Consider the following 229,720-nt stretch of genomic DNA (forward strand, 5'->3'; position numbering starts at 1 on the left):
GAAGAATAAAGACCTTCAGTTCAGCAACAGTAACTTTATTACGAGCGCGTATCTGACGACGCCCGGCATGCATGGACTGATCGGAGTTACAAAATTTGCTTCCGGCCTCTACAGAAGGATCCTTAATCCTGGGAAAACTTCCGTAGTTATTGGAGAGAAAACAGTATTCGTCCACACAAGCCAGGAGGCACGAAACTACCAATTAACTCAAAAAACAAGGAATAATAATAATAAACAGAACGTATATAAAAGCTAGAAAACACAGCGCCTCTAGAGGTTGGGCGCGGAACTACACAGACGTCGTGTACTGTAATTACGACTGCACAGCACTGCACTGACACACGCGTACACATCACACATACACCGGCGAGCTTGAATTAGCGCGCGGCAGCGTCGCTACAGAAGGAAAAGGACTGGCGATGTTTAGGAAATGGAGAGCGTTACGCAAGTCGTTTGCCTTCATCTAACTTCTTTTCGCTTCAGTCTTCCTTTCAGAAGAAGAAGACACTAGCTCCGAAAGCTTGCGTATTTCCAAACCTTTTAAATATGTTTTCTCCTGCGACCGCTTGATGAGTAGATTTTGTGTAGATTACGTTATAGCACAGCAACAATACATGGCGATCACTGTAAAGTGTAAGAATGCCGCCAACTAGAATGCACCGTGCCAATCAAATTAAAGTTTTACCTCGTTGGCTGCTTACACTGCGCTCTGAATCGACTCATCGCTTCAAAGTGACAAGTTGATAATCTTTGGAGATGTTATCGTTCGACGTTCAATCGTTGGCTTTGGAGGACGCTGAAGTGTGTCGTTGTGTGTGGTGTGTATTTGTTTGATGGTTATATATTGTGAGAAATGAGTTTTGATATGTCTTGGGATGTCGAAAAGTACAAAGTGGAGCATGAATCCGAGGAACACTGGCAACTACGGAAATCATTTATAGAAGCCCATAAAACAAAATACCCCGAACAAAGAGTAGTTTGCCTTGCTCAGGTCTTCACAAATGTTGAACTACTTGGTTGCCGGTATCCGAAGGAGACGATGGAATTGGTTTCTGAATTATCGGAAGGTATTGCGGACAGTTTTAGAGAAAAGCAGAAGTCCAGACTGCAAAGGACATTTGTTTCAGGATCGGATGCAGCCGGTGACAAAGTAAAAGGCAGAGGAACTCCACAGTCCAGAAAGTGAAGTATTTGTGAAGTGTGTGATACAGTGGAGATTCCGCAGTGTTCTTTGGAATGAACAGATTTTAAATTTCTTTTACTCTTAACCATGCATCATTATACGCTATTTTCTCGGTTGTGGCCATATTGATGTAAAACAAAACCACCATATTTGGAAGACCACTGTTATTATTTAATAGTGTTTCTGACTATTTTGTAGAATATGTCACATAACTTCTAGGAGAACTTTGAAAGTGTTGTGGTGATTCCATTCGCCTTATATGGTACCAACTCAAAATGTTTTTATGCAAAACTTGTGGTATTTTAGCACAATGAAGTTGGAAATTAAAATCTAAAAGATGTGTATATGTTCATTAATAAAAAAGTAAATATAATTACTCACTTTGTGGGAAATATTTCCTTGTTTGAAAATATTGATTGTTGATCCCTGATGAGTGTATTAGAAATTAAGAGCTAATTATGAAATACTGTATTGTATAATTTTTTAACATGTGAAACTATTGGACCTAAATTTTGTGGTGAATTTGAGAAAGCTTGTGACATGTCGAATTGTTGCAAAACTGGTGCAGTGAGCAGACCAGTTTTATCCTTATTGAAGCATTTGTTTCTTAAGACTAGAGATTTATTGTGGTCATCTTGATGGGTAAAATGACGACATGGTCAGCACTGTACTTAAACATTCTTTGTCACTGGTTGATTTTCAACTTCTATGTTAGAGGAAATAATTGTGCTGTCTCCATGCAGTCCAAATAAAGTCAAATACTTGCACTTTTAAGCTGAGTAAATTACAACTATTAATGCTACAGAGAGTATAAAAAGATAACAAAAATATTCTATAGTTGTTTGTCATTGTAATGTTGTACTGGAAACTGTATGGTTCCACTTGCCACTTGTTCATTACATGCTATGAAACAGTTGGAGTTAATTACGTAACAGTAGCAAACTCTGCACTCCAGTAAGTAGTACATTTTGATGTTGGTGTGATGACAGTTTAATCTTGACTCTGTAGTTAATATCTACAAACTGTGTATAGAGAAACATTGTTACATAGCTTCCCTCCCCATTCTGATCATTGATATCCACTGAATGTGAGGTTAGGTGTATGATTATTTGAATGCACCAGCATTCAAGCAGCAAATGCTATAAAATCTACAAGGTTTTGGGTGGGATGGGAGAGTCAATGAATAGAAGAGAGAGTGGTGTGCGTGAGTGAATGATTAGAAGAGAGAGTGGTGTGGCCACCTGAAATGATAGAAAGTAATGGAACAGCATCACGCAGAAATTGCAAGGGAGAAAGGTTTGGAAATTAGAAGACTCGCTCTTACACAAAGGTGACAAGATGAAAGCTACTGCCACTAGTCAGTCATTAAGTGAGGAATGATTGGGTGTTGTCAGTAAAGTTTTCATTGTATGACAGGTGTCTCCACCATGGAGGTAATTATATAGAAGAGTATTGATGTATTTGTTTCTTTATTATGTAATGTATTTATTACTTCTTTACATTGGACTGGAATTTTCTTTGTTGGTGCTGATTATAGTTTATATGAAGGTGGTGAGTGAAATATACCTTCATTCATTCATACATACTTTGTGTTGTAGATTTTGTCATGAAAGAGAACTTTGATGTGTGTGGAACAAATACATGTATAAAATAGCAAAGTACTGATTCCGACTATATGTGGATTATTTAATTTAACTATCATTAATTTGTTCCATAGTTAATGCAAAGCTGGCCGGGGTGGCCGAGCGGTTCTAGGCGCTACAGTCTGGAACGGTGTGACCGCTACGGTCGCAGGTTCGAATCCTGCGTCAGGCATGGATGTGCGTGATGGCCTTAGGTTAGTTAGGTTTAAGTAGTTCTAGGGGACTGATGACCTCAGAAGTTAAGTCCCATAGTGCTCAGAACAATTTGAGTTAATGCAAACACGGAAAAATCCAGTATGGTCGCATAAATTTGAAACTGTTTTTCTTATTAATATTGCATGTTAATTTCAATTGTGGAGTGATCATATTCAGTGCAAGACTAAGTCTTGTGGGCTCATACAAACATGCTCAAAATACAGCTTCAAATGCAGGTGTTTATCTATCATGAAGAACATGCCAACTAGCAGCTGTACGATTGAAACTGGCGTGGTTAATGTAACACACAAACATAATGAAAGTATGAGAAAAGTTTATTCTTGGGAAAGTAATTCATTATTTATTCTAATCTTGGTGAGGGTTGTATGCTTATGATTGGCTTGTGTTTTTTGTGTGTACAAGCAGTTGTCGTAATATAAATGGTATGTACTTGCTAATAAGTATGGATCTGTGTTGTTAATGAAAATTAAATGTTGCTGACACCCACGTTGATCCCTGACACAGTCAATTAAGTTACTGGAGTCACTAAATAAGATGCTGAATTTCGGTAGACATTCGTAACAGGTGGTCTCACTGTTTCGGAATGAGGCAAGAAGAGCCTTTAACCTCAGAAGACTATATTAACAGTTGAATATTATCCAATCATCTCTGAAAAGGATGGACATATTGCATATTTGGCAGAGGGGTTTCTACTGTTTATGCTTGGCTGATATTTATCCAATGATGTTGGTATCTGTAAAAGTTGTGGTTTGGTATCTGTAGTAAAATGGTATCCATTTTACAATGAACATAATTATCTAGAAAAAATTGCACTGTAGCAATAGAATCTTAATGGTATGAAATCAATTATTGTGGCTAGAGAGCAAATAGGGAGCTTTGAAAGGTGTTTAGGAGCTGTGTTTACAGACCAGAATGTGGGGCAATGATGTCATCCGGGTTTATGCAGATCAGGTTGTATATTTAGATTTGCATGCCTGTCTAACACTTAGACTTCAGTGTGTCTCATAGTTTTGTTGTGTGTAAAATTTATTTTTATCACGAGCTAAAAATACCACATGACAGTAAATGTACAGGTAATTGTGTCAAGAAGCTTTGTTGGATGTGTTACCTATTTCTGCACAATATCCTTGTTGTTTGCTATTGTAGGGTCAATGATTGACTGTATATTAAAACAATGACTTGAACTTGCTAGTACAGAACATCAGTGTGTTGTGACAATATTCTTATTCAGGAACAAAGAGTTCGCCGTGTGTGTGGGGGGGTGGGGGGGGCTTTAAATTTTATTGAGTATGGTGGTTGAGTGACAAGACACTATACTCACATTGGGGAGAACTGGGGTTCAGATCCCTGCTAAGCAATCTTGAATATGTTTCCCGTAGCTTCATGTGAATGCTGTAGTGGTTCTGTTGGGAAGGACACAGCTTATTCCCATGTGTGTTCCCCAGACCTGTTTGAATGAAGGAAAACGTCTGCAAGACATGCTCAGGCAACTGACAGGTGAAGCCCATGCCCCTTGAAGTTGGGACATAATACATGCATCAGTTAATTCTGTTCATTAATAGTATACTCGCCCCATTTCCACCAATTTATGTTTTATTCTAAGACCCAGGTCACTCGTTTCAGAAAAATTGTGACCAAAATTCTCCAGAAAAATATTGAAAAATTTCAGAAAAATTTTTTGTTAATAATGGACTCAATTTTATTTTTCAAGTTTCATTGGATCAAAATGTGAGTAAACACATGTTTTCTTAAGAGGGAATTTGGCATCAGTTTGGTATTATTTTATGCTCTCCAGCAACAGCAATCCACAGAACAAATTGTCTCTCAGTTTTACTTTTTATGAAAATGTCGTTTTGAGTGCAAAGTCATCCACAAAGAGTTTTATACCTCTTCCTGCAAAGTCATTCAGAACAACTGTGTTATGCGCTTTTTCAATTGTACTTTTATAACTAGCATCAACCTGCTATATTGAAGTATCTCTGTTGGGAAAGTCTGTGCTGATAGAAAATCTCCTGAAGTATGTTTTTGTTACAGGAATAGTGAAGACTTGAACTTTGTTTCTTAAGGAAGGAAATTGCTTTTATGCACAGTTTACCCCTTCAGTTGATATTGTTGTTAACCTTTGTCTGCCTGTGGCATTGTTGTTGTTGTTGTGGTCTTCAGTCCTGAGACTGGTTTGATGCAGCTCTCCATGCTACTGTATCCTGTGCAAGCTTCTTCATCTCCCAGTACCTACTGCAACCTACATCCTTCTGAATCTGCTTAGTGTATTCATCTCTTGGTCTCCCTCTACGATTTTTACCCTCCATGCTGCCCTCCAATGCTAAATTTGTGATCCCTTGATGCCTCAAAACATATCCTACCAACCGATCCCTTCTTCTAGTCAAGTTGTGCCACAAACTTTTCTCCCCAATCCTATTCAATACCTCCTCATTAGTTACGTGATCTACCCACCTTATCTTCAGCATTCTTCTGTAGCACCAACATTTTGAAAGCTTCTATTCTCTTCTTGTCCAAACTAGTTATCGTCCATGTTTCACTTCCATACATGGCTACACTCCATACAAATACTTTCAGAACCGATTTCCTTGCCATTGCCAGTCTACATTTTATATCCTCTCTACTTCGACCATCATCAGTTATTTTGCTCCCCAAATAGCAAAACTCCTTTACTACTTTAAGTGTCTCATTTCCTTATCTAATTCCCTCAGCATCACCCGATTTAATTTGTCTACATTCCATTATCCTCGTTTTGCTTTTGTTGATGTTCATCTTATATCCTCCTTTCAAGACACTGTCCATTCCGTTCAACTGCTCTTCCAAGTCCTTTGCTGTCTCTGACAAAATTACATTGTCATCGGCGAACCTCAAAGTTTTTACTTCTTCTCCATGAATTTTAATACCTACTCCGAATTTTTCTTTTGTTTCCTTTACTGCTTGCTCAATAGCAGATTGAATAACATCGGGGAGAGGGTACAACCCTGTCTTACTCCTTCCCAACCACTGATTCCCTTTCATGCCCCTCGACTCTTATAACTTCCATCTGGTTTCTGTACAAATTGTAAATAGCCTTTCGCTCCCTGTATTTTACCCCTGCCACCTTCAGAATTTGAAAGAGAGTATTCCAGTTAACATTGTCAAAAGCGTTCTCTAAGTCTACAAATGCTAGAAACGTAGGTTTGCCTTTTCTTAATCTTTCTTCTAAGATAAGTCGTAAGGTTAGTATTGCCTCACATGTTCCAACCTTTCTACGGAATCCAAACTGATCTTCCCCGAGGTCCGCTTCTATCAGTTTTTCCATTCGTCTGTAAAGAATTCACGTTGGTATTTTGCAGCTGTGACTTATTAAACTGATAGTTCGGTAATTTTCACATCTGTCAACACCTGCTTTCTTTGGGATTGGAATTATTATATTCTTCTTGAAGTCTGAGGGTATTTCGCCTGTCTCATACATCTTGCTCACCAGATGGTAGAGTTTTGTCATGACTGGCTCTCCCAAGGCCATCAGTAGTTCTAATGGAATGTTGTCTACTCCCGGGGCCTTGTTTCGACTCAGGTCTTTCAGTGCTCTGTCAAACTCTTCACGCAGTATCTTATCTCCCATTTCATCTTCATTTACATCCTCTTCCATTTCCATAATATTGTCCTCAAGCACATCGCCCTTGTATAAACCCTCTATATACTCCTTCCACCTTTCTGTCTTCCCTTCTTTGCTTAGAACTGGGTTGCCATCTTAGTTCTTGATATTCGTACAAGTGGTTCTCTTCTCTCCAAAGGTCTCTTTAATTTTCCTGTAGGCAGTATCTATCTTACCCCTAGTGAGACAAGCCTCTACATCCTTACACTTGTCCTCTAGCCACCCCTGCTTAGCCATTTTGCACTTCCTGTCGATCTCATTTTTGAGACGTTTGTATTCCTTTTTGCCTGCTTCATTTACTGCATTTTTATATTTTCTCCTTTCATCAATTAAATTCAATATTTCTTCTGTTACCCAAGGATTTCTATTAGCCCTCGTCTTTTTACCTACTTGATCGTCTGCTGCCTTCATTACTTCATCCCTCAGAGCTACCCATTCTTCTTCTACTGTAATTCTTTCGCCCATTCCTGTCAATTGTTCCCTTATGCTCTCCCTGAAACTCTCTACAACCTCTGGTTCTTTCAGTTTATCCAGGTCCCATCTCCTTAAAGTCCCACCTTTTTGCAGTTTCTTCAGTTTCAATCTGCAGTTCATAACCAATAGATTGTGGTCAGAATCCACATCTGCCCCTGGAAATGTCTTACAATTTAAAACCTGGTTCCTAAATCTCTGTCTTACCATTATATAATCTATCTGATACCTCTTAGTATCTCCAGGATTCTTCCAGGTATACAACCTTCTTTTATGATTCTTGAACCAAGTGTTAGCTATGATTAAGTCATGCTCTGTGCAAAATTCTACAAGGCGGCTTCCTCTTTCATTTCTTCCCCCCAATCCATATTCACATACTATGTTTCCTTCTCTCCCTTTTCCTACTGACGAATTCCAGTCACCCATGACTATTAAATTTTCGTCTCCCTTCACTACCTGAATAATTTCTTTTATCTCGTCATACATTTCATCTATTTCTTCATCTGCAGAGCTAGTTGGCATATAAACTTGTACTACTGTAGTAGGCATGGGCTTTGTGTCTATCTTGGCCACAATTATGCATTCACTATACTGTTTGTAGTAGCTAACGCGCACTCCTATTTTCTTATTCATTATTAAACCTACTCCTGCATTACCCCTATTTGATTTTGTATTTATAACCCTGTAATCACCTGACCAAAAGTCTTGTTCCTCCTGCCACCGAACTTCACTAATTCCCACTATATCTAACTTTAACCTATCTAGTTCCCTTTTTAAATTTTCTAACCTACCTGCCCGATTAAGGGATTTGACGTTCCACGCTCCGATCCGTAGAACACCAGTTTTCTTTCTCCTGATAACGACGTCCTCTTGAGTACTCTCCGCCCGGAGATCCGAATGGGGGACTATTTTACCTCCGGAATATTTTACCCAAGAGGACACCATTATCATTTAATCATACAGTAAAGCTGCATTTCCTCGGGAAAAATTACGGCTGTAGTTTCCCCTTGCTTTCAGCCGTTCGCAGTACTAGCACAGCAAGGCCGTTTTGGTTAATGTTACAAGGCCAGATCAGTCAATCATCCAGACTGTTGCCCCTGCAACTACTGAAAAGGCTGCTGCCCCTCTTCAGGAACCACATGTTTGTCTGGCCTCTCAACAGATACCCCTCCATTGTGGTTGCACCTACGGTACGGCCATCTGTATCGCTGAGGCACGCAAGCCTCCCCACCAACGGCAAGGTCCATGGTTCATGCCTGTGGCATGATGTGTGAAAAATTTGCCTTATTGCTTGGCATTAGGCCTCGGCCCAAGGCGTAATTCTGTGCCTTAACGTTTCATTTCCAATACTGGAGATATCACCACGGGCTTTAATGAGTTGGAAAGCAGTTGCAGTCTCAAGCAACCCAACAAGCCACATTGTATATATTTATCTATGCAATGGTCAGTGCTTGAAGTCAGAAGACAGCTGCCGAAGATCATGGAATCATGCAGATGTGTTATGGATCTTTCATTGGGAAAGAGTTGGTACTGTTTGTTTTATTTGGCACTAAGGCCCACAATTTATCTAATTTCAATCTTCCTCATGTTCTGTAAACTCCATTTTGTGGTTCTGAATTTCTACTTCCCCTCTATACATCCTAGCATAGTTATCATTAGATCTTGCAAAAACTGCAGTGTCAGAGAAACAAATTTGGTGGTTTCCTGATCCCAGTGCTTGATTTGCTACTCGTTATTCATTCGTCATGCCCATATGATAATTGATCTTGTGTACCTTAAGGCAGATGTTAATGCTTCTTTTTGTAGTACCTATGTGCACTTGGCCACAAGTGCATGTGATTTTAGGTACTGTGTTGGAATATTTGTGCACCTTTCTTGATGGTTTAACAACTGTATCAACATTATGTGTTCTGAGTACTCTGTTGGTGCGATCTGTGACAGCTTTTACAAGTGGAAAGAAAACTTTCCCAAAAGCCAAAGGTTCTTTGTCATTACAAGCTCTAGACATTTTAGGGTGTAGTGACCGATTTCTCTCTTTGTCAGAGAAGTCGTTTCTTCAGAAGCCAGTTCTTAAATGATAGAGCTCATCCTCCTGTACTGTGGTTCACAAAGTCTTTTAGCCCAGACCACCAATGATTTTATAACTTCTGTTTTTGCTTGGGATTTCTGTGAAGACATCTATCTGTGAGTATGAGCTTTCTGAAGATTTTGTGCTCTAAAAATTCGTCAATCTTTCTGCGTACCTGTACATCCAAAAATAAAATTTGACCTTTATTTTTCCACAATGAATTGTATATTAGACTTCATATTATTTGGAAAATTAAGAATGCTGAGCATTCTTTTTCTCCATGAGGCCATATAATGAAAGTACCATCCACATAACGAAACCAGCATGAGGATTTGTTCTTCATTGTCTGAGGGGCTGCTGCTTCAAATTTTTCCACATAAAAATTTTCTGTAGCTACACTGAATGAGTTCCCCATAGCTACACCATCAGTTTGCCCGTAGAATTTGTCGTACAACTGAAAGTAAGTTGATGTAAGACAATGTTTAAAGAGATCTATAACATCCTCTGAGAAAATAGTTTACAACCGTGACATTACTTCATTAAGAGGGACCATAACAAATAGTGATAGAACTTGAAAACAAACTAACTTTCACTCAACCTGATGGATTTTAATTTTTTGATATAATAGCCAGAGTCTTTAATGCAGAATCAGCTTATCACAAAGCACATGGATTTTGTGATATCTTGAATGCTGCCATTTATACAACATGAGCCCAGTACATAAAAATCTCAAATATTGACCCAGTGTTAATCATGTATTGTTTTCTTTTGGTTACTACGAGTATAATGAGCTTGTTAGTCTGCCTGGAAACTCTGTTAATTACAAAATATCAGTAGTTTAATTTCATTATCATTGTTCATATATAAACCTACACAAGTTCTCTGGCTTCCTGATAAAGCAGATGGGAAAGCTGTAGAAACAAAGTATTCATGCAACCAGCAGTGAAAATTAGAGTTATTATAAACGGTTGAAGTGATTTCACAGATTTGCAGTAGCTGTGTTATTTGACATATCGACACAGGGCTTTGCCTCACACATAGAAAAACTCAAAAAGTTTTTACGTAATACAAGTGCTCCAAATGCATGTCGATAATCGAGTTCATCCCATGTTCAGCACATTGTGTTGCTGTCAGTCTGTTCAGAAGCATTGTTGATACAAGATCACAATTCTGCGAGGTTGGTTTGTAGAGGAGGCTTAAACACTGAATCTTTCACTTAAAACATGGGGTTAGGTCTGGAGAGACTATGACATGAATTGCTGATAAACCCCATCATGGCTGATCCATCTGTTTCTCAACTCCCACTTTAATAATTAATGAACATCATGTTGGTAGATGAAGTCCACACTGTCAATCTCCAGTTGTGGCATGAGCCAGTTTTCCACCATACGCAGATATAGGTGTCCCATAATGGTCTTCTCGCAGTAGAAAAGGGGACTTTAAACTGTGAGAGTGTACACAACATATTAACTTTTGGTGAATCACGAATGTGCTGCATGATAGCAAGGGGATTCTGTGTCCCCCAGATTTGTTCATTGTGCCATTTAAAAAAAATGTTTTCCATCACTGAATATGAGTTTATCAAAAAATCCACCCTCTTCCATAAGCTGTTACAACTATGCCAAATATTCAGAGCATCTGATTTTGTCATCAGGAGTCAGGGCTAGTAGCAATTTGCAAATTGTAAGGCTTCAGCATCAGTAATTTCCTTAAGATTTTCCAAACGGTTGGTTGTGGTATATTCAGCTCACTGCTTGCTCTGTTCGTTGACTTCTGTAGGCTATGTGCAAAACTCATCTGGTTGTAGTCTGCCATTTCTTCGCTCACTGCAGGCCGACCCGTTGATATCCCCTTGCAGAGACAACTGGAAGCTTTAAACTGCACATACTATCTCTGAATGGAGTTGGCAGACCTTTGTTGAACTTTGTTCTGAAGTGTGTCACATTGTTCTTGCTTCTGGTGTGAATGCATTTCAAGCACAACATGCGCTTTCTTGGCGCCTGTCACCATCTTGCTCAATTGCTCTCTGCTGCACTCACATGGGAGAAGTCTGGAGTTTGGCTGCAACATAAAAAACTTTTTGAATTTTTATATATGACTTTTGAGTTTTGTGATAATGCATCAATTAATGTAATGACAGTGAATTTATCAAGTTGCCTCAATCATTTATAATAGCCTTGTAAGCAGTACCTGCACTCATTTAATTTTGAAGTAATTAACATCTGTATGTTGTTTACTGAAGTAGGATCACATTTGCACTAACTGACAAGTGTAAACTGTAGAAGTTATTACTGTACTTGAAATTTCATGTTTGAATGAAAGTCCGTCCACTACTCAGCTGCTCAGAAAGGTAAAACTTTTATCAAAATATGTGAAAAGCTAACAAACAACAATGTATAAATAAAATTTAATTGTTTTAAATACATAAAAGAAGCATGGTGGAAGCCATGTAAGGTCAGTCTGTGGTTTGAAATTGAACAGTTAACATCTACGTCAGAAGCACTCTCGTTGTTTGACTCAAATCAAAACAGTATATATTAAGTAAGTGAGAATACACATTCTCTTCAACATGAAACTCAATCACTTTGATGTTTAATTTTCGACAAGTTATCTTAATGTCTAAAATTAATAAGTGTTTGAACTGAACTGTGTTCTAATCATCAAGAGTGTGAACCGTTGTTGTCACTGGATTGGACTGTAGTTGAATTCAGTAATTTCTGTGATAGACTCACTTAAATAAACCACCGAAGCATAGTTATCTTTAACAAATTATGAAAGGATTGTGCTAAATGTGATCTGTGTTGGTTTTGCATAAATGTGAATTGTAATGTGTGCCCCAATTGAAAACTTCACCACTGTCATTGCTCGTACAGACCTGTAAATTTGTGCTAAAGGTTGGTTACAGTGTGAAGACTGGCCACCACAATTAAAAATTTACTTTGCATGGAATAAAATGTGTTAATGTTAATTAAACTGTTGGTACTGTGCACATTTTTGAATGCCACCATTCCATACTTGCGTGAACTTTCAGCTTCAAGGTGATCAGGAGGAATTGCTACTCCTGTAAATGGCTGTAGGAGAGTGGCTAAGTATTGGCAATCCCATAGGTCAGGCAATCTGTGGCACTAACAATTGATCATAACGGAATGCCATTTTTGTGAATTTATGGTAAGTCATACAAACTTGGTGGCAATGCTTCTGACTGGTGAGACCCTTCTTTTCAATCAGAGAAATTAGAAAGGTCTTCATCAGCTTATTTATTATCCTGGGAATGGAAGTTGTGGGATCTCCCACAAGTTCTCTTTATCTTCCTGGTTCTAATAAGCACTGAATTTTACTGCAGAAGTCTTATTTCGTTACCACTGTAGCAGTGCCTTTATCTGTTGAAAGGATTATTATGTCTTTATCTGAATGTAAATCTTGGGAATGCTTTCATCTCAGCTTTCATTAAGTTGCTGCTAGGTGGTTCAGTCCTAAGCTATAGCCTGGCTGATTGTATGTATATTTCATCTGCAGCTGGTTGTGGTAAAAACTGATTCCAAGTTTGATAGTAACAACAGTGTCTCCTGCTGGTATTCTAGCAGGTGCACCTGCATGGTTTCCTCCTTTGGCAGGAACATCTGTTTAAGTCTTAGACAAAACCCTGCCAGATTTGTCATTAACAATATGACTCTTATCTGAATGTAGGAAAGTTACTTTCTTGTTTTGTAATCTGTTGAATTTCTCCATCTGTCTATTGCCCTAAATATCACAACGCAACTTATTTTTGAGGAAATTTTGTAGCTCTATTAACTTCACAGTGGGCAGATCGCATTGTATGTGAGGGATGTGCTCTCAGAGCAGTGCTGGTTCTGTGCGATCATACTTCTGATCTGCAGCTGCCGAATGACATTTTTCTTCACCCTCAGAACATTCAGTGTTGTCGAGGTCTCTCTCCAAGGTGACATGGAGAAAAAGAACTCTCAGAATTCTTAATTTTCTGAATAATATAAATTATAATATAAAATTCATTGTAGAAAAAGAGAAAGGTCACGTTTCCTTTTTACATATACAGGCATGTAGAAAACTTGACGGATTTTTAGGGTGTAAAATTGTCAAAAAGCCCACGTGCTCAGATAGGTGCCTTCACATACCATCCTATCACCACCTCAACAAAAGAGAAGTTATAAAATCATTGCTGGTCTGGGCTAAAAGGCCATAGTGCAGGAGGATGAGCTCTATTGTTTAAGAACTGCCTTCTGAAGAAATATGGCTACTCTGCCAGTTGCGGGCCTTAGTGATGAATAAAACAAACAGTGCCAACTCTTTCCCACCAAAAGGTCCATAACATACTTCAGCACAACTCTGCAATCTTAGGTGGTTGTCTGATGTCATGAAGTGATTGGCTTGCTGAGCTGATTCAAGACTAAGTGCTTTCTGAGTCATTAAAGACCCATATCTCCAACACTGGAAGATGAAACACTGGGCAAATAATTATGCCATGAACACAGTATAATGCACATAAAAACAATTACCACCACTAACGCAAATAACAACCATGAAAGCCTGCATTCTAAAATGTACCATAATCAATAATGGATCACTGTCATCAAATAAGGATATTTGCAGTATCAGGGACTAAGTGCCAGGTATGCAAGGAAATTATTATCCCCAGCAGCCTTACTATGTGCAGATTAATATTCTAATAATTTATCCACTGACAAATTAACAGGAAACCATAACAAGATGCAGTAATTGCACCTTGTGTCAGGACCATATGTATATTTGAGCGAGACAAATATATTTTCTTCTCCTCATGAGATAACTGAAGCTGGTCTTGAAACAGATTTTGCCTTTTCCATTTATTCATTCACACACTGTACTCTGTAAATCATGCCATGGAGTCTCATTAGGGATGTGGAACGAGTCATATTGTGAGTACAGCGGCAAAAACACCCACTGCAGACTATTACTGCAAAGTGTACTGACAACGAATCGCCACTGTGAATGCTGTTCTTGAACATGGGATGAGTTGGTTGATGTTCATAAGGAGCTGGAAATCGCCTTGATTACTGTCAAATGATTGGCAATTGCTGCAAATTGGTGTGCTGGTAGAGCTCCCAAGAGTTGTGTACATGTAATAACGATATCAGAGGTCCTCACTTTAGATCATGTCTTTTCTGCAGAAAGTACAAGATTTGTCATTACTCGTCCATATGACTGCAAGTGATGCGTCAATGGTAGATCTAGGTTTCCTGTACGGGTTAGATGGGGACCAGGGAGGACTCGGATGTTGTACCGATCTCCATAACCAACGAGTTTGAGGTGCTGTCTTTCACTGAAACTGAACCAGTGGTACCGCTTCACCTGTTATGGGGAAGCCTGTTTTTCCAGTGCCAAGAGGAGGAAAATGCGAAAGGGTAGTGGCCTACTGATCGTCGGCAGTTTAGACATGTGGCAAATGATGGTGACCCTTAGGAAAATGGCAGCAAGGGACAAGAAAGGACTCAATGTGTATGCCTGGAAGCCTCATTCAACATGTTGAAGAAGCTATTCATGTAGCCATTGAGGGAACAGGGTACAAGCAACTGCAGATTGTGGCACACACTGGAAGAAATGATGCCTGTTGTCTGGGCTCTGAGGTCATACTTGGGTCATTCCAGCAACTGACAGAGAAGGCTGAGAAGACTAGCCTTGCACACGGAATTTCAATGAAGCTAAAAATTTGCAGCATTATCCTTTGGTTCTGAGCCGAGCGGAAGGATGAACCAGAGAGTTTGAAAGTTCTGTGACAAGCTAGGCTACAACTCCATGGACTTGTGCCATAGGGTAGACAACTGTAGGGTCCCACTAAATGGGTCAGGTGTGCTCTATGCATTAGAGGCTGCTACTCATGTAGCTGACTCTTGTGAGCGCACACAAAGGTTTTTTAGATTAGGCGACTCTCCATCCGATCCAGATAACGATAGCTGTAGGAAACTCAGAAGTATCAGTGTAAGACTGAATGAAATGCTTCTCACAGGTGAGGGTATTAAAATACTAATGGTTAACTGCTGAAGTGTTTGCAACAATGTACCAGAGTTTGAAGCACTCCTGAAAAGCTACAGAAACCTGGTTGAAACCTAAAATTGATAGCAGTTAGATTTTTGGGGAAATTTGAAGTGTATATTGAAAGGATAGGTAGATGGGAAGTGGAGGTGGTGCATTTGTGTTAGTAGACAAGAAACTCAGATCCACCAGGGTAGAAATGGAAGCCGCGTTTGTGATTGTTTGGGCAAGACTCAATATCAGGTGTGGGCATGCCCACCAGACTCATTTCCTGATGTAACCAAAAACTTTAGGGGAAACCTCTGTTCACTTGTTTGTAAGTTCTCAGTGGATACTTCAGTCATCCAACAATTAAGTGGGAAAATTACAGTTTTGTTAGTGGTCGGCATGAGAAGACATCCTGTGAAACATTACTAAATGCCTTATGAAAACTATCTAGAACAGTCAGTCAGGAACCCCACTCATGATGGAAATACATTGGCTCTAATGGCAAGAAACAGACCTGACCTCTTTGAGGATGCCCTCATCGAAACTAGTATCAGTGACCATGATGCAATTGTGACAACAATGATTACAAAGGACAACTAAAACAAGCAGAAAGATATATATGTTCAGTAAACTAGATAAAAAAGTCAGTGTCAAGTCTCAAAGAGGAATCTGAAACTTTTAGCACTGGGCAAGGGCGTGTACATGAACTATGGCTCAAGTTTAAAACAATAGTTGACTGTGCACAGGATAGATATGCACCAAGTAGAACAGTTCATACTGGGAGGACACTCCATGAATACAGCTACTTGAAGAAACTTCTAAAGAAACAGAGACTACTGCATAGCAGGTGTAAAACAAAGAATAGTACTACAGATAGAGAGAGGCTACATGAAATGTGTCTGGCTGATAAGAGAGCAATGCATGTTGCTTTCTGTGAATATTGTCATTGTCAAATGATCTTTTACAAAACCCAAAGAAATTCTGGTCATATGTAGAGGCTTTTAGTGGCACCAAGTTAGTGAACTGCCCTAGTGAATGAGACAGAACTGAAAGTGAAGGTAGCGAGGCAAAAGCATTTTCAAATGTTCCTTTACAATGGAAGATGCAAGAGAACTGTCCCAATTTAACCCTCGCCCCACTGAAATAATGGGGGAAATAAATATTGGTGTCAGTGGTGTACACAAGCAGCTGAAATTGTTAAAACTGAAGAAAGCTCCAGGGCCTGATGGCATTTTTGTCAGATTCGATATTGAATTTGCTGCTGACTTAGCCCATCTTCTCACTATGATGTATTGTAGATTCCTTGAAAAAAAAAAAAAAAAAAAAAAAAACCTGGCCAGTTCTTTGAAAAAAGCATAGGCCAGACCTGTCTACAAGAAGGGAAGTAGAAGTGATTCACAAAACTACCATCCAATATCATTGACATTCATTTGCTGTATAATCTTAGAACATATTCTGAGCTCAAATATAATGAGACATCCTCAATGCCAACCAGCACATATCCTGAAAATGTCAATCATGTGATACCCAACTCGCACTTTTCTCACATGACATACTGAAAGCTTTGAATCAAGGCAGTCAGGTATATGCAGTATTTCTTGATTTCCGAAAATAGTTTGACTCACTACCACATCTAAGATTGTTGTCAAAAGTACGATCATATGAGTTGTCAAGTGCAGTTTGTGAATGGAGTGAGAACTTTTTGTGGGGGGGACACAGCATGTCATCTTGGATGGAGAGTCATCGTTAGATGTAGAAGTAACTTCAGGTGTGCCCCAGGCAAGTGTGTTGAGACCTTTGCTGCTCATGTTGTATTTTAATGACCTTGCCGACATAATTAATAGTAATCTCAGATGATGCAGTTACCTGTAATGAAATACTGCATGAAAGAAGCTGCGTAAATATTTAGTCAGACCTTGAGAACATTTCAAAGTGGTGTGAAGATTGGCAACATGCTTTAAATGTTCAGAAATGTAAAACTGTGCACTTCACAAAACAAAGAAACTTAGTATCCTATGTCAATAAGTCACAATTGGAATTGGCCGACTTATACAAATACCTGGATATAACACTTTGTAGGAATATGAAAGTGATTGATCACACAGGCTCAGTTGTAAATGAAGAAGGTGGCAGACTTCAGTTTATTGGTAGAACACTGAGGAACAGCAATCAGTCTACAAAGGAGATTGCTTACAAATCACTTGTGCTGCCAGTTCTAGAATACTGCTGGTTGAAGAACCACTTTAAATGATGACCCTAGGAATATGTTTGATGTACCGTCACTCATGATGCACATGATTTCAGAGATCGTGCATCCATACAGCTCATGGGCGCACTTATAGAGGTCACCTAGGTTGACCCCTGCCACACTCTGGTGAGCCATCAAAGAAACAATATTATTTAAGCAATCACAGATGAGTGCTTGGCCTATCCTGTAATACTGTTGTCCAGTCAACATGTCCAGTGCTACACGTGATCTGTATCTTACATGTTGCTATATAAAGTACTTCGTTCTGTAAACTGTGCTATAGTAAAAATGACAAGTGAGGTTCATGTTTTCTCCGCATGTTAGTGTCAGTGCTAAGTCACCTGACAAACATTTTGATGGAAGAAATACTGCAACACCTCACTACTCTGCAGCAAGCTTTTGCGGAACAACAGCAGCCTCTTGCCACCGCTCTCAATCAAGTGGCATCTGCATGTTCACAGCAGGTTACTCTTCCTTCAATGCAGCCATCATCCTTTCCAGCATATGATTAGCTGAGGATTGGGACTCCCAGGAGATAGGGTTATGCCATAATTTCCGGGTTTTTCGTGTGGATGATGCAAACTTGTGTAGGGCTTTCTTTCTTTCCTGGCTTCTGCTGTGCATTTATCAGTTGTTGTGCCAACTAGTGCCTTTACAAGAACCAGCCAGCTTATCATTTGATGAAATGCGCAAGCTTCTCTCACCCTATTACTGAGACATATTGCATGTCATTGTGACTTGTAGAATTTTACCATTGGCAGAAATGCCCAAACCAGTCTTACAAAGCATGGGCTGCAGAATTACATGGGTCAACATGTTGTTTTAAATTTGTCACTAATACCTATCATGAATCCTACGCTGATCACATGATGCATATGCTATTATTTGCCTTACCCCGGATAGGGAAGTTTGTGAAAAAATGCTTCAATGTGAGAATCCAGCACTTATGGATGTGCTCAATGTAGCATAATCCTTTGAAGTGTTATGGGCTACAGGTGGTCAGATTTCTGCATGGGAGTAGGTATCCGAAATTGTTCAGTCAACCCCTCTTATGCACTCTGAAAGTGTTCAGGATGATGAGGAAGCTGTTGCAGCCATGTCACAACAGTGGCAGCACGCCTCCCTTCCATCTCGCCTGTACTGCTTCGTTGAACATGAGAGTGCTGCGTGCCCTAAGCTTTGGGCTGTTTGCAACAAGTGTCAAAAGAAAGGCCGCTTTGCATCTGTGTGTAATTCCTCTTTAAACATGGCGAACTCAGCAGTACAGATGGACAAAAACTTTATCTCTACAATGACTGTCTCCAGGAACAAATTATTTATTGACTTGTGTGTGTTCAATAAACTGCTAAAAATGCAAGTGTACCAAAGAGCTACAGGGACTTTAGTGAACACATAAACATACGTGGACTTGTGCTCCCCTCCCCTCAAACAGATTTCACAGAAATTGGTTAGCTACAGTAAATAACAAATTCCAATGCTAGGTCAGGTCTCTGTTCCTGTCTCTTACAAATCTGTTGTTCGTCCTCTCATCTTACTTGATGTGGATCATTCCCATTCCACAGACCTGTCGGGTTAGATGTGTTTTAAAAATTTTGATTTTTCCATTGTCAGTGATGTAAATTTAGTGTCAGATCAAGTTCCGTTATCAGCAACTGGGATCCCTCTGCTGAGTTTTCATCTCTGTTTTCCCCATGACTCAGTTGTGCTACCAGTTTTCAGGCCCACATTACCATGAAAGAGTCTGCCTGCCCTCATTTTTTATCAGCACGGCAGGTGCCTGTCATATTGTGCGACTCTGTCAAGGTCGAAGTAGACTGTTTGTCATCACTTGATGTTATCTGGCCTATTTCTTTCAGTGAATGGGCTGCACCACCGGTCATCGTTAAGAAGCCTACAGGTAAGCTTCACCTCTCTGATGGGTTACGTGCTACGATTAATGAACAGCCTGTGATAGATACATATCCTTTGCCCCACCCTAATGATTTGCTCCCAAAATTATCAGGCAGCCACAACTTTTCGAAGAATTGATTTGTCGGAAGCGTACCTCCAGCTCCTCTCAGATGAGGCCACTAGGGTCCTGTCATTGTCAATGCACCTTATGGCCTATACCAATATCAATGCTTGCCTTTCAGCCAATTTTTCAGTGTGTTTTAGATCAGCTGACAGCCTCTGTGCCCAGTTGCGTCAAATACCTTATGAAATCATTGTTTTGGGCTGCTCCAGCAAAGACCATCTTAAAAATCTCTGATCGTTGTTTTCTGTTTTGCAGTCTGTGGGTCTTAAGTGCAATCTTGCCAGATCTCAATTTTTTCAGCCATCATTTTAGTACCTAGATTTTGAGCTTTCTCACACAGGGGTCAAACTGTTGTGCCAGCATGTTGACCCAATTGCAGCTTTGCCATGGCTGACCTCCATTAAGAAACTGCAAGACTTTCTGGGTAAAGTTGCGTACTAACACAAGTTTTTACTGAACACATTGACTATTGCCCAGCCCCTGCAGGCACTTTTGTGTAAAAGTGTGTCTTTTTTTCTGGTCCCCCAGCTTGTGACTGAGCTTTTGCTTTGCTTAAATCTAAGCTTCAATTTTCCCTGTGTCTGGCTGCTTTTCATCCGGGTCAGCATCTTGTGTTGGCTAAAGTTGCCTCTCAGCATGATCTTGGCATGGTATTGGCAAAAAAATATACAGACGGGTTTGAATGATCCATTGCTTACACTTCTAGGACTTTCTCCACTCAGCAGCGGTATTCTTAGATTGAAGAGGCGGCTTTAGTAATTGTGTTCACACTCATGAAATTTCACATCTGCATGTAAGAATCTAAGTTCCATTTAATCATGGTTCACAAGCCATTGGTTGCTCTTTTCAACCCTTAAGCTCCTGTACCAGAGAAGGCAGCACATTGTTTGCAGCGGTGGGCTCTCTTCTGCTCCCCATTATCATATTCAGACCCATTACTGGCTGACAGCACAACACGCCGATGCCTTACCTCACCTTCTGAATGGGCCAGACCCAGCGTTAAGTCAGGATGCGTTGCTTTGTTTTTATTTAGGTATTGAGAATCAGAACATAGTCGATGATTTTTCAATGACCAGGGCCACAATAGCATCTGACGTTGCTGCGGATCCTGTACTTAGTTGCATCCTCTCTTTTGTGCAGCACAACTAGCTGGATAAATCCCCAGGCCATACCTCATATTTCTTGCATGATTACTTTGTCCTCCAGCATCACCTTTCTTTGTTTGATTGGGTTCTTTTGTTAGCTACAGAGGGTGCTGCTCCCCAGGTTGTGATTCCCACTTCCTTATACCATAATGTACTGCGGCTTCTGTTTGTCGATCATTGGGGGTCATCTCGCACCAAAGCTTTGGCCTGCTGGCATGTGTATTGGCTGGGCATAAATGGGGACATTACACAGCTTGCACTCACTATGTTCAGCCCTGTGGTACCTTAATCCCCTGTGCTGACACCAAATCACCTGTGGGAGTATCTATGTGTTGATTTTACTGGGCCCTTCTTCCTAAACCAGTATCAGCTCACTGTAGTGGATGCCTATTCCAAGTTTCCACACGTGGTGCATTGTCTGTCCATGTCCGCAGCGGCCTCTATTTTGGCCCTGTGTAAGATTTTTGCAACTGAGGGACTTCTGTATACCATGGTTATTGATAAAGGCCCCCAGTTTGTTTCTCAAGAATTTGCATCTCTCTGTGAGGCAGTGGTGTTGGCCATCTCACAGCTCCCCTGTTTCACCCTCAATCTAATGGTGAGGAAGTACGTATCTGGTAGGTCTCATGAAGCTGCTTTAGATGATTTTTGAATTCATACCATTTCACTCTGTTGGGCGACAAGAGCCCAGTGGAGCTGGTGTGTAGACACCAACCATGGATCCTCCTTCACCTGCTGCATCCAACACCACATCTGCCAGCTTCATGACAGTTACGGCCAGGTCCACCTGTCTTGGCCTGTGGTTTTGGCTGCCGGTTGAACTGGGTTCCTGTGGTCAACAAGCATGTGTCGTCCACATTCCTGACAGGCGGACATCCCGTCACTTTGACCAGCTGAGGCTGCACATGGTGGGGCCTGTTCCACAAGGCCCACCGCCTCCCCTGCCCCCAACAATGCCCTTAACTGTGTTACAGACAGTCTGGTTCGCACTGCAGTGGGGGTCGCTGTCTAGCAGATCTCTTTCTGGGTTTCCTGCCTCCGCCCCCACTCCTCAACTGCCATCGCCAGTGCAGCTCCCACAATACCTGATGTCGCAGCCTTCATTGCTGGGTCCGGTGTGGATGTTGTCTCCGACGCCCCTGCTGATGCCTCCAGCACTGACTGCTGACCTTGGCGAGGACATTGCTATGGAGACTCCATCCTCGATCTTGCCCTACTGCCTCTCATGAGTGTGGGTGATGGTGCACCCACCCGTCCCAACACTTCCGCCCCCACTCACTGGTGCCTGCCTGCCACCTGCTGCAGCAGCTGCCATCATTGGGCAGTGAAATAGACGTCATTGCTGTCATTGGTGTTTTCCGTAACTCGTAATCTCAGTGCCTTGTGAGATGAATTTGTTTCATGGTACCAGTGCTTTTTCGATACCAGTGATTTTTTCTCTGTGCCTAGTGTTTTTTGTGTATGTATTTATGTGGTTTTCCCACTCTGTAGAAGGGAGGAGTGATCTACCTTCACTCATGACGTGCGTGAGTTCAGAGATACAGTTCACAGGCGCACTTATAGAGGTTGACATCCCCGCTCTGGTGAGCCGCCAAAGAAACGTTATTATTTAAGCAACTGCAGATGAGGGCTGGGCCTATTCTGTATCCTGTATTACTGTTGTCCTCTCAATATGTTCAGTGCTACACACAAGCTGTGTCTTACATGCTGCTCTATAAAGTACTATGTTCATGAATTGTGTTTGTTCTTGCTATAGCAACGCTACAACCCCCTACGTATTGCTAACGTGAATGGAATGGGAAGAAATCTTAATAACTGGGACAATGGGACGTATCCTTTGCCATGAGCTTCATGGTGGTTTGAAGAGTATTGATATAGATATGGAATTACAATTATTGCTAATATACTTACACTGACAATTATGGGAATTCCTTCTAAATTACTTTATATGTAAGTATTTGGAGAAAGAGGGCTACTTTGGAGAGAGAGGAAAGAAAAAAATATAAAATAAAAAGGTACTGCTCTGTTCTGTCACACTACTCAGTTGCCGTATTTTACTAATACCTCAAGCAAAGCACTTATTTCACACTGAATGTACTTACTAGCGGCTATCAGTATACTGGCAAAGTCAATAATTTGTATAATACAAATGTTAAAGGTAATTGAAATTTACACCCTTGAGTCCAAATGTTCTTTATAAATTGTATGAGTGGTTAATGAGATATTCTTTTGCTTCATTTTTTAATACCTAAGAATTTTTCAATTTCCTGCCTGATGTCCACCGGCATTCTGTTGTAGGCTTATGCAGCAGAGTATAAAACTGTTTTGAATCCTACATAGAGGTGCATAATCTACATGGAAATTATTTTTACTGTTAGTATTCTGGTTGTGAATTGTGTGGTTACGCCAAAATTCACCTTTACTATTGACCTCAAATACCACTAGGAAATCTCTGTATTTGCATGAAAGTGTAAGAATCCTTAGGTTCCTGAAGGGGCTCTTGCTAGACATTTTTCTATCAACTTGACTAAATATTCATACTGCATGTTTCTGCAAGTACGTTTTTGAAGTTGCCTGCAGTGCCCAGAAGATTACACCATAGAATTAGTGTTAGCAGCTCTGTACACAGGTCAACACAATGAGATTTCTAAGTGCAAAATGAGCAGAATGGAAAATGTTGGTTAACTTATCCATGTGCTAGTGCCACCTGCCATGTGTTTGTCATCAATATGGATGCCTAGGAACATCACCCACGATCCCTCATCCTGAATTTCCCAATTAATCCCTACTTTTGGTACTAGTAATTGATTATTATGAGTTTAGAACTGCATAATACATGTTTTTAAGATCAAGGGTTAAGCTGTTATCTAGGAACCAGTTGTTAGCTTTACCACAATCCCCCAGCAGTGTCTGCTATAGATGTGTTTGGGCCCTTTATCATTATACTTGTCACCAGCAGAGATTATACTTTTTGAAGAATCCCCCAGTGTCCCATGTAAATCATTTATGAAGACAAAGAACAGGAGAGGGCCAAGCATGAAACCTTACAGGAAACCATATTTAACGTTTCTTCACTCTGAATGTTGTCTTATTTCTGTTGTATCATCTGTTAGTGTGACCATCTGTTGCCTATTATTAAGATAAGGCTGTGTCTATGCCTTTAATGCCAAATCAATTTAGTTTTCTTAGTAAACTTTTATGATACACACAATGAAAGATCTTGGCGAGATCACAGCAAATGTCAACCGAGTAATTTTTCTTATTTATTTTTATGACAACTGTCTTTATATCATTGTACTACTTTCTCATTAGAAAAGCTTTTACGGAAAACAAACTAAGCTGCTGTTAAAGAGGTTCAGTGTTTTGTATCAATCTATCTACTTTTAACTTATCTCCAGCGTGTTGTGGTGACTTCTTCCATTCGCCTCCACTTGTAGCAGCAGACAACGATCTGCGCTGACCGAAAACCAGTGATCAGCGAACCACGTGGTGGCCAAAGTACCACTGCATCTCCTCAGCACCCTTGATGCTCACTTCTCCCAGAGGCAGAGCTTAGACTGCAATGCTGGAATAGTGTGGTGTACTTATTGTGGTGGTGTGCTTGTGCACCAAGAGTACCAGGCAGCTTTATTGCCGTTTCATCCCTGGCCATTTTGGTGCCCATTTACCGCCAAATTTTTTCTCTGACCGTACTGGCTCCCTTGATCGCTAGGAAAGTCCTTCTCATTCCCAAACTTCCTCCCTTCTTTTCCCGTGGCTTCGTGAGACCTGCATACAGGCGCCATTCCAGCAAAATCGTGTGACGATGTCCCCCTTCTCAGCACTTGTCTCCTCAAGCAACCAGACAATGCCAAATAAAGTACTGTAAACTACTCATAGTCCACCCTGTTCAAGGACTCCGTCATGAACAAGGACTCCCCTTGATTTAAAAGGTAATAACTTATTAAATTTTATTGTAGCCGTTATCTCATAGGAATAATATGTCCAAATGAGCTCACATACCTCTTTCAGCACACCTTGTTATTTATTGTTGTCTTTATTAATTAGCGTGTCTTGATAAATATGTATTCCCTTCAGAGCATAGAAGGGAACCTTTAAATCATTCCTTCAGCATTATTGCCTTTCTCAGTAACTCTTTTGCATCTGCCTTTGATGGACCATTTTACGTCCTGGCATTTTCAGCTACTGTTAAGAAGAACTCGTTGAATTTAGTTGGCAATGATTTGATGTCAATATTATCTGTCTCACTGCTATTGTCATCTGGAAGTTACATATTATTATGACCTGATGAAACTACAATCGTCCAGTACAACCATAAGCTCTTGATTGTTCTGTTAGAAGGTGAAGTGGAACTACAACACATGAAATATTAGTTCACCTTATTACAAGAATGATAACAATATTTACTTGTCTTTATACAATCCATTGCCACAGGAATGAGCCAAATATTTATAACAGTTCTTTGAATAATAAAGCATCATTTGATGCACACATGTACTAAACTCTTCTCTTGAAGTACAAAGTTCAAACTGACAGTTCTATCATATGTACTAACTAGAAAATGTTGACTACTTGATCAGAGGTCATGAATTATTGGCTGAATGATTCTATGTTCATCTTTATGTCAGCCTATGTGCAGTAACTCTGCAAGCTCGGAGAGAGGGTAAGACTCTGCCAATGCCTCCCATTCATCACTGTGGTATGCAGCGAGACATTGCTGTGTTTTGTGGTATCGATGAGAGGTGCAGACTTTGTTATGGCACTGCAATCTTTGGGTGGTACCACACCAATCATTTACCTTATCAAATTTATTTTTTGTGCCTAGTAGTGCCCCAAATTTTCATTACCTTGTTCTTAGAATGTTGAATTTTTTTGTGCATCTTGCTTTTTTGATGACCAATAAGTAGTCCTCTACAGTAAATAACAGCACAAATTACTTTACTTCTAAATTACAGCCATTCTTTCTCTTCACTTCCACTGTAGTTGTCCCTGGCCTATTCTATGCGAAAACTGGATTTATAGTGCTGTAATAATATTTTTAGCAAAGAATTAAAGTTCTCTTCTACTGTGTGTAGTTGGTAAATGTCTTGTCAAATATTAAAAGTAAGTCAACATTTACAATTGTGTGAAATTTTGCTTCCCTTGTCAGTAAATCCTGACTGATGAGGATGCTTTTTTTACAGCCATTTGGCCATCGACATCAGAAAAACCCTTGTTGTGGGGCTCATAATATTTCATGTTAGACAGTTGGATTCAAAAGAAAATTATCAAGTGCTGTTGCACTACATCCTATTCTTGTTGGAAATGTTACTGTGAGTAACAAACCAAAGCTGGACATCAGTAACTGTTAAGTGTCCTTGATCAGAACTATCCAAATTGAAATCAGTATTGAGGTCTGTCATCTGATACTAAAATTCACATACTCAGAATATAACCACAACCTTGTACCTCAGATTATGCATAAAGCAAAGTGATACTTTCTTAGGTCCATCTAGGTGAATCTGTTCAATTTCTATAACTTCAGAATAATGTCAAGCACAGCAAGTCCAGAAATACCTTTAGAGTTTTCAATTTCCTGTGGTAATGTGAGAACTACACTATATCTCTCTCTCTCTCTCTCTCTCTCTCTCTCTCTCTCTCACACACACACACACACACACACACACACACACACACACACACACACATACAAAGTCAGTGATGTATTGATGGAAAATATGGCTACGAAGTCTTTCGGTTTTCTTGAATAAAAATTTCTCGGTGTACATGCCGCGTCAGTTCAGGATAAAACTCCAAGCTTTCGACCACTACCTCCATGGTCGTCGTCCGGGCTAAAACTGACTGTCGTAAACTAGCGAGGCTTCCACTTTTGTATGCAAAGGACAACTTCTGATTGCCTGGAATACGTCATAGCAACAGCGATATGGCGCGTAGTAAAGTGGTGCCCTCTACTTCCATAGATGTAGTTTCTATCCCAAGTTGCTTGCAGCGCCATCTCTTGAATCAGGTGGTAAAGTGTGGGAAGTTTTCCTCTGCAATTTTTCTTTATCCAGTGCACTCTTCCAGGTGTTGCTAAGTGCACAGTGCATAGCCCAATTTTTACACAGTCCAATCTAGCCAAGGTCATGAATGATGATGATGATGATGATGATGATGATAAATGATGAGGACAACACCAACACTCAGTCCCCATGCAGAGAAAATCCCCAACATGGCCGGGAATCGAACCTGGGACTCTTGTGATCCAGCGGCAGAACACTAGCCACTAGACCACAAGCTGTGGATGAACTGAGCCCTGATGACCAGCAAAGACATGTCTGGAGGTAGGCGCCCTGGACTGTGCCAGGGTACCAACCTGTCTTGTCACCTGACATATGGCCTAAGAACCAGGAGTGATGGTCTGGGTGCCATTTTATTTCATAGTAGGACCCCTTTGATCATCATCTGCAGTACTTTTACGGCACAGTGGTATGGCGATTAAATTCTATGGCCCATTTTGTTGCTCTTCAAGGGCTTGCATTTCAGTAAGATAATGCCTGTCTGCACAGAACAAGAGTTTCTACTGCTTGTCTTCATACTTGCCAAATCCTAGCTTTGCCAGGAAGGTCACCAGATCTTTCCCCAATTGAGAACATTCTCAGCTTTATGGACAGGGCTCTCCAACCAGCTCAGGATTCTGATGATCTAATGTGTCATTTGGGCAGAATTTGGTATGATATCTCTCAGGGGGAGATCCACCAAGTATTTCAATCAAGCTCTTTCTCTTGGACAGATCTTCCAGTTTTTCTACATTATAATCATTTGTTTGTCTGTATATGTACATCACATCTACTGATTTCTGTCCCATTTGGATAATTTCTTCATTGTGCATTCTTTTTTTTCTTAGGCGTAAGTTGCTAATGTAAGTACTATACGTATGTGTTTATTTGCAGGCAATTTCATGCAGTGAAGTAAAAAAGGAAATGGAAGTCTACTATGGGGCATTAAACGACTGAACGACAACCTGGACAAAAGGGCACAGCTCAAGAATAATGGTAGCTGTTTAGGGGAGGACTGATGGGATGAAATCCACCTGGAAATTGGAACACACAAAGCGTGAATTAGTTTTCATTGTTTAAGGTCCTTAGTTACATTTTTAAACTTGTTTCAGGCTAAATTGCCACACTCTTGAGATAATAAAGGATGCATATGGTTGTAGTGAGTACAATGGAGCAAGCTGGATTAAGAGGTGTCAGACTTGTGGAACAGTATGAAAAGGAGTTTATGGCCAATACTGGTTGTAAGCTGCATGTAAATAATAAGAGACTGGAATTAATTATTGCAATAGCTTATAAGGAAAGCTACATGTATTATGTTTAATGACACTTGACGAATGCAGTTGTCATAAGCAATATGAGATAGGTTAAAAGAAGGTCAACAATGGACACATTTAACAATTGACCGTATTACTAAATTAGCTTTATCACTTAAACAAAACTGTGGAGAAAAGATAAAAAGATGAGTCAACTTAATGTCCCTAACTATCAGGAGAGGTAGAGGTGGGGTAACTTGCTGAGATGTGTCCACAAGGAAACATTTTTGAAAATTTGTGTGCAGTGTCCCACACCCGGTTAGTGACAAACTTACACAGGACTAGGCATACAGTCTTAAGGGCAGTGTGCTGAGTTCATGTACTTTCAAGTACATCTGCAGACGAATTTAGAAGACAGAGGGGGTGATCCCATATATTTGCACCAGTTACCTTGGCTAAAGAAAAAAAATGGGGGACATTGTAGTAGGCAAGTCAATAGTATAAGCAGTGTCCACTGGAGTAAACCTAATTTACCTGTAACAGCTTGGTATCTTGTAAATAATAAACTCTGAGGCAAGTGATTTCATATGTCACCATCCCTACCACAATAATTATTTGGGAACACCATTATTTTCATTTCACTCTTCAAACGAAACATGTTTCGTATTTTTAACATTTCAGTGAATGACAGGAATATTTTACAGTACAGATGGTAATGGAGACTCCATGACTGTTTATAACAACATGTCCTCTGAATTTGGGAGAGTTATCTCTCCCTGGCATGAGACACTTTAATTTAGGGATAAGAAATGAGAACATACCCTGAAAGCTCAAGAATTTATATTCTTTTCTCATAAGGCATGACATCACAAGTCTTAAAGATAACCATACTTCTTACATCAGAATTATACGATACACTGAAAACAACAAACTGTAATATAAGTGCCAACTTGTGAAATGTTTTTGCCTTTGAGTCTTAATACACTTTTATTAATAACATGATTTGGTCAGAATGGATCCTCCTGGTGACCAGCCTCTTTCCAGAAGCATTCAGGTGAAGAATGTGCCACATACAATGCAACCAACTAAATAATGAGGCATCTCCGCAGTAACACCTGCGAACACCCACTTCTCCTGAGTGATTCTGCAAGTTGTGGACTAGAAAGTTCCACAGAACACTAAGTTCAAACCACACTAGCTTCACATTCGTGCCAGGGGTACTCCCAGTGAAATGCCTGAAGTGATCTTCTGATGAATGACGGAGATTATGGTCCAAATTGTTGCTTGCACACATAATTAGAATAATATCACATCTTTACTGAGTTTTGTATGCAAACAGCCCAACTCACCAGTTGGGTCACTGAACCGAATACTTGGCTTAAAATTACTGGTTCTGCACCATTTCTGGTAGCCCCCTCCCGCAAATTAAGGCCTTTACTAGCATTTTTAACGCTTTCATTTGCAGCCTTTCCTTGTACCTCATATGATGTACTGTCAGCTTCTGAATTCATTGGGTTGTGTTACAGCCACAGATTTAGAAACCTTCAATAGTTTTGGAGACTGAATAAATACATTCATTGTTGACATATCATTTCATTGTTTTGATGGATCCGATTGTAGCCCCAGCCTTCTCAGCTGACCCTAACATTGCCGCTGCAAATTACAAGCTCCTGCGGGAAAAAAGCCAAGTCTGAATTATTGTGCTGTAGTGCTGTCAGAATGATGGAAAATGACTGCTCTAAATTAGTCAACACATTTAACAGCAGTGAAATTATTAGTTAAGTACACTGTCAAAAAATTAAAAATCATTTCCAACATTGAGTATGGTGCTTTATTCTTTAGTAGAAAGGGAGTGGTGAAGAAGGAAAAGACATAATTCAGATAAGCCACAGGCAATGCCTTCAGGACATTTATTTAATTTCCTGCATACAAAATAGTGAGATCCTTAAAAATATGAAGAAAGATTTTACAATTCTCATACTAGGCAACTTTCACTGTCATACATAAGTACCATCACACCATAATTACTGCTTTTCCAAGCCTCACTTTCCCAATGAGAATAGAAGAAAAGTAGTGCAACATCATAATTGATAAGTACAAGGGAATGATTTAGCATTCATTGCAGCTCTTTGGATTATGTACTACAGTTCATTCTTTGCTTTCAAAATTGATGTCTAACGAATTATCATCATTCACTTTGAAGAAAAAGTGTCACGTTTAGAAATTACAATAATTTCATTGAAGGTGACACTGAAATAATATAATAGTGTGACTAGCAACTTAACTGATACTCCAAGGAAACACCCAAAGCTTTAATATTCTGGAAGCAGTATCAAGCTAAGGGAATAACTGTGTGCCAATGCCATTTGCTCCCTAAAGATCAGTCACAGTGGGAGTATTATACAGATATTGACTGAAGGTGTAGCTTCTTAAGAACCCTCAACAGCTGGAGGAGCAGCATCACCCCCCACTTCTCCTTCAGCTTCACCATCAACAGCATCACCACTTTCAAATGCAGGTCCAGGTGCATCATCACCTTCCAGAACGATTTCCTCTGGATCAGGAGCACGTGGCAGAAATTCGCAATCTGGGTACATCTTCATGAAGATGGACTTTGCCTGCAACACAATGTATACATGTTACACCTCATAAAATAAAGGAAACAAGAACGATTTATTCTGCATTAATGAATACTTTTTATAAAGTAGTTTTGCAAGTGTCTTATTTTGACTGTGACCTTTTAACATATATGACACAGCTCACATGCTACCTTTGTATTTCATAGCTCAGTATGTTATGAGGTCAGTGATTAACAGGTATGGATGCTGTGGTGTACAATAAGATCAAATCTCCATTGAGTCACATCCAACTTCAATCTCTAAGTAATTCTATGATTTAACTTGACAGTTAATATGCCTGATGTCTAACATTACTTCATGTTAAGTGAAAAATGCCAAATACCAAGCATCAATTTTTCTAAACAGGACTGCATCAATTAAATTAACAGAATCTACGCATTGTTTGCGTGGGGAGGAAGTAATCAAGTGAACTGTGCAGAAACAGATACGAGTGTGTGTACCACCTATGAAGTTTGTAATGAATGAAGGTAATCAAATCCAGCCAATTAATTTGAAAAGTATTTAAGCAGATATTTCTCACAACAAGGATGTCTGTGAACAGCTTCCAAAACATCATTAATAAGTGCTATGTGGTGGTGTAGAAGCTGGATCATTCACTACATCAGAAAAGAAACATTTCCAGAAGTAATCTGAAAATGTAAACTGAGAGTTGTGATAATTGTGCCATTTAATGGATAATCCAGTTTACTTAAAATGAAGAGCAAATGCACAACAATGAAAACATTATAAATATTTTCTTAAAACTGGAAGTAAGCATCATGTGAGTCCCAAATGTTCGGATGTAAAGAAAAAAAATAGTAAATACATAAAAATTATTTTTAAAAATAAAACATTCTCAAAAATCACTTGTAATACTGAAGACAGATTCAGAATTACACGACAGTTGGAAATCTGTTATACGTTTTGAAACTTCCATGCATTCACTACATACTGTGTGTTGTGGTTTGAGTGACAACAAAAAGCTTACTGCCTGATTTCACTTTCAATAAGCAACATTCGAAACAGATACCATCATTGCCAGATAAGGACAGTCAGTTCTTCAATCATGTTCTTATCAAATAGACTGAAACAAATTAAACTTTTATGGGCTTCAGTTAAAGAATATTCTTGTGGTATTATAAAACAATTATTGAACTTGCATATGATGAGTTTTCAAGAGACTTAACAAATGCTATGTGAGACATAACATGGTGTCTGCATACATTGACTGTGTAAAACCCTGACTGTTCTGTTCATTCCAAGAGATTCAGAAGGTAGTAAGTAGCGTAACTCCAATTTTTGATGTGTTTCTTGACAACCAGAAAGCCTTCTGCACAGTTCCACGTCATTGTTTTAATATAAAATGTAGGGGTGTTCTTATCTTCACTTTGTCAGTTCACACTAAAGATGGCTGAATAGTATACAGCCAAAATATCATATCAAGAAACTGAGGTTCTGTGACTGGTCAGTCAGTATGCCACATAATTATGAAGCTGCACAGATCCAATATTGTTTATTAGTCTAAGAAGGGGATGAAACTGAGATTAGTACACAAGTGCTATGGACAATATTAATGAAAGAAAACTCATATTTACAATGGATGGTACAATCAAACCTACAAAAGAACCCAAGTCTCATACAACAGGCAGACTTCACATTGCATGATGGAAACACACAAAAACTGAACTAAGCGCAAGGCGCAAAGATTAAAACATGCTGCTGCAAGTTTTACTGATAGATAGCCCAACTTTTTCTTAATAACTCTTAATATAATCAAACAAAGAACAAATGGGAGGAGGATTAGTGTTTAACGTCCCATTGACAGCAAGGTCATTAAAGACAGAGCACAAACTCTTATTAGGAAAGGTTGTGCCCTTTCCAAAAGAACCACCCTGGCATTTGCCTGAAGCAATTTAGGGAAATCGCAGAAAACCTAAATTCAGATGGCCGGATGCGGATTTGAACAGTCATCATCCTGAATATGAGTAAAGTATGCTTGCTCAGTAGGAACAATTCCTGCAGGAAAAAATTGAAGACTGAGTAAGAGTAACACAGAGTCTGTGAAACATTTTTAAAAGCTGGTTGTATGTAACTTTATATTATGAAAATAAAGAAATAGCAACAAAATTACAGTGTAGTCTTTTATTGGGTTTTATACAAGGGTAAGTCAATTATTATCCAAAATTTAGTCATATTTTTGTTTATTTTGGCAGTACTGTCATTTTACGTTGATGATGCATGCTTTGTTTATTTGTTGTTATATCTTTGCAATTTTCAAGTTGATAGGTTAGTTTCATTATTGCTGCCATGAAGTTAATCATGGCTGCTCTGCTGTCTATTTGCACCAAAGAACAGCAATGTTTGATGATTCGCTTTTTGTGGTCGGAAGGCTAATCAGGGGCCGAAATTCATCAAAGACGTTCGGTACGGTACAGGAACAGTGTTTTGCCACAACAGGGTGTCTACGAATAAATTGAAAAATTCCGAAATGGTCGCACAAGTGTTATGAATGGTGAAGGAGCCGGACGACTGTTTACCGCCACAAATGAAGGAACCATTGAGCGTTCACGTGAAATGATTCTCTTAGACAGACGATTAACTATTGATGAAGTGGCACATCGTCTGCAAATTAGTCACAGTTCTGCCTACAAAATCATCTGCAACAGACTTGGGCTATATAAAGTTTGTGCAAGATGAGTCCTAAAACAACTCACATAGTTGCATAAACAAACCCGCTTGGACATCTGCAAAAAACATTTGGATCACTATGGTAATGAAGGGGTCCAACTTCTTAGACAGGATCATTACTGGCGACGAAACATGGATCCATCATTACGATGCCAGGTAGTAAATGGCTGTGTATAGAATAGAAACATCCGAATTCGCCGTGCAGGAAAAATTTCGAGACCCAACCGTCCGCAGGAAAACTGATGCTTATGGTTTTATGGGACGCACAAGGTCCAGTACTGGAACATTATGGGGAAAGGGGCATAACAATAAACAGCGTACATTACAGTGAAATGCTTACTGCCAGGCTAAAGCCTGCAATTTGAAGCAAAAGCCAAGGATTGCTGTCAAAAAGTGTTGTGTTGTTGCACGACAATGCCCGTCCGCATACTGCTGCCCAAGCTGCTGAAATGCTCCAGAAACTCAAATTTGAAGTACTGAATCATCCTCCATATAGTCCCGATCTGGCCCCTCCTGACTATCACTTGTTTGGTCCTCTCAAACAGGCAATAAGGGGTCATTGATTTGCCTCGGACGAAGCAGTGAAAGAAGCGGTGCATTCCTGGCTCGCAGCTCAACCGAGAACCTTCTTTTATGAGGGCATCAGGAAGCTTGTACAACTAGGGACCAAGTGCGTTGAAACGCAAGGAGACTATGTCTAACATGATATTCTTGTAAGTTTCCTATTTTATTACAATAAAATTTTATAACTACTTTGCAGATAATAACTGACTTACTCTCATAGCAGCAGGTTTTGTTTAATTAGTGAGGAATACCACATAGGTGTACCTATGAAAATAATATTTCAATGTGAATTAAAATAAAATACAATCAGGACTTCTTGAAACTAGTGTACCCTCTTTTCGAATTAAAATAAAATACAATCAGGACTTCTTGAAACTAGTGTACCCTCTTTTCAAGAGGGGGGGTGGGGTGGGAAAGGCCAAGAGTGAGATGGAACTCGCATGCAAGAGAAATGAGAATTTATCTGATCTTACGAAATATTTTACAATGGACCAGTTCAATACTACACCCACCACCTTTTAAATGACTTTTTTTTGGCTGCTTTCATTTTCACAACTTTCAATTTGTTATCACATTAATGAAAGATGTCATACCTTTTAAATATTTAAATACTACCCTTCCATAAATTCTATGTCACACACACACACACACACACACACACACACACACACACACACTCTCACTCACTTGTGAGCTTCCCCTAGCTTTCCAATGCATCAAGTGGACAAGATACAAATATGAATCATTTAAACCAAGGCACGTGAGATAGTAACTTCATTTCGTTAACTTACCTCTGCAACTGCATGTTCAAAATCAAGGTCCAGGTCAGGCCCAGAGCAGAGAAAAACATTTGATGGCACTCCTGTTGTTAGATCACAGCTGGAAGTCTCTGGACAATTGAAGTACAGAGACCACAAAACCTGAGGCTTCAATGCCGTTGGGCGGGTAGCACTCTCCTCATTTGTTTCCCCGTCTCCTTCACCACCCTTAGAAATTTAAACATTTCTGGTATTAGCACTCTTAAAATATTGTTCCAACACAGCTTATAAATATGTAATTCACTACTGTTCTCAATAAATGGACTATTATTTTCTGTCACTTTCACTGATTACAATTAATCCACAGCCAGTTTCTTTGGGTACAAGAACACAAGCACTGAAACTGACAAAAATCCCTATATGGTTTTGCTGCTAATATGTATTCTGATCACAAACATTACAAAGAAGGCTGTGTGATGACTTGTGAAACAGTTCCATTTTTGAGTCCACACACATTTCAATAAACAGCTGCTGGGAATCTTCAATTACAAAATGGAATATAGCAGCAATATAACCAAATATTAGTTTTACACACATAAAAATAATGGTTCTCAGTAGAAAATAATGTGAGTGAAGTTTGATTTTTTAGATTGTATTTTTGATTCATTAGTGACAATTTATCTTTATTACAAACTGGCAACATTTTATTATTATTAGAATAATTGTTAGAGGACTGTACGATACTTTACCCAAAGGTCACTTGATAAGCCCGTAAGTGCTTCAGCCTTACTTTATGTTAATGTACTGTGAATTGTATGATATTAAAGAACACAGTACTATACCGGATGTGAAGTTTGTGTAGACTGTGTATCTGTATCAATACGGCTAACTGTCCCATCATCAAATTCAGTATGCAGTAAACTCTTCACAACTTCTTGCATATCTTCTCGAGCAGTCTTCTGTTGTCGGCATGTCATGTGCACAACATCTAGGAGTGAAGAAATTTAAGTGGAGTATACTTTTCACTAGCAGAAATTGGTTTTATTAATATGGGCTAAAATAAAGCATTTGTATTTAAATAAATAAATAAATGTAATCAATAAGGAAAAACTGTAATAGTTTTTCACTAATGCACTCCACGAATGAGCTCTTAGAGTTACATATTAAATTATCAGCATTATTTAGTCTGAACTGCTTTCAGAATAGAGCCCACTGTATGACACACATATGCAACAGAAGAAAACGTCACATATCCTGGCCAAGGATAGATAAAATTTTGAATGCTACCTGAACACCTTGTCACATTATACGACTATTTTAAATTTTTGTTATCGATTATAAACTATAGAATCCTTCAAAAATGAGGTTTTAGTATCTTAGGAACACAAAGTATATCAAATTACGTGAGAAAGTTCAGGAACAGCCAAACCTGTACTTAGCAACTACTGGCCGAGGCACTTACCAATTAGAGAATCCTGAGAGGCAAGGGTGCTTTATCAAAATGAATTATAAGACAACAGAACCTAGCTTTCAGAACCATTAGTTCCATCCTCAAGGAAGGATGAGGGAAAGATCTTTCTCTCCTTGTTCTGACTACTGTTAGGTCCGTCTCAATGAACTTCTGAGTGACCTGCTCTCCTTTCAAACCTTCCTAAAGTTATCCTCCTTGACGATGGGACTAATTGCTCTGAAAGCTGGGTAACAGTATTTTTTTTTTTTTTTTAGTATTGCTATTGACAAGATTTTCAATTTTGTCCCCTGAAGATGAGTACTGGGCAGACATTGTCTCCTTGTAATTTTACGGTTTTAACAAAAATACTGCAGATACAAGCATTGCACTCCTCCTCTCCTCCATGAACAACAGCCTGCAACAGGAGACACATTTGTCCCCTATGGTGATACTGCTACAAATAACAACAGATATTTTAAATCTACATGTTCGTTAGTTGCATCAGTCTCCCCCTCCCAACTCCCACAGTAAGACCTACTGAACAAATACAAATAAATTTAACTTTCAGTACTATTATAGTGACAAAATCAGTAATATATTCCTTATCATTTATGATTAATTGAAAACCAATTAAATCAGATTACAATTAAAGCAGCTAACTCAATCTGATGCATGTTTATTCTTGCAGATACAGCTTTAACACTGGAGACTTTTATGCAACCTTACTGAAACCAAACCTTCCCAGTTTCCTGTAATAAAATGTTCAATATTAAGAGACTTACATTTACATTTTATTTGTAAGACTAAGCAGACATTTTCCTCCATTCATTGTCAACTAACCTGGTAACAGTGTTATTTTTCCTTTCTTTCTAGTAATATAATGGAAACAATGAAATTGTTATTAAGTTAACTAGAACATGTACTAATTTACCACAAAAAGCTAGCAAAATTGACTTGCACACCTAATTAATAAATTAACTTTACCATAGCATGAAATGACAGCATCTCGTCTGGTAGGAAACCAAAACTTTGTCATTTCTGTGGCCTTCAAAACTAACACCTATTGTTGCACCTCTACAAATATAAAGCAGTCTGGACTGGCACCTCAACCATTCAAAGATATGTCTACTGTATGACGTTTCATGACAAACTCAAAATTATCTTATTAAGCTGAAACTCAGTATTCTAGGATGTACTTCAAGATATTTCAAACTGTTTTGACAATGTGAAGACCTTCATCAGTGTATGCTCACTTGTGAAACATGCTCTCATGAACTAAATAAAAATACTTCCAATGCTTTGAGACTAGAAAGGAGAAATGCCATACTGCCTAAGTAATTCAGTTCACATACAAAAAAGGGTAAATTTGACCACCATAATGTTTCTTGTTCAGAATATGGTTTAGCTTTTTTTATTTGTGTTGGAAAACAATTTCTCACAAACTGGTTTAAATTCCCAAAAAGCACTAACTAATGGTTTTTTATCTGAGGTTACAGAATCTAGCCAAAGTATATGCCGTAGTTTCAGTGCTATTACCAATGCTACATCACTAAGATCTCCAGCAAAGAATAAAAAGTTGTATCAAATTAAAGGAAAGCTCCCAATTTTTACTTATCAATCATACTTTTGAAGCTTGCAGTTTCACAATAGTTTAAAAAGCTTGAGATTCAATATTTCCCCTCATCTGAGAGAATTACAAATTCCTAATATAGTAGGAATTCCACCAAGTGTTTCAGAATGTGTAGATACTTATGGAAGTATCAACTGATCTGCATTACAAATTGACTCTTGTATGCACTTACACCTGTTAAACGACATTTCTTCACTGTCTCAACTTATGGCAACAAATTGTTATTCTCACTTTAAAAGTCATATACTTACACAATCCTTGTGGGCAAGCGTTTGTAGCTGGACCAACTTCAATAACAGTCACTGGTTCTTTAGAACCTTCAACTGGTGGAAATCTTAGCAGCGTAAGTGCTTCTTTATCAGCTGGCAGAATGGACCTGTTCAAAAAATTTAAATCTGTGCTATATTACCAACTTTCCATGTAGATACTGCATTAATATTTCCCAAGGGGGGGGGGGGGGGGGGGGGGTATCTGAGCAGACGTATATTACTACTATCAAGTTTCCACAATATGTGCGAGTTGCTACAGTTTTATTCTCTAATTTAGGAGAACTACTTATTTATTTACATGATGCAGTCACTGCATGGAGGGAAAAAGTATGAAAAGATGAATTGCATCAGACAATGGAAAACGCTTTGATAAAGGCCTTAATGGCCGAAAGCTTTATTTGTGACAAGTCTTTTTGTTGTGCCTATCTGCGATTCAGCATCTCTGCTACATGAAAAGTATAAACTTTTTACGACAGGTTGCTAATTTCACTAAAAAAATTATGCCACACACACTCACAAAACAACAAATGAACCCTGCAAGTTTTCAGCTCTACAATGTTATAAGAATTTGCACATACTTTCAAGAAGCTGAATTTGTGATAACTATTATGAGCTGCACAGAAAAGAATGGTAACAAGCTCCCACCTGTCAGTTATAAAGATCCCACGTGACAATCCTCCAGGCTTGGCTGCTGCCAAGTACTCCGCAGGTGCGTGACCAACACCCATCACAAGATTAACCGCATCAAGGCGGCGACCCCCAGAAGCCACGCCCTTGCATTTTCCATCTTCAATTAGCAAGTGTTGTACAGCTCTCTTCAGGTGGTACAATCCACCGAACACTGCACAAAGTCGACAGAAACACTGGGGTAGCTCTCCACTGCCATACATGGGCCAAAGGAAAGGTGTATTTCCATATCTTCCAAGGCTGCTGAGGAAACGCTGTGTGCGTGCCACGCCTTCGTCACAGGAAGTGTCTTCCGTGCACATAGCAATAGCATGTATTACATAATGCATGAGGTTTGGAGTCAGCTTCTTTGAGTTCAGGTAGTCAACAAATGGCTTATCTTCAAATCCTGCAACAAAAGTGAATAAAACGCTAAATTCAAAACTTTTGGAGAAAAAAATAAAATGGACTAACATAATTTAACACAATAATTTGTCTCTTCTATACTTTATGTCAAACATGAAATGAAAATTTTACATTTACCTAACATTTTCTGTTTGTTCCATCATAGGTCCTTAATTTTTCCTGAAAAGAACGCCTGATCCTGAAAGCTTGAGCAAAGTGTTAATAATGCTGTGTCACAAAAGTGCATTTTTTTTTTAAGTTACTGCTTTGTAAAGGTACTACAGAAGGAAAAACTGAGGGTACCAAATGAAAGATCTAAAACATTATTTTGAAAGCATCCATCTACTAGCAAGGAGAGAAATGTCAAAACAATATGCTCTGCCAATAAGTATCATATCGAAAACTGTTTGAAAATTGGGATACGCAATACCTTTAAGCAACAACTGATGGACATACTCTCCTTTGTTGCTAACATTCTGGGACATAACTAATCTTGTGGTTGGTTAATTTTTGTAATTTGATTATAACATGTGACTTTATTGTTCCAACAATAACCTTGCAACAAAGCACCGAATTTTTTTCTTCACTTGGCTTGCACAAATACTTGATTACTATCTAGGCTGCTAGAGGTATCTCACATGAGGCCATTCAAAATATCACTGTCCAGTGGAATTTGATCACATTGATAGTGCTGTAATGTATATGCTCAATCTACTGTCATCATTTGCCATTAATTTTGGCTACTATATCTGGTTCTCTATATATGATATATAGTTCTTTGTTACGTAACATGTCCCAATCTGTTTTACTTTGTCTCTTATGGGCAATAGTGTTTTTCTTTAGATTTTGTGTGAAAATTCCATTAATTTGTCCTATTCGCCTCCGCCCCCCTTCCCCCTTCAGTTTCCTTCGCTTGCGACTTCTATATTTTGCAAATTAAAGTGCAGAATTTATTAAATTTATCCACTTGCTTGCAATACCAATTTCTTTTATCCAAAATGATTTGCATGTATCAAATGTGAATGGTGGATTAGTTTTATCTAGAACCACAGTGGACATCATCTAATGAATGTTTAATACATGGATTTAATTTTGTTAACAGTATATTTGACAACATTTTATAAGCTGCATTCAGTAATGTGATTCATCTTAAGTTTCAACAATCTGCAGGGCCCTTCCTTTTGCATACAGGGCAAAAAACAATTCTTTCCCACCATGTGGAACCTGCTCTTCTTTCCACATGGTACTGATAATATTGTGAAGGCTGTTTATTAAAGGAAGCTTTCATGTATCTACGAGGGCCGTTCAGAAAGAAACCTCCGATTGATTTAAAATAATACACCAAGTTAAATAAAAATATTTTAATATATACATCTTACAACTACATCTTTGCACTATTTTTCTACATAGTCTCCATAGCGATTGAGGCACTTATCATATCTCTTCACAAGCTTTGAAATTCCTTCTGCATAAAAATCACCCGCTTGTGCCTGGAGCCAGCCTGTGACCGCATCTTTGAGCTCTTCGTCGTCATCAAACCGCTGTGACCCGAGCCATTTCTTCAAATGCATGAAGAGGTGATAATCACTTGGCGCCAGGTCTGGGCTGTAAGGCGGATGGTTGATAACGTCCCACTTGAAGGACTCAAGAAGGGCCGTTGTTCTGCGAGCAGAGTGAGGACGGACGTTATCGTGCAAAAAAACGATACCCGAAGTCAGCATACCACGGCGTTTGTTCTGTATAGCCCGTCGTAACTTTTTTATTGTTTCACAGTACACGTCTTGATTAATGGTCGTACCACGTTCCATGAATTCAACCAACAACACCCCTTTGGCATCCCAAAACACCGTTGCCATCAGTTTTCTGGCAGAAAAATCTTGCGAGGCTTTTCTTGGTTTGGTAGGCGAATTTGAATGTGCGCACATCTTTGATTGTTCTTTTGTCTCAGGGTTCACGTACTTAATCCAGGTTTCGTCACCGGTCACGATTCTGTTTAACAATGGTTCTCCTTCGTCCTCATAACGTGACAGAAAGTCTAATGCAGAGGCCATTCTTTGAGTTTTGTGGTGGTCGGTAAGAATTTTGGGCACCCATCGTGCACAGAACTTACGGTAACCCAATCTTGCTGTCACTATCTCGTACAAGAGAGTCTTAGAAATCTGTGGAAAACCAGTAGACAACTCCGACATTGAGAAACGTCGATTTTCACGAACTTTTGCATCAACTGTCTGAACGAGTTCGTGAGTCACCAATGATGGTCTACCACTCCTCTCTTCATCATGAACGTTTTCTCGTCCACTTTTAAATAAACGTACCCATTCACGGACAACTCCTTCACTCATAACTCTTGGTCCGTACACGGCACAAAGCTCACGATGAATAACTGCTGCAGAATATCCTTTGGCTGTAAAAAACCTTATGACAGCACGCACTTCACATTTGGCGGGGTTTTCTATTGCAGCACACATTTCAAACTGCCACAAAAACTAAACTAGCGCAGGTACGACATTCACTCGACCACGGCTTGATGCCGACTGACCTGTTGAATGCGTGAACGCACAGATGGCGTCGCTACTCCCCCCACAACCCGCACTGTGACCAATCGGAGGTTACTTTCTGAGCCGCCCTCGTATTTCTATGATTTCACTTTGAGTAGACTTGCTTGAATTTCCTTATGTTTTCTGAATTTTCTAATAAGTATGGTTCTCCAACCAATGGCTCATGGTAAGATTCGGTATACCTTCATGAACGCTGTCTACCAACTGATTAAATAAGACTTCATTGAAATATTATTTTCATCTTTTAGAAATTATGCTTTGGGCAGGCAATGAATAATAGGTTCATTCAGTTTCTATCTACTGCAATTTGTACGAATTAAAATACAAAAGGCAAAATTAACAACAATGTAATATAGTGACTTTATCTAGCTGATGGAACTAGAGCCATAAATGTTTAAAAACCTTTGAGTAAGAGGGCCAAAATGAGTGTTTGATATCTACACACATTCTAAACACATCTAGAAAACCTCAACAGCCGTCACATGCTATGAAAATACACACACAATCATGAAAGTTAAAGTGCTATGATCAGGTGGTCTGAAGATCGCAAGCCCCACCTCGCATTTGATACACAAAGCTGAAGCACATTCCTATCAAATGCCTAGAAGACTGATCACAACTCTTGACTCATATTTTACCTCAACTGACAAAATTGGCTGACCTCACCCAGTATCTAGAAAGCGCTTACAGGATTTCTCTTACAACCTTCACAGTCCACTCCTGGTATTAAGTACATGTGCACTAATGAAAGATGCAACATTTCATGTGCACAAGACTCTGAGAAACCGTACGAGTACTATGGAACTGCCATCTTTACCAGACCAGATATTAAACTTTTACTATAAAAACTGGCAATACCAATGTAAATAACACTGAGCTCATGACAAAAAATTTACAGAGTCACTTGTTCTTCATATAAACCACTCAGCACCCCATTCCCGTTTACTAGTCCCAAACATTGTAAACCTAACTGATCCTAACTAATTATTGATGGATAGGTGGCTGTAACAGCCACAATGAAAAATGAGGGTATGCTGAAAACTGATCAGAATGGTGAAACCAATGAAAACTGGACAACATAAAGTAATTACACATTGATTATGATGCTGAACTTCTTCATCCTTTTACTGATGCAAGATGAAAAATGCGACCATAATTCAGACTCAAGTTTCATCTCTCTAACACAAGCCAACAAAATGTCAAAAAATAGGTGTGATCCCATTCCCAAAACACAACATAGGTCAATTATCTCTCAAGTTGTGCCTCAATAGGACCATCAATGGTCACATGTAAAATACATTACAATTTCAAAGCAGTTTTCGGAAGAGCTTGATCCAAGTATAACAAACAGCAAATCATTTCCACACCTATGAGAATTTTATGAAAGGCTGTTCAACCAACACTACCAGCAAACTACTGCAAAGAAATTATTGTGATAATCCTTTTGCTAAAAAGTGTAAAAAGTAAAAGTTGACAGTATTAATTCCCTTAAAAAAATAGACAGAAAGCTTTGAGGCCATTCAAGTATCAGCAAAATGTAAGAACATTATAGATATTATCACAGACAGAACAGCTCAATAACTACTGAGCAGAAAAAGTGAAAAAGAAAAGACCAGCAAAAATAAAGATGGTTATTTAAGGCAGGGAAAACCACTTATCACACAAAAGTAACAATAAATGAACCAGAGAAAGTAGGGAGCAAGTTTAAGTATGATAACGTTGCTAAAAGAGATGACATTTTGAACAATCAGGTAAAATGTTTCAAATTTAAGACTACTTTAGTTACCAACTGCATCAGGCTAAATCAACTGCCTAAGAAGCAAGCACACTATTAAAACCAGAAAAAGACCCTGAGTATCAAATTTCACTTTTATGTTATCTTCACAAAATCTCTGAACACACAATCCTGGCTTATGTCAAACCACTGGTTGAATTGGAAGTTATATCTGAACCAGACAGTTTCAGGAGGGGTGAAACTTGTACCTGACAAGTAGTTAACGATACCTAAGACATAGAGGATGAGTATTACCAGAAGAAAGTAACAGAGGGTGTGATAGTTGAGCTAACAGTCACATACAACACAGTACAACTTGAAATCCAGTTGGTAAATGTTTCAAAATAATACAGGATGTTTTCTTTACCAAAATATCAGTCTTATTGTGCAATAGGAAACTATACATTGACATTCACAATACAGTAAACACAGCAGATGGGGATACCCCCACCACACACACACACACACACACACACACACACAAAGATTGACAGCATTCCGCCCATGAAATAAAACAGCTGAAAGGAAATTTAGCATTGTCTTTCGTGAACAAACACTGACTCACCAACCTATCTACATGTCACTGTTGATGGATCCATCATCTTTAAGAATAATTGTGAGTAATTGAAGCAGAAGGCCCAGATGAGAAACAACTTAGTTTGTAAACTTGTCAGTTCTTCACGTGGAGGAAGCTTCATTGTCAAGCAGACTTCAGCTCTTGCACTGTGCTACTCTGCAGCTAAAACTGTACATTCCACATTAGCATGCTCAGACCACGCGACGAATGCTGACACTGCATTTAACAATACTTACACAATTTTCTCTGGCTATCTTAAGCCACACCATACGAAAAAGTGTCTGGCAAAAGGACTTGCTCCGCCAAACATACTTATGTGGAAATTACAAAGTGTTTGAAAGATACTAAGCATCCTTTGTGTGGAAACAATTATTGTTTAACAGATGTGTGGAATGAGCACAACTGTAAGCACAAGCTACAAGCAGTTTGCTGGACCTACAATATCCACAGCAAGGAAAGTAAGGCCCACAAATATACGTACCTTGCTGACATGAACACAGTGAGAGCCTATATAAGATATTTTGTAACAGTGATGAATATGAGATAGCTGATGGGCTTCTGCATAGCATCAATGCAGTGAGACACATAAAGTGGACTGATACAATCAAAACATTAATCTTTCAATGTTACAAATTGGAAAGCTTTGTGGTGTTAAGGAGACATGGAGCTGGCAAACCTCCCAGTTATGTATGTAAATCTGTTAAGCCCAAGTTGGTCACAGCAAATTGGAAAGCTTTGTGGTGTTAAGGAGACATGGAGCTGGCAAACCTCCCAGTTATGTAAGTAAATCTGTTAAGCCCAAGTTGGTCACAGCCTTGCCTCTAGAGTACTCCAAGTTATTAAAGTCAAGCAGTCCTTAAATTAAATTGTAAATCCAAGATAAACTATTCAAGACCATCCAATAATGAAATGGCAACAGCTCTAAAAGGAATGAAAGCTGGGAAAGCATCAGGTTTTGACAGCTTACACTCAAGAGTTCTTTTTACACATGTGACAAAATACCTAGCAACAATCTGTATTTGCATTCTCCAATCTTTTTGTATTTGCATATTGTTGGTGAAGAGCAACAGCTGATATATCTTTCTTGTTGCAGTCAAAATACTCACATAAAATATTTCAATGCCTAAACCAGTTTCGACTTGCCAGTAATTTTCAATTGTTGAGGAATTATTACTGGCCCAAGGCTATGTCAAATTATGTTGATGGTGTCTTCCTGAAGACTCTATGGACAGGGGAAAATGAAAACTCCAAACTGGTTCACCCACTGAAATATTCTGTGAGAGTATTTGACTGCAACAAACATTACTGTCCAATCTGGCAAAATACCAGCTGAAATGAACCTTGCTAAAATCACAGTTACTGGCATATCACTTTACTGCATGTGGTATGGGTACACAAGCTCTATGGAAGATAACTGTACAAAAAGAATCACTATATCCATTGAGCTAGTAGATTCCAATTTAATTGCAGCTGCACTGATTAGGTCACAACATTAACTACTTTTGTAGAAACTGGTATTAGAGGCCATCTGTTGTATCTAATGACTGGACACTATTTATGACACAGTATGAAGACTATATACAGTGTATGAATTATTAAAGGTAATCTCAATATTTGAAAATTACAAATGTGATAAATGCAGTGCTTGGCAGCAGATGCTTGTAGTTTTGCATGGGTTGGTTGGTTGGTTTGGGGGGGGGGGGGGGGGGGGGAGTGTAAAGGGACCAGACTGCTATGGTCATCGGTCCCTTTTGCATGGGTATCAAGAAGAGTTCACAAATGACACACAAGAACAGTAATCTTACCTATCTGAAGCCCATGTTCGGCCATCATGGAGGAAAAAGGGATTGAGGAAAATTGGAAAAGGAGAGCAGGTTCATCAGTCAGTCAGAGAGAGAGAGAGAGAGCGAGAGAGAGAGTGCTCTCCCTCCCCCTGTCATGAGGAGAGGACACAAAGCTGAAGGAAGAGGTTTTTTTGTGTGTGTGTGTGTGTGTGTGTGTGTGTGTGTGTGTGTGTGTGTGTGTGTGTGTGATATATATATATATAAATATGGAATATAGTGTATTGGTAAACACTGTGATAGATGATAAAGGGGCATGAGAGAGAGAAGAAAGATGCATCAAACAAGGAAGACAAATGGGAGGAGGAAGGAATACTGCACTTGAGACCTAGTGAGGAAGAGAGATTTTAAAATTGAGAATAAACAAAAATTAGTAATTACATTCTACAAGATGATATAACAGTGGATATGATACGAGCAGCAGGAGAAGTAGGAACCCAGTGGCTATACAGAGTGCTGAGGGTGGTGTGGAAGGAGAACAGAATTCCTGAGGATTGGAAGAAAGGAATTATAGTCCCGATCTTCAAGAAAGGGGATAAAAGGAGATGTGAGAACTACAGAGGAATCACCCTGCTATGCCACTGTGGAAAAATCTATGAAAAGATCCTGGAGAAGAGAATAAGAAGCAGTATTGAAAGTAGACTGCAAGAGGAGCAGTATGGTTTCAGACCGGGAAGATCAACAACGGACCTCATATTTGCGGTAAGGCAACTGCAGGAAAGGCACTATGAGTACGGGAAGGACTTAATCATGGCCTTTTTAGATATTGAGAAGGTGTATGACAGTATCTGTAGGGACAAGCTCTGGGATGTGCTGAACGCAAAAGGGATAGATGAAGAGATAACACAAAAAGTCAGAAAAATGTATGAGGGAAGTGAGAGTTGTGTGAAAGTGGGGAGGGAACGTACTGCATGGTTCAAGCTGGAAAACGGGCTGCGACAGGGGAGTGCACTTTCGCCTTTATTGTTTATTATTGTTATGGATGAAATCCTACAGCAAGTATCAGATGCAATTGGAGATCATAAAATGAAAGCAGTGCTTTTTGCCGATGACCTGATGTTATGGGGAAATTGCGAGAAGGAGGTGCAAGAGCAGTTTGATGTATGGGAGGCAACGGCAGCACAATATGGAATGCATTTCTCTGCAAAGAAAAGTGAAATAATTGTCACAACAAGGAAGAAGAATAGGCCAAATGTGGATATAACTTGTGGAGGGGAAAAACTACAAGTGGTAGAGAACTTCAAGTACCTGGGAAGCATGATTGAAAGTAACGGGGGAAACGCAATGGAAATTAATGAAAGGTGCAGAAAAGCAGGGCAGTTCTACAAATGCATTAGGGGGTTTATTTGGAGCAAGGAGGTGCCACAGAAATCAAAGGGAATTATATACCGAACCTACTTTGTCCCCATATTGGCATACGGAAGTGAGACATGGGTAATGCACAAAAGCAACAAAAGTAGAGTACAGGCTAGTGAAATGAAGTTCCAGAGGAGCAGGTTGAGTGTAACAAGATGAGACAGATTGCGAAATGTGTATGTGAGGGAAAGACTAAAGGAGGAACCAGTACAGGACAGGATAGAAAAATCAAGACTGCAGTGGTATGGACACATGAAGAGAATGGATGAGGGAAGAATTCCAAAGAGGATGTTTGATCTCCAACTGGAGGGGAAGAGGCCCAGAGGAAGACCAAGAGATAGATGAGTGAAGGGAGTGAAGGAATGTGTGACGAGAAGAGGAGAGAACTGGACGAAGGTGGAAGACGGGGAATGGTGGAAAGACAGAACACGATGGAGAGGCTTGTGTTCCCGACAGACCCAGCCAGTGGCTGGAAACTGTCCAAGATGATGATGATGATGATGATCCTACAAGATGGGAAAAGGGGGTTGGGCTTTTAGTGGAGTTTAACTCCCAGAGGGTGACAGAGTTAGAGAATACGTTGGAGAGTTCAGGAATATGATGCCTGTACAAAAAATTCCACAATTTTTTTCTACAGTTACCTTTAACTTATTGTGCATGGTCTCCTTCAAAATACTCTCTTCCACAATTGATACACTAATCCCAACGACATTTCCACTTCCAGAAGCAGACTTGGTAGACCTCTTGCTGGCTAGCATGAAGCCCCGCTTCCAAATTTTCTTTTCTCTCATCTATCATTGCAAATCTTTGTGCCTTCAACAGGGTCTTCAACTTTAGAAATAACAAAGTCTGCAGGGGCCAAGTTTGGAGAGTACAGAGGATGAGACAGCACAGCAACTTCATTTTTTGTGCAGTAGTCACGTATCAACAAGGGTGAATGTGTGGGAGCGTTATTGTGATGCAAGAGCTATGAATTGACTCACCACATTTCAGGCCATTTCCTTCTCACTTTTTCTCACAGGCATCACAACAAATCCTGATAATACCACTGATAAACAATTTATACCTGTGGCACTAATTCATGATGAACTCATCCATCAAAGTCAAAGAACATAGCTTTGACATTTGACCTGATCTGATGAGCTTTTTTTGGTCTTTGAGAACCTTTCCTGACCCATCGCCAAGATTGAACCTCTGGCCATTTTTTAAACCATATGAACTATTCGTACTCAGAGTATGGCTTAAGCACTCATCACCGTAGGCTTCCTACATTGTCTGGTGTGCGTGTGTAAAGTTTTCTCGAGTTTCAAGCAGAATTTAATGTACGTGTGTTGCTCCTCTAACTCTGCCATCTCGAAATTTGCAAACTGTGTGACAACATTTTACTCAATACAACACTGAACAATAAGTAACAGAACTCAACAATGAAATTTCTGGCAGTTACTAATTAAACACAGACAAGTTCAGGGATGCGAACTGCATTTCGCTCCAACACAACATTGGCGTGAAATTATGACAGTTCCGGAATTCTTTGAACAGACGTAGTATGGGGAGGATAACTGAAATGACCTGTGCAGTAACACCTGCAACAATATGTGGAATATGTGGCTTCAGCTTGGTATGGCATATATGAAGAAACTTTTAGACTTTCTTGCTGAATTGAGGTCATTATCAACACTAAAGGTGGTGTACGTAGTAACAATAGCTCCTGGGGGTGACTAATTTTTTGTCTACTGTGCTTACTTTACACTTCCATTTCTTTCTCTTTTTTTTTTTATAAGTTATACTTATTTCTTACAACAAATTGAAACGGTCACAGTGTTTACCAATGTACTTTTTTTTTTTTTTTAACCCATCTCCTCTCTCATCATCACAAGTGAGAGACTGATGCTGGGTTTCAGTGTTCAACACCCCCCCCCCCCCCCCCCCCCCCCAACCGATCCCTTCCATTTTGGAGGAAGTAACAATTACTTTCAAAAGCTAGCACTTTTTTTCTACATGCTTCTATAAACAATAGAAGGATTTTTGCCTCCTGAAGTAAAGTTTATGTCAGTCATCCTCTCAGTGCAATTTTAAAAGATTTTGCACTTTAACTTTTGATACAACATTTATATACCATAAATATTTGTTGAGTGTTCAGCCAGGTGGCGTCATCCACGTGGCACAGCATTTCAGCAAGCTTACTTTTTACTATCCTCAGGCATCTCTGGAACACCTGAAGATGGCAATAAGTCAGCTTACCAAAATACCGTCCTTTTTGGACGGCACCACCCAGCTGAATACATGAGAAATGTTCAAAATTTTCATACACCAGGAAAACCTAAACTCACACATATATTTATTTACTACATAATCCTGATAAATAAACAACGACAATATAATAGGTGAAAAGTGACTCAAATGTCTGTCCTGTGGGCCCAAGGATTTAAGCCCATGAAAGTTGATACATACTTCCAGATTCAAAACACCATGCTGATTAACACTGTAAGGCATTACGGTGCATTAAATAACCCTGAACAATCTGTTGTGAGAGACTGCACACATTTAATTATTTTTACTAACTTTTATATGTACACTAGCAGAAAAAAATTGCAATATCAAAAAATAATTAATTCTGGGTAATGAAATTTCAGGAATACATTTGTCTAGGTAACCTATTTAAATGATTCACATTGCAAGACCATAGGTTAATGTAAGCACATGATAAGCCATTGCAAATGTGAAATGCTGGTACATGCATTGTGTTGTATAGGTGCCAGATGTCAGTTTGTGGGATGGATTTCCATGCCTGTTGCACTTGGTTGGTCAATATAGGGACCGTTAATGCTGGTTGTGGATGTTTCTGGAGTTGTCATCTGGAGACAGATGTGCTCATCTGGAGACAGATGTGATCAAGCAGGCCAAGGCAACATGTCAACACACTGTAGACCATGCTGAGTTACAACAGCAGTATGTGGATGACGGTTATCCTGTTGGGAAAAAAAAAAAAAAAAAAAGGAACCTGGAATGCTGTTCACAAATGGTGGCACAACAGATGGAATAACCATACTGACACATAAATTTGCAGTCACAGTGCATGATATAACCACGACAGTGCTCCTGCTGTCACACAAAATAGTACCCAAGATTGTAACTCCAGGTATTGGTCCAGTGTGTCTAGCTTGCAGACAGGTTGATTGAGGCACTCAACTGGCCTCCTCCCAGCCAGCACATGGCTATCACTGACACTGGGGCAGATCTATCTTTCATCAGAAAACACAACAGATCTCCACCCTATGCATACTACAGGGTGCCTGGCTCGGTGCTGTGCTTCAAGTAACCGATTTGTAACAGTTTATTGTCTTACTGTGGTGCCAACTGTTGCTCAAATTGCAGCTGCAGATGCAGTACAATGTGCCAGAGCCACAAACTGAACATGACAGTCCTCTCTTTGGTGCCATGTGGCTGTCTGGAGCCTGGTCTTTTTGCAGTCGCACATTATTGTGATCACTGCTGCCAGCAATCATGTACAATGGGTACATTCCTGCCAAGTATTCCTGCAATCACACAGAAGGAACATCCAGTTTCTCATAGCTCTATTACACAATCTTGTTGAAACTCAGTGAGGGATTAATAATGGCGTCTTTATTGCATTAAAAGCATTCTTTGAAACTCAGTGAGGGGTTGATAATGGTGTCTTTATTACATTAAAGGCATTCTTTACTAACATCAACTTGCTACATCAATCTCAAAGGTAACTAACGCTCATGACCATTACAGCGTGTATTAAGGACAAACCTGATTCCCATTCTCATAGTGGCGCTACTAATGCCAAACTTTGCGACTGGTGTGAAATTTGAATGTATGTCATCTTACACCTGTAGAAACATGCCTACCAACTTTTGTTTATGGCACAGCTTACACTCTGCTGTATAGTATACAACACTTCAAAAGTTATAAGAACTATTAAAAACAGTCAAACAGACCCTACATTGGCTCAAGTTGCATAAAACTAGAATATTTCTACACAACATTTGAAGCTTGTCACAAATGATGATGTTCCAACAGTATGTTCAACCAGCAGCAGAAACACAACAACAACAACATTTTGTCGCTGTAAAGATTACAGGCATATTTGGGTATACCAGCACTGCAAGGGCTGATCTCTTGTTTCTTAATAGTTAAAGCATACTAAAAATCAGTCTGATTCAAGTCCTCCAAGTCCAATTGTAAACTGATAATACTGATGTAAAGAACTTATTTTGAATTATTATACAATGTGGCAGATATATAGGTATTAGTATTCCAAAGAAGTATATTCCCTGAATTAATGTCTCATTATATATTTTTTACATAATCACTATTTCTCTATAGGTACTCAATACAATATGAAGTCATCTGGCAGATAGACTGTCATGAAGTGAAAGCAGCTGTTACAAGACGCCACAGTAAATAGTCTAAATATAGAAGTTACAGGTAGGTGACATTTATTAGAATGCTGAAATTGTAAGAACTTTGATGGAAGTAGGTTAAGCAACAATATATGCTGATAAATAATTATAAACGTGTACCTTCAAATTCTTTACTTGCATCTTCTTGCTCAACACAAGCTGTGAGCAACTTCATAAGCAAACGCTTTTCCACAACTGATACATTCTTTGTGGAAAACACATCAGCTCGTGAACATGGAACTGGCTCCAAACGACCATCCAACCATGTGAGAACTCTCGTAACACTGCGGAATTCTGCATAACGGGCTATGTTTGATGAGATAAGCAGTTCCACCAATGAGCCACGAGCAAAGAGCAGCTGCAGCAAAATTAATAATGATATTAAGTACAGGGAACAACAAAATTAAGGTTTCGAAGAGGGCTGACAGCATGTGTAATGTTCAACTTTCGGAATATACTGTATCTTGACATTACAATGAAAATAACTTCTTTAAGAAAATTCTTGCACCTATCTTTATTTCATAACTACATTTCTCTAATCTGCTGATAGAATGGCTTCAACATGGGGTTACAAATGTGCATTAGTGTGACTGTGTTGAGTAGCTACATTCAAAACAGCCAACCAAATACACTAAAATAACACCTGGTTGTCTGAAATAAAACTAAACAATTGTAGATTATATGTTTTATTTACTTTTCATTGATTTGGCTTCTCTTTTTTCCCTTCATTTAAGAACAGATACATTTTTCCTTTTAATTGTTTGTCCCATTGACACACTGTCATTTACTTCATCCATAACAAATTTTGATGGACAACAGCTTCCAGCATATTACCTCGGTTGTGTCAGATGGTGGCACAATGGTAAAATGTCAGATTGGGGATCTAAAGGGCTAGAATTTTATTTCAGGTCAGTCCAAGTAGAATTTTATCTGATACTAATCAATTCTTTCCCCTCTGGCAATGTTTGTTGAAGTGAGAGATGTCTAGTTGCACTGTTGTTCAGAATTAATGTTAAATCTCTACTTCTCGCATATCCCTTTCCCCTAAAATCCCAGAAAAGCCTCACAATGTTGCACCTAACATACCTATCCTGTCCCCACCACATCCCTGCATGCTCCCACATGCAGCATTGGCATCTTCCCTACCACTAACCAGTTCTCTCTCCCTACCCAGTCCCACACCTTTTCTGTACTTCCACTACCAACTCCAGGTACACTGCTGTTCACCTCATACACAGTCTGACCTGGAGAATATGGCAAGTACAGTAAACAAATTTCCCAGAAACTTTGCTCAGTGGAAGAGGGATCAAAATAAGCGAACATGTGTCTCGGGTTATCTGTAGGTATTGACACATTTCCGAGAAAACAACAGTCAAAGTTTTCAAGGTACTTTATGCGCATTTTAGCACGCAAGTCATTTAGATGCAGTGGTGGCAAAGTTGCTAGAGCCCTGACTTCACACTTTCACACCTCGTGTTCGAAACTGTAACAGTTTTTATTTGCCTTTTTTGTTTGATTTATCTACCCATGCCTGTAGAAGATTAATACACAAATGTGTAAAACAATAACTGAATGAGGAAAAATTGAAACTGTTTTTAGCGAAATTCCTATTGTGTGTCTTGTCCATAATATTTATTGGTGGTGTTGCGTACTTGTTTCAGAGGAGTGGGTTGCGGTCGTCCAGGAAGTATACGCATTTACTAGTGCAGCCTGCAATGAGAGGCTTCTTTTCAACTGATTCTGACCTGCCCAGCTGGTTTTGTACTCTTGACAAAATCAGTACAGGAAACTCATCACTCCCAAATTAGTTCTCAAAGTGAACAAATAGCAATGGACCCCCTCCCAACACACACACACACACACACACACACACACACACACACACACACACACACACATTTATATTATGTAATAAACGTATGACACACTTTGTGAAACCCAGTTGAAGTTTTATAATTAATATAACGCCCTCATATCCATTTACTTCATAAGAAGCATTTGTGTAGTAGGGACATGGCTAGATCAATCAAAAAGAAAGATAGAAAATAAATCAAGAATTGGGTTTCGAACATGGGGTGCAAAACTGGGAAGCTGCAACACTATACACTGTGCAAACACTTCAGTTGAACTTACCATACAATGAATGGCATCTAAATTGCATCAAAAACTTTCACTGTCATTTTCTCAGAAAAGGTCAAGAATCTAAGTTTTCACTTATTTTGACCCCTCTTCCACCAAGCTAAATTTCTGGGAAATTGGGTTATAGCACTCTCCGTGTTCTCCTTGTAAGCTGGAGCTTAGTGTCTGGAGATGACAGTGGCAATTTGTGCATGTGCTATGCTTCTCTGAATGTGTCAGAGTTTCCTACATCTGCTCAAGCACTGAAATTGGGAAGCTGGATATTTCCAGCATTGTTTTTATTTTGCCTATCAGCAACTCAGCACCTCTTCTATGCGGTGAGTAGAAATCTATCCTCCTCATATTGTTAGACAATGCAAAGTCCAGGATAGCTATGTGATCTACAAACAAAGCTGTACCCACTGTGCTCCTTTCCATGTGGCGTGAGGACTAACAAGTTATCTGGCTGTATGAGTGGCCACCATCAAACTGTGACCAAGAGAGAGCAGATTAACATGACCCCCCACCCCCCAAACACAATATGCTTCACTTTAATGACAGCTTCACAGCCTCTGCCATCTAAATTCTTTCTGCCAACACCAATTTTTCTGAATTGTGCAGGTGGGAGCTCTTCCTGTAACACATCTTTCAATCCTGTAACCCCCCCCCCCTCCCCATCTCAACTTTCTCTAGTCTCTATCCTCCCCCTATCTAACCTCTTACCTGCTCCCACTCCAGCACTACATACATTTTCTGTTCCACCAATGCACCTACTAGAGTTTCCCCCTTTCTCTACAACTCCCCTCTCCCTTTCTCCCTCCTCCTCCTTACAGTCTCCCACTCTGCACCTAGCAGCTCTATCTTATCCCAACCACATCTCTACACACACACACACACACACACACACACACACACACACACAAGTGGCACATCTTCCCCCATCCCTACCTTGCTACCCACCCTGCTTTGTGCCCAGTAGGCATTTATGACTGAGTTGTACTGGTGCGAGTGTGTGTGTGTGTATGTGTGTGTGTGTGTGTGTGTGTGTGTGTGAGAGAGAGAGAGAGAGAGCGAGAGAGAGAGCGAGAGAGAGAGCGAGAGAGAGAGCGAGAGAGAGAGCGAGAGAGAGAGCGAGAGAGAGAGCGAGAGAGAGAGCGAGAGAGAGAGCGAGAGAGAGCGAGAGAACGAGAGCGAGAGAACGAGAGCGAGAGAGCGAGAGAGCGAGAGCGAGAGAGCGAGAGCGAGAGAGCGAGAGAGCGAGAGCGAGAGAGCGAGAGCGAGAGAGCGAGATCTATTTTGGTAGGCCAACTTTTTGTTTGAAAGTTAAGCAGTCTTTTTGTTGTGCCTGTCTGTGACAACACCACCTCTACTTGGCGAGTATCAGTCCATCCTTTCCATTTCATTGTTATTCCATCCTGGATTTACCAGTCTATTTTAAGATCATATTCTTTCTTTTGGCTTCCAAACTGGTATGAACTATAATCAAAACCTCAGCTCTTCTGCATTGACGTCCTATAACACTACCAGATTCCTCTAGTGAGCTACATCCATGTCACCCCTCATCTCGTGTAAGTTGAGACCAATACCTCCAAACTACGAGGGCGGTTCAGAAAGTAACCTCCGATTGGTCACAGTGCGGGTTGTGGGGGGAGTAGCGACGCCATCTGTGCGTTCACGCACTCAACAGGTCAGTCGGCATCAAGCTGTGGTCGAGTGAACGTCGTACCTGCGCTAGTTTAGTTTTTGTGGCAGTTTGAAATGTGTGCTGCAATAGAAAACCCCGCCAAATGTGAAGTGCGTGCTGTCATAAGGTTTTTTACAGCCAAAGGATATTCTGCAGCAGCTATTCATCGTGAGCTTTGTGCCGTGCATGGACCAAGAGTTATGAGTGAAGGAGTTGTCCGTGAATGGGTACGTTTATTTAAAAGTGGACGAGAAAACGTTCATGATGAAGAGAGGAGTGGTAGACCATCATTGGTGACTGACGAACTCGTTCAGACAGTTGATGCAAAAGTTCGTGAAAATCGACGTTTCTCACAGATTTCTAAGACACTCTTGTACGAGATAGTGACAGCAAGATTGGGTTACCGTAAGTTCTGTGCACGATGGGTGCCCAAAATTCTTACCGACCACCACAAAACTCAAAGAATGGCCTCTGCATTAGACTTTCTGTCACGTTATGAGGACGAAGGAGAACCATTGTTAAACAGAATCGTGACCGGTGACGGAACCTGGATTAAGTACGTGAACCCTGAGACAAAAGAACAATCAAAGATGTGGGCACATTCAAGTTCGCCTACCAAACCAAGAAAAGCCTCGCAAGATTTTTCTGCCAGAAAACTGATGGCAACGGTGTTTTGGGATGCCAAAGGGGTGTTGTTGGTTGAATTCATGGAACGTGGTACGACCATTAATCAAGACGTGTACTGTGAAACAATAAAAAAGTTACGATGGGCTATACAGAACAAACGCCGTGGTATGCTGACTTCCGGTATCGTTTTTTTGCACGATAACGCCCGTCCTCACTCTGCTCGCAGAACAACGGCCCTTCTTGAGTCCTTCAAGTGGGACGTTATCAACCATCCACCTTACAGCCCAGACCTGGCGCCAAGTGATTATCACCTCTTCATGCATTTGAAGAAATGGCTCGGGTCACAGCGGTTTGATGACGATGAAGAGCTCAAAGATGCGGTCACAGGCTGGCTCCAGGCACAAGCGGGTGATTTTTATGCAGAAGGAATTTCAAAGCTTGTGAAGAGATACGATAAGTGCCTCAATCGCTATGGAGACTATGTAGAAAAATAGTGCAAAGATGTAGTTGTGAGATGTATATATTAAAATATTTTTATTTAACTTGGTGTATTTTTTTAAATCAACCGGAGGTTACTTTCTGAACGGCCCTCGTATTTTTCTGTTTATTGCTCTTCTGAATACTTACATTTTTCCTGAAAACATCTCTATGAATAGTTCTCAATTTTCTGTGGTTTCAGTTTGATTTTTGTTGTTGTTTTAGAGCATACCCCAAATAAATTAATTTGCCTTTTACTTTTATATCTGAACACCTGATTTTATTGCTTTCCTATTTAATTGTAATTGATTTCAAAGCTACAGGTCTCCATCTTTAGACACCTGAAGCTATCAGTATAAAATCGACAAGTAATCAGCAACAGGATGATTAGAATATGAAGTACTAATAATCATATTGTAACATGAATCTGACAATACTATGGAAAGGATACATTTCTACTCACCGTATAGAGATGCTGAGTTGCAGACATGGACAACAAAAAGACTGCTAAACATGCAAGTTTCTGGCCAAAAGGCCTTAACTGTGCAAGATGGAAGAAGCTATCTGGGTGGGGGTGGGGGGTGGGGGGGTGGGGGGGGGGGGGGGGTATGGAGTGGAAAGACAGCAGGGTAGGGCTCGAGTACTGCTGCTTGTGGGAGCATGCAGAGATGTGATGGGGACAAGTTAGGGCAGCTAAGTTCAGTTGGGAGATTACACAGTCATTTACAAAGGCTTACCTTTTGTTACACTCTCCCAAATCCATTTATCCTGGACTTGTTAAAAAGTCTTCCCTTCTTCTCATGGTCCCTGCAGTGGAAACACTTTTCCACTATCAACTCTACCAATCAGAGTCAACCCAAAACCTATGTTGAACCCTGCATGACGAGTTGACTCCTCCAGCCAACTGTTATCCACCCCCACTGCCCCCAAACCATCCCGTTAACATTCCAGAATTTCTTAATCCCAAACATTACCTCACAATCATTCCCCAAATCCCTCAACATCGAAGCTAATCTTATACCTGCAAAAAGAACTTCAATCCACCACCTAAAACTGATCCCGATCTTACAATCCTACCTGCCGACAAAGGCTGCACCACTGTGTGGTTTTGAACCACAGGGATTACCAGGTGGCAGGACTGTCAGCTGTCAGATTTGTCCACTTACAAACTCTGCCACAGTGACCCAATTTCAGTCTCTTTTCAAATACTTAGGCCCAGCTCAGAACATCACTCATTCATCTCTCTCTCTCTCTCTCTCTCTCTCTCTCTCTCTCTCTCTCTCTCTTCCTAATGTCTATAAACCCATTCGGCCAGGATGCCCCATTGTGAACAGTTACTGGGCCCCTACAGAGAGAATATCTGCTATTGTAGACCACCACCTTCAGTTTATTACCCATAATCTACCCTCCTATTGAAAAGACACAATCCATCCCCTCCATCAATTCTCCACTGTTCCTGTTCTTTTACCAAATGGCACCCTGCTCGTCACTATTGATGCCACCCCCGATCACACTAAAATCCCTAATGCCTATGGCCTTTCCACTATTGAACACCACCATTCCCAATGCCCTACTGATTCCCAACCTGCAATCTCCTTCCTGGTCACCATGACCAACTATATCCTCACCCAAAATTGCTTCACCTTTGCAAGCATACTCCCCCCTCTCCCCAGTCTCATTTTACCTAACTGACCTACCCCCTGTCCTCACTGTGTCCCTGTATGATCTCACAAGCAAGCAGCAATTTGCCATACCCTATCCCCACCCTGCTATCGCCCCCCCTTCTCCACCTCAACCTCCTCCTTACCTCCACCACCCACATAGCTTCTTCCATCACATACAGTTACTTGCAATCCAGCCTCAGTGGCTTGTGTGTGAGAGGGGGAGGCCTTTTGGCCAAAATATAACATGTTAAGCTGCCTTTTTGTTGTGCCTGTCTGTGTCTCAACTCCTCTAAATGGTGAGCAGCAATGTATCGTTTTCATAATAATGTCATTATACCACCCTGGATTTTCCATTGTTTGATTTTCCACACACAAATTTGCTGAGTAATGATCTAATATGCCTGAAACTAAATATTTAGTGTGTTCACTTCACAAAAATTGGATACTTAATAGAATTTTATTATTGTCAAACTGTAAACTATTTTTGAGATCCATAATAGTGGCCATTGGGAAGATCTAAAAAAGAAGTTTTTTTTTTTTTTTTTTGGGGGGGGGGGGGAGGGGAGGAGGGAGATATAGTGATATCACAATGCCAAATTTCTCTGTAAGCCAGTCATAACCAAATCAGGGTGTACACTTCACACCAAAAAAGTTGAAAGCCTTGAATGTGGAATTTAGTATTATTACTGAACTGAAGGGATATAATATGAGTGTCAGTTTCATTGTTAGCCCCTATTTTTTGCTGAAAATCATCCCTTAGTTAGGAAGTTACGGATAACAAAATTCAACTAACAACTTTATTTCAGAGATTTTTGCAAGGCTGTCAAAGAAACATACCTGAATGGGACTCACTTATGTTCACTTAGTGACGAAAACTAGTACAGCAACTAATATTAGACATTCATAACAATTAATGGACAACTGTATTAAAAAGTCAAATATAACAACAATACTTTCTAACATATTTTCCCCAGAAACTCAAAGCAACTGCACATAATCAGTTTTGGTCAAATTTATGCAAGACCCAGTTTCAGTTATCTCTACACAGTTAAACAGAAAATCTTGGTGATCTTCAGATATTTTGGAATACAGAAAACTACTGAACTAAAATTTCACTCCATATATTATCTATCCCAGCCTCTCATTTAGGTTATCATCAACTCTAGAAACTACTTGCAATTGCACATTTTTTAATGGTTCAACTATGTTGTACATGAAGCCTTTAATGCAGTATTTGTACAGAACAGCTGATTCAGCTACTCTCTTGCAACATCTTACCTTAGGAGCTAGATCCAGATTGAATTTGCGGTACTCCTTACGAACTCTGTTCTGGCTCCACTGCTTTGAAGGTGGTGGTATTTGCTTCTCTTCATTCTTTTTTGAGTCACCTTGTTCAGATTCTTTTTCATCAGCATCACCCTTTGCATCATCAGTTCCATCAGTTTGAGTATGCTGTGAGGATGACTGTCCTTCCACAGAATCTGCAGCTTCCCTGTAAACACGAAATGATATCTATTGAGCTACAAGCTTAACCAAGTCTCATTCATTAAAAATGCACAAAATTGGGTAATGAAATTTTGGTACTACTTAGAAGCAGACAAACTGAAGATCAATTTGAAGCATATGAGAGAGAATGAATTAGAATAGGAACACCTGGGAGATACACACAACTTAGTAAGTAGTATTTAGATGATGTAGACATGTGAATAAGCTACAATGAAATCATTGTAAAAAGAAGGGGAAGGAAAAGAGTAAAGTGATGTGATACATTCCCACAAAATGCACAAATGCCCTTGGATTTTATGGCAATTCACATTTCCTAGCAACATACAATAAATAACTACTATTATGGAGGATAAATGCATCCCTTTGTTAACATAGCACACAGCAGGCCACCTGTATCTTTATCATAACAATGCATCATACTATCCTCCTAAATTCTGACAATAATGAAGTGGATGAATACTCCACATACCTGAAGATGCTTACATGGTTTCCCCATTTCACCTGACCTCAATCCTGTTGAGCCAATCTGGGCTATCACTGAGCACAATTAGCATGGCATGGACACAATCTCCTTATGTTCTAGCTGGTAGCCAAGTAGTTATATCAGGATGGTTCTCCAATACTTTTTGTGTCTCATGGAGTTGTCAACACAATGAGTATCTATAGGTATCAGAGCTTAAGGAGTTGCCAAATGCTGCTGGGTAAGCAGTCAAGTGTCTGATTAAACTGCTCACATGTACATAAGAAGCTTTCCCACAGGTAGACATTATCTTAAGTTTCAGTAAAAATATTCTACATTAAAAAGTAGAGTCTTATGACTGGGATTTGAAAGGAAAAACTTTGCATTTGTAGTTTATTATTATCTACTAATTCATTAAGACACACAGTCTGCTGAAGTTGGATAAGTGGACAGATTTTATCCAATAAACTAGATCAGTGATACTTGGGCATCTGGTTCATATCATCAAACCCATATCACAGTAAAAACTAAACACACACCGCGTGTGCAATTTTTAGTTTGTGACTAGAATCAGTCATTTAATCAATAACCAGAGACAGGATGTAGCAAGCACAGAATTTACTGCTTCAGATGTTCTGAGGAGCATTATATTCTGCAACTATGCAACAGGTTAGATCCAAGGAAAACTGGCAAACATCTGTATTTTTTGAGAAGTTATTTTATTTTATTTTGACAACCAGTTTTGGCATTTCAATACGCTATCTTCAAGCCCCATATCCACTTCATGTATAGTCATTCAGATGTATCAGTATTGGCATACTGGAGCTATCAGTATCTGGATACCATGACTTAGTTATTCAAGTGCTTCCTACAAAGACTTGTTAAGTCTTCGAAGGAACCACTCGACTAATGAATTCATGGTAGCCGGATACTGATGGCTCCAGTATGCCAATACTGATACATCTGAATGACTATACACAAACTGCAAATGGGGTGGTTGGGTTGTTGGTTGGGTGGTTTGGCGGAGGGAGCAAACAGCAACGTTTTCAGCTCCATCGTAGTATGGAAAGATGGGGAAAGAGGTCAGCCATGCCCTTTCAGAGCAACCATCCCAGCATTTGCCTTAAGTGATTTAGGGAAATCACAGAAAACCTAAATCAGGATGGCCGGACATGGGTTTGAAATCATCATCTTGCAAAATGCAAGTCCAGCGTGCTACACACTGTGCCACCTTGCAGTCACATGGGGTGTGAAGATGGCATACCGAAATGCCAAAACTTGTTGACAAAATAAAATAAAAACTTCAAGACATATGGCTGTTTGGCAACTTTACTTGGGGTATATTTGACCAGCTGTTGTCCTGCATCCACAATCGATCAACACTGAGTTAGATCTGTGGTGTTTCCTATTGTCAAAAAGTGGAAAGAAAAATTAGTTAATGAATCTAAAGGAATTACGAGCACTAAACTGGATGAATGGATACAGAAGAACCATTTGCCTTGGAAATATTCAAAGCCAAATGTGCTACACAGTGTGGCTCACCATACCGAGTGCCTGCTGTACCCCATGGGTCATCAGATTTCTCACACCCAAGACTAGTTTCCCCTCAAGGTTTCAATATGGAAACTTGCCCTTCACCCAAGACTAGTTTCCCCTCAAGGTTTCAGTATGGAAACTTGTCCTTCAACATATTTTTTATCACCGTCTTTGACTTAGACCTGCATTAATGATCCCCCCCTCCCGCCCCCCCCCCCCCCCCAATGGTACAGTTTCATTATTTATTAATTACTTCTTTAATTTTCATTTTTCCTCTCTCCCACTTCTCTTGCAGTTCCTCTCATATTCTCCTAACCTTCCTATTTTTTTTAACGGCATCAAAACTCAGACTGTAAAGCAATAGTCAATGAATTACATAAAATAGCAAGTGAAGCATAAATGCACAGTAGATGTAGTGTATCAGTTCTGATGGCAATTACCACTTTAATAAAGCTTCAATCTCTTCAATATTTATGCATAAAAACAATTACAGAGACAATCCACTTCACAGAATACAGTTACAGTATGCGCAAATGTTTCGCAACATTAATCAAGTCATCAACTATTATCGCAATTCCAACATCAGAATCCAGAAGAAGCATAACTGGAAGGAAATATCATGCAGTACTTACTCTATGACACACCATTTCTCCTCAATATTGGTTATTACTGAGAATTGATTTCCAGCCTTTACAGCAGCCTCGCCATTCCTCAGTATTCCATCTGGTAATTCAACATCATCAGTAGCCTTAGCTGGTTGTCTACATTCTTCCATCCACTTCTGGAAGCCTTCAAAGTTGAATGATGCCCATAATCCTCCATAATATTCATTGCTACAAAATGAATAGAACAGAAAGACATTAAGTTACAATTATATGGCAATCAAATCACAGTTAGGGATTTTTAAAATATGGGATATGAAAAGGAAAAAGTTTTCCATTTATTATTTCAAGAGCAGTCTCCAAAATTAATGCCAAATGTACTAACCAAAGTTAGTCAATTCAGAAGGGCTTTCAATTTATGCAGAGAAAAGTTTGAAAGTATTTTCTTTTTAAGTTCTGGGCAAAGATTTTCAACCCACTCTACGTACATACAACTGAAGTGGTAGGAAAGTTCTGGTAGAATGCAAATAATTTGGGTGTAAAGAAGACCACTCAGCAAATTGCAGCTTTGTTTAGCCATTGACAGGCACACACAAAAGAGAGGGAAAACTTGCTGGCTAGCTTTCAGAATAAATCCCTTGTTGAGCATGAGTATAGACACACACACACACACATTTGTGCATGCGCACGCACGCACCCCTACATTGTGCTGGCTGGGCAGTCAATGCCAGGATCACATTTTTGCAGGTAGAATGTGGTGGGATGGGGTTTGATGTCAGGTGGGGTGGGCGAAGGGAAAGAGAGGTGGTAGGTAGGAATAGGGGTTGCGGTGGGTAGCAGCTCAGAGGAAGGTAGCAGGTTTGCTGGTTGAGAATGCAGCAGGGAGGAAGGGTGGGAGGTGCACAAGCTAGGCATATGTTGCACGGGTAATGGAGCCAGTGGAGTTCAGTGCACAATGGAGGTGGTGTGGATGGGGATGCAGTGACAGGGCTGAGGAAGGGGAAATTGTTGGGTGGAGGATGTGGGTACAGTGGTTTAACAGAGACAGAGGACAGGATATTTATGGAAGTGAAGGATGTGTTGCAAGGATAAGCTCACCTGTGTAGTTCAGAAAAGGTGGGGATGGAGGAAAGGATGCAGATGGCCTAGGTTGTGAAACAGCTATTGAAATCAAGCATGTTGTGCTTGGCTGCGTGTTGTGCCACTGGGTGGTCAATTCTGTTCTTGTCCACAGTTTGGTGGTGGGCATTCATTCTGGAGGACAGTTGGTTGGGTTGTTATATCAATATAAAAAACTGAGCAGCGATTGCAGCACAGTTGGGATGAGGTGGTTGCTTTAACGGGTGAAACACTCTGATGTGTTCGATAGGCCTGTGGCAGGGCAGGTGTAGGAAGTGCTGGTTGGGTCGATTGCTCACGTCTTGTGTGTGTGTGTGTGTGTGTGTGTGTGTGTGTGTGTGTGTGTGTGTGTGTGTGGGCGCGTGCGCTAGCTCTGCAAAGGATTTTTTCTGAAAGCTAGCAAGTTTTCTTTCTCTCTTGTGTGTGACTCTCAATGACTCTGCAAATTTGACGAGTTGTCCCCTTGATACTTAACTTCAATACACAACTGACCTTATTTTATTAAAAACAGGAGGTTGAGTTAGTAGTTTTTACTGCTAATATATGAAAAATTCTATCACATTTATAATTACAATGGCAAAAACAGAGAACAATTTTTGTTTATAATCCTATTGCCTATTTTTCTGAAGGTAGACTTTATTTGAAGATATGTTAATTAATGACAATAATACCCTCATTAGTCACATGTTTATTGGTTGTACAATTTCTGAAGCATTTCAAAGCTTGATCGCCCTGTCCTACTTCTCTATGAGTTCTGAATGTTCAACTGTCCTGGTGAAATCTAATGGAAGCTGCAGTACTAAGAGATGTACTCTTTTCTATATTAACATATGCTGAAATCAATGACTTGTTTTTCAAGAGCTGTTAGTACATACTTTCATTGAAATTGAGTCGGAAGGTTCCCCAAAATCTATGAGTCTTAGGCAAAGTGATAATTCATATTTTTCCTCCATTCTGCACCTTCATTCTCTACAGCCTGGCGGGCAGCGATGCATTTAAATGGTCACTTTTTAATATTTTTCCTTGAATAATTTGAAAATGGCTTCTAGATAAAATGTTTCCCAGTATAAAATCAAACTACATTAAACTTTCTATGAATAACGGTCTTCTTAATTTCATAGCTTCGACATATCAGGGAATGGAAAAAAAATCACAAATTATTAAAAACAGTGTTAATAGTATGAAATAAATGTTTACTGTTAACCGAAGTGAGTCAAAAACAAATAATAAATGACTGTACCACATCTATGTGCATTACAGCTGTATTAAGGAATTAAATGTGTTCTGGTGGTGTAACATGGAAGGAGGTGGTGGTGGATGTTAATTGCATGAGGGAAGGTATGTTGGCAGATTGTGATGATGCAGTTCATTCGTTCATAGGTCTTCAAGCTGAAGAGCGAGCAGTAAGTCCCCACTCTCCTTACCTCACTACATTACAAGAAGTGCAATCTGCTGGGGCAGGCAACTTTCTTCACCACCAGCACTGCCTGCTTTTCAGTTTAACAGACTATATCCCTCTAGCATTCCCAGCCCAGTTCTCTTATGTGAAGATACCAAATAACTTCACTGAGATAGTGCTTATACAGTGGAATTATTTTCAGTTTATTGAGCAAGTTTTTATTTGCAGTTGTTAAGAGATATCTTATGAAAAGAAAACTTAAGAGGTGGTGCTGTCAACTGTCTACCACACTGAAGACCCCACTGCAAGTGTAACATGCTGGCACTATGTCATCAACAATGTCATTCTAATTTTCTCCACTATCAATGGTTGCATTTCGGCCGAAGATTCTGGGGTTGGTGTGTGTGTGTGTGTGTGTGTGTGTGTGTGTGTGTGTGTGTGTTGACGTGCCTTCTTTATGCAAAGTAGCACCACGTATTTTCCTACATTGTTGATATTCCCACCCGAAGTTTCCATTGTCTGATTTATTACACACCCTGTAATTGTTTCTTGGCGGCGCAGGGGGGGGGGGGGGGGGGGGGGTTAAAAGTTACAGTACCTTCACGTGAGTGTTTCACACTTGAGACTGTTAGTTCATATTGCCACCTTTATACCAAAAACTGGTGCTCAGTCACATGCATAAAGACAGCCACTATATGTGTGATATCAGTTGAGTTATGCGCCCCGCTGCTCCATCTATGGTGTGCAGGCTCATGCGTAATGCGGTAATATATGTCCTCTCCCTGTTAGGATGCACACTTGTGGCATTAAAATTCAGATGCCAAAATTAGTAAAATTAAATATCGCTGAACAGGTCATTGGTCATATAAACATTTTCTCTCTGAAGAAATGAATGAAATCACTGGGTCCCACACCTTATCCAGTTGAATGCTGCCACCGGGATTAATAAGAGCTTATACTAAAAGTATTTCCACCTATTCCTAATAACTAAATCCCATAAGATCTTGTCAAGGCCAAGCTCAATGCATCTTTCACACACTGTAAACATCGTCCGTCCTATGTAGGCTTTGACACACTGGCAAGGTATTCTGTAGATTCCAGCCTTCCGCAATCCCAGATTATACTTTCCATACCGAGAAGAGGCCAAGTCTTTGAAGGTGGGTTGAAGATTACTTTGACATGATGTTTTCTTAAGATTCTCTCTTATTTCGAAGAAATATTGCTGACCTACAGGAGGAGCACACTGGACTTCAACCGCTCTTTCTCTTGATCCTGCGGATGGCCACTCTTCTTCTCCCTTAAAGCTGTGCTGAACTGATGCAGGGAATATCCATTATCTTTAAACACTGATTGTAGGTGTAGATCCTTCGCAAGGAGTAACAGTGTTCGAAGGATGCCCATAGTTTGTGATGGATAGTGGCAACCAGATGTATGCAAATACACATCTGTATCTGTGGACTTGCGGTAAATGGAATGTCCCAATGATCCATCCACTTTCTGTCTGACTAAGACGTCCAGGAAAGGCAGACAGCCGCCCTCCCCCGTTTCCATCATCATGAAGTTGATATTATTGTGGAGAGAGTTTAGATGCTGCAAAAAGTGTGACAGTTCTTCTTCGGGCAACACAACAAAAGTACCATCCACACATTGCCAGAAGACTTTTGGTTTAAGTTCTCCCGAATCAAGAGCCATCTCCTCAAAGTCTTCAATAAAAAATTTCACTACCAGAGTGGAGAGAGGGCTACCCTTGGCAACACCTTCAATTTGCTCAAAATATTCACTGTTGAACAGAAAATAGTTTGAGGAAAGGGCATGGTAAAACAGCACTGCTATATAAAGTTTGGACTTACTGCTGATGAGTGACGATGAATCCACAAGGGGGACCCTAGTGAGCTGCGCCTCTGAAGCACAACATTTCCTCGATTGAAAGGGTCGCATTAGGAAAGCTGCGAGAAGATCCTCACAAGGTGATCCTTCCAGTGGACAAGGAAAACACCACTGTGCTATTACAAAATGGCTTGCTGAGTGAACCAATGTATCAGAAGATTGATAGAGACCCCACAGAGAGAATAGAAAAATGGCAGTGTTGCCAAATTCCTCTTCCCTTCCACAAGAAGTTGCAAAAATATTAATATCACAGCTCTGTTCCACCATGGTTATACAGTCTTTCAAAAATACACAAAGAAGGTCTTCCATTATGTCCTATTGTGAGCAATATTGGCACTCCATGACTTACCTAGCATCTTGATTCTTTACTGAGATCTTTTGTAGGGAAGTGTTCACATGATATTCACAACTCCAGTGACTTTACTAGCAGACTTAAATTCAACTCATCGAGTCAAAGTGACTTTTTAGTAATCTTCAATGTTATCTCAGTCTTCACTACGGGTTCCTCTCATGGATTCATTGTCACTCAGCAGCAGTAAGTTCAAAGCCGAAACAACACCACTATTTCATCATCCCCTTTCTTCAAGCTACTTTTTATTCAACTGTGAATATTTTGAGCAAATTGATGGTGTTGCCATAGGTGGCTCTCTCTCCCCTCTAGTAGTAAACTTTTTTATGGAATAATTTGAGGCAAGGGCATTTTCTGTAACAGCACTTAAACCAAATGTCTTCTGGCAAAATGCAGATGATACTTCTGTAGTGTGGCTCCATGGTGAATAAGAACTGTCATGCTTTTTGCAGCATCTGAATTCTATCTGAGAATATCAAATTTACGATGAAAGTGGGGAAGGGCGGCTGTCTGCCTTTTCTAAACATCTTGGCCACATGGAAAGTGGACAGATCATTGGGGAATTCTGTTTACAATAAACCACACATACAGTTCTGTATTTTCAGGAATCTAGTTACCAGCACCCATCACAAGCTATGGACATCCTTCGAATGTTGGTGCACCAGGCGCATGTTGTGTCCGAGGGAGACAGCCTTGTAAAGGAGCTGGTGCACCTGCAATCACTGTTCATAGATGATGGCTATTCCCCACTTCAGATCAACACAGCTTTAAGGAAGAAGAAATGTGACCACAGACAAGATCACAAGGAGAAGTATCAGTTCAAATCCAGGACGTTCCTCCTGTACATCAGCAGTATTTCATTGATTTAGGAGAATCGTAAGAAACAGCACGTTGAAATAATCTTATGCCCACCTACAAAGACTTGTACTCTTCTTCGTTCGTCAAAGAACCATCTGGGATTGTGGAAGGTTGGAATCTGCAGAATACATTGTCAGTGTGGCAAAACCTACATTGGTCAGACAATGTGCACAGTGCGACAAAGATCCATTGAACATGACTGCCTCGCTTGCCTTTCACAGCTCAGTAAGTCTATTATAGCCAGGCATTGTATCTCTGCAGGACATTCCATGGAAATCTTGGCCTCGACGAGATCCTTCTGGGATTCAATTATTAGGAATCTGTGGAATGTGTTTATATTTTATTAATTTCCACATCTGAATTGTAAGTCCACGAGTGTGCATTCTGACAGAGTGCACACAAGTATCACATTATGCACGTGCCTGCGTGCCATAGATGGAGCAATATTCAAAGAGGGCGCATAACAGTAGAGCGGTCGCTCATAAAGCAGCTGCCATTGCGCATGTCCTCGCCAATTTTTAGTATACATGTAGTGCGAAACACTCACCTGAAGATGGCTGAATGGCTGTCAGCCAAAATATTGTGGCAAGAAGCCTACGTTATCCTGCTGCAATTCCAAAAATTCTTGGAATACCTTCTATGGCAGGAAAATTTCAAGAATTGTATAGCACTTTTTTTATATGAGCTGTGGCAGGGAAAAGAAGGGAACCAGCAGAAATATATTCCTGTCAGAGCACAAAAAAAGCAAATATATTCCCCTTTAAAAGTCTGCAAGAAAAGTGGGGAACCAGCTGCCTCCATTCTCATTCCACCTTCCTCACCAAAAATTTTGGCACACAAACATTCACACTTTTTTTGCTGAGAGAGTAGTAAAGAGACAGTGATAGCGGAAAAGAGAGGAGATACTGATGGTCATTGTGAGGTAGCAGCAATAAAATAGAAAAAGAGACGGGTGGAGATAGAGGAAGTGGAAGCAAATAAAAAGGAGACAGTGGAAATGAAAATACAAATGTTTGGAGACCATGAATACACTTGGGAGATCTGGACTCTCCTAGAATGACGAGCTTTAACATACAGGTATAGGGGAGAGCACATTTTTGACTGAAATTTTAAACATGTGAGTAAAGAGGACAAAATAAGTTAAGATCACTCACAATTTTTGAGCTGACTAAGTATGATGGAGGCAGTGGCAGTGGGAAAGAAACACACAATGAAACCCTGTAAATGAGAATGGAGTTGGTGGCTGTGGGATATATTTTAAATCAACAGAGAAAAAGGAGGCAGTGGGAGAGTGATATATATGGACAGTGGCAGTGACAAGGAGATGCTGAGTATGAAGACTGAACTATAAAGACAAACTGGGTAAACGGATTTACAATGTCTGTTAAAAAGAGTGTTAACATGTTCACATGCCAAAATTTTTTTTGAGGTTTGAGACAGCTGGTTCCCCACTTTTCTGTCAGTTTTTTTAAAGAACAACATATTCAGCTTTTGTGATCCCAAAGTAGAATTTTTCTGCTGGTAATATATTACCTAACTTGAACAAAAAATTAAATAAATATGTATAAACTGTAAGATTGACTGCAAACAGTAAACCCTTTAATATAATACACTTAATTTTATTATCTTTATACTGATATTACACAGATAATTTTTCTGTAGCTATCAAAACAGAATTAATTCTTCCCTTACCTGTCTAGATGAAGAACTTTCTTACCAACTCTGCTGGCTGCTGCAGCAACAATTGATTCTGTCATTCCTGTAAACAGAAATTTAAATTAATACTTTGTTAACTGAATAGTTAAAAAAAAATTACTTATAACCAATAAAATATACTGAGTAGACTATTATTACAGCAAAATGATTTTTTTGCATTACTGCGTAACACAATCAGCCATTTCATCCACTGCTGAATAAAGACCTCCTCCAAGAGCTGTCCATATTTGATAGCCTTAGGGCACATGTACCCAAGTGGATTCTGCAAATTTTCTAGAGCCATCTACCCTCCTTTAATCAGGATGCCTTCTCAGTTTTTTTATGTATCCGCATCAAGCAAAGTACTTCCATGGTTCACTGATCATCCATGCACCTAGATGTATCTTCTGCCCATCACCATTTAATTTTAATTACAGTCATAATCAATCTTTTACTCATCTGCTTGCTGAGCTACCTTTCTTCATTAAAGTCCATGTCTCTACACCATTAATTCAAAATTGGTAATTCAAATTAAGGTAAACTTTTCTTTAAAAACATATCTGAAGTTAATTTAAGAAATCTCTCCAGGTAATTTTGGCTAATCTGTTAATTTCTTTTCCAGTCCATCCAACCGTTGTCATAAACAGTCCTAACTACAAAACAAACTGTTTCTATGACATCTTTGTTAATTTGTACTATTTTCTTTTTGACCTGTTAGTTATAAATTGTTTTTCTTATTGTAATTTATTTTCACATTTATTTTCAGAGTTGGTCTAAAAAGTTCTTCCATTTGTTGTTTATCTGCTCTAGAGGCAGAAAGTAAAAAAATCATCTGCAAAATAGAGGCTATTAACATTTGATCAACTGAAATATATTCCTCTGTTTTCCCCATTTAAGAATCTGGAAACTGTTTCAAGGACTTTCAAAATTAGTTTTTGTAATCTAGAACCACCTTGTTCAACTTGCCCTTTCTCCTCCAAATTGTACACTATCCTGGTTAAGTCTAATGGAGCTGCAGCACAGATGGTCTCCTGTGCTATATCCACTTCTAGAGCCAGTTTGTTTTTCTCCTTTGATTAAAATCTAATATTTCTTCAATGTTGCTTGTGACAACTTTAGTGAATATATTGTAGGCCCTTCCTTCTCATCTCTTCTGGTAAGTCTTCCCCAACCTGGGGTGCTGGGAGACTTTTCTGAACTCTTCCCCTTTTCCTAAACCTCACCAATCATTTTCCTTCATCCCTCTTCCTTCCCCTTCAACCCCTCTCCAAGAAGAAGGAGCCACTGGCTCTGAAAGCTTGTGTAAACAATACTTTTTACATGTGTGTTTTCCTGCCGCTGCTTGGTGAGTAGATTTTTTATCCATACAATAACATTACATTTTCAAAAATTGATTATTTTTGTTGTTACATGATTACTCTGCAATTCACAATTCAGTGTCTGGAAGAGGGTTTATCGAACCACCTTCAAGCTACTTCTCTACAATTCCACTTTCACTCTCACTCTCACTCTCAAACAGTGTGTGGGGAAAAATGAACACTTCAATCTTCCCATGCAAACTCCAATTTCTCTTATTTTATTATAATGACCGTTTCTCCCTATGTAGGTGGACACCAACAAAATATTTTCACACACTGAGGAGAATGTTGGTGACTGAAATTTTGTGAGAAGATCCTGCCGCAATGAACACCTTTGTTTTAATGATAGCCACTCCCATTTGCTTATCGTATCCAGGGCACTCTCCCCCCTATTTCATGACAATTTAGCTTTTAGTTACCGTGCCTCCTTAGATGATTACTTATAATGGACGCCCTACATAAGTTTTTTTTTCCTTTCATGTTTTATTGTTTTCAATTATTTCACTTAGCAAACTACTATTGCCACTTCTCAAATCTTCTCAAGGACATTTCCATTTTTTGTCGATTCAACATATTATATTATGTTCTTATCATAATTTTCTTGAAATTTTCACCTCCTCTTTAATACTTTTTTCTATTTGGAATTTTCTTTTCTTTTTCTTTCTTTACACCAGCAATATATTTTGCTGCATGCATAAGGTGTAGCTCTGCGTAACTATTTACTTAGATGCTGTCCTGGTTAAATTTCATTTGGTCTGTCTTCCTACTCTCAAATTTTTCATGGTTTCTATTTGACTCCCTTTCTGATAAACCTGTATGTTTTCAGCTATGTAACTACTTTTTACTCACAAACTTCTGAATCAATAATCACATTCAATTCAAAAGTGATTTACTATTATCAAACTGTGTTACACTGCTTTAGTATTTGATGACATTTTTAGTTCCATACAGGCACTGCTAAGTCCAGTTTCTATTTGATATGTTCTGAAGGAATATGATAAGGACAAATATATTGTTGTTATTTGCAAATTTTACAGATGTATTACTCAACTAATTCTTCTCTTCTCTTCCTCTTCCTCCTCCTCCTCCTCCTCATACTTCACTCTTTTGCTGCACTTCTGATAAATTGATGTTGTGCATTTCCTCTTCCAGCCCCAATTATCTATCTTTCTGGATCCTAATATTTCACACACTGTACTTCTAAAATGATGTCACCTCCAAATTAGACACCATTCTGTAAATTATTTTCAGTCACACAGTAATACTTTTTCGCAACCAGTTTTCCGAGACTTTGGACAATGTTCTGTTTCATCCAAAAAAATGGTTCAATATTACAAATACAAGATTAAAAGAAAACTACTTAGCCCTACTTAGCCAGTTATATTATTTAAAGTTACATCTGTTGTCACAAAGCCATCAATATTCAGAACATTCATGTTATTCAGAAATGGTAGGCCCAACTTGTTAAATTATTTTGGCAACAGGCTCTATTACTGAATTACAGTAAAAATCTTTAGTAAAGGAGGAGATTCAATTCAACCATATGAGGTACTTGGTCAGATGTGTCAATTTTTGTAAATTATTAGGAATTACCAAAGTCATCCAAGGCATGGAATGAACAGCAGCAGTACAAGATGAAGAAAGTAAGGGACAATTTAATTTTAACTGCATTTAGATTTCTCACATTCACTTAATCGAGTAAAATGAAAAGTTCCATTCAGAAAACTGTCAAAGGCAGACAGCCAGGCTGGTCAGTACTTACTTTCAGGAGACGTAACTTCCAATGCAACCTGCTTTGGTGCTGAGGGGCACCAATCACAATACGCATGATGGTTATAATATGCAAGTCATGGAAAGCAAAGCTCATGTGGTCCATTGCAGCCATGCGGGATTTTCAAGAATACCCCAGACCGCCAGGTACCTCATTATGCAACAGCACGAGGTTGCTGGCCCCATCACAAGACCACGCCTATACCTGGTCATGATTTACTAGGGCACAGCACATCTCTTCCTGAAGAATTTCTATTTAGGGACACCCAGGAACCTCTGCGACAGTACTTGTTGACGAGAGCTGGCGGATTCTGGCATCAACTGCTTCCAGTATCTCAATTAAGTTCTCGTCAATGTGCCATCAGTGAAGACTTTGTAACACTGAGGAGCAGGCTTCTGTCATGAAACAAAGTCTCTTTGAGTGATGGTCATTTGAGTGTTTCTACATCTACGTGATTACTCTGCTATTCACAATTAAGCGACCGGCAGAGGGTTCAATGAACCATCATCATGTTGTCTCTCAACCGTTCCACTCTCTAACGGCACGCAGGAAAAACAGGCACTTAAATTTTTCTGTGCGAGCCCTGATTTCTCTTATTTTATTGTGAGGATGATTTCTTCCTACGCAGGTGGGTGCCAACAGAATGTTTTCGCAATCAGAGGAGAAAACTGGTGATTGAAATTTCATGATAAGATCCCGTTGAAAAAAAAAAAAAAAACCCCACAACCTTTGTTTTTAATGATTGCCACTCCAATTCACATATCATGTCTGTGGTACTACCTCCCCTATTTTCCGATAATAGAAAACGAGCTGCCCTCCTTTGAACTTTTTCAATATCATCTGTCAGTTCCACCCGATACGGATCTCACACCGCACAGCAATACTCCAGAATAGGGCGGACAAGTGTAGTGTAAGCAGTCTCTTTAGTAGATCTATTGCACCTTCTAATTGTTCTGTCAATGAATCGCAGTGTTTGGTTTGCTCTACCCCCAACATTACCTATGCGAGCATTCCAATTTACATTATTTGTAATTGTAATCCCTAAGTATTTAGTTTTCAGATTTGTGTAACTTTACTGCTACACAAAATTTAGCGGACTTCTTTAAGTACTCATGTGAATAACTTTATACTTTTCTTTATCCACGGTCAACTGCCACTTTTCGCACCACACAGGTATCTTATCTAAATCATTTTGCAATTTGTTTTGGTCATCTGATGACTTTACAAGATGGTAAATGACAGCATCATCCGCAAATAATCTAAGAGGGCTTCTCAGATTGTCTCCATTGTCATTAATATAGATCAGAAGCAATAGAGGGCCAGTAACACTTCCTTGGGGAATGCCGGATATTACTTCTGTTTTACTTGATGACTTTCCATCTATTACTACGAACTATGACCTTTCTGACAGGAAATCATAAATCCAGTCGCACAACTGAGACGATATTCCATAGACACACAGTTGGGTTAGAAGACGCTTGTGAGGAACGGTATTGAAAGCCTTGGGAAAATCTAAAAATATGGAGTCAATTTGACATCCCCTGTCAATAGCACTCATTACTTCACGAGTATAAAGAGCTAGTCGTGTTCCACAAGAATTATTTTTTCTGAATGTGTGCCGACTTTGTGTCAGTAAATCGTTTCCTTTGAGGTACTTCATAATGAATACATTATATGTTCCAAAACCCAATTGCAAATTGGCGTTAGTGATATGGGCCAGTAATTCAGCGGCTTACTGCTATTTCCCTTTTTGAGTATTGGTGTGACTTGAGCAACTTTGCAGACTTTAGATACGGAACTTTCTGTGAGTGAGTGGTTGTATGTAATTGCTAAATATGGAGCTATTGCATCTGCATACTGTGAAAGGAACCTGATTGGTATACCATCTGGAATGGAAGCCTTGCCTTTATTAAGTGATTTAAGTTGCTTTGCTACACCGAGGATATCTACGTCTATGTTTCTCATCTTCACAGTCGTTTTTGATTGGAATTCGGGAATATTTACTTCGTCTTCTTTGGTGAAGGAGTTTCGGAAAACCATATTTAATAACACTGCTTTGGTGGCATTGTCATCAGTGACTTCACTGTTGTTATCGTGCAGTGAAGGTATTGACTGCGTCTTGCCACTGGTGTACAAGTTCCAGCTTCAGGGAGTTAGTTGGAGCCAAATCCACGGAATTTTTTTTTTTTGGTTGGAACCAAGGAGAGAAATAATATGCAGATTTTGCACAACCTATAGAAACATACAAAAATCAATAACATCACTCTTAGATTTTGGAACCACATGGTCTTTCTTGAGCAAGCATGGAGGAATGGTTTTTGGAGGATTTGGAGGATGTTGGACATGGGGTGCAGTTCATTCCGCACACAGGCTTAAAGAAACCCAAGCTTATATGAGGATGAAGGAACACAAAGATATAAAAGAAAAGGCAACAAAGAGAGTAGGTCAAAAAACATTTAACAGACACTGTGTTAACTACGTTCCAGAGTTCATAAAACACATTTGACACAGTTAGGAAGAAAGACAACTATAGAAGAGTTAAGTATTATTAGACCCATCTATCTATCTGAACTTATACTTCAAATAGTTATGCAGTCCAATATTACATAATCTTTTACACTTTTTGCATTCCTGCAGTTTTTCTTTCACTTCTCTCATTTCACTCAACTGTAGTGTAACTGTGACTGGAAACTTTAAAAAGATAGAACAGGCTGCTTACGTTATATATCAGTGCTTAAAGAGATGGTTGGTGACACAAGTAAATACATAGTCTACATACTACCCTCAACAAATATTGTCCAGTTAATAATTTTTCTAAATGCGAGTTACCTTAAAATATTTCTCAGGCACATTTCTGCTGTCCTCAACAAATCTTGTCCAGTTAATAGTTTTTCTAAATACCAATTACCTTAAAACATTTCTCAGTGTGGCACATTTCTACAACTCACATCGTAAAAATTGACATCCACAGACAGAACTAAACTTATTGAACATAGAGACACAAGAACACTCAGACATGTGGTTTCCACCGAGATGTTCGCAGTAGAGGCAAATAAATGATTTGTATATAATGTTTCAGTTACTTGAATCATTCAAGTTTAATAATAATCTCCTTACTAAATCATTGATACATGAAGTCAAAGAAGTTTAAGACAACTGGATCCATGTTTGATAAGGTGTTCAAATAATCATGTTTGGAAAAGTCTGAGGCACACATGGAAGATATTTGGTAGTGCATGATGTAGATCCATAGTGAAGTTGTCCTCACAGCTGGTGGGAGTATTACAAACAACTGGCTGGCATATCCCGAAAGACATTACCTTGAGGACACCAACGATCATGGCTCTGCCCAAGTTACATCCTGAAGAGGATGTTAAATGTATACGGTTCTGCACATGGCTACTGCAGGAAAGGTAAATTGGTTTTTTTTTTTATCAAAGTCTACAATTTATGACAGATGAGGCATGATTTCATGTTAGTAGCCATGTCAATTTGCAAGCTACCACTGCAAGATGCAGAGACTAGAGTATGGTGGTTATTGTCAACCACAATAAAATCACTGGAATGCTTTTCTTCATATACAATATGAACTCAGTGCATTAGCTTGCTGATATCTGAGACCTCTTCACACAAAAATTAAAGACAGATGAACAATGCTGCACTTAAAAATCTGACCTAAGAGTCTGAAATCACCTATTGCATCCATGGTCTCAATTCATCCAGTTGTGATTATCATTTGTGGACAACTTGAAGGGCGCACCATAACAATTAAAGCAACACTGATGCACCAGAAGGACCTGCGGTGTCAACATTTTAAACAATGCCTCTACAGATTAAGAAATGTATGTAGTTGATCGTTATGTTAATAGAAAGTTCAATTTATTTGAATTACCACGTCTATTTACGTAACATCTGGTCTACTACTTTGAAAGTTTACACTGTTGTTGTTGACCTCATTCCTAAGATTGGTTTGATGTATTTCTCCATGCTCACCTACAATGTGCCAGTGTCTACATCTCTCGATAATCACTTCTTTTAGTCAAGTTGTGCCGCAACACACTCCAATTAGACTCAGTATCTCTTCAATAGCTATCAGTCTTCCCATCTGATCTACACCATTCTTCTGGAGCACCATATTTCAAAAGCTTATACTCTCTTCTTGTCTCCAACTGTTGTTGAGATATGACTTCCTAGCACTTCAATTTATAACCAACTAGCAACCTGCCACAGCTTCACAAGGGGAGCACAACCAGTACCTAAGGCCACACGACTTGTCTGATGTAGCAATAAATTTGTTTATGGGCCACTGCATAGAGTTATACATAAAAAATCGGAGAACAATGTTAGATAACCGAATATCATCACTTTCATATAACTTCAATGATTTAAGCAGTGGATGCCAGGAAACTTCTCAGGAGACATGAATGTTATCTGTTCTACATTTAATTGGAGTTTGGAGTGACAACCAATGTAAAGAGTAGAGTGATTACGAGTATGAGATTGGATATGACTTAATTCATAGCATATCGTGTATGGGAGGCTGGCTGAGTGGATCATGTCCAAAGGCCACAAATAAAAAGAAAAGAAACAGAAAATCCACACCTGAGCTAGATATGTAGCCTGTGACACCCCACCTCTTGTAAATCCCAGTAAGCACCGATTCACTGATCAGATTCATAGCTGCAATTAATCACGTGCACATCCAGGTTTGATCAAGGAAAACGGAAAACTGAAAGTTCAGTCATCTGCTGTGCTGCTGAAGAGACTTGAAAAACGAATCAAGGCTGCATCCCCTGCTGAAGTAATATTTTGTAAAATGTTTATTTCTAGCATAAAAAATTAAAAACCACATTTTGTATTCATGGTATTTTCCCTATGCAATTGTTCTCAAATGATTGTTTATGATTCTTTGAAGTTAACTCACTGCCCATTGTTTGAATAATGTGGAGTGAATTTATGAGTGCGAACTGTGCAAATCTGATGAGAAAAGAAACCGGCGACTGTAATTGTCCTCTTTTTTCCAAAATCTTTTATACTTATCAACAAGGGATTCTTTAATCCTGTTCAATCCTCAATTTACAAGTCCAAACAAATCTTATCTGAATGTGTCAAGGCGTGTCCACACTGACTGTATTGAACATGTTCTGTCTGTTGTTGGTACATCAAACAAAGTGGAGTGTTTGTACACAGACACAGTTTGGGTGTAACTGCACCACACAGTGCACAGCTGTGCTTCCCAGAATTCTGCCATTCATTGCTAGATGGCAATGACATCTTTTCACAGTGGCAGAAGACGAATTAATCACAGTTCAGCCAATTTGTACAAAATATTTATAAATTATGTACACAAACCTTCCATGTAAATCATTCCACAATTAGTTAAAACTGTATCAAAGTTCATAGAGTAGTTCCCAATATTAGTCCGAACATACCCACAAAACTGGGACACGCTACTTCCATTTATATATGTAAAATTACGGAGAAATGCATTAGAAGATGTTAAGAAATTTCATTTTTCCGCAAACTTTTTTTCTTGTTATTGCTGACCTGTGTCCTATGTCCTCCTTACTTCAGCCATCATCAGTTATTTTGCTGCCCAATTAACAAAACCCATTTTCTACCACTAAGTATTTTATTTCATAATCTAATCCCCTCAGCATTGTCTGATTAGACTATATTTCATTATCCTTGTTTCACTTTTTCTTGACATTCATCTTACAACTTCTTTTCAAGATGCTATCAATTCCATTCAGCTACCTTCCAAAGTCATTTGCCATCTCTGAAAGAATTACAATCCCATCATAAAATATCAAAGTACTCCTCTCTCAACTTTAATTCCCTTTCCAAATTTCTCTTTGTTTCCTTTAACGCTTGCTGATTTTACAGACTGAGTAGCATTGGGGATACGCTACAACCCAGTCTCAGTGCATTTTCAACAACTGTTTCCACTTGCACGTCTTTTGATACTTATGACAATAGCCCAGTTTCTGTAGTAGTTGTAAACAACATTTTCCTTTCTGTATCTTATTCCTACTACCTTTAGAATTTCAAAGAGTGTAGAGCAATCAATGGTGGCTAAAACTCACTCTAAATCTAAAAATGCAGTAAACATGGGTTTGCCTTTCTTCAGACTATCTTTCAATCCTAAATTTTTTTGTTTACAATGTTGTCATTAAATTAGCACAATCCATTCCAGCAATTATTGCTGGAAAGCACAATACATAGTCAATTTCTTTCATCAAAGAGTCCTACTATCTCAGTGAGATTTTGCTCATTAAAACTGCTACAGTAACTATTTCCTAACTCAGTCCCAAGATTTTTATCTGTCGCTTACCCCATCTTTCACCTGTAGCGATGTATGTTAATGTGAAAAATGTCAAGTTGCACCATGGTTTAGAGCCCATGTTGAACTGTAGATCCTCTTATAACTGACTGTTAAGTCAGTTCAAAGGTCACAGGAAGGCAACTGAATACCACCTCCAATAGGACCGTGCTTAATGAAGCTCTGTGGTGCTCAAACAACCTTTGGGTTACTGAGAGTTTTGCTTAAACTCAGTTTACTAATTTTTTCAATGTGTGACAATATACAAAATCTCCTGCTTCACATTTGCTTATTCTCTGGTGACATATATAATTTTATTTTTCACTCTGTTCTTTCTGCTTTAATAATAGGAGACAATTTATACTACATAGGCCTATTGCCTGCTTGATCAAATAAAAAACAGGGGTTTCTTCTCTTTCCACTAGGATCTTCACTAACTTATCCATAACCATGTGACGTCACATGTGATGTATTCTGACCTCCCAACAGCATAAACTGGAACAGACTGACACGAGATTTTGCTGTTTTCTGAAGAACTATACTTAAGCTTCATCAATGTGTCTCACATTAGGCTGATCATTAAACAAGTCTGCTACAATCCCATTTGTGCCTTCAGCTGTAGCTGGCCCTCAGAATATAAAATTAAGGCCCTAAGCCAGGCATTTTCCATTCCATGAAGTACAGTCTCTAATTATTAGACTAATGGAAGAAATGGAGAATGATTACAGCAATAAAACTGGGAAGCCTACTTAGCTGCCCCAGACTTCAAGTAACTAACCTTCAAGTTATTAAGTGATCAACACACACTAGTGTTTGGCACAAACAAAGTGATCATCATCTTTTAAAATGGGAAGATAATAAACAGAAGCATTGAAGTAGATCCCATCAAGAAAGAGAACCTTCAGATATGTGGAATAAGTCTCAGAATACATTAACAAAAGACAATCAGATCACAGAAACTTCCTCTGTTGCATTACACAGCCTTTGTACATTCTCTGTTGATAGCTTAAGGGTCCATTCTCCTTAGCCAACCTACAAAATAAGCTATTTTTACGATATTTTTTGGAAAAAACTAATGAAGCAATCCATGTAAATCTTTTTGCACATTAATTGATTCTTGGACATTTTCTGTCCTTTTTAAAAGAAATTATGTCACCTTATGACCCATCCAAGAATTAAAGTTGCTGTCCCAAATGAGATGTGTGCATATCAGAAACTCTACAGTCTGGCAGATATTTTTATTAGTATGCCCGCAATCCATTTGATCAGCTTGAAACACAGTTTCCCAAACTGACAGAATGGATTGCCGGCACTCTAATAAAGATATCTTTTTGAAATTTGGCTGAATTATTCCTTGGGCATGTCCACATGGAGTAATATGTTAATTCTTTTATTTTAATATATTCATTAGTTATTGCAAAAAATGTGATCAACAAAACTACAGCATTTGTTGTTCAAACTAAATCTTTGCTTCAAACGTCCACCATTTTATTATTTTTTCAAATTTCAAAATACTTTGCTCTTACTCCAGCACAATTATCTTACAGCTTAATAAAATTGTTATTTTTTTGACATTATTTTCAGAGTGCAGGACTTCTGTCAAAGCCCCATCTTTTGCAAAGAGCAACTTAAACTCCTTGACTAGGGAAGGGGCTTACTGATGACAATTTCTTTAAAGAAATCTGAGCATGATATCCAAGAATCAATAAATAATTTGCAAAAACTTTTACATTTATTGCTTCATTTGGGAAAAAAATGCTTATTTTATGGGCTGACTGACGAGAATGGACCCTTAATATTTATTCCATCACACTGTATTTGTCAGAGAAAATAGTTACCCACATTTGTAATAACAGGGGCCTGTTTACGATATAGTAATACTAGTACTGCAGCTTTATAATGAACACTGCCACCTGCCTTGTAGATGAACAGGAATTTTTAAACCTTGAATCTAAATACTCAGATTATTCATAGAAGGAATGCCAGCCAATTGCAGTTACTTCTTGACAGCCATGTGCTTGCTGTGTTGCCTCTTTTGCAGGTACATGTGGAGCTTTCTCAAGCTTGACTTGGAGGATATTGGCAACACTACTCCCATTGCCCCCTCCCCTCCCCTCTCCCCCCCCCTCCCCACACCCTCCTCACCCAGTTGCCTCTGCAACATGTCAACCAGAAAATTAATTTATTCAGGCCATTTAAATTTCAAGACACATTCCAAATATTTGAAAATAAAATGGTTGGAAAACAGAGGCTCACGACACTAAAAGTACACCCACTCAAACAGAAGCAGCTCTTAGTTTTTTTCTGTTAGAGTGCAATGAGTATCTTATTCATGAATACAACATTACTCATGAACTGTTAAGTACAGTAAATTAAAAGAAAAGATAAAAAGTGCTACAGCATTCTTACGGTATATTAATAATTTTTACTTATGGACTGTCTGACAGCAACTGCTGTCAGACAGTCCATAAGTAAAAATTATTAATATACCGTAATATTACACGCAACTGAGGAAGACAGGACTATAAAAGTTAAAGATGTTGCTACAGCATTTTTAAATATACAATTGCTCCATGAGAGACTGGCAGTTCAGGATTCTCTCTCATGGAATAAATGGCTGGAATGTAGCACTGTAAAAATGATTGAAAATAACTGGTCTATTAATTACTATGAAAATGAAATAACACAGAAATCTTGACAATTCTTATTCATAGTCATATATCATTATGATTGGTGAGATGAACATTATCCAATTACAACATCTTTATTGTAACCAACTTTTTTCCTGACGGACTACAGTCACGTTAAACTGTTACTTCCAGTTAGCACATTTCAATTTTACATGTAGGTCAGATAATAGATTGCTCATAGTTAGTTTTCTGTTTGTTAAAGTTTTAATTTGTAGACTATTCCATTTAACAATAAAAATTTGCTCTAACTCGCAGCCAGGGTAACGCCAGATTCTTGCAAATTAAACCTAATTAGGCTGAAGATTGACATTCATAACGAGGAATTCAGGTTAATAATGTTAACGATACATCCAGTGCAATAGGATCAGGTACGACGTTGCAAATTTTTATTTGAGAGGCACCTCACAGCACCTAAAACGTGTCAAGTGACAGACACACAAAAAGCTAGTGGCACTAGCCTTTTTTTTATGGAACACTGAATATGGCGAATTTTATTGTTTAAAAAGAACATTTTAATGGGAAATATTTTTGGGGCGAGAAACTTATTTATAAAACCATGGGAAAATAAAAAAATGACAAATAATAATAAGATAGTGTTCCCATGCAATCGCCCTTTCCATAGCAGCTGTGCCACATCGCGCACTACTTCACCCCCATTCTACCATCATTAGAGCATGCCCCTCGACAAAATTATTTGTTTGTTAGATAAAAATCAACACTTGCCTGTTCCAACCACAATGACATCATACTCTGTCGGAAGATCATCCTCCATTTTTTTAAGACGGTATTTTTTCTTATATTAACAGAAGTCTGACACTACTGGCTCAGCTTTTGACATTCGACCATTATTGACAGCCGACGCAATGCACTTTTCCAGCCAAGGAGTAAAAGAGCTACCTCTTCCAGACAGTTCCAAGATGAACTTCTATCGCTGTTTAAAATCTGTCGCAAAACCATATAAAATAATTTCTCAGCCAAATGGCGGGATAAATTTGAAAATAACTTAACTAGTAATTAGAGATTTTATTTTATTTTATTTTATTTATTTTTTAAAGCAAAGACATGGTGCTTCGAAAGCAATCTTAACAGATTTCCAAAAGATAAATTGAATCATCTAGAGACTAAAGGAGTGGGAAGTGGCACAAGAGACATGTATTCGCTAGTTGTGACGATAATTCACATATTTTTATCAGTTGACTTCGCGGATCCTTCTGCTCTATCAGCATTGAACGGTAGTCGTGTTGTGACACTGAACTGCATTGGCGTAGGCGTATGTTTACATATTGAAAGTTGAAAATGGCGGGTAATTGCGAAGATGTGAATGACGGATTCGAGTCATATAAGCAAGATACTAGAATACCTTGTAAATATGGCGTTAAATGCTTCCAGAAAAATCCCACTCATCACAAGAAGTATAAGCATCCTCCAAAACGACGTCCGGATGTAAGTGATACGGCGTCTGTTACGTAAATGTTCCACCAAATAACTCCAATCGAAAATTTTGTTGTTAAACTTGTATCTTGAATGTACACACAGAATAGGACCACACTTTAGTGCAGTGACTGTTGTTTTTGTGGTACATTTCATCAGTAGATACATTCTACGAGATGTCAGGTATTAATAAGTACTAAATACAGTGTTTGTTTATTCGCCGTCCGCGGATAATTTTAATTGCATGGATATTGTCAGAAGTGTAGTAACTTTTATACATAACCCCCTCCTCCCTCCCGCTCACACACAAAATATTATCTTGTTTTGTTATATGTTTATATTATTACTACATTGTGCAGTGGCTATGTATCACAAAAATTTAGTACTGAAGATAAATGTTTGAGTAAAGAATTTACGTGCCATGTGGAGTAATCTTCAACTGTTTAGCAACTTTAATTTAAGAATCATATTTTAAGCCTATTCCGCAGGTATGGAATCCATTTTTTTGTCTTTGATTTGCTGTGAAATTTGTTGTAAGATTTTATTCCATTACACTGGTGACTATTAGACACTTCCATAGTTTTCTGGGGGAGTTGTTAGGGAGTGTAGAAAGCACACTGTGCCTGCTGGAGCCCAACACTCAGGCAACCCTGGGGAGAGAGGGATTCTGAGTTCCTCACACACTGTTGGCAACTTCTCATGTGCTTACTAGTTCGACAAAACACAGTTGTAAGCACAGGTAATGTATTTTTATACCGCTAATGGTGGCAGCTGGACACAGAACACTTGTTGAAAGTTCATGACATATTAAAACTGTGTGCCAGACTGGAACTAGAACTTTAGCTTTCATAAGCAGAACACTTGCGTGCGAAAGACAGGGCTCCCAGATTTGAGTCCAAGTCTGGTATACAGTTCTAATCTAACAGGAAGTATTGCATAAGTGTACACTGTTGCAGAGTGAAAATTCATTCTGAAAACACCCGTTGCTAGAAGTTGACCAGCTTCTGCCGACTTTAGCCAATCCAGAACTTGGGAGCTCTCGTTCATATCATTGAGAACAAATAGAAGCTATAGCCATATTCTGTGAACAATTGTTGAGTGAATGGCAGAGGGTACCGCTGTTTGTACCGTGTATTAGGGTTTCTTCCGATTTTATTTTGATATGGAGGATGAGGAGGAGGATTGCTTAAATGCATTTAGATGCACTTTAATTAGTCTGATTGTGTCTTTGTGGTCCTTGCTGGAGTGATGTGTAGAGGTTATAGTACATTCCTAGCTTCCTCATGTATTATTGGTTTTTGAAACATTGTAAGTTGACTTTCATGGTACAGTTGGTGTGTCTCTTAGGCATCTGCCAGTTTAGGTTTTTCAGCATTTCAGTGATGCCCCTCCATCAGTCAAATAGTGATCATCCTTGCTGACCTCCTTTCTATACATTTGATATCCCCTATTAGCCCTGTTTGGAGTGAGCCCCACACACTTGTGCAGTATTGTAGAATGAGTTTTTCGTAGTCAGTCTTCTTTGTGTGTCAAGCCTGACTAAAATTACAGTTTTCAACAATCACCTATTATTTTCGTCAGGAGCAACTGATCACCAGGAGAATGTTTGATACAAGGACGTGCTTGTGATAAACTTCAGTCTCAAGTTTTATTTTTAGAGTGATAGCATTTTTTCATTATATGATCAATGAAGTGAACTCTGACATCTATTTTATCAATGAATAAGCGTATGTAATCACTCGATTGATTTCTTGGTAAAAGATACCTCCAGCCCCCTTGCATTTTCAGTTTGGCGCAGACTTAATGATTAGGCTTCGCTATCAGTTAGTTTGTTACCACAACAAGATTTTTTGTTTTCACATTTGTTGCCTTTTCCAACTAGTCCACAGCTCGTGGTCGTGGGGTTGCGTTCTTGCTTCCCGCGCCCGGGTTCCCGGGTTCGATTCCCGGCGGGGTCAGGGATTTTCTCTGCCTCGTGATGACTGGGTATTGTGTGCTGTCCTTAGGTTAGTTAGGTTTAAGTAGTTCTAAGTTCTAGGGGACTGATGACCGTGGATGTTAAGTCCCATAGTGCTCAGAGCCTTTTCCAACTCATAAGCAAATTGTCACCTTCCAATCCAATCCAGACCTCGAACTCTCTATTGCCACAACTAAGCTTTCATGGGGTCCAATACCAGAGAAACCACACTGCTATTATAACAATAGCTGTAAGGAACCTGTGGTTGAAAAGAGAATGAAACAGTGTTGTAGCATATCCCTGATGCTTCTCAATCTATACACTGAGCAAGATGTGAAGAAAAACAAGGAGCTATTTGTAAGGGGAATTAAAATTCACTAAGAAGATACTGGAACTTTGAGGTTTGCTGATGACTTAATTCTGTCACAGACAACAAAGGAATTAGAAGAACAGTTAAGCAGATTGGATAATTTCTTAAAAGGAAATTGAAAGGTGAATATCAGCAAAAGTGAAATGAAGGCATGGAATGTGGTGTAATTAAATCAGGTTATACTGAGATAATTAGATTAGGAAATGATGCTAAAAGAAGCAGATGAGTTTTGTTATTTGTGCAGAAAAATAACTGGTGGTGAGGGTATAAAATGCAGAATGACAATAGCAAGAGAAGCATTTCTCAAAACGAGAAATTTCTTAATAATGAATATGATTTTAAGCCCCAAGAAATCTTTTCTGAAGGCATTTGGAGTGTAGCTTTGTATGGAAGTGAATCATGGATGATGAAGTTACAGATTAGAAGAGAATAGAAGCTTTTGAAATGTGGTACTGACAGAAGAATGCCGGATATTAGAAGGGTAGCTCTGACAACTTTTGTGAGGTACTAAATGGACTTTGAAGGGGGGGGGGGGGGGAAATGTAGGTCATAAATTCATTCAAAAGTGCGAGTGATTGATAGGACTCAACTGGGGACAAGATATTGTAGCTTTAGTAACAGAGGAAGCTGAGCAGGGCTAAAAATTACAGGGGAGACCAAAGCATGACTACTGTAAGCAGGTTCAAATGGCTGTAAATTGCAATAAGTATGCAGAGATGAAGGACCTTGCAGAGGATGGACTTAGTGTGGAGATCTTATCATACCAGTCTTCAAACTGTAGCTCACAACAATGCATTATTTTAAGTAACTGCATATGCATAAAGTCTGAAGTGATTATTAATATTATATGCCAGGTTATTAATATAGAACTGGAATACAAAGGTCCCAGCTCACTTCCCTGTGTGAAGGCAGTCATCTCCCATTGACTCTCCATATGAGATAATACTGTGTCCCCTCACTTCCAACAAATCCTCGGTCCAGCCGCAGATTTCATTTGATACTCCATGTGTTGTTACTTTCTTTAATAAGCCTTCGGGTAATAACCAAGTCAAAAACCAACAATATTGGTAGATACTAATGGGTGGCAGGATTGTTTCAAAACACAGATGCAGCTAACTATGGCGATGCTGACAGATGAAAGGAAACAATTTTTCTGCATAGCCATGGCATGTAGCCACAGCATGGCAATAGCTAATGTTTATGTTTAGAGTTCAGATTTTATCTAAGATATTGTGAGTGTCTAGTGAACAATGTGATAATGATCTAGATAAGGCAGCAAATTGTGGAACTGACAATGTTAAATGAGTCAGAGGAGTGCATATGGAACTTTAAAACTAACAAAAAGTGATAGAACAGACTCCAGAGAATTGACTTAGTTTTGAATGCCACTTGCAACAGCATAGAGAAAAAGATTGTCATTTGTACAATACCAAAGGGAAATCCCGTCTCCGGCCATCCTGATTTAGGTTTTCCGTGATTTCCCTAAATCGTTTCAGGCAAATGCCGGGATGGTTCCTTTGAAAGGGCACGGCCGATTTCCTTCCCAATCCTTCCCTAACCCGAGCTTGCGCTCCGTCTCTAATGACCTCGTTGTCGACGAGACGTTAAACACTACCCACCACCACCACCACCACCACCACCACCACCAAAGGGAAAGAAAAATTTAGAGGATGGAAAGAGATCAAGCAGTGATGCAAACACATTATACAGGTTGTCTGAGAAGGTTTAGCTGCCTCTGGTAATGTTTGTAATGGTACTTGCTGATGGTTTGTATCTGCTCATTTTGCACATGGTACAGAATTTTTTTACGTACTGGTATACATTTTCTTTCCTCGTTTTCCATCAGTATTACTTCAAAATCCTTTGATTCATTGCCCTTCGACCCCTGTGCCCAGATAGCATATGATCGTACTCTTCCTTCAACACCTCTTTTCTCAGCTTAGCAGATACCATGCATTGACCCAACTTAGTTGACCTACATAACAGGAAGATGTGCGCAATGAAGTGTGCCTGTGTTATGTACAGCTTGTATTTGGCATCAGCAGTTTGTGGTGTCTGCCACTCTGCAACACTGTAAGTCAGTGGTTGCACTACTGTACCCTTCCTGCTTTGACTGTCCACATTCCTGTCTTTCTTGCCCAGCTTACAAATGGCCTCATGGTCAAACTCTCCCTGTCTCAATGCCTACCTAGTGAGTCTGCTTGAAGGGTCTTTCAACCTCAACAACCATTTCAATGTGGCTTGGTTGGTTACCACCCTGAACTTCTTACCATATAAATTGTATATTGCACTTAGTATCTCCTTCATTGTGGAGCAATTCCTTTCTGCATTATTCAGCTGCCGAGAAGTGTAAGACACAGGTTGCTCCACACTATCTATTACTTGATTCAAAAGACACCTCAATGTGTGGTTGAAAGCTTCACATGATAGTAAAAAGCTCTTTCTCATATTCTGGAAAAACCAACACTGGACTTATTAAAGCTTTTCAACCCCTCAAGTATAGCTTTGCGTTAATTCTAGTTTCATTTCTTTCTTTTTGTAGCAGTTGTTTAAGTGGCCATGCAACATTTGTGAACCCTTTCATGAATTTTCTTTATTGATTGGTCAACCCCAAAAGTGATTTAACTTCTTGCTTGTCTTAGGAGTCTGGAAATCCTGTACTACTTGTGTTAGCCTCGAGTATATCTTCCCCCCGTCTTGAGTAATTATATGCCCCAAATCACTAACTTCCTTCAGAGCAAAATGTCACTTCTCAGTGCTTAACAGTAGACGTGAAGTGCTTAACCTTCTAAAAATTTCCTTCAATCATTGCACATGCTCCTTCATATCCCTTGAGAACAATTATATTGTTGAGGTACATCATATGTTGCCAAGGTTTCAAACCCATCCAACAACTGCTGAAATGTTCCTAACAAATTTTTTAATCCAATTTGAATCTTTTGGTATTGGTAGGAAATACAGAAGCATCCGATTCCACCCGTCTGCTTTGACCCATGGCGTCACAAATATGGCAGAAACGACCATACACTACGACTCCAATATGGCGCCTATGACGTCATTACGTAAACATGACCACAAACACGAAAATACATTGAAAAACCACCACACAAATGTTCCACAAAAAAACTAATGAAACTAACGGGACAAACATGGGAAATTGAGGGTTTTTGGGTGGGGGACAAAGTAAATATAAACAAATTTAGACACACCCCACCATACCAAACCACACAAAATGACGAAAAAAAACCGTCAACACAAAACTGCCCAAATTCCACTAAACACGATATCCTCTGGAATCGGACACTTTCCTTGACCTATATAGCTCAACAGCAGCTCCCAAACCCACAAATTGGAATTGAACACATCCCTTGACCTATATAGCTCAACATCAGCTCCCGATCCCACAGATTGGAATCGAACACTTCCCTTGACCTATATAGGTCATCAGAAACTACTGGTACCAAATCATAAAACCCAAAACTACAACCACGTAGACAATCATCACTACCTCAAAAAACACAACAAGTAAGCCTCATTTCTTCACGACATACTGAACACTTCACGACTTCATCCAAAAATCCGAATAGTTGAAGAAATTTTATTAGAGACAAAGCACTGTCCCCCATCATCGCCGACAGCCGAAAACTGTTGACCTTGTCAGTCATACCCATACCTAACAAAGGCATAAAAAAAGCAATTTACCAAAATTCACACATGACGAACAGAAAAAATCTACAATAATGTCGAAATAACAAAACTAAAATCGTTAACTCACTGAAAAATATTCAGCTGAAAGCACAGTCCCGATACCATGTACGCACAATGCTATCATGCAAATGAACCCCATAACCACCGATCGCAACAATACGCCACTTATAAACATGCCACACATGCAAACTAAACCAGAAGCATCACCTAACTCACCACCAAAGAGCACCACTGATCACATCAAAACGACACCTACAAACACACCACTCACAAACTAAATTCCGCGCCGGCGTGACGTCGCACACCACAACAGCCTTACGTCACAGGTCAAAGCTGACGGGTGGGATCGGATGCTTCGTTCGACCCTTGGTAATGACACCAGGAAACTGAGAATGCCATCATTGGCCAGTCCTCTGGAACCACATTCAACTGACAATATGCACTCCTTAAATCTCTTGTAGCAAAGTGCTGGTGCTGCCCCAAGTTGTAGATGGTCTCCATGATATTGAGTATCAGTTACACATCTGTTACCACCTTACGATTTAGATGTTGATAGTCACAATGGAACTTTTGAACTGTTAGCTGATCTATTGGGCATAACCAAGACAGCTGTGCCCCAAGGACTAGTGTTTTCTTCTATTATTCCATTGGCTAGCTACTGTTTAATGAAGTCCTCAATAACTGGCTGTAAATGCCAAGGTGTTCTGTATGGTTTACGATGTTCCGCTGCTTCGTGCCCAATTGGCGTTCTGTGTTGCATTATATCTGTCGCAGGCAGTGGGGCCTGAGGATTAAATAGGTTCTTGAATTCCAGTAACAGCTTTTCCATTTCCAACCTCATTCCTTATTTTAGATGCACCACATTCATAAGTATCAGTCCTAATGGCAGTTTGTGTATGACGATGACTCTCTTGACATGTCCCAATCATTGTCATCTAGACTGTCCGAATTCTCTACCATCAGCCTCTTGGTCACCTTTACCTCATTGGTGCCAAAATTATCCAAACTGACAGGTATTGCTCTCCTGTCATCTCTCTCCAGTAAGTGTTCAATACCCACATCTACAGTAAACTCCAGTTCTGCACTCACCCAAGATAACTTCCCAGTGCCTTCTGGCTTTAAATCTTGCGAATTAACCCTTAGGATATTTGTCAGCTGACATTGTTCCTCTAAGTTGCACCATGCATTGCCAAAGGTCAATTTTGGCATGATGTTTGAACAGGAAGTTCCCCAAAATTGTGGTGTAACCTTTGCGTACATGAGGCACTACTTCTACATATTGCTGAAATTGCTGTGCCCTAAAATGAAACCTCAAAATTGCTGAACTTAATGATTCCACATCACTGTCCCCCACACCATGCAAACTATAGCCTGGTGGGTTTAATTGCCTCCTCCCTATGAGGTCCAAACTTGCCATTGACATATGTACCCTTGTGTCCAACATAAATGTGTATTTCTTGCCTCTCACTATTCCTACTACACCACCACACTCTGTCTCTGCATAAGTAGATTTGGGTTTCCCATTTATATTTAACATTTGCTTATTTCCCCTGTTCCTACATTGTCTGTTGCCACTACAGTCTTGTTGTCAGTGTCCAGTCGCACAACACTTTTCATCTTTGGCTGACGACATCACCTCTGGACGTGCTCTGATTATCCATACCAGTAATACTTTATATCAGCAGAAAACAGACCCCTGTTGGTACATCGTTCTCCTCTAACTCTGTAGTCAACCTAACAGCGGCATACAGGAGATATATATCCAAACCCCTGTAGCCCCCTGTCCAAGGTATTCCTGCCTGTCATAAGAGGCGACTAAAAGGAGTCTCATGTTTCGGCCTTAATGTGATGGTCCCCTGTAGGGTTTAACCTCCATTTTCCAAAATTTTCCTGAAGACCGAGCCAGTTGGGGAAGGGTGTCTTACAGGGTGCATTGTATCCATCGTGCCTTGAGATCTTTAGCCCACTTTCTCATCATCGCACTGCAGTCCAGCTCATTCTCCATCTCTTGGGTGTGGATGCCTTCCTGGATGCTTTTTCCACCATGCACTATGCAGTGTCGCATTTTGTGCCGATGATGACCGTGGACTTCATTGCACCTCATATACAGCACGGTAGCCAGTCCGTTGTGGTGGGACCTGCCGTGTACCCTGTTGGTTGTAGTCCCCTGACAACAAAGGCATCGCTCTGCTGATGTCGCGCCGTTAACTCCCCACAAATGCCAAGGAGTAGATGCCTGTCATCCTGGGGCATCGGGACTCCCATCAATGGCCATCCTGCCAGGTGGCCTTTGCTGCGGCTGGGTGGCGTCTGTGAGGAGCACTCGTGGTTGGAGTGGGTGGCATCAGGGTGGATGACACGCAGTGAAGCGTACCACGTCATCACTTGCGGGTGATAAACGCCAGCACTCTCTAAGCGTTCAAAGTCTCAGTACAATGCAATAAAATATGACCCTAAATCATTTCCCTCTCTAGCCACACCATGGGAGGAACGCCAGGCTAAGGATGGCACCGAACCTTATTCAGCCCGATATCTCATATGTACGAGAACTGATGGGGACTCCTTTGTTTTGATGAAGCCACAGTTTTTTTTTGTAGAGCATTTAGAGGACAGGTTTGGGGAGGTGGAAGGCTTGTCCAAAATTCAATCTGGATCAGTCTTGATCAAAACAGCATCCTCTGCCCAGTCATGCACTCTACTTGCTTGTAACAAGTTGGGGAATGAAACTTCCTGGCAGATTAAAACTGTGTGCCGGACTGAGACTTGAACTCGGGACCTTTGCCTTTCGCGGGCAAGTGCTCTACCGACTGAGCTACCCAAGCACGACTCACGCCTCGTCCTCACAGCTTTACTTCTGCCAGTACCTCTTCTCCTACCTTCCAAACTTAACAGAAGCTCTCCTGCGAACCTTGCAGAACTAGCACTCCTGAAAGAAAGTACACTGAGGCTAAGAGAAAATATGAGCACCTACATCCTCTGGTTATGACCGCCTCATATGCTGCTGCTGCTAAGAGAACAGTTGTAGCCCCCATCAGTGCCATGAATTCCAGTCGGCTTTCAGAGCCAGAAGGCTACACCTGCCCCTTGATGTTGGGGGGGGGAGGAACTCTCCCCCCCCCCCCCCCCCCCCTCCGTTGCTCCCGCACCACCTACCTCGGGAGTACTGCCCCCCCACCCCCCCACCCCCTGTTTCCCACTGCCATCGGGGACACCAGTCCCCACTTCTCAGCTGGAGAAGAGTAAGTCTTCTTTGGCTCTTCTCACCACAAAATGGTCCCTTGGGTCACTCCCTTCTCAGGCTTCTGCTAATGGGAAAGATGATGCCTGTCAGTGGCTGAAATGCCCAAAAGCAGCTGGTTGTAGGGCTTCACGATAATTCTCAGTCCCGGGGACTGAGTCAGTGAAGCCCTCCCAGCCAGAGAAATCCAAGGAGCAGTGACAAAAGTCCAAGAAGAAGAACCCTAAGACCAAGGAAAACGTGGTGGTACCCACACCACCACTACCTACAAGCTCTGCGTCTGCGGATAAGGTGGAGATTCTGGCGTCCGCTGAGGACCTAGATCTTGCCAGACACTCAGACGCAATGGACGTAGACTGTTCAGACAATAAGTCGGTGGTTTCAGGTGACCCTGGGGTGTAAACTGCCTCATTGAATCTTCCATGCCTTCCGAATATCATGACGACGACATCCTCCAGTGGAATTGCTTCCGTTTTTCCCACCGCCTGGCTGAGCTATGGCAACTGTTAAGCTTTACACCTACTTTCTGTGTTGCCCTCCAGAAAACCTGGTTCCCAGCAGTGGGAACCCCTGCCCTCCAAGGCTATAAGGGATATTACAGGAACAACAGTGACTATAATCGAGTATCAGGTGGTGTTTGCGTGTATGTCCTAAACTCAGTCTGTAGTGAAACTGTGTCCCTTCAAACTCCTCTTGAAGCTGTGGCTGTCAGAATAAGGACGACACAGGAAATAACTGTCTGCAACGTATAACTTCCTCCAGATGGTGCAGCACCCCTGAATGTATAAGCTGCACTGATTGATCAACTCCCTAAACCTCAACTCCCTAAACCTTTTCTACTTTTTGGAGATTTCAACACCCATAACCCCTTGTGGGGTGGTACTATGCTTACTGGCTGAGGCAGAGACGTCGAAACTTTACTGTCTCAATTCGACCTCTGCCTCTTAAATACTGGGGCCGCCAGATATTTCAGTGTGGCTCCTGGTAGTTACTTGCCCATCGATTTATCCATTTTCAGCCCAGAACTTCTCCCATGTATCCACTGGAGAGCACATGACAACCTGTGCGGTAGTCACCACTTCCCCATCTTCCTATCACTGCCCTGGCGTCAGGCCCGTGGATGCCTGCCCAAGTGGGCTTCAAACAAGGCAGACTGGGAAACTTTCCCCTCTGCGGTCACTGTTGACAGTCCTCCACACGGTAACATCGATGTGATGGTTGAGCAGATGACTACAGTAATCATTAAAGCGGCAGAAAATGCGATCCTTCACCCTTTAGTGTGCCCCCGGAGAAAGGTGATCCCTTGGTGGTCACCAGAAGTCGCTGAGGCAATTGAGGAGCATTGGCGAGATGTACAGCACCATAAGTGGCACCCTTCCCTGGAGCACCTCATAGCCTGTAAGCGGCTCCATGCCTGCATTTGCCTGTTTATCAAAAAACAGAAACAGGAGTGTTGGGAGGGGTATGTCTCTACCATTGTGTGCCATACATCACCTTTCCAAGTCTGGATGATCAGACGTCTTTTTGGTTACCAGACCCCAGCAGGTGTCCCTGGCATTAACATCAATGGTGTGTTATCTACTGATGCAAACGCTATTGCTGAGCACTTTGTTGAACACTATGCCAAGCATCTGTGCCGGAGAACTATCCCCCAGGCTTTTGCACCCTCAAACAGGGGATGGAAAGGAAAGTCCTCTCATCTGCTACAAGCCACAGTGAACCCTATAATGCCCCATTTACAGAGTTGGAGCTCCTCAGTGCCCTTACACATTGCCTAGACACAGATCCTGGGCCAGATCGGATCCACAGTCAGATGATTAAACAACTGTCATCTGACTAAAAGCGACATCGCCTCGTCGTCTTCAACCGGATCTGGTGTGATGGCATCTTTCCATCGCAATGGCGGGAGAGCACCATCATTCCAGTTCTCAAATCCGGTAAAAACCCGCTTCATGTGTAGAGCTGTCAGCCCATCAGCCTCACCAACGTTCTTTGTAAGCTGCTGGAACGTATGGTGTGTCAGCAGTTGGGTTGGGTCCTGGAGTCACATGGCCTACTGGCTCCATGTCAGGGTGGCTTCTGGCAGAGGCGTTCTGTCACTGATAATCTTGTGTTCATCAAGTCTGCCATCCAAACAGCCTTTCCAGATCCCAACACCTGATTGCCGTCTTTTTGATTTACGAAAAGCATAAGACATGACCTGGCAACATCATATCCTTGCCACATTATACGAGTGGGGTCTCCGAGGCCTGCTCCCAATTTTTATCCACAATTTCCTGTCGCTTTGTACTTTCCGTGTCCAAGTTGGTGCCTCCCATAGTTCGCCCCATATCCAAGAGAATGGGGTGCCGCAGGGCTCCGTTTCAGTGTATCTCTATTTTTAGTGGCCATTAATGGTTTAGCAGCAGCTGTAGGGTCATCTGTCTCACCTTCTCTGTATGCAAACGACTTCTGCATTTCATACTTCTCCACCAGTACTGGTGTTGCTGAGCGGCACCTACAGGGAGCCATCCATAAGGCGCAGTCATGGGCTGTAGCCCACGGTTTCCAGTTTTCGGCCGCAAAGTCATGTGTTGTGCACTTCTGGCGGCATTGTATTGTTCATCCGGAACCAGAACTTTACCTTAATGATGATCTACTCACTGTAGTGGAGACGTATCAATTCTTAGGACTGGTTTTCGAAGCCCAACTGACTTGGCTTCCTCACCTCCATCAGCTTAAGTGGACGAGCTGGCAGCACCTCAATGCCTTTTACTGCCTGAGCAACACCAACTAGGGTGCAGATCGTTCTATGCTGCAGCTCTACAGAGCCCTTGTTCAATCCTGCCTTGACTGTGGGAGTCTGGTTTATGGTTTGGCAGCACCCTCAGTGTTGCGTTTACTCGACTCAATGCACCGCTGTGATGTTCGCCTAGCGACAGGAGTTTTTAGGACGAGTCCAGTGGCCAGCGTCCTGGTGGAGGCTGGAGTCCTGCCATTGCAGGTTAGGCATGCACAATTGCTCTCCTGTTATGTTGCACACGTTTGTAGTTCTGCGCATCCAAATTACCGTCTCCTTTTCCCGCCCACGGCGGTTCATTTCCCTCATCGGCAGCCCAGGTCAGGGCTTTTAATTGCAGTTCGTGTGTGATCCTTTCTCTCCGAACTGGTGTCCTTGCCTTTACCACCTATACTTGAGGTTTGTTCACGAACACCTCCATGGTGTACACCTAGGCCGCGGCTTTGCCTGGACCTTTCATGTGCCCCTAAGGACTCATTTAACCCTGCAACTCTCTGCTGTCACTTCCTCTCAATTCTCAACATGTACCAGGGCCATGAAGTGGTTTACACCGATGGCTCGATGGCTGATAGTCCCGTTGGCTTTGTCTGTGTTCATGGAGGACATATATAACAGCACTCCTCACCAGATGGGTGCAGTGTTTTCACTGCAGAGCTGCCTGCCATATCTCATGCTCTTGAGCACATCTGCTCATGCCCAGGTGAGTCATTTCTCCTGTGAACTGACTCCTTGAGCAGCCTACAAGCTATCAACCAGTGCTAACCTCGTCATCCTTTGGTAGCAAGTGTCCAGGAGTCTATCTATGCCCTGGAATGATCCAGTTGTTCAGTGGTGTTTGTCTGGACCCCAGGTCATGTCGGAATCCCAGGCAACGAACTTGCCGACAGGCTGGCCAAACAGGCTACGCGGATACCGCTTATGGAGATTGGCTTCTCTGAAACTGACCTGCATTCAGTATTAAGCCGCAAGGTCTTGCCGCTTTGGGAGACGGAATGGCATAACCTCGGTACGCGTAACAAGCTGCGTGCCATTAAGGATACTATGAATGTGTGGAAGACCCCTGTGTGTGCCTCTCGCCAGGACTCTGTGGTTCTCTATCGGCTCCACATTGGCCGTGCACGGCCGACACGTGGTTACCTCCTCCGTCACGAGGACCCACCTCGGTGTTGCTGTGGCTCATGAATGATGGTCGTCCATCTCTTGCTGGACTGCCTACTTTTAGCCGATCTTTGGCGGACTTTTAACTTTCCCAGCACCCGACCTTCAGTGTTGGACGACAATGCCTCAACAGCAGCTTTAGTTTTACATTTTATTTGTGAGGGTGAGTTTTATCATTTGCTCTAAGTTTTAACACATGTCCTCTGTCCCTGTGTGTCCTCCACCCTAGTGCTTTCAGGGTGGAGGTTTTAATGTGTAGCAGAGTGACTGGCTTTTCCTTTTCATCCTCATGGTTAGCCAGCCATGGTAAAACATGCTTTCTCGTTTTAACTCCTCCTACCTGTTTCTTGCGTCTTTGTGGTTTTCTTGACCCCTTTTGTCCATTTAAGTGTTTGTTGCCCTTCAGTTGTTGTTGTGGTTTTTCCTTTCATTCTGTTTTGTGCTGTAATTCTCATTGTCGTATTTTCACCCTTGTGGCATTGTTTCCTTTGGAACAAGGGGCTGATGACCTCGTAGTTTGGTCCCTTCCCCCCCTCTTAACCCAACCAACCAAACCCCTGTAGATATGTCTGGTGGCAGCCCCCTCAGAAAGATGTCTAATTCCCTGTGCTTGGCTTCTGGCAGTTTAATCCTATTTACTTCATCACTGTCCCCCAGCTCATAAGTCTGTGCATTAACTTTCCATATTCTGTGAGAAAAACTTTCAACCATCTCATTGTGTTTTTCGCTATTCTACTTAACTGGTCACAGATAAACCTTGTGCTATTCCATTTTTTGTAACATTACTGGAGACCTTGTTTTAAATCCTCAAACTTGTGTCCATTTTTTATAGCATCTGTACATCTCACAAAATATTTTCTCTCTTCTATCAGTCTCAGGTATGTCATTTGCAATAGCTGACTATCCACCCAACCTACAATATTTGCTGCTGCCTCCGAGTCATCCAAGAAAGACACAACATCCTCAGTTGATTTGCAAGAAAAGGGAGTAATAGTGGTTGCTTCATGTATTAGGGGCTAGCTGGCTTTGGAAATATCTCATTTTCCTTCTTAGCTGCCAGTTGCCTATGCAACTCCATATTATCTACTCGCAATTGAAGTAACTGATTTATTAACAACTGAATTGCTTCGTGCCCAAAAATACCTCGTGTCCTGGACCTTGCCATTGTGGAACCTTTAACCATAATACACAACCAGATATAAAAATCAGTAATACAAAACAATAGTTTACACACTCATAACCATAGCATACTGACCCATGCCCTATGCCTAATCATTAACCATTTTGTTTCAGTACACTGCCTAGCAGTATGGCCATAGCTGTGGTGTGTAGAACACCCCACCGGTAATGACTTAGTGCATGGCATGCAGTGCCCTAGTAAGTTGCTCTGTGAACACCTTACTGATTGAGAATAGTACTCCACTGTAAACATTGGCTGTGACTTGATGCTATGTGTTACTACAAACATTGCTGTTAGTGGTGGTAGTCAAAACTTCTGACACCAACTGCAGTGCGCCGGTGTGGTTGGTCACTACACTAGCAGGTTTGGGACATGGTAGTAGGTTGTTGTCAGGATGGCCGTCAGAGCACATGTGAATGGCATCACTAGTCAAAAATTTCATTCAGTTTCAAGTTGCAACACTTGTAACATTGACCCATAGCAGTTATGACGAGGCTTGTGTTGATGGCACCAAGGTCAGTAGTCACTGAGGCGTTTTCCAAACATTGGTTGCCTTATGATAAGTGCAGAGCAGGACTGCTGACACATGTGCCACCTTGGCATGGCTCTGGGATTCAGTACAGGGCATTGCTGCAGACACAGAATTCTGCAGCGTGCTGTGTTTCTTGTGGTTCTCTGGCAGTGGAGCCCGCTCCTGCAAGCAGTGTTATGCAGCAATAGTTTGGCTGCACAAGTACAGGTGGTGGGTGGCTGCACCATGCTGGACATAAACTTCTGCGTTCCAAGGCAGGAGACCAGCTACAGCTGATGCGAGCCTGAGGTAGCAAATCAGCTGGAAGGTACCAAATAACCAGTAGGTGGCTCATTGGTCATCGAGTCTTACAGGACAGTGTTGCCCTGTCACCTGGCATGAACCTCCTGTCATTGTAGGCACTGCCAAACTGCTAATACTTTGGCTAGAAATGGCAGGTATTTGTACTGGTTATGTGCATAAGTATCGTGCTGATGTACTGCTTGTAAACACATACACTGAAACAAGGCAGCAGCCAGTTGGGTGTGGCAAGTAGCCCATTGTTGCTGCGGTCGTACAGCCTTTCTGCTGTGGCGGCGGCACTGCAAGCCATGGGCCTCCGATGGCAGTGTGGAAACCAGCTGGTGACATTGCTGCATCTCATGCAACAGTGTTTTGGTTCCGCTCTGCACCAGGCTTGGCATCCCTGGCCTATTTTCAACAACTGTGAAAATACTGTTATAAGACACAGTCTTTGCTTTGCCTTCCCTACACATTTTCTATGTGGTTGTTTCAATTTAAGTTGTTCATAATTGTTATCCCTAGGTATTTAGTCGAATTAACAGCCTTTAGATATGTGTGATTTATTATGTAACGAAAATGTAATGGTTTCCTTTTAGTACTCTTGGGGATGATGTCACACTTTTCATTATTTAGAAGCAATTGCCACTTTTTGCACCACACAGGTATCTTATCTAAATCATTTTGTAATTGAATATAATAGAGGGAAACATTCCACGTGGGAAAAATGTATCTAAAAACAAAGCTGGTGTGACTTACCAAACGAAAGTGCTGGCAGGTTGATAGACACACAAACGAACGCAAACATACACACAAAATTCAAGCTTTTGCAACAAACGGTTGCTTCATCAGGAAAGAGGGAAGGAGAGGGAAAGACGAAAGGATGCGGGAATCCTCCCCACTCCACCAAGAGTGTCTGTCCGCCGTCCACCTAACCTTCGTAACCTCTTAATTCATCCCTATGAAATCCCCAAACCACCTTCCCTACCCTCTGGCTACTACCCTTGTAATCGCCCCCGGTGTAAAACCTGTCCCATGCACCCTCCCACCACCACCTACTCCAGTCCTGTAACCCAGAAGGTGTACACGATCAAAGGCAGAGCCACGTGTGAAAGCACCCACGTGATTTACCAACTGACCTGCCTACACTGTGAAGCTTTCTATGTGGGAATGACCAGCAACAAACTGTCCATTCGCATGAATGGACACAGGCAGACAGTGTTTGTTGGTAATGAGGATCACCCTGTGGCTAAACATGCCTTGGTGCACGGCCAGCACGTCTTGGCACAGTGTTACACCGTCCGGGTTATCTGGATACTTCCCACTAACACCAACCTGTCAGAACTCCGGAGATGGAACTTGCCCTTCAGTATATCCTCTCTTCTCGTTATCCGCCAGGCCTCAATCTCCGCTAACTTCAATTTGCCGCCGCTCATACCTCACCTGTCTTTCAACAACATCTTTGCCTCTGTACTTCTGCCTCAACTAACATCTCTGCCGAAACTCTTTGCCTTTACAAATGTCTGCTTGTGTCTGTGTATGTGCGGATGGATATGTGTGTGTGTGTGCGCGAGTGTATACCTATCCGTTTTTCCCCCTAAGGTAAGTCTTTCCGCTCCCGGGATTGGAATGACTCCTTACCCTCTCCCTTAAAACCCACATCCTTTCGTCTTTCCCTCTCCTTCCCTCTTTCCTGATGAAGCAACCGTTTGTTGCGAAAGCTTGAATTTTGTGTGTATGTTTGTGTTTGTTTGTGTGTCTATCAACCTGCCAGCGCTTTCGTTTGGTAAGTCACATCATCTTTGTTTTTATATATATCATTTTGTAATTGGTTTGATTTTTTGATGTCTTCACTAGATGGTCAGTGACAGCATCATTTGCAAACAATGTCCCACAAAACTCATCTGGATTCATTGTGTTCATTTTCAGGTCTGTGCAAATGAGGTTTTTCTACCTGGGAATAGAAACTGCATCCTGAACCTTGGTTAATTTATCATTGAGAGCATGCATGTCACCATTGGGAGAACAGTAAATAGGGCTGCTCAGATTGTCTCCAGGATAGTTTATACGGATTAAGAAAAGCAGAGTGCCTATACTGCTTCATTAGGGAATGCCAGATACCATTTCTGTTTCACTCGACAATTTTCCATCAGTTACAATGAATTGTGATCTTTCATATGGGAAAAACATAATTGCAATCACACAACTGGGATGATACTCTTTAGGCATGCAGTTTGATTAGAAGCTACTTGTAAGAAATAGTATCAAAATCCATCTGGAAATCTAAAAATGTTGAATCAGTTTGAGGTCTCCTGTAGATAGCAGTGATGACTTCATGTGATAGAAGAGCTGGTTGTGTTTCACAAGAACAATATTTTCTGAATCTGTGCTATTTGTCAATAGATAATTTTCTTAAAGGTAATTTGTAATGTTCAGACACAATAGGTTCCAAAATCACATTGCAAATTGATGTTAGTTTGATGAGGGTCTGTGATTCAGGAACCACTTAAAGTGGAGTGATCTTACAAAACTTAACTGTAGAAAAAGCCAATATCGGCCACTTCATCCTTTGATGAAGTGGCTATCAAAACACTTGTTAGACCAATTCTTGAGTATTGTTCTCATCAATCTGGGATCCTTGCAGGTCAGGTTAATAGAAGAGATAGAGAAGAGCCAACAAAGTGTGGTATGTTCCATAAGCATGAGAGCGTTACATAGATGTTAAACAGTCTCCAGTGGCAGATGCTACAAGAGAGGCATTGCATATCACAGGGAGGGTTACTACTGAAATTCTGAGAGCTTACATTCAAAGGAGCCAGCCATCATATTATGTAACATCACAGATATCGTGAAATAACTGTGACAAGAAAATCAGGGAAATTACTGCTCATATGGAAGTGTGTCGACAGTCATTCTCCCCACGCACAATTCGCAAATGGAATGGGGAAGAGTTTTTTGATGGTGATGCCAGAAATACCCTCTGCCACATGCTATAAGGTGGCTTGCGATTTATAGGTGTAGATTTAGTTTGTATGTGTAGTAAAAGTTGTGTTTATGTCGCAGAGGATTTGCTTATCACTTTTGAGTACCTAACTATTTGTCTCTTGTGATTCTATGGAATTTGATACTTTCTTGAATATTTCTAGAAATCTAAATTTCGATATATACAACAATCATGAAAACTTCTAATTCACACTGATTCAATGTTTAACTATTTAGTAATTTCAAACCTTTTGCATTGACAAAGACTTTTTTTTTAGGATTGTGTTTTGTTACAAGTTTTGGCAGTAGTAGCCCGAAAGAGTAAGGTTGTTTGCAGCAGTAGCACAACTTCCTTTATTATGTCATTTAGTATATGATTAATGACTGGTGCTGTATCTTTTGTTATCCTTGTGGCAGTGTGTGTCATTGGTGAAATTCTGAAACTGTGTATGTTGTTGAGAAAATAATGTCCCACAAAAACCCATCTGGATTCACTGTGTTCATATTCAGGTCTGTGCAAATGAGGTTTTTCTACCTGAACCTTGATTAATTTATCGTTGAGAGCATGCATGTCACCACTGGGAGAACGGTAAATAACTGGCTTAGTGTCTTGGTACAAATCTGACACTTACGGATGTAGCAGATAATTAAGTGTTTCTCTTCGTTAGTGAAATTGTTACTTCTAACTTTATACACAATTCATTTCTTGACAGACATTTCTGACCCACTACTTCTACAGAGTTTCTAGTATAATGGCATGATAGATTGCACAAGTTTAAAGCTATACACATTATTTCAGTTCATCAACACCAATGTTTTGTAATGCAAACTAGTGAGCTATCTGTAGTTGATCCCTCTTCTAGTTGTTGCACTTTGTTTGGTATACACTCCTGGAAATTGAAATAGGAACACCGTGAATTCATTGTCCCAGGAAGGGGAAACTTTATTGACACATTCCTGGGGTCAGATACATCACATGATCACACTGACAGAACCACAGGCACATAGACACAGGCAACAGAGCATGCACAATGTCGGCACTAGTACAGTGTATATCCACCTTTCGCAGCAATGCAGGCTGCTATTCTCCCATGGAGACGATCGTAGAGATGCTGGATGTAGTCCTGTGGAACGGCGTGCCATGCCATTTCCACCTGGCGCCTCAGTTGGACCAGCGTTCGTGCTGGACGTGCAGACCGCGTGAGACGACGCTTCATCCAGTCCCAAACATGCTCAATGGGGGACAGATCCGGAGATCTTGCTGGCCAGGGTAGTTGACTTACACCTTCTAGAGCACGTTGGGTGGCACGCGATACATGCGGACGTGCATTGTCCTGTTGGAACAGCAAGTTCCCTTGCCGGTCTAGGAATGGTAGAACGATGGGTTCGATGACGGTTTGGATGTACCGTGCACTATTCAGTGTCCCCTCGACGATCACCAGTGGTGTACGGCCAGTGTAGGAGATCGCTCCCCACACCATGATGCCGGGTGTTGGCCCTGTGTGCCTCGGTCGTATGCAGTCCTGATTGTGGAGCTCACCTGCACGGCACCAAACACGCATACGACCATCATTGGCACCAAGGCAGAAGCGACTCTCATCGCTGAAGACGACACGTCTCCATTCGTCCTTCCATTCACGCCTGTCGCGACACCACTGGAGGCGGGCTGCTCGATGTTGGGGCGTGAGCGGAAGACGGCCTAACGGTGTGCGGGACCGTAGCCCAGCTTCATGGAGACGGTTGCGAATGGTCCTCGCCGATACCCCAGGAGCAACAGTGTCCCTAATTTGCTGGGAAGTGGCGGTGCGGTCCCCTACGGCACTGCGTAGGATCCTACGGTCTTGTCGTACATCCGTGCGTCGCTGCGGTCCGGTCCCAGGTCGACGGGCACGTGCACCTTCCGCCGACCACTGGCGACAACATCGATGTACTGTGGAGACCTCACGCCCCACGTGTTGAGCAATTTGGCGGTACGTCCACCCGGCCTCCCGCATGCCCACTATACGCCCTCGCTCAAAGTCCGTCAACTGCACATACGGTTCACGTCCACGCTGTCGCGGCATGCTACCAGTGTTAAAGACTGCGATGGAGCTCCGTATGCCACGGCAAACTGGCTGACACTGACGGCGGCGGTGCGCAAATGCTGCGCAGCTAGCGCCATTCGACGGCCAACACCGCGGTTCCTGGTGTGTCCGCTGTGCCGTGCGTGTGATCATTGCTTGTACAGCCCTCTCGCAGTGTCTGGAGCAAGTATGGTGGGTCTGACACACCGGTGTCAATGTGTTCTTTTTTCCATTTCCAGGAGTGTAGATGGAATAGTTTGGTGGAGAGGAAAAGTAATTTCTGATAAAATCTACTGAGATTGGCAGCATCTTATGAAAGTAACAGTTCCACAAGTTTCTTCCTCATCATCTTTATATGAAGATAGTGAGTAGGAAATTTGTTGAAACATTGCTCCAAGGCAATAGTACCACTTGGCTAATAACCCGAGGAGTGATTCAGTGAAATTTAATTGAAAACCTGCATTCTCATGGAATCGTCTTCTGGCAGTATGTGAAGAGGGAATCTCGTGGCTGACAGGAGCTGTAGCAGTATTAAAAAAATTAATAGCCTAAGTCAATGTAAGCAGTGTGAACCAGTTTGTTAAACAGCCTCACCCCAACCATCTAAGTAAAATGTCTTTGATCCTTTATTTTGCATTTATCAGTGCAGTTATGTTATAATAAGTGATCTGCTTGCAGTAGTACTGAATTTATTTCAGGATCATCATGGTTTGCAACAAAACAAGAGACATAAAGCAGATAAGCACAACATTGTAAAGCAGAGTCAAGATGAAGTGGCGGCCCATTCTTCCAGCGACCAGGTATGTTCAGAACAAAATTATAAGCAGCTTAGTTTTCATTAGTTTGGGGTGCAGGCTGCAAATGTAAAATTATCTGTGTCTGAAAATAAAGTGTTGGTGTCGGGTGGGGGGAGGGGGGGGGGGGGGGAATTGAGAAGTGAATTAAATTTATTTTGTATAGTAAACAAAGTTCTGGCAGAATGTAAATACTTCAGGAGTGAAGGCACACAAGAAAGAATGAGAACTTCATTAGCTTTTGGAGGAAATCCTTCCATGAGCTAGAACACAAATGCATGCATGGATACATAGCCCCCCGACACACACACACACACACACACACACACACACACACACACACACACACACACACACACACGTCCCCCCAGGGGGTCCACAACTCTTTTGTGGATACGTGCGTAGCGAGCAAGGGACCCCGAGCTAATGTGGCCCTCCTTCCTTTCCGGGCTGCATACCGTACTTTTCCTCATCCTTCCGTATCCCCCATCTTCGCCCCCCCTCCCCTCACCTCTGGCTCTTTCCTTCCCTTTCTCCCCCTCTGGGAGTATGGTTTGTGCCTACGTCCGGAGACGGACGCTCGTAAATGTAACGCATTCTTCGCCTTCTCTGCTTGTATGTCTTTATCCATCCTTTGTCCTTCTCTTTTCCTTACCTCTTCTCTTTATCCTTTTCTCCGCTGTGGCGTTTGAGACCTCTCTTCTTTCCTTTCCCTTTCTTTGTTTTTCCCTTTCTCTTTCTTTCTCCCTGTGCGTGTCTGATGGCTGACCCACGCATTTTTGTGCGTAGCCGGTGACGGGGTAACGCGGAATTCTCTACCCGGGTAGACAGGTAGGACACGTACGTACCCCCTGGTAACGGCCAGGCCCAGTGAGGGGTGATTACCCGAGCTGATACCTTCCGAAAGTGCCGATTGGTCCCTCCGTCCGTTTGTCGGGAGGTGTGACCTGAGGTGTGAACAACCACCTAAGGCGGGAGTGCCCTCAGAGAGGGCCCCCACAAGGGAGGAGCGTGCCATCAGAGACGCCAGTAATCATGGGGGATTCTTCCGCAATGGTTTCCTCACCTTCCACTATGTCTGCTCACAAGCGTAAGTTCACTGAGTCTCAGCCACAGACAGTTCTTCCATCGTTGCCACAGTTCCTTGTTGTTTCTCGGTCTGACGAAGGTCACAACTTCTCCACGGTCAACCCTTTCATTATTCAGAAAGGTGTCGACGCAATTGCAGGTCCTGTAAAGTCTTGTTCCAGATCACGGAATGGCACCTTGTTGTTAGAAACAGTCAGTGCCCTCCAGGCACAAAAATTGTGGCGTACTTCACTGCTCCACACCTTCCCTGTCCGGGTTGAAGCGCACCGCACTTTAAATTCCTCGCGTGGAGTCGTTTATACGCGCTCCCTCGATGGATTGTCTGACGAAGAAATTCAGCACTACCTGTCTGACCAGGGCGTAACGGCTGTTCATAGAGTTATGAAAAGGGTTGACACGAACATCATTCCAACCCGCACTGTCTTACTGACATTTGACAAAGTTCAACTCCCATCGAAAATCAAAGCAGGCTATGAGATAATTTCCGTTCGCCCTTACGTCCCAAACCCTACGCGTTGCTATCGGTGTCAGCGGTTCAATCACACCAGCCAGTCCTGTTCCAATCCGGCCAAATGTGTTACATGTGGCAAGGATGCCCATGAGGGTGCTTGTGCACCTCCATCCCCTCGCTGCATCAACTGTATGGGTGACCACGCTGCTTCCTCTCAAGATTGCCCCGTTTTTAAAGACGAAAAGCTCATCCAGGAAATCAGAGTCAAGGAAAAGGTGTGGACCTTTGCTGCTCAAAAATTATTCGCCAGTCGACAGCCCACCGTGCCTCAGACAGGAAAATACAGCACTGTCCTTGCTTCTCCTCGGCCAACAAAGGAGGTGGCCACGCAGACTTGCGACCTCACCTTTAGTGCCACGCTCGTCAGATCGGCCAGCGCAAAGATCGCCCGTTCAACCTCACCACTTTCGCCTGCCCACTCTATGGCTCACCCTTCATCGGGTTCTGCTAAATCTCGAGCCCAAAAGTCAGACACCAAGATTTCGAAAAAAGAGCATACTCGTGAAGATTTTTTACGCACCCCAACTTCACAACCATCGGTTCCTCCTTCATCTAAACATCATACCTCCAAGAAGGCTACGAAGAAACACAGTTCCTCTCCTTCTCCGCCAAGGCGTGTCCCAACTACAGCACCACCTGGCGGAAATCGCCCTCGGCCATCTTCTGTGTCGCCGAGGCGCACTGCTGGTGGCCGGTCAACTGGCCGATCGTTGGTGGCAGGAGCTGCTCCTGACCAACCTATGGATCAGGATCTTCTGCCTTCGACTGAATGCCATTCCATGCTGTCGGTCGCAAGCTCTGAGCAGTCGATGAGTTGACAGCAACCTTGGTCACATTCCTCCATTTTCTGTTCACCCTATGTCCATTATCCACTGGAATACCCGCGGCATTCGAGCCAATTGGGATGAATTGGCGATCCTCTTACGATCCTACTCGCTGGTCATCTTCTGTCTTCAGGAAACCAAGTTGCGTCCCCATGACCGCTTTGTTTTCCCCCATTTTCAGTCCGTTCGATTTGATCTCCCTCCTGTTGAAGGCACTCCAGCCCATGGAGGACTCGTGATTCTTCTCCATGATACTCTCCATTATCACCCAATCCACTTAAACACTTCCTTCCAAGCTGACGCTGTCCGTCTTTCCCTTTCTGGATATAACTTTTCTCTTTGTACTGTATACATTCCATCGTCCACACCAATGGCACGAGCTGATCTCCTTCATATTCTTGGTCAGCTTCCACCCCCCTATTTGCTGGTTGGGGACTTCAATGCCCACCACCCGCTTTGGGGATCTCCACATCCTTGTCCACGTGGCTCACTATTGGTAGACGTCTTCCACCAAGCGGATCTAGTTTGCCTCAACACTGGGGTCCCTACATTTTTGTCTGCCTCCACGACAAATTTCTCTCACTTGGACCTTTCGGTCGGTACTGTTCCGCTAGCTCGGCACTTTGAATGGTTCGCCCTTGATGATACACACTTGAGTGACCACTTTCCATGTCTCCTTAGACTGCAGCCTCAACTGCCATATATGCGCCCGCGACGCTGGAAGTTTGCCCAAGCCGATTGGACACTTTTTTCGTCTCTAGCGACATTCGATGACCGTCACTTTCCCAGTGTCGACGATGAGGTCACACATATTATCGACGTTATTCTTACAGCTGCGGAACGTTCAATACCACGCACCTCCGAATTGCCCCCGCCTCCTTGGTGGAACGAGGCGTGCCATGACGCAATACGTGAGCGGCGACGTGCTCTTCACGTTTTCCGCCACCATCCTACTTTGGCCAACTGTATCCGCTATAAGCAGTTCCGTGTGCGATGCCGTCGCGTCATCCGCGATAGCAAGAAGGGAAGCTGGAAATTCTTTATTAGCTCATTTAACACCTTCACTCCCTCCTCGGAAGTTTGGAGTCGGCTTCAACGGTTATCAGGCGCGCCTAGTTTCTCCCTGGTCTCTGGGCTCACTGTCGTGCATGATACATTAGTGGACCCCGTCGCAATTTCTAACTCATTGGGTCAGCACTTTGCTGAGATTTCGAGCTCTTCAAATTACCCACCAGCGTTTCTCCCGAAGAAACGTGCAACGGAAGTGCGACCTCTTGCTTTCTCCTCTCAAAATCGCGAAAGCTACAATACTGTTTTCTCCATGTGGGAACTCCAACATGCACTCTCTTCTTCTCGCTCCTCCGCCCCAGGACCAGATGGTATCCACGTCCAAATGTTGCTGCATTTACCAACCCATAGTCTGCGGTACCCTCTTCGCCTTTATAATCGAATTTGGACTGACAGTACTTTTCCCAGATGATGGCGGGAAGCTATCGTTGTTCCTGTTCCGAAACCTGGAAAGGACAAACATCTCCCCTCTAGCTATCGCCCCATTTCTCTCATGAGTAATGTATGTAAGGTTTTGGAGCGTATGGTGAATTGCCGTTTAGCTTGGTGGCTGGAGTCCCGAAGTCTTTTAACACCTGCCCAATGCGGATTCCGAAAGCATCATTCTGCAGTTGACCACCTTGTTGCTCTCTCCACTTATATCATGAACAATTTTCTCCAGAAACGCCAAACAGTAGCTATATTTTTTGATCTGGAGAGAGCATACGATACCTGTTGGAGGACAGGCATCCTCCGCACACTGTTCTCTTGGGGCTTTCGAGGTCGGCTGCCCCTTTTTCTTCGCGAATTTATGGTAAAGCGCACATTTAGAGTGCGGGTGAACACTACTCTCTCCCGTACTTTCTCCCAAGAAAACGGGGTACCCCAGGGCTCCGTGCTGAGTGTTGTACTGTTTGCCATTGCCATAAATCCAATTATGGATTGTCTCCTTCCTGATGTCACGGGCTCCCTCTTTGTGGACGATTTTGCGATCTACTACAGCTCTCAACGGACCAGCCTTCTTGAACGACGTCTTCAAGGATGTCTCGATCGCCTCCACTCTTGGAGCATCGAAACCGGCTTCTGTTTTTCTCCCAGTAAGACCGTTTGTGTTAATTTTTGGCGACGTAAGGCATTTCTTCCGCCCTCCTTACATCTAGGTCCTGTCAACCTTTCGTTTTCAGACGTCGCTAAATTCTTGTGTCTTATGTTTGACAGAAAACTATGCTGGTCCTCCCATGTTTCCTATCTTTCGGCTCGCTGTCTGCGATCCCTCAACACCCTCCATGTCCTGAATGGTACCTCCTGGGGAGCGGACCGAGTGGTCCTTCTCCGCCTCTATCGCGCCTTAGTGCGCTTGAAATTGGACTATGGAAGCATAGTTTACTCCTCTGCTCGGCCGTCTATTCTTCGGCATCTCGACTCTATCCACCACCGTGGATTACGTTTAGTGTCTGGAGCTTTTTACACCAGCCCTGTGGAAAGCCTTTATGCTGCGACTGCTGAACCTCTGCTGTCCAATCAGCGAGCAGTCCTTCTGAGTCGTTATGCTAGCCATCTGTCTTCCATGCCTGCTAATCCAGCCCAAGACATTTTTTTCGACACCTCCTTTGATGTAGGGTATGCAGGCCGCCCCTCCTCCCTACTACCACCGGGAGTCCGCTTCCGTCAACTGCTCCATTCTCTTTCCTTCCGCTTTCCTAAAACCTTCTTGACAACTTGGGGTACAGCACCGCCTTGGTTCCGTCCCCGGATCTGCCTGCTCCGTGACCTTTGTCAGTTTCCCAAGGATGGTACCCCTTCACTTGCTTATCGTCGGGCATTTTCTGCTCTATGTGCACAAATGACGGAAGCCACATTTATTTACACTGATGGCTCAAAAACATCGTTTGGTGTAGGGAGTGCCTATATTGTTGGCGACACCCCAAATCAATTTCGGCTTCCCGACCAGTGTTCGGTTTATACTGCGGAGCTTTACGCTGTTCTCCAGGCTGTCCACTACACCCGCCGCCATCAGCGGATACAGTACGTTATCTGCTCAGATTCTCTCAGCTCTCCCCTCAGTCTCCAAGCTCTTTACCCTGTCCACCCTCTGGTCCACCGGATTCAGGACTGTCTGCGCTTGCTCCACCTGGGGGGCGTCTCGGTGGCGTTCCTCTGGCTCCCGGGACACGTAGGTATCTGTGGAAATGAGGCGGCCGATATAGTGGCCAAGGTTGCAGTCTCTCTTCTTCGGCCAGCTATTCAATCGATTCCCTTTGCCGATCTACGGAGCGTTTTATGTCGTTGTGTTGTTCTTTTATGGCACGCACATTGGTCGACACTTCCCCATAATAAATTGCGGGACGTGAAAGCTCTTCCTTGTGCTTGGACCTCTTCCTCCCGAACGCGTCATCGGAAGGAGGTAATTTTAACTCGACTCCGGATAGGGCACTGTCTTTTTAGCCATCGACATCTTTTAAGCGGCGATCCTCCCCCACTCTGTCCCCACTGCTCTCAGATGTGGACTGTAAGACACCTTTTAATTGAGTGCCCCTATTTTACTCCGTTACGCGCCCGTCTACAGCTGTCGCCTGATATATCGTCAATTTTAGCAGATGACACACGCTCGGCCGATCGCGTTCTCGAGTTTATTAGTGCCAGTGAAATGACGTCAGTCATTTGAAGCTTTTTTTTTTTTTTTGGGGGGGGGGGGGGGGGGGGACAACCAACCCCTTTCTGTAGTGGAATTTTAAGCTTTCCTTCTGCTTTTAGTTTCTCCGATTTTTTGAATTTCGTTCCCATTGCTGCTGGTTTCCATCTTCGTTTTTTACTGTTTCCTAAGTAACGGACCGGGCGCTAATGACCATAGCAGTTTTGCGCCCTAAAAAAAAAAAAAAAAAAAAAAAAAAAAAAAAAAACCAGACGTCTACATTATGTAGTGGGACACACAACGCACACAATTAGGCTCTCAAGTGCGTGTGTGGACGTGCGTGCGCACGCGTCCATATGTTTGTGGGTGCACGTGTGTATATATTTGTGTGTGCGCACGTGTGCACTAGGTCATGAAAAGATTTTGTGTGGAAGCTAGCAAAGTTTTAATTCTTTTTCATGTGTGTGTTGACAACTCAACGCTTCTGCTTTTTGGGTAGTGGTCTCCTTTACTCCTTACATCGATTTTGGATATGAAACAAAGCCAGTTCAATGATGTCGACGTTTTGCGTGTTCATTATCAGTAAAATATGAACAGTTTTAAATTTACACTCTTTTAAAAAATATTAAGTATTTGCATGTACCGTGTATTGATGGTGGCTTTGAATATTGTTGGAAAGTTATGTTCTTATTCTGTGTGCTTTCAGTTTGTTAGTCATTCATGTGCTTGACTCCACATAGTAAATTAATGTGATTTTTCAGCCTAGTGGTGGTGAAAATGAAAAAAAAGAGCAACAATCCATGAGCAGTGTTGAAGTTGAAACTGCACATACTCCTCAAGCGCGTATTATTCGCGAAGATGACTCCAGTGAAATGGATGACAAAGGAAGTTCCTCCCCTTGTGATGTAAAAGAATTCATCAAGCAGAAGTTCTTGGTTGAAATGCCTGAAGATTTTTATGAGTTTTGGTTATTTTGTGAACATTTGTCTAACAACAAGCCTCAAGGTGAGACACAGAACTTGTAAGCTTTGACTGTTTGGTAATGTCCATGTTTTGTGCTGTAGTCTTTATGTGACAATGTTTGTAATCTTACGAACTTGATTATTTTTAGGCTTGGTTATTTGGAAAACATTGCCAGCAGGGAATCCATTTAGCTCATATTTACTGTTTACACAACTGGGCCAAATTGACAGTACCTGTATAATAATAATAATAATAATAATAATAATAATAATAAATGTTGAAGGAAAACTTAATTACAATGTGTGTTCTGGTACAGAGGCTTCCAGTATAATGAATTTTTAAAATTATTTTAATGCTTATTATAGTACCATGTCCTCATATTCAATTAGCCTAATTTCATCTGGGCCCCTTTAAAGTTTCTGCAGTTGTTGTTTCCATCTTATCACCTCCTTTTCTGGTTCCATTATCCAGCCATCTTGTTCATCTTAAATCATTGTACTTGTTATTCTGTGTTCCCTAAAGTGACTGTTTATTAGTTCGTGTACAGCAATTATGTTTACCCTGTTTCAATTTTATATCAATCTAATGACATATTTCCTCCTTTCATTCTTCTTTATTTTTTCTAAATTTATTTCGAATGGTTTTCACATTCAGAGTCCTGTCACACTACTGCAACAATGTAGTAGTAGTAGTAGTAGTAGTAGTAGTTGTTGTTGTTGTTGTTGTTGTTGTGGACTTCAGTCCGAAGACTAGTTTGATGCAGCTCTCCATGCTACTTTTTCGTATGCAAGCCTCATCGTCTCTGAATAACTACTGCAGCCTACATCCTTCTGCAACTGCTTACTGTATTCATCTTTTATTTTTCCTTTATGATTTTTACCCCCCACCCGTCTTCCTTCCAGTACTAAATTGGTGATCCTTTGATGTCTTAGAATGTGTCCTACTAACCGATCTCTTCTTCTAGTCAGGTTGTGCCACAAATTAATTTTCTCCTCAATTCTACACAGTACCTCTTCATTAGTTATCTATCCATCAAATCTTCAGTTTTCTTCTGTAACACCACATTTCAAAAGCTTCTATTCTCTTCTTGTCCTAACTGTTTGTTGTCCATGTTTCACTTCGATACGTGACTACACTCCATAAAATAATTTTCAGAAATAACTTCCTAACACTTAAGTCTGTATTTGATGTTAACCAATCTCCCTTCATAAACGCTTTTCTGGCCATTACCAGTCTAAATTTTATATACTCTCTACTTCAGCCATCATCAGTTATTTTGATGATCAAATAACAGAACTCTTCTAATACTTTAAGTGTCTTGTTTCCTACTCTATGACTCTCAGCATCACTTGATTTAATTCGACTACATTCCATTACCCTAATTTTGCTTTTCTTAATGTTAATCTTATATCTTCCTTCCAAGACCCTGTCCATTCTGTTCAGCTGCTCTCCCATGTCCTTTGCTGATGCTGACACAATTACAATGTCAGCAGCAAACCTCAAAAGTTTTTATTTCTTCTCCCCGAATTTTTCTTTGGTTTCTATTATTGTTTGCTCTGAATTACTGAAGTGCCTAAACAAGTCTGCACTTGCAGGGAGAATGATGCCAGCTGCAGGAGATATATAAAAAAACTTGTGTACTTTGGTTACTTTCATTACGTGGAATGGGATCATATTCTGGGGTAACTCATCAAACTGAATGAAAGTTTTTAGCATGCAAAAATATGTAATAAGACTCATTTGTGGTGTAAATTTAAGAAAATCAAGTAGAAACGTGTTCAAGGAACTTGGTATCCTAACTGCTGCTTGTCAGTATATGACAGTTGTTCCAAGCAATATGGCTCTATTTCCAATAGCTTAATACATAGTATCAGTCCTAAGATTAAGAAAAATCTACCTAAAGACCTAAAATCACTTACTTTGGTCCAAACAGGGGTCCAATATTCAGGTAAACACAATTTTCAATAAATTGCCAGCAACCATTAAAAACTAGTTTCAGATAAAGCACAGTTTAAACAGAGTTTAAAAGACAGCTCCTTCTACACCATAGAAGAATATCTTAACAGAGATTGTTAGACCAGCTTAAGTAACAATGTTTGTTAGCTTTCAGTTTTGACAGCATTTGGTCAATACAGTAAAAAATAGATATTTTGTGTTTGATAACTTTATTAAAAGTGCATAACTATGTTTCATTCTGACAATGTATTCATTCTGGAAATATTAGCAGTTCCAGTTTACTGTAATGTATTCACACATTTTGACAACCTCCTGACAAATTATCGGGGTAGTGAGTATTATATTCAAATGTTTTATGCTTTTTGTGTTGTATTTTCTGACTTGTTCCACACCCATGAGAATCATCTCATTTTTGGGTCTGTGGATCAAAAACTGACACTAACCCAGTCCAATCTAATCTAATCCAAATGTACAGACTGAATAAGACTGGGGATAGCCTACAACCCTGTCTTACTCCTTTCTCAATGACTGCTTCACTTTCATGTCCCTCGACTATATAAATGACGTCAGGTCTCCATACAACTTGTAAATAGCCTTTTGCTTCTTATATTTTGCACCTGCTACCTACATAATTTTGCCTTTCCTCAACGTATCTTCTAAGATAAGTTGTAGGCCCAGTATTGCCCCATACGTTCCAATGGCCTTGCCACAACGGTAACACCAGTTCCTGTAAGATCACCAGATTTAAGTACTTTCAGGCTTGGCTAGTACTTGGATGGGTGACTGTCCGGTCTGCCAAGTGCTGTTGGCAAGCGGGGTGCACTCAGCCCTTGTGAGGCCAATTAAGGAGCTAGTTGATGGGGAAGTAGCGGCTCCGGTCATGAAAACTGACATGGCCGGGAGAGCAGAGGCCCTCCATACCTGCATCCAGTGATGCCTGTGAGCTGAGGATGACACAATGGCCGGTTGGTACTGTTGGCCTTCATGGGCTTTTCAGCTGAAGGTTTTTTTTTATTTTGCAACCATGACCTATTAAACTGATAGTTCGTCAATTTTCACAGCTGTCAGTACCTACTTCCTTTGTAATTTGAATTATATTCTTCTTGTGAAGTCTGAGGATATTTTGCCTGTCTCATAAATCTTGCATGCCAAATGGAAGAGTTTTTTAATGGCTGTCTGTCGCAAGGCTTATCAGTAGTCCTGAAGGAATGTCATCTACTACTGGGGCCCGATCTCGACTGAGGTCTTTCGTTGCTGTACCAAATTATTTTTGCAGTATCATATCTCCCATCACATATTCATCCATGTTCTCTTCCAGTTCTATAATATTGTCTTGAAGTTCATCTCCCCTGTGTAGCCCATCTGTACACTTCTTCCACCTTTCAGCTTCCCCTTCTTTGCTTAAGAATGATTTTCCATCTGAGCTCTTGATATTCACACAGTTACTTCTCTTTTCTCCAAAGGCCTCTTTAACTTTCCTGTAGGTGATATGTATCTTTCCCCAAGTGATATATGCTTTTTAAATCATCATATTTGTCCTCTAGCCATTCCATCTTAGCCATTTTGCACTTCCTGTCAATCTCCTTTTTAAAGTGTTCTTATTCCCTTTTGCCTGCTTCGTTTGATTCATTTTTATATTTTCCTCTTTCATCAGTTAAATTCAATATCTACTGTTATCCAAGGATTTCTACTAATCCTTGTCTTTATACCTAGTTGATCTTCTGCCACCGATGTTATTTCATCTCTCAAAGCTACCCATTTGTCTTCTACTGTATTCCTTGCCCCCCTTCTAGTAAACTGTTGCCTAATGCTCCCTCTGAAACTCTCAACAATCTGTGGTTCTTTCAAGTTACCCAGGTCTCATCTCCGTAATTTCCTACCTTTTTTCAATTTCTTCAGTTTTAATCTACAGTTTGTAACAAATAAATTGTGGCCAGAGTCCACATCTGCCCCTGGAAATGCCTTACAATTTAAAACTATGGTTCCTAAAATTCTGTCTTACCATTATAGAAACCAGTCTGAAACCTTCCAGTGTTTGTAGGTCTCTCACATATTTACAGCCTTCTTTCATAATTCTTAAATCAAGTGGTAGCAATGATTAAATTATGCTCCATGCAAAATTTTACTGGGTGGCTTCCTCTTTCATTCCTTTCCCCTTATCCCTTATTCTCCTACTACTGTTCCTTATCTCTTTTTCCTGCTACTGAATTCCATTCTCATATCACAATTAAATTTTCGTATCCCTTTACTATCTGAATAATTCCCTATATCTTGGCATATATCCTTTCAATCTCTTCATCTGCAGAGCTACATGACATATAAACGTGTACTACTGTGGAGGATGTGGGCTTTGTGTCTATCTTGGCTACAATAATTGTTCACTGTGCTGTTAATACTAGCTTACCTGCATTCCTGTTTTCTTTTTCATTACTAATCTACTCCTGCATTATCCCTATTTGATTTTTTATTTATAATAATCGATTCACCTGACCAGGAGCCATGTTTTCCTGCCACTGAACTTCACTAATTCACACTGTATCTAACTTCAACCTATCCATTTCCCTTTTAAAATTTTTTAACTACCGGACTGATTAAGTGAGATAACATTCCATGCTCCAGTCCATAGAAGGCTAGTTTTATGTCTCTTGTTGACGATGTCCTCCTGCATTAAGTCCCGCTTGGATATCTGAAGGGGGAACTATTTTACCTCTGGTATATTTTATCCAAGAGGGTGCCATGATCATTTAACCATATAATAGAGCTTCTGGCCATCGGAAAAATTAAGGCTTTAGTTTCCCCTCACTTTCAGCCACTCGCAATACCAGCACAGCAAGGCTGTTTTGGTGATGTTGCAAGGCCAGATCTCTCAATCATCCAGACTGTTGCTCCTGCAGGTACTGAAAAGACTGCTATCCCTCTTCAGGAACCACACATTTGTCTGGTCTCTCAACAGAAACCCCTGTGTTGTGGTTGCACCTATTGTATGGCTATCTGTTTTGCTGAAGCGCATGAGACACCCTACCAATGGCAAGGTCCATGGTTCATGGTAGGAGGATGGGGTGAGGGACAGGATAATAGGTTGGTAATAAACATTGCTCATGTTGGGATGTTGTAATTGAATATTACTAATAATTCAGCCCCAATATACATGGTAGCAAAGAAAGTGTTTGCTGTTAAGGTTCATTGATATGGGTGGCAAATTGCACTTTAGTACCATCAAATTACCCATTTACTTGTAGGGTGGCACTGTAATAGTAATGTATCAACAGAATAAGAAATAACTAGTAACATTTATTAAGAGTATGTCACAAAACCTTACTTAACTTTCGTAACAGTTTGGTGTGTGGCACTTTATGTCGTATACCTGATACAGTGTACTTAGGATTTGTCTTTGCAGTCTATAGTATTGCCACTATCAGTGAAAGTAATTAGGCAGACATTGATTGTTATGTAAATTGTGAAGTCCTCAGAACATAACTTGTGGAACTGTGCTCCATAGCACATTTGCAGGAATTGTACTGAACTGTACTGTCTGACTGCAGCATCAGAATTGTCAAGATCCCTGTGGGGTCTTGTTTTGTCTGCTTGTTGGTGGGAGAATTTCCATCTCTACCAGTACTAGGTGGAAGCAGTGTTGTCCCCAGTTGACAGGACTCAGTTTGGAGGCTGGAAACACTACTTGCAGAGGCATACGAAATGTTGATGGATGTGATGGCAGAAGCAGAAAGTGGTCCCTAAAAGTGAGTGCCTTCTGGCAGCTGCTGCTTGGAACTGAGAAGTGCCAGGTGAGTGATGGTGCCTCTGTGGTGGCAACATCTTACAGTATTACTGTGTACCTTTCAGCCATGTACACAGCATCCCACCCCTGGCATGGGATGAGCGGGGGAGGGGGGGGGGGGAGCTGACAAAGCCAGTTGGCTTCATTATCATTCTACTTCTTTGCTTTCCAGTGTGCATGGTTATGGGTGTTCATTGCTGGCTGGTGCAGCTGGGCTCCACTGTTGGAGGTAACATCTGCCAGCTGTACCGGCTGGTCCTTCAGGCTTACAGGTCTTCTGATTATGTGAAAGAAAATAGCCTAGGAGTTCTGCCTAAATGCAGGTGAACTCAGTGCATCCGATTTGATTTTTATGGCAAGTTGCCCTATTCTGAATGTACCAGAATGACACCTTTGTACACTACAAGTGGATGCCTCATATTCCAGTAGGATTTAATCACTGTTTGATTAAGTAACTTCTTATCCTGAGGCCATTCCATTTGAATACACTGTTTAATTTAAGTCAAAACAGGGTATGCATGCACAAGTTTAGCAGTTAAATTAGAACTGACTGAGAGATTTTCCACACAGTCTTGACTACTGATATCTATATGAAAACAGACTCCACTAGTGAATCAAACTTTTTGTTTTGCACTGTTGTCAGACATGAAAACAAATCTGTGTTTGTGTGATGTGCGGTGGACCCAAATATAATTCCAGAGCCATAACTTGACAGAAATAGCTCCCATTGCTGCTAACATTAAGCTGTCTGCTTGGGAACAGTGTTGTTCATTCCAAAGATAGTTACTAAAGGTTTATGGTCTATGAGGAGGATAAATTTATGTCTGTAAATGTAATCATGAAATTTCTTGGCTGCAGATATAATTACAAGATCCACCTCCTCGATGTGACTATAATTTCTTTGTACCACTGTCAGAGTCTTTTAAAGCAAATGCAATAGGTTGTTCAAAAGCACATGTTGATGCAGCAGGACAGCGCTTATGCCGTAGTCTCCAACATCTGCAGTGATTGGAGATTTTTCTCAGATTGTATGTAGTAAGACAATTAGCATAAAACAAACACTGTTTTAATTTGTTAAAAGTGCAGTGGCATTCACTGCTCCAGTTTGTAATCTCCCCTCTCCTTCTTTCTTCCATCTATTGTCCACACCAAACAATGCCCAGTCCAAGTAATTAATAAGCAAAATATTTATCGAGATTTTGAGAGGAGTGAAGATTACAATAAACTTTCAAGTTTACTTAGCTTGTTGTGTTAACATGGCTCCAGTTCTTCTTGTCTAGGGGTCTGATTCTTGAAGCTGAAAATCTCACATCAGGTCCTCATGATTGGTGTGGACTAAATGAATTGGAAGATTGTTGCTGCATAATGTTTTTTTTTTTTATTTTTTTTTTTTTTTACATAAATATATTTTCTCGCATTTGAGTATATCATACATTCTTTTGACTCTTCACATTAACAAAGCTGAAATCACATTGTTTGCACCTATTCTACAAAATTATGTCCGAGCACATCAGAGGCAAGATTACAACTCCCCAACTATGTGGAAAAAAATACTCCAAATGGTTTACAATTTTTCTTAACAAATGAATTCTACTATGTTTCGTTACATTGTTAATTTAAATTATTATTTCATAAATGAATCCAGAAATAAACGTAGTAAATAGTACAGGATTGTGTAATTAATAATAGAAATTTTTAAGTGTGCAAATATTTCATAATTTCAAATTTTCTAAAAAAAATAATTTTAACTGTACATTCAGAACTAGTACTTATCGATTATAACATTGAAACCAAAATATTTTATAAAGTAATTCCTTTTCATAAATTTTAGCTTGAAATATAACATACTGTACATAAAATTACATGAAAGTTTTCAGAAAAGCAACTGAGATAATATTGACCTGTCCAAAATTCAAAAAATACCATTGGTATCGACAACTACTGTAATGAAAAGTAATGCTACAGGAGTTGGTGCGCTTCACTGCTGGAAGCTGCAGTAGTTTCTTTGTCCTAATGTGGAATGTAATTGCAGGAAGCCCTTGGGATCTGGAAGGTCCGTAATGGCATCAATATGTTGCAGCGTCTGCTTGATACCATGTGCAGACAATGTGTCCCTAAGTATTGTAATTCACATGGAAAGAAGATTTGTCACTTGTAGAATTTGGAAAACAGACTCCTAATTATGTAAAGTGATGCTTTGGACAAATCTGTCATCCAAGTAATTAACAGTGTTTGGAAGTTCCCAAATTAATTGTTCTAAATACCTCTGAAACAAAATTCGTGTACTGGCTACTCCAAAAAGTAATCTTGTGTAACGGTAGATATGAAATGGAATATTTGTCAATATACTTCTCTGTGTGTCTTCTACCAAAGGAATTTTGAAATATACTTCTTTAAGATCTAGTTTGGAAAATCACACATCACAGGCTACTTTTGACATTAGTTCCACGAGCTTGGGAACAGTATACGAGTCAATAATAAAATGAACATTAACTGTCTCTTTGAAATATCTGCAAATGCTTAGTGAGCCATTCTGAGTCTGTACAACTGTCGTTGCCCATTGGCTACTGGTTGAGGCTTTTGTAATCTCATTCTGTTCAAGACAGTTGAGTTCTTGTTTTTCTTTCTTTTAACACAAATGGAATGTTATATGATTTAAAAAATTTTTGTACCACATTTGGCTTCAGCGTAATGTTTGCCTGCTGAGCTTTAATATTGCCTGTTGCTTCAGAAAAAAAATCATCATATTCTATTCAGTATCTCAGGTTGAATTTGATGTATTCCTTTGTGAATGGTGAAGCCCAAAGCATTGAAGAGATCTAGCCCCAGTAAATTCTTTGCATTATTTGAATTTACCTCTACAAATGTAGCTTGTTTCATAAACCACTTATACACATCTGTTGAAAATTTTTCTTTTACTTGACTGCATGTAGATTAACTATTGAAATTCACAACCCCATGTCAATATTGATCGGCACTTTGTTAATATGAAGACAATAACTTGGTATCAACAGACAAGATGGCATCCACTTGACAATTTGTCTGTGAAAGGTTTTGAATTCCCACCTGTTTATTATGAACATTACCCTTTTTTTTTTTTTTTTTTTTTTTTTTTTTTTTTTTTTTTTTTTTTTTTTTTTTTTGCACACCTCAGCCCTATGTCTGGTCCTTTCACAATTATTACAGTACATGTTCAGACAGAAACAGTTACTTCTTTTGTGGCTTACACTGCAGGCTGAACAAGATTGTTACTTAGTACTTTAAAACTTATTGACTGTTTCAATTGAGTAATCAGTGCATCCTGTGTTTTCCCTGTGCCCGTTGCTTGGTTGCGTCAGCTGCTGAAATATACTGAATACATCTGCATCGTTGCACTGTGTTGCTATAGCAAATACACGTGTTTGATCATATCCCCAAATCAATGGCAGGCAGTCTTGTAAAAATGGGTTTGTTTGAACAAGTAGGTCCTTGCTTAGTGTATTGTCAAGGGAGTGCATGATAGCACATTGTGAATTAGTTAATATGCTCAAGCTGTCTTACATTGATCATTTTGACAAAGAAATGTACAGTCCCTTGTCAGGCCATGTAATTGAGTAATCCTCTCTTTATAGCTTTGATTTGACTTCTTGAAACATTGAAAAAAAATCTCTGTCTGGCAGCAGTAACAGGGATTTGAGAGTGAAAATATTTCTTGAGTGTTTCTTTAGTCTCATACAGGAGAGAACCAGTTTCATGAGTAGGTGGCAATATCTGAAGTAACTGGAAAACTGTGGTGCCTGAAAATTGATACCTGATGCATTAGATATAATGTGGAAAACTGTGGTGCCTGCATAAGCCAATAAGAAGGACCTATTCTTTGATACCTGATGCATTATGTAGTGCTGCCCCAGATGTTGTATGTAGTTGTTCCAGGCCTTCCAGTTGAATGCTGGAAAGGTGGTGACAGGATCATCTTGAATTGCAGTGGTTGTTTTTCATCTCTGTCCCTGCCTTCTAAAAGTCTGGCCAAGCACCTCTGAGCTGCTGAAGTTGTAGTAAATGTAGCATGGGCCATAGAATAGCAAGTTCTGGTTAGGCCAAGTCCAAAAAGTATGCTCGGAACATTTTAGAAAATTCACAAAAGTCTTCTCAGAAAGGAAATGAATTAGCAGTTCTAGGATCTAATATGCACAGGCTAATAAGCCATAGAATGTTGGTAAAAAAACTCAAAGTAATGAATTATGCTTTCAAAGAAAAATTTTGGATAATAAAATTTCTTCTTAGTTCCCGAATGAATTTTTTCTCCAGTGTTGTTTCCATTTGCTGATCACCTTTGTTGACAGTAATACTGTGGGTCTGCACTGTCGTGTTGTCAGTGTTGGAAACTGGTTGAAATTTGTGATCAATTTCCAGTTTTTCTTGTCACCATTGTTGGGAAATGCCAAAATTTTTGTTAAAAGCTTGTAAACTTTTACCTCATCACCGAATTTTGACAGCTGATGAAAAATTACAGATAATCATTAATCTTTTCCTTGTCAACAAATGTTGGGATGTTGTGACCGAGTGCTACTATTATTCAGCCCTAACATCCACAGTAGCAAAAATCTTGTTTACTGCTATAGTTCATTAATATGAGTGGCAGACTGCACTCTAGTTACTATAAAATTATACACTTGCTTTACGGGTGGCACTAGAACAGAAATGTACGAACACAATGAAAAATAACTAATGACATTTATTAAGAGTATGTTACAAAACTTATCTTTTGTAGCAGTTTGATGCATGACCCTTGATGTCCTATACCCAAGACAATGAAATTTAAATAACTTGACAGTCTATAATATAGTCATGATGAATGAAAATAATTAGACAGATACTCATTTGTATCTGTTTACCATGTAAATAGTGACTGCTAAGTTGGAATGTAGTCTTCAGAACAGAACTTGTGGAACTGTGCTCTGTAGCATAATTGAAGTAGGAGTAATGAGAAGGCTGTAGTCACATAACAGTACTGTCTGACTGCAGGATTGGAACTGACAGAATGTCTGCGGCACATTGTTTTTCTGCCTGTCGGTCGAAGGATTTCCACCTCTGCCAGTATTAGGTAGGAACAGTGTTGTCCCTGGTTGACAGCGTTCTCTTTGGAGGCTGGAAACACTATTGATGGACGAATACGACTTGCTGATGAACATGGCGGCAGAAGCAGTAAGTGCTCCCAAATAGTGAGTGCCACCTGGAGGCTGCTGCTCAGAACTGAGAGGCATCAGGCAAGTGGTTGTGCCTTTGTGGCATCCTCTCATAGTATTGTTCTGTATCACTTAAGCCACATGTACAACAGATTGTAAGCTTTTCTGTTTGTTTGCACTAGCAGCTTTATTTTTAAAATCTAGTCAAGTTTACTGAAAGCATTCCAGGCCATTTTACTCATTCTTTCCTCTTAATTTGGTGTGCATCCAACTGTTGTGTTCAACGTCATTAGCATACATAAACTTATCAACTATGACTTAATTCCTAATTTGCGCTGTTTGTTGGGTACGCTCTCTGGCGGACATTAATATGGACATAGATGAGCTGGTATGGGTCTTGCGGCAGGCTGTCGCAGGTGGCGTGCAAGCAGTCACAGATGGTGCATACAGTGTGTTGTATGGTGCAGAATCACTGACCCATGCGTCCACTTGTCGGCAGCAGTAGGCTGGACCCATCAGTTCTTATGTTGACTTTGTTCAGATCGGACCTGACCTTCGTATTGTGCTATTCTCTTGGTGCTTTTGCTAGTTGTGTAGTCATTTGTGCTGGTCACATTTTGTGCTTTTCACTGTGCCCATCTCTATCTTGTGTTTGGACACTCTGCTCCCCCTTAGACTAAATTGCACATTGAGTTTGTTTTCCTCCTCAGGAGTCCAGTTCCCTTGTTTTCATAGTGGAGACAACATTTGTGCCAACAGGACATTTGTGCCAACAGGACAGTTTAATGGCGCTGTTGTGCTGAGCCAAGCAGATACAAAAGTCTGTTTTTCATTAGTTTGATAATGTAAGATTTTGTTCTTACAATAATCCTCTTTGAGATGTCAGAGGACTTGGAAGAGCATTAGAATAGAATGGATAGATGAATGAGATTTCCACTCTGCAGCGGAGTGTGCACTGATATGAAAGTTCTTGGCAGATTAAAACTGTGTGCCGGACTGAGACTGGAACTCGAGTTCAAGTCTCGATCCGGCACACAGTTTTGATCTGCCAGGAAGTTTCAGAATGGATAGATATTTATCTAGCGTGTAGCCTGGCATGGAAATGAAACGTGGACATTAAACAATTCAGACAAAAAGAGAATAAAAGCTTCTGAAATCTGTTGCTACAGAAGAATGCAGAAGATTAGATGATTAGATGAAGTAATTGTTGACGATGTACTGAAACAAATAGTAGAGACAAGAAATTTGTTACAAAATCTGGCTAAAAGATGGCATTTGTTGATAGGACACATCCTAAGGCAAAAAGGAATCGTCAGTATGGTAAGCCTACTTTCAAACTTGCGTCATTGAGTTAACTGAATTATTGCTGCGGTTTGTCTGCACTATAGGCATTTAATTCAATGCCATAAGTAAATTGTAGATGGTGCCGGTATGTTCCAATAATAGAAATGAGGACAGAGTTTTAAGTGTTTAAAAATGAACACTAGATGGCTCTCTTGAGATGTGCTGTTACTGTGGAACTCTGAAATTGGCAAGTAGTTGGTTTACTTTTGTCTACATTTAGTATTTAAAGGAACAGCATTGTGAAAAAAAATCTCATGAAGGTTTTTTTTGTTTTGTTGGATGATTTTATATTATCTTTTGTAGAGGCATAGATGAATAAGAAAAGCTTTAAGCCTGTTCAGGAAAGCCTGTTTACAATTGGTTTCCAGGATTACAACATGGTTTTACGTCTGTTGAAGATAAATTTCGAAAGGCTGATCAAAATTGTTATCGTTGTAACCAAGTTGCTTCTTGTGAACTCTGCATCGGTCACCAATAGTTGGTGATGACGCAACCAGCCATATTTACTTTGTAAAATGTTTTATTTTAGTGCCATAACTAGTTTCGGGCTACCAAGCCCATCTTACAGAGATGTTTTAATTAGCAGCATGTTGTCTGCTCCTACACTGCACAAGGATATTTGAATGTGTAGTGCCACTTTATAAGTTGTTTCATTAATAAAAACGTGTTAAAGTGCTTACATTTTTTTTATATGTGGTGTGGAATAGTTGTATTCACTTACGTAAGTTCCAATACATGGCGATTTGTTTTGTTGTCAACTGTTTCACATTATATCTAAAGAAATGTAAGCATCTTAGCATGTTTTTATTAATAAAACAAAGCATAAAGTGCCACTAAATATTCAGATATTCGTGTGCAGGATAGGAGCAGACTATATGCTGTTGATCAAAACAAAACCATCAATGTTGTGTACAACATAATTTTAAGGGGATCAGCATGTGACTATCAGTGTAATAGAGAAAGACTGCAGTACATGAAATTTGCATTAATATTCAGATGTGAAAAACATCTTATCCCAATGGATATCACTCAATTTGACCAAAGCTCAGAAACAGTTATGTGTCTGTCAGTGTGAAGAAATGTTCATGAAATTCAACTGGGTGAACACAAAATCCATTTACATCATCATAACAGGAGACATACTTGTACAGCTTGAAATAAAGCATAACCATCTGTTTGTTCTGAGGTTAACCAAAATCAACAAACGCAATTGTTATGTGGAACACTTCCAAGAAATTGATCGCTTGTGTACGAGATTACAGTGAACATGTCGTGGCCACTGTTTTAGAGAGTCGAATAACAGTTAACGCAGAATGTTATGTATCTATTTTTTTGCCACAAGCAATTGATGAAATAAGAAAACAACCAAAAATGCTGCATAACTTTTCATCATGATAATTTTAGCTGTAATACCATACATTAAACAGTTGACTGAGAGGGGAAAACAACAAATTAATGTCTTCTTACTCGGGAACACCTGATTTATTTCTAATTGATGTATCTTCACTCATAGTACTCGTGATTTCAGAGAGCGCACTTCCATATAGTGCTGTGATGAGTCGTCAAAGAAACAGCATTATTTAAACAATCACAAATGAGTGTTCAGCCTATACTTTACACTGTGTTACTGTTGCCCAGTCAACGTGTTCAGTGCTATGCACAACCTGTATCTTGCGTGTTGCTCTATAAAGTACCATGTTCCATAAATCATGTTTGTTCTTGCTATAGCAAACTTGATGACAAGTGAGGGTTACGTTTTCCCCACGCGTTGGTGTCAGTGCTTCGTCACCTGACAAACATCTTGATGAAAGAAATACTCCAACATCTCAGTGCCCAGCAGCAAGCTTTCGCAGAGCAACAGCAGGTTCTCACCACGGCTCTCAGTCAAGAGGCATCTGCGTATTCACGTCACACTACTCTCTGATCAGTGTAACCATTGCCCTTTCCTGCATATGATGAATTGGCTGAAGACTGAGACTCCTGTGAGACACGGTTATGCCAACATTTCCAGATATTTTGCATGGGCAATTCATACCTGTGTGGGGCTTTCTTTCTTTCATGGCTTTCCCCGCACATGTTTCAGTTGCTGTGCCAACTTCTGCCTTTGCAAGAACCTCCCAGAGTGTCATTTCATGAAATGTAGAAGTTTTTCTCCACGTATTGCTCTGACAGAACACATGTCGTTACAATGCATGTAGAATATTACCATTGTCAGAAATGGCCAAAACGTGGGCTGCAGAATTACACGGGTTGAAAAGTCGTCTAAATTTGTCACTAGTGCCAAACACAAATCCTACGCTGATCACATGGTGCGTGATGTTGTTGTTCGTCTGGCCCTGGACAGGGAAGTCCACAGAAAGATGAAGGGGAAGCCGTTGCAGCAGTACAAGCTCCAACTGAGTGTCACATGGAGCAGTGTCTGTTATGGTCACAGTAGCAACAGGCCACGTGACAGCAGCAGCTGCATACCCCCCTTCCGTCCTTCTTGTACTGCTTTGCTCAACATGAGTGTGCTGCAAGCCCTAAAAATTGGATGGTTTGCAACAAATGTTGAAAGGAAGGCCACATAGCGCCATTGTGTAACTTCTCTTCCAGTGTGGTGAATACAGTAGTACCAATGGACATAAACTGTATCTCTACAATGATTGTTTTCCTGAGCAAATTGTTTATTGTCTTGCGTGTATTTAATAAGCTGCTAAAAATGCAAGTGGTCACAGGAGCTGCAGTGACTTTACTAAACGAACAAACATGCATGGACTTGGGCTCCCTTCCCCTCACAAAGGTTTCACGGAAGTTGATTAGCTACAGTAAACAGCAGATTCCAATTCTATGTGAGTTCTCTGCTCCTGTATCTTACAAATCTGTTGTTTGTCCTCTCACATTCCTTGTTGTGGATCATTCCCATTCTGCAGACATGTTGGGTTAGATCAAGTTCTGACTCAGCAGTTGGAGTCCCTGTGCTCTAAGTTTTCATCTCGGTTTTCCCCTGGGCTGGTTGTGATAAGTTTTCAGGCCCGCATTACCATAAAAGAGTCTGCCCGCCCTCATTTTTTTCAGGTGCAACAGGTGTCTGTCACATTGTGCAACTCTGTCAAGGCCAAATTAAACAGTTTGATGTCTCTCGATGTCATTTGGCCTATTTCTTCCAGCGAGTGGGCCACACTACTGGTTGTCGTTAAGAAGCTGATGGGTAAACGTCGTCTCTGTGGCGACCTCGGTGTCGTGATTACTGCATAGTTAATGATAGATACATACCCTTTGCCCTGCCCTGATGAGTTGCTCGCAAAATTGTCAGGTGGCCTCTACTTTTCCAAGACTGATTTGTTGGAAGCGTACCTCCAGCTCCCCTTGGATGAAGCCACTGTGCACCTTCTCATTGTCAGTACACCTTTCGGTGTATACATATATCAACACTTGCCTTTGGCATCGCTAGTGCACCAGCAATTTTTCAATGTTTTATTTAGAACAGTTGACAGCCTCTGTACACGACTGCTTCAGTTAGCTCGATGATATCATTTTTTCATGTTCTTCCACTGAAGATCACCTTAGCAATCTCCAATCATTGTTTTCCGTTTTGCAGTCTATGGTCTCAAGTGCAATCTTGCCAAACCTCACTTTTTTCAGCCATCAATTGAGTTCCTAGATTTGAGATTTCTTGCACAGGGGTCAGGCTGTTGCCTCACCATGTTGATACAGTTGTGGCTTTGCCTTGGACAACCTACATTACAGAACTGCAGGTGTTTCTAGGTAAAGTTGCTTACTGTCATAAGTTTTACTGGACGCATCCACTGTTGCTCAACCACTGCACACGCTTTTGCATCAAAATGTGCCTTTTTCTGCTCCATAGCATTTGCTATCCTTAAATCTAAGGTTCAGTCTGTCTCGAGACTGGCCACTTTTCAGCCGGGTCATGATCTCGTATTGGCTACAGATGCCTCTCAGCACAGTTTTGGCACAGTAGTGGCACACAAATACTTGGATGGGTCTGAATGACCCATTGTATACACTTCTAAGACTTTTACTCCTGCTCAGCATTGGTATTCTCAGGTTGAAAACGAGGCATCGGAGATTGTGTTCGCCCTAAAGAAATTTCCCGTTTTCTTGTGTGGTTGTAAGTTCCATTTAATCACATGTCATAAGCCATTGGTTGCTTTTTTAACGCATTGACTTTTGTGCTAGACAAGGAATCCCATCATTTGCAGCAGTAGGCTCTTTTCCTCTCTCGTTATCATTATCAGATCTTTTACCAGTCAAAATTGGAACATACCAACACTGATGCCTTATCTTGCCTTCTCATCCGGCTGGACCCGGTGTTTGATCAGCCTGAGTTGCTTTGTTTCTATTTAGATAGTGAGGATCGGAATGCGGTTGATGGTCTTCCCATCATTAGTGCCACAATAGCATCGGCCATCGCCATAGGTCCTGTACTTTAAACCTGCAATCACAGCAACAGGCTGCTCTGCAGGCCCCCACCCCCTCTGGTGTCCGCAGCTGGTCGTCTAGTGGCTAGTGTTGCTGCCCATGAATCACAATGTCCCGGGTTAGATTCCTGTCTGGGTTGGGGATTTTCTCTGCCCATGGCTGGGTGTTTGTGTTGTCCTCATCATATTATCATCATCATCAGTGACAGTGACTAGACTGGACTGTGTAAAAATTGGGACTTTATTATATGGGCGCTGATGACCGCGCAGTTGAGCACCCCCCCCCCCCCCCCCCTCCCTCCCCGGCAGATGCCACAGCACCCACAGGAATGTCTACATGTTGATTTTGCTGGGCCCTTCCTAAATCAGTATTGACCCACTGCAGTGGACGCCTACTCCAAGTTTCCCTATATGATGCATTGTCCGCCCACGTCCATGACGGCCACTATTGCAGCCTTGTCTAATATTTTTGCAATTGAGGATCCTCCATGTACCATGGGTACCGATAACAGTGCCTCCCCCCCCCCCTCGTTTGTTTTTCGAGGGTATGTATCTTTTTGTCAGGCTAGTGGTGTCGCCATCTCGCAGCTCCCCTGGTTCATCCTCAATCTAATGGTGAGGCCGAATGCATGGTTCGGACGTTTAAAGCTCAGATGCGGAACTATGTATCTGGCAGGTCCCGCGAAGCTGCTTTAGACCGTATTTTGAATTATTACTGTTTCACTCCGGTGGGTTGTAAGAGCCCGGTGGAGGTGCTACATGGACACCAACCTCAGACTGCCCTCCAGCTGCTGCATCCGACGTTATCAGCTATGTGACGGTCTTGGTTGGGTGCGCCTGTTTGGGCTCATGGTTTCAGCTATCGGACGAACTGGGTTTCTGCCATCATAGAGCATCACAGAGGCCGGTGCCCGTGCATCATCCAAACTTCTAACGGGCAGATGTCCTGTCACTTCGACCAGCTTTGGCTGCGTGTGGTGGGGCCTGTCCTGGAGAGCCCACCGCCTCCCACGCCTCCACCTCCTCCGACGCCTTTTTGTATGTCACAGATGATCTGGTTCGTGCTGCAGAGGGAATCGCTGCCTGACAGATAGCTGTCTGGGGTTCCTATCTCTGTCCCCAATCGTCAACTACCATCACTAATGCAGTCCCCACTGCTGCTGCTGCTGCTGCTGCTGCCGCTGCTGCCGCTGCCGCCACCAGCTACATTGCTGGGTCCTGTGTTGTTGTCATCTCAGATGCCCCTGTTGACTTCTCCAGCGCCGTTGTTGAACTCAGTGAGGACGTCGCTATGGAGACGCTGTCCCCTGTCCTGTTCTACAGCCTCTCATGAGAGGGGTATGCTGCACCAACCCGCCTCTCATCACTTCTGCCCCTGCTGCCTGGTCCTGCCCACCACATGCTATAGCGGCAGTCATTGTCTGGCAATGAAATGGGCATTGGCATTGTCATTGGTGTTTTTCATGACTCGTAATGCCTGTGCCTTGTGAGATATGTACACCCCCACCCCTTCCCACAGTACCGTACCAGTGCTTTTTCGATGCCAGTGCTTTTTTTCTGTACGATGCATTTTTCTGAGCATAGTGTTTTTCATGTATGTGGGTATGTATGTGTGCATGTATGTATGTATGTATGTATGTACGTATGTATGCAGTTGATGGTCTTCCCATCATTAGTGCCACAATAGCATCGACCATCGCCATAGGTCCTGTACTTCAAACCTGCAATCACAGCAACAGGCTGCTCTGCAGGCCCCTACCCCCTCTGGTGTCCGCAGCTGGTCGTATGTATAAGGACACCCAAAAAGAAACAAGCCAGAGGCATAATTATAGAAACCAGTACCTGTATGTTGGAAGTATTGACCCTGGCTGTTGAGACATTTGTCCCACTGCAATACAAGTGGTGAATGGCTGTCTCATAAAATTTCTGGGACTGCGATGTTAACCAGTTTCACACGTACAGCTGGACATCGTCGTCCGAGGTGAATCGTTTGCCCCTCAGAGCCTTTTTAAGGGGACCAAAAGGGGCTTAATCACAGGGAAGAGGTCCGGACTGTATGGAGTGTGGCTGAGAACCTCCCATTTGAATTTCTGCAGGAGTGCCTTGACTGTGTTGGTGGTATGAAGCTTTATATTGTTGTGGAACAGAATGACCCATGGGTGAGATTGCCTGGTCGTTTTGATTTGATCGCATGGCGTAGGGTGGTCAAGGTTTGCGAGTAATGCTGGGCATTCACTGTTGTCCCGTGCTGCAGAAAGTGAATCAGAATGGGCCAGCTTGGTCAAAGAAGAACGTCAGTATAACCTTTCCTGCCCTCGTGTGGATGCCCTTGGCTTCTTTTGGTGATGGTGACCCTGGATGCTTCCACTGGAGACTTGTCGTTTTGATTCTGGTTCAAAGTGATGACACCATGACTCACCTCCAGGCACCACTTATACAAGGAACGCATTCCCTTCCCAAGCAGAGTGCTGCAGATGAGCAAGACAGTGGGCCATTCGACGTGCTTCCTGGTGTGGTCGAAGACTGTGGGGGCACCCATTGGGCACACACTTTGCACATGTGCATTCATTTCTTCATGATGGTGTGAACACTTCCAATGCTCAATCCAACCATGTCGGCTGTGGCGTTCACTGTAACTTGGTGGTCCTGGGTAATAAGTACATCCACCAGCTGGACAATGTCATCAGTAATGCAGTGTGGTGCTCCAGACCATGAATCATCGGCTAACGACACCCGCCCTTACCTGAAGTGCTTGTGCCACGCCTTGAACCTTGCAAGGGACATGCAGTGTTTGCCGTACACTTGTGACATTCGTTGATGATGTGCCTTTTCTCCTACTCCTTCCACTGTCAGAAAACAAACAACACCTCCTTGCTCTTCTGTTGACGCCTCCATGTCACTGTTTGCAATGTGACTGGCAGTGTTGGACAATCGGTGCATGCTTCTGCTAGCTCTGTATAGTCACGTGACGTGCACATGTGGCCTCTAGTGACGGGCTGTGAACTTCCACACTTTGGTCAGAACCACACCTCGTTACACACGCCACAATATTACCCTCTTGTCACTGGTTTGCGCAAAAAAACCTCGTCGTCTTCATCAGGAACATCTTGATGTTTCCTGCTGCCAGAGTTTGTATCATTGCTTGTGATCACTCTGCATTTCTCTCTTCTCAATCAATGTCAAGACCATAACTAAGATTAGAGGTGCTATCTCAGTGAAACATTTTGCAGCAAATGCTGACCTCTACAACTTCATTGATGGTAGAATCCCAGTAATTTGTGTGAGATTAGGTTTTTGTTTCATCAGTTACAAGGCACATTCAGAAAGTAAGTTTCCCTATTTTTTAAAACAAAGACATCATCATTTAAGTACTGGGAATATTTCACATTTCTTGAAAGCACGGCAGTCACGTGCAGTGTTTGCTTGTGTGTGTATGAAATAACTAGCTTATACCCACGACTTTGTCTGTGTGGGATTGCAACCAATCAAGCAGCTTTCCCCACCCTAAATCACCACCTGTGGCCCTCTTGGCAGGTACAGATACACATTCCACTTGTTTAGTGGAGCGAAATAGCAGTGCATTTTTGTTCTGACCACTGTTTACTGATGACATCACTGGATCCAACCCCAGGCTAGAGTAGGTGGTGGTGGTGGTGGTGGTGGTGGTGGTGGTGGTTGTCTGATCACAGGCAGCACCTACCCCATCAATGGCAGGGCTATTGTTGTGAAAGCAGTCATGTGACCTATGAGGTAAGCTGCAACTACTGTACTTCTTACCCAAGTTGGCATGACAAATAACAAGCTTTCTCTCTGAATGAACCTTACCTACCCTATCAATGGCAGCACTACTGTGAAAGCAGTCACGTGATCTACGAACTAAGCTGCAACTACTGTGCTTGTTGGTATGTTGGCATGACAATCACCAAGCTCTCTGTCCCTATGAGGGGCCACCGACGAGTTATAGCAAAGAGAGAGCTGAACCACCCAGTTGCTGAACATGCTGCCCAACACAATATGCTTCACAGCCTGCACCATCTGGATTCTTCTCATCAAAACCACCTTTCCTGAATTGTACAGGTGAGAACTCTCCCTGAAATATATCCTAAGTTTCCATAACCCCTCTGACCTCACCCTTCGCTAGTCCATGTCCTTCACCCACCTATCTGCTTCCCTGCTCCCACTCCAGGACTACACAACCTTCTATCCCACTAACACACCCATTACTCTTATTCCCATCTTCTGTTTCTCTTCTTTTTGGGGGAAGGGCCTAAACCAGTCCTCTAAGTTTTCTCTAAGTAAAGAAACTGATCAAACAATGGAAACTTCAGGTTGGAATATCAACAATACAAGGAAAAGATAAATTTCTACCCACAGTGAAGACGACACATTGAGGTGCAGACAGGCACAATGTAAAGATGCTTATGCATTATGTTTTGCCTGAAGCCTTCTTCTCAAAAGAAAATATACACACATTTGTTCACACAAGCAAGCACGCCTCATGAATGAATATGTTTATGTTTCCTTTTACGAAGATGGCTTTGGTCAAAAGTTAATGTGAAAGTGTATTTTCATTATGTCTGTCTGCAACTCAGTGTGTCATCCTTGTGTTGAGTAGTAATCTGTCTTTTCTTGCATTGTTGATACTTTTGCTGTGCCTGCCTGAAACTCATCATCTCCTCTGTAAGGTGAGTAGCAACCCAATCTTTTCGTAATGTTGTCGTCATTCCACCCCGGATTTTCCATTGCTTAATAATGATAATATAAACTAATAATGATAATAATAATAATAATAATAATGTTACTACTGCGATAATATATTCAGTGGTCGACCAACACTGGCTGAAGGATTTATAGGATGATATTGCAGGATGCATTTTGCATAAAAATGTTAGCAGTAGCAGTTTTGTTGATTCCTGTAATGCAGGTTTCAAATTGTACAAGAAGAGATTGGCTATACAAAATAATTAGACAGCGTTAGCATGATTCTAGATGTCTTAACTTGGTATTGCTTCATTCTGTGTAGAGGTTAAAAAGCTTAATAAAGTAAAGAGCTGCTTTATGACTCAAAATCACCAGCTCCCATTTGCATGTCTCTCATATACCTTTTTTTTTTTTTTCCAACAGAGGCATTATGTCCAGTTGGACTGACTTTGGTAGGACCATTTGATGTTTTGTGTGGCAATTTGGGTCCAGGAAGCAAGTACAAGAAATCAGAATATCTTCGCCATTGGAGATATTACTATGACCCACCAGAATTCCAGGTAAATAACTGTCGGGAACAGTAAGTGTTCATAATCATAGTGAGGAACACAAATCACACATGTAATGAATGTTTATCAAGTTTCTATTATTTTTAAGTAATTTGTTAATAAATTTTGACATGAAACATCCACAGCCCTTTTTTGTAAGTATTCTGTGAAAGTGTTCATATTTATGCCACCCCTGTATCTCACAAGGGAATGCTTACGTCCAGCTTGTCGAACAGTCATAAAAATTTTTTCAATGTGAGATAGACCTAACAAAATCAACTGTAAAGAATTTCCATAATTTCTGAAAGACACTCTTTTTACGATATAATGGAGTATCTCTCCTGGGACAACTGGGAGATATGGGAAAAACTCGGGAGTTTTTCATCTGGGAAAACTTGGGAATTTTTAGAATTCCGTGAATTTCTCATTGTATTAGTTTTCAGTTAAATTTGTGTAAGTTTGACTTTTAAGAACTGATACCCTAACAAAGAATTTTACCTTAGCCCACTACTGCTGGATAATAATGCAGTAATGAAATGTAAATGAGAGAGTAACACCAAAATAAAACTTCAGTTGCAAGGAAAGTGGGCCATTTACAACAACAAAACACAGTGCACACACAAGTCTCTTGAGATGAAAATGAGGCAAAGGCTTTATGACAAAGACTATGCAGTATTTCGTAACAACAAATGTACATTTGATGAGCATTACGTCACAGTTGTTTACATTTCTAACAGATCATGGGAAAATATTGCAAATGGTGGCCTGAGAAGTGTTCATTTCAAAGTAAAATTCCATGCAAGATGAATTACAGTATATTTGAGAATGTGCAATGAATTTCTTAAATCGTGGAGCATTTGACTCTCATTGAAGGATCAGCTATATAAAAATTTTCGGGCCCAGAAGACTAGCCACTTACGCCATTGTTTAAAATTTTACTGACACATTTGTGTTTGATGTGTCATAAATGGTAATACTCACTAAAAAAGACCAAACTTCAAGGTTAGTTTTTATATTTGTTTTTGTTCTTTCATAGATTAAAAATAATATAATGGTGATGGAAAAAAGTGTAATTATCTTTACAAAAAAGGCGAAGTGTTCTGGTGTGCAGAGAAATGTGTTGCAATAAGAGCAATACCGGTTTGCTTCTTTTCTCCTTGTTTTGCCAATGAATTGTCTCGTCTTCTCCTAATGTTTGCTACTGCTTCTTTCTAAGTAATTCTATAAATAGACAACAGAAGCCAGCACCAGTCAAGTGACAGGTAGCAGCACATTCGTACCTTGCTCTCATACGAAATTTGTCCAGTTGTAGAGCGATAGGTGGTTCACATAAAGTGAAAACAAGTGTCAAGTGCAACAACTCTATTCACCACTCTGAAATTTGCTTTCAATTAGGACAAGTATGGTCCATTAAATTTTGGGCTTGCAGACGCGTAAATAAAATTTCCTCCACTGATATTTCGGCCGCATATCGCCCGGCCATCCTCAGAGTGAGTCACAAGACTGACGACAAGATGCCAAGTGTGGCCTTATATGCTCCACTGCAGCAGTACTGTGCATGCGAGTCGCAGATGCTGGTTGGCGGCAGAGAAAAACGCTTACACATGCACCGCCTGTGGCGAAGGCTTACAGACATTAGATTCGCTTATCAATGTATGATAGGCGGCAGTGACACCATGACGACTTCTCCACAGTTTAATTATCCCAAGAGCTGGATTCCATGCTTCGTCCAAATTAAAACCACTATCTCTCTTTATTAAATTATTAGCTAATCTAATCTCTATAGCTTCTTTGAAGACAGATTCCCAAAAGGAAGAAGTGGGTGTTAAAATCTTCATATCACTGTAATTCATGGCCTGCCCTGTACCAATACAATGTTCGGCCACAGCTGACTTGTCTGGCTGTAATAAGCATGTGTATCTTCGATGCATCACACATCTCTCATGAACGGTGTGTGTTGTTTGACCTACGTACGACTTCTCACAATTTCCGCAAGGAATCTGATACACACCCGCTTCATGAAGCTGTAAATCATCCTTTACAGAGCCGAGCAAAGCTGCAATCTTCGTGGGGGGCCGGAGGATCACTTAACACAGTGTTTCTGTAGAATACAGCCTATCTTTGAGGAAAGAGCACCTACATAGGGCAAAAATGCACTAGATCTGAAGGAATTACTGTCTTCTTCCCCATCACATATTTGCATTCTAGATTTGTATTGAATGCTCTACGAATTTGCTGTGGAGAAAATCCATTCGATTAAAAAATGCTCTTGGGTATGTGAGCTCTTCTTGCAAATTTATCGTACATGCAGTGCGCTCTATGCACTAAGGTCTTGACACCTATGGTCTGTGAAGGGTGATGGCAGCTACTGGCTTGAAGATATAGATTTGTGTGTGTTGGTTTCTGATATAAGGCATGTTCTGAAGTGCCATCAACTTCACGGTGAACAACAACATCCAAAAGGAGGAGGCAGCCGTCTTTCTCTATTTCCATAGTAAATTTGATGCTAGCGTAGATGGAATTCAGATGCTCAAGAAATCGGTGTAACTCATCCATTCCATGCAGCCATACCACAAATGTGTCGTCCATGTACCTCCAGAAGACTGTTCGTTTAAAACTTGTTGAGTCCAGTGCCTTGTCCTCGAAGTCTTCCATGCATAAATTAGCTACCAGAGGGGAGAGAGGGCTTCCCATGGCAACACCATCAATCTGCTCATAAAATTCACCATTGAACTGAAAATAAGATGAACATGTGCTTTTATCATCTTATTTTCAGTTTAATGGTGAATTTTGTGCTTTTATCATTGTATTTTCAGTTAAATGGTGAATTTTGTCAACCTAAACATAGGAGTGATTTGTCCATAAACTTTGACAAGAGTTAGATAATTCCTCTTCTGCATTTGTTCCAGAATGTAGTGATTTTAAGGGCTGTGAGGGACTTGTACTTCCTAAACTCATTTGTACAGTGAACCCAGTCTTAAAGTGGTTCACACCCAAAAGATTGGGTTCTTTGTCCAAATTAACTGACGGCTAGATCTTCGTCGGCTGGATAATTCATGTCATCATTGTCTCCATTATCTCTGTCAAATAAGAATGGAAGAATGATGCTAGTGGTCAATCAGTTGGAAATCCTGTAGAAAAGGTGTCAAGTCTCCAGCAAGAGTCTTGGAAAAGGCAGTTTTTGGACTGAGTAGCTTGTCCTTGAAGTGATCTTTCATTACCTTGTAGCTAGCACATTTTGGTTTGTTTTTGTCTTCCAGTTTTGGAACAAATATTTGAAGAAATGGAAGCATTACTAGAGCTTGCTCAGCAACTTCCATATTCTCCAGAAATTGAATTGCGCATAACTTTAAGGGAAACAGATCCGATTCTGTTGTAGAAATATACAGAGCTCTTCTGGCAGGGACATCCTTAAAAAGGTTGTAAAAGGCATGTAAAATGTGAATTATCATCCATTGTCTCTCCTGTATTGCAGACTTGAAGGTGCATGAACAACATGAAGCCCACAAGTCCCAGTTTTCAATAAAATTGTCTGTCCCTTCGTTTTCTTTCAAAAAATTTTAAGTTCCCTTAAGAACGTTTGAAGCTAGGGCTGCCCATCAATACTTGTAAAAAAGTTTTTTCATTGCTTCACTGGGTATTTTTTTCTTGACGGACTCGAGTCGTTTAGGTGCTGTCGAACTGCTGGGAAAAGCCAATGCGTAGTAAAGAGTGCATACTAGATTTTTTTTTTACTGCACTAAAATGTTCATCTGTATTCTTTTGCACACCCTGTTGAAGTATTCATCAAAAGAAACAACCCATGATACATTTATGAGGTCAGCTTTAACTTCAGACTCAAAAAAGGGAGCTAGTCCGTATTGCATGGTATAACCAATTTTGTCCTTTTGTAAACACATGCTCTTGGCCACTTCACTATTGGGGAACATAATGGGGAAAAGTAATATTTCGCTTGCTGAACTAGGCGGTGACTTGTGTGAAACGATGCACTACAAATACCACAATATTTCTGCCTTTGTCACTTCATCCTTTATTGTCATCTGATCAAATCCTCTCAGTTTATCCCTGGGTTTTGATGCTGGAGTGAGGTTCTTCTGCAGAGGCAAACAATTCGAGCAGTCAGCGTCGCTGTTGTTGGTCCAGCTGAATCTGTAGATGTGGTAGTGGAAGTAGAACCTGCCTGCTGGGTTGAAGTCTTCACTGCCAGTCGTGTGTTGACATACAAACTTGCTGTGCTTCTGATGGCAGCTGCTTTTGCAATGTGCTTCTTGGATTTTGTCATGTGACCTGTAAGAGCCGATCTTCCTGTAGTACTGATGTTATAGGGGTCCCTGGACATATTCACATTTAGCACTATAAAGGTGCATGGGTACTTTCATCGACCAGTCCTTGAATGCTGGATCTGAAAGCCAACTGCCTTGAAAACAATTTGACGGGGCGCTGTCTCAGTGATTGTTGGTGGGCAACCTTTATTGGAGAGAGAGGGCCGATAGATGTAAATAAGGTTGAGCCTTGTTGTTACGCATGACAAAATATGACACAAATGAGTGGTACCCACATTGTCAGTTAATAAAACTTTGCTCCACATATGAGCAGAACTGAACTCATCAGGTGAGCCAAGCACACTGATTGACTACTGACGAATTGGGTGATTTGAAAAGCAAGCAAGACAGGTTTGACAACCCCGTCTCTGCCAAGCAACATTCATCATAAGTTACGAAATTACTAATAGCTTTCTTTGACCTTTTAAGAAACTATCAGTGACAAGAATATCAACCAGTCTCACTCCAGTAATCTGTTGTGTGTTTTTAGCTAATTTTGTGTGTACAGTAGGGTGCATCAGTTGTAGAGATGAAAGATGCTACGGCCGCTGCGCTCTCTGACCAAAGTTCTGAATGCAGGTTGGCATATCCCTTTGCTTTCATTTCGCTCTAGCTCAAAATCTTGGTTGCTGCTCTTCACACACTCCTCCCTTCTTCTCTCCAAGATTCTCCTCATTTTTGTTCTCACTCCTGTTCACTTTTACCCCTCCTCCCCCCTCCGTTGCCCCTTCCCCCTCCCCTCTCTGTATCTCTCGGCTCTACCCTCCCAGCCATGGTTTCTAAGTTATGAAGTCTGCGGTTACGAACAAATTTACTTCCCAATTATTTTACAACATAGGTGCTATACTGTGTACTGTATGTAAAATTTCCAACTTGCTTTAGGACTTGTTAGACTTTTTGTTGTACATATACCAATTTTAATTTAAAGCCTAGATTCTATACCAGCGTACATGTTGATTTATTTGTAGAGGAATGATTTACCTGCTTAAGTTTAAAATAAGGTGTTACTTCATCCTTATGTTGATCATGTCACTTTTTAAGTATCTATTCACACCTAAAAATATATTAAATGCTCTTCAGGTGTCATTGTGTTCACATTATGTTTGCTAGCTGTTCTTTGATGTCCCCCTCTCCATATTTTTCTACCTAATCAAGTCCACAGTAAAGGAAACACTGTGGATAATATTTCAAATTTTACGTGCCTTGTAAAACCTATTTAAGGATTTCCGTGCCAGAATGGCTCTGTGTATTTGGACCATGAAATCAGAACGGCTGCCCTTGATCCGATGGCTGGAGACTTTAGGTGTTGCGGAGTGCTCTCTAGTAACTGCTTCCGTATCTGGGAATATTTGTTGCAAAGATAGGATACAAAAACAAACCGAAATGTGCTATATACACGGTAGCCAAAGATCATGTCAAGAACATACTACATGTCCGAAAATCACGTATACTGCCGCAACGCTTTGTGCTAACTTTACATATATCAAGTTATATTTATTTGTATTGGGTGTATAAGTGGTTATTGTTTTATTTGTATTTAAATCATACTAACAGCAGCTGTATGATTCTGAGCAGGCATATAATGATGTTAGTTGGTGAAAGTGATGGCTCTTCTTTCATGTGACCGATTGCTGGCTCACTTGCCTCGCCTCACCTCACCTCATCTCCTCAGCTCACAGTGGTCTCTCTTCCCCCTTCATCCAGTCACTGGATCGTGTTGCTGTGAGCAGCTGATGCTGTGGTGACTGCTCTTATTCAGTCCCATCCTTCATTGCCACTTCAGTCTGTCACTCAGAATGCTGAATGCTCGCAAAGATCCCCAGACCTTGCAGTGATTGCTCACAGTCTTATGTTAGTGGTTGTTCAAGTATTGTACATTATAGCTGGAATTTTGTGTAAAAACAATGTAAAAGTTGTTGCATCACTCTTCAAGAAAATATGACACCAACTACAGTTAAGTATAAACTTTACTTCATAAAGTTTCTCCTAAATTACTGCAACCATGGTCACAAAATAAATATTAAATAAATTGAGTTATTGAAAAACAGATTATTGAAAGGTTACAGGTTTTATACTTACAGGCACTTAAGAAAATGAAATCCAGCAAAAACAATGTGTTTTGGAAAGATCTTTGATGCGCATCACTATTTGGACTGAAACTTTCTGGCAGATTAAAACTGTGTGCCGGACCGAGACTCGAACTCGGGACCTTTGCCTTTCGCGGGCAAGTGCTCTTGCCCACGAAAGGCAAAGGTCCCGAGTTCGAGTCTCGGTCCGGCGCACAGTTTTAATCTGCCAGGAAGTTTCATATCAGCGCACACTCTACTGCAGAGTGAAAATCTCATTCTGGAACTATTTGGACTGCTTGTTTGTGTAATACAAAAGTAGAAATACGAATTACACCAGATACTGAAGTTTGGTTTCCAAAGCACTCGTAGGTTCCTGCCTAACCATACCTTCAGAGAAAAACAGCAAAAAATTGTTGATGTCCAATATTATATGTGAAAGTTCAGCTTTTCAAGTAGCAATACTGTATTTATATTAATTTAAACCATTAAATTTTCCTCTTCGTGTGGTCGCCCTACGTAACAGTGATTTTGCTATTGGCTGACTATGTAACTTGTTTAATGCTCTGAATATCTGCTGTCATTGGCTGACGATATCTCTTGATGTTAGCTATGACTGGCTGACAAAAGTGCATCACGCAATGCAATTTCTATGTCAGAGCTCCAGAAGCTACTGTGCTGTAATTGGTGGCATTTGTATATGTACTTTTTCAGTATGAAAATAAGCAGTGGACATACTGTTGCATTTCAAAGAGCTTTCCAAAACACGTTGTTTATTGCTGGATTTCGTTTCCTAAAGTGCTGGGAAGTCCTATGCCAGTATAGGACCTTTACCTGTCAAAGGACTGATAGGTTTTGCAGCTCCAAGGGAAAGTATACTGCCACTTAACATGGAAAAATATTTATTTTACCCCGTTTATAGTGTAATTTCACCCAGGAAAAAGTGTGTTTTTTACTGGGAAATCTGGAAAAAAATCTTTGATTTTTTGTTGTTGTCTGTGTATATACCCTGTGTAAGCAGAACAACCTGTACCTCAGTTTGCTAAAACTATCCTCTCATATTGGTAAAGTTGTACCCTGCTATCACTTATAACATCTACGTACACCCATTCAATGAATCAGCGTGTTACAATACACAAAGACACATTCATATGCTATTTAACAATGAATCAATTAAGTCTATATAACACTTCTTATAAAATTTTACATGTAGTAATTTTACTCACACTGAAGTAGTTTCTGTTTATGCTTTGTTGTGTAAAAAAAAAAAAAAAAAGGGGGGGGGGGAATAAAATTACAAACCCTCTATCAAGTGATGTAAACAAAAATTTTCTGTGCTCCAGACAAACCCTACAACAGATAAGTTACTGCTGTCAGTCACTTTGGAGTTTGTACTAGTTTATCTGAAACAAAATTGGAATGGTCCAAAGAAAATGCTGTGTTGCTCTTCTCTTTATTTCTTTTGATCTCCATTCAGTTTTCACCTTCAAATTCTCTAAATAAAAAAGCTCGTCCAATGGTTCTTTGTAAATTTAGCAATACATATCTTAAACATGAATGGGAAAATGTGGGGAAAGGAGTTTTTACATAAATTTTTAAAAAAGGTCAACGAGGTAGCCAATTCGACATGGTAGAGTTATCATGTGCCGTCTTGGCTATAGTCCGTTGATGACACAGAGCTCATCCAGATGATGCATGAGCTGTTACATCCCGTATAACACAAAGACTGGATAACTACCCTGTAGGGGCCATGAGACTCAGCAACGAACGAAAGTCAGGTGGGTGTTGCGGTAGCTGGGTGGCACCTGAACACCTCACAAATTATACCCTTAAGGTGTGACGCAGCCCATAAAAGTTTATGGAAAAAGACATGAACAGTAACGTATCTAGAATTTTGAATTGGAGTTATAATGTACATGCACTCTCTCATTAAGAGAAACCTGAAAGTGGTCTTAAATATGTAAACAAACATGTGGATTACACTGATTTTTTAACTTAATTGAATTTATGACTTTTGTACACTAGTGTGCTAAAGATGAGCATTAAAGTTCAGTTTATCACACGCAGTAGCAAAAATTTTGGAGCACAAACAAACAAGAGCATGTCTTCCACATGGGGCATCTTACAATGCAGTTGTGATTTTCTGTGACCGGTCAAAAGCATTTGATGGAGCAGTTCACAGTATTCTTCTAGAGAAACTCAAATATTATGGCTGTCAATAAAATTCTTCTTGGCTACTGACCGCATTGTCAGTATATAAAAGTGCCCGACATTTTCGCTACTGTTGCAAGCCTTCGCTTACGTAAAATATTATGGTGTAGATCTTGCTGGTAACTAGTTTCTTGTTTATATATATTAAAAAAAGAAAAAGAAAAAGCTGCGGAGTGTCACATTAAGAAATCCAGGTAGCGTACACAATGAAATGTCATCTTCAGAACAGGGAATAATTTTCACATGTGTACCACAGGACACGATATTGGGTCTGTTCTTATTCTTGTAATATATACATTGAGGTGACAAAAGTCATGGGATACCTCCTAATATTTTATTGATGTGGCAATGATTCAAAACAAGTTGTTTGAAGTTCTGTAGTAATATTGAGCTACACTACCTCTGTAGCCATCCATAATTACAAAGTGTTGTCGGTGCAGGGTTTTGTGCACAAACTGATCTCTTGATTATGTCCCATAAGTGTTCGCTGGGATTCATATCGAGCCATCTGGGTGGCCAAATCTTTCGCTAGAGTTCTCCAAATTGTTCTTCAAACCAAAAGCGAGCAATTATGGCCTGGTGATGTGGCACATGTTATCCATAAAAATTCCATTGTTGTTTGGGAACATGCAGTCCATAAAGGGCTGCAAATGTTTCAAAAAGCTCATGGCACTGAACTGCATTAACTGGATTTTATTAGTACTACCAGTTTCGGCCACAAGTCATCATCTAGTACCTAACAACACAACATGCCAATTTGTAGAACTGCATTAAGGCAACACAAATTGGTGCCTAGCAATCACATAATAATGTACTTACGAAAATCACTTAACTCATTTCATTTGTCATGAATATTGAAACGCAAAGCAATGAATATTTTAATCCACATGGCACACACAATAAAAATCCTCACCGTAGCATTTACAAGTGTACCAATCATCCTAATCATATGAGATGATGACATCAACAAATACAAAGTGACTTAGCATCACAGTCCAATGATCTCCTTATGCTGAAGATATACCTATGAAGAAATATTGACATGTACGTTATTCAATTACAAAATGTGACAAATAACGCAAAGAAAGCTAAATCTGATCATCACTATTGTCATGTAGTATAGTAGTTTTTTTTTTACTACCATCATGCCATCCTAACACACAGAAAAAGACAGAATGAAAAGCATACATCAAGGTCTCAATTGACCTAATCACCATCTAAAGACTGAGAATGTAACATTGTATAAATTACAGTACCACAATATTGTGCAAATTATAGCACAGACTGAAACAAAAGTGAGACCTAACATAAAAATGATCCATTAACAATCAAACAATGGAAAATCCCGAAGGGAGTGTGACAATATTATGAGAAGGAAAGTTGCCACTCACTATATAGCGGAGATGTTGAGTCGCAGATAGGCACAACAAAAAGATTTTCACACTTAAAGCTTTCAGCCAAAGGCCTTTGTCAACAATAGGCACACATAAGTGTGCACACAGACACCCATAAGTGCACACACACACACACACACACACACACACACACACACACACATGCGACTGCAGTCCCAGCAACAGAAACCAGTTGCCTTAGACTACAGTCATGTGTGTGAGTTGCGTTTGCGTGTGCGCATATGTGAGTGTATTGTTGACAAAGGCCATTGGCCAAAAGCTTTAAGTATGAAAATCTTTTTGTTGTGCCTATCAGCAACTCAACATCTCCGCTATAGGGTGAGTGGCAACTTTCCTTCTCATAATACCATTAACAATCATGTTTTTAAAGTTAGTGACAGGATAAGGTGAGATCTTACAATTGTGTGGCTCATCCAAGTTACTACATATCCTGTCTCTAAGCCTTTCCAGCTCTATATAGCTTGCTGATGTTCTAGGTGACATTTACAAGATTCATTATTCTGTTAACACACAGTAAAAGTACAAAGAGTGAAGAAGTGGGGTACTAGAATTGCTGAACCCATGGTAATTATATCAACAAACCATGCTTATCTCCCAGGTATGTTGGAACAGTAAAAATCTATCTTGGTGACTAACCATTTGAGTCAGGTCGATAAGTTCTGTATTGAACAGTCTGCACACAGATACAGAAACTTCAAGAATAAAACTCTACCTATATTAAAACTTTACTTGTGTCAGTCCAGTTTTATGCATACTCTGGATGGTAGTACCAGTGGACTATTTCAACTCACTGTAAGAATAAAAATCTGTCAGGTGGATTATCTCACCAGTAATATAGTATTAAAGTAGGATGCAGTAAAAAAATCTTAATATACATGTAATATCATAACATTAGATAAAGACAAGGTGGGAGGAAATCCTACAGAATTGAAAGTGCAAAAATGTTGCCACAAATTCAAGTTTCACACAGCTATCAATTTATTAATGACTATAAGGGTCATCCTAGAGGGAAATTGACCTCACAGTTGTTCACCATTTGTTGTCGTACTGAGAATATTGTCTTGTCCCTTCCAGCAAATTCATTCCAGTGTATTCACTGGTCCTATGTGTCAGTGAAAATATAAATCCCCTCATTGAGTTGTATGTCTTGTATCCTATTTCAGACAGAGAAATTATGGGGGAAAATACTTTTCTTGTTACATTAGCTAATAACTAGAACATTCATGTAAAAACACCTTCTTAATAGATACCTAAACATTTGTGTTCATGCTCTGGACATAAGTGAGAGTAGAATACTTGATGCTCTATAACAGTAGAGCTGCCAGGTTAACATATCTGGCAATTGGTACAGTAGTTTAAGAACCTCAGCCTCCATGAGCATCACTATACTTACAAAAATCTCCAAATGATAAAAAGAATAAAACTCAGTAAGCTAGCAGCATTCCTTTATATTTTTTATTACTACACATGCACTGTGATGCATTGGACATAGCTAAGGTGGGAGAGAATCCAACAGAATTGAAAGTGGAAAAACCTTATCACAAAATCCAGAACCATACCCGCCCATTACGTAATTATTGTCTGTAAGGGTCTTATCAGAAGGAAAATGACATCAAAGAAACTCTTCTTCTTCAAATCAATTTACTCGTTGAGTATTTTTTTCTGGGTTTGTTATCGCATTGGGGAGGGGGGGGGGGGGGGGACGAAAATTGTCTCATACAACAAATTCATTCCAATGCTGTTATTGGCCTTATGTAACAAAATCATCTGATCATTTATATTACGTAATACACGTTTGTGTGTTTTTAAATACGCTTCTAGAACTGAAGTGTTACTTGGGTAAGAATGTTCTGTAAACCTGATTTTAAGTTTTCTCCCCATCTGACCAATATAAAATGTGTCACATTGCTCACAGTTAATCTTGTGTACTCCAGATTGGTCATATACAGATTCTTTATCAATATTGTGCTGCATTTTTATACCAGTCTTATCTGTAAGCCTTCATAAGCATAGGATACTTGTTTGTTGTGACTTGGATCACATCCTTCATGATGGTTATAGTACATGGGCATGTACGTAATATGAAGAAACATCCTCCACTGCCAGACATTGTCTTCAACAATGTTCCATGCGTCTCATGAGCTTTCAGAATGTGTGAATGGATTGGGACACTTTTGCTGTTTATATGGCTCAAGGTGCTGGCAATGCATAAACACAGATTCATATTGCTTGCATCGCTTCTTTCCTCTATCTGGCACAGTGTTCCTTCTTCAGCATTTTACAATGCTGATCACATTGCTGTCCATTCCTGGAACCCACTTGGACTGTAGCCATCCAGAAAGACCAGGTGCCAAGACCAGGTGGACAAAGGTGCAGAAGGCAAACTTCATTTGGCGTGGTGCTGGGATGTCCATCCGAGGTGTTAGGACATGTGGAGACTATGCTTAGTGGACACACTGTTGCACTCACATTGTTTAATTTCTTCATCACTGAAGACTTGCCTCGACACCAGTACTTCTTACACATCTTTACTTGGGTGGTAAACATGTTTGGCATTTTCTTCATTCTTGCTGCACACGAGCACTATTCGATTGATATTTTTGTGGCATTCTACATCACATCATGTTTGTTTCTATGTTATCACACACTGGAAAATAACCAAGCTCTAATGCAGCGCGATTCAAACTGTACACGAATTTCGTTTCCCCTCTTCAGCTTTTATTTTTTTACATTATAAGACATCAAAATTATGAGCAGTGTCAGATAACTGAAAACCAATTGTATTTTAGCAATACTTGGGAGATAACTATGGTTTGTTGATCTAATTACCACAGGTTCAGCAATTCCAGTACCCTACTTCATCACTCTTTGTACTTGTACTGTACGTTTACAGAATAATGAATCTTGTATATGTCATCCACATCATCAGCAAGTTATACATTCATTGCTTTTTGTTTCAATATTCATGACAAGTGAAATGTTTCAAGTGATTTTCGTAAGTATATTATTATGTAATTTCTAGGCACCAATTTGTGTTGTCGTAATGTTTTTCTACAAATTAGAATGCTGTGGTGTTAGGTACCAGATTTTGGCTTATGGACGAAACCGTTAGTACTAATAAAATCCAGTCTGGCAATGGAGGATATATCTTTTCATATCAGGTACATGCTCGTGTACTATAGCCATCATGAAGGATGTGATCCAAGTCATGAGTTTTTTGAAACATGTATCCACTGCTGAGAATCGCCTGTAATGGAAAAAAAAACCTTATTGCTGCAAATGGTCTCCAATTAGCTGAAATAACAATTTCCAGCCTATGACTAGTTCCATTGCACCAGAGGATCCACTGACAACTTTACACAAATGCCGCTGCTCGCAGTCGTAAAGTGAAAGCCATCAGCCACAGCATTGTCTGTGATGAGAGGTAATGCCTAAAATTTAGTATTCTTGGCGGACTCTAGACACTATGGATATTAGAATATTGAATTCCCTAATGATTTACAAAATAGAATGTTCCATGTGTCTAGCTCCAACTATCATTCAACATTCAGAGTCTGTTAATTCCCATCATGAAGTCATAATCATGTCAGACACCTTTTCAAATGAATCACCTGAGTACGAATAACAGCTCTGCTAACGTATTGCCCTTTTATACCTTGTGTACACAATACTAGCACCATCAATATATGAGAATATCACTGACCCATGTCTTTTACTACCTAAGTTTAAATGATCTGGTTTCATTTAAACAAGAAACAGAAATAACCCTTTTTGACACCACAAGTATTTTAATCGAGCCTAATGGAGAATCACTCAACACTTTCTAATGTCCGTAAAATTTTATTGAAAATTATTAATGGGCTAGTTTGTAAAATAACTTTTTTTGCTATCAGTCACAACTTTGTTTCCATTTATCTTGTGCACAGCGCATTTCAGAAAATGATTCCTATTTTCAAGTATGTTTTTTGTGTTTCATGTCAAAATTTTGGCAGAACACCTGAAAAATCATTTCCCAAAAAACGAAAAAGAGATATATAAAGAAGAACATGACTAGTAGCAGAAAACTTATTTTGTAAACAAACCCACTGTTTTAACATTCACAGTCTTTCACAAAACATTTCTAACAAATAAAATAAAAATCAAACTGAAAATTAATAACTGTGTCCCTGCTAGTGTAATCTAACAGAACTTCGATAAAACTCAATACATGCAATTGTGTACTGCCTGAGGCAAGTCTGCTCCTTTAGAAATACTGTGAGGGTAAATCAAATGAACAAATAACTGTTGTGTTGTCCAGGCAAGAGCTTCGAGGTCTAGGGAGCAGTAGTGGGTCAACAATAAGCTTCATCATTTGGATTGCAAAACTGTCCTGTACAGGAAATGCTGATCTGAACGACTTTTTGACAGTGTTGTCAGCTCAAGAAAGAATTTTTCGTGACTACCGTCATTTATCACCACGAAATAATTATTAAGTCCATGTTTTGTTTATGATTCAATGAAGGTTATCACTAAAGTTAAGTACTGGTTTAGTTCCTTTGTTGGGACAAGGGGATCAATTGCAGCTTCTACTTTGCCTACTCTTCCCTAGATCACATGAGCTTCTCCATAGAGCATCTGGTCTTTGTTTTAGATTAATGTACTAGCATCCCTTAGTTATTATTTCTCTCAGATTTATTGACTGTTTGCTTTCTGCTTGTAATCAGTTTTATTTTGAAGAGTAGGAGGTTGTTTGTAAGTCCAATGTGCAATGTTTCAGATTAGTGAACGATGTTAGCTCTTCCATTAGCCAAGGTGCAGGTTTTTGTTTCAGGTTTCTGATCTTTTTGGGGAGCATATTTATTTTGGTAATAAATCCATGGAGTTCCTTGGTTGGGACAGTTGGTTCAATTGCAGCTTCTACTTTGCCTACTCTTCCCTAGATCACATGAGCTTCTCCATAGAGCAACTCCAGGAATGGAGTGGAAGTTGCATCCCAAAAAATTCTCTCGTGCCTCCGGTGCAAGTTCAGATACATTGATACACTTCAAGTCTTTGTATGCTGTCAATTATAGTTTATTCTTTGGATGTTTTAGAGAGTAAGTCATGAATATGGTGATGTGACCTGATATTCCAGGTAATAACTTCTTTGCTGGTGGATTTAATGGTAAATATATGTGTGGGGGTGTGGCTGTAGCTGCATTATGGGTAGGTGCAAACTGAAATACTGTTATATCAGAAGAAGAAACAATACACTTGAATTTCACAGTGAAGGTGTATAATATTGATGTTAGTGTTACTAGCATTATTCACATGCTCCTAAGCTGAATCGAATTTTGAGAGGTCTATTTTGAAACAAGCTGTCCTGCCTACTTTTGAAGGTCTTTAAGGGATGTAGATTAGGCAAATTTTGTTAAGCAATTTGATATTTATGAGCATATATTTGACTAGTTTGTCTTCATTACTCTTCAATGTGAGTAGCATGTTCAGTAATACATCAAAGTGTTTGCATGCCACTATTCCACCACCTCATCTGCCACTTCTGTGGTGTCTTAGGACAATGGAGAGCCTGCCTGGCTTGAGCCAGGTGTCCATGTTCATTAGAAGGAAGATATGGATGTAGATATTCTGAAATATATGGTGCAGTTCGTCGAAATGAGTTGAAAGTGATGGCCAACTTTGTTCTACAGTAACAATACAAATACACTGGTAGAACTAGTGGCTCCATGAGTTGACAAGTTCATAACTCCTAAAGCACTGGCCTTAGCCTTCATTTGCACTGCTTTTTGCCAGCCTTTATCTGCACCATTATCCTTCCGTCTCTTGTTCACGTGCTATGTAGCCCGATTTGGATGTCATATTACTCAAAATTTTTATTTTTCAGCAGTGAAATCTTCGCTTATTGTCAGACTGGTCTTTGTTACATGCTTAACCACTATGACTGTTGAAGACCTTTCCGTATATGATACAAACTTCATGATTGTGGGTCTAGGTTATGCAGATCACAACTTTCTACATCCTATTCTATAACTTATGATTATAGAATGTGCTGCAGGTATATTTGTTCTCACTTTAAGCTTTTACAATTTAAAATGTCTATGTCAATAGTAAATATTTTAATTTTACCAGTGCTGCACAACAATATGTCATCTACATTGCCTTCAGATTGAAGAATTACGAATGAAAAGGAAAATCCAGTACTGTCAGCAGATTATTTCCATGGCTTCTGGCTCATCGTCAAACCTGAGAAGACATTTAAAATCGTAGCATCCTACAGTACCTCCCAAATGATGTGGATGAGGAAGCCTATCAAGATAGTCATCAATAGATGCAGAAATTCGAGAAATCGTTTCTTTTGAACCATCCTCACTGATGTTTGTTTCCAACTGGGAGAAGGTATCCTCTCAGAAGGCAAATTCAGTATCAAGATGTATTCAGCCCATCAGTGTCTTCAGGTTTTATTTCCCTTGACTATGCCCTCACCCACAACTGCTTTTCATTTACAACAACCAATAAGCAAATTTTTTGATATTATATCGCCGCTCACATTAAATACAAGTATGGCATTAGATGTACAGCTTTTAAAAGTGATTTGCAGAGAAAATTGTAATTTACGTTTCGAAAAAGTTGTCAAATTCTCTAATGCCCACTTTGCATCATGAGTTATTTGGTAAAATTAAATATGATTTGGCCGCTGCAAAGGCAGACTGCCTTACATCTGAAGTGTGGACGAATGTAAAAAACATTAGTTTCTATGCACTCACTGCATGTTTCATACATGAGAAGCATGAAACGTAAGTGCTTTTAGAGTGCTCACAGTTCAAAAAACCAACACATTGCAGAAAACATCTAAAACTGGGTATAGTGTGTTGTTCTAAATAAAATACAATTTTAAAATCACTTCCATAACGACAGACAATGCGCCAAATATGAAATTAACTGCCATGCTTCTGAAACTTCCACATATCCCAGGCATTACACCTTCTTTAAACCTCACTATGCAATACAAAGTTCAGAAGTCCGTACAGAAACCATTGACAAATTTAAGAGTTATTACCTTTTTAAGGAGAAACACTTTGCTTTAAGCAAACTTGCTGAAATGCGAGAAAATTTAAAAAAAAGACTGACTGAAACTGAACAAGATGTCCCAACCAGATGAACTCCACTCATGAAATGTTACAAAGATTTACTTTAAATGAAGAGCCAGTAACTTCTTGCCTCGCTATTTTAGGTGGACAATTGATAATCTTAAACGTAAAATGTACAGACTGGGAGATAATGCCACAGGTTTTACAGGTGTTGAAAGTTTTCGATGAGGTAACCAAAGAGATGTACTGAGAGAAAGCAGTCTCACTTTCAGAAATGAAAATCTTGCCTAGATAAATGGAACTGCAACTAAAATCTTTTAAAGATAAAAATAAAGAATATCCTCCAGAAATAGTCATTGGTTTATAATTTGCTTAAAGAGTTATCAGAGTGGTTTGGGGTTATCTCGAGCAACAAATTGATTAGTCAGACAATTTTAGTGGACCCCCAATTCAAAGTAAGGGATTTCCAGATGACAAAAAATTTCAGAACTTCTGTGTGACAGCTATTGCAGAAATGAAAGCAGATGTTGTTCAAGGAGAAAAAACACAGCTCATTTCTCAACCAGTTACCTCCATAATGCATGCGACTTTTTCAATCGGGGGCGGTGGTGTTCGATGAAAGTGTTTGTCAAGGCGAGTCGCGACCCAGAAAGTGTGGCAGTTGTCGAATTGGAAAATGTTTAGTGAAGGGATATTTGACGAGGAACACCTATCTCTTAAACTGGTGGGAAACCAGAAAATTGCTGTGGCAAATGCTGTATCAATTGGTTCTAAAAGTATTGTGTAGCACAACTTCAGGGCCTGTGAGCGACTATGTTCAAAAGCAGCACAGATATACAGACTCAGGTTGGCTAAAATGGGTCAAATTCTATTTATAAATGACAATACTGATTAACTTCTCCTTTTTTGGTACATTTATGGTAATACTGACTGTAAATGACAGCTGCAGATGTACTTCAATAACAGTTGTTATAATTCTTATGTTGTATTTTTTCCCATAAAACTATCAAACTATAAAAAGAATCATTTTTCATTAAAAAAAATTAAGTATTCTTCCAGTACCACTTACTACTTCTCAGATTCTAAAGTACCGTTATGTTGTTACCTCTAATGTTTGTGTTGCCAAATTTTGTATAGCAGTGTGTGTGAGTGTAGGAATAATTGGGTGTTCCCCATGGTCTAAAGCCATTTGCTCAAATTCATATATTCTATAATCAACAATAGGATATTGTTATACTCAGTACTCTCATGTGACAGTAAGACCTTCATCAACTCTATCCTTGGGACACTACCCTACCAGGGCCATAGAGCATGCGGAGACCCATATGTAATTAATTTTGTTCTGCAGACCACACCAAGGGTCCCCCTGTGGGTTCGGGGGTAAGAATAGGCCTGCGGTAGTCCTGCCTGTCGTAAGAGGCGACTAAAAGGAGTCTCAAAAGTTTCGGCGTTATGTGATGGTCCCCTTTCGGGTTTGACCTTCATCTTTCCAAATTCTTCCGAAGAGCGAGCCAATTGGCGAAGGGCCCCTTACATGGTGCATCGTATCCTTCGTGCATTGAGAACTTTAGCCGGCTTTCTTGTCGTCGCAATGCTGTCCCGCTCGTTTTCCATCTCTTGGACGAGGATACGTTCCTGGGTGCGATTACCACTATGCACTGCGCAGTGTTGCTTTTTGTGCCGATGACGACCATGGACATCTTTGCACCTAATATCCAGCACGGTAGCCAGTCCGTTGTGGTGGGGCCACCATGTACCCTGTTGGTTGTAGCCCCCTGACAACACAGGGATCGCTCTGCTGATGCCTGCACCGTTAACTCCCCACGTATGCCAAGGAGTAGATGCCTATCTCCTTGGGGCATCGTTCCCCTCCCTGGCCACATTGTGGGAGGAGCGTAAGTCTCAGGATGGCAGTGACAGTTATTTGCCCTGGTTCGTAGTTTGTACGAGAGCTAATGGGGAGTCTTTCATCTCCACAAAGCCTCAATTCTTCGTAGAGCATTTAGAGGACAAAATGTGCTCTGGATCAGTATTGATGAAAACGGCGTCCTCTGCCCAGTCACAAAGGTTACATGCTTGTGACAAGTTGGGGTATGTTTCTGTTACCATCACACCCCATAAGAGTCTAAATATGGTCCAGGGTATTATTTTCCATAGGGACCTTCTTTTGCAGTCTGATGATGGGCTGCGCGCCAATTTAGAGCGTCGAGGTGTTCATTTCGTCCGGCGAGTTCATCGGGGTCCGAAGGATAATCAGATTGCTACCGGTGCCTTCACCTTGGCCTTCGAGGGTGATACATTACCGGAGAAGGACAAGGTGACGGTCTACCGATGTGATGTCAAGCCCTATATCCCTCCTCCGATGCGGTGCTGTAAGTGCTGGAAGTTCGGCCATACATCTTCCTGCTGTACTTCCAGCCGCACATGTCGAGATTGCGGACATCCTTCACATCCCAATACTCCATGTGCCCCACTTCCCATCTGTGTCAACTGTGGAGAGCATCGTTCACCTTGCTCGCCAGACTGCAGGATCTTACAAAAAGAGCGAAAAATCATGGAATATAAGACCCTGGACCAATTGACCTATACGGAGGCTAAGAGGAAATATGACTGACTACATCCCGTGCGAATGACATCTTCATACGCCGCTGCTACAACAACCATGCTAGCCACATCATTTCAGCGAATTCCAGCCGGGTCGCCGAGCCGTACAACTCCACGTGCCCCCTTGCCCATGGGGGGCACTACTGTGCCGCCTACCTTGGGAGCAACACCCCCCACCCATCGGCGACATCCGTTCCCACTTCCAAGCCGGAGAAGCGTCCAACTTCTTCGGCTACTCTCACTCGCAAGGGGTCCCTTGGGTCCCCTTCCCAGGTTTCCACAAGCAGGAAGGATGACGCCTGACAGTGGCATTAGTGCCCACAAGCAGCTGGTCGTAGGGCTTTGCGATCCTCCTCCGTCCCAGAGACTGAGTCGGTGAAGCCCTCCCAGCCAGTGAAACCCAAGGAGCAGCGTGAGAAATCCAAGAAGAAGACATGTAAGCCCAAGGAACTCACGGTGGCACCCACCCCACTGCAACCTTCGAGCTCTGCATCTGAGGATGAGGTGGAGATTCTGGCATCTGCTGAGGGCCTGGATCTCGCCGGTCCCTCAGACGCAATGGATTGCAGTTGCACAGGTACTCAATCGGTGGCAGCAGGTGACTAGGAGGCATAATCTGCCTCCCAAGTCCCTTCACGCCTTTCTCGGCCATGGATAATGTCATCCTCCAGTGGAACTGCAGCGGTTTCTTCCACCATCTTGCTGAGCTCCGACAACTTCTCAGCCTTCACCCTTTCCCCTGCATTGCTCTTAAAGAATCTTGGTTTCCAGCAATGCACACCGCTGCCCTCCGTGGCTATCGGGGTTGTTATAGGAACCGGGCAGCTTACGAAAGGGTCTCTGGTGGCGTCTGCATCCACGTCCTTCACTCCCTTCACAGCGAGTCTGTCCCTCTACAAACACCTTTAGAGGCTGTCGCTGTTCGGGTGTGGACGCCACAGGCTGTTACTGTCTGCAGTCTGTATCTTCCACTGGATGGTGATGTCCTGCAGCATGTCCTGGCTGCGCTGATAGCCCAATTGCCGCCACCTTTTTTGTTACTGGGCAACTTACACGCCCATAACCCTCTGTGGGGTGGAGCAGTGGCAACAGGCTGAGGCAGTACCATTGAGCAACTATTGGCACAGCTCGACCTTTCCCTTTTAAATGATGGTGCCTGCACACATTTCAGTGTTGTGCATGGCACGTACTCAGCCATCGACCTTTCGGTCTGCAGCCCTAGCCTCTTACCGTCTGTCCACTGTCCAATGGAGTGCGCATGACGACTTGTGTGGTAGTGACCACTTTCCGATCTGTCAGTCACTGCTACAGCATCACTCTTCTGGGCGCCCTTGCAGGTGGGCTATGGATAGGGCTGACTGGGACTTTTTCTCCTCCATTGCCACTATTGAGCCTCTTTCCAATGACGCCCTTGATGCAGTGGTTCACTCGGTCACCACTGTCATCGTTACTGCTGCAGAATCTGCCATTCCCTGTTCTTCTGGGTCCCCTCGGCGGAGGACTGTACCTTGGTGGTCGCCTGAGATCGCTGAGGTGATTAAAGATCGCCGGCAGGCACTCCAGCGTCACAAGCGACATCCCTCATTAGAACACCTCATCGCCTTTAAAGTGCTCCGTGCGCAGGCCCGCCGCGTCATTCGCCAACACAAGCAGTAGTGCTGGGAAAGGTATGTCTCCAGCATTGGCCTCCATATCTCTCCGTCGCGGGTTTGGGCCAAGATTAGGCACCTCTATGGCTATCGGACCCCTGCCAGCGTCCCTGCGCTCTCACTGAAGGGGGCAGTTGGTACTGACTCTGGCATAATTGCAAACCATTAGCAGAGCATTTTGCTCTGAGTTCCACTTCTGCAAATTACCCACTGGCCTTCTGCTCCCTGAAAGAGTGGTTGGAACGTCAGAGGCTTTCATTTCACTTGCGCCACCCTGAATCCTGCAATGTTCCGTTCAGTGAGTGGGAATCCCAAAGTGCCCCAGCCACTTGCCCTGATACGGCTCCCGGGCCAGATCGCATCCACTGTCAGATGCTCAAACACCTCTCGGCGGACTGCCAGCGACGCCTCCTTGACCTTTACAACCGTATCTGGGTCGAGGGTGACTTCCTGTCACAATGGCGGGAAAGCATCGTAATCCCCATTTTGAAACCTGCCAAGAACCCACTGGAGGTGGACAGCTACCGTCCCATTAGCCTCACCAATATTCTTTGCAAGTTGTTCGAACGCATGGTGAGCCGGCAGTTGAGTTGGGTACTTGAGTCGGGCCTTCTGGGTCCGTCTCAGGGTGGGTTCCGTAAAGGCAGCTCTGCCGCCGATAATCTGGTGAGTCTGGAGTCTGCCATCCGTACAGCCTTTGCCTGCCGTCAGCACCTCGTCGCTGTCTTTTTTGACATGCGGAAGGCATACAATATGACTGGCGACATCACATCCTCTCTATCCTTCACGGTTGGGGTCTTCGGGGTCTGCTGCTGATTTTCATATGAAAATTTTCTGTCGCATCGTACCTTCCGCGTGCAAGTTATGGCCTCCCATAGTTCCCCCCGAGTTCAGGAGAACGGGTACCGCAGGGATCTGTGTTCAGTGTCTGCCTGTTTTTAATTGCAATTAATGGGTTTGCTGCGGCGGTGGGAACGTCTGTCTCAGCTTCCTTGTATGCTGACGACTTCTGTCTCTACTATAGCTCCATTGGCATTGCAGTTGCTGAACGTCAGCTGCAGGGTGCTATCCGCAAGGCGCAGTCTTGGGCCCTCCCGCATGGCTTCCAGTTTTCGGGTGCCAAGACCTGCATTATGCATTTCTGCCGGCGACACACTGTTCACCCTGAGCCATGGCTTTATCTTGACGGTGAACCTCTTGCTGTGGTGGAGACACGTCGGTTTTTGGATGTGGTTTTTGATTTCCGGTTGACTTGGCTCCCTCTTATTCGGCAGCTTAAACAGATGTGTTGGCGGCATCCTAATGCTGTGTGTTGCTTGAGCCACACCAGCTGGGGTGCTGACCGGTCTACCCTCTTATGGCTCTATCAGGTGTTAATTCAGTCCTGTCTGGATTATGGTAGCCTGGCTTATGGTTCAGCATCCCCTTCCGCGTTGCAGGTGCTGGACCCTATCCTCTACGGTGGGATCCGACTTGCCACTGGAGCTTTCCGGACCAGCCCTGTGAACAGCTTACTTGTGGAGGCAGGTGTCCCTCCACTGCGGTTACGGCACGAACGTCTACTGGCCACTTATGCTACACATGTTTGTAGATTGCCTGGGCATCCCAACTACCATCTCCTGTTCCCTCAGTCTGTTGTCCATCTCCCAGAACGTCGGCCCCGGTTGGGTTGTATGATCGCGGTTCGCATCAGAGAGCTTCTCTCTGGGCTAGAGGTTTTCCCTCTTCCACCTCTTTTCCGGGCCTCTCTGCATACACCCCTGTGGTGTGTGCTCTGCCCATGCCTTCGGTTCGAATTGGCACAGGGCCCAAAGGACTCGGTCCCTACTGAGGCCTTCCGCCGCCGCTTTCTTTTCGTCCTTGCCACGTATCAGGGTTCTGACGTTGTCTACACTGACGGTTCGATGGCTGCTGGTCGTATCGATTATGCTCTCACACCAGGGGACCATTACGAACAACACTCATTGCCGGCTGGCTGCAGCGTTTTCACTGATGAGTTGGTCACCATCTCTCGTGCCCTAGAGTATGTCCGCTCCTGCTCAGGTGAGTCCTTCGTTATCTGTAACGACTCCCTGAGCGGTTTACGAGCTTCGACCAGTGTTTCCCTCACTCTTGTCTGGTGATGGCTATCCGGGAGTCCCTCCAAACTCTTGCCCATTGCGGCCGCTCTGTGGTCTTTGTGTGGACTCCTGGTCATGTCGGCATCCCGGGCAATGAACGTGTTGACATGCTGGTCAAACAGGCTTTCGGTGCACCAGCCTTATCGATTGGGCCTTCGGAGAGTGACCTCAGGGCAGTTTTGCGGCAGACTGTCCTTCGCACCTGGGGTGAAGAATGGTGCATCCTGCCTTCACCAAACAAACTTCGGGCCATCAAGGAGGCTACCGGTGCATGGCGCTCCTCCTTGTGGGTCTCTTGCAAGGAGTCTGTTGTCCTCTGCCGGCTGCACATGGGGCACACGCAGATGACGCACAGCCACTTATTGCGCTGTGAGGACCCACCTCTATGTCGCTGCGTATCCGCTTTGACAGTGGTCCACATTTTGTTGGCCTGTCCCCTTTTAGCTGTGATCAGGCAGACGTTTGTGCTGCCTGATACACTGCCTGCCCTTTTAACAGATGACGCTGCCATGGCAGGCTTAGTTCTGCATTTTATTTGGGCAGGGGGATTTTATCACTTAATCTGAGTGTTTGTCATTTTTTTGTTTTGAGTCTGGCCTTTGGCCTACGATTTGAGACTGGGTACTTTTTTTTAGTGTGTTTCTAGGTGGTTGGCTTTTCCTTTTTTGTCTCTATGGTCGGCCAACCACGTCACACTCTGTGTGATTTTAATTCCTTTTGTCTGCTCTCCGTCTAAGTCTTTCTTGTCCTGTGTTGTCTGTTGTCACCTCCATTGTTCGTTTTTATTCTGTGTGGGTGTTTGAAGTTTTGGAAAAAGGGACTGATGACTGTAGCAGTCTGGTCCCTTCAATCCCACAAACCAACCAATCACACCAAAGGCTGTAGAATGAGCTGGCATGGGACAGACACATTATAAAGACTTAAATCTATGTACTGCATTAACAATAATTATCAGTGTCCTACTTAATATTACATACACTGTAAAGAGACTGCTTCTTCAAAAAAAAGCTGCTACCTCCTCAGTTTCACTATGTAGGTGCTGTTTAACTCCTGTTAGTAGCTTAATATTTGCTTGATTACAATGATGTTTTTCACATAATATAGTTTTTTACGTCTAAAAGTACTGAGTCCTACTTCTATTACATTATTACTTGTCGTGCAGCTTTATAATAGACACTACTACTTCTCATAAAGTTAACAGAGCTTTCCTTACAACTAGGTATTCAGATCATTAGTAGAAAGAGTCTGTAATGAGGTGTGTTTTTAATTTTCTTTTGAACTGGTGGTGGTTCCCAAATTCTTGCTCTATGTTAGAGGGTAAGTTATTGAATGTCTTACCAGCATAGTTTATAGTTCCATACTGAACCATCAACAAGAAGGCAGTCTACATGAATATTATTTTTTTTTATATTGTACTGCAAATGTACGTATCACAGTTTAGTTGAAACAGGTTTTTATTATCTGCTACAAAAAGCATTTAAGGTAGTGGGAAGGAGGTCTAAGTGTGCTAAGTAGAATTTTGTGGTCCACAGAATATATCAACCGGATAATTTTTCTTGTTTAGCTGTGCTGATACTCCATTCATAAGATCTTGTATTGCTTTCAGCGTGGAGGATCCTTTACAGAGACCAAAGTGAGAGGCAGTTAACAAGTCTGCTCAGTTGTAAGGTACCTCCTCCAACACTTCTGACAAGGCTGGGAGTGATTGTTGTTGTGTAGTCTTCAGTCCTGAGACTGGTTTGATGCAGCTCTCCATGCTACTCTATCCTGTGCAAGCTTCTTCATCTCCCAGTACCTACTGCAACCTACATCCTTCTGAATCTGCCATTTAATCATACAGTAAAGCTGCATGTCCTCGGGAGAAATTACGGCTGTAGTTTCCCCTTGCTTTCAGCCGTTCGCAGTACCAGCACAGCAAGGCCATTTTGGTTAATGTTACAAAGCCAGATCAGTCAATCATCCAGACTGTTGCCCCTGCAACTACTGAAAAGGCTGCTGCCCCTCTTCAGGAACCACATGTTTGTCTGGCCTCTCAACAGATACCCCTCCGTTGTGGTTGCACCTACGGTACGGCCATCTGTATCGCTGAGGCACGCAAGCCTCCCCACCAACGGCAAGGTCCATGGTTCATGCGGGGCTGGGAGTGATATAGGTTTGTAATTACAGGTAGTTCAGTTCTCCAGTTTCGTCAGTGGGTGTTAGTAGAATCTATTTAGGTCTTTCAGGAAATACCCCAAGTCACTGCCTGATTTGCAAAGATAACTTAAGGGTAATCCTGTCAAGTCAGAACAAGGTTTTAATTTTCTGCTAGAAACACCATCACAGCCAGTGGCACTGGCTACTGAATTCTGTAGTTTCCTTAGGAATTGTATTTTTAAACTACTGTCCATTGGTGATACAGGCAGTGTCTGCACAAGAGATTTAGTGCATATGTATTTGGTTGTTCATTATTGGGTGCAGTGCTTGTAGGCATTGTAAGGAAGTAAAAATGGAACTGGTAGCAAATGATTTGAAAGTGTCACCATTTCTGCCTGAGCTGTTTTCCAGATACTCAGTTTCATTTGAATAAGTTTGGTTTGTTTTTGATGTTCCAAATAATTTTTGCCTTATTCTTGAAGTGTTTTATTTTTTAAGCATAGTACATGAGTTTTGCATTCTTTATTGACAGAATGGAGAATCCAGTAATGGTGGTGGTAACTATTCAGTAATAATTTAAAAGTAACTAATTATTCCAGTTGATTATATTTTTGCCACCCATTAAACTTGCTTTTATTTAATTACAGACAGTAATTAAAGGAGATGAAAAGAAACTGTTCCATATTGGATATTTTCGTGATGATCCCAAAGAAGCACCTTGCTTCGTCGCAAGTAATTGTGCTGCTGTGGATTGCTTGATAAAACCCATGGCTGAAAATCTCTTTGGTGCCGTCAAGTAAGGATAACGTGCATTTAATAACAGAAAAAGTTATCATAACCCAAAAGCTTAATTGTGAGTTATTACAGTAAGAAGATTTACAGCTACACAATACTTACCACTTAGAATGAAAGTAGTTAAATAAAAATTTGATAATTACTACTGCCTTCATATTGGAGCCCTAATATATGTTGGGAATAACAATGTGTGTATACTGGCAAGTACTGAATTCAAATCAAAGAATGTCAAGCCTAGCTAGTGTGTTTCCTTTCCATGTTTCTGATTGTGCATTTACATGTCACAAAGTCTCACAAGTATTGTTTCTTCTCATTTCTCACATCCTTGCATTTTACTCTCAATGCTGGCACATCTGTTGCCACTTGCCATTCAAAAGCAATTGTTTGTCAGTAAATCTGAGAACACCATACGTTGTTTGTATTATCATTATTTTTACTAAAAGGTGTGTACATACTTGCAGCTATCCCCAAGCCAAAACATTAAAGTTACTTGTAAACTCCTAGGGATAACGTTAGGACATATGTGGCTGTATGTTATTTATTGACATATAGGGCTACCAATTTTTTCTGTGTACAAAGTCTTCTGATATAATATTTTGTACTGTTGGGTGTACCACTGGAAAGTGAATTGGAAAAAAAAAAACCACACACACACACACACACACACACACACACACACAGAGAGAGACAGAGAGAGAGAGAGAGAGAGAGAGAGAGAGAGAGAGAGAGCGCTAGCTTAACAGACAATTTCAGATTGTTCTCAAGATGTGGTGGAAGAAGGGTAAATTTTACTGACCAATGTATATCACTGCTTGCCACTAGTTAGGTATTTCAACAGTTTTACACCTGCAAATACAGTAAAATGTGGAACAGCTAGCACGTTAACATTAGAACAGAGGGAATTTTTTTATAAACGTAAAACAGTGACTGTGGTCAAATTGACATGTGACATTGAACATTATTTTCATTTGTAGCTGTATTTTTTATTTGTAATTGGATTCATTTTGGGATAAGAATACAACAAGAATGTAAAATTGTGTTTTCCTATAATCATGAGTTCTGCACACTGATGATATATTGCTACAAGATTACTTTTTTACATTTGCCACATAGGGATCTCTCTCTCTCTCTCTCTCTCTCTCTCTCTCTCTCTCTCTCTCTCTCTCTCTCTCTGTGTGTGTGTGTGTGTGTGTGTGTGTGTGTGTGTCTGTGTCTGTGTCTGTGTCTGTGTCTGTGTGTGTGTGTGTGTGTGTGTGTGTGTGTGTGTGTGTGTTTTTTTCCAATTCACTTTCCAGTGGTACACCCGACAGTACAAAATATTATATTAGAAGACTTTGTACACAGAAAAAATTGGTAGCCCTAGATGTCAATAAATAACATACAGGCAAGTGGTAGAGCACTTGCCTGTGAAAGGCAAAGGTCCTGGGTTCGAGTCTCAATCCGGCGCACAGTTTTAATCTGCCAGGAAGTTTCATATCAGCGCACACTCCGCTGCAGAGTGACAATCTCATTCTATAAACATCCCCTAGGCTGTGGCTAAGCCATGTCTGCGCAATATCCTTTCTTTCAGGAGTGCTAGTCCTGCACGGTTTGCAGGAGAGCTTCTGTAAAGTTTGGAAGGTAGGAGACAAGGTACTGGCGGAAGTAAAGCTGTGAGGATGGGGCGTGAGTAGTGCTTGGATAGCTCGGTTGGTAGAGCACTTGCCCGCTAAAGGCAAAGGTCCCGGGTTCGAGTTTGGTCTGGCACACAGTTTTAATCTGCCAGGAAGTTTCAGCTTTTGATTTCCTTGGCAAGGGAGGTGTGGGATTTATCCACTGTTGGCTTTGCCATTTACCCTTGGGCTGTTGGCATGCTGTCAGACAGAATCATCCTGTTGCACAATAACACCCGCACCTATGCTGCCAATTGGGCAAAGACTATGCTTCAGCAATTTGGTTCAGAAACACTACAGCATCCTCTGTACAGACCAGGTCTTTCACAGTGTGATTTTCACATATTTGACAACCTGAGAAAAAAGTTTTGATGTTGGTTTCAGTTGGACAAGGAAGTGTAAGAATGAGAGCGAATGTGCATCTGTCAGCAGCCGGACTCGTTCTATGAGACAGGAATTGATCATTTCATTCCTCAGTGGGATAAATATCTTAACTCATACGATGATTAGTTTTCAATGCAATGATTCCATGGTCCTGTTGTGGCAGGTGTTCGATTTTCATTTGACTGCCCCTCATGTGTTGGTAATACACTTTTCATTCTCAAACGTTTTCTTTGTCAGCGTTCACAACAGTGTTTTTGTTTATGTATCAAAACTGTAGCAGTTCTATCGATTACATTGTTAACGGTGAGCAGCGGGTCACTATTAAGTTTTTCATGTAACATGCAAACCCTTGACTGCCCTGATGTGGCAATCCCCTGGCCAAGAGATCTTATCTACTCTAAATTTTTGACAGACTTCCTACTGACATTGTACAGAACCATACAACAAATAATGGTAAAAACAAATAAAATCCTACAGTTACAAAAACGAAAATGAACAAAGTCACAGAGTACAGTGGTCACACAGGACAGTGAGCAGACTGAAACTGTAGCATAGTGCAAGCAATAAGTTTTGTGGTGGTGGGATCAAGGTTTGGCAACTTCAAGTGGTTGCTGCAGCTAGGCAGGTCTTGTGGGATTGGCAGAATGCAGTCCTTGCCTCCCATATGGGCCTCCACCCCCTAGTATTTCCATGGTAGCAGTCAATCCTTAAGTCACAACAGTCTATAGAAGCTAGCAGTTAGAATACTGGGTAATTCAAATAAATGTAAATCTATCAGGGAATGGTTCAGTAAGTATAATTTGCTAACTGTGTTTTCTGTGTCTATTCTAAAGACAATTACATCCATAGAAAAGAACCTAGAAAGTAACACAATGATTAAATACATTTATCATTACAATATTGCAATCAGAGATGATTATCTTAGTATTGAGCAATAAAAGAGCTCTTGGATCAGAGCCCACTTGTTGTAAGTCTTTTCTTTAAGGATACAGGGCACTTTTCCAGCTCAATATTATGTAAAGTCAACACCTATTTCTTTCAGACACTGTTTATAATGTATGTGTTTTACAGATTTTTTTTGTTGATATCAGGTAATGCAGCACACTTTCTAAACAAATTAGCAGTATTTTGAATATTTTTGAACCTGTTTAGGACTATTAAAAAAAATTACAAAGACATTGATGCAATTTTTTTTCCAAAATGTTCCCTCAAATTGAGGTACCATTTAATCCAATGTTATACATTTGAAGGAGACCAAATTTTTACCAGATACACATGACATGATGGCTGAGGGACTAGACATATTTAATTCAACCTATTATGTATATTGCAAGGATAAAAAAATCACATCTTACATTTTAATTTTTATACTTTTTTCCCTAAAAATGTTATTTTTTCTGTAATGTAGTTGATTCTGCAATAAAGCGTAGGTCTACTACATAAGTATGGACTATTTGCGAGTTACAGAAAAAATTAGAGCAATGCTTTATAAACTTTAGGAAATATTTGTACCTGAATTCTGAAAAATACTTCTTGTGGGAAATTGTGAATGAAGATATGTTAAACTGTGCCTCAGAACATTCCTGAAGCATAGTCTTCATCCTGCAGCATTTCTTCATCTTCAAGCTTCCTCTTGGCATTCCTTTTAGCACTTCTTGCTTCTTTGGTAACTTGAAGAGTGAAGCTTTCAGCTTCATGCACCTGTTGTCTGTCACATGCAAGCAATAGATCTTCCATATTAGAGCCACATTTTGTGCCTAAATTTCTCAAGGCTTCCAACCTTCCTATCATTCCATAATTGAAACATATCACTGCATCTAGGACACCAACTTTTAATGTATTTAGTCCTACAAAAACATTCTTCGGTAATCTTTCCCATATGGAATGGTTGAAACTTTCACTTGTCTACTGAATGCCCCCATGAAGACATTTACTAGGCCGAACAGGGTCACTCATGTCTCTAAAAATTGGTTTTATTACATTCATAACAAGCTCAGGAAGAGAATGCTTATACTGGTATATTTGACCATTTTCTTTTGCTTTTTGGTAACCACACCAAGAATCTTCTCCTTTAGGGCAAAATCTGTGAACAGGGTGGTCATCTGTGGACAACTTAGGAAAGTAGGTGGCCCATACAGCTTTTCTCATTGCTGTAACGTCATTCAGAGGTGCAGTTCATCTAATGGACAGTCCATAATAACTCTGAAGGAGGTCTGTTTCAGTTTCTGTCAATCTGCCTCAGCCAGACAGAGGTTTTCCAACTGATAGCAACTTTCCTTTCATTTCTCTTTGTACCTTCCTCAGTCTAGCACCCATCCTCTTTTGCACATGTCCACAACACTCCAGTTTTGTTACCGAGGTATCACCATAAACAATGAACTCATTAATTTTATTGAAAGCTTTAGAGTCCCCATCGCCTAGGTACTTCGTATATCTAACGTTATAAATGTGCACTGACCTCTGAAATATTTTTAGAGCTCCATCACACTTCATACCTCCACTGTAACACTCATAATTCTTAGAACACTGATGTTCAATATGTCTGTCAGTGTTACCATGGCGGGTGTGGCAGTACTTAGATAAGCACTCAAAATCAACAACTTTTCCATTCTCCAGAGAAGTAGCACTTAAAACACCATTCAAGGAACGATGTCCTCGATGTTGCCATGTCCCATCAAGTGCAACAGCAACGCCCCTGGTTCCACTAATATATAGTTTCTTCTACTGCAAGTTTCATAGATGCTTTAGACACAACCGTCAAGGCACCTAAAAGTATTTTTATGTGCTTGCTGAACCTACTGGGAGGAGGAGGCGGAGGAGGAGGAGGCGGAGGAGGAGGACAGTCCATCAAACCACAAATTGTTTGAGCAGCCTTTTTTCCTTTTCCTGCTGCATGCATTGGATACACTAACTTCAAATTCACATCATATGAATTATGCACAACGTTTGAAGTCATTTTCGAAGTAGATTTATTGCAGGATCTACACAGAACAACCAATTTTGACGCTAAACCCTTCCTGCTATTTTGTTGTTCAGTTATTTCCAGACAGTCTACACAGTCACATTGTTTATACTTTGCCTCTTCCATTATCAAAGAAGATAAGATGTCCACATCATCAACAACAAATCCACTACAAACAGTGTCATTGTTAACACAAAAATTTGAATCACCAGGAGACGTGCCATGTGGGAGTATCTTCGCTGAAGAACTGATACATAGGTTACTTTCAAAAATGTGGCTTGCTTTGTTTGTGAACTGGTTACCAAGGAATTTCCTTTTATTGAATTTCTCGACGCATGGCATAGTTCATATTTATTGCACACTGAAGGATATGTACTTCCACAAATATATGTAGCACTTGGGCAACAAGCACTCAGTAACATGTGAACAAACTGCTTCAACGAGACAAAAGTAAAGATAATCATTTACAGACACTAGAAACCTGCACTTTTAGCAACATATACAATGTGTCATATGTATAATCGCTGGATACAGAAAGTTCACAGTTCTTTTCGAAATAATACTGGTTTCTGTAACAGAAATAGAGGAGCCGTGGCGGTATACATGACTGTAACTTTAAAATTTGGTATATATCGGTTATTTTTCATTTGAAACCCTGTAATGTATATATCAATGTAATCAGGAAAGAGTATAGAATTTAATAAAGTCATAAAAAATTTTTCCACCATTTATAAGTACCCTGTATCCTTAATAGGTTGCCAAATGATACAAAGCAGCTGCATGGAGATCTTTCTAAGTGTAAGTGAAAACTGTTACTAATTAAAAGATTTTACAGTATATGATAATTAGGCTCATTACACATGCCACGAAAGATGTGTTGATAATAGCGAGTAAAGAACTGGAAATATTTATTTTAATAGTTGGGGTTGCAGATTGTCACAAATTATTAATTGGCATGAACAATTAATGATCATCATCAGCTCTATAAATAAAGATAAAACATTAATAGGTTGAGTAGATAATCAGTAAATACTTATTATAAATTAACATCCCTTGCCTCAGTTACTGTGCACAAATTCAGACTAATCTTGGGAACTTCTGTAGTGATTTCAATGCTGTTCTCACTAATTGGTAGACTGATTCACAAGGAAGGTTTGTGTGTAATTTGCTACTGATAAGTAATTGTGGACCAGTAATATTTGTATTGTTATCTTTTCTGAATTTAATTGACATCTCATGGAAATAAGCTAGTCAGCTACATAGAAGGCAGTATCTGGCAGAAAAAAAGCAGTAAAGTAAACATTTGCCACAACAACAGGGAGCAGCAAAGATTGACTTGAATCTATGTCAGGCTTGGTGATCTAGCAGTAATGCTTGGGCCTGGAAACTGGAAGGTCATGGAATCAATCCAGTTCGGGCTACGGATTTTTCTGTCTGCCTTTTAATCTAACATTCATATCTCAGTGAAGTGGAGATTCACCAGAAATGACACACAGTTCAGGTTCCACATTAAACTTTAAGTCCCCTTGGGGACAATTAAGTCACGGAAGTGGTGTCCAATTGAAAGACTTTCACAAGGCCATTAAGTCACATGAAATTATTATCACCAGAATCTATTTGTATCTTCTGTACATATTATAGTGACTGTGATGGTTGGCCCTATGGTGGGTTATGCGTGAGGTTCTTGGAAATCTGGGTGCTTGTGGCCCAGCATCCAGGCAGGGTAGCAGCAAGGTGGTGAGTAGATGCCTGATAGAATCCAACATGTCATCAATGATACAGCATTGATAAACCACATATTTATCACTTTGTATTGCAATGGTCATGCTGATGCCCATAGAGGCCAATGCCACAGGACATAAAAACTGTATGCGCTGACAGAGAAGGCACTATGGTCAGCACACAGCTCAGTGGTTTTGCGCAGGTGGGGGAGCGATAATGCCAGAGGCAAGGTAGTCAGTGTCCCACTGCAACAGCTGTGATTCCTAAAGGTGACCAGGTAGCCCCAGATGTGGTGCGTGAGATCACAGTGTAGACATAAGATAGTAGGAACTGCTCACCACAGCAATATCTTTCCAGAACAGAGGCAAGCAAGCAAAAATTTGCCTACGAGCAGTTGCATGGCCCTGTATGATAGCCAGAGACCTCCAGGGTTGAGGGCCAGCATCTGAAGCAGACCCTCAAGTGACCCAAAGGGTAGGTAGAGAGCACTAATTCCAGAACTTTGGACTTGGCATGTTTTGTTACAGCATTGTTTTTTATCACTTAAGCCACAAGAAGCCCGTGGCTCGTAAGTGAAGTAATCAGGCTGCTAGTGCTGCAATGTCTCTGCCTTCCTGCTGCGTCATTGATATTTTATCATGTAAGCCACAATAAACCTGTGGCTCATGTGTGAAGTAATTGGGCTGCCAGTGCTGCAATGTCTCTGCCTTCCTGCTGTGTCATTGATATTTCCAAACCGGCTGCACCAAGCGACATAGTAACTGCCTGGCATTGCAGTGCAGTCCTTGTACCAACAGCAGTCCCCATTGCAATAACATTCGGTCAGCTGTGGTGAGATCTGCTAATGCAGCCCGTTGCATTAGCCATGGCATGTTTCTTAATTTTTACCCAGTTGTACCCAGTTAATTGTTTGCAAATCATTAATATTATAAATTAAAGTCCCCAGCCACATTTTTCCATTTGTATGTGAAGGCTTATCTCTGGAACTACTTTAGGGAATTTAATACAGTTTTCACTAATAGATGACTGTTTCATGAGGAATATTTGTGTTTATAACCTATTACTGCTATGCCAGACAAGTCAGTATGAAGACTGTTTTGATGCAGCCCTCCATCTAGTCTGTCTTGTGAAAGAAGCTTCATCCTCTCTGCATAAATATAACAATCTGTGTCCATTTGGACCTGCTTGCTATATTCTATCTTTGATCTCCTTTTACAATCCATCTTTTCCTGTTATCACTTTGACAATTCCTTGATGCCCCAGAATGTGTCCATTCAGCCAGTCCCTTCTTTTAGTCAAGTTGTGCCACACATTTCTCTTTCTCCTAGTTTGATTCATAATCTCTGCATTTGTTATTAACCTTCCCATGTAATCTTCAACATTCTTCTATACTACCCTATTGCAAAAACTTTTATTTTCTTCTTCTCTGCATCGTGTATTGTCTATGTTTCGCTCTATAGAAAGCTAAAATTCAAACAAATATCTCCGGAAAAGACTTCCTAACACTTATATTTATACTAGATTTAACAAATTCCTTTTTTTTCAGATATTATTGTGTTATTGCCGGTGTGCATTTTGTATCTTCCCTATTTCAGTGATCAGCAGCTATTTTACTGGCCAAATAATAAAACTCATACACTACTTTGTGTCTCAGTTCCTAACCTAATTACCTCAGTGTTGGCTGATTTATTTCAACTTCTGTACATTGTATTTCCCTTGTTTTGCTTTTATTGATGGTCATCGTATAATACCTTTCAAGACACTACCCATTTCATTTAATTGCTCTTCCAAGTCATAAGCTGTCTCTGATAAAATTACATTGTCATTGGCAATTCTCAAAGTTTTTGTTTCTTCTCCATGAACTTTAATTCCCGTTGCAAATTTCTCCATGATTTCCTTCACAGCTATAAACACGAGGGATAAGTTACAACCCTGTCTCAATCTCATTCCAACTATGGCTTCCCTTTCATGTTCTTTGACTCTCGTAACTGCAGTCTGGTTTCTGTTCAGGTTTTAAATAACTTTATGGTCACTGTATTTTATCCTTGCTACCTATTTTGTAGTCTATTCCACATTGCCAAAACCTATCTCTAAATTTACAAACGCTGTAAACAAAGGCTTGCTTTTCTTCCATCTGTCTTCTAAGTTGTAGGATCAGTGTTGCCTCACGTGTTCCTACATTTCTTATCTGATTTTTCCTAAGGTCAGCCTCTACTGCTTTTTCCATTCTTCTGCAAATAATTTGTGTAAATATTTTGCAAACCGTGTCTTATTAATCTGATGGTTCAGTAATATTTACACCTGTCAGCACCTGCGTTCCTTGGAATTTGAATTATTATGTTCTTCTTAAAGTCTGAAAGTATTTTGCCTGCCTCATATATCTTGCTCTTGCACATCAGGCTGAATGATTTTGTCATGGCTGACTCACCCAAGGATCTCAATAATTCTGAGGTAATGAATCCAGGTGCATTATATCAGCATCAGCATTTTCTCAAATTATTCTTGCAGTATCTTACCTCCCTCCTCTTCTTCTTCTTCTTCTTCTCCTCCTCCTCCTCCTCCTCCTCCTCCTCCTCCTCCTCTTTCTGTAATATTGTGCTCAGGTTTGTTCCTTTATATAGACCCTCTATATATTCATTACAACCTGCAGCTTTCCCATCTTTGCTAAGTACTGATTTGCCATCTGAACTCTTGATATTTTTACAGTTGCTTCACTTTTCTCCAAAGAGCTCTTCAATTTTCCTGTAGGCAGCATCTATCTCTCTGCTAGTTATGCTTACTTCTACAGCCTTGCATTTGTCCTCTAGTGACTCCTGCTTAGCCATTTTGCACTTTTTGTCTGTCTAATTTTTTAGATATTTTTATTCTCTTTCACCTACTTAATTTACTGGATTTTTGTATTTTCTGTGTTGGTTGATTAAATTTAATGTATCCAAGAATTTCCACTAGGCCTTGTTGTTTTACCTATGTGATCTTCTGATGCCTTCTCTGTTTCGTCTCTGAAAGCTACCCATTCATTTTTTGTTGTATTCCTTTCTCCTGTTGCAATCCAACAATGCCTAATGCTCTCTGAAACTCTCAACAACCTGTGGTTTGTTAAATTTATCCAGTTTTCATATTTTATGGTCTGCCCCTGGAAATGTCTTAAAGTTTAAAACCTTGTTCCGAAAGCTCTGCCTTACCATTATGTAATCAATCTGAAATGTTTCACTGTTTTTGGCTCTTCCCCAAGTATACAGCCTTCGTTCATAATTCTTAAATCAAGTGTTAGCAATGATTAAATTATGCTCCATACAAAATTCTTGTTGGCAGCTTCCTCTTTCATTCTTTTCCCCCGGCTCATGTACTCCTACTGCTGGTCCTTTTCTAGCTTTTCCTGCTACCAAATTCCAGACACCTGACACAACTGAATTTTCATCTCCCTTTACTATCTGGATGATTTCCTTCATATCACGATACACTCTTTCTGTCCCTTCATCATCTGCAAAGCTAGATGGCATATAAACTTCTACTGTTGTGGTTGGTGTTGGCTTGGTATCTACCTAGGCTACAATAATGCATTCAGTATGCTATTCATAGCTGTCGCATTTGTGTTCTCTTATTCATTTTTAAGCCTACCCTTATTTGATTTTGTACTTATAGCCCTGTAATCACCTACCCAGAAGTCTTGTTATTCCTGCCACCACAGTTCACTGATTCCCACTATATATAACTTCGACCAGTCCATTTCCCTTTCTTCATTTTCTAACCTACCTACCTGAGTAAGTAATGTAACAATCCACTCTCTGACTGCAGAATACCAATCTTATTTTTCCTGATTATGACATTCTCCTGAGTATTCCCCACTATTGAAAAGAAAATTGCCCCTCTGGTCTCTGCACTGCTACCCCTCCATTTTGGCTGCATGTACAGTATGACTTTCTGTGTTGTTGAGGTACACGAGTCTCCGACTTGGCAAGATCCACAGTTCGTGGGAGGTGCCGTCCTGTATGATGCTGAAATGTGGGTAATGAGAAACTAAGTTCGTAATAGGTGGAGACTTTTGATATGTGGACTTGGTGGAGGATGCAAGGAATAAGTTGGGTGAATAGTGTGAAACATGAGAAGGTCCTGAGAAGAGTGGGAGAGTAGAGACAATTCACGAGTGTAATAAAAAGAAGGAAAAGTAACTGGATAGAGCATATATTAAGAAAGGAAGAGCATATATTAAGAAAGGAGGAGTAAGGGAGTTATAAAAACAATCTTAGAAGCGTATGTTGAAGGGACGAGGAGGCAAGGGAGGAAGAGAATCAGATCCTCGATGATGTACTGCAAGATAGCATATACAGCACATTAATTATTACCACTGTTATTATTATTATTAAAACAATAGTTTGAGAAATTTAGTTTTTTAATATTATTTTACTTTGTAACCTATTTCTGCATGCTTCATTCATTCTGTTCACAGCTCATATCTTGAGGAATACCGTTCTAAAGCAGATCCATTCCAAAAAATGAAAGTTTCTCGAATACAGAGTAGTCTGCAAGAATGGGCCACAAACCACAAGATCACTCTGGATCTCAACACACCACAAATGAAAGCTCGATCTAGGAAAACTGTCTGTAAGACATTTCATCAGGCAGGAATGGTTGTTCCTTATGACAAGAAGACTGAACTTGGTTACAGAAGCCTCATAGAGTCTGAAAGTAAGTGCAACTAAATGACAACATCTTAAGGTGTTGAAATTTCTGACGAAAAAGAAGGCAATCATATTTCTCTGTTAATATGCTTTGCAAGTGTTTAAAGAGGTTAAGGTCATTTGAGGATTGTAAGATCAGATTACAGAAGCTCAAAAGTGTTAGGTGCCTAGAAATCGTTGGTTTGCCCAAAACCTATAATGTTTCTTTCTATCACAGTTTGGTTTCACAGCTTTTGTGAGGAAGTAAAAGTAGTGGCAGTAATCATGCTTCCTAAAGATACCGAGCCATGACTCCTTGATCAAATCTTGAGTATCTTGAAATAAATAAAATCCAGTTGTAGACCAGTACATTATTGAAAGCAGAATAAATTAATTTCATCTTTTGTGTCATAATTGTTGGAACTGCATCTATTAAACATTTTTTAAGTGATTACATTTTTCAGGCTTTCATGTGCCTCAAACTGTTTACTAAAAGATGATATTTAGAGCTGTTAGACCACTGTATATCATTTTGGTGGCCCAACATTTTATTGGTGTTAATAGTTTTTTATTGTTTATTTGTTAAAGTTTGTATTGACCATCTCTTCAGAATTATATCACACATGCAATATATGGTTTCAGTCTTGTACTCGTGTTTTTCATCCTTTATTATTTATTTGTCTGATTGTGAACACCAAGATGTTCTGAGTGAGCCTGGCTCTCATTTTCAAGGTATTGATTGTGAATGAGCATGGGCAGCCACGCTCCTCATTGGCAAATATATTTAAATACTCAGCTTTCAAGGCAGTTATGATTTCCACTCATACATTTGCAGAAATCCCAGCTCCAGTACCCACAAGGAGACGGGGAGGGGGGGGGGGGGGGGGGGGAGAAAGTACAAATCCAGCATCCAGGAGAAGTGAGGTAGATGGTATACTAGTTGATCATAAGTACTAGTACTGTTGATTAAATGGTGAGCAGATATCTTGAAGGACAATTTCGTACCTCTGGAGTTCGAGGAAACTGGTTCTTGATGAGAAAATCCAGATGTCCTGTGTAATACAACAAACGCGTAGGTCTATTGAATAACATTGTGGAGCACGCTCAGCAAATTCGTCTCGCAACTCCTTAACGTGACAGTTCTTCATGGATGCTGTGAGCCAGTTTGGTAGTATTCATCTTTTTATAGAAAGCTATAAAGTGGACATGCATGTTGGTAAATGGCCTGGATAGTGTCATGTGTTCTTCTTTAATGTTGTATGTTTTGCCTGTGTTTTTCTATCATTTGGATTTTTGACACGTTGAGAGAAAAATACATAGAGTTTAGAACATAACATTTACAATATAAAATCTTATACACAAACATCTGCAGCATTTATGTAATCTATTGATTTTGGAATCACCAGCAGCAAGTCTTCTGGTCTGCCATGGTATGATCTTGTGGGGCATTATTTGATGATATGTCTGACAATTCATGGTTCTTCACAAAAACAAAGTGAGTATGGTTCTTTATCCCATTTGTGTAAAAGGTATGTGTATTTGCCATGTTGGGTTCTAATTCTGTTTAGCACTGGCTATGTTTTGCATGGCAAGTCAAATCCCAGTGGTTTTTGGGTGATACATGGCATTGTATTATTTTATTGTCCAGTCCATTCTTGAGTTGATGGATTAGTTATGTTGAACTTATCTTCCACAGCGACCCTTGCTATTATTATTGGTGGTCATCTAGAGCAGAATCAGTTACAGTCTGCATCATTCACATCTTGACGAATCGGTAGATTTTTACTATCCATTATCTTTTTTTACTCTTTCATGAGAGCACTTATTTGTCGTAGTTGGGGGTGTGAAAGGTAGCTTAGTACTGGTTGCTATCCCATAGACATTGATTTAGTGATGTCAGCAATCATTCTCATGGTGTTATTTAGTTGGAAATCTATCTTTTGTGCATTTTGGCAGCTTAGCCAAACTGAGGCGTAATGTTCAATAGACAAGAAGGCAAGACCCAAGCAGAAGAATATAGGGTGGATACCGATGCTCCACACGTTGTACCACATAACTTTTGAATGATGATGAGTCTGATTTTCAATTTTTTTGCCCTTTTTGTTAGATGCCTTCTGAAAGACAGCGTTCTATCAAGGATTCCCCTCAAGTACTTATATGTTTTATTGTGAGTAATTGTAGTGTTTTCAAACTGTCTGTTGAGATTTTTTTCTTCACTTTTACTATTTAGGGGGAAGCAGAAAGCCTTCATTTTGGTGACATTTGGTTGGAGTCTCCATTTGTAATTCCCACTTCCTCCAGTTCCTCCATTTGGATCTCTTCTGACTGTTCAATTTAGGTACACCTTTTTGCAAGTATGCAGTCACGAGTGTCACCAAACTTTCATAATTTTGTTTTTGGCATGTCTGCAATGTGCAAGCTAAAGAAAAGTGAACTGAGAACTGATCCCTGTGAAAGAATGACCAGATTACATTTCAATGTACAGAGCAGTAATGTGTGCATGAGGTGTGCTTGCTTGTGTTAATGTGTGTGTGTTCATTTCTGAAGAAGGCTTCGGCCAAAAGCTCATTGTACCTCATACCAGTCACTAAGGAGGGATGAAATTGCCGTGATCCACCTTTGAATTGGTCATTATTCTTTTATTTACAGCTTTACACTTCACTAGGGTAAGATCCCAGTTTGTGGAGTTTATCCGGTAAATGTAACATTGAATGCCATTTTTTAACAAGAGGTTACTTGCAACGTTAAGAGTAGATCTGTGCTGAATTTTAACTATGACAACAAATGTAAAATTTTCTAAAATCTTGTGTGTGTGTGTGTGTGTGTGTGTGTGTGTGTGTGTGTGTGTGTGTGTGTAGGGAGGGGGGAGTGAGGCAGGAAAGGACAGGATTTTCGATTTTGAAGGTTGTTTCTTTCTACAAATTTTTGAAGTTTTATTAAAAACAGTTTAATATAGACAGTAAAGAACATTCAATGTGTGCCCTTTCTTTCTCTGCACAGTATAATAGTTACTTCCATTACTGGCCAGTAATTCAGTTTCATAATTTTTATTTACTAGTAAGTCTTACTTTTATCTTTCAATTCTGAAAAGGAACCTTGAAGAAGCTGTTGGAAAAGGTTGTAACAGCAACAACAGATGAGGAACGTGATGCACACCTTGGAAAATTACAAGAAATTATTACAGCAGCCAATATCGCCACTGATGAATGTGATTTTGGTACGGGACTGGAATTAGCAGTAGCACTGTTTTGTTTTGGTGGTGATGTCTTCCACAATACCATCAGGCAGTTAGCAGGAACAGCATATGGGCTACTGGGTCGAGAAGACTTTGCTACTATTCTTGAGGTAACTTGAGTTTTGTTCTTATGTTAGTAAACATTATTTTCTTCTAACAGATCACTTGTTCTTCTTTAAATGTGAGGTTATGACTCATTAGGTGACTATAAGCAATTGATATAGGAAAGATTTCTCCGTGAACAAACTCAGCAAGTTCCTTAGGCCAACACTATTATCACTTTGACTGTGTGTACTGCTAAAGCAGTCAAAGCAGGTTGTACCGTGAGTGTGATTGACTATTAAGGCAGTTGACCATTAAAGTGCCAATTGTGTGATGAAGTGCCAAGGAGGTTTTCAGACTTGGCTTATTTTTTCTTTAGCAGTAATGGAAAACAGTATTAACCTGATTATAAGACGAGGTTTTTCCCCAAATTAGTCTTTCTAAAAATAAAGAGCTGTCTTATATTCACAGATTAAACAATAGCTGCAGGGTTGAGATTTTTCGTTATTTAATATAGCGTTTAGGGATCATCTTACATTTACAGGTGAAGCTTTGGCTATGAGGTCACATGCAGATTTATTTTGAAGAATTTGTGATAGCAGGGCTGGGTAGATGATTTAGACTTTCAAACAGGCTTAGGATTTCCTGATACGCTGAAGCACTCGTTACAGTATTGATGTTGCTTGAGCAATCATGACTTTCGACTCGTATGGTGCTAGTACAAAGGATACATAAGAAACTACGAACTAGCCCATCCAACGATCTATTGCTCTGCCTGAAATTTGACAATTTTGTGAAACACAGGAGGAAGTAGTGCTAAATTATATCAACTTACAGACTCTTGTGATATTTGAACAGGTTTACAATAAAAGTTCTCATATGTGTATGGATACTATATACCAGCATTAATCAACATTAATACTGCTTATTAAGTAAAGATAACACAAAGAACCACAAATGTTGTCTTTCAAAACCCAGTGCTTGATTTTAAACCCAGATTATGAGACATTGTACAGATATGTTAAATGATTTGGAAGTGAGAAATTTTCTCGCTGTTCACATATTAGAATACTAGGTAAAAATGTTACCAGCATTTAATAAACTTTAGAAGATGGTAACTTTGAGATGAAACAAGAAGGAAATTTAATTCAGAATGAAATGTCTAAGAAACAAAATAAACCGACTAATTGTTGTTGCGAGAATAAATTACAGCAGCAAGACTCGTTGTGAAGATAGTACGAACATACCTCACTATTTGATTGCAGAACAAACAAAAGATTGAGAACTGGACTGAATCGTGATTACGATCTTTCATTTATGTATTGTTGCAGTTGTTACATATGATTTGCATGCTGGAAGTTGTTTCTGTCTGTGATACACATTTGGTCAAGCACAACCCTATCTAAAGGTTTCATGGGGAACAGTGATACCAGCTTGGCTGAGAAGCAGGATGAGTACAGGGATGGGAGTAGTGAGCAGGCAGCAAAACTACATCATGTTGAAAACCATGGGTATGTGCACCAGATACTTTGGCTTTCTAGGTACGTGTACCACATTTAAGCTGCAATTTCCATGAATCGGTCTGTAGTGGACAAATGGACAAATGATAGTAGAGGTGGAAATGTGAACCCGGGATGAGCACATCATTTTCCCTTAAGAAATTACAAATTTATTTCAAAATATGTCAATAATCAGAATGATAATTAAAACCACAATCTTCTCTTGCACCTGTTGTACAATAATGAACTTCAAGTTTCTCTTACATAAGCAGACTTTAAGACAAGAGAAATATCAATTTAAACTACAAGCATCACATACACAAGCAAATTTAAAATGGAGAAACAATACTTGAAATAAATACTGTTTATGACAATCCTGCAGGGACCACTCTTAAAAACCAAGTGAGGTGGCGCAGTGGTTAGCACACTGGACTCACATTTGGGAGGATGACGGTTCAACCCCACGTCCAGCCATCCTCATCTAGGTTTTCCATGATTTCCCTAAATCGCTCCAGGCAAATGCCGGGATGGTTCCTTTGAAAGGGCATGGCTGACTTCCTTCCCCATGCTTCCCTAATCCGATGAGACCAATGACCTCACAGTTTGGTCTCTTCACCCAAACAACTCCAAACCACTCTTAAAACTCAGTAAACAACACATTAAAGTAATCCAAAATTTTAAATGGCTGTAAGGCCCTTAAATAAAATGCACACAAGTATAACAGTGGAATTAAGTAAAGGTTGTCCACTGCTCGTGGTCTCGCGGTAGCGTTCTCGCTTCCCGAGCACGGGGTCCCGGGTTCGATTCCCGACGGGGTTAGGAATTTTTCCTGCCTCGAGATGACTGGGTGTTGTTGTGTCGTCTACATCATCATCATCATTCATTCCCATTACGGTCGGAGGAAGGCAATGGCAAACCACCTCAACTAGGACCTTGCCTAGTAAAGCGGTGCGGGTCTTCCGCATCGTTCCCCTACGCTCTGTAAAGAAGCATGGGACTTCATTTCCATTTCCATTTTCCTAATTAAATTACATGACAACCAAGAACAAGAAAGAGGGCAAATTTACAACTTTGTGTCTGGTAATCTATCAACAAGTTATGAGAAGTGTGCAAGCAAGTCATTCCAAGCTGACCATCAAGAGCAGTGAATTACAGATGGAATTTAAACATTCAAAAATTTACATACATAAGTGTTCATAAACTCAATGCAGAAAATAGATTCCTTGGTTCATTATGTGAGATCACAAGACAGGGCAAGCTCAAAAAGGCAGTTACTTAAAACCACCCATCAAATAGAATATCCAGAAAACTAAACTTGTTTAGCAGCTGGAGCCAGAATCAAAACCCCTGCGAGAGCTAATGGCCATGAGAGACACTGCCAGAGTACACACACAGGTCGAAATACGGAAGTACATACATGTGAGCCAGTGCCACGTCAATTACAATGTCACGGCTCAGAAGTCGGGGCTGTCAATAAATGGCATACACATTATGACACTGAAGTCAAGAGCTCCGACAATAACGTCTTCAGGTCTTTCAAGAGTTAATAAAGCCCTTAAGGTAACATAACCTTCGCTAAGCAATTACTTAACTCTAAGTTAAGTGAATAAGGCTTAAACCTTTTAATTATCCTCAAAAATTTCAATTACTGTACTAAAACTGCTACTATAAAATGATAAGACATTTGCAATAACCAATAGCAGATTTACCAATAGACATCGAAAGCTCCTTCGAAACTGCAGAAAAATAGATACAATCTTACCCCCATGGCACAAACTTTAGGCTTAACATTTACAGATAAGACTGAGGTTGCAGACCCTCAAGATTTAAACCCATCTAAAACAAGTTTTAAAAGAACATTTAAATTAAAACATCAAAAGCTTAGTCAACATTGATCAAAACTTATGACAGATAAGGAATGACTTAAAGCTAAGGAACAACAAATGGAAACACACGTGCACATTAAGTACCACCAGGAGAACTGTAGTTGAAGAGTTCAAAAAACCAATTTACCACTTCAATCAGTGGCCCACTTAAGTAAACATTCATGTAACCCAAGGCTAACTTGGAGAGTCTAGCAGACCAGCTGCCTGTACAACACTTCTCATACACACAGAAATAGAAATCACTAAGCAGTTCTGCCAAGTTACATTTGCAGCTTCAAATAGGTTACAGCAATTGCAAGAAACCCTCATCTTTCAAACTCTACAGGCGAGTTTCACTGAGAGGAAAAACACAATACACACCATAGCTTCTTTAATACACCATATGCGATTATTCAAAGTGCATTGTGATGACATTCCAGAAGGCAGATTGCTGGTACACTCTCTCCAAAACCCAGAAGAGAGCAACAATGGATGCTATTGTGCATATGGCTCCAAATACACCAGGAGGCCCCAACGACCACCTTGTCAACAGACTGGCCCCTCAGTGCATACCTGCTGCTGCCTTATTAGAACACCAACTCTCTACCGTGGCACTGGTCACCTGTTTCCTCAATCGCAAACAGCAATAAACCAAGCGAATCAGTTCGGCACTCGTGCCTCCTACTGGGATACCAGTCAGTCAGAGGATACAAAGATACCACAACACCACCACAGCCAAGGCATGAATTGAATTGACTTTAAAACTGCACAAATAATCAAAATTGCATTCATTTGTGCAAGAGACGCTAAAGGCCAGTGGAGGTTTTTTTTTCTGCAATGTTATCGATTGATGCCGTGATGTATGATGAATGAAAGGGGGTGTGCCAGCTGCTGGTTCTAAACAGCCAATGAGGGAGTGGCAGACAGACAATATATTTGGAAACGAGATATTGTAACATTCTCATGTCAGTATAGAAGCAAAGTCCGTGTCCATTTGGATGGAAAGAGTCATGTTCTCAGGTCCCATGGTGACAAAAATCCTAGAAATCACAACATATTCAGAAGACTCGGCCAAATATTTCTGACAACAAAGATAGAAATGTAACATTTGTGCTATTAGGATGTTGATTATTAAAAATAGCAAAACCACAAAAGACAGGGCTAGTAAGCAAAAAATGCAGAAAAGAAAATGATCCACAAATCAGTGTAAACCATTTCTTTTCATTTGCTGTACTTCTCCTTGCATCATTAAAATGTAGACAGTCAATAAATTAAATAAATTTGGAATAGGTATAATGTTAACTCTTTAGGCAGATACTTTACCAGTAAAACAGTTTGTAATTTTGATTTGTTACAGAACATAAAAAGTAAATTTTTCTCAAGAAACCTCTTGAAAATAAAGGGGTTGTCTTATAATCAGGGTCAACTTATACTTGGGTAAATGCAATATGAGGTCAGTTTAATTGCAGTGCTATTGGTGAAACCAACAAATTACATTTCAATGTACATCCTGGGATTTATGTTGACTGAGGTTTTGTGCTTTGCTGTGGAGTTGTCAGTTTGAAAAACTGCAATAAATAGTGTAAATATTGTAAATAAATACAGTACGTAATCAATAAAATCTTCTCAGTTTTCAAGCCGCGACAATTTGAATAAAATTCTTGAGCTTTCAATTGCTAGCTCCACCATTGTGTCAGGAGTAAAACTATTGATGGCAATCTGTCATTTCATAATATTCGTCATGGTGCAAGAAGTGCATTGTCATTAGAATATGACAGGACAACTTGGCAATTCCAAGTGAAAGCTGTTGGTCCAGCACCAACGTACTTCTTGTACCACAACAAATATTATGAAATGATGGATGGCACAGCAATGGGCTCGCCACAGTCCCCTGCACTCGTGTGCTTCCTTAGGTACGCCGATGACACATTCCTGATATGGCCTCACTGTGAAAATACACTGCAGCAGTTTGTGGAGCACATGAATGGTGTCCATCCCAACACTAAGCTCACCATGGAGATGGAGAAGGATGGCAAGCTATTGTTCTTAGATATTTTAGTTGAACGGAAGGCAGGAGGCCAGCTTGGTCATTCAGTGTACAGGAAACCAACGCTCACTGTTCAAAATTTGAACGTCGGTAGTTTCCATCACCCTGTACACGAGAAAATGGTCCTGAACATCTCAATATACAGAGCCAAAGTTATTTCTGACAATAACCACCTACAGTCTGAATTGCAGCACTTGAGGCACTTGTTGAGGGTGAATGGCTACAGCAAAAGAGACATTGCAAATGCTTTCATGTGTCACCAAAGAAGGACGCCTTGTGAATCAGCAGAAGAAGCGAAGCCAGTGGCTTTCCTGACATACTGTGGGGCAGCAAGCAGCAAGTTAGGATGTGTACTACAGAGACATGGATTGAGACAAATGTTCCGGCCCGTCAACATACTGGGACTCCGTTATAAAAGAGGCGGCTGAGATTAGAATGAACATCAACAATTTCAACAGAGACCGGGGTACACACTGAGTAGGGCATGAGGGTGGGCTGTGGATGTCAAAAAGAATCAATGACAGACACTTTTAGGGAGGCGGAAGTGGCAGTTTCAAATGTGGCGCTGGCCCCTCACGCCACTTGATGTCACTCGGTCTCACAGTGGGCCAGAGCTACTGTGAGCTATCCAACTTACCTTCTGTGCGTGCATCGTTTCAGCCCCCTCTGATTGGTACCAGTGGCCGTAATCATAGTTATGGCTGCCAGTAGTTTTACTCCTTACCATGATGGCAAGCTAGCCATTGAAAGCTCAAGAATTTTATTTGAACTGACGCGGCTTGAAATCAGAGATTATTTTATTCAGCCATGCCGTCTTGAAGGCTCAATAGGACACAATACTTGTAATGCTCCTAGTGCCCATCCAACACCCAGGGGGGGTGGGGGATGGGGGGGCGGGAACAAAAAAAAAAAAAGAGTCGTCTTGGAAATGTTAAGCATGTCAGAAGTATTCAGCACTTAGCACATGCAAGAGGTGTGGTAAAGCAATATAGCTTCAAGTCTCTCATGTCACAATAAGAGGTTTTCATAGTGTTGCATTATTTTTGTTTCATGTTGGTCAAAACCTACTAGAAAGAAAGAGTTGTGTATTTTATGTTCTCTCTCAGCAACTGGTCATATTCCATTACATTGTGTATGTGTATTTTTGTATGTAAATGAACAGGTACCTTTACATATTCATATACATTCTGGAGCTCTGAGCAATTTTTCCTCATGTGAAGATTTGTAATAGCTTTTTAGCAATCTAAGTCAGCTGTATAACATCATGATTGAAAATCAGCTATTCATTTTGGATACAGACGAAACCTGTGACTGCTTGTAAGACAAAACTAACAGCAGTCAAATGCATAAAAATTTAAATCATTTGGGAGTACCAGTGCTGTTGCTAAGAGGCATTGTGACCTAACATTAAACAATGACTGTAGTTACCACTCTGTACGAATAAAAGAGATGGATCAGATATAATATATCACCAAGTTTCATGAAGGCACAGGCTTATTCAAGCTACAGCTGAATGAAGTATTGTTTGCCTTATGAAAGACAAAAATAACAAGTGAATAATGGTTAATTTTTTGATTTCAGAATGACATTCCTTCTACACAAGTGTAAGAAGGGTGCTTATATTGGGTTGTTAAATAATTTAAGCACTTGGAAATATTTGTTTCCTTTAAGTAAACAAACTAATCAAACAAGGGAAATTCCTAGTCGGAATATCAGCAGTATAAGGCAGAGATAGATTGCAGTTCACCATAAAAATGACGTGCTGAGTTGCAGACAGGCACAGTGAAAAGACACTTGCACATTAGCTTTCAGTCAAGCACACACACACACACACACACACACACACACACATATATATATATATATATATATATATATATATATATATATAGACACACACACACACACACACACACACACACACACACACACACACGCACGTGACCGCCATCTCCGGCAGCTCGAACCAGAATGCACATGCCACATAGAATGGAAGCAGCAATCTGGAGGGGGCAGGGAAGGGGAAGGGGTAGCAGGGTATGGGTGGCTGGAGAGAAGAGCATGTTTGGTGGAGTGTGCAGGTACTAGAGTTTCAACAGACACAGCTTCGGGAGGCTGTGGGGCAGTCAGGTGGGGAGGAGGAAACAGGGAGCGAAAAAGGGGAGGGTCGGGGAAGGACAAAGATAGGTGGGTACGTTGGCAGAGGGCAGCACATGAAGATGGTGGGAGATGAGAATAGGGAGGAGGTTACAGGACAGAGGGGATGGAAACTGTTGGGTGAAGTAGGATACTGTAGGATGAGGCCGGAATGATTTTGGGAGTAGAGAATGTGTTGTAAGGGTAACTCACATCTATGCAGTTCAGAAAAGCTATTGGTGGAGGAGAGGGTCCACATGGCCTGGTTTGGGAAGCAGCTATTGAAGTAAAGCATGTCATGTCATGTTTAGTTGCATGTTATGCCACATGGTAGTCTACTTCACTTGTGGCCACAGTTTGGCGGTGGCTGTTAATCTTGGTGGACAGCTGGTTTGTAATTGTACCAATATAAAAAGCTGTGCAGTGATTCAGGATAGCTAGTATATGATGTTGTTGATTTCACAAGTGGCCTGGTCTCTGATGTGAAGGATAAGCCTGTGACAGGATTGAAATAGGAGTGCTGGGTGAGTTGATTGGGTAGGTCTTGCATGTGGGATATGATCCCTGTGAAAGATCAAGGTGCAAGACCTGTCCAATCTACCCACCCAGCACTTCCTATTCCAGTATTGATAGTCCAGTCCAGGCCATCTCCTGAAAGCAGCAATGTCTTATGTTACCTTTGCTGTAATCATTGCACAGATTTTTATATTAGTATGACGAGCAACCAGCTGTCCACTGGGATGAACAGACACTGCCAAACTGTGCACAGGAGCAAAGAAACTATCCTGTGATATGATATGCAGCTAAACACGACATGCTTAATTTCAATGGCTGCTTCTCAACCCAGGCCATCTGGATCCTCCCCTCCACCAGTAGCTTTCCTGAAATGCACAGATGGGAGTTATCCTTACAATGCATTCTCCAATCCCGAAATTATCCCGGCTGGTAACCTGCTGACCCCACACCCTCTACCCAACAGCTTCCACCCCCTCTGTCCTATCACCTCCCTATTCTCATCTCCCACCCTCTTTGTGTGCCATCTTGTGCCATTGTATCCACCCATCTTTCCCTTTCCCCTCTCCTCTCCTTTATTGCACCTGTTTCCCTCTCCCCTCCCCACAGCCTCCCTTAAGCTTTCTCTTGGCACAGTGTGTTTCAATGTTTTTCTTTACTATTTCCGTTCTCTCGTCCGGTGTTAACTCATTACAGACAGCGAAATTGATCAATTCATACAAGATGTTTGGTGGGTGTTTGTTAAAATGGACTTCATAAGGCGTAAAGCCAGTTGTTGTATGTTGTAAGGCGTTCAAAACATCTTCAAAATCACATATGTAACTTGACCAATTTTATGATCTTTATAGCAGTAAGTTCTACAAAGCCTGCTTATTTCACGCATATAGTGCTCAGTTGGGTTACAAGACGGAGAATATATGGAAATAAGAATGTGCTTAATGGCTTCATCTTTCATGAAATCTTTCCAAACGTTAGATGTAAATTGGCTCCCATTGTCTGAAAGTATGGCTTTTGGTTTTCCAATCTGTGTGAAGTAATCATTACAGAAACAGTTTAAAATTTTCCTGCTTGTTGCCTTCTTTAGTGGATACAATTTTACTAGTTTAGTGAATAAGTCAACAACTACAAACAAATATGTATAACCCTCTTTAGTTCTCGGCAATTGGCCAAACAAATCAATTCCTATCAGTTCCAATTTGCCTTTTGGCACAATACTTTGTAAATAACCTTGGTATTTCTGATTTGTGACTTTTACTCTTTGGCACCGATCACATTTTTGTATAACCTTTCTTACTCTTCTAAACATATTATTAAAATAGACATTTTCTTTAAGTTTGTCAGTGCATTACATGATTCCACAGTGTGCATAGCTCTCATGTGTGTACTTAATTAAAACCTCAACACATTGTATAGGCCAACAAACCTTTCAGATGTCAGAGTCAGTGTTATGTCTCCTGAATAAAATACCTTTAAAGTTTTGATAATACATGCCAACCTTTTCATAACCCTTTTTACCAATAAGGCTTTTCACAAGTTTCAAATCATCATCCTGGTTCTGGTATCTCTTAAGCTGACTGCAAATGTTAGTAATTTCCTTTTCACCCGTAATCCCTCTCATGTCCATTATTTTAAACACTTTGTTATCCAATAATTCTTCTTCCTGACCACCCCCCACAGGTAATCTAGACAACGCATCAGCAATTAGATTCTGATCCCCTTTTATATACTGAATGCTATAATCAAATTGTTGCAAAAATATGGCCCACCTGGTTAATCTATTATTGAAAAGTTTGCAGTCTTGAATATAACATAGAGCTTTGTGATCCGTGAAAACTATGACTTTATGGCCTGCTAGATAGTTCCTGTATTTAGTGAAACCCCATACAATGGCAAGTAGTTCCTTCTCAGTCACCGTGTGATTACGTTCATGTTTCTGCAGATCTCGGCTGCCAAAACTGATTGAAAGATGTTCTACACTCCTGGAAATTGAAATAAGAACACCGTGAATTCATTGTCCCAGGAAGGGGAAACTTTATTGACACATTCCTGGGGTCAGATACATCACATGATCACACTGACAGAACCACAGGCACATAGACACAGGCAACAGAGCATGCACAATGTCGGCACTAGTACAGTGTATATCCACCTTTCGCAGCAATGCAGGCTGCTATTCTCCCATGGAGACGATCGTAGAGATGCTGGATGTAGTCCTGTGGAACGGCTTGCCATGCCATTTCCACCTGGCGCCTCAGTTGGACCAGCGTTCGTGCTGGACGTGCAGACCGCGTGAGACGACGCTTCATCCAGTCCCAAACATGCTCAATGGGGGACAGATCCGGAGATCTTGCTGGCCAGGGTAGTTGACTTACACCTTCTAGAGCACGTTGGTTGGCACGGGATACATGCGGACGTGCATTGTCCTGTTGGAACAGCAAGTTCCCTTGCCGGTCTAGGAATGGTAGAACGATGGGTTCGATGACGGCTTGGATGTACCGTGCACTATTCAGTGTCCCCTCGACGATCACCAGTGGTGTACGGCCAGTGTAGGAGATCGCTCCCCACACCATGATGCCGGGTGTTGGCCCTGTGTGCCTCGGTCGTATTCAGTCCTGATTGTGGCGCTCACCTGCACGGCGCCAAACACGCATACGACCATCATTGGCACCAAGGCAGAAGCGACTCTCATCGCTGAAGACGACACGTCTCCATTCGTCCCTCCATTCACGCCTGTCGCGACACCACTGGAGGCAGGCTGCACGATGTTGGGGCGTAAGCGGAAGACGGCCTAACGGTGTGCGGGACCGTAGCCCAGCTTCATGGAGACGGTTGCGAATGGTCCTCGCCGATACCCCAGGAGCAACAGTGTCCCTAATTTGCTGGGAAGTGGCGGTGCGGTCCCCTACGGCACTGCGTGGGATCCTACGGTCTTGGCGTGCATCTGTGCGTCGCTGCGGTCCGGTCCCAGGTCGACGGGCACGTGCACCTTCCGCCGACCACTGGCGACAACATCGATGTACTGTGGAGACCTCACGCCCCACGTGTTGAGCAATTCGCCGGTACGTCCACCTGGCCTCCCGCATGCCCACTATACGCCCTCGCTCAAAGTCCGTCAACTGCACATACGGTTCACGTCCACGCTGTCGCGGCATGCTACCAGTGTTTAAGACTGCGATGGAGCTCCGTATGCCACGGCAAACTGGCTGACACTGACGGCGGCGGTGCACAAATGCTGCGCAGCTAGCGCCATTCGACGGCCAACACCGCGGTTCCTGGTGTGTCCGCTGTGCCGTGCGTGTGATCATTGCTTGTACAGCCCTCTCGCAGTGTCCGGAGCAAGTATGGTGGGTCTGACACACCGGTGTCAATGTGTTCTTTTTTCCATTTCCAGGAGTGTATTTTTCCATTAATTTCCTTCTGTTGAAAAAAAATGTACACCAAATCCGTAATCTGAACTATCTGTCATTAGGCAAAATTGTAGTGAAAGGTCAGGTCTGTGGAGTAATTGACTGTTATTTAGTTGTTGTTTGATCTCATCGAATGCTGCTTGACACTGATCTGTCCATTCCCATATGGTGTTCTTTTTTAATAGCTCTCTCAAACACAGTGCATTTAAAGGTTGGGTGCTGACATACTTACGATAAAAATTACATAAACCATAAAATGACCTCAGCTGTTTTTTTGTTCTTTGGACATGGAAACTGGACAATTGCAGAAATTTTATCACTGTCAGGCAGAACGCCTTCTCTGTTAATTATATGGCCTAAAAACTTCAAGTCTGATACTCCAAATTTGCATTTACTTAATGTAAGGGTCATACCGCCTTGCCTGAACTTATTGGCTAATTTGTACAAAGTATCAAGGTGTTCCTCCCAAGTTTTGCTGGTTATTAATACATCATCCACGTAAATAATTAGTCTAGATAGTAGTTCACTTCCAATCACATGATCCAAAGCTCGAATAAACTCGGCTACAGACACATTCAGCCCAAACGGAACAACACAATAATGAAAACATTTACCTTTATATAAAAAGGCTATGTACTGCCTTGAATCCTGTGCTAATGTGATTTGATGAAAACCTGAGGTCAAATCCAGGCTAGAAAAATATTTTGTATCATTGAAGTTGTACAGGAGTTCCTCCATGGATTCAGGATGATCTGTTTGTCTTTCTATAAACTTAATCAGGTGACGTGAATCCAGTACCAGCCTAACACCACCATCCTTTGTTGAAATACAGACCATCAGGCTGTTTATGGACTCTGACTTCTCTCTACTATTCTCCATTTTTGCATTTTCTGGAGTTCCCTCTCCACTTCTGTCCTTTTACAGATGGGTACCCCATAAGGCTTAATGAAAAAGGATTCGTGTGGCTTTAACTTCAAATGACATTCATAATCTTTGATCCTACCAGGTTGATCACTAAAAATGTTACAGTTTTCCCAGAGAAAATTTTCCAATTCCTGCTTTTTTGTACTTGAATTTAACTGGATCACTACTTTTCCTTGAATACTAGCCTTTGCTTCTGTGTACAGTAATTCTGAATTTTGCCAATCAAAACTCACCTTTGCTTTAACTATCCAGTCCATCCCTAAAATCATTTGCTCATTGAGATCTGGAATAACTAAACAACCATGTTCAAAATTAATGTTGCCAACAGAAAATGTAATTAAAGTTTGTTTATTTATTAACTTACTAAACTTGCCGGTGGCACCTTTAATCCGTACACCTGTGATGGGAAATTCGATGTAACTTTCAGTGTCTTTTATCCTGTTCCTCAACTTGGCTGAGATACTACTAATGGGACTGCCAGTGTCAATCAATCAAAGTCCTGACCAATTGTTAATGCTTATTTCTACGTAAGGGGTACCTAAGGTAATATTTGGGTCACTATTCACATTCTCTGCCAACAAGTCACTTTCTAATTCAGTTGTATCAATGTTATTACCTACTTCTTCACTACAGGTTTCAATGTCAGAATCAACACATGATTGAGTATCATTATGACTGGAATTAAATACACATGAGACTGTTAAAACGTCAAGTTGAACACATATATTTCAGAACGACACAACACATATAAATCACAGAGTAAGTTGACAAGCAAGACATGTGCACGCGTTAACATTCGAATGAGCACTGAGTCCCAGTCTAGCGGCCGCTGCTCAGCTGCCCGCATACGTGGCGCAGCTGCTGCATGGCTGGCAGATGGCGCCACACGTAGAGGACGCGCGTAATTGCGCGGCGGCCCTTTGAATGAATGATCGGCGACTCACAACACTTTTCCCCCCTTTGAAATTGTTGCACTGGTCCTGATGGAGGCATCCTGGATACGGCTAACATCCATAGGCGTTGTTTGACTCGCCGTAAAGTCTCGAGGAGGAGGCTTCCCGTACGGACGGAAGTGTCCCCAATGATAACGGGTCGAGATGACAGGAGACGTAGGGGTTGACTCTGCTGGGGCCCCATGCACCAATCTGCCCATTGCGGCAAGTCCAGTTGATATAACAGGAGACATGGGCGATGTGTCGGCGTCCGTTGGAGGAGGAGGCAAGTAGATTGGCTCTGACAGAGGATGGTCATCCGGTTCCTGCATGGGCGCATCTCGTGGTGGCGTCCGTTCTTGTGCTGGCATCGCGATGACGGTGAGAGGGCTGCATTATGAGTATTGAGAGATACCAAGATCCCGAGCGTCAGGTAGAGCCGAAGGTGGTGTAGCGGCATTCGGAACAGGCGTTGCCGGCACACGAGGCCGTAGCTGGTCCGAATGACGCACTGCAACACCCGTGTCCATCTGGATTTCATACAGGCGTCGGCCACGGTGTTGTAAGATGCGGTCCGGGCTCCATTTTGGCCGCCTGCCATATCCCCGTACCCAGACGAGGTAGTCAGCGGTGAACCGGCCAAGTGAAGGCACCCGCGGCCGTGAGGTGGAAGGCCGCAGAAGATGAAGTAGCGTGCGGGGCTGTCGGCCATGTAAGAGCTCAGCCGGGCTGTGGTTGCCCATGGGGGTGAAACGGTAAGACGCCAGAAACTGGAGAAGCGCATCATCAGCAGCAGAAGAAGTCAGAAGTTTCCGCATCTGAGCCTTAAATGCGCGGACCAGTCGTTCAGCCTCACCATTTGACTGTGGATGCAACGGCGGAGCCGTGACATGCATAACGCCTTGACGAGCACAAAAATCCGCAAATTCAGAAGAGGCAAATTGCGGACCATTATCAGTAACAAGAGTAGAGGGGAGGCCTTCCAAAGAAAAAATGCGGGCGGGAGCAGTGGTGGTTGCCGCGGTGGTAGGCGACGTGCAACGGACAATGAAAGGAAAGTTAGAGTAGACGTCAATTACAAGGAGCCAATAATTACCCAAAAAGGGTCCCGCAAAGTCAGCATGAATGCGTTCCCAGGGCTTCTCAGGCGAAGGCCACGGTGACAAAGATGACTTCGGGGCAGTGGCCTGTGACACACAAGGGCCGCAGGCAGCGACCATATGTGCTATTTTAGAGTCGATGCCAGGCCAGTACACATGACGGCGCGCCAGAGATTTTGTGCAAGACACACCCCAGTGCCCTTGGTGAAGGAGGCGCAAGATCGAAGCACGCAAAGACGCAGGTACCACAACACGCGGCGAAGCATTGTCAGTGGAAAGGAGGATAACACCGACCTAACCATGAGGCGGTAGCGCAAAGTGTAGTAGTTCCGCAATGGATCAGAAGTCTTAGCGAGCGGGCAATCTGGCCAACCCTTCTGAATACAGCGTAAAACCCGGGAGAGGGTAAGGTCAGAACCCGTAGCAGCCGCCAGCCTGTCCCCAGTGATGGGGAACCCGTCCACAACCTGCTGTTTGGCAACATCCAGGTGGAAACACAAAAGTTCATCCCTATCGAATGCCAGATCAGGACCCATGGGAAGGCGAGACAGAGCATCAGCATTCGCATGTTGAGCCGTTGGCCGGAAATGAATCTCATAATTGAAACAAGACAAGTAAAGAGCCCAACGCTGGAGGTGGTGTGCAGCCTTGTCGGGAAGTGACGTTGATGGATGAAACAAGGAAACAAGTGGTTTGTGATCCGTAACAAGATGAAATTTTGAGCCATAGAGAAAAACACCGAACTTATGAAGAGCATAAATAATGGCCAAAGCTTGTTTTTCAATTTGAGAATACTTTTGTTGGGCATCCGTGAGCGTTTTGGAGGCATAAGCAATGGGTTGTTCCAAACCGTCAGAAAAACAGTGCACAAGGACTGCACCAACCCTGTATTGAGAGGCGTCTGTGGCAAGAACAAGATGTTGGCCAGGTCGATAAGTAGCCAGGCACGGGGCCTGTTTCAGCATAGTCTTTAATTTCTGGAAAGCCGCATCACATGACGCAGACCAGTGAAAAGGCACGTTTTTATGCAACAGGCGATGCAACGACTGAGCCACCGAAGCCGCAGACGGTAAAAACTTGTGATAGTATGCTATTTTCCCCAAGAAGGCCTGCAGTTCCTTAACAGATGTAGGGCGAGGAAGGGCATCGATTGCAGTGACAGTTTGCTGAAGCAGACGAATACCCTCCCGAGAGAGTTGAAACCCCCAAGTACGTGATAGATGCCTGAAAAAATTGTGATTTCTGAAGTTTACACTTAAGACCGGCAGTCTGTAAGACATGAAAAAGTGTGCGGAGATTTTGAAGATGTTCTTCAGTGGTGGAGCCAGTGACAACAGTGTCGTCCACGTAATTGATACACCCAGGGACAGGGAGCAATAATTGTTCCAAGAATTGCTGAAAGAGAGCAGGGCCGCTAGCAACCCCGAAAGGCATGCGTTGGTATTGATAGAGGCCGAAAGGCGTGTTAAGGACCAGAAACTGCCGGGAAGCAGCGTCGAGAGGAAGTTGATGATAAGCTTCCGACAGGTCAATTTTAGAAAAATACTGGCCTCCAACAAGTTTAGTGAACAGTTCTTCAGGTTGTGGCATAGGGTAAGTGTCGATGAGACATTGAGCATTTACAGAGGCTTTGAAATCGCCACAGAGACAAATATCACCATTTGGCTTAGCAGCGACGACGACAGGAGAGGACCACTCACTGGAAGTGACAGGAAGCAAGACCCCTGAAGTAGTGAGACGATCCAGCTCCTGTTTTACCTGATCACGAAGGGCGACAGGAATGGGCCGAGCCCGAAAAAACTTAGGCCGAGCAGTGGGTTTGAGTGTGATATGAGCTTCAAAGTTGTTTGCACGGCCTAACCCAGGAGAAAAAAGGGATGAAAATGTCGTCAACAAGGAATCCAATTGAGCATAAGGAATAGCATCAGAGACGATATTGACAGTCATCTATGGAGAACCCAAAAACACGAAAGGCATCGAAACCAAAAAGATTCTCTGCGTTACTCTGGTCGACCACAAATATGGGAACAGTGCGAATGACGGATTTGTAAGATACCTCAGCATTAAATTGTCCCAAGAGAGAATTCTTCTGTTTATTATACGTCTGTAATTGCCGAGTGACAGATGACAGGAGTGGAGAACCCAACCGAAGATACGTCTGAGAATTAATTATAATGGCAGCAGAACCGGTATCCACCTGCATGCGAACATCTCGACCAAGGATTTGGACAGTTAGGAATAACTTCCCTGAAAGGGAAGAAGTGCAATTGACAGACAACACAGAATCAGAATCAGTGGCACGTTCATGAACATAATGTATGCGGTCGGATTTGCAAACAGAAGACACATGACCTTTCTTTTTGCAATTGTGACACACAGCCCAACGTTGGGGACAATCCTCGCGTGAATGTTTCGTAAAACACTGCGGACATGAAGGAAGTTGCGGGGGTTTGGTGCAGTTTATTAGCGGGTTGTTTACAGTTAGGCCGAGGCTGCGCGTGGGAGCGCACCGCGGCCACGTCGGCCGGCGGGGACGCACCGCACGCATCGTCAACAGTGCACAGAGGTTGTATTTCTCCATCATCACCCCACGCCTCGATTTGCGCCCCAGCGGCACGAGAAATTTCAAAAGACTTCGCAATGGAGAGAACTTCATCGAGAGTCGGATTTGCCAACTGAAGGGCACGTTGCCGAACTTCTTTGTCGGGTGCCGACTGGATAATAGCATCCCGTACCATGGAATCGGCATAGGATTCTTTGTGAACGTCAGTAACAAATTGACACTTTCGACTGAGGCCGTGAAGTTCAGCAGCCCAAGCGCGATAGGATTGATGCGGCTGTTTTTGACAATGATAGAAGGCAACATGAGAGGCTACCACATGCGTTTGCTTTTGAAAATAGACAGACAGAAGTGAACACATTTCAGCAAAGGACAAAGACGCGGGATCCTTCAAAGGAGCCAATTGTGACAACAACCGATACATTTGAGGTGAAATCCAGGAAAGGAACAGTGACTTACACGGTTGTTCGTCCGTGGCATGAAATGCTAAGAAGTGCTGTCGAAGACGTTTTTCATAATCAGACCAGTCTTCCGCCGTCTCGTCGTAAGGAGGAAAAGGAGGTATAGCCAATGACGAGAAACGCCCCGCATTTGACGCCGCGACAAAATCGCGAATCGCCGCTGTTAGAAGCGTTTGCTGTTCAAGGAGACTTTGTAATAGTTGCTCGACAGTAGCCATGGAAACCTGTGGGTCAACGGTGAAAAGGAAAAATCCACTACCTCGTCGCCAATTGTTATAACGTCAAGTTGAACACACACATTTCAGAACGACACAACACATATAAATCACAGAGTAAGTTGACAAGCAAGACGTGCACGCGTTAACATTCGAATGAGCAGTGAGTCCCAGTCTAGCGGCCGCTGCTGAGCTGGCTGCTTAGGTGGTGCAGCTGCTGCATGGCTGGCAGACAGTGCCGCACGTAGAGGATGCGCGTAATTGCACTTTAAATGATCGGCGAGTCACAACAGAGACAGATACCTTACTTTCACTAGACTTAAAATTATCTTTCATGGATGGATCTGATTTGATGACTTCACTTTCCTTATTATTTTTTAAACAAACTTCATTTTCACCGACAATTGATTCCAAAATCTTCTCACCTATCAACTTAGCTTGTTCCTTCTTATTAGTAGATTTACTTAAGATTTCTTTTATAAAAATCGTTACCAATACCTTGTTTGCACCCTTAATATCTTCACACGAACCAATTTAGCATTCAGAGTTACTTTCAACTGCAACACCATTATCAATAACTTCAACATAAATAATGCTATCTAATTCCTCTTGTGTGCATATATCATCAAATACATCATCCTTCACAACACTATCTTTACCAAAATCATCATCAAAATAATATGTGGGTGATGCCTCTGCATGAACATCTGCCTTAACTACTAAGTGTTCAACATCTGAAGTTACACTACTGAAATCACTACCTGTTTCATTATCAGAGTCAGGTGTTATTTCCTCATTTTGGCTACCAATTTCTACTAATATAGATACCTCATTATCCTTACCTTCATCAGAAAACAAGCTAGTGATACCATACATATCATAAGTTCTGTCTACATCAGGTGTTAATGTGTCATCAATTTATGCTAAGTCATGTTCATTAAGTTCAAACTGTGGTCCTGCTTGAGTATGTGCATTATTCAATTCACTCAACATGTGATCCCAAAAGTTTTGCTTATAACTAGTATCATCTAAGTAGTAGTCCCTATTTACATTACATTTACATGGAGTAGGATTAATAATGAATTAAAAAATAGGTTTGCGGGTAAGCTACTACAAACAGCATAGTGAACGCATTATTGTGGCCAAGATAGACACAAAGCCCACGCCTACTACAGTAGTAGAAGTTTATATGCCAACTAGCTCTGCAGATGATGAAGAAATTGAAGAAATGTATGATGAAATAAAAGAAATTATTCAGGTAGTGAAGGGAGACGAAAATTTAATAGTCATGGGTGACTGGAATTCAAGAGTAGGAAAAGGGAGAGAAGGAAACATAGTAGGTGAATATGGATTGGGGCTAAGAAATGAAAGAGAAAGTCGCCTGGTAGAGTTTTGCACAGAGCATAACTTAATCATAGCTAACACTTGGTTCAAGAATCATGAAAGAAGGTTGTATACATGGAAGAATCCTGGAGATACTGGAAGGTATCAGATAGATTATATAATGGTAAGACAGAGATTTAGGAACCGGGTTTTAAATTGTAAGACATTTCCAGGGGCAGATGTGGACTCTGACCACAATCTATTGGTTACGAACTGTAGATTAAAACTGAAGAAACTGCAAAAAGGTGGGAATTTAAGGAGATGGGACCTGGATAAACTGAAAGAACCAGAGGTTGTACAGAGTTTCAGGGAAAGCATAAGGGAGCAATTGACAGGAATGGGGGAAAGAAGTACAGTAGAAGAAGAATGGGTAGCTCTGAGGGATCAAGTAGTGAAGGCAGCAGAGGATCAAGTAGGTAAAAAGACGAGGCCTAGTAGAAATCCTTGGGTAAGAGAAGAAATATTGAATTTAATTGATGAAAGGAGAAAATATAAAAATGCAGTAAATGAAGCAGGCAAAAAGGAATACAGATGTCTCAAAAATGAGATAGACAGGAAGTGCAAAATGGCTAAGCAGGGATGGCTAGAGGACAAATGTAAGGATGTAGAGGCTTATCTCACTAGAGGTAAGATAGATACTGCCTACAGAAAAATTAGAGAGACCTTTGGAGAAAAGAGAGCCACTTGTATGAATATCAAGAGCTCAGATGAAAACCCAGTTCTAAGCAAAGAAGGGAAAGCAGAAAGGTGGAAGGAGTATATAGAGGGTCTATACAAGGGCGATGTACTTGAGGACAATATTATGGAAGTGGAAGAGGATGTAGATGAAGATGAAGCTTTTGACAATGTTGACTGGAATACTCTCTTTCAAATTCTAAAGGTGGCAGGGGTTATATATATATATATATATATATATATATATATATATATATATGTGTGTGTGTGTGTGTGTGTGTGTGGATGGATATGTGCGTGTGTGCGAGTGTATACCTGTCCTTTTTTCCCCCTAAGGTAAGTCTTTCCGCTCCCGGGATTGGAATGACTCCTTACCCTCTCCCTTAAAACCCACTTCCTTTCGTCTTTCCCTCTCCTTCCCTCTTTCCTGATGAGGCAACAGTTTGTTGCGAAAGCTTGAATTTTGTGTGTATGTTTGTGTTTGTTTGTGTGTCTATCGACCTGCCAGCGCTTTCGTTCGGTAAGTCACCTCATCTTTGTTTTATATATATATATATATATATATATATATATATATATATATATATATATATATATAACCTGAAGATAATGTCAACATCTCTAAGAAAATGTCCAAGAAAACAAAAGACATGGAGATCTCCTATACAACAAATTGGCGAGTTTCAAATAGATCATGTGGCGATTTCATACCCAGTACAAAAAGAAATTTACGACGTCCAAGTACGCAGAGGAGCAAACATTGATTCAGACCATTACCTAACTAGAATTAAAATCAAGTTTACAGCACGAAGAAGTCATCAGAAGAAAACAGAAATACAGAAATATGACACCAAGAAGATTAAAGAATCTAAAGTAAAAGAAGAATGGGAGAAGGAAAAGGCAAACACATGGGAAGAATTTCATTCTAAAATCACGTGAATAGCTAAGGAAACTATTCCCTTGAAAAAGATATTCAAACACCCTTGGTGGGATTCAGACTGTGAAAATGCACTGGAAAGGAGAAAAAAGGCATTTCAAGAATATAACAGTAAAAAATCACAAGAAAGTCTACATTTATTTAACGAGGTTAGAAAACAGGTTTCAAAATCTATTAGGCAAGCAAAAAGGAAGTACACAAAGGCACAACTGGATGCCATAGAAGAAAATTTCCAAAACTATAATACAAGAGACTTCTACAGAACTTTCGCAGATAAAATACGAGGATATATCCCTAAAAATTTATGTTTCAGAAAACCGGATGGTAAATTAGCCCTAACAAACCAGGAAAACTGTCAAGTATTGGCTCAATATTTTTCTAACCTACTAAATTGCCCAGAACCTAGTTTAAGGTTTCCCAAAGAAATCAGTGCCAACACCCAACCGGATTCATTACCACCAACACAGGAAGAAATCAAATGTCACATTAAAAACTTAAAAAATAATAGAACATCTGGCGAAGATGGCATTGTTGCAGAGCTATTAAAAAACCTAGGACCAAAGACGTTGCAAGAGCTCATAAAAATAATAACAAAAATATGGGAAACAGAAAAATTACCAGAGGATTGGAAATGTGCCCTTATTCACCCGTTACATAAAAAAGGAGACAGAACAAATGTCAATAACTACAGGGGAATCTCACTTTTACAAGTCACCTACAAAATTCTCTCAACATGCCTGCTGAAAAGAACACAAGAGCAGCTGGAACGCCAAATTGGTGATTATCAAGCAGGCTTCCGCCCCGGTCGCTCATGCATAGAACAAATATTTAATTTAAAGACAATATTAAAACACAAAGCAATTAGAAATGCCCCCACAATTTGTACATATGTAGATTTTAAGAAAGCCTATGACTCAATTGACCGGCAATCTTTGTTTAACATTTTAGAGGAACTTGGACTTGACTCCAAAACACTAAGGCTTATCAAAGAATCACTGACAGACACTGTATCTAAAGTTAAATTCAGGGGAGAAATCTCTGAACCTTTTCTCATAAAAACTGGAGTACGTCAAGGTGACGGGCTATCTCCACTTCTGTTTAATATAGTCCTGGATAAAGTCATTAAGGAGTGGGAAAAAGAATTAAAAAATCAATCCTACTGGAAACCAATCCATCTTGGTAGAACCAAAGACAACGTGGAGATATCTTGTTTAGCATTCGCGGACGACTTGGCCATACTTGCAGATGATGAAGAAATCGCCACCAAACAAATAGAGATCCTTAAGGAATGCGCGGATAAAGTAGGTTTACAAATTTCGTTTCAAAAGACAGAATTTTTCTGTACGAAATTCCATATACACAGTTTGAACACAAAATATGGAAAAATAAATAGAGTAAAACATTTTAAATACCTAGGTGAAATTTTGGAGCCAACCGGAGGAGAGAAAGTTGCACAGAAGATCAGACAACAGAAAATGAAGAGAGCATATGGTATGACACATGAAATATACAATAAAAAATGCATCTCCTCGAACACAAAAATCAGACACTACTGCGCAGTAATTAAGCCAGCAGCACTATATGCTAGTGAAACGCTCACACTCCACACAAAATGTGATTTAGAAAAAATACTAAAAGAAGAACGCAAAATTATGAGAAAGATTTTAGGTCCAAAACTAACAGAAGAAGGATACCGGATACAATCAAGAAGAACCACAGAAACTATATCAAACCTGGCAGCAGACATAAGAAGGCGAAGATTAAAATTTTATGGACATGTCACTAGACTTCCCCCCACACGACTCACCAACAGAATTCTCACTTACATAAAAAGTCAAATCAACAACACCATGGATTAGCCAAGTAAAATTAGATTTACAAAAAGCAAATATTGAACTTAAAGATGTCAAAGATAGAAAAACTTTTAGAAATAAGGTGGAAAAGTGGATTGTATTGTCGGAGAAGGAAGCACTAAAGAGACCAGGAACAAAATGGACAGAAGAAAGAAAAAGAAAACATGGAGAACGAATGAAAGAAGTATGGAAGAAACGACGTCAGAAAGCTTTGCGTGATCCTTCTGGGTCCATTCGCGATAAGTAAGTAAATATATATATATATATATATATATATATATATATATATATATATATATATATATATATATATATATATATAGACACACACAAAGATGATGTGACCTACCAAATGAAAGTGCTGGCAGGTCGACAGACACACAAACAAACACAAACATAGACACAAAATTCAAGCTTTCGCAACAAACTGTTGCCTCATCAGGAAAGAGGGAAGGAGAGGGAAAGATGAAAGGATGTGGGTTTTAAGGGAGAGGGTAAGGAGTCATTCCAATCCCGGGAGCGGAAAGACTTACCTTAGGGGGAAAAAAGGACGGGTATACACTCGCACACACACACACACACACACACACACACACACACACACACACACATATACAGACACAAGCAGACATATTTAAATATGAGAAGCTTTCGAAATGTGGTGCTACAGAAGAATGCTGAAGATTAGATGGGTAGATCACATAACTAATGATGAAGTATTGAATAGAATTGGGGAGAAGAGGAGTATGTGGCACAGCTTGACAAAAAGAAGGGACCGGTTAGTAGGACATGTTCTGAGGCATCAAGGGATCACAAATTTAGCATTGGAGGGCAGTGTGGAGGGTAAAAATTGTAGAGGGAGACCAAGAGATGACTACACTAAGCTGATTCAGAAGGATGTGGGTTGCAGTAAGTACTGGGAGATGAAGAAGCTTGCACAGGATAGGGTAGCATGGAGAGCTGCATCAAACCAGTCTCAGCACTGAAGACCACAACAACAACAACAACAACAACAACAACAACAATGATTGCTTTTATGTTTCTGTCTCTTTAACCTCCTATTTGCCTGGTTTGTGCCATAATTATTCACCTCGAATTGACAGGCTCCCAACGAGGTGGTTACCTGTTTCCCTGGTTGGAATTGCTATTGTGAAACTGGTTACTGTTTCTCTGTTCTTGATGGTTTTCGTGTCTGTTGTAACTACTGTTTTGGTTACCACGTCAGTTATTATTTCTGTGTCCATTATATTGTTGTGACCCCCCCATTCCTATTGTGAATGTTTCTGAGGTTTTGATTGTACTGTCTGTCATCATTCTGCCATGCACGGTCAATTTTGTCTACATAACGTAAAAATTCGTCAACACTGTCATCTGGTCCATATACAAGTCCCCACTTAAAACGGTGTGGTAGGCGCCATTTCAGTGCGTCAATCTGTATCAGTTCGTCCAAAGGTTTGCTCAAATGCGACAATGTCCCTAACTGTTTTTCACAAAATTCTGGCATGCTAATTGCAAGACCTGTGTGATATTTGCTACCGTTAAGAAATTCAGATTTTATTCTTGCCTGTTTGTTTTCCGACCAAAACTTTGCCAAGAATTGGCGTTCAAAATCGGCAAAAGACGTAGTATTTGTATCAGTGTTTTGGTTCGCCCATGTAAGGGCGTCACCATCGAAAAAACGTTTCGCAAATTTAACTTTAGCAGACTCTGGCATGTTTGGTTGGAAACTGTCTTTGCACTGATGCACAAAGTCAACCGGATGCAATTTCACATCACCTGGGTAACATTTTAAACTAACATTGTTGCAACCATGCACAAACATCTGGTTTGAATCAAAATTGGACATTCTATTATTTTGCGATTTTGAAACTTCAGAGCTGACTGTTTGCAGTTCTGTTGTTACACTTTATACTTTCTCGTCAATACGAGATATCTTATCAGAAACAACTTCAGAATTTTATTTCAATCTTTCCACTACGAATTGTTTTTCTGAAACAAAGAGTTCCTGCAACATTTTTAACTCATCTTTTCGGTTCACTGATTCATTTAAAATGAGTACTTCCATGGTTTTGACACGTTCGTTAACTAATTCAATGCCTTTGTTTGTTTCTTTAAATTCGGAGATTGTGAAAGCCTCCAAACAGTCAACTTTGGTTTCTATCCTTTCTATGTTACATGCAACAATTTGTACTTTGTTACTTGTTGCATTGATTTCTTCTCTCAATGATTTCAAATTTTGGTCCAGCCTTTCTGTGACCTCTTTAATGTTGCTACCTAATTGGTTATTTTGAGTTATCAGTTGTTCTAGTTTATTATTGAACAATTGAGATATCTGATCAATTAAATTAGGTTGCTGATTTGCTCCCGAAAAACCATGAAAAGGCGAACAACTACTGCTCGCAGAATTTGCTTCACTGTTTAAGTGTACATTTGAAGTTGAAGCATGAAATTGACGGCCTGAATGTGTGGTTATGCCTATTCGATTTAACTGAGTTTCGCTCATTTTGATCAAAGTGGCTAAACACTAGACAAAACACTTTCCTGCCTAACAAGTGAAATTGTCACACGCACGCAATGAAACAAAAACAGAAAATTGTAGGACACTGTCTGCGACTGAAATAAAAACAATTAAAAGGGGTACTTATCTGATTCATAAGGTTATGGTTCCTGCCTCTTGTACATGGAATTCTTGCGAGTCGTCGTCCTCTGCACAGTCTTCCACTTGATCCCAGCTCCTCCACCACGTTGAGATGTTTATATTTTCACACCTCCGCATTGCAAATGTTTTGATTGAAATGCCCAGTCGATGCGCTGTTGTTTTCACGTCAATTCTACCAACATTGAGAGTTGTTTAGTTCTCTGGGTTTCGTAAAATTCCTGGATTCATGTCTCGTCGCTGTGCAGCCCATGAAAAGGATTGCGGAAGACTCCCAAATAAATTCCAAAGTACAGTGCAGTTTTAATACCAATACATTTACAGGACTCTGGTGTCCGAGCCTGGTGAACTGTACCAGTTACATCACCTGTACCCAAAGTTGACATCAAACGACACAGAGTTCACAACAATCAACAAACGAGTGAGCCCACAATACATTTGCTCGCAACCCTATCCAAAAAACGAGTGCCCCAAGGTGCCTGCATGACCTCTATTTATACTTTTGTTAACAATTACCTACAATGAAAATTACAATTTTATATAAAATCACAATTAAAAGTTAAGCTGAATATGAGATGCACATTGCTAAAAATTTACAATCTCAGTGCTGAACATGGTGAACCTATTTTCAGCTTAGTTACAAGTTAATATAACATTTTCTGACTAATTATGTTCCAGGTAACAATTACATTTCTAAATTTGTTTATAACAAATCAACTTGTGCCTGAATTTTAGTGCTAACATATATTGGAGATTCAATTAATGTGCTTTATTTATATGTTCTATTTAATTTGCTGTGGTAATTTTATAATGATAAGTTTACTGGTACATCCTGACCATGTGCTACATTTCTTTCGATTAGTTACAGTATTAATCTCACATTTATATTATGTTTCTCACATAAGAACAACGTTAATCAGCAAAGCATCGTTTATGAATTATATGTATACTGAAATAGTGGTGTGTGTGTTTTCTTTTTATTTATTTAATTTGGAAACAGGTCACTTTACAGTTGAACAATTAGGACTGGTGTTTATCTTTAATGCTCTCCGAGGGGTTCTGATAGGTAGCAATGAGATACAGTAGTATTTCAGTATCCACCCATCTTTCCCTTTCCCCTCTCCTTTATTGCACCTGTTTCCCTCTCCCCTCCTCACAGCCTCCCAATGTTACACCTGTTGGCAGTCTAATCCCTGAGTGCTCTGCCGGATAGCCTGAGAGCTTAAGGGTGGAAGATAGGGTACTGAGGAAGATAGAGATTACTGACCACTCATCATGCAAGAGTTAATAAGAACAGAAAACTAAGTGCATTATATGGGGTAGACGTGTGTGTGTGTGTGGGGGGGGGGGGGGGAGGGGAGGGGGGGGGGGCGGGCATTGGTTTACACAGGTCAGGAAATAAAAGTTGTATAAAACTGAGAGGGAGTGAAGTATGTGAGACCAAATACCGATTGGAAAGGGACAACCAAGGACATGTTGCAACACCAGTCCCAAAACCTGCTTAGTTCTGAAATACTGGTGTCAAGGTGCAGAAACCAGGTGGCACGTGTAGTGAAACAGGCACCGGAGTCACGACTGACATGGTGTAGAGCGCACCTAGCTTTCTGCTCTTATTAACTCATGCACGTTGTTTATCAGTAATCCCTGTCTTGCTTAGTACCCTACCTTCCACCTTTTAAGCTCTCACGTTTTCAAATCATGTCTGGTGCTGTCCCCAATAATCCGTCTTTCCTTCTTTATCCCTTCTCGTTAATCACCTCTGACCCAGGGTTACAAATGGCTGTTTTGTAAGTCTCCCCATATGCCAATCTCCCCAGTCCTTTTCTGTCACTCCTCATTCTTCCACTTCAACTCTTCTGCCAGAAGGAGTCACTGGTTCTGAAAGCTTGCACATTTTGTTAACATTTATGTGTGTTTTCTCCTTCGGCTGCTTAGCGAAAAGGTTTTTTGTTTTGTTTTTTTAATCTTTCCAATTATATTATATTTTCAAAAATTGATTACTTTTGTTGATGCTTTTAAATATTAAGGTTTAGAAAAAAGAAAGACATTTGTTAAAAAGAGGAAAATGGAGACTCCTTTATGAGTTGTAACAATTAAGCAAAGAGCAACTGTTAGCTAGCTCCCAGGAGATTTTATCTCTGTGTGTTCTTGATGACTTAAATAAATAATGAATATTTTATTATGAAACTTAGCATTATTGCCAGTGATTGCGAAACTATATTGTGAAACATCACATCAGATGAAATAAGAATAATATTTTGTTTAATTGTCTTATGTGTGTTTGTAGATTGTATTTTATCGGTTCTCTTGTCTACAAAGCAGCTTATGCATAAGACGTTGGACAAAAGGATTTATAAGTATACAAGTGAAAGTGATTTCTACAAATACTTATTTAAGATGTCAGTAATACACTACATACATTATGTATTTATACATTACACTTCATAAATGTTAATATTCTTCAGTGGAATAAGGGCAGTGATGTTGTAAATATGACTTAAATATTTTCCAAATGTTTTGACTTCAATAATTGCTTTTAAATTTTGTCAGGAATTTTGTTGTAAAGTTTAACTCTCATGTAGAAAGAACAGTTTTGACACAGGAATGTGTTGATTTGGGTCATATAGTTTTTTCTCCTCAATAAAGTGATTGTGTGTATTGCAGTTCATTTTCTGTAATCCGCAGTCCTTACCCATTACATTTATTTTAAAGAATATAAGGGCTTCCACGATGTAGATACATGGTAAAGGATGAATCCAGAGATCTTAAATAGAAGTTTACATGAGTATGTAGGCACCCAGACATGTTTCTAATGACCATTTTTTGCTGTTTAAAAGTGCTTGTAGCTGCTTTAGAGCTTCCACAGAAAGTGACTCCACATTTAAGGCAAGAATGAGAGTAAGTATGGTATGCATTTTTTACTGATTTAGCACTATAGCAGGTTTCTAGTGTGCAAAAAAGGTAGCATGCCTTGCTCTGTTTTGCATTAAGGCATTCAATAGATTTCTTCAGTTTCACATTACTTAGTCCCAAGAACCTAGTTTCTGTACTGATACCAACTGGTTCATCGTTGATGGAGAAAGATGGGCTGTACATTTTCTTTGTGAAGTGGTGTGAAATTTTAGTTTTTTTTCCCCCCCCCCTGATTGAGGAGCTCAAATGGGAATCCCTGGAGGGAAGGCAACATTCTCTTTGAGAAACACTACAGAGAAAATTTAGAGAACTGGCATTTGAAGCTGACTGCCGAGTGATTCTACTGCCACCTACATACATTGTGTGTAAGGACCACAAAGATAAGATATGAGAAATTATGGCTCATACAGAGGTGTACAGTCAGTCATTTTTCCCTTGCTTTATTTGAGAGTAGAACAGGAAAGAAAGTGACAAGCAGTGGTACAGTATACCCTCCGCCATGCACGGTGTGGTGGCTTGTGTAGTTTCTGTGTAAATGTAGATGTAGGTTATTGTAATTCTTCCTTACTTGTCTTCTTAATAGAATTATGGTGTCATCTGTAAATATGATTGGTTAATGATGATTATCCCCATTTTAGTTAGGTTAATTATGTACAGAAGGAACAGAAGGTCCCCATTATTGACCCTTGGAGTACACCATATTTAATTAGTTTATAATCCATCAAGTGTTCAGAAGTAGTTTTAAGGTTGTCATTTGTGTGCCTGATGCATACTGCTTGCTTCAGATTGTTGAGGAAAGAAATAATGCAGTTGTGGAACAGACCTCAAGTACCATATTTTTCAAGCTTTGACAGTAGAATCTGACAATCCACCATGCCAAAAGCTTTAAATGGGTCAATAAATACTTGTGTCGATGCCTGTTTCTTGTCCATAAGGCTTAGTCTGCAATTGATGCACTCATAAATGCAGTTGTTGTTGACCTCTTATTTCAGAATATGTGTTGTTCATTACATAGGACATTGTTTTTATTTAGAATTCCATAAGTTTGTCATATGTAAATTTTTCTAGTATTTTTGAAATGCGAGAGGAAATTGTGTTGGGTCTGTAGTTACTTACATACACTCTCTCATTTTTTAAAATATATATACTGGAGTAATTGTAGATCTTTTCAATACATCAGGTAAAGTGCCTGCTTGAAGTGAGCAGTCAGATAAGTATGTGAGTGTTTTCTACAAAGTGTGGTTCAATAAAGGAAACAAATTAATGTCAGGAGTGGTACAAGAACATGCAAGATTGTTCCACATGGTCCTGTTTGAAGTAGAGGGAGTTTCCAGAATGAGATTTTCACTCTGCAGCGGAGTGTGCGCTGATATGAAACTTCCTGGCAGATTAAAACTGTGTGCCCGACCGAGACTCGAACTCGGGACCTTTGCCTTTCGCGGGCAAGTGCTCTACCAACTGAGCTACCGAAGCACGACTCACGCCCGGTACCCACAGCTTTACTTCTGCCAGTACCTCGTCTCCTACCTTCCAAACTTAACAGAAGCTCTCCTGCGAACCATGCAGAACTAGCACTCCTGAAAGAAAGGATATTGCGGAGACAAGGCTTAGCCACAGCCTGGGGGATGTTTCCAGAATGAGATTTTCACTCTGCAGCGGAGTGTGCGCTGATATGAAACTTCCTGGCAGATTAAAACTGTGTGCCCGACCGAGACTGGTAGAGCACTTGCCTGCGAAAGGCAAAGGTCCCGAGTTCGAGTCTCGGTCGGGCACACAGTTTTAATCTGCCAGGAAGTTTCATATCAGCGCACACTCCGCTGCAGAGTGAAAATCTCATTCTGGAAACATCCCCCAGGCTGTGGCTAAGCCATGTCTCCGCAATATCCTTTCTTTCAGGAGTGCTAGTTCTGCATGGTTCGGAGGAGAGCTTCTGTTAAGTTTGGAAGGTAGGAGACGAAGTACTGGCAGAAGTAAAGCTGTGGGTACCGGGCGTAGAGGGAGTTGTTGAGCAGATATGATTTCTGATTTTATTTGAAGTTAATTTTATTAGCCATTAACTTATTTGCATCACAGGATAGATGGTCAGTTATTTTTATGTCTGAATGCTTCACTTGTTTCTGTGTTGCAGTAAGATTGAGTGACAGATAGTGTAAATCATTTCTCCTTCCAGTACTGTATTTGTGAATGTCACTGCAGTTTTCAAACTGTGACTGTTAGGAAGTAAGTGTCCAGTGAGCTTGTTCTCAGTATGCCAAACTTTTAAACTGTCAGCAAGAAATTCTAGAGTGGATGCCACATATTATCTTTATCACATGCTTCTGTGCAACAAATACTTTTGTTTTTGGCAACGAATTGTGCCAGAATATGATGCCACAAGACATAAGTGAATTGAGAGAGAGAGAGAAAAAGTCAACTTTTTGACGTCCCACCTTCAAAATCTTATATTATCTCCAATGAACAAAAACTGTATAGTTTAAATTTTTTGTTTCATTTATTGATTTACCATCACTTACTTCTTGTGGTGTGACCTCATGAAGTATGTTTAAGAAACAGACAACCTTACATATTTTTTGAAATAATCCATTGCTATTTGACTGTATATTACTGCATTTTTCTCCTGTGCAATATAGATTTAGCTTTTACACCATTATCAAATACAAAGTAGGAGATCCTCGATTTGAATCCCAGGCCAGCACACATTTTCACTCGTCGCTGCTGGTTCCACATGAAGTCCCGATGCAGCTGACTGACATCAATAACCCGCTTCCTTCCCTTTTTTTCCCATTCTCCCCCTTCCACCTTCAATTTAAATATAAAAATGCTAAAAGTTCTTTGAATTTTAGCACATCACATCTAGTAAAGTGAGTCCAAAGCAAGTAACCTTGTATACGTAACCTTACATGTGTATGCAACTGAGGTCTGTATAAGTATAACATGTAATAGATTACCTTCCTAACAGCAAGGAAATTATTTTGTACATACAATAGATCATATCCACTGCAATGGAATTAATAATTAAATCTTCAAGTGTACTGCATTCACATGTGCATTTGTTTATAATATTCCGTAAAAAGTCATGCTTGGTGGCAGAATTATATCACAATTATGAGTATTACTTAAGCAAAAACTATAGTATGAATGTGAAATTTATGTGTAATTGGGGATTTTTTAATAGTAGAGTTAGATGATACAGATGAGTCAAGAAGCACATTCCAACTTCGGAATTTATTGAGATGTGGTACAGAATCGGTAGATGTGTCATTTTGTAGCATACAATTTCATGTTTCAAATGACTTAGTGTCAAGTGTCCTTTTGGCCTGATGTGACTACCATTTGTGATGCGGCAAACATCCCACTGGTAATCAGTTTGTTCCCACAATTGTTGCAGCAAACAAGACGTAACTTGTGCAACAGCACTGTAGATTCAATTTTTCAGCTCGGCTAAATTGTTTGGTAGGGTGGGAACATACACACCATCTTTACTGAAACCCCAGAGAAAGAAATCCAGTGGTGTCAAGTGTGTGGAGCAAGGTGGCCATGCAATTGGCCTTCATGGCCAATCCATTGACTGGGAAGCTATTATGGAGAAAACCTTGTGCTCCTGTGAGGAAGTGAGGTGCTTCACCATCTCACTGGTAGTAAACCATCCCATCTCATTCATCTTTATCAAACGTGTTTGACATAATCAAAAAGAAGCAGGCTACCTGGCAATTTATGATGTCGCAGTGTACAACCCGTTTCAACAAAGTTCTTGTGCTAAGAGCAAATTGTAGGCCTGCTTGGAGGTACATTAGTGTATTTGGTGCAAAATGTATGCTGAACAGTTGTTGCAGAGTTCATTGCATGAAACCAAAACACACAGTGAGCATGCTCCGTACCAGTGAAAGTAGCCATTTTAACTGTGAACTACACTGGTGCTCCTGGTGGCAGAATGGAGTACTGATGCACTATGTAAATCAAACTTCAGATTTTTTGCTACAAAATTACACATCTGCCAATTCTGTTAGTTATCTCATTAAATTTTTATATTGTCCCTAAGTTATTAAGTCCTTTCTGACTTACCATGTAGATTTGTCTACTACAGACATTTTACTCTCAGTGGCATTTATCAGCGTTAGTGTGTTTATAAATATATATTTAACTGAATTTTATTTTGTTTTACAGGCCCATCTAGAAGATCGTAGGAAAGGCAGTGACTTAAGTCTCTTGAAAAAATAATGTAATTGTAACACTTTTTGAAAAATTAATTTGGTTTATTAATAAATGATATTTTATACAATATGAAAAATAAGTTTACTTCAAAAATTGTGTCCTGTTGCTGCATTGTCTCATTATCCTGTCCTCTGTAGAGAAGCAAATCTGATGACTGTCAACCTCTACAGCCGTGATGTATAATCCGATGACTGTCAACTTCTACAGTCCCAACGTTTATAAAGCTTCTGCCTGTCAGTGTAGCTGCCATTAATATATCCATTTTGACAACTGATATTGTTTTCATGTCAACCCTCTTCACCTAAACAGCTGCATCATTAGATTTGCTATATCGTTTTAGACACTCCCCCCACCCCCCGCCCCTAATCCCCAGACCTTCATATAGCACCAGTTTCTCTGAGCTGTGTAGTCAGCTTTTCTCATTCCAGCAAATCCTCAATCCTCAAAAATCCCTCTGGCACAAAACTCAGTTTGTTCCCATTCTTAGCCACTCCCTTCCCTGTCACTCTATTTCTTCTCTTGGCTTTTCCTATCCCACCTGTTATGGTATGTTTTTTTAGTTTCCTCATACTGTGCATTAGTTTTGTGATTCTTTCTCCTATTAAGTCAAAATTTGCTGCTATGCTCTTAGAGCCATGTATTACCGCTCCCCCCCTTCCACCATCCCAAAGTTATCTAGGACTGCCTACTTTTTTCCATGTTCTAACTGTCATTGTCATCGTCCCCTTTCTGTCACACTCCTTTTCACCGTTTTCTATCCTCCACTGTGTTATCTGGTTGCATATCTACAGTAAAAGTGATTTGTCAACAAAGTGTGGTTGGGACTGTCAGGTAGCACTTTTGAAACTTGTAGGTCTTGCCCTCCTGTCAATTTATGTGCTTATGGGCTGCATGAAGTAGGAAGTGGAGATATGTAATAAAGGGACAGTAGAGGAACATGGAAGGAAATGTTACACCACAACAGACCCACCATTTGGAAAGATTTTTTTCTCTTCCTTACATTAACTTCTTATATTTCCCTTTCTCTCAGTGAAGAAATTTTTTAAAATAGTTGAAAGATATAGAAGGTATAGGTTTCTTTGTAATTGCCTCTGTTCCCTCCCCCCTTTCCCCCTTGTCTCCCCAACCTACTCTCTCCTCCTCTGCCATTTGTGTTCAGTGGGTTATTCCCCCAAGCTGGTAAGGATGCAATTTTTCTGTCCAAAATGTTGTTCATATATTTTTTTCAAATAATTCAAATTTTGACACAATATTGTTGAAATACAATTGTTGATAATGTAATCTGCAGCATGATACTATGGTGATCACATATCTAGTTGGGACGTTGTGGCACAGTATTCAGTCTTGCCAAAAACTTTGATTCTTCTCATGTAAGTTTTTTTTTTTTGGATGGTAGAGTTTTTTTCATATTAGGGTAAATAATAAGTGCTAAGTGAACAAAAGGGTAGAGCACAGCTGCCAATGATACACTCTTAAGACATAAAAAACACACACCTCAGACATAAAAAAAGATACACCTCAGAGGAATTATCCAAATGGGACAGAAAGCAGTAGATGTGAGGTACATGTACAGACAAAAAAATGATACAATTTCAGAAAAAATGGATGCCCAGACCATCACTACTAGCTGTCGAGCAGTATTGCGCTTGACAGTCAAATTGGTATGCCACCACTGTCCGGGCTTTTCCAAACAGATCTTCAGACTACTCTCTTCGACTGGAGTTGAATTGTCTTTAGTAGTGAGTCCCATCTCGAACTGAATTCCAAAGACCATCGAAGATGTGTCTGGATACACCCGAGAAAGCAGCAGGTTACCAACCTGACTGTTGCCCATCATATGGCCTGGCATCCAGGAGTGATTGTCTTGGATGCCTTTTCTTTTCATAGCAGGACCCCCTTACAGCACAGTGGTACCTTGATGATATTATATGCCCCGTTTTTGTTGACCTTCATGAGGAGTCCTGGTAGGCTTACATTGCAGCAAGATAATGCCTGCCCACACATGTTGAGAGTTTCTACTGCTTGTCTTCATACTTGGCAAACCCTACCTTGGGCAGGAAGGTCGTCAAAAATCCCCCCACTTGAGAACATTTGGAGCACTAAGAGCAGGGCTATCCAACCATCAAGAGATTCTGATAAAGTAACATGGCATTTAGATAGAACTGGGCATGATATCCCTCAGAAGAGCATCCAACAATTCTCTTAATTAATGCCAAGCTAAACAACTGCTTGCATAAGAACCAGAAGTGGAGAAACGTGTGATTTGAGTTGCTCAATTTGTGAACCTCTTTCTCTTGAATAAATCTCCCTATTTTTGTGAAACTGTAATCATATCCTTGTCTTGACATGTACATCACAACTACAGATTTCCATCCTATTCAAATAATGACATTGTTGTGCATTGGTTCTCTTTTATTTCATGTAGAGGCAGTACGGAAAGAATAAAAACCTACTGACACACTAGAACATTACATCATAGCCTTGGTGACACAGCTGATGTGGTTTTGAATTGCTGTATTTCTCTCACATGATTTTGGAAATAACTCCACTCAAATCACCATGTGATTCTCAAAACTGAGCTAGAAATCCACATCTCAAAATTCCTGTGTATTATAAGATAAAAACAAATTATTTAGAAATAAAGGAGTTGACTTACCGAAAGGCAGAAGCACTCTGTCGATGATAGATACATAAACAAGAGGTACAGAGCTTTGCTTGGGGGGACAGAGAGTTATGTTAGGTTTAGGCCAGCGAGGTTGCAGGAGTGAAGGATGTGCTTTAAGGATAGCTCCCATCTAAGCAGCTCAGAAAAGCTGGTGGTGGTGGGAAGGATCCAGATGGCATGAGTTGTGAAGCAGACATTGAAATCTCGCATGTTGAGCTCTGCTGCATGTTGTGCCCCGGGCTGGTCCAACTTGTTTTTGCCATCAATTTGGCAGTGGCCATTCATTCTGAATGACAGCTGGTTGGTTGTCACTCCAATGTAAAATGCTGTGCAGTGGTTGCAGCAGAACTGATATAACATGGCTTCTTTCACAGGTGGCTCAGCCTCTGATGGGACAGGATAAGCCTGTAACAGGAATGGAGTGGGAGGTGGTGGGTGGGTGGATAGGGCAGGTGTTGCATCTGTGTCTTCCACTAGGGTATGATCCCAGTGGCAGGGGGAAGGGGGGTGGGAGTGGCATAGGAATGTACTAGGATGTTGTGAGGTTGGGTGAATGGTGGACCACCACTTCGGGTGGGCTTTGGAAGTATCTTGGGTGGGATGACTCTCATTTCAGGGCATGATGATAGGTAACCAAAGCCCTGACGAAGGATGTGGTTCAGTCATTCCAGTCCTGGGTGGTACTGGGTGACAAGGGCAGCACTTCTTTGTGGTTGGGATGGCTGTGAGGCTCTGGTGTGTGTGGTGATATGGCATGGGAGATCTGTTTGTATATTATGTCTGGGAGGATTCAGCGACAGTTGCCCAGGCTGTATGGGAGGAATGTTTTGGTGTGGAAGTGGTGGCAGAAATCAAAGCACAGGTACTGTTGTTTATTGGTAGGTTTTATGTGGACTGGGGTGTGGATGGAACCATCTGAGAGGAAGAAATAGTCACCTAAGAAGGTGGTGCGATGGGTGGAGGAGGACTAGGTGAAGTGGGTGGAAGAGGTGGTGTTGAGATAGTAGAGGAATGAGGATAAGGTGTCCTGGCCTTGGGTCCAGATTATAAAGATGTCATCAAGAAACCTGACTGTTTCATGTGACTGATATTTGCTTTCTGAACTTCATGTACTTTACTGTAAATATAAAAAATTACAAAAATCAGATTTCCGTGAGGTCTTCTTGTTAGAGGGGTATTTGGAAGGTTAGATGAGGTGAGAGAGGAAGAGATTTCAGATCCTAAATGATGTGCTCATCGACATCATATACAGCAATACTAAGAAGGATGCAGTGGATTACAGGAAACGGAGATGCAAAGGAACTGCTAACATAACAGAAAATGTGGTGGTGGTGGTATTTGAGTACAACAATATGATTGTGCATGTTCAACTGGTTTTGCTAAATTGTATGTGTATTTATGAACTAGCTTAGCCATTTAATTTAAATATTCCTCATCTGTGAATCATACCTTGTCCAGAAATCCAGGTAATATGAGGTCTGCTAGAAATGTATAAAACTAACTTTCTTTCTCTCTCCTTCTTCTTCTCCCTCTCTCTCTCTTCTTCTTCTTCATATTTTTTTTAACCTTCATACACATGTGTGAATTTTTTTCACGGCTGTCGATAGCATTAGTTGCTGGCAAGCAGCTGTTGAGTGAAGTATTGTGGAGTGCTTGCATTAGTTTTTTATGGCAAGGCAAATGACGTGATGACTGGAGCAGCGCTACTGCATCAAATTTTGCCAGAAACTGGGCGGCAGCCAGGTGGAAACCATTCAGAAGATTCAGACAGCTTTTGGTGACGATGATATGGGTATCACACAGATTAAGGAGTGGTACAACAAGTTCAAAGATGGCTGCAGATTGGTGGAGAGAAAGCCATGCTCCGGTTGGTCTCCAACATGCTGAATTGACCAGGTCATGGCCAAACTGAATCCTGTGGTGATGTGAGACCGTTGTATGACTATTGTAGAAATTGTGGAAGGGGAGGGCGTCAGCACTTTTTTGGCACATTCCACTGTGACCGAAGATTTGGCCAAGAAGAGAGTGTCAGGGAAATTTGTGTCGAAGCTGCTGATGGCAAAACAAAAGCAACTTGTGGTTGAAGTTTCAAATGACATATTGGATTCCACAAACAGTGAGCCCGACTTTTTGAACATCATAATCGCGGGCGACAAGTCCTGGGTGTAGGGTATACGGGTACAACCAAGAAATCAAATCCCAGTTGTCACAGTGGAAGCATTTCTCATCACAAAGACCAAAGAAGGCCCGACAAGTGCACAGCAAAGTCAAAGTGATGCTGACTGATTTCTTTGACTCCCGCAGTGTGGTGCACCACAAGTACACTCCACCAGCTCAAATCACCAAAGAATACTGCAGGGGCATCTTCTGTCACTTATGTAATTGTGTGTGGGGGCAAGAGACCAGACTTTTGGTCAACCAGAAATTTGCGCCTCCATCACAACTGCGCTCCAGCACGTTCCCCACACTTGATTCAGACATTTTTGATGTGAAACCAGTTTCCTGTACTTTAATAGGCTCCTTATTCTCCTGATATGGCCCCCTGTGACTTCTGGCTGTTCCTCAAACTCAAAAGGCTTTTAAAAGAAATGAAATTTGAGACAAGAGAGGACATTATGACAGCTGAGCTAAACTCCATCCCGAAAGAGGTTTTTTTGGCTTGGTTCCAACAATGGCAGCACCACTGGGAGAAGTGTGTGGAGTCCCAAGGGAACTATTCTGAGGGTGATTACATGTCCAACACTGCAGGTAAGCCCTTCTCTGCCAAATGTTGTCTACTTTTCTAACAGAACTCATATATTGCTAGAGCCATTCACAACCTGCCGATCAATTTTCATCATCACTTCTCTTCACGGCCTGTGCCACAACATACCTATTGGAATACATTCCTCTCATTTCTTTTCTTTAGTCTGTGGCAAGAAATCACTTTCCCTTTGTTGTGGCTGATATTTTCAGATATTATGACTGATGACACAGCAAAAGATCACTCATAATATTGCTCTTGTAGCAGCTACAAATTGTAACTGCCATTGAACAAAACATTTTTTTGGCTTCCAGCTGCATGAAGGGACTATAAAGGGTGACCAGAAAATCCATTAATATTTGAGAAAGCACTAATTCATAGAATAATGTTGGTAGAGAGGTAAAACTTGTCACACACATCCTGAAATGGCATGAGTGCAAAAAGCGGCCAACGGATGGTGCTGGACAGTGATGTGCTGCTTTTCAAACTATCAGCATGATGAGTACGAGGTATGCTGCTGTGTTACAGAATTGCGTCATCCCTAGCCTGGTTGATAAACATGTACTAGAAGGTAGGATCTTATGTAGGATGATGCTCCATCTCATATTGCTACAAGTGTGAAAGATATCTTGCGCATATCATCCGGCGAGGATCATGTGCTGAGCCACCACTTCCGTCATGCTTGGCCTCTCTGGTCCACAGACCTCAGTCCATGTGATTAGTGGTTGTGGGGTTACCTGAAGTCGCACATCAACTGTGGTCATCCAACATCATTATGGATGGTAAAAGGCAACCTCCAATGGGAATTTCTCATCATACCTTCTGATATGCTGTACAGTGCAACTTCTGGTATTTTTGATGAATGGTGATTGACATGTTGAGCATTGCTGTAAAGACAATTGTCTTTACTAAAAATCGATTGTTATGCTAATGATTACTTTTGTATCATATGAAGTGCTATCTGTTGGTCTTTTGTTCACTTTTTTGGTTCAAAAAAAGTAATTTCGAGTATGTCTCAATCTGTAGCTCTCTACCTACATTATCCCCTGAAGTATTGAATTTTTAAATGTTAACAGACTTTTGGGTTACCCTGTACATCCACAAGCTATCATCCAAGTACTCCTTGGTCATTGTCATGCAGTAACTTGGCTGCTGATGGTTGCTGGCTGGATGCTCAGTCCATTGCTGAATACGACAATGTTTTCATTCCGTTTGTCCTACTCTGCTTTAACCTCGTGATGGAAGCCAGTTCTCATGAGCTTGTTACACTCCAATAACAGGGGCCATGGTATGAGTGCATCAAATATCACATGAGCGTATGCATCCCACTAGCCAGCAGGACACGCTTTGTTGAGATGAAATGATATGTTGTGTGGCGAGGGCCTCCTGTTGGGTAGACGTGTCACCTGGTGCAAGTCTTTTTAGGTGATGCCACTTCGGTGACTTGTGTGTCAATGGGGATGATATGATGGTGAAGATAACACAACACCCAGTCCCTGAGCGGAGAAAATCTCCAACCCAGCTGGGAATCGAATCCAGACCCTTTGGTTGGCATCCTGCTGCGCTGACCACTCAGCTATCGAGGTGGACTTTGTTCAGATGTTGAAGGTATTCTTGTTTGGGGAAGTTTACAGTGATTGAAATGGGGTCTGAGATATACACTGAGGTGACAAAAGTCATGGGACAATGATATTCACATATAAAGATGGCAGTAGTATTGCATACACAAGGTATAAAAGGACAGTGCATTGGTGGAGCTGTCATTTGTACTCGGGTGCTCCATGTGAAAAGGTTTCTGATGTGCGTATGATTGCATGATGGGAATTAACGGACTTTGAACAGGGAATGGTAGTTGGAGCTAGACACATGGGACATTCCATTTCAGGAATTGTTAGGGAATTCAATATTTGTAGATCCACACTGTTAAAGAGTGTGCCGAGAATATCAAATTTCAGGCATTGCCTCTCATCAAGGACAATACAGTGGCCAACAGTCTTCACTCAATGACTGAGAGCAGTGACGTTTGCATAGAGTTGCAACAATTCATGAAATAAACACAGGAATCAAGGTGAAACATTTGACTGACATATCCGTTATGACAGTGGCAAAATTTGGCATTAGTGGCCTATGGCGGAAGACAACTGATGCGAGTACTTTTGCTAACAGCATGACATTGCCTACAGTGCCTCTCCTGGGCTCGTGATGATATAAGTTGGACCCTAGACACCTGGGAAACCATGATCTGGTCAGATGAGTTACAGTTTCAGTTGGAAAGAGCTGATGTTAGAGTTCGAGTGTGATGCAAACCCCATGAAGCCGTGGACACAAGTTGTCAACAAGGCACTGTGTAGTTTGGTAGTGGCTCCATAATGGTGTGGGCTGTGTTTACATGGAATGGACTGGATCCTTTGGTCCAACTGAACAAATCATTGACTGGAAATGGTAATGTTCTGGTACTTGCAGATGATTTGCAGCCATTCATGGACTTCATGTCCCCAAACAGTGATGAAATTTTAATGGATGACAATATGCCTTGTCATTGGGCCACAGTTGTTTGAGACTGGTTTGAAGTGCATTCCAGACAGTTCGAGCAAACATTTTGGCTATCCAGATTGTCTGAAGTGAATCCCATCGAACATTTATGGGACATAATCGAGAGGACGATGGTTCAATCCCGTGTCCGGTCATCCTGATTTAGGTTTTCCGTGATTTCCCTAAATCACTCCAGGCAAATGCCGGGATGGTTCCTCTGAAAGGGCACGGCCGACTTTCTTCCCTATCCTTCCTTAATGCGATAAGACCGATGACCTTGCTGTCTGGTCTCCTTCCCCAAAACAACCCCAACATAATCGAGAGGTTAGTTTGTGCACGTAGTCCTGCACTGACAAAACTTTCGCAATTGTGGATGGCTGTAGAGGGATCGTGTCTCAGTATTTCTGCAGGGGTCTTCTGATGATTTGTTCAGTTCATGCCACATCAAGTTGGTTCATTATGCCAGGGAAAAGGAGGTATGCATGATATTAGGAGGTATCCTATGACTTTCGGCATCTCAGTGTATTTGCTATCATGTTTCTTTGTTAAGCTGTACAGTAACATTTTGTCTGATCACTTGCCATCATTTGCTTGTCTGTAGCTCCCTGCAGGCTACCTGAAATATCAGCAGAACGGTTCAGCCTCCCACCTTCCTAAGCTGTGCCCGTATTGGTTTTAGAAACACTCCGCTCATATGGAGGTGCTAGTATGGCCCTCAAGCCACCATACTTTGGTCCTGTTGAGCTCTTGTGAGATGCAGTAGAAAACCTGCCAGCACTTTTTCCAATCTTGGAATCACTTCTGGAACCCACTGTTCATTATGGTGTCCAGCTCCTTCAGTAATTCTATATCTATCTCATCAATGGTGGCAAGATGATGTCCTTCCATGTTTCACTCCTATCAGGATTATTAACTTGATGTTGTCATACAAGTACATTATTGTAATCTAATTATATGATCTTCAAAAGGTCTGGAACATTCTTCCTTGCAGGTGAGCAAATAGGGAGTGTATTATCCTTCATTTACAATAACACTTAAAAACAAGTTAACATTGACATTAATTTATTAATACAATGACTGTACAATATAATTTATTAGCTACAAAACAATCAAAGGCCATATTGCACAGTATGTAACAATTATTTTTGTTTATATTTTTAAAATTTGGAACACATACAAATACTACAAACAAAACAACTTTGTAAGATTCTTTTTTTCAGAGCATTTTGAATGTTAAAGTTCATTTGATTTCTAGAGGCACACTTCTAGACCAACCATTCATCATAGGAAAATAAACATTTTGTGGATTATACATATACACTTTCCACTCTTCCAACCATTTCTATATATATATTTTCTTAACTTTGGAATTCACATTACTTGGTTTGCAGATGTCACAAATAAGTTGTTTCATTGTCTGATTAATAATTTTTGCTTTTCTATCACAAAGTATGTTGACAAAGATTACATTCATGATACAAATAAATTGAATTTTCGGGTTCATTTCCTGCAAGGCCCACTTCTGCGTCATTCACTACGTCTAACCCCTCCCTGTTGTCACAGGCATCCTTCCACCCATCAGCTGATTCTCTCAGCTTGAGCAACCAGCTATAAACAGTTAGCATCACTATGTGTGTGTGTGTGTGTGTGTGTGTGTGTGTGTGTGTGTGATTTAGTTCTCAGAACTGAAGTGCCTTTGCTTATTATCTGTTTATGCACCAAACATAACACAATCAGTTATAGATGAGTGTTTACCTGTCCTCATTTTTGTTTATTTTTTGTTAAATTTCCTTTGCTTTGTGAAGGAAGTAAAAGTATGGGTTGTTATGAGAAGATAAGATAATTTTATAATTGCTGCTTTTTTCCTGATTGGCCTTCCAGGCAGTTTGTTAATTAAATTTTCTAACATCCACTTATTTGATGTGACATTTCTGTTAAGAGCAGAACTTACCAAGCCTTAAGACTGGACACATGAAAAAGTAATTTCCTTACTCATTACTTTTTTGCAGTGTGTTACAAGAAGTAATAAGTGCTGCCTATATGTTACACCATAGGGAACCACTTATAAAATTGGTTTTGTGTATGATATCCAATCAGTAGAGTATCAGAAGCCAATAAATTAGGAGATGTAGAGGATTTGAAACTACTTCACAAGAAACCTATACTGTCTACCATTTAAGTAATTTCAACAGTTTCTTTTAATTGTTGTCTGTGTAGACTCAAGTTGATAAATATAACAATATTAGAGAAGGAAAGTTGCTACTCACCATATAATGGAGTTGCTGAGTCGCACATAGGCATAACAAAAAGATTCTACAATTATAGCTTTCGGCCATTAAGGCCTTTGTCGACAATACACACACACACACACACACACACACACACACATATATATATATAATAGAGGGAAACATTTCACGTGGGAAAAATTATATATAAAAACAAAGATGAGGTGACTTACCGAACGAAAGTGCTGGCAGGTCGAAAGACACACAAACAAACACAAACATACACACATAATTCAAGCTTTCACAACAAACTGTTGCCTCATCAGGAAAGAGAGAAGGAGAGGGAAAGACGAAAGGATGTGGGTTTTAAGGGAGAGGGTAAGGAGTCATTCCAACCTCATCTTTGTTTATATATATATATACAAAGATGATGTGACTTACCAAATGAAAGTGCTGGCAGGTCGACAGACACACAAACAAACACAAACATACACACAAAATTCAAGCTTTCGCAACAAACTGTTCCCTCATCAGGAAAGAGGGAAGGAGAGGGAAAGACAAAAGGATGTGGGTTTTAAGGGAGAGGGTAAGGAGTCATTCCAATCCCAGGAGCGGAAAGACTTACCTTAGGGGGGAAAAAAGGAAAAAAGGATGGGTATACACTCGCACACACACACATATCCATCCACACATATACAGACACAAGCAGACGTATTTAAAGACCCACATCCTTTTGTCTTTCCCTCTCCTTCCCTCTTTCCTGATGAGGCAACAGTTTGTTGCGAAAGCTTGAATTTTGTGTGTATGTTTGTGTTTGTTTGTGTGTCTGTCGACCTGCCAGCACTTTCATTTGGTAAGTCACATCATCTTTGTTTTTAGATATATTTTTCCTACGTGGAATGTTTCCCTTTATTATAACCATATCATCATATATATAACTGCAATCTCAGGGAACTGAAACCAGTTTCAGTTGCCTGAGAGTGCAATCAACTGAAACCGGTTTCAGTTGCCTGAGACTGCAGTCGTGTGTGCGAGTTGCATTTGTGTGTGCGTGTGTGTATATGTGTGTGTCTGTGTGTTTGTGTGTGTGTGCTGTTGACAAAGGCCTTAGTGGGTGAAAGCTGTAATTGTGAGAATCTTTTTGTTGTGCCTATCTGCGACTCAGAATCTCCGCTATATGGTGAGTAGCAACTTTCCTTCTCTAATATTATTACATTCCATTCTGGATTTTTCAAGTTGATAAATGTAGCTCTTTGCTTACTGTACTTTAGTTCATATAGCTAATGAGAATATTTATGTATATGTTTAACATCTGGGAATTTGCGAATTCTTTTCTTTATTTATACTGGAAGGAAATTCATTTAATTCCTACATTTGTGTGCATTCTGCTTATCAGCTTACTTACTGTACCTTCAAACGTTAGACCCTGTTCAAAAAGTTGTGGAAAATAGTCAGGATAATACCGCAACACACAGCTAATAGTTCTGAAGTTCTCTCTATTTTTTGAGAAATTTAAGCAAATAAAGAGAAAACTACATGAGTTCACTGTATAATCAGAAGATCCTAGCATGATCACCTGTTTGGCAATAGCCTGTTCAGTTTGTTACATCCTGGTGGGAAACCTAACTGGTTTTCATGTATCAGCTGCGTTGACTTGGAATGCTTTTTCTATCATCCAGTTTATGGCTACATTGTTGTGACATTTTCCGTTAATTTCACACAAATGAAGGAATCACATGTATATATTACATTAGAAGTTCTATTTCAAAACCAGGCCTGTACTGTCTGTTGGTACAAAACACACAGGTTAATTGGCACGCATCCTTACTTGTTAAATGTTCTTCCCAAATTCTCACAGAGCACAACTGTAGTCTGGATGGAAACTGAGGAACAAAAGAGTGGAAGGGTGTATGTACTTAAATACCACTTGAACTCTACTAATTCGAGGAAGAGTAAGTGGCTACCTCTTGCCATATGTATGTGACTTAGTGGTTTTATCGACCAATATTTGAAATCTATGAACAAAGAATTTACCTAGTCTTCAATGAGAGAAAAAGTTTGCCATGAGGTGACGGAAATGGAGTGCACAGAGCATTTATGGAACAAATGAAATGTGAGACATTACTGGTGTGTCAATATTCATAATTTTTGTATTTGAGAGAGATTGTTGCAAATTTACTTCATAAATACTGTCAGAGAGGCTGCAGTTTCATTTGAGATAGTGTTCCCTTGCTTTCCTTTAATCTGTAATTGATTTTAGCTACTTCTTGGGTATCTACAGTTTAACACAAACAAAACCATGGTGCAGCTTCACACATATAAGATATTTCAAAAGGTGAAAAGAGGAAATAGGAAGAAATGCACAGAGTACAAGGAAAAAGAAAGTTACTCCTAAAACCTGTGATCATCTTTGAATTAACAACTTTTTAATAGATTTAGGAATGAGCTGGATGCATTTGATAGATGAAAGATGAGAGCTAAACACTGTAGAAATTATAAGAAAAAATGAAAGTGAACAAATTCAATCAAATTTATAGATTGAGAACTGTCTACAGAAACATAAATAATAACTGGTTTAAGATATTCAGTATTAACAGTATAGAGTTATAAAGTGCAACACAGTCACTCATAGTTTTATTTCCTTCCTTTCTTTTTTATCTTTTCATTTTATTATGATGCAGTTCGAGTGAAGTAAAATATAAACACATCTAGTTGAAAATTTTTTGTCATACTTCTGGTAATTTTTCGTCTATTTCTAGACTGTCATTTGATAGTGAAATGAATTAACAAAATCGTAGTTGTCATAGATTATACAATAATGTAGTACATATATGAAGGGAAACTACTAATAATAATGTAGAAAAAATAGTAGCTCAACCACCCACCACATAATATGGAATTGTTTTTTATTGTTGCACATACCTGAATTTTACCTGCCAGAATGAGGATAAAGTGCAGTAACATATACACACCTTTGTAACATAAAATTAATTACATATTTTGGGTGAAAAGTAAAAATATGCAATAATTTATAAGTTTAAATGTACTGTAACACTCAACAGAAGTATGTACTTATAACATAGGCAGTACCAGTGGAAAGTCCGTATCCAAAAAAAGGATGGGAAATATGTTCTTCATTTCTTTGGATCTGGTTAAGAAAAAAACTTTCCATGTGTACAACTTCTATAGTATTTTAAACATCAAAAAGAAATTTCTTTTATTTGAACACTTTTGTTTGAAATGTGATACTCATTAAAAGAGACTACACATGATAATAAATAGGTATTATTCTATTGTTGTTGTTGTAATTTTATTGTGTGCATGCGTTATAATTATTTTTATGTATTGTTACTATACAAGAAGCCACAATCACATTTCATTCTGACTCTGTAATTGGTCCTTTAGTGTGTTATCTTCCATGGATATTAATGAAATAACTTGCTGATTGTGTGCTCTTCATTGATCCTACCACAGTGAAACAGATGCAGATTAAGAAATGCAATTTGCTTATTTCTTACACTGATGACTCAAAGACTACTGATTTAATGTCTAATAATTTTCTCCTTGAGATATTCTAAATTAACAGTATGAGCATACACATCTTTAGTTGTGAGGAAACAATGATGGACATATGGAAAAATGAAATGATCAGTGACAGAATTGAAACCTTGTCTGTATGTCTGTAGTTGCTTGGCAACTAGCTGCAAATCTTTTTATTTGATACATATTCAACAACTTGCACATCTTTGTGAGTAAAATGAGATGAAATGATTAGGATAACACCCAGTCTCCAAGTGAAGAGCATCTCCAACCAGGCCCAGAAGTGAACCCAAGACCCGACAATTTAAAGGCAGCAATGCTAAGCACTACACCTTGAACTATAGACATCACGGCAAATGTCTAGTTCAAAAATGAGATCATCACTATAATTCCCAGCCAAAGGGGAATATTTCAGGGAGACTTTTATTGCCATAGCAGATCTGCTTGGCTATCCTATTGAAAGAAGGCAAACTAGAAACCAAAATGGGATTACCCATTTTTAAATGGATCCCATTATATAGAAAGGAACCAATACACAAGATGCTGAAACCATGGAAAGTATTTTTAAAGTTAGAAGAAAATTAACAGCTCTCAACTGAATTTTGTGAAGTAAACAAAAGTGATATTATTAGCAATGCCTCAGGAGACAATATGAAATTTTTGACTTTGTTATATTTTAATATATTGCAGATTTTTGTGGTTTGTTTTATTTGAGTGAATGACTGAAATGTACTATTGAAATCTGTGGACTGAAGAACTGAAAACTACTTTTAAGCCAGTTATATTATACATTCATATAACATGTTATTTCTCTACAAAGTTATTACATGTAATTAACACATTTTCAAGGTTTCATATGCCCAAAAAATGTTCAACAACATCCACCCTAATGTTATCCCCCAAAAAGTCAACATAAAAGTCTCTGACACCATTACTTATTAAATCTGTAGTGGGCTGTAAGTCTTAGATCTTCAGTGCATCTATTGTTTTTCCATTACACCAGAGGGATGTGAGGTTTTAAAAAAAAATTACATTTCATGTAATTTACAGGTTGCTGCCGGGTGACGTCGTCGACCACCATGGTGGCAGTGGATGACGACGTCACCCGGCAGCAAACTCATAAATTATTTGAACATTCAATTCGCCAGGAAAAGTTAACGTCTCACAAATTTACATTTGGTCACTACCAATCACTAAAAACTCCCTTCTAAACCATTTATTGATAAAAATAGATAATAATTTAGTTTTTCATTCACACTATCACATTTGTAGTGTTTTAAAACTGCCAAATTCTCTTTGCTCTACTTATGTCAATGCCTCCTAACAGATAATGTGGATAGTCAAATGCATACGTGAAGCCTTTCTTCAATGCAGATTTTCCATACAAAGATAAACAATGATGTTACAGTATTTTCTCCAAAATATGAATAGACTTTGAAGATGCAATAACCATATTGCTTAAACAAAATCGGTTCACGTATTTCATCTCTGCAGAAATTTAATTACTTGGTCTGACAAGTTTTTTAGTGACATTACCAAATAAAATTTAGTTGATTTTTTTTCTGCAGATCATAGTAAAAGTATTTAGGAATGCAACAAAATATAAGAACTGATCACAAAAAGCAAAAGAAAACGTCTACATATGAATACAGGATCGGAGTGACATAGGTACCCAACTGGTAAGCATATTATTACAGCAGTTAACAGCCAGGTTGTGTTATGGCTAATGTACACTTGTGGTGAGCTGTAAGTAGTTGGATACTGAACTGAACTCAATAGATTAGCTGAAAAGAAACTATTAGACGGGATTGCTGAAATTACTTAAGCTTTGTTGGAGTCTGGAACATAAAGTGAATCAGGTTGTGGAGGTTGACAACAGTTAGTTCATTTGCCCTCACGATCATGTGAAGATAAATTGCTCAAGAGAGGGCCACAATAAGAAAGAAAAGATTGTATATGTAATGTCCCCCACTGTCTATAAGAATGCTGGACAGTATTTTGTTTTCTTGAGACTGAGGGGTATGCCAGGCCACTTGAAGACAGTGATGTGGACATGAAACTACAGCATATTCTCAAGGAGGAGTTGATGACAGTTGCTGTAACTGGTGACTAAAACAGTTTGGTTATAGTTATCACTGATAAAATTATTGTTACTTCGAATGAAAGATGCGTGCAAGTTGTTAATCATTTGCCATTGTGATTTCTGCAGAATGAGAATTTCCATAAAAATCTGAAGACCTTAAAACTTCCCAAGAAAGTCTCTAACTAAAGACAGAAACCCATTTGTTGCAGACTTATAATGTTACTAGAAAATGTGTGAAGAAGGAAATAGATAACTGTGGAAATGAAACAATAGAAAGTCCAGATTGAAGTATCAACAATTATGAAAAGGAGAGATTATTATTCACCATATAGTGTCACCCTGATTTGCAAACAGGCACAATGAAAAGATTATTACACACTAATCATTTGGCCAATGCATTCTTCAGAAAAGAAAGGAAAACACACACACATTCACACAAGCACAGACACCTCACAGACACACGCCCACCATCTCTGAACACTCTATCGAGACTGCTGTGGATGTGGTTGAATTTCCTTTCACATTGGTATAATCGACACATACAACATTATTGATATATAATACCAATTTCAAAAAATAAATTACAGTAGTACTAGCATTCATGACTATACCTGATGTTTAAAAGAGCTTTGGCTAAGTGGGATGGACAGATCAATTGGAAATCAGGCTACAATGTCCTACCATGTATGAGTGAAGAAGGAGACAAATATGAAGAGAATAATATCAGATAAAGTAGGAGATCTAAAGTATTATGTTAATAAACACTAGTCCCTCTTCAGCTTAGAGTTTGTGGAAGTGAGGGATATAGTAAGAAGAAAAGCAGGTTTTTAATAATAAGATAAAATAACAAAACTGAGAGAATGACACAAATAAAATATAATAAATGGAGGATAAACAAAGGGGCAATTATAGAGGGGAAATATAAACATAGAAGTAAAATAAAAAGAAATTTGATTGTGGAAGGAAAAAGGGTGAAGGTAAATGATTTGAGTTTAGGTATATTAAAGTATATTTTGAAGTTCCTGTTTCCACAGTTTAGGGAAACAGCTTCTGAGTGGGACCATGTGGTATAGTAACCACTGTGGTCTCTTGAATTATGCTATAGAGCACACTCTGCAACTGAAGCAGTGTATTTGTGTCCTTTCATGCTTTCTGCCAGATTGTAGTTCATCCCTGTGTAGAAATGCACATTGTAGACAGGTATCAGCTGGTAACCCACACAATTAATTTTGCTTGTGGCTAAGTCTTTTTAAGTTTTACATTTTGGTAATGATGTGGGTAAAGAAGGTGGTAGTGCATGGAAAATGTTTTACAGGTTAAAATTTTGGTCTGGGAATGGTGTAGGGCGTTACAAGGATGCTGAAAAGTTTAAGAGAATAATTGGAAGTGAAAGTGCATGTTGTTAGGAGACCAGGGAGGGATGATGTCATTCCAGGGTGCAGCACGAGAAAGCCCCAGCTCTGCAAATAATCTCTTAGGCCATCAAGACAGTGCTGATAACGTGTAACAAAAAGAGTGTTTATTAGTTGTTAGGGAATAGGTGGCAATGGGAAACAGAATGCGCTGTCTGGTGCGTGGAAGAGGCATACATCAGCTCCCTAGAAGCTGTGCCCCTTGACTTCCTATATAGTCATAAATATCTTTGCAGTATAAACTCATTGTAAAGAAGATCTGCTGAACTTCCTTCAACTTATTTTCCCAGATGAAATTCACCTCATTCTTGTCCATAAGTCAAGCCATCTTGCTGAGTGTTTACTTGCAACTCTGTGAGTCATACATCCAAACTTCAGCCCCCTTCACATCAACCAACAGCAATATCTCCACTCTCACAGCTCTAATCCTTTTCAAGTCAAATATTCCCTTTCGTACAGTGTAGGTGATTGTGGTAAATGAATCTGATTGAAACCGAAATCCCATAACTCCTATACCAATATGCTCTCTCAAGCATTTCTCTCTTGCAACTACCCCACTGACATCCACAAACATATCTCCTGTGCGATTTCCTCCTGTCACTTCATACCATCAGTGAAGTTCCTGCATCCAAACAGCTAAGAAACATTATGCTCATAATGCAGTAGTACCCACACTTTTATGCCTTACTGAATTACTCCATCAGGACTATGATTTTCCCAGGTTGAGTCCTGAAATATTTTCTCATTGTGTTATCAACTTAATCCTGTATGCTGCTACCTCTTAAACACCCTTCTGAGATTCTGGCATTCAAGACCAGCATCCCATCCCTAAGTTGCTTGTCCACTATGAAATGTTAACTGTATCCTCACCTACTGCCACCTAATCTAAGCCTACTGCTGGTAAAATGTATAGCATTAAAGGAAAGGCCGTATCCTGAACTACTCATTAATTTACCATCTTACAAGTGGACTGTACTGCTTTATCCATAGCAATAACTATCAAATTAGCAAAATGGATGAATGGGTATGGATGTCTTTGAGGTGGCCAGAACCCAGTTGCTCCACAAAAAGAGCCCTGAGTGCATGCTATAGCACAAGGGCTATTTAAACGCTCCCACCATGCAGCTGCTTCTTTGAACTCTGGAAGACGAAACCTGTCTCTCCAAAATTTACTCTCATCATGTCACATTCATGGAATCAAACTGCATTAGCTGTCCATCTGCTTTCTTCTTCCATTGAAGTTTTTTGCTTTACTTTTGTTTATTTTTTTATTCTTTCTCCCTCACAGATAGCATTTCATTTTTCTTTCTTCTACTTGTTGTATGAAATTTTGATCACTTTCACTGTTTTCCATTTATCTGCTTCTTACAGATATATTTTTACTTCTCTCTTTATCATTACCTTCTACCATCTCTGAACTGAAGATTGCACAGCCTTATTGCTTTTTTCTCAGTCTTTGCCTTGTTTCCTCCCGTAACCTGGCAGGACCTGTGACGTAAGATTTTCTTTGGTTTTATGTGTAATTAAAGCCAAAATTGTTTGTGTGTAATATTATCTACATTTGGTACGTTGTATAAGGGACAGCCAAATGAAACCAAGGCAGATGGAAAAAAGTAAGTAAACTGTTTATTATTTCAAAAGTAAATGTCCTAACTGTTAATACATTTGTCCCACTGTGAGACAAGATGGTTACTGCTTTTGTGGAAAAAGGTTTGCAGTTGCTCACAGAATCATAATTGTACCCAGGTGTGCACATCTCCATCCAAAGCAAATCGACAGCAACAAATGTCTTTCTTTAGGGCTTCAGAAATATGGAAATCACATGGGGAGGCGTTGAGACAGTGTGGAAGATGTGTAAGGGCTTCGCAGCAAAACTGCTGCAGCATACTTGAAACAACCACGGCAACATGTGCATTGGCCCTGCAGCTGTGAAGAAAGATGTTCATGGCTGTTGATTTGCTTCAGATGAAGAGGTACAGCCTTGGGTACAGTCACAGTTCTACATGCAGCTGCAAACATTTTTTGATGAAGGCATTAACTGCCTTGTCCCACACTGGGATGAATGTGTTAACACTTCTGAGGATTACGTTTGAAGTAATAAACAGTTTACGTACTTTTTTGCCATCTGTCTTGCTTTCATTTGATTGCCCCATACATACTTCTGTCCAAGTGATTTGTCCATCCCATTGTACAAAATGATCAAAATATGAATGTATATTATTAATATCATTATTTTTAATAATTTTTTTAATATAGAAATGTTTCATACTCTGCTTCATATCAATTCTTCCAGTACTCCATATGCTAATAGAATAGGAAGAAGCTGTAATACATGGTACAGTGGAAAGTACGTTGAGTCATCCATTTCACAGTGGTTTACAGAGTATGAATGTAAGTGTAAAATATGATTATTTCATTTTTGTATACGATTTCTGTATGTGAAAAGAGATGTGCACATTGCCCCCTCTAAAAAGAGAAACTGAGTTATCATTTACTACAGTAGTCTATATGCATGAGATTATTTGACATTCTTAGATTTCTTCTTTTATGTTGATGTCCCATTATCTTGCCTGTGTGTTGCAACTGCCTAGTATATGGACAGAAATCAAATCAGTTTTTAGAAGTTTTTGTATATCTCTTTTTAAGCTGAGTTCTTTTGCTCCTGCTTGTCCTGTACTATGTGATGAGTGTCTTTTGACACAATTTTGACAGTTCATTTCAGTTTTATTAAAAACTATCATAAAACTGCCAGAAATTCTGACTGCACATACATTGTTTTGATTTTAAAAAATTCAAAGAATGAAATACATGTTATGAAGAAAAATATGTTAAGTAAAAGATTTGCTTTCATTTTTGATGATGACAGCTCTGCCATTTTTTAGGTACCAGTAAATGTGTGTAAATGCTTAGTGCAATAAATGTTGGTGCAAGCCTTGTATTTTGTTAACACATAGCATGCACAACCAGGTATCTAAGGTTTCAAATGTTTCTGTATTTGACATTTTGGTAATTAATACTAATTTCAGTGACATGTGATGTAGTTCATATTTAGATTATGTGTTATGGTATTTTTGTAGCCCATTTTTGTTGTTGCCATTGTAAGTGTTGGACTGTATAAAGAAGTGTGACTGTTCATACCAGCTTGCACAAGACTGTTGACTTATTTCTTATATCATGTTTGTTCTGTGCCACTTAGTAAAGTATTTTAAACATTTTGCGGAGAAAAGCATATGTTGTTGTATTGCAGTAATGTTTATATGTAACAATAATTATTCTTGATTACTTCTAGATATGAACTGATAGATACCCCATGGTTTTACTGTCAGTGTTACAAAGCTGTTTCAGTAAACTGGCTGAAGAATATATTGTTTCTAGAGGTGTTAGATTGATGTCTATACTTGTATATTTTTTAAAAAAAATCATAAGTTACAGTACTTCTATATTGAAATAGTTTATTAGTTTTGTAATAAAAATATTTTAAATAAATGTTTTTGCACTAAATTTGGGCCAAAATTTTTTAACACATTTGTTAACAGTCTTTAGAAGCCTGTGCCCTGTTGTGGATCAGACTTGATCATATCACAATTAGATCTTAAGCATGTTGTTGAATCCACAAAAGTTATATCACCCATACACAAAGGAACTCATTATTCAACTTTAATTCTACCTGTGCCATTACCTTTTCTGAATGTTAAATGGCCAACATTAAGTATGTGAGGTAGTGCTTTACTTCTCAAAAAGTTTCATTATTTGTGTATAGTTTGCAGCTGTACCTATTTAGCAATGCATCTGTAGCTACTAATGGCACATTATAGAATACAGTCAAATAATAAATTATTTGTGGACTCAGTTTATTGTGTTTTTCAGTCAGTACTGATCAGGGAACTGGAAGGAATTTTCACTGCTAGAAAACTGAAGGACCATTTTGTCGTTACAGTCAACATATTTTTAACTGAATTATATTTTGTGCAAATGGTGTTTGCTGTCATTCTATAGCAATGTAATCAATTATGTTTGTATGTTTCAGTTTAATCATCCATACATGAATGTTGATTTGCAGCAATCAAGTAGTCTGTCATCTTCATGCAACTATTTTCAAAAACTTAACTTTCCACAAACTGCTGCAATGTTCACTTTGAATACATTGATGCTTTTTACTCTTTTAAAAGTCTAATGTTGCGAATGTTTGTGAAGACTTATTAATAAGTAATAAGATGGTTGGCAATAACGGTTACATGGCAAAACAACTCTGGACATTATGTAATTTACTGTTGAAATTATGATAAGGAAGCAGTTATTTTGTTTTACTGTGACTAGGTAACTTGAAGGAGTTTGCACAAATCTTTTCCATTGGAATTATTAGATCAAAGATCATACAGTGAAATCATAATTTTACTTGGTCATATAAGGACAGAAATACATATTCCAGAATGAATTTTCCGATATGAAACTTCCTGGCAGGAAGTTTCAGAAATACATATTTCGTGCAGTAATCTGTGTGGTGAATTTACTACGGTTTACTTTGGCATAATTGTTTCCTTGGTGACTGTGGAAACATAAACTCGAAACCAAGAATGAAGAGGCAAAAAACATCTGTAGATGAATGAAATTTGTGACTGTTGCTCATGAAGGAAAATGTCATGCAATATGTGAGTCACTTTCGGAGACCACAATGATCCCACCAACGTCAGTATTTTGAATTATGACTAGTAATTTAAACAAGCAAAAAGTTTTTGCACAACATGTCCTGTACTGAGTGGACAGACTGTGAAACAGGCATCCAAAATGGCTTTATTTAAACAAAGATCTTATATTAAAGATAAAGAAATCTTAAATCAGATTTTCATTACTGGTGAAAAGTGAATTAGAAACTGAGCTGGAATTAATAGCACAGTCCAGAGACTCATCTTCCATATGAAAATAAAAATTTTCTCTCCCATCAGAAATGCTATAACCACGTAACTGTGAAGATAGAGTTGAGTATGTGATACCCCATGCTCTCTACCACCCAGATAAGACTCCTCAGACATTGACTTAAATTGAATCAGCCTGTGCTTGAGGATAATTTTCTTTTCTCTGGATGAGTTCTCCATTACCTGACTTTACATCATTTAACAGATGAACAGAGAGAATGTCTTGGCTCAAGCATTAGATCTTCTCAGAAAGGAAATCCTGTTTTTGAGAATCAGGAATATTGTATTGAAGGATTGTTAATAGATATAGTAACATTAAAAAATTCATGCAAATTACCTATGAAAAGATGTTCAGGTTTTCAAAATATAACTTTGTGCTAGGAACACAGATTTCATCAGCAAGTGAATGGGAACTATGTGTTAGTTCAGGAATGTGTTGAAATGTCACGTTATTAATGTGTTGTGTACCAGAAACAAAATGTGTTCTATGTCTGTTCATTCGAAATTTCAACATACTGGCAACTTTGTCTGCAACAATAAATACAACATCTGTATAGTGCATGTACTTCTTTACCATTTTGTGTAGGTGTGGAAGAGATTCAAGAAATGCTGCAGACTGTGAAATTTGAATTCTCTGTTGGTCTGTTCCACTGTTGCTGAAATAAACTCATGGCAAAAAGTCTTCCATTGGGTTGAGAGAAACAACAGCACCATGAAGTTGATCACATTTGTGTGGTCAGTAGCTTTCATGACTTAATATATCTGTTACTGCATTGCTATACATGTCACACATAATACACGAATCACCTAAGCGAATTACTTTATTTTCATGTGGCATACTGATGTTTGGGTAGGAAGAATGTATACTTGTGGTTGATGGACAATTTCAATGTAAAGGGAACATGTAAAGACTTGATGCAAGTCTTTTAATTCAAAGACAGTTTGCTACAAGTTCGGCATGCTGTTTATTTACACAGGTTGCTCATCAGCTGGTATCATGAGATTGTGTATGTTGTTCTAGACCACCATATATATTGATCTCTCATCCTCAAATTCAGCATCCACATGTTAAATGCAAACAGACTGTATACTATGACAAATATTATGTAGTTCTAAAATACTGTTTGGTATACAAATGACTTTATGGTGAGCACCAGACACTGCAGTAACTGGGATAGAGGCTCTGCTACCT

At 40.5% G+C, this 229,720-nt stretch overlaps 2 protein-coding genes across 2 annotated transcripts; one reads left to right on the forward strand and one right to left on the reverse strand.

Moving 5' to 3' along the window:
* Positions 1-29,807: 29,807 nt before the first annotated feature.
* LOC124622016 (rab proteins geranylgeranyltransferase component A 2) lies at positions 29,808-82,520 on the reverse strand. Its single transcript, XM_047147568.1, has 10 exons — positions 82,361-82,520; positions 69,494-69,560; positions 62,220-62,420; positions 59,364-59,577; positions 51,636-51,873; positions 38,554-38,983; positions 37,891-38,015; positions 35,402-35,547; positions 34,593-34,787; positions 29,808-30,549 (listed from the first exon to the last, which is right to left on the reverse strand). Exons 1-10 carry the CDS (start codon positions 82,407-82,409, stop codon positions 30,361-30,363), a joined length of 1,854 nt encoding a protein of 617 aa, XP_047003524.1. The 5' UTR covers positions 82,410-82,520; the 3' UTR covers positions 29,808-30,360.
* A 373-nt stretch (positions 82,521-82,893) lies between these two features.
* On the forward strand, positions 82,894-206,498 carry LOC124622036 (histone PARylation factor 1). The gene is made up of 8 exons (XM_047147594.1): positions 82,894-83,080; positions 104,013-104,114; positions 110,973-111,216; positions 132,963-133,099; positions 159,322-159,470; positions 170,637-170,875; positions 173,939-174,192; positions 206,365-206,498. Exons 1-8 carry the CDS (start codon positions 82,934-82,936, stop codon positions 206,416-206,418), a joined length of 1,326 nt encoding a protein of 441 aa, XP_047003550.1. The 5' UTR covers positions 82,894-82,933; the 3' UTR covers positions 206,419-206,498.
* The last annotated feature ends 23,222 nt before the right edge of the window (positions 206,499-229,720 follow it).

The sequence above is a fragment of the Schistocerca americana genome, chromosome 7, assembly GCF_021461395.2.
Source record: "Schistocerca americana isolate TAMUIC-IGC-003095 chromosome 7, iqSchAmer2.1, whole genome shotgun sequence".
Classification (NCBI taxonomy): domain Eukaryota; kingdom Metazoa; phylum Arthropoda; class Insecta; order Orthoptera; family Acrididae; genus Schistocerca; species Schistocerca americana.

What these genes read in the sequence shown, in the direction of transcription:
- LOC124622036 (XM_047147594.1), top strand. Translation starts at nt 82,934, where the DNA reads ATGGCGGGTAATTGCGAAGATGTGAATGACGGATTCGAGTCATATAAG. An exon ending in ATGACCCACCAGAATTCCAG is followed by an intron (nt 133,100 to 159,321) that starts GTAAATAACTGT and finishes ATTTAATTACAG; the next exon opens with ACAGTAATTAAAGGAGATGA. An exon ending in AATCTCTTTGGTGCCGTCAA is followed by an intron (nt 159,471 to 170,636) that starts GTAAGGATAACG and finishes TTCTGTTCACAG; the next exon opens with CTCATATCTTGAGGAATACC.
- LOC124622016 (XM_047147568.1), bottom strand. Translation starts at nt 82,409, where the DNA reads ATGGAGGATGATCTTCCGACAGAGTATGATGTCATTGTGGTTGGAACA. An exon ending in CGCTTGCCCACAAGGATTGT is followed by an intron (nt 35,548 to 37,890) that starts GTAAGTATATGA and finishes CTTCACTCCTAG; the next exon opens with ATGTTGTGCACATGACATGC. An exon ending in TTGAACATGCAGTTGCAGAG is followed by an intron (nt 30,550 to 34,592) that starts GTAAGTTAACGA and finishes ATTGTGTTGCAG; the next exon opens with GCAAAGTCCATCTTCATGAA.